General features: G+C 40.4%; 12 protein-coding genes across 24 annotated transcripts; 10 read left to right on the top strand and 2 right to left on the bottom strand.

Annotated features, from left to right (window-relative positions):
• Window positions 1-6,353: 6,353 nt before the first annotated feature.
• kiaa0753 (KIAA0753 ortholog) lies at window positions 6,354-24,756 on the bottom strand. Of its 2 annotated transcripts, none has more exons than XM_072392223.1 (18): window positions 24,309-24,756; window positions 23,671-23,964; window positions 23,292-23,553; window positions 23,030-23,139; window positions 22,872-22,934; window positions 22,369-22,590; window positions 21,655-21,832; window positions 20,792-20,985; window positions 20,501-20,631; window positions 18,817-18,972; window positions 18,189-18,278; window positions 16,652-16,736; window positions 16,444-16,515; window positions 16,117-16,287; window positions 15,775-15,856; window positions 15,421-15,541; window positions 9,481-9,708; window positions 6,354-6,817 (listed from the first exon to the last, which is right to left on the bottom strand). In XM_072392223.1, exons 1-18 carry the CDS (start codon window positions 24,444-24,446, stop codon window positions 6,664-6,666), a joined length of 2,751 nt encoding a protein of 916 aa, XP_072248324.1. In that variant the 5' UTR covers window positions 24,447-24,756; the 3' UTR covers window positions 6,354-6,663. The 2 variants fall into 2 exon arrangements, with proteins under 2 accessions (XP_072248324.1, XP_072248325.1); XM_072392224.1 differs by having other exon boundaries at window positions 18,817-18,969.
• A 249-nt stretch (window positions 24,757-25,005) lies between these two features.
• On the top strand, window positions 25,006-26,854 carry txndc17 (thioredoxin domain containing 17). Its single transcript, XM_072391694.1, has 4 exons — window positions 25,006-25,279; window positions 25,493-25,574; window positions 26,155-26,230; window positions 26,409-26,854. Exons 1-4 carry the CDS (start codon window positions 25,135-25,137, stop codon window positions 26,475-26,477), a joined length of 372 nt encoding a protein of 123 aa, XP_072247795.1. The 5' UTR covers window positions 25,006-25,134; the 3' UTR covers window positions 26,478-26,854.
• A 729-nt stretch (window positions 26,855-27,583) lies between these two features.
• Window positions 27,584-85,198, top strand: nxn (nucleoredoxin). Its single transcript, XM_072392222.1, has 8 exons — window positions 27,584-28,068; window positions 70,953-71,070; window positions 74,109-74,242; window positions 75,808-75,908; window positions 76,015-76,121; window positions 76,926-77,105; window positions 77,548-77,672; window positions 84,182-85,198. The coding sequence occupies exons 1-8, from the start codon at window positions 27,760-27,762 to the stop codon at window positions 84,362-84,364; spliced, it is 1,257 nt and encodes a 418-aa protein (XP_072248323.1). The 5' UTR covers window positions 27,584-27,759; the 3' UTR covers window positions 84,365-85,198.
• Window positions 85,199-85,988: 790 nt separating this feature from the next.
• On the bottom strand, window positions 85,989-87,841 carry mrm3a (mitochondrial rRNA methyltransferase 3a). Its single transcript, XM_072391693.1, has 4 exons — window positions 87,369-87,841; window positions 86,948-87,192; window positions 86,714-86,875; window positions 85,989-86,635 (listed from the first exon to the last, which is right to left on the bottom strand). The coding sequence occupies exons 1-4, from the start codon at window positions 87,752-87,754 to the stop codon at window positions 86,073-86,075; spliced, it is 1,356 nt and encodes a 451-aa protein (XP_072247794.1). The 5' UTR covers window positions 87,755-87,841; the 3' UTR covers window positions 85,989-86,072.
• Window positions 87,842-89,112: 1,271 nt separating this feature from the next.
• glod4 (glyoxalase domain containing 4) lies at window positions 89,113-93,023 on the top strand. Of its 2 annotated transcripts, XM_072392220.1 has the most exons (9): window positions 89,113-89,276; window positions 89,468-89,517; window positions 89,626-89,746; window positions 89,832-89,976; window positions 91,379-91,515; window positions 91,698-91,784; window positions 91,867-91,980; window positions 92,055-92,141; window positions 92,231-93,023. In XM_072392220.1, exons 1-9 carry the CDS (start codon window positions 89,187-89,189, stop codon window positions 92,294-92,296), a joined length of 897 nt encoding a protein of 298 aa, XP_072248321.1. In that variant the 5' UTR covers window positions 89,113-89,186; the 3' UTR covers window positions 92,297-93,023. The 2 variants fall into 2 exon arrangements, with proteins under 2 accessions (XP_072248321.1, XP_072248322.1); XM_072392221.1 differs by lacking the exons at window positions 89,468-89,517; window positions 89,626-89,746.
• Window positions 93,024-93,215: 192 nt separating this feature from the next.
• Window positions 93,216-111,061, top strand: LOC140314147 (bridge-like lipid transfer protein family member 2). The gene is made up of 40 exons (XM_072392219.1): window positions 93,216-93,312; window positions 93,853-93,991; window positions 94,136-94,262; window positions 94,445-94,494; window positions 94,610-94,751; window positions 94,833-94,951; window positions 95,032-95,092; window positions 95,164-95,350; window positions 96,231-96,354; window positions 96,665-96,789; window positions 96,895-96,962; window positions 97,223-97,359; window positions 98,043-98,161; window positions 98,523-98,716; window positions 99,289-99,586; window positions 100,145-100,350; window positions 100,433-101,480; window positions 101,601-101,792; window positions 102,027-102,229; window positions 102,427-102,545; window positions 102,630-102,853; window positions 102,964-103,154; window positions 103,321-103,420; window positions 103,543-103,742; window positions 103,833-104,130; window positions 104,211-104,368; window positions 104,599-104,805; window positions 105,060-105,159; window positions 105,391-105,573; window positions 105,710-105,831; window positions 105,945-106,100; window positions 106,678-106,799; window positions 106,880-107,060; window positions 107,221-107,307; window positions 107,858-107,968; window positions 108,058-108,193; window positions 108,456-108,580; window positions 108,666-108,767; window positions 109,536-109,670; window positions 109,888-111,061. Exons 2-40 carry the CDS (start codon window positions 93,921-93,923, stop codon window positions 110,071-110,073), a joined length of 6,714 nt encoding a protein of 2,237 aa, XP_072248320.1. The 5' UTR covers window positions 93,216-93,312; window positions 93,853-93,920; the 3' UTR covers window positions 110,074-111,061.
• A 267-nt stretch (window positions 111,062-111,328) lies between these two features.
• LOC140314737 (ribosomal protein S6 kinase-related protein-like) lies at window positions 111,329-116,334 on the top strand. Its single transcript, XM_072393096.1, has 12 exons — window positions 111,329-111,370; window positions 112,366-112,620; window positions 112,696-112,779; window positions 112,858-112,926; window positions 113,651-113,720; window positions 114,224-114,331; window positions 114,484-114,524; window positions 114,606-114,633; window positions 114,957-115,046; window positions 115,384-115,472; window positions 115,559-115,669; window positions 115,753-116,334. The coding sequence occupies exons 1-12, from the start codon at window positions 111,329-111,331 to the stop codon at window positions 116,050-116,052; spliced, it is 1,287 nt and encodes a 428-aa protein (XP_072249197.1). The 3' UTR covers window positions 116,053-116,334.
• Window positions 116,335-119,915: 3,581 nt separating this feature from the next.
• aldoca (aldolase C, fructose-bisphosphate, a) lies at window positions 119,916-124,058 on the top strand. Of its 3 annotated transcripts, none has more exons than XM_072392216.1 (9): window positions 119,916-120,012; window positions 120,844-121,023; window positions 121,148-121,359; window positions 121,495-121,549; window positions 121,648-121,808; window positions 121,896-121,979; window positions 122,104-122,278; window positions 122,383-122,582; window positions 122,671-124,056. In XM_072392216.1, exons 2-9 carry the CDS (start codon window positions 120,912-120,914, stop codon window positions 122,761-122,763), a joined length of 1,092 nt encoding a protein of 363 aa, XP_072248317.1. In that variant the 5' UTR covers window positions 119,916-120,012; window positions 120,844-120,911; the 3' UTR covers window positions 122,764-124,056. The 3 variants fall into 3 exon arrangements, with proteins under 3 accessions (XP_072248317.1, XP_072248319.1, XP_072248318.1); XM_072392218.1 differs by having other exon boundaries at window positions 119,928-120,012; window positions 120,888-121,023; window positions 122,671-124,058; XM_072392217.1 differs by having other exon boundaries at window positions 119,962-120,012; window positions 120,830-121,023; window positions 122,671-124,057.
• A 1,379-nt stretch (window positions 124,059-125,437) lies between these two features.
• srsf1a (serine and arginine rich splicing factor 1a) lies at window positions 125,438-128,099 on the top strand. The gene is made up of 4 exons (XM_072392214.1): window positions 125,438-125,837; window positions 126,332-126,513; window positions 127,063-127,235; window positions 127,412-128,099. The coding sequence occupies exons 1-4, from the start codon at window positions 125,650-125,652 to the stop codon at window positions 127,607-127,609; spliced, it is 741 nt and encodes a 246-aa protein (XP_072248315.1). The 5' UTR covers window positions 125,438-125,649; the 3' UTR covers window positions 127,610-128,099.
• Window positions 128,100-129,419: 1,320 nt separating this feature from the next.
• On the top strand, window positions 129,420-133,581 carry dynll2a (dynein, light chain, LC8-type 2a). Its single transcript, XM_072392215.1, has 3 exons — window positions 129,420-129,574; window positions 130,110-130,256; window positions 131,776-133,581. The coding sequence occupies exons 2-3, from the start codon at window positions 130,125-130,127 to the stop codon at window positions 131,911-131,913; spliced, it is 270 nt and encodes an 89-aa protein (XP_072248316.1). The 5' UTR covers window positions 129,420-129,574; window positions 130,110-130,124; the 3' UTR covers window positions 131,914-133,581.
• A 23,751-nt stretch (window positions 133,582-157,332) lies between these two features.
• Window positions 157,333-176,116, top strand: hnf1ba (HNF1 homeobox Ba). Of its 2 annotated transcripts, XM_072392211.1 has the most exons (10): window positions 157,333-157,994; window positions 159,838-160,037; window positions 160,265-160,532; window positions 160,619-160,842; window positions 166,338-166,489; window positions 167,608-167,734; window positions 169,969-170,151; window positions 170,586-170,704; window positions 171,068-171,112; window positions 173,709-176,116. In XM_072392211.1, the coding sequence occupies exons 1-10, from the start codon at window positions 157,615-157,617 to the stop codon at window positions 173,727-173,729; spliced, it is 1,719 nt and encodes a 572-aa protein (XP_072248312.1). In that variant the 5' UTR covers window positions 157,333-157,614; the 3' UTR covers window positions 173,730-176,116. The 2 variants fall into 2 exon arrangements, with proteins under 2 accessions (XP_072248312.1, XP_072248314.1); XM_072392213.1 differs by lacking the exon at window positions 171,068-171,112.
• An 11,460-nt stretch (window positions 176,117-187,576) lies between these two features.
• Window positions 187,577-220,539, top strand: synrg (synergin, gamma). 8 transcript variants are annotated; one of them, XM_072392204.1, is made up of 23 exons: window positions 187,577-187,636; window positions 191,143-191,183; window positions 192,982-193,124; window positions 193,495-193,622; window positions 195,358-195,463; window positions 195,562-195,673; window positions 196,333-196,722; window positions 197,913-198,191; window positions 199,270-199,347; window positions 199,475-199,671; window positions 200,600-200,845; window positions 200,931-201,070; window positions 202,447-202,571; window positions 203,021-203,083; window positions 203,978-204,934; window positions 209,234-209,779; window positions 211,162-211,325; window positions 211,469-211,522; window positions 212,041-212,137; window positions 212,670-212,818; window positions 213,415-213,525; window positions 213,652-213,690; window positions 219,535-220,539. In XM_072392204.1, exons 1-23 carry the CDS (start codon window positions 187,602-187,604, stop codon window positions 219,664-219,666), a joined length of 4,332 nt encoding a protein of 1,443 aa, XP_072248305.1. In that variant the 5' UTR covers window positions 187,577-187,601; the 3' UTR covers window positions 219,667-220,539. The 8 variants fall into 8 exon arrangements, with proteins under 8 accessions (XP_072248305.1, XP_072248304.1, XP_072248308.1 ...); XM_072392203.1 differs by having other exon boundaries at window positions 199,267-199,347; XM_072392207.1 differs by lacking the exon at window positions 197,913-198,191.
• Window positions 220,540-222,756: the final 2,217 nt, after the last annotated feature.

Raw genomic sequence — 222,756 nt, 5'->3', positions numbered from 1 at the left:
AGAAGCCATTCTTAAGGAAAGGGAACAGAAAAGGCTGAGGTATGCCAAATTACATGACTGCACTCAAAATCAGTAGCAACAGGTTATGGGGTGGTGAATCCTCTCCAGGGCATTAACCTCAACATTATTGAAGCAGTGTGGGATCATCTTGACAGATATCATAACAAAAGGCAGCCACTACCCAAAGAAGAGCTTTGGGATGTCATTCAAGAAGCCTGGAGAACTATTCCTGAAGACTACTTAAAGAAATAACAAGAAAGCTTGTCTATGGGGGTTCAGACAGTGTTGAAGAATACAGGTGGTTGTACCAAATATTGACTTTCAAGCTCTTTAGAATTGTACAATTGACTCAAAACTTTGACTCAAATACTACATTACCATTTATGTTTGCACAGGTTTGCTGCACATATTCCATGTTTTCCTGGAAATATATAAAGAAATGAGGGGTGGCTTGAGAATTTTACAGAACTGCATGTACTGAATATTTGAGGAAATATGAAAGATATCAATTTAAGTAAAACTACTTCTCATGTGTCATGCAACATCCTCTATTCTATGTTGTTGGCTACATAAGGTGTAGTAACATGTCTTCTTTGAAAGGATGGATATTGAGAATGTCAGGTATGAAGAGGAAGAGCAAAGGTAATCTAAATCAGAATGGAGGTGTGAGAGCCATCACCTCTGTCAACTATCCATCACTGAAGCAGCAGGTGCCGTCTCGTTCATGCAGGGGCAGTCTACCAGGCAGAAAAGAGATTTCTTCGTATTTTCTAAAAAAACAAGTGCCTCAAAAATAGAACTAAACCCCATCAGAATGAAGCCTTTGGTTTCCAGTGATGAGATTAGGCTTATGAATCATGTTCCCTCAACTTAAAACCTTTAAAACCACTTCTGCCATGTGGGTTTTATCCAGCAGATGTTTTAACTAATGGCCCCCTCCATTTCATTCTTAGGCATATCTCGACCTGCACCATTGCAATACTTGGCATGAATTGCTGTAAAAGTGGCTTTTTCACGCACGACACCAGAACATGTGAAGTGGTCATGGCAACACCTGTTTTTTTAATACCTCTCTTCCTCACATAAGCTCACACGGCCCCATGAGGACGCATGACCACACATTTGAAAATTGATAGAGGAAAACGCCGCAGGCCAAGCCATCGCCCTGGAATCCGAGGCACGCTATATTACCAAACTCCAATAGGAATACACACTGCCAGTTTGTTTTTGTCATGGAAGCCAGTGATAACACACTTGTTGTGCAGAACACTGAGAGAGATCCCACTGAGGAAAACTAATTGAAAATGGCCTTAAGGCCGGGAAGTCACAAAGACAGATAGCACTGATTACAGCAAATGGCTTCACTGACAGGATCCAAATGAAAAAAAAAGAAAAAAGAAAAGGAGAATAAGCTAATTGAATTACATGAATTTCTGTTGTAAGGAAGAGTCCCTTCCCCTTCATGCCTTTGAGGACACAACTCAAGCAGTGCAGCACTCTGCTGCCTTATAGTGGAGACCGATGTTATTCATGACATCCTGTATTCGGGCAGCAACAATTCACTGTAATCTCGGCGAAAGCTGAGTCTATAAGTAAACAGAAACTCAGTCAAGTAAAAATATTTATAGCCACTGTGGGGCTTTTTGAAAATGGAACCAAGAGCTGCCTCTACAGAACAAAGCTTCCTAGGAGCTATTAAAGAGTCACGAAATACAGTATGTGACAGTCAGCAAAACGAGTTTACTGCCTAAGGTGCACATTTGCTGTTTTTTCCTATCTGAGGAATTCTGCAGTCTTGTGGAAAGAAAAATGCTGTTTCTGTCATTACTGAGTTTATGGCACCAGACAGAAAATCTCAAAGAAACATAATTTGTACCTAAATATTCCTCAGTCTACATTTGACACAGTTCTCTTGCACAAGGTTAGATATAATCAGCCTCTTTTCTTTTTTTTTGAAGTACAGTTATGTGATGAGCAATAGGCTGTTTAACTGTTATACTGTACAGTGCATCACACAGCCTTGAAGTTTAAGCACCCTCTTCATTATGTTGATGCAACCTCCTTGTCCTCAGACTGTGAGCTTTTGAAAAGCAGTGTCAGCCAACTCTATGAATTTGAGGTTGGAAACAGAAGCTGTTTATACTTTGATTTCTTGTCCCTTGTAGAGTGGTAAAATAAATGTGTTGTTCTGCACAGAATAAGCAGCTCTATACTGTCAAGTACTTCAAATATTGAATACTATGGTACAAGTTATGCAAAACTGCCCCTTTAAGAATATTTATAGGATTGATTCAAATGTTTATATTGCAAAGTATCTATAAAGGATTTGTTACGGTAATCTTGTACTTTTATATACTACCTATACTGTAGAATTATGATGCTGAAAGTAACTGTAAAGTAAGTATGTCATAAAGTACAGTGTAAAGAAAAATATTGTGAATTAAAAAGCCTGTAAAACTGTTTCTTTATTGAAACATAAAGCTCACCTTTATTTCCACTTTAGACTTGTAATTACAAAACAGCAAAACAAAGCAAATTTCTTGGTATCAAAACACATTTTATAAATTGCAATCAGAGTGTACTTTTCACTCTCTGACTCTTATTTCACAGATAGAATATAATTGTGAATGAAACACACGGTAATATCGATTTTAACTATTATCATTATCAATTTCCAGTATCATTAATGTAACAGGTTTTACATTGAACATGATTATAATATTTGTGCATCAACCATGACAATCCAAAACAGTCATGTGAAAAAGTGAGTACAACCCCAGTTCACAAAAAAAATTTGGATGCTGTGTAAAATTTGAAGAACAACAGATGACAAATGATTTAACCGTGTGATGGACTGGGATGGACATCCCCAGGGTGCTCCCTTGCCCAATGGAGCAATTAAAGAAGAATGCACTTCAATGTAAAACTTTGAAGACTGTGAATATTCCACCATCTACCGTGCATAACACCATCAAAGTTACAGAGAACCTGGAGAAATCCCTCTGTGGATAATCATGGGTGAAAATAAACATAAACAACATGTTTACTGTTATACTGGCACATCTGGAAAAGCCCCATCAATGCTGAAAGGCACAAATCCTCTCCAGAGGATATCAGTGGATATGGTTGTATTTCCATACCTATTTGGTCGAGAAAGCATTGAATTCTCTTTGAAACATGATAAAACATGATACACTATATAACACAACCAGAATGCCTCCACCAAAAATGAGTTCTTCTTCAGAAATTAGTGTTTTACGCAATGTTGGCAGGCTACAATCTTTGAGCCCTTTGCCACGCTCAATTTGACTTGACAAACTCATACCCCTAGCTCATCATCCTGTGAAAAAAAGTTCCCCTCAAGAAGAAACTTACTTTCAGACAGATGGCCATGCATCACATTCAAGCAATCTTTGATGCGAGGCAGTCTAACAGAGCTGAAAAAATAAACAAAAAGTTCAATCCCTGAGGCAGTAGAACAGCTACAAAGCATATCAAATGAAGTTCATGTCATGAAGAACTCTTTCTTTTATTTGTCCGTCCAGAGCCCATTATTCCAAAAGATTTTTGTGTAAATACTCACAGAACACAGTGTTTTTCCTTACACATCAGCTTTGTACAGACTCTATCCGATTACTGACACGTGCGCTTTCAAAACACGAGTTGCAGAGGTACCTGCAGGTCATGGGCAGATATAACATGCTTCTTGGAAACTCGTGGAAACATCAGGTCCTAGATGACTCAAGCTTGAATAAGACATTGTACACCTGTCACTCCCTGAGGATGTCCTAATCACTTGTACCTTACCTGGAAAACCTGATTCAAGTGTTTATTAATTTTGACGCTGTGGTAAATAAGCACTTACTTTTTCCATGTGACAGATCAAATTTTTTAATTTTTTCAAGTTGTGGAAAGAAAATGGACAAAATGCCAGTTTCTGTGCCATCTGTTTGTGTCGTCTTTCAAAAAGGATCAGTTGTTGGAAAAAAAACATCAAATTTCATGAGTGAATGTACTACATTTATTTAGAGCTTTTGTAGATTCAGCACCTTTTACCCACACACCATTGATTATCCAATTAGTGAATGACTCCCTCTTCCTCCTTGGCCGCACAGGCTAGGTTTACTTCTTTTTTTTAATGCTTTTGCTTGTAGTCTATACTTTGCTCACAACTTTTGTTTAACCAACATATTTTCATATCTTTTCAGACTATTAATCATAGATGGAGTATTTTATTCGCTATGGTATTATATTTTCTGTCTTTTGACCAAAGGCAAGATGACTAGTTTACAAAAAACTCCTTTGATTTTGTGTCTATTAGATACGATGATTAAACATCCCATTGCAGATCACAATGCTATGATCCTTGGCAAATTGAGAAAGAACTGAGGTCTACGTTGGTATGTATGTGGCTGTTGTTTATAGGCAAACTGCTCCCTGTATTGAAGGAGTTGAGTGATAGGATGAGCAATGTTTGGGGGAGAAAAAAGTAATACTGCTGCTCCCGCAGAAGCGAGTCTTTTTGTGTGATCTTGTCTGTTCTACAGTAATTAAAAAAAGACAGATTTTCTTTCTTTTATCGCCTGCGTCGTCTCTGCAGCAGATGAACAATGGTTTTGAGTTTGAGTCTCACAGTGCATCAATGCGAGTTTAACTGGCATATTATCTTCAATAGTCATGAGTTTTATCATTAATTCAAACATAAGAAGTTCATGCTGTGATTCATGTTGAAAATAATTAAAAGCTCAGACAGCAAATGAAGCCTCAAAACAATTGGACAAAATGTCCTTGCAATAGTCATTATTAAGATGTAAACTACAGTAGTATTTGAGATACAGAATGCTAAATAATGACCAGCATTTCAGCAGAAATCATCCCTCTGACACTTCAGCTCCAACAGAAAATCCTTAGAGAACAGCAAGCATGACTAATAAGCCTAGAGTCTACATCCATCTGGTATAAATACCGAGCATGAGCTGAAAAGAAAAAAAAGACCATAACCCAAATGTCAAAGAGCCATAATGTAGCTGCATGGAAATGTACCCCCATGATGCATCATGAATGTGCTGCAGTCAGCTGCACCCTGACCAGTTGTGAAATTAGCTCTGATAATGAGTCAGCGTTGGCTGGGAGCAAGGTCTAACCTCTTAGATCGTTAGAAATTACAATCATTCGCAAACTAGTGCTAATTTTGGTCTTTTTTACAGTAACATCTGCCTGTGCACAGCAATGTTAAGCATCATGGAGAGCTACAGGTTCACCATAGTTCAGCTGAGCCACAAATACATTTTGGCATTACTAATGCTCACAGAGAAATACAGTAATTACAGAAGGGATTTGATTGGATTACTCAGTGGTTTACTGACAACACAGTTTCTGGTGGCCATATAGATAATATGATCAACTTTGTCCTCTGACTCTCTGACACCCAAAAAATTAAATCAAAAACTAACAGGAAATCATTTACTGTCTTTAAATGTTTCCCATACGAATGTCAGTCCAACTTCAGTTCCTTTATGTAACTGTAAAACTGGCAACACTCAATTTGTTAGAGGTCGAAAAGAAGAAATTTGCCCTGTTCAGGAGCCTGTGCATATTGTGACACCCACGCTGGATCCAGCCTGAGAGAAAGCAGCGGTGACTGATTCCGTGTGAGCTAATTCATTCAGTCACTGTTTGAACGCTGTCGGAGGCTGATCCCCACAGGCCCGCACAACATCTGCATGTGTCCCCTCTGTTCTGTTCGCACAGCTTTCATGTCGCTCTCAAGGGGTTCAGACATTTTCTAAGTGTGCCAAGCATGTCTTGTATATTTATTGTCCTAGTGTTGACGCTTTTCATCATGATTATGCAGGATTATGCAGTATATAAACTAGCGAACATTTTTTGTTTGATATTGTGGGGGAACCAAACAAATTAAGAAAAGCACTGAGTAGATCATTATAAACTGATACTCAACCACTTTACAGCTTCAAAAAGCTAAATCTTTATGTCCAGAAATATTAGAAATTCCCATAAATCCATGATGCAACACTGAGATCCTTTTTTTTTCAAATGTCAAAGCAAAAGATGAAAAAATGTTTCAGCAGATTAAACATATGATGTCCTTGGCTTTCCACACTTTCAGATTGAGGCTGTATGCAATTAATTTATGTCTATGTTCCCACGTGAAAATAGAAAGTGTGAATAATCCTCCGGGAGATTTAAACCAAGAGCAAGGGGAGGGCAGTAATCTTATAATCCTCCGTAATGTCGTAATGGTTCCTCCAAGCTTATCTACCCTAAACTAACTTTCCCAGAGGAATTCAATCACAGATACAAATGGACCATAAAGAGTGATGAGACCAAACCTCCCTGTGCAATTGCAACAATCTCATCCGCTGCAGCGTCTTTATTAAACACGAAATCACAGTGAAATAAAGTCAGATTCCATCTTCTCAAAGAAGTTAATTAAAAATACATTTTCAGATCAAATGAACATAAACCCTGAAGAATTTCATTCAAAAGTGAAATATCCACAAATGAATCATAAAAAAGCTATATGAAAATAATAAATAATCATATCCTGGGTCAAAAAAATTGACCTGCAGATTTTACACCATGACAAATGCACAAAATAGTGCATCTTTCAAGAAACCACTGCACAAATAGTGCTGAGGCATCCTACTGGCTGATCAAAGCCGCAGCTGAAGCAGGAGGCGACTGGATCGGCTGCAGGAACTCTGAGGTGAAAACGGCCTCGGCATACTCCTCCACCACCTCCTGAAACTCCGCTGCCACATCAGCCAATGCCTCTGACAGCAACTCCTCTGCAAGGCTGTGAGACAAGGTAGATAAAGTCGACACAATGTAAATCATATGAAACATTACTTACGGGAATCTAATTTCCCAAAATTTTAGAGAAAATGCAAACAGCAGCTTTGGGTTATATCCTGCAAAAATACAAATGGTGCAATCAGAGCAGATTTTTCCAGGAATATGCTGACTGAGTTCCCGAAGTGGACATGCAAAACTCAGTGGAACACTCTGCATTGCCCTGAAATGCAAAAAAAGAAGAAAAATGCCTTCAAAGGCTGGTAAGCTGAGTGCAGCAACATATTAAATCTAAGTGTTCGAACGTTATCTGGGTCAACACACACAAATCAAGGGTTGGATGGATAAGAACCCTCTCAGGAAGCACCCAAAACATTAAAAAAAAAAATCCTTGAGTAAAGAGTTTCTCCCACTGACGAAATCCTAAGAAAATTCTTCTAATTGTGGGTGTCCCCCTGAAAACTAAAGAATAGATTCAAAAGAAGATAAAAGGTATTCATAAAGCATCTTAACCATTAATAATAATTTAAAAAAACAACAACTTCTAAACAGTTAGAAATGTAGGAGTTTTTTAAGAGACTTAGGAGTTTCTTTGGCAGAGAAGAAAAAGGTCGAAAGATGAAGGAGAAGAGATGCACCTCAGACAACGGATGGCAGGGAGTCCTTAAACGGCTACAGATTAAACTCTGCAGGGATCATGTTTCTGGCTGATCTTATTAGAGATGCACTTACATCTCCAACACAGCACAAAGATACTACAATGCCAGAAATGAAAGTAATGAGTAAGTTAAGATATTGACAACTGGGCAAATGCAACTACATGATGATTTGGGTCCATCACAACCTTCTATGAACAAAGTGATCACTCAAACAACAACAACCCTTTCAGAACACCAGAGCTCATTATTACATTAAATACATTGACTACAAAATCAATATGATGTTAAATCAAATGTAAATAAAATAGAGGAAAAATGTGTGTATGTGTGGGTATTTGTATGTATAATTAGGAGAAAATAAAGGCTAAAAGTAAAGGCTAATAATATATTCAGCAGTTTGATGTGCATTTTTTCCTTGGACAACCAATTAGTCTGCAAAAAAATGTGTCATACCTAGCAATAAGGGTCAGCATTGCCTCCTCACTAAAATGAGTCCTTGTTCAGAGCTGCTCTGAGATTGGTCCTGAATCCCTCTTAAGCTGAAACTCTAAGTTAGGAGCTCCCCGAGATAATTCTTAGATGTTTCATGAGTATGGCCCCTAATTTTTGTCTGTGCGGCTGGTTGTTGTATCCTCTGAAGGGTCAGGACAAGCATGTGTTGCTCTCAACAACAAAAACAGAAGAAACAGTGCGGAGAATCTACCATTTTGGATCGGAACAGCCTTTAATATGTCCTATATTACCGCTAATATACACAGATCCATTCTTGGTCCTCTGAATAGCTCTGTGTTCTGCATGTTTACCAAACAACTAATTGCGCAGCATCAGGTTAATGTCTCAAGTCTCAAGAGGAGGAATTTCATCTAAACACGGAATTATTATCTGACTCAGCGTTGCCACGTGTCACAACCAGATCTTAAAATAGCTTTGTAGATGCAAGTTTTCTTTGTTTTGGTAATGCTCAAGACTCTGTTGCCATCAATCTGTTAGCAGACAGATTGAATGAGATCCTCCAGGTGGTGTGTGCTCCACGGCAGCTCTCGGCTGCTCATTACCATCTCATCACTTAGAAAGGTTTCTGCACAGTGTCAGAGTTCAGCAGGGGGTGGACAAGCCAACATGTGTGTGCTCCACAAAGTCTGAAATAATTGGATGCTTCTCCTTACACAATATTCTTTTTCCTTTTAAATAAGTACAGATCAATGAAAAGTTTGATTCTCTGTTGTGGGAATAATAATGAGCACATGTGCATGTGGGATTGGACAACAGTTTCCAGCTCTGCTTTGAACAATTCTATGTAAATATGCGACACAGAGGGGGGGACAAATCTTTTAGAAATTTAAAACTACCAAACTCATAGATTCATTGTCTTCACGAATCCTGAGAGTCCGCAACGCACCAATGCATTAAGCATTCTGATGAGTGTGAGAGAGGAACAACGGTGACCCTCAAAACGACACGCCATAAACTCTGGACGACCCTTCAGAGTGAGGACTTCCTGTGGTGCATTATGTCAAGGGATTAAACAAGGAGCCAGAGGGACAAATCTTTTTCAGTATGGCTCTGGTTCAGTTTTAAACACTGTAGAAATCTTCTTTTGGTTTTTTTAATCCTTAAAAACACTAAAGAAGTTATTTCAGTCAGAGACTCCTACAAAAGGATAAAGGAACGAGACTATTTGTAGGTAATTGGTTTGATTTGTTGGAAAATTATTCGCTGCTTGAGGAGGTTCTCCACGAATCTTAGTGGTAAAAGAGCTACAACTTCCCTAAAATTACATGCATGAGCATTTAGGCACGCTCAGGTTAAACAAACACTACAAAAGGAGTTGGTTGGAGGGAGTGATGGAGGGAGCTGCTGCTGGAGCAAACAGCTCTGACATGAATGTAAAGTAGAACTTCTGGACTCATCAGCCATTACGTCAACATTCTGCCTAAATAAATGCTTGGACTGATTTATTATTGGCTCATTTTTATCTCACCAACTTCTTTTTTAAACATTTTTTTACCCGTCTGCGACAGCCCATGGGTTAAAGCTGCCGATGGCCTCGTGAGCCACAGCACGCAGGTAGGCGTTGTAGTTGTCCTGGTAGCGGCGGATGTTTCTCAGCATGCTGGCTGGCACTGAGATCGCGGTTCCCCTGCTCTTCTGTGCTGAGCCACCGAACACAGAGATGGTTGTGGGTTGCTGCTCTTCCTGGGATGCCTCCTGTGTTGGGCTGTTCTCAATCAGGTAACTGTAAAGGTGCAAACACAAGGGGATGGCCACGGAGTGAGGCCAGGAGATACAATTTATCATTAGCTATTCCTCCCAGAGTGTGTGTACAGTGCAAACTGCCTGAATCTTCAGAGAATATGCAAACTCGTTTATTGACATTGGATAGCAGCCAATTCAAAAGAAGATTTGTCTTGACTGACTAAAAATTCTTGCCGTACCATTTATGGTTGTGGATGATGACTTTAGGAAATGTGTTGAGTGTAGGCCCACTCTCTCGCCTGCCACTAGTTTTGAACAAGTAAGGGCTCAGCTGGGCATCTCCATGGTCTAGCTTTATAATCCTCTCTACTCGGACAAATCAGCCAGGCTCTTGCATTGATGCTCGCTGTGCTATATTTAGTGATGTTGCAGCTCCCAAGCAAAGTGCCTCTCTCTATTGAGCTCCCTGGACCTCCACTGAACTTCTTTCAGTTTTTACCACAGGGGCTACAAACCATGGCACAGCCATAAATATCTAAGAACAAACACTGTAAACTTCCTGAGTGAAATGGGTCCAACAGGTATCAGAGGACCAATGTGACAAAAGCAACAATATAACATCCTGCAGACTCAATTCTTGTTAAAGTCTGAGACTTTTCGTGCAACGGTTGAAAATGAGCAGGGACCTTTCAAACATTCTCGTCAAGATAAAACTTGACTTGAATGGTAACAGAAAGTTTTCACAAAGTCACAGGGATATCTTATTGCTATTCTTCTGCTCCAGGACCTTCAGGCAGCTTACTGAGCCCTGACAGAACTCTAGAGGGAGGCACTCATCTTTACCAGGTGCAGATGAACATTTAGCTTCAGATGATGTCATCCTGAGGATCACTAGATCGCGTAATGCTTCTGGTCCGGATTCAAGAGCCAATATTGTTCCTTCCTTTAGCCACATAAAATTAACTAACAAAGCCAGTCGAGGGTATAATGATTATACTAATGAGGATGTGAGCCTTTCTGTGTAGCCAGTAACTAAGAAAAAAAAAATGACTTATACCACAAAAAAAAACACAGCTACAATTTATTGTCAAACTAACATTTGACGTGCAAAGGACGTGTGTGCACAAAAAACAGACAAATAATGTTAGTAATCAGCAAGATCACCTCAAGTGTGTGCTCTCCTTTCTCTGCGGAAGCTACAGCCCTGCAGCGTCTGGCAAAGGAGGCCGCCATATGTGATTTATCAAAAGGGACGCGTGCAGAGTTAGAGGAATCAAATTCGGCTTAAAGGTAGAGGGGGGTGATTGGAGTGAGACGACTAGAAACCCCAATGACAACAGGAAAGATCAATGTGATAAGAAACAGGTTCTAAAGCATGACAGGAAAAGGTAAGGACTCTCTTCTCTCGTGTTGCAGTGGGGTCACCGTGAAGCAGGATGAAGATGGTCGAAGCTATCACAACCGCAAATCTGGCATTTACTAAGTAATGAAATACTTGGCCTGAGAGGAAATACAGATGAAAGGTTTACTATTGCTGAGTGGGGCTTTCATCTTCTTCATTGATTTGTTTGACCTGCTGATGGAGCAGCGTGGGTCAGTCAAAATGATCAAGGTCTGAATCTGGGCTCCTCACCATGGAAACATAGTCAATCTTATCGTCTGCCCTGCTGATAAGTTAAAAGATGAAATCTCACAATCCATTGTCTCAGTGGTCGCTTGGAAGCACTAACACAGGTACAATAACAAAGACAGCCAAAATAATAGATGCTATTTTGGAAATTGTAGTCGGGTGGACAAAGACAGTGTTTGTGCTGATGATAGTGAATGGAAGGGAAAACAGTGGCTTCATGTAAACAACAGGTGGCTCTTTGTTGCAATCGGCCTTACTGTTGTACGTCAACTCAAAAGTAACAATACCTGTCCTCTGCAAAGACTAAAAATAGAAGCCTAAGAACCATAAAAATATAAATCGTGAAAAAATGTGTATATATATGTATGTGTGTAGATGTAGGGGTACTACATCTACACACAAACACATATAGACACTTTTTTTTTTCAAATCAAGTTATTTCTGCCTCCAATTGTGTTCCTCCATCACTTTTCACCTTCCTCTTTTCTGTGCCCCTACCAGGGCAGACATAAACAATAGCAGACTCCCTGTGTCTTAGTCATCAAACAGTACAATCACAGACACCCCCAGCGATAGACCGACTGACAAGAAACTGCAGCTTCTTCACAGTGACGTGATATTTCCTGAGGTGTGTTCAAATGTGTGTGTGGCGAGCAGGAATATGGACACGACTCTTTTATTAATATAAGCTTACTGTGTCATTATTTCATACTGAATTCCTATACATAAAAATATAGATATACATTTCTATTAAAAGACACGGAAGGAAAGTGCAGATTACGTAATCTTATCTAAACTGGTATGTCTGTCTGAGCTGAAAATGTGGTTCCTATGAACAAAGCAGAGCTGAGAAAAAAACTCACATGAAGAGATTTTCACACATCTCCAAATCCCAAAATTAAACTTTGCCATTTTGTTGAACTGCACACTGGAAGAGTTAACACTGACCGAGGATTAATGTTAGCACATCAATACAAAAACAAATAACATCCTTCAACATAGGGAATGGTGCAAGACCTCTTCTAATCAGTTGCTGTACAAGCAACTGGAAAGGAGAATTTTTCAGATCCACATTTCCTACCCCAGGCACACAAGTATCAATTATCTGAGCCTTTGGCAGATATCTGGACTATCCGCAGCTGTGACTACCTGCTGAGATGTAACCATTTATAACAAGTATAGTTTTCAGCAAACAGAATATCATTTATATTGTGTAAATGAAAAACCCAGTGGGGTCAGCAGACTGACTGGTTGCCATCAAAGTGAAATATTATCATTAAAACTGATGTACATTTTTTTAAATTTTGCTTTTCAGATGAAGAGCAATTTCTGCCATCAGTAATACTAGGCTGTTGAGTTAAATTACACCTCTTTAAAGTCTTGAAAAACTGCAAAAAACCCCATCTTTTTTCTCCCAACACAACCTGAAAAAGACAGAGGTGAAGGATACACGTTGACATCATCAAAGGCAAAGAGCTTAATTGAATATGCAGACTGCAGACTTAGGTTGCTAATAACTACTAATGCAGTTTAGGAATGTGTAGCGTATTCAAAACCCTTCCTCGCATGGTCTCTGCTGTTATGTGTTGCCCAATGCGGCACCAGGGTAATTTTTAAGCCTGCACCTTGGGTAGCCAACTCATCTCCCTTAAAGCTTCAGTCCAGTTTATGAAGCGAGTCCTTGGCCCCTAAAGACAGCTCTATAAAACAACGTGTCTAATAAACACAATTACTCTGTCTGTCTACCCCACTTCATTACCTCTAAGAGAATTAAGCAGTGCGGAAAAAGAAGCGGTTTCTGCTTGCACTTTGTTGCAGGGCATAAGATGAAAAAAAAAACATGTATATCAAACAAAAAACAAAGCTTCAAAGTTAGATTCTACTGGCAGCCAATCAAAACGCTGCTTACATACCTGTCTATCCAGATTCATGCAGTATGTGAAGACTACCAAAAAAAAAAGGTTGGTACCCAAGGTAATTGTCCACAATTCAGCATCTCACCAAAGAAATTAAATGTGGTCACAAACTCTCCCTGTTTGTTGTTTTTTGGAGAACACTGCTGTGTCACAGTCAAGTCAAGACTTCTGGATATAAAATGTCATCACTTCCTCTCATTAGACATTTGTGTTAACTATTTTAGCATTTAGATGATTCATTTATGGCCAAAAATGTGTTTGATGAGGTGAAATTGATCAAATTCTAATCAGTTTGTTCTCAAGTCAAAATTTGCACCCGATTTGAGGAAATTCCCTCAAGGCCTTCAAGACACAGTGCATTCTCAAGAGTGGGACATATGCAGGTATATACATATGGATGGACAAGCTGAGAGAATAATACCTCCGGCAACATCTGCCGCTGTCACAAACGCATCACAAACGCAATCTGTTAGGAGTCATTATGCTTGTAAAGCAGTTGGTAATTAACAGTAAAATGGGCTGGATCATCATTCACAGAGGGCCAGAGGTGACTGATGTGGACAACACATTAGAATCAATGGGAATTGCTTTTCTTTTCCAAATGAGAACAATCACTGCACAGCAACTAAGCATTGGAGCTACGGCACACAATGAAGGCAACTTTCATATTCAGCAACATTGTTTGCAGTGATGCACGTTCTGTAATGGGATGTGTGAGTCAATACACGGCAAATCAATCATTCAACGATGAGTAAGGGACTTTAGCGACAGCCCAATACAACTCAAAATTCTGTCTTGTATGTCCAAGACGTTTCAGACACTCCTGGTTAAAAACCTCAGTAACACATCCTGGAATCATTAGCTGCATCTCCAAAATTACAAAGGTTCAGTGTATAACCGTAGAAAACTACAGGCTGTCACATTTGAGCAGCTTAATCTCAGTCCAAATCCAAAGATGAAACTCATCTTGGAGATCTTCAAGCAGCCCACAGATCTGCATGTCTGAGTGATGGTGACTCCCATCTTAAATCTCTCTATCAGGGAGATTTTATAGTTGGAAAATGTAGTTTATTCAGTGGAAACACTCACTTGCACTAAGATGAACAAGTAGCCAGCCTCGTTGCCATGTCAGAGAACACATGAACTTGGATTATGGCACACAGAGCTCTCCAATAACAACAACATTACACCACTGTATCATAGCAAATAGGCATGTGCTGCTAAATATAATTTCAGCATATTTAATTTATTTTTCATATATGTCTTGAGTGTAATTTGTGCTGAGGATGCAGGGAGGTCTGCACAATGCTACAAAGAATCCCTCCAGGGAGTTCCAGACCAAATGAGCTGTCAGTTCTCAATTGATTTTGTCCTTGTTAAGTGGCCACATTCTTCTGAAAACATATTATATACATCAAATGCTGGACTTCCGAGCATCTGCTTTATGTCTGCCAAAAAAAAAAGCTGAGTCATCGTCACTGTGGAACTCCAGGAAAAGTTTCCATTCAGGGAACTGATATTAAGGCACTTCAAAAGTGACTGGCTTTAACAAATTTATCTGAAGTATCCTGCTGGCCTGTCTGTGTCAACTACTTCTAGTCCTTTCATTATGTTTTCTCCTCCCTCAAAGTTCTTCATTAATTTAAGCAGCAGAGTAGCTGCAGCTGAAGCCCAGGGCAGCGGAGGGTCTCTCTCTGGAGCCTGCTACCAGAGTCAGGAATAGACTCTGCCCTGGGTACGGTACCCACTAAGTGAGTTTTGTGGGATGAGTAAGGCCTCCGAGTGGAACAGTGATCATGGGGCATTGACACATGATGTGGAAAAACACAAACCTCTTCCTCTGCATCAAGACTAAAAGTCCAATTACACTAGCTGTAAATGATTTCCTGCAGTGAATGCTATATAAAATGGAATTCAAGTATATTTAATTAAAAAAGTATATTAAAAGTGACTGAAGAATGTCAAAGTCATCAAAATCCATATTTGCAATTGAGGAAATAATCTTATGCAATCAGCAGTATTGTGCTGGAGCCAAGATGACTGATGATAGAAGTTAAGACCTATAACTTGAGTAAGAAACCATTTGGGATGAAGTTGAATAGGTCGACCCTTAGTATTGAGCCACAGATAATGTTCTTCAAATACCATATGATAAAGATCAGAAACAGAAATAATGTGACTGAAGAAGAGGGAAAGGACAACCCACCCAGTTTCTATTGGTTTTTCTAGGACAATATCAGCTGCAGATGTCTGTTTCAGCAGTGGCTTTGTGAACCTAATTGGTTGGGGAGAGGCTGGCCTGGAGACTGGAGCATGGCACTGGGATCCTAAGAGAGAGCAGAGAAAAAGAGGAGGAGGGGGAAATGGCAGAGTGTGTTGAGAGGGAAGGAGTGGAGCAAGGGACAGAGAGACAGACAGATGGAGAGAGGAGACAAGCATACTGAATGACATATATTCACTTTACTGTTGTACCACTGTCTCCACCTACAGGAGGAACATAATTTCCTCAGCTATGCATTTACAGATAAGACAAGAGCCATGCAGTTGCAAGTCTTTTTACCTGTTGCCCCGGGGCGATCCCAGTAGAGAGGATCTGAATAGGCGATAGAGGCAAACCTCCTTCTAACTTCCTCTTCATACCTCTGTTTGAAGACACAGAAAAACACATTCTACTAGTTTAGTGTCCATCTGATAACATTCTTTTTTCTAAGATTACCCAATAATATCACATTCAAAATGAATTTCGCAAAGATTACCGTGTAATGAAAATCTGATAACTTCACAAACCTGATCAGTAAGCAGCAGACCAGAGCTGCCATAACAGCTCACTATAAATAACAAGCTGCTCGCAGGTGACCTTTCAGGCTCTACAGTGACCTTTTTCTGGTGGGCCAGCTCTTACCTGTATCTCCTCCATACGAAGCAGCATGCTCTCGAGGGTGGGGGCCTGGAGCCCGCACTGGGCCATCCCCTCCACCTGTCTGTCTGTTTCAGCCGCCCACGCAACCCGAGCGGTGTCCTCCAGCAGTTCTTCCAGCAGCGCTTCACTCAGCTGTTCAGCACTCTCTGCTGCCTGTGCAGAACAATTCATATCTTTTTTATTTTTTTTTTGCAGAGACTAGAGAGACTACAAAGGTTTACTATTGTGCTTCACTGTAGGATCATTGGCATGGTACCAAATTTAAACTTTGTACAAAAGAAAAGTCTAATCTCAAGTATCGTAGCTCACCCTCTCTGCAGCCTGATCAGAAAGCCGATTCTTCCACGAGGTGCTGGTCCTGCTACTTGTCTCACCAATCAGCTGAAGCACACAGTCAAAACAAGCACAGTCCAAAAAAGTACTCTATAATCAATCAAAATAAATTAAGTGGAGAAAATAGATTTTTCAAAAATGAGACTAAACTGGTAGCAACCAGGCTGCAGATAATTCTCCCCACCTGGGCTTCGTCCAGCAGTGGCTGAATTCTCTCTCTGGCCTTCTGCTCAGCTCCTTCACTCCACTGAGTTGGCAACACCTCAGACCTGTCAAACAAAACACTGCCAGATGTCACGGAGGTCGTTTTGATGTTGAACTGCTTTAAGGGATGAAGTGAAACATTTTTCTTCTGATAACATTAGAAAATAAAAATGGTCAGAAGTTACTCACCTGATGAAAAAGTCTGTAATCGTTAATTTCACAAGTGTTCATAAGCAAAACACTGGTTTTCAAGGCCAATGGGATTCACACAAAGCAGCAGTGTTGTTATGGGGCGGCTGTAACTCTTAACTGACAGTAAAACAGGTTGTGAACTAATCTGAAGGTCTGTCTCAAATCCCAACTCCCACACTCCATATGTTCACTTAACCTTGGGTGAGGTACTGCAACTCATGATTGTCCCTGATGTGTCATTGGTGCATAAATACATAAGAAATGTGTTCTATGTAAAAAAAACAAACAAAAGTGCATTCAATATTTTTGTTAGTGGGCAAAGATGGTTTGTATCCAGGTTTGTACTGACGTTTAGTACAAATTGAAACTCAATCCAAGAAATAATGAAGACAGAGCAACTGGTGAGGTTTAAAGGAAAAAGAAATTCAGGACCAAACCTCAAAAATTCATATAAAAAAAAATATTTACAGAAGAGATTGTATTTTTTCAGGGTCCCATAAAGTTGAAAGAAGGTTCAATTTATTTTTCTTTTACAGGGAAATCCTTGATAAAAGTTGCAAGGTTCCACACTGATAAGAACTTTACCTTATATGTATTTCAATGTGGATGAAGTCACTGCTTTTTACTTTTTTTTGTAGATAATGTTCATTTAATGTGTTTTAGAAAGTTTGCATCAGATAAAAGCAGGAAAGGCTACAACAGCACAGTAATGGAGGTTTATTTAAATTAAAGTTGTCTAATAGCCAAATATGAGCACAACCAGGGACATCTGCTGTTCTTTTGTGGAAATCCAAACTCCTAGCTCAGATCAATACAAAAAAACAGCCATTTGAGTCTTTGTGAGGCAGAAAAGAAAAGCATGAACCCATATATTCACTGTAGTGTAATAATACTCTGCTCACATTGTGTTTTGTTGCTGGTCTTTTACAGTTCAGCTTTCCGGTGACTAATTAGGTAAAGTTTAAAAAGAAAAATGGGGTCTACATGCCTACAGATTACTGTGTCCACGTTTTATATATGAATGGAGATGTGAGTTGTCAGAGTTGACAGACTACTGTGGATTACTGCCTTAGGTTGACACTGGCAGCAAGATTTAGCTTTATTCTTTCTCAAGTGACTCGTGTATTATAAAGATGAATGCCTTACTTTGTGTTTAACAGGAAACTGAAGAATTCTAAATCTCTGTGTGTGTTGAAGTTTGTTTAAACTGCATCATTAGCCAAACATTTTGTGCAAGACTTCATTTCAGTCGACTCCAGTTTGGTATTCATTGTCAATGAGCCTATTGAAGTCCAACACCAAGTGTAATAGCATTAGTACCATACCTTAATCTCTGAAGGTGTGCAGCCTCTTCTTTACTGAGATGGTTAAGCTTTTTCAGTCCCTGCACAGTCACCTTATCCAGCCAAGCTTTCCTGTTCCAAACCAGAAACCATTACAGGACGCAAAACACAAGCTTGATGAGGCTTTTCACATAAATAACTTATAATCCTCATCTATAAAATCTGGCTGCTACCCACTGATTAATAGGAAAGCGCAAATGTAGTAATTAAGATTAGATTAAACAGAGGCATGTGTGCAACGCTCAATCAATGAGGTATTTATAAGCACTGAAAACAGGCCAACTGTCAATTACTTAAAAAGAGAAATGGCCTCAATCAAGATTAATTTATTGGAAAGAATTATCCTTGAATCATAATCAGAATATTGCCTGTGGCTCTCAGCAAGTGGAGTCTGACATAAAGGTTAGAAATGAATCAGTGGAAACGGACTCATTAAAATGTATTTTCCCAAGATTTCATCCACATGGCATTTTTCTCTTTTGCCAGGACAGAAAATCTAATGGTTGAAATAGAAAAAACGGCTAATCTGAGAAACTATGATATTTCATTTTGAGATACATGAAAATATAATAAAGTCCATTTAGAGACAATTGTGGAAGGTAGCGCTAACCTTAATGCTTCATTCTGAGCTTCTTTCCTCTTTGCTGGGCTCAAATTCAGCTCCGCTTCCAATCCACCTCCCACCTGCTGCTTTGGAGGGCTCGACGATGGCTTCACCGGAGAGAAGAGACAACGAGGCTCTGGTCTCGCCCTCTGAGGAGACCTGCTGCGAAAGTCATAAACAAAGGAACAGACAGACGACAATGACATAGAGAACCCTGAAAGGGCAATTTCTACACCATGAATCCGCAACTCTAATGTGTTTTACACTTGTGTCTCCTTCACATAGATTTAATTTTTTTCAGACGACAGTTAAAATGGAAGAAAAATATGTTTTTGCATTTCTGGTTTTTAATAAGACATGAACAGAAATTAAAGTTTCGAATGTTGAGTTGAAAAGTATCCAGTCAGTGTTTCCATTCTTGTAACTTACAAACAACATTGTGAACATGATAGTTGTGAGCATGTAGTATTATAGTCTATCAGTAGTCTATCAAAGAATACGAATTACAAAAAAACAGCTACATATAAGATTAAACCGGTTAATATGGAGACTTTTCTGATGAAGTCTGCTCTCATCCATATTCTGCCTGAAAAATCCACGACAGCAGGTGAAACCCTGCATAAGGCTGGCTCAAGTAATGTCACAGAGAATTAGAATATAGAGTCTATCAAGTGAAATTACGAACATTTACAGGCCAAATCTCTGCCAAAATCACACGGGCTCAGAAATTAATCACACTGGCCACCTTCCAGGGTTGTGTTATGATATATTTTAATATTACATTTTCAGATTTTCAGCCCCAATTTCACCAACTTTCAAGGCATATAAATGTAAAAAGTTTAAAGAGGCCATAAGTCTTGAAGAATATAGAACAGCTTAATTGTTTGACCAACACATCTCAGCAGTTTATGTCATATCACATGAATGCATCTTGCGGTAGAGTATTGTTCATCCAAACCTGGGAGAATGACTAGTTTAAAGCCATCTAAACATGTACTAAACCCACTCCTTTAAGTGCACATTGGTTAATATGCTGCTTCTATGTGGATGCATCAAGCCTGGTTTATGCAAATACTGGTTGTTGGATGTTTTAGGATGACTCTTTGGAAATCCACAAGCCAAAGCACGTTCGTCAAGTAATAAAGCTGTCCTATATTTTACAAATGCCGCTGGAGTTCCGAGAAAATGAATGAATCTTGTCTGATGACAGCTGCGATAGGCTCCTGTTCCTGAAAACTACTTAAAGAGATTACAAGAAAGCTCATCTAACAAGGTTCAGGCTGTGTTAAAGACAAAAAGGTGCTCAAACTAAATACTGACTTTCAAGCTCAAATGTACGAGCTCAATATACAAATAAAGGGCAGCTCAAGACTTTCACACAGTACTGTACATGCACTGTGCTTCGTCTGCAGGGTCTCAGAGAGAGGTTGGGCCAAAATATGTTGAGAAAGTGATCATCAGTGGCATACTTCCAACACCTGGCTAACTTCATAAGGCACACTGCAACATCTGTACATTATGGGCAGTGCTGTTCAGCCCAGCCAAAAGAGCATCCACATACTTACGAAAACTGTGATCTCAACATCAGGACTTAGAACATTACAAGCCCATATGTATGTGATATTATCAATCATCTAAGAGAGTTATGATTATAAAAATCAACTGTCAAACAAAGCATTAACAGGCTCACCGCTGTAGAGGAGGAGAGTGAGGGGACGTTGGTATCCAGGGCACAGAGTGCTCTTTTTGAGGAAGCTGGGTAACTCGGAGCTGAGAGGAAACTGTGGGCTGCTGGAAGCCCACATCTTGCTTCTGATTACGCTATCAAACATGACAAAAAATACGTTTAGTTTGTTTATATAACCTCACATGGTTTAAATTTGACCGTTAACACACCTTTCCACTGTCTGTCGTAACAGAATCAAAATAATTTTTTCAGTGTTTTTTAATTCCTATATTCAGCTTCACATGAGTCAAGCACCTTGATTACGTCAGCCTTTCTTCCCACAGCTTGCTGCATTCTTCTGCGGGTACCGATTGTCTCAGACTGTTCCTGCAGCTCTTTCAGCTCCCTCTGCTGGGCGATGCTCTGCACACCCGTCCTCAGCACCTCTCTCCTGCTCATGGGATGGTGAGAAGTAGCTTTGTGCTTTTGTGAAGTCATTCTTCTTCCAGCTGCAAAATGAAGAAAAAAAAACAAAACACTGATTTGTTCTGATCCAAATTTAGCCTCTGAATCTTGCTTAAATAGAAATTTAGGAATAGCTATGATTGACAAAGTTTTTTTTCATCCCTTTAAAAAAAAAAAAAAAAAAAGTAAATAAGGTTGAAACCAGGTGGAAACACACACCATCGATTTGTCAGTAAGTGCACACTCTGGACAACCTGTTCGGTTTATGGTGCAGGGAATTAAGCAGTGTAGCAAATTCTGTTTCCAGGAAGATTGCAGATAAAGCTCATTGCAGGTGTTTATCTCATGTCTTGCAGAAGATGCCTCTCAGCTCAAAAGGAGCCTGCAGGTCTTAACTGCTTATACAACTAAGCAGCAGGGGACCAAAGGCCAGCGATCTTCGGTTCCTGTTTTTCTATCACTTATTCATGGATCCTTATCCATTTTCAACCTGGGTGCAGCCATTTAAGCACAGTAGGAGGCTCAAACACAACCATCAAAAAGCCCTAAGCTGGCTGAGCTGAATACATTTAATATCTGTGCAATTATTTCCGAGCCTCTGGGAGCAACTCAGCCATATTCTTAAGGAAAATACTATTATATAAAATTCATGTTATTGTATTAAGTTTTTACTCCTTGCAAAAAAAGATAAAAAAATAAGAATCAGTTCTCACCGTGGACAGCTCTCTTGGGATTTGTGGGTTTGCGAGGACCTGCAGCAGTTAACACGCTGGGACCCTTGGGTGCAGTAGCAGGGGACCCGCTGCGATGAGGAGACCTCCTGCGTGGAGGACATGCTTGGGCCTGCATCTTTTCAAGCATCTCTTGTTTGCTGAGGGCTGAATCCAAAGTCTGAGAGAAACAAAGGGACGTTTACTTAAATCCTGGATTGTGAATAATAACAGCAATCATAATAACAAATATCCCTAAACCACTCCTACTAAAAAATATAGATGGACATTCAAATCACTAACCAAAAAATCTAATAAAACATGTAGACCCTGAAGCTGTCATAGAGTAACTGCACCGAAGGCTCAGTTCAGTTTGTCAGTGCTTTCTTAAAAATTAGACAGAAACTACAGAAACTGTCGACCTTTCTTAACATCTCAGAGTTTAGGGGGGCAGAGAGCAGCTGCGAAACATTTACTTGGACTTAAAATAAGCCCAAGTGGCAAAAAAAACAGCAGCAGATACTTCAAATCTCCCATTTAAAGCCTAATCCACTTAATAAACATAAAAACTATTAACGCTGTCTCTGTTTAGGATTATATTTAGGATATATTCCATTTACATGAAGCCATCATTATTCATACAAATGAAATGCTTTGAAACAACAAAATAACACCTCACAATCCACATACTTATGGGCTGTACTTTATGCTTCTTACCTCTAGTTTCTGCAAGATGTCAAGGGCCGTCTCAGGCACAGCTGAACTCCGGTCCACTTCAACCTTAGCTGAGCACAAAGAGAGCTGACGAATCAGCTGTCCCAGTTCTTTGTAATAGGGGGGCACCTTGCTATGAGATAGATCTGAAAGCTGGTGGATGATAACCTGTAAGGCCCTGAGTGCTCCACGGTGGGCAGCCGCAAGTCTGTTAATTGGAACAGACTGAAAGAGGAAGAAACTTTTAATCCATTTAAGGTTGTGGAAAACAGATCATTCATTGGGTTTACTCAGCAGTACAGAAGGCAAAAATGAGCAATAACACCTTTTTGGCAAAATACATTTAACAAGTAAAACTAAAACAACTGCAGTTTGAGTTACTCATAACTTTAGATGCATTAACTGAAAGCAGATAATTAATTTGTTACGGTATGTCTGTTTTAAAGCATTATAATATCATTAATGGCTCTATTTAGCAGTAAGCTTTTAGACAGCTGAAGACAAACCTTTTTAGTGTCCCACATTTTCTCTCTTCGTAGTTTTTCAATATCTTCTTGAATCTCTTTTACCTGTAAAATAATCAAAACAGTGTTCATAAATGCTGTGCAAAAAAGGAAGAGACAGTTTATTTATTAGTAGCATGTGGTGGTAGAAATTCAAATGCCTGTTGTTGTAGAACATAAATGACTCGTGCTGAGCGGGCCGCCTGCTTCTGTCTGCGTATTTCCAACTTGCTTTGCTCTTCAGGTTCCAATGGTTCCTCTATCTTCTCCCCTATTGTTGAAAACACAGTAAATTATCCACCATCAGCTGAAATTAACAATAAAATCAGAGACTAAATATGTTGTCAATAAAATTGACAACAGTGTTTGCTCAACATAAGCTGTACATCTAATCAACAACAACATGTCGTTTTCATGGTTTACCTCTCTTAGCTAGCTCCTCCACTTTCTGGATATACACTTCCAGCTCATTCTGCAGTTTGCGGATCTCATGGCTTAGAGGTGCCTGTTTGCCTCTTTCCACCTGCCTTGGGCCAGGGTCTCTGGTTGGAGGGGACTGGCCAACACGAGGCAAGGAAGAAGCTGGATTTTTTTTGGAAGCAAGCTGCTTGATACCAGGCCGAGCCACCTTTTCTTTTGGACTTGAGGCTTTTGCCTTTGCTTTACTCTGAGTGGTTGCTAATTCCTACGAAGAACAGTACAGGTTATTTTTGGTGTTTGCGTTTAAAGCAGTAAACTTTCATACAGACTCTTTATTTACAGTTTACATTTATTCTTAACCATGTATCAACGACAGGAGTACCTGAAGCAGCTCCACATCACTTGTTTCAAAGACAGAGGCCTCTTGCGAAGGTTTAGCTGTGATTTTTTTCTGTGACTCAAGGCGCCTTCGTCTTAGATCTCTCTTAGCCAGTTTAACGGCAGCCTGAAGCCTCTCCTCAGAGAGTGTAGTGAGGTTCAACGAGCTTCTGATGCTGTCCACGCTCTCATGCACTTCTGAACATGGAAGCAGTCTTTCTATCACAATGGGGGCTGGAGGGCCTACATGGGTGGCACGGTTGATGACACTTGGAGGAATGTCCTCATTGAACAATAGCTGTAAAATATAAATTCCCAACAAATAACATCATTCATTCACTTAGTTTGACCTCATTAGACAGTATATCACAAATAGTTAGTGCAATATAAGGTAACTACGTAACAGCAAATTCTAAATTAAGTATGTTTTTGCTAAGACTTTGAGGTCTACAATCATGACTCTGCTAACCTGCAACGCCCAATATTAAGAGATACAGGTTAGCAAACCTACACTATTAACAAATTACACGCGTCTATAAAACATTTAAACAAAAAAGCGACTTAACTGGACAGTTGAGGCAAATAAGCAGAAAAACAGGCTCAAATGAGCAGGCTTGAAATACTCCCTCCACTGTTGTTTACCTTGGTTTGGGACGTTCTGGTCGTCAAAGCACTGCGATTGTTCGCGTTTCGGATTGAGCAAACATCAACCCAGTCTCTATCACAGCTTTGCTGTCCCAGGGAAATAATGGGACCACTCTGCAAGAACTGTGCGGTCATCGCGGGGAAAGCATCCACCAAGCTATGTCAAAGCAGTAAACAATTTTTGAGATCCAACGCTAAGTAACGTTAGCATTAGCAGGCTAATTTAACCGAACGTAATTTCGCCAACATCAAGTTAATCCCAAAGTCGTATAATCAACCATTTCGCCCACGCCGATTACTACTTTTTCTAGTTTACAAACGAGTTTTTAACTCACGTTGCGTAATAGCGGTTAATTAGAATCTAACTAAAATACAGAAGACGTTTAACTGTTTACATTTTAATAACAGAGTTACATCAATTTGAAACGGCGCCATGACAACAGACGGAAGTAGTTTTTTTCTTTTGGAAAAAATAAATAAAAGCTTTTTCCTTTAGAAAACAAAACAAAACGTAAATGTTATAACAAATCATAAATTAAATTGAAACAAAATAACATTTTAGTTAGTGACTGTTGAAATGTGAAATTGATGTGAATACGATAGACAATGCACAAGAGGAATATAAAATACTATGATTATCCAATTCATGTACGCGGTCACTTTAAGAACCTTTGCACAGCCCGGAAGTAATCCCGTTAACTTTTTAGTATATCAATCAGGTGCAGGGTGCAGTAAAGCAGTACTTCATATCACACGTATTGTAGAATCTCAGATTAGTTGCGGTTATTATTTTGCGGTTTTTCAATTGATCCCAGTCACAACGATGGCCCGTTACGAAGAAGTTAAAGTACGCGGTTACGATGAGTTCTGTCAAGCTGTTTCCGAAAGAAAAGGAAAGGATATATTTGCTTACTTTTCAGGTGATAAAGACGCTCAGGGAAAGAGTTGGTGTCCAGATTGTGTGAAAGGTGATTTTGCATATTTTCTACCTTGTTTTGTAATATAGAAGGCAATATTCTTGCCCTGCTTTTGCAAAGATTTGTTTGAACATACGGCCTTTTTATAGCATTTTTCAACTGTTCTTGAAGACAGTGTGGGTGTTATTTTGCCGTCTGTTAAAAAAAAAAACTATTTCGATTTAATTTTTTATTCATCCTTTTGTATTCTCTTTTGGTTTTCAGCTGAGCCAATTGTCAGAGGAGAGATGGGTCACCTTCCTGAGGGCGCCGCCTTCATTTACTGTCAAGTTGGAGAAAGAGCTTAGTCAGTTGTTTTTTTTTAATTCCTCTTTATTCAGGCATTTTGTAGCAAACTGGTGCCTACATTAATATTAATATCTTCACTCCCACAGATGGAATATTCAGTCAGCACTGTAACCAACAATTTTGCTCCACATACTTTGTTTTTGTGCTTGATTTTTAAACCAAATATCAGGTCATTCTTAACTAAGTACCTTTAAATTCAGTAACTCATAACAAGTACCCGTTATTCAGCAGTTCAATGCATTTATGAAATAATAATTACCAGCATAGACAGACCAGTGATTTTTGAACAGTGCCCGTTGAAAAATACAGTTCTGTCTGAAAACTCCTTTAAGATTAGATTCTAAATGTGTAAGAATGCATTACAGTATGTGGCCACGATTATTTATAAGTTTACATACAACTAGTCATTTAGCAGTCACTTATCTGAAGTGATTCCAGATCAGGTATATTTGAGGTGTTTTCTCTACCATTTAATGTAACTATTTCATCTTTAAATACAAAACCCATGGTCTTTGTTGATTTTTCTTTTCAAGATGTTACACTAGCAACTGCCTTATCATGCCCTATTCATGTTTCAGCTGGAAGGATCCAAATAATGACTTCAAGAAGACACTGAAGTTGACCGGAGTTCCCACTCTGCTGCGATATGGCACAGTAAGAGCACATTGATAAGGCAGAATACAGATGAGTTCTAAACTTCTTTTTTTTTTTTATTTAGTCGAGGAAACCTAATTTCTGATTACATTCATTCTTAAAGACTTTATATTTGGTTGCATATTAGTGCTGTAGTCAGAGCAGTGTTTAAAAAACATCTGTAATCTTTTTGTTTCAGCCTCAGAAACTGGTGGAGGAAGAGTGCTTCAAAGCAGAGCTGGTGAAGATGCTGTTCACTGAGGACTGAGGGGTCCTCTGCTGCTCACAGGACTCTTGATGAATGCAGATTTTCTTTAATGATTAACAGTAACTCAAAATTTACTATGTTTGACTCGATCGTTAATTGTCATCTGTCCAAGTTAACAAACAAAACACTGTGCAGTCTTTGTAATACACAGCTATCCATTTAGTCCTGTCATGAAATATCTTGCAGGATATGTTTCACACTCTGTTATCTCTGAGCATTCAGTCAATGCTGAACTGTAACTTTGATGTCGATATCTATCCCACTAATTGTTGTTTTAAAAAAACTCTTGAGGTTTTTATACCTTTGCCATTTTTTACATGAGATTTTCGTTGCTTTGAAGTAGGCCTTGAATGAAATGAAACTTGTAGCTGAATGTGTGTGCGCGTCTGTCCTTTGTAACGTGTTGAACGATGAACCCAACAAGGGCTGCAAGTGAGGTGGTATTGTAACAAATGGGACAAACTTTATTTGTCCCTTAAAAATTTGTCTTGTTATAGCAGTACAGGGATAGCCAAATACAGAAAGCATATAAGATACAAAATAAAATTAGCACAGAAAACAAAGTACACACATATGTGTATAGAATTTAATAGGATAGTTATTCTTCATGTTGTTTACATAAATTGGACCTTATTTTCTGATTTTAGTGTTGTAGAGCTATCAATGTTTCTGTAGTTTAACATTTTTTCCTTGTGTGACCACTAGATGGCAGCACATCCTTAGGGGTAAGATGTTTGACACCAGCCTTAATGGAAATTTGCTTAATTTAATTTATAAATGTGTGGCCAAACTTATTAGGTCATCAAACTCATATTATGTAACACATCGTGTGACTTTTGCGGTCCAACATTGAATACGGCTGTTTTTAAAAATGAAATAGGTGCGTGTTTGAGGGTACAAAACACATAAACTCAAACATTATAATAAGCTAGCCTCGTTTAAGGCTCTTAATACTTCCAAAATTAGCGAAGTATGGCGATTAAATGGAATTTTACCAATAAAATTACCAGACGTCCGGATAACAGTGAGTGCTTTCTTGAAAAAGAGCGCAACCGCTGTTGCAGTCAGGGCGATTTAAGCGGAGCGCATTCCTGCACAGCGCTCACACCGGAGGACGAGCAGCGGTGACACACAGACTGCAACGCCTCGCCGGGGCTTGGAGCTCACCTAAAACCTCAAATTGGAGGTGGAGGAAGTGCTGGGTGTCGCCTGAACATAGCGGTTACATGTACAGCAGCCTCGGCTGAGGGTTACGGTTTGTGATCGAGGACTGTGCGCTGCAATGTCAGAGTTTCTGGTGAGTCTGCTCGGGGAGCGGCTCGTGAACAGCGAGAAAGCCGAGGTGGACGTTCAGTCTCTGGGCGCCAAGCTTTCCCTGGTCGGGCTCTTCTTCGGATGCAGCCTGAACGCCCCGTGCAAGCAGTTCAACGGCAGCCTCTGCGAGTTTTACAGCAGGTTCAAAAAGACCTCTGAGCATAAGGATAAATTGGAAATCGTCTTCATCTCGTCAGATCAGGACCAAAAACACTGGCAAGACTTTTTGCAGGAGATGCCATGGCCTGCGTTACCTTTCAAAGACAGACACAAAAAGGTAAGATGGACATTGATGAAGAACAGCACAGCCAAATAGTCATTCTCTTTAAAGAACCTCTGTTATCCATGGGATCAGGAGACAAAACACATCATCATCATTCTACTGACTTTCAGTGCAAAGTTATTTTAGTTTGGGTCATGAAATTGATTAATTCACTTTTGTCCTGTAAAAATCAATCATATCTGAGTATATTCAATTGAGCTTCTATCACTTCAAATTGTTCGTCTGTAGCAATCAAGTAACTGTCATTATTTTCTGATAAGCTACACATCTAACATTAAGAGGTGTGTTCTAAATAAAGTCTAGCTGCGAGACAATCAATTAATTTGTTCTACAATATCACCAAAAAAATCAGAATGAAATGTTAGATATACCAGTGCTTGCATTAGAAAAATATGTCAGAAGATGATTTTATCAAGTCAAATTTACAGAACATTCCTGATAGTTTGATAATAGCATTTGCAGTCAGTGGAGTGGCCATTTATTCTTGGCCTTAATTTCATCAGGGCATTCCCGAGTTCCAAGCAGAAGGGGAAGGGTATTTCATTTTCTCTTGTTTTTTTTAGCTCAAGATTTTATCTGGGGAGTGATTGTAGACGAATCATATTTCAGCTGAATGACATAGCAGTGTCTTTATGTTGCATCTGTCCGATTAGCTGGGTTCCTGCATGTGTATCCTGCCCAGGGGAAGGCCTTCTGCTTTGCCATCATCTCATCTGCTGCCTATTGTTTTTTTTTCTTTTTTTTTTTCTTTTTTTTAAATAGGTGTCAACAAAGTAGTGCTTTGAGAATTTATAGCAAACTACTTAGAATTGTCATATTAAGTGGTTTTATATTTTTGTAAATTGTTAGTTCATTCTTTTGTGACAGACCATCAGTGTAAAACGGACAGTTTTAGTAACGTGATGCTGTTATTTAAGGACCAAATTGCATCATTTGTCGGGGCTTGTTTCTGGATAAAACTCACTGAAATCAGATCGATTAACACTGGGCCTTTCTTTTTGTTTCAACTTTAACCACCACAATAACACAAAAATGTCCTCAAACATTTAACATGTTTACAGCTGCAAAAACCCATTGGAGTCTTTTCAGATGACAGAGGATGTGTGTGTGTGTGTGTGTTGTGGGGTGGACGGCCACGCCAATGTCCAGTTTACACCGCAGCTCTCATCCACTCCCTCGGTAGCTAGGTGAGAGCTGAATGATGTCGAGCTGCATTTGCGTGGCATCAGTCAGGCATGTCAGTGAATTCTGATAACGTTCTCGCCGAGTAAATTGCTTCCGTAGATTTGTAGCTGTGCAAACACAGAGCATTGTGACCCCTTGCTTTTTAAGATGAGGCCTGCCTATATGTCTTTCTTTTTTCTTTTTTTTTTTTAAAGAGCACTGTGCAGCTCATAGAAATCTACTTAAACTTAATCATATTTCACCAGATGAACAGGAAATTATTTTGGATTAGATCGCTTAAAAGCCTGCCTCTTAGCTTTAACTCTGTATTTGTTCAGGAAAAGGATGCATCTTTTTCTGCTTGGCCTCATGTAGCCATTGCAACCTTAACTGTTCTTTGTGTCTGTGAGGCAGGACTTGGACTGAAACATTATCTTGTAAATTCTTTCTGATGGCCAATGATGATTGCTGTTACTCCTCATAATGAGGACCAGGCATGAATGAGGCTCAGCGGTGATGCTGGAGAGGTGGGGGTCGTCTTATTGTAGCGTAGTGTTATTGTGCTTTAACTCCATGTGGAAAATATCTGTGGCATCAACACGAGCATTGTTCCTGCTCTTGCTGGTGGTCTGCTTGCTGTCTGGGCCTTTTGGGAGTATTGTGATGCAGCTGTTTATCTCTCTTTTGCAGAGGCCTGCAGCTTTGGTTCAGTTTGGGCTTCGACAGTGTTTTCTTATTCAAACACAGCAGAGAAAACTCCTACATCACTGCGGTAACAGTGTCGTCATGGATGTGACATCTTTAGTCGCCCGTGGAGCTGGGTAATTCTTGTAATCCACATGTTAGTTTATGTATGCTGGTATCTGTGCATTTACTTGCACTTCAGTTTTCTTCCTCTCTAGTCAGTTTATGTTTATCTTTAGAGATGCTGACATGTAGTTTGACTCACATTTTAGATAGCTGATTCCCTTCTCTACTGAATATTGTTGCAGATCAGCTTTTTTTCAATCAAGAGCGCCAGATATTTGCTTGATCCAGCTTCGCACACATTAAGATTTGATAGTTCTCCTCGTCCTATGTGATCATATACTCTTTTGGACTACTGGTTGGGTATAATGAATTGTCTGAGCACGTCGTCTCAGGCTCTAAGAATTTATAATAGATTTTGTTAATCATTTTTCTACCCTTTTTTTTTTTTTTTTACAAAATGGCAAATGGACTAATTGAAAAATAAACAGCAAATACTTAGCAGACTCAATGATAATGAACATAATTGTTAGTTGCAGCCATAATTAGCTGCCTATTGTGTGGGGATTTATGTGTCCTAATGAAACAGAAGGTGGACAACTTGGGGCAAAATTACACCAAGTTTCTCCTTTTAATTATAACTGGGCATGTCGAACTCACGTGCAGTAATCACAATTGCTGGATAGACATTTTGGAATTAGCAGGCAGTAAAAGGGGAGAGTGTAAAGGCTTTGATTTGGGTCTGAGCAGCAGAAGCTGCTTTTGATGATCTGAAAGTGAACATTTCAGCACTTGAAGTGAAAATCTATTTGCAGTAGAGAAGCACAGGCAGACCTGATGAGGGAGAGGTGTTGACCCGGTAGAGGACTCTATTGACGCTGTGAGTCTATGGACTAAGCGGCCCCTTCAACCCACCTCTCAGGTTCTTGCTTTTTTTTTTCTTTTTTTTTTTCTTTTTTTTTCTTGCAATGCAGGCTGAGCTCATCTCCCAGTGAGGGGTACAATTTTTCTTTAGTTGTATCTTTCAGAGCTTCACCTCCCACATCAGATTCTCCTGACTGTACCTCCTCCCTCTTCTTCCTCCTCCTCCCCCGTTGCCCCTCCTATAGTCTGCACCGACTGTCTCCTACTGCAGGCTGTCCTTTTTTTTTTCTTTTTTCTTCTTTTTTTTCCCCTCATGGCCTACCGATTGCAGGAAATGTTTGTTATTAAATCGAGAAAGCATACTGTTCTCGATTAGATACTGATAGTAAAGAAAGTCTGATGTTGTGAACTTAAAACTGAAGCCAACCTTTATTTAAACTGTAGCTGGAAAAATAGGTGAAACTCTTTGGTCTGTAACCAACAACAATATAGTGAGAAATCTTAATTGGCTTTCCTTCCATGGTGCCAGTTTTCATTTAGCTCTTTGCTCATGTGCATGTCTGATTTTTAGAAACCGTTTTCTGCCTTGTTTGATGAGTGGAAAATGTTATCAGTTTTTAAGATGTTGTTCGTTTTAAAGACAGGCAGGCAAACATTGTTTCTGAACAGCCCACTACCAGCGCTCCTCTTGTGCCTCTCGCAGCATGTTCTGAGTGAGTTGATGTCTCTGTCTCTGTATCTGGCTGCTGTGATATGCTGAAACTGCCTTATGTGGACTTGTGCAGCAGGAGAAAAAGTTTCACGGGTAGATGGATTGCAAAACTCGGATCAGGTGACACTGAAACCAAACTGGACCGAAAGGGGAGAAAACGCTGATTTGTTCCAGCAGGAATGAGGACAGGGAGGCGGAGTAAGGCCTCTGGTTTGAGTCCTCCTGATGGACGTCTTCTGCTCAGCAATCAGCCCCAGAGGCAGGACGCCTGCTCAGTTGGCTCCTTGCCAGGGACGGAGGGTGCAGAGGGGGCTTCAGAGTGGGGCTAAGAACGCTTTTCATCAGTATGTCACTGATCTGCTGAAAACTGCATTGCACTCTGCCCATCATTTGTCGCAGCCCTCCTTGCCCTGTGACTGAAGAAGTGGCTTGAAAAGAGCCCGAGCTGTTTTATCTGCAGGTGGTAATCCTCTGCCCTTGATCTATCTGTGTTACATTTGGGTTTGTGAGCCTTTATTGTCAGATGCTTTCTCCTTTTGTTGTGTTCACTCAACTGCACTAATAAAGTCAACGGGACGTGACATTTCTCTTCTCGTGACAAACTTCTCTGATGTAGAAAGTGTCCCACTAAAAGCTTTAAACCTAATTGTAATTCATTTGTGCTCAGCCAGTGTGTTCTCGGCTTTGTTTAGTATCCAACTTGGTTAATGATCAGTTGCTAGAAAAGATAAAGCTGCTCCTAAATCATTTTAATTCAAAAGCAGTTTTGCTGATTATGAAATCGATAGATAAAGATAAAACCGTGCAGTGCGTGTGAAACCCAAAGACTGACTCAGAAGAAAACTAAAACTAGAAAAGGTTTTCCAACACCAATGGAAGAAATACAAGAAGCTTAATGGTAAGAGTGGCCATCATACTCATGGTACAAGCTAAAGCTGTGAACCTCTTTTCTAGGTTTCTAATCCTTACTTCTTCAATTCTTTTGTTACAGGGTTTAGTATGTAGCCTAATATGAAGCAGACTGAGGGGACTGAACAGAAAATAGGCTGATCCTTACTTCAAGGCATTTGACCCTGGCAGATTTAATGTCCAGTGAAACCCTAAAATGACATCTAAATATATCTATCTATATATATATATGTGTGTGTGTGTGTATATATATTCTTTTTTTGGCTGAAATGCTTTCAAAGAGATGGGAATTTGAGAAATTTTAGGATTACAAAGTCAGGGTGGGGGATTAAACCGGCAGAAGCTTGTCATCTACCCTGTATTTTAGAGATTATATTACATCAAAACACAGATTGTTGATTCTTCTCTCTTTTCAAGTTTCACACAGCTAAAGGTATAGACAACTAAGGTATTGACTGCAGGAATAATATTGTTTCTGATAACGCTATTATTCAATTACCAATAGATAATTGGAAAGAATAATGATGCTATCAGTCTGTCCCGTGTTTAACTTTGTTTAGTGAGTATTACATATGCTAATGTCCCGTGAAAGGCGGTCACTGTGCAAAAGTACACTTCATGAATGTAGAAAGAAAATCTCATGAGCTGATGATGAGGCCTTACATCTGCCATCCGTACAGTTTCTGCTGAGACAAAATCATCATCATCTTTATGGTCACATGTTATTGAAATTTAATGTAAGTACCAATACACTGGGACACCTCAGTCACTGGTCAGTGGTTTTGGGGTTTTTTGCAGCCGCAGTTAGACCCTCTGCTTCCGTTACTGATTTTAAGTTTTTCTATCAGGTCAGCAACCTTAAACTGGTTAATGTGGATCACTTCAGCAGTTTCTGTAAAAAAAATTCTTTGCAGCTGGTGACCTCATAAAGACTGAACATAATAATATTCAAATGATCCTGTAAATGCACTGTAGCTCTTGTGATCACTAATATTTAGACATTCCAGGCCGCACCATCTGGTTTTATGTTGCCTCTCACTGTAAACTGACCTTGCAGAAATTGTTACCTTGACTCTGGCAGTAACTGTGCATGTCTGTCTGCAGAGCTGAAGTTTGACTCTATTGTTGTGCAGCTGTGAGGCCTTGTTGCTGAGCGCCATGTTTGACAAGAGCTTATGTAAAGAATGCACGCAGACACCTGCTGCACTGAAGCCGCCCAAGACCAGAGGGCATGGAAAGTGTGTGTGTCTGTGTGTGTGTGTGTGTGTGAAGACTCAGGATACTTGGCAGTGCCAACTGTTACATCTCACACCACCAAGCTTGTGTTACTGTCTCCTTTCACAACCCACTGTGGTCACTTTACAGCGAGATCTGTAATATTATGAGAGGCGACATGGGGGATTTCATTGGAGGTGAATCTCAGAGGCTTAAGTTACTCAAGTGAGAGTTTAGGGAACAGTCGTAATGCGTGTCTTGTAAAATCCTTTCCCTCTTGCAACTCAATCTGTTTTCACTTCCGTTGTCTACTCGTCAAAAGACGGCACACAAAAGCTGTAAGGCTGCAACCTCTGTCTGTGGTCTGTGGACCAATGAAACGATACCCTGAGACTGACTTTTCCACCCTGTCGTTTGTTCTCTTGCTGGACGCCGTGTGTTTTTTTTTGTTTTTTTTTTTTTCAGGCAGGACTTTCCAAAGCGGAGAGACGTTAAACATAATAAATGTGGCTAATGTGTTTTAACCACGGTGTCTGCAGTAGGTCTGAATGAGAACAACAGATGGTTCATTCACTTGCACACATTATGCCAAACCAGCCCAATTGTTACATACTTACCAGTGAAATCATTCAAACCAGTCCCCATAAAGTTCAGAATGAAATCATTTGACATTCATATCGGATTCTAGTGATGACAGGAAAGTAGCTTGGGTCGAGCTTCTTTCCTTTAGTACAAGCATATGGTTGTTGCTTCATCTGATGTGGCTTTATGGTTTTTTTTTTCTTAATGCTGCTGTATTTCTTCTTCCTTTTTCTCTGAGCTGAGAAGCCTTCATGGGCTGTTGTGCCTGGACCCTCCCCCAGTCCATCTTTTGGTCCGTAATTGCCCCACACCACACCACAGCTCAGCAGCCCCTTCCAACACGATAACAGCATTGCCATCCCAGGGGCATCCTGCCATTCAGAGCTGTCTCTCCTTTGCCTTTTGTTATCTCCCCCAGATTGAATGTTGGCTCTTTGTGATTTCTCAGTTTCCCCCTCATCATCACCACTGATCGTATTTCTTAAGGTAAAAGCAAAACAACACTGTGATGGATAGGAGTTGTTCACTTACGGCACTTACTGCAAATTTTCATTTTTGTCACCAACACACAATGAAATCTGTCTGTTGTGGGATGTCTGCCCCATCAGGGAGTGACACTATTGATTTGATGTAAATTTATTCATAGTTTGAAATTTTCTGCCGTGACAAGTTTCCTCTCTGACGCCAACCCTCTCCCCTCTATGTGACCACCGCCCTGCTCAGTGGTTGGGGGCAAGCTGTAAACCCTTCTCTCTATGTGGTGTATTCATCTGAGTGTAAGTGCTCCTGCAGCTCCTGCTCTCTCTGAAAAGAGTCCTTCTTTACAAAGAGACCCAGTGTCTCAGCAAGCAGCATGGCACACTGGCACCAGCCCTGCTATCTTGACTAGTTTAGCTGTTGCATGTGGCAGAGGGCGTTTTTATCAAGCAGCTGGAAAGCATCTAGGCTTACAAGGAAAAAGACAGCTTCTCCATCTGAGTGAAAGACTGTTGAAATGATAATTAATTATATCGTGACATGTTCCACTTTTGCACTGATGGACATGAACTGCGTTGATGGAAATGCCCAAATACTTACAGACCACCTTTGCAGTTTGGTTTTTCATTTCTCCAAATCAGAGGACCAACCAGCCCTTGTAAGAACCAGATCTTGTAAGAATTTAGATAAAAAAAAATCCTGTTGCACACAGAGCCAGTGCAGTGGATCTTATTTTATTGCCTGTCATTCTAATTATAGTGTGCGGTTTTAATAACACAGCCTGGTTTGTGTGCCAGCTGGGTGCGTGTAATTTTCCTCAGATAAAAATCAGTAATGATACTCTTTCCCATAATTTTGTTTTTTTTTTAAGCTTAAGATTGAAAAAGGAAGTTTTTAAATGGCACAGATGGGCTCATCACAGAACAGCCGAGCACTCCAGCGACTATTTGGGTTAAATAAATCCCACTTTAAGATAACTGATATTAGCCGGTTATTTCAAGCTGGTGAATGAAGAATTATGGCAGCCACATCTGCTTTTCAGTCTGGTTGTTGTGGAACTACACTTTTGATTACCTGTGGACATTTACCATAATGTATATTAATTTTATTATTTTATATATATATATATATTTTCCCTTATCCAAACAAGTAGAAGTGCAGACTTGATGGAGTTACCTGTGGTAATTTAGCTTTTTTTAATCGGGCAGTTTGATAGCTTTTCAAAGGGGCACTAATTCTGTACTGGTCTCTCTAGGAACCACTTGTATCATGGACATGTGGTAGATTTACGTCATTATTGGGCCAACAAGACCAACTAAAACTTTCGAGACCATCTTTAAAGAAAAAAATAAGCTAATGATAAAAGGGTGACAAACTAGGAGGGGCATCAAAGTAACAGTGTAAAACCTGTCGGGTCATACTTTTGTATTTTCTCCATATTTGTTGTTTTATATTATCTCTGCTCACATTTATAAAGGCAGTTGGAAATGCTGTCCATTTGCACAGCTCTATGCTTCATAGAACATGATTCACAAACACTGACTGCTGTTTGCTGCAGGGTTTAGAAACAGCATGTGGTATTAATGAATGTAGTGAAAAATTAAATAAAAGATGTGGTCCCCTATAGGTTCAGAATAAATTAGATTGAAATAACTTTTGATCAAAAATGTTAAGTTTACATGTATATACAGCTGAATTTGCAATAAAGCTGCTCTCATTCACATATTTTTCTATGTTTCTTTTGTCAGACGGCTAAACGTGCCAGAAATTAAGATTCAAAGGCAACGTGTGTTCACTTGTGCATTTCCAGACTGCCCAGCTGGAATAAAATCCTGTTTTTAACTGCAGCTGAAATCGTCTGAAAGAAATCACCACTCCTGTAACTTAAAGACAACCTACAGTGGATTCAGCTGTATTGACATGCACGATTTTCTCCAACAGAGAAGATTAGAAGCCGCAGAATGTCTTGACGCCTTTCTCAAACAGTCCACAGAGTTGTGGCGTTGGATGCACTTGGGTCAATATCTCAATCTCCCCTGTGGATGTACACTGGAACGAGGACAGTGGTTCAATTAAATGGCCAAGTCGAGCTGTAACTGTTGCTCGACTCAGCTGTCCGTGTAACTGTACTGACTGACAGCGTAAATGGACAGCAGTGTCGTTATGCCACATCTCCACAGTGACATCTTATGACACCTTGTCAGCATGTGCCTGCACTCAGGCATCTGTCAGACCCCATCACTCATGAAACTGAGCGGTATTGAAGTCCAGAAATAGTTTGGTCACAGTCTGACCACAAGTCACACTTTAAAGAAGCTTACTCTGTTTCCACTGGGTGATCAGACCCCATAACCAGTCTTCTTTTTAATTCCTAGTGGCTGGTTCACATAAGACTTTTTTTCATTGTGTTTTGAGGAGCTTATGGTCCTGTTGTGTTTTGACCCCGTTGATGTCCAAAAATTTGGATTAGCCCTCTCTAATTGATGGGCAGCTGTGTTTTTTGTTTTGTTTTGGTGTTAGACAGATGCCACATTCACAGCTAGCTGTTAATCTCCTGCAGGATAATGAAGCAGATGATGTATCGTATATCTAATTAGGTCAGATGCCGCAGCACTCAGCTTCCCATTATGGAATCTTTTCCATAATATTGAATCAGCTTTTTTAGTTGGGTTTCATAATGTAGTTTGGTAGCAAGTTTAGAGTTTTAACAGCCATAGAGTAAAGAATGATAAGTATCTTCAAATGCACTCTTTGCAGGATTTACACACTCGAGGATTGTACGGCTAAGTTGGAATGTTGTATGAAGAGAAAGTGGAGACAAATTGAGGGGAGTCCTGCTGAAGCAGATCTCATGGCCTGTAGTTGGCTCATTATTTTTCTAATAATCAAAAAGTCACTCTGAATTACTGCAGGAGCGAGCAGCTCCTGCTCCTCCAGGAGTCTGCACACAAACAAGCATGCTTGAATTTTCATCATTTAATTTGTTTCTGGTTCAATTATTATTTTGAATATCCAGAATTATCTGCAGCCAGGGCCATTGAGTTTACACTGCTGGTGTTATTTGACACCACTGCAACAGCACGCTCCTACATAATTGCACATTACATCTACTCGGACAAATGGATATGTTGATATTCCCACTTGGTGACTGTCTTGATTTGTGTGTGCGTCCATAAAGCCACGGGATTCTTTGGAATATATTTGTAAGCTATTACCCAGGGTCTCTAGTGGGCAAGCTAATGTGGAAAGCAAAATATAATGCTGCTGCAGTAGTACCCATAAATTGATTCATGCTGCTTCATTATCGGTTTCATTATAGTAAAGATGGACATGTCTAAACTCGCTGACTCCACATTTCCTACTTCTTAAAACCTGGCGCTAGGGCAACGCTAAGGTGCACATCATCTTACCCGAATATGCCAATTGCAGCTTATATTTTTCGATGGATGATTTAAAAGCCAGTATGTGGTGCATGTTTAATGAAATCGGAGCATATGAGAATTATATAGCTAACAAATGAAGATTTGTCACCAAAAAAAGTATTTCTGTTGCCTTCAGCTCATTTATCCGAGTGTCTCAGAATTAGACCTATAACATTCTCTTAACTTTCTTTTAAATTGAATTTATAGTAGAAATGCAAGCACATTTAAAATACTCAACCGTATGTGACCTTTATTTAATTAGTGGCTAACTGGTGAACACAGGGGAGTTTGGAAAGAAGACTGAGTATTTCAGAAGAATTGCTGTTTCTGCTGGTGTTAATCAGCAACTGTTGAGTAACAAATGTGCACGTTCCTTCATTTAAATCTTTGAGGCCGGGTTGCACTGCAGAGTGTGTCATGGACAACCTGCGTTTTTATGGTAGCCCTGGAGACGGATTTAGAATTTTGTTCCGCCTTGTTTATTCACTCCAGCTGCAAATAAAACACAGAACTTGACCCTGGTGCTTAGAAAATCCATGGACTTTGCATAATATACAACAGCAGCTGGCCTGATGATGCTCTAATGGCTGTTGAGATGGAGACTCTGGCAGTGCTGCTGGGTGTCACGGGGCAAAAAATGAGAAGGAAGACTTGGAAGAATTTAACTGTGACATGGAGCAAATGTGTCATGGGATGTGTTTATTATCTAAATGGAAGGAATTCTCATTGAAACACCTTGGATTCCTGGTAGCAGTGAGACTGGAGAGTCTGAGAGTGGCGTGCTTGTCCATTCAGCCGTCACATCGTGTTTTGAAATCCACCGTGCTATGTCTTTGTTCAGTAAGAACTCCGCCACATGCATTCCACACACATTCCAAGTGATGTTGCACTCCGACATGCGTTTGTTAGAAAAGTCTCACACAAATCATCCGATGCTTTTAATGGTTTGGAGAGTGAACCCCCAGCTGTGTCTGTGCTGTGGCTTAACTCTGCTTCCACGTTGGGGGCTAATCGCTGTGTTGATTAGTTTTTTGGGACCAATCTGTTTGTATGAGCCGCCAATCCCATGGCCGCATTGAAAGGCTTTATCAGCTTAAGCCTGTTGTAAGGAGTGTAAGAGGGCTCATCTTTTCACTGAGGAGCGAGAGCAGTCATCGGACACAAGTGTCCTGGCAATTAGAGACGCGGGCGCCTCAAAGGGAGAGATTACAAGCGCAATGAGTTGATGCCGGCTTCTTTTTTGTCCTGCACATTGTCCAGTCGGTGCCGTGACATGATTGGTGCTGTTCTCTCAAAGGATACTGGAGGATGAAATGACTAAGCGCAGTCACAGGGCTGTTATCTGAGGAAGATTCAATGCAACATCAAACTAACATTTTATCGGCTGAATTGTAAAGGAAATGGGGGTCTAACATTCTAATGCAGCAGTGAGATGCGTTTCCCGAGATGGTGCAGCACCTTTAGCTTTTTCTGAATGTGAGCAAAAAATATAAAGCGTATTTGACCTGTTTGGGGAACATATTCAAACATCCATTGTGCATAACATCAGCTATGTAAAGCAGTACATATTAAGCACCAGCTCCAACAGCAGCTGTCTGTCTTGATGACTGGCCTGCGCAAAAGAAGCCAGACTGAGCAATTTCCCTCGACATTCGTCTGAGGAGGACGGTGAGGTGCATGCTCCAGAAAAAGGACAATCCCTCATCACTTCCTCTCTCTGAAACTGCCTTCATTAGGCAAAGTAGTGATAGAATTTATGGTAACTGGAAATAGAACCCCTTTGCTTTGAACTTGACAATAATAGGCTTTTTAGTTTTTATTGTCCACAATCCATACGATTTTTGGATTTTCTGCCAACAAAATTTCAGACGTCCAAGTGCAGATGTTGAGCTGGACAGATTGAGTTGGAAATGAGTATTATCCTGCCCCAATGATAAGAATTTTTGGGAAGTATATGTCCACCTCAGGGTTGATCTATGTATTTTGTGTTTGTAGCACAGTGTCACTCACATTAGTCATAATGGTAACGCGCAGTGTTTCCCTGACAGGAGTACAAGCTTGGCAGGCCACCGAACTAACAAGAACCTGCGAGAAATAACACCATTAACCTCCATTCATTTGAAAGTCAAGATGAGTGTCTGACCATCTGTGCAGCGCTGTTCCAAAAAAAATGAGTCTGAGAGATTCTTGCACTTTCTGTCTTTAACAAATCATAAAAAAGAGCTCAAACTGCTGAAGGGGATTGACAGAAGATTTGACAGAGTTTATAGTACTGTAACACTTTTGCATACAGGCATATAATTCCAGCTTTACTTTCTCCAGCTCTGTTCACATCTGTATCATGCACGGCCACAAAGTTTGCCTGTTTTGGTACTCCCACATCTTTTAGGTTAGAATATTTTTTTGTTTCTCTCATGTCGTTTGCAGACATTTGAAGTTGCATTGTTTCGCTGGCTACTGATGTTCCATTATGTTACCCTGAGATCCACTGTGATATTGAGCCATTTGTCACTGGGTCACTGCTGCCTAATATGCTTTAACCGATGTGTGAAATGTTGCGTGGCAGCTTGTAGGCTTGTAAGAGTAAGGCAAGCCCTAAAATGAATAGTAAGCTTAATTTTGTCGTGCATCGTGTCGAACAGAGCCCACTTTGACAATCTTGCATGAACGCCTGATGCTGACTTAATATGCTGCTGTTTTTAATCCATGCAATGTACAAATGAGATTTGCCTTCACAGCTCCGGAGTTAATCAGAAGCACAGATGTGGAAGAAATAAGAATATTTGATGCTGGTCCAGTCGAGACGAAACCATTCAAAACATAGATGAAACATCCCAAATCTGGCTGGAGCCCAGAGTTGTTGAAGAACCCTAAATGTAGCTTAGTGGTCATACCACTTCATGGGTTTGCGTCAGTGTTTTGGTCAACTTGTCTTAAGTCTTCATTGCACCAAATGAACAAAACTGTTATTTATTTTGCTTGATCAAAGCAAAATGTTTTTTTAATTAAGTTTTTTTTGGCGCAATCCTCCAGGCCTGAAAATAATTCTCGAGGTAAGATTGTTATGGTTGCACGCTTCTCGCAATTCTGCATCTGAGTTAAACAAAAATCATCATAAATATTTTGCAAGTCTTATGAAGGACCATAATTCTTCACGTGCAGCAATCCTCTTGCAGTGTTTAAATTGGCTCTAACTCTGCATTCTGTGTCTGTATTTTATCCAAAATGTCACTGATGGTAGATAAAATATATCCCTCTCTTTAGACTTGCTCAGTTTCAGTTTACACCCACATAAGTTATTATTTATGACTTATATAAGGAAGGCTTCACATTGAATGCCAGGACACTTACTTCAGTCTTGCTTCAGGGGTGACTTCGCCTTTTCTTTGAATTATTTCCACTCCTATGGGTACTATTTAAAGGGCTTAAGAATGAGGATAAATTACATTAGCACACAGGACCTGCTCTGTTGTTTTTTTGTTTTTTTTAGAGTTAAAGCTTGGGAACTATTTTCTTGTAGAAAACTGCAATATCATATGCAGTGTACACTTAATCAGCTTTAAAATTTTGTTTCTAGCCTTTATAGACACTATATTTTTTTCAGTGTTCATAAGAAAGCAGTATGTGGTTCTGGGAAGCTTAGACATGAACAGGATTTGAGGCTTGTGTCTATTCTTGAGCTTTTGTCTGATGGAGATTACATCGTAGAGAGCGTGCAAACTTAATGTCAGGCTACATCTGCTGCTGTGACTTGCAGGCTGTGAGGTGTTAAACTGAGTCTGGAGACCAGGCGAGTGCAGAGAGTGGGTAAAAACAGACAAAACCCTGCCTCTGCTCTGCAGCTCACCACTTTGTCACTCACCACCTGCTCATTTGACAGTACGGCTGCTTTTAGAAGCAGCAGGTGTGCTGTAAAGGTAGCAGGTTCCATCCTGTGGTCAGTAAGCCCCTTTTCTTTTCTTATAGGTAGGGCTTAGTATACTAGGGTCATTATATATCTTTGTATAGTCACATCAATAGTGCTCTGTTTGTGAGTACAGTCCCACACAGAAATGATCAAAGCTGATGAACGTGAGCAGAAAGAAACCGAATGCCGGTTTCATTTCAGGAATGTGTTTCTGCCAAGACCTGTCAAGATCTATCATATAATTATGGTGCGCAGTAAGAGCCCACGTGTGTATGTACTCTGTTTTTAATAGACCAAAGGAGGGTGAATAAAACTAAAGAATTATTGTTGCAAATAAGAATATGAATGGAGCCAGGCTCAGAAAGAAAGGTGAGACCCAAGCAGACGGAATGCAAAGAGTCGCTCATTGTAGCTGAAACCCTGCATGTGGAATCCTATCGCCCCCCCGTCTAGTTTGGTTATGCGGCTGGAACCCCCTTGAGAAACAAATGCATCCTCCTCACTTCATTGCTCCCTCTCAACACTTTCTGGCTCCAGGTCTCTGCTGTCTGATCGTTTTATTTTTGTTGTTGTTTTTTTTAAAAAAAGGAAAAAGTCACCATGAAGAATATCAGCCAGAATGTTCTGCAAAGCTTTTAAAATTCGCAGAGGTACTTAATGAAACTCTGCTTTACCTCTGCTTTACTCAAGCTTGAGAGGCTGATTTAAGCTTAAGGAATTCTCTTAACTTTGTTGTCGTGAGAGAAAGAATCTGGGCAGGGACCTGCCAGTGGGGTGGGGATATATTCATAATGTATTCTGTAATTACGCTCAGTAATTACTGGCATCAGAGCATGATCCCAATGTATCAAAGCAGTTAACTGGCATCACTTGCTAACAGGCTGTTATTGGTGGCCTTTTTATTTATTTTTTTCCTCCCACAAATCGGAACTGTGGGATCAGACAGTTTGCACAGCAGAAAATGTATAATACTTTGGGGAGAAAGGTGTACATTTTCTTGCTTTTTTTTGTGTCTCCTTTTATGTGTTCTTCCTTTGTCCATTCTCAGAGACTGAAAGCAGAGCCAACATAAATATCTGGCATTGCCTTAAAGCTCTGAATATTTCTGCAGAAAGCAGAGCAGTTTATGTGAGTTCATGAATGGAGATAACAGACTGCATGCCTTTTGTGGCCAGTGAGCTGCCTGTGTGGAGGAATGGGTGCACCACACATTGCTCTGGAATATTAGGTTATAATACACTGGGGTTTCTCCAATACGACCCGTTTGAACTGCGTCTTCTGGAATCATAGTTCTTCTGAGGTTGTGTGTTTTTGTGAGGACTTGATGAATGAGGTGAGAGCTGTGCTCCTGAGGGAGCATATTTTAACTGTCTTGTTTTTAAAAAGGAATAAAAAGAAAATTCGAGGGAAACTCAAGATCTTTAAGCTTTGTTGTAATATACATTTCACCTTTCATGGTGAAACCCTTGAGTTATTTTGCCCTTGATAGCCAAACCCTAGAATCATATTTTAATCAGACTGCCTTCGTGTTTCTCTGCATGAACCTCAAGATATCAGAAGAATAAAGTTGGGCAGAACCGTGCAACGTTTTATCCTTGAGCCGAAATCCAGCGATTAAGAGAAGGAAGGAACTCCTGTTTTTTCAATGATCCGCACCATCTTTGATCCTCAAATTGCAGCCATTATGTGTCATAATCTTCTGTATAAAATACCTCTGATTACCATTCTTTTGACATTCATACAGGCTTAGCTTTAATATCAACACACTGATCATGATTGTAGCTTCAAATTTAGAGCGGCTTTATGCCATATAAAGCACGACTCGCTATGCAAACACACTAATAACACTTCTTTATCTCGACATGGAAATCTGTTCCAGTCATAGTCTGTTTATAAGGAAGCCAGCAGGAAATATGTTTGTGGTTTTGGGTTTTACCAGTGTAGGCGATCGTTAGTGCAGTTTGTGTACTTGGCACTAAGTTAACAGATTGAGACACAAGAAACAAAGCTTCAGCCACGATCCCGGGCCTGCTTTTGTGTTTGTGGTAAAGTGTGAGCAGCTGTAGCAGGATGCCAGCATGAGGACTGAAATAATTACTGCAGCATGCTAGCGTCGTCAACACCGTACAGCTGCAGCTGTTTCCTGTGATGTTGAAAGGATTTCAGAGGATGTAATGTAGCACCAAGATTAGTTTTTTTCCTTGATACCAAGCAGGGATTTGCTGGACCATTGTGTCATTTTGAAATACAAGCAGCAAGTTTGAAGGTCCGAGACTGTGACACGGACTGGGAAAAGATACATTAGTGAGGACACGACCACTCTGGAGTTTTATTACAAACCCGAGGGGCTTGGACAGACACTTGTGCTCTCACACCAGTGTGCCATGTTTTGTGCTCTATTTTTATTTTTATTTTTTCTGTAAACTCCACCCCTGCAGCAGTGTTATATTCACTAAAACTACAGAGAACAGGATGAAATGGGTTGGTCAGGTTTCCTTCCTTTTTTTTTTTTTTTGCCTTAAATGCGCCCCCCTCTTTTTTTTTTTTCTTTTTTTTTTTTTAACATCTTAATGATCTTCTTTTCTCTCTTTTAATGTACAAAGTTGTACACAGCTCTCAAAATGGCTTTTAAATGATTAAGGTGCAGTTTTGTAGAAAATGATGTAACAGAAGAGTTTGTTGTTGTTTCTGAATAGTCCTGAGATGCTAAAGCCACCTCTATTGTAATGTAGACACGTTTGTGTTTTTAAAAGTTGACTCAGATGGTTGCTAAATCATTGTTAAAGACCTCACCAGACACTGACACCGTATGGAAATTCTCTAACAACTGAAAACCGGGCCTATGGTGACGCCACAGACCAACCAGTCAGTCCGTGCACGCTTGCTTGGAGCTTCAATCAAAGTGATGTTTAATGTTTCATTTAGTATCTGTTCTTCAACATGACCGACACGAAGTTGGGATCATAAACTGCATTAAACCAAAAAGCGATTTCCAGACAGCAGCTTCTTTCTCTCCTGTTGGGATGCAACATTTGTCGTTTGTCTGTTAATTTAACCTTTTTTCCCCCCATACTATTGCAAAGCTTGATGAATGCTGCAGAATTCTAAAGTACTTTGAGGCTGGCAGGAATTGTTTTTGTGGATTTAAAAAAAAAAAAAAGTCATTGTGCAAAAGGGAAGATTAAAACCCCTTTTTACTTGACGCTCTGAAGTAGCAAACATGCCACCCTTATTCAGATCCCAGATCAGCCATTTCTGTTTCTACAGAATGAACATGGCCTAAACAAGCTTAAAAGAATAAACGCATCATATCTGGAACAAATCCTGAAGATTCCTCAGCCAAGGCGATACGCTTTGGTTTCGTTTCCCATGAGCAATAACTACTCTGTTTATTACAGCCATGTGTAACGTATCCTACCTGTAAGCCGCCACGTTCTGACAACAGCTGAGTTTATTCCCTCCTCATCAGGTCATAGAAATCTGCTTGTAGCATATTCTATTTGGCATAATTTCACAGCTTACACATGACAATTTGTTGTAAATCATCCCAAATGATTATTTACTAAGATTGACATTCAGATATAAATTACTTTCATCACAACTGTGCAGCTGTGGTTTGGTCTGATTTTTACAGTTGCCTGGCAACATGAGCAAACAATCCCATACCATTTTTTTTTTTTTTTCATATGTTGCTAAATCCTGATTATTGCAGAGTTGATTTCACCTTTTTCCAGCTGTGGTCATCCGTAACCAATCAGCAAAGGCAGAAATCTCTGTGGACAAACGAGCGGTGGTTTGTGAAAGTTGGCGAGTTCATGCAGGATCTGGTATCTCACAGTCTGAGGCTGAGGGAGAGAATGTGTTTTCACTGCCCAGTAACAACAGAAGTGGGTTGTCACAGATTACTAGTTCTTCAGGAGCAGGACATTCTTATCCTTCATGCCTCTAGTTCAAGGTCTTTTTGATAATTGCATTTAGAGACATGGTGGGTTTTGTCTCTCAGCAACGTCCTCCCGCGTGGTTATTGCCCTGATGAGAAGCATCATCATCATCATCATGAGAAGCCTGTCATCTCAAGCTGCCAAATTCAGCTGCTGAAAACATGGAAGCACTCCAAAAGTCCAGTCGCTTGAGTCAGAATGATGTTGGACGGTTTAGACTGTATTGCATTGCTTCCATGATACTGTATGTGTGTGCATTACTGTGCAGATGTGTGTGTCACACTTTCTTGTTATTTATCAGGGCGGTGAGAGTTCTGACTTTATTTCCACGAGTGTGTATCGCTTTCACTTTTCCTGTATACTTTCTCAGGGACCAACAATGGCTCTCTCATTGCCGGCCTCTCCTAATCCCCAGAACTCCCCCAAAATCTCTACAACAAGCCCCCCTTCGTAGGCCAGGCCCCCCGCTGTGATCTCAACATCAGCCAATCAGTTTGAGAGCTTCCTCAGATTTGAGTTTCTGGAACTTTTACAAAGCTGCTTAGGTTTGGTTGTGAAGTCTTAAGTATTTAACAGACACTTGTATGCAAACACCAGATGTTGCCGAGTTATACTTTAAAGATTAATCTTGCAGCGTCATGCCAATAATGTAGGTAATTTCTTTGGACTAGTGTTTGTTTGCTGATCTATTTGTTTTTGTGTGGTGTCTCATGTCAGCAGGCAGCAGTCTGTTTGTCTTGCTTTATGATCTGCTTTGATATCGGTTTGTGTTTAAAGTAGGATCTCGTTATGAAGGCCACAGAAACTGCCAGGATACAGAAGGGAAGAAAAAGAGGAAAACAAAGAGTTCAGGTCCTTTGTTTCCCTCTTCAATGAGTATTTTGTTTCCTCCTTTTCTTTCTTATCATTTTTTGGAATCTAGTGTTGCTTTAAAAAGCTGTCATGGTTTCAGGTTATTTCTCTTTTACTACACTCGGCAGAGATGCTTTCAAGAGGACATTTATTGGCAGTTCTGAAGCACTTGCGGTTAAACATCTCTCTGCCATTGAGGCTTCTTATCACACAGGGGGGTCTGTGGGTCGTTTCCCTTCAAAGAAGATGATCCCTCCTCCAGTTGTAACTCTGCTGTTTTATTGTTGAAGAGATTCTTTCAGCTTGATTAAAAATTTAATTATTCACCCATTTACCCTTTCATGCATTAAACAGCCTTTTTTCTTCAATGGAATGGCAAGTGACGGGTGGTAATTGTAGATCAAGGCAGGGCACTGGGGAGCCAGCCGACAAGAGGGCTGGAGCTGTGTTCTCTGCTTTGGTGGCCAGCCGTCCCCGGGCCGCTGATGTGCTGCTAGTGGCGAGAGCTTAAAACGATGCTGCTTAGAAAGTCAAGCTCTGCTGGAAGCAGCTGTGGCGTCATGCCCTGTGCCAGCCAAGCAACGGCTGGTCTTTTCATTTCAGCACTGCTGAGTGATTCCTGCCCTCTGCCCCGGGCCACAACAAGCGTCTGTCACTCAAGCTCTATGAGCGCTGGAGGATCTGGAGGGCAGGAGAGGTAATGACTCTCAAAAATCCACTTGAAATAAACAATTAGAGCATGCTGCTACATGGAGGTTATAGGCTTGTCTGAGTGTACTAAGAGGCAGCCTTGCCTATGAGATCATCATCATTAGATGGATTTAAGGTGCTGCAAGACAAAACTGTTCAAGTCAAGTCAAATTATTTACAAGCACATTCATTCTATAACAAGACTTGACTAAAGTGGTATACTACCAAAATCAAATCGGGAAAAGCAGCAAAAAGCACAGAAAGTAAAATAGTTTAAGCTACAGAGACGGACACAAATAAAAACAAATATAGAAACTTGGAAATTGTTGGGTTTTGTTGAGGCCCTGATATGAAGGCGGAGGTTATTCCAAAGCTTCAAAAGCTTCCAAAGTTCAGCCACAGCAAAAACACAATCTCCTCCCCCTCTGCTTCTTGGTCCGGCTATGAGCATCTGGTCAGATGACCTCCGTAATCTGCTGGGAGAGTGTAAAGTGAAGGAGAGAAGGCGCTCAACTATTTAATGAGTTTTAAAAACACATTAAGAACCGAAGCCAGTGCAAAGTAGCCAAAACGAGCTAAACATGGCCTCTTTAACTGGTAATCATTTTTAGGTAATGCATAAGAGGGATTTTGTGTGTGGTTGGATGTAGAAGAATGCAAAGGCTGAAGCGGTGCATCATCAGCTCCCACAGTGCTGCTCAATTTATGCAAAGCCATCTCTTGATGGGGCTTGTTAGGCATAAATGCTACACAGCTGCTCTGGAGATTTATTTCCACTACGGGTCATTGCCATCAATAAAGTCCCTTTTCAGCTGACTGCTTATTCCCTTTGTGACTTTAGAATCCCTAAAGGAGTCATTTCATCTCAGTACAAAGGTGAATAACTTTCCCTATTCTCTTTTTCTAACGTGAATACAATAACAATCAGGTGCTGCCGTGGTCACTATCATTCCATTAACACATCTAGGATAGTAGAGATGATTAGTAATGTTCATATAACTTCATAGCTCATGTTATACAATGTGAGCAAAGCCATGAGACAGATATATTAAATATTTTTGTGGCCCATCTTTTGCCTCTTCATTGCACTTTTTAAGAGGTGAAGTTATAATAATACTGATGATGTATTGCGCACCAAAAATACAAGACAGATGTTCACAGATGTACCCACCAATTGATTGTCAGCTCATCCACAATTAAGACCAAAAGAAATGATCTTCTCCATCAAAGGCTTGCAAAACAGTGACAGTTGCAGATCCTAAATACACTGCAGACTGGGCTCCATTTGTCTGTCATCTATTTGGCTTTTATCCCTTTACTACTTTAAAGTTTGTCATAAGATAGCCTGCTAAATCTGTTGGTACAATCTGTTGCTAAACAGGTCTTTGCCTTTTATAGATGCGATTTCCATGTTTTCCCACTAGTAACGAAGTCCAAAGCCATTGAGTTGTCTTTTTGCCATTCGGTGGGCAGAACCAAGTACTGTGACATCTCTGATGTCACATGCATTACCTCAACGGTTTGAGGCTTGTAATAAAAAAAGCAAAAAAAACATTTGGACATAAAATTTGATTTCATGGGTACTTTAATGGATGTCTTTTGCGTGGGTGTGTGTGAAATCTGATCAGCAACGTTATAGCCTTTTACAAAATGTTGAACTGATATTGGCTTCAGAGTTTGTAGTGTATAGGTTTATTTAAAACCACCTGAAAAAGAGAAATAAAATGCATTTAACTTAATATAATTTAAACTTGCAAGTAAATTGACATCTACATTCATCCATTAAAGTGTTCCAGAGAACCACATGAAATCACTGAAGTATTTAGATCTGCCAATCGAGATGTTGTGTATTTGTCCTCTGCAGCTCTTCAGATTATCATTTGTTTTCCACCACGGAGATTCCTCTAGAGTGACATATAGTTGGTACAGAAAAAGAGATCTTTGACCAGGATATCTGCTTTATTTTCACTCTTTTAAAGCCCGGCTCTGTGCTGCTCATCATGACCTAATGGAAAACAACACTGCAGCAATTAAGCAGCTGTTTGGGTTTAATCAAATAAACCTCCCAGTGACTTTTTCTTTATGGGAGCTATTCCCAGAGAAAGGAGGCGCAGATATTTTTGCTGCACAGATTTCCTTTAGGTTCTCCAATTAGGAAAAGAGATTGTGCCTTTTATCTAATCTTCAGCTCCGACACCTACATCTTTTTTTTTTTCGCTGTCCAGCAGCTGTGTTAAGAGCTTGACGCTGGACTTGGAAACGAAAATGCTCCATAAAACAAACGAGTCATTGCAAGGTAAAGATGTGTCTTATCGAACATTGTGTCCAAAGCAGTTGATCGCAGAATGTTATATTCTACCTCTACCTATTTCTAAAGCTTTAGAGGACAGGTGCTCCAATAGCAGATAAATCTATGCGACTGCAGCCACCGTGAGGCTGCAGGTCTGTTGCTAAGGGAGCTGAATGGTGGTCTTGTAATGACCACATGGACAGAGTACAATCTTTGGCAATTACCTAATTTATCATTAAGATCTAAAAGAGGGAGGGGTGCTGTGCTCTGAACTCATTACAGGGTTGAAGCAGTAGTTACAGAGACATAAAAAAAATTGACAGTGTGAAGACATGGAGTCATTATGAGCCAAGTGCTCATGTTTGGAGGAGCAATTAGTGGTTATTGGATTTCTCAGGGCCATTATGAAATTGACTCTGGAAGCTTTTGGACCCTTTTGTCTTTGTATTCCATAGACATTCCATGCAGGCTTAAGCGTTTTTCTGTTTGTTGGTTTGTTTTGTTTTTGCTGTATGGTGTATGAAAATCGCTGACTGAATCTCTTTGTTGAAACGGAAAGGCAGCTCTGAGGCCTCATTAAAAATTAAAAAGTGATGGCATTGTCACGTCTGTCTTTTCACTCGAGAGAAATGAGTTGGAGGGGAAAATGAAGTGTCCCATACAAAAGTCCACTATTAGCTGAACCGGTCCAGGCTGGTCCATTTGCTATAGACTTTGCTGGACCACCCACACTGATCTTGTGGGCTACACAAGTGAACATTGTGCTCCCCTGGGAAATTGATCATTCAGCAAAGCTGATCTCCAGTTAAATTTTTGGCAAGAGACACCAGAACTAATCAACATGAATGCAATGTTGGCATGCCTAACTGCCTGTCTTGAGAAGAGCATAGCTAATGATTCTGAACTTCGGTAATAGAGGTCCAAATGTATACATGAACATCTCTATTTAAGAATTTTATTGGTCTTTTATGTGGCATCACTGTGAAATCATCGTCTGAACTAAACTATGTGAAGATGGTATTAAATGTTGAGCTTGTTCATGGACTTTAAAATCTAATCAGTGAATTCAAAGCTTTTGTCTTGAAGCATCCTGAGACAGAGGGCTGTTGATCACACGGTGACAGAAATGGAAGTTGAACCTTTATGTGTTAGCATCAGGCCTGTCACAGTTATTACATAATTTGCTTACAGTCGTCATATTAGCTGACTGAAATCGTGATGCATGTCTTTGCAATAGTGTCCGTCCTCTTGTATATAATGAAACCAACCAAATTGTCTTTTATTTCGAAGTGTGAAATCATCTTGATAGAGAACAGAACAAAAGGCAGCCAACGTCCAAAGAGGAGCTTTGGCATTTTCTTTAAGAAGCCTGGAGAACTATTCCTGAAGACTACTTAAAAACATTTTAATAAATCTTCTCCAAAAGGGTTCATACTGTTAGGAAGAATAATGGATCTCATACTAAATACTGACTTTGAAGCTCATTAGAATTGTAGAAACTCAACTTTACCTTATATAATGTATCATATACTGTATGCGTGTATTCATTTTTCTTGGTAAATGATAAAGAAACAAGGGGTGGCGCAAGACTATTGCACAGCACCGTACATGTCCAATCTAATTTATTAATAAAATATATTCAAAACAACAATCGTTGACCAAAGTGCTGTTCACTAAAAATTATTTTTAGTGACACAGAAGACCTAAAACACATAGAGCAAACCTCACATGTGAAATTTTTTTTTTTATTATTATTATTTTATTTTTTCCCTTGAGCTTCAGCCTTGTCCCCGGAATGACCAAGAGCAGCTGATCAGCTGATCTCAGGGAGCACGGCGGAAAGTACGGCTGAAGTCAGTCAGAGAGGTAGGATGGAGCGAGGCCATGAAGACTTTTATATGCAAATACTTTAAAATCATTTCTGTAACACACTGGGAGCCAGTGGTGGGAGGCCTGAATGGGAGTGATGTGCTCTCGCTTATTTGTTTGTGTCAAAAGGCGAGCAGCAGCGTCTTGGATGAGCTGAAGGCGATAGAGGGAAGCCTGGCTGATCCCAACATGCAGAGTGTTACAGTAGTTTAGACGAGTTGAAATAAAAGCATGGATCACTTTTTCCAAGCCCTGCCTTGGCAAAATGGACTTTAATTTGGCTATTTTTCTCAACTGAAAGAAGCTGTTTTTTAACACAGAGTTGATCTGTTTGTCAAATTTGAGATCACAGTCAATTATCACTGTAGAATTCACATATGGTGTCAAAGAGCCAAGCTTAACAGAGGGGAGCCACTTGAACAGAACAGTGTGACTTCAACATTAAAGCTCAGGAAGTTACAGTGGAACGAGATTCCATATTTCCTCAGAATGGTACCCAAGTACAATGGGGGGGGAAAAGGACGGGTCCAAGAATAGACCCCTGAGGCACGCCACAGGGGAGAGACACTGTAGAAGACATAAAATCATTGTGACTAACAAATACTTCTCTCAGCCATGAGAGGCACACGTTGTCACAGTTAGTCCAGTAATGATGGAAAGATTTACCATGTTGGGACCCTGTTTCCTCTGTATACGTTGTTCCAACCCAAATAGAAGTAGATTGACTTCATGCTGTTTTAAAGTGGAATATTGCAGTGAGTAAAATTGTAGGAAATGTTTCACAGAGCAGACTGTGTGGTCTGCTTGTGGCAGGTTATCTGTTAGATATTCTAAATGTTGTTTGACTAAACTTCTTTTTTTTCCGTGGCTGTTGCAGTCAGTCCTGTAAAGTGGCAACTGCAGAGATCTTGACCAGTTTTTCCGTTGTCTCAACAGATGTGAGTGAACACATAAACAGAGCGCAAAGAGGGCCTGTTGAGCAGCAGAGTTCTGGACATTTGTGAGAACGCTGACCTGCTGTTTACATCTCAAAGCCCAGATATTGTCATACTTTACATCTTGTACATTTAGTCTGTTTAGTTCTGCAGAAGTCATGAAGTTGTGGTCATAATGATATACAGTTTATTCTAAGTACAACAGCAGTGATGTCCCATTCATATGACATATGGTGCCTCATAATTAGTTTGTAACTCGTTTAATTCCCAACAAGCAAACCCTCAATCAATGCTTAGCTTTAGTTTTATGTTGAGGCAAACCAGCCACTTACACTGTGCTCTGCAGGCCACTGCATAAAGTGTGTGTTTGACAGACCACAGTTTTCTGTGAAGCAAACCTGAGCTACTTTGGTTTTAATCCAAAGCCCTAAAGGCTGCAGGCATAGATTGAATAAATTAAGTTTAATTCAGACAACTGAGGAAGAGCAAGACCTATAATTAGACATAGGGAGTGACAGTGGAGGCAACACCTCCAGATACTGCTCACAGCTACATAAAGAGTCCTTGATAGCAGCTTCACTGTGGCAATGTCTCCCATTGCTCATTGTGCGACTGTAACATTGCCGCCATGTTCGGCTACACTGAGTGACAAAGCGTACAGGTCATCTGAGTGTATGGATGTCGGTTTCGCTTTTGTCTGGCAGGATGTGTGTGTGTTCTAGGAAGGTCTTCATCCGGTTCCTGCTTGTATGCATTACAACAAATGCCACTCACAGGCCGGAGGGAGCAGACGGAAATCTGTAGGTTCTCTCAATCCTGTTAATGTGGAACAGCATTTAATTAGATCCGCTCCACATTGGGCAGCTGCATTTGTGTCTGTAATGTAACAACACCATGCATGGCACTAAACACTGAGGTTAATGCACAGATTGCTTTTAAAGGACTTTGTGTAAAGGAGTGTGTGTGTGTGTGTACAGTATATATAAAAAGTGGGCTACCGCAGCCACACAATGATCGAGTTTAAAGGAGAACATTTAAGGACAGCTTTGTTTGCCGTGTGAGTATGGGGGTGTTTTTGTTTGTCGAGAGGTGTGTTATTGTATTTATATCAGATTTGTGAATGCAAAAGCCTGCGTGAAGACTGATATGTTCTGTAGAGGAATGTGCAAAAACTGAAAGTACTTCACAAACTCATTTAATTGTGTGTGAAACTCTCCAGTATTTTTCCTGAAAGACTGAAAAACCCACGTTTTTTTTACACCCACCAAATATGCCCCTGAGTTGTTTCTTGTTTTGTTTTGTTTTTTGTTGTTGTTGTTGTTGTGTGCTCATGCTGTGCATCATCACAACTTTTTGTAGATCAGTGTTCTGTTTGCCCCGAGCAAAGACTCACAGGCTTGGGCCTGAAACCTGCAACCTTGTGGTTAAAAAAAGGTGCAGTAGTGATGGCGAGATGGCAACAAATTTGCATTTGTCACAAGTTAAACTCTGGTTAGTGCCACTGCTGTATTTTCTTTTCATCTTTGGATTATCTTTGGGCTATTTAATGAATACTTTTGTCACTGAACTGTTCAGAAACTCCCATCTCAAGTTTCCAGAGCCTGTTATGATGTTTTGTTTTTTTTTTTTTTTACCAAAAGGCCAAAATGAATGGCAAGTGGCAACTGTCAAAATGATCCGATGATCTGCAGATTTTGATTTATTATTACATTTTTTTGGTGTATAGAATACCAAAAGTAGCCATGTCCTTTGATTTTTGCCGAACATGTTTGAGATTCAAATATTTCATTTTATAACATTTAAAATTTCCACAAAACTGCTAGCTCAGTGCCATCTGCCTCTGCATATTATCTGTAAAAACAGATGCCTGAGAGCCCACAGGCCGTTACTCAGACTAAAAACACTAAAAGTCTCCTCTGTTTGGTCAGTTAAGTTGGCCTGATCAGGCTCCGCCCACAGTTTAATGTCAACTTCCTGTTATGTTAAATTAGTTCAGGCTCCAAGCGCATGATGAGTCATTCACATTTTAATCATTTTCCTGAAAATGACAAACTCAGAAATACTATCAACAATTACAAAATTACCTCTTTGTTTTCTTCTTTTTTGTACTTTGCTGGGCCAGATGGGGATTTTTTTTAAGTTGCTTTATGCATGGCTGGTCTTACAAAAATACTGAAATGTCTATTTTGATTTTCATGGAGGCCTTTAACAAAAAAAAAAAAAATCCTTTAATTTGAAAAGCCTTAAGGATCAATTATTAATTATATTTTCTTGCTGAGTGGTCAGTTGATTGGAACATGAGATAGTTTACATGTTAAAAGTCTGGTCAAGTGGAAAATTGATTTTTTTTCACCTTTTTTTAGATAAAGAAAAAAAAACAGGTAGACGAGGAGTAGGTACAGAGGTAGATGATTCATCACCTTAGGCATTTCAAGGTTGCTGAAATTGTCAATTTTTACATCGGTGTGTGTAACAGAAGTACACTTTGCTCTGTGTCAATCACGTCATTCCTGCTGGAAGAAACAATGCATGGGCCAACAAACTTGCAAGCTGCATAGACAGCGATTGCCTTTTGTTAAATTCTCTGTTTGGGTAGATGTGGACAGTTAGAAAGAGCATCCAAGAGCAACGTTTACTAAGATGTGAAATCTTGTGGAAAATAGTGACTGATGTAAGGAGGAAGCCATTGTATTGGGGTATTAACAGACTTTATCAATTTCACACGGACACCATTTTCAGGCCGTTTTCTCTCCACGCCTCCGGGTTGGTGCTCTAAAAAGAGAGGAACGGCTGTTTCACATGGTGTGTTTTCTTTGTGTTGTTTTTGAGAGAAACCTGTGTAGCTGACGAATCCCACTGAATCGCCATCACAATCCAATTTTCCACCACATGAAGAACCGTACATACTCGGGGCATATTGTCCAGCCCTGCTCACTTTCCATTTCGACTGTTTATTGGAGAAAAGCATTTAAATGTGGTGTGACTGGCTTTTGTGCAGCCTGTCACCTCCTCACCCTCCATTCACTCATTCCCTGCCTCCCCAGTGTACTTAAGGCATGGCATTACAGCCCCTCATTTTGAAGAGAGGGTAGAAAAGGGAGGGATGGAATGGTGAGAAGAGGACTGAGAGAAAAAAAAACCAGCCTGATTTCTATCTTGGTGGTGCTCCAGGTGCAGCCGGTGGCAGCAGCAGCAGGCTCCTGCTCCCTGGTAACCAGGAGGAAAGAGATGAAGGCTGTGAAGTGTCAGCACAGACTGAATCTCGTCATAATCCTGTTCTATCAGCAAGCTTTGCACAAAAACATTTTTTAGATGGACTGCCTGACACTTTTCATACCATAATGCCACACTCCCACATCCCTACAGTCACATTGTCTCATTATTTTCCAAACTGCCTTAATCCTGTTTGAACTGATATGCTGTCTTGTAATTGGGTCCCAATCAGATGGGTTGCATCTCTCTTTGGAGTCACCACTAAGCATAAACATGGATTGAACCGCCATAACAGTGTAGATTAGAATATATCTATATAAGAAATCCGCTTTGAACAACACATGCTGGAACTGAGAGCAGCCACTTTCATCAGAGGCTGCAGTATCTTGTGGCTACCTTTGTTACCCAATCTTATTGTTAGCACATTATTTTTAGTTTGAAATGCATATGGGGGAAAAATGCAAGAACAAAAACTTAACTTCACTGCAAGCAATGACTGAAATAGATAACTAGAAGATGATTTGGTTTGAATAAGTAACAGAAAGTAATGAATTAAACAGAAGCTGTGGGTAAGGAAGACGATGTACCAGAAACTATCTGCTTTCTGTCTGCAGTCTGACGGTCTCTGATCAGTTGTGGCTGAGCAGGTTTTGGTTGCATACGGATAAAAGGTTCTTCAGCTATCATATGATAACAAGTTGGCTTTTATGCTTTTTTGCATCGGGCAAAACAGTTGTTTGTTTGCTTTCTCTTTAAATTTTTTGGCCATTTTGCCAATTTTTTTTACCAAACTAATAAAGACAAAAAAAAAGGCCCAAAACTGATTTAAAGATTTAATTAAATTCAGTTTTTTCATCTCAAGGCACTTAAATAAATAAAGTTGTCTGTCTTACTTTGTTTATTGGATATGTATGCAAATGAGCACATACTTTAGATCATTTATTTACTAAATGAAATGGGGAAAATTTCGGAAAACTTTAAATTTTCAACTGGAAAAGTTTCCTTGTGAGATATGATTAGTTATATTTCTGATCAAATAAAAGAAGCTGAAATCTTTTAAGATTTCTTTTTTTTCCCCCTCTTAATCTGAGCTAGAAGTCATACATATAGCAATCTTTCCACTTTTGTTCCTCTTTGTGCGCTTAGGGATTTTTACTCCCTCAAGGCTTTTTATATAATTTGATAGTCATTTTTATGTGACAGTTCATATATGTAAATAAATAAAATTGGAAAAGAATAGCGAGCCAGGCTTCTTCCAAGGTTAAGATTTCTGATCTGGAATTTTGGAAAAATCCAAATCATGAAAATAATCATTGTTTCAGCCCTAATTGGACTCTTTCCTCCCTCTTAACCTGCACCCCCCCTTACATACACACAACCACCTTGTATAGCGTCAAAGGTTGCTTTGACTGTTGTCGTCTGTTGTCAGGCCTAACTGGTGATGCTTGGAGCTGCAGGGATACCCTGCAGCAGACAGACTGGGCGGGTCGGGAACTGCTGCTAACTGCTCCGGTGAGACGCTTGTAGTAACAAGGACAGTGGAGAGGGTGTTCTGAAAGAGTGGTCCAGCTTAGAACAGCAGCACCTTTTGTGTCTGCCTGTTTCTGATGTTATTTATAAACCCAGAAAAGCCACATTGCATTCCAGACTGTCACAGGCTCAAGGAGAGCCTCACCTCACCCCTGTGTGTCCTCTTTGTCTCTGCATTGAGCCTCATTCTGACTGCCGGGATCAGAGGTGACTTTGCTCAGTGCCACTCTAATGTAAGAAGAAAAAAAGAAATCCTGGTGATTTTCTTTTTTCCTCTCTGTTCTGGAGGTGCATGGAAAACCAATTCAGTGCCTTTCCCCTCCTCGTTTTGGCATTTATTTGCTCTTGGCTGTTGCATTTTTATGACCTCTGTTTGTGGTCTTCCATGACTCATTAATGGGAAGGCCTCTTTCTTTGGCAGGGCAGTGCTCCGTTTAATTGTAGCCTTATAACTGAACTTTACTTTTAAAAGTGCAGCTCTTCTTCTTTCAGTCCAAATGTCTCTTCTGCATTTATGGAAAACATTGATCACATTCCCCTGGACAGCTTTTCAAAGCCTGCACAGGACAATAATGCCTTTGCTTTCTGGGTTTTCTCTTTTGTCAGGTATCACATTGGATTTGCGTTTAGGACAGTGGTATTTTTTTTTTTTTTGTATAAAAATCTCCTCTTCTGTTTTATTTTGACTGCAGTTGTGTGCAGGTTTTTCTTTATGCCCGGTTACAGTGTTCTATTGTACTAGACTCAGTTTCCAAGCAGACTGCAAAGATTGTATGAATTGATTGGTGCAGTATGCAGACAAGAAGTCCTGTCATTCACTTTTTTTTGGCAGGCAGGGTTTGTTGTTTTTATCATTTGCTCTGTGCATGCCAAAGGAGGCTGTTGATGCTGACTACAATCAAGTTGCTGGCAGTCACTTTTTCTGTTCTTGTAAAGAAGTTGAGCAGATCTTTCAAACACAACGCTTCTGTTTCTTATCCTCAGACATTCTGATTGTTGGCGGGTTTTTAATGTTTTTGCTTCTGTAAATGTTCAGTTTGATTACAAATCATGGTAAGGCACTCTGAGGTCTGGTCTGCTTTCCTCTGCTGCACAATCTGACATGTTTAAAACTCTGAAGATGAATTGCATTGCACACTAGGGAATCAACCCTCCCCCACAAAGGTAATAAGAAGATTTGATGGTCATTTCAAATGAAAAGGTTTCTACTACAGACTTTCTCTTTTAAAAGGGAAGATTTAAAAAATAATAATAATAATCGGTTTTAGCAGAATATTTAATTGCACAGGGTAGTCCATGAGTCCACAGCATGAGGCTGTAGCCAAATGTCTGTTCATGACATCACTGTGATGTCTGACCCAGGGGAAGAAGGTGAGACTTGTTGCATATGGGGGAGGTGTGCCATGCCATCTACATTGGCTATCCAATAAGTTGAAATTTTACCGTCATCGTGATATCAACATGCACATAGACGATATTGCGTAAAACTGTTTGGACTGCAAGTAATCAGTGGTTCCCAATGTGACCATGGTGCGCTGCAGCAGGAAGACTAGTAAATCCTTCCTTTTTAAGCACACCCCGACAGGCGCAGCCAATTAAGATGCTGGCCACATGTTCACATTTAAAAAAATGTTGCAATAAAGTTTCCCAATACCTCAAAATGGCTCCTGACCAAGCATCTGTATGCGTTTTTAATAGAAGTAGGAACACGTTGAACCACGTTGTGCATTTTTCAGATCCATGGAACTGTAACTTGACAGCACAATGCCAAGTGAGCATGTTTGTGTCAAAAGCATTGTCAGTGAGGATTACTTTGAAGAAAATACCCTTAAATCTGCTCAAAATGTGCACATTTGAACTCTACATTATTGCTCTGAGTCGTATTGTGATTTCCACATCATGCTCAAACTGAGCTTTGTTTGGCTTGACACAAAGCTGATGCAACATGCTGCAGCGATGTAAATGGTGAGATACAGAGAAACACTTGCGGTTTTTCCTCATAAATCCATGTCAGGCTTGTCAGTGCCTCCACATCCTCTTTTATTTTTCCTACAAAGATGTTCCTTTCAAACATAGCATGATGACAAGTGCATCATTGCCGGAGGCTTAAATCTTTCCAGGCTTTAGTAGCGACAACAATGTAAACGAATAATGGAGATGTGTTCAAATGAGTGGATGATTTGTGCCTCAGGATTACATCATCATCATCTTAACTATAATGTGCTAGAATTTCTGAAATAAGATATCAGAAGAGTCTGCTGGAAGCCAGGGCTTAGCGAGGCTGGATGACCCCTGCCTGCGTCTGTGGGAGGTCTGAGATCAGAGCTGAACTACACATACACTACCGAGTAGGCTCTTTCCTGATTCTGCTTGCTTGTTTTGTCTGTTTGTTCTGTTTTGATACAGTGAAACCATTTAACTGCAGAAGATGGGTGTCTTGTTTTTACTCTTGTGAATAGAAATCAGTCCTCTAGAAATAAAAAGGATACTTTTCTTTATTCTGGCATGTGTTTCCCTCTTAGAGTCATAGCAGTCCTGTACAGGGCAAATCCCACAAAAGGAGGCCCTCAGATGTGGATGAGCTAAGTGGGGAGAGTACTTATTATTCATATTTGAAATTTTAATTTAAATTTTCTAGGAGCTGAATCTGAAGCTTAGACAGTGGTGTCTGTGTGGATCAGGGACCGTTTAAGGCGTGAACGGCTGACTTTGGGGTCATGCTTTTCCAGCCGAGCTATTAAAGGCTTGAACTTTGAACCGGTGCTGTGCCGTGTCAGTCAGCCCTCCACCAGGGTGACATGACCCTGAAAATTGACACTGATGTCTCTCTGCCTTCTGTGTCTGCATGTCTTTTACCCCTCTTTGATCCACTCACCTGTTTGCTGACTCTCGCCATCACACGTTTGTTTAAAAAGCCTCGCGTTATCTTTTGTGCCTCTCTACGCTTTAGTAGCATGTAGGACTTAGCAATGCTAATGCAGACATATAAACTAATCCTGTGTGAATAGTAGCACAATGTATACGGCACAGAATAAACCACTTTTTTTTTTACCATGGCAGGAGATGCCTGTTCAGACGACACTTAAACAGTTCCTTGTAAAAGGAAAATAGTTTATAAAAAAACTTTTCCTTTTTTCTTTTTTCTTTTTTAAATGGAAATGTCATGGCTTTAGAAGGAAGGGTGGAAGCTTAACTGTCACTGTTTTGAATTTTTAAAAGATAAATACATAACCACTCAAAGCATTACTGCACTCATGACCAGGTTCATAATGACTTTTCTACACTGAAAACAAAAGAAGATGCATTGATTTTTCTGTTGTCTTGCCGCTCTCTCTGAAGCACACTAAATGCTTTTATGGATTTCGTATCCAGAAGTCGAGCATTGCAAAGACATGAACATGTCTATTACGTGTAATTCATTACCACACAACATTTCATCAAGTTTATATTCTAACATTCCGTTTATTGTGTAGGGAAATTTAATTGTGGTCCCGGGGAAAGTCTGTGCGGATATTTTCCAGGAGATTTTTATCGCTGTTGTGAAAGTCTTAACGGTATGCAAGAAATGCTCAGTATTTGTGTGTTTGATCACATCCCAAATTCTCAATAGATGGATGATTGGCAGCCAACATCAAGAAGGAAACTTTGAACCTCAATTTTTATCCAAATCTTGACAAAATGATGATTGAAATGATGAGAAGCTCCTTCTTTTTTGTTTTTATACACTTTGATAAAAACGGAGCAATCAAAACATTTGGTCTATTAAACTGCAAGTAGTTTGAAGGATCGTTCATTTATTGTTTTAATCTTTTCTTTGTCATAATAAGTCAAATGTGCCGTGACTACGGTTTTGCAATTTCTCTGTCATTGTAAACTCGGTATATTTTGGCTTTTGGAACTTTTTATTTGGAACTTCATATTGGAGGAAAAAAAAGTTGAGGCTACTGAATAATCCCGTGAAAACTTCAGTCACTGGAACACTTTGCTCTGAACTGATTTGTTTTAGGTGTGAACCACTGATAGAAACCATCTAGAAGCCACCCACCTCTCCAGCCTCTTAACTGGTAGATCTCCCAAGAGACACTGGAGGAAGTTGTAAGAGAAAAATACACTTTGCTTGCTGTTTTGCCATCATGGTTGTGACCTTAAATATCTAGAAGATTGATGGCCGTTTGTTTTGAGGCTCAGCAGGAGCTATGCTCCGAGTTGCACATCAGATCATTTTAAAACTACATCTGAAGTAAGGTAAAGACGCTGGCAGAGTACTACAGCTGATCCCAACGACCTGCAACAAAAAGGTGACGTGATTATTGCTGTCAGAGCTCCTGAGGTCTGCGGCAAGAGCTGAAACTGGATGACTAGCATTTTTATTTTTTTTTTGTTTCGCTTCTCAAAGCAGAGTTCTACTTTTTTTTTTTTTTTTTTTTTTTTTTTTTTACAATGTGCTTTTATGTATCTTTTTATGGTTCTGTTCTAAGCCTGTCTGACTCCTCTCAATATATATATATATATATTTATATTCATTGGCCACCCACTTTAATTATAAGACACATTTAAGTGCTTAAGTTTGCTTATTGATAATGTGTAGATTAACTTTGTTTTACCATTGAAGTGTTTCTGTCTTGGTGGATATTTGATTCTTGCGCCATTCATGGGCAACACACAACTTGGATAACATTAAATGTGTTCCCTTCCTGGCCAATATGGGCTCACACTGGTGAAGAGGGAGCTTATGGCATTCTGAATCTGTCGCCGCTGCTGTAGAAAGTGTTGTTGGGGGTGGAATAAGCCGGAAAGAAAGCGTGCATGGAGTAGGGAAGGCGGGCAACGGGAGGGGCAGCTGTGAAAGAAACAGGGGTCCAGATGTACAGCTGGGCTATAAAATGCATGGGGCTGGAATGCAGCTGCAGCCAAACAGATGTGTCTTTTAGTGAGTGCATGAGTAGAAGAGGAAATGGGTTAATGAGTGGATATAAAGTGTCACTGTGTAACTAGAGACTGCAGAGCTGAATGTAGCTCAGGTAAAGAGCAGAAAGCAAGAACATCCTTTCCTTCGGGGAAACTGGGACCATTGTTGTTGTAGCACGTCATCATTGCCCATCAGCAGTAGTTGATGGATTTGTGAGGTGTCTCTGGAAAGGTGGTTGTCAGGCTGAGATAGTATACATGGGTGTTTGTATGTATATTTATTCATCAATGTCAACAGGTATTTTTGTGCAACCTGTCAGAAGTCTGTGTTTTATAAAGCAGAGCCAACCATTGTGTGTCATTCTGATTCATCGGGTTTCTTGCCTGTTGTGATGGGACAGTTGGACCAAAGATAGCCTTCCAGTACCTTGCTAAATGCTGTGTATTTACAGTGTAGTACTTAATATGTGCATTCCACTTTACTGGATGTGTTCAGAACAAGAAGACTGAAGGTGACTGTAAGATCCCCGAGTTGTACTAAACAGCTTATGATATGCTAATTTACATGATTATAATTTAGTTTTACGGTCAACTAGAGGAGGTTTGCATGCATGTTAGGAGGAAAAAAAGTGTATCTTCTACTGTAGATTACTATAGCACCTCTTGTCACCCTCCTTCTGAAACACTCTGCTCCGATTGGTCAGCCGAAAGTCAAAAGAGGCAATTGAACTACTAATTTCTTTATATGAGGCATTCCAAACTATCCACAAGGCAACAATTGTGCAAATGTGTTTCATTGTGTTATCATTAAGTAAAGGAATAAAATTAAGGCTTGTCAGACAGTTTGTGAACAGTGTTTTCTCTCAGCATAACCTCTCTGAGGTGGATTTGGTGGATATGTGTTTTATAGATGTAAAATGCTGACGGAAAGAGGAAGAAGCCCAAAATTAATAATCAGACATCTTCAATATCGGTTTTCGGCATGCAATGCAAATATGTAGTGGTTTATTGAAAAATGTGGAAAAAGGAATGGAAATGCAGTGTACAGTTCTAATGAGCTTTAAGGGTAATATTTGTTATGACTGCCTTTATTCTTCAACACAGCCTGAACCAGACAAGCCCTCTGGTAATTTCTTTTGGTAGTCTTCAGGAGTAGTTGTGTTTGTTATGTGTAGACACAACACTGGTTCATAGCTTAGTTTGGTCTTTTTTTATATACTTGAATGATTCATAGTTCTCTGTTTAGCGACTCTACAAACAAAATGATACATTTGTCTGAAAAAGGTCCGGGACAAATACTGATATGAAAATGAGTGGAAAAAGCAGCCAGTGTCCAAAGAAAAACATTGAAAGGCCTACAGAAAGCCTGGAAAACTGTTGCTCAAGATCACTTTCTCATAAACAAATCTTTCCGATCTTTCCCTCTGAAAAGTAGTATTAAAAAGCATTACATTTAAATTCCAAGTAACATGTCAAAGGAATCTTAAAGGGTTTTTATTTTTACTTGTTTTCTTATGTGCTTGCAACTACTGTGTATGGTATGGTTACCATTTGGATGCAATTATAAATCAGTTGCATATTTGAATTACATCGGTGCAGTTTTTTTTGTTTTTTTTTCCAATATAAAATACATATGTGAGCACAGGGAAGAAACACAATAGAATTTAAACGGCCACCTCAAGATGCATTGGACGGATTGGAGCCTATAGCATCCAGAGCTGTCCCAATTTATACACAAAGCACTGATAATGTGTCTTAAATGTTCATAAATATTAATGTGTTGTTGTGATGGGATCAGGGATTGAGCTCAAGCTCCAGCAGACTTTCCAGGGCTCCAGTGTGATGAGAAACAGGAGTACTGTTGGGAGTTAAATGCAGGGGCAAACAGAGGTCACAACAGGGAAGCTGACTAAATCATCCAACACCCTCCCCCCACCCCCAAACTAGCACTCCAGGAAATCAGGGTTCCAGAGAAACGGTAATGGGTGGAATTAATGCGCGGCTGCTGTGGTTCTACTAGCTCAGTGTCGCTAATCGAGCAGAGAGCAATATTCAACTATAGGCTCATTTTAATGTGCATTTTGTCTAATGATTGCAGAGCCTCATTAAGTTCGTGCAGTAGCCATTACGAATCAAAGTATTTAATTTGACTACAGAATTATTGCATGGTGTTTTGAATTACAGGAAACTGAGCTTGCATGAGTTGTATTACCTTTTGGCTCATGGTGTGCAAAAAAAACACTAAGAAATGCAGCAGGCTTTCCAAGTCATGAGTTTCCCGCTCAGTGCGAGTCTGCATTGCCCATTTCCGAGGGTCACACTAAGATAACTAACAGACCTGGTCCAGGGCCAGACCAGTTTTATATCATCTTTATCTGTGTCTGTCAGAGCCTGCAGGCCTCGACTTGATGAAATGCAGGCCACTGGCAGAGTTAACAGAGGTGGAACTACCTCAAAAATCATGACATGGTGTTCTTACAACAGGCCTCCAACACTGTGTGGAAGTAAATCATTACTGTGCACACGAGTAACTCTTTCAGAGGAGTTTAATTATTTACATGCAAAGATCGAACTGATTAACAATGCAGCTTTGAATTAAAGTAAACACATTTATATCAATGCAAATTGTGGTCTGTGCAGATAAATCTGAAAAAAAATGGTTAACATAATGGAGTTTTTTCACACCTTAAAAATATTTTTTTTAGTTGTGAATCTGCCACCAGAGTATTTCTGAATTGTGTTCTGAGCTGTACATTCTTTGCTTAGGGAGCAATCACCGAAAATTACAGGAATATTAGTCACTGAAATGTTTTCTGGTGATCAGCTGGAACAAGATGGCAGCTGCACTCCTGCTTTGCACTTTTAGCCAAAGCATGAAGTGTCAATTACATCAATAAAACAAGAGGAATGAGTGAAGACATTATTAGGATGCTCAAAAATGAATCACATGAGAAACAGATGCCTCGAGTCACATGATAATCACGCACCGATGCCTACAAGACTGGTGTTGGATTAAGCGCTTTCAAAAAGATGCATTCTTGTGGTTAAAAATGTCAGTTTAGCGTGGATTGAGCACAAACACGAAGAGAAGAGAGTGTAATTATACATTTTCCACATAAGGGTGGACATGGCCTGTGTGCGTAACGGGTTTACGCGTTGCTGTTATCCAAAAGAAAGACTTGCAGAGAAATAAAGGACAGTAGGAGTAAAAGGGGGGGCGGGGAGGCAGGCAGACAGACTGGTCTAAACACAACTGGGAAAGAAGAATGCACCCCCTGCCATCGTGACCCTTGACCTCGCTGAATGTCGGCCTCAGGGCCTCAGCCCACTCCTGCAGAGAGACAATGCTGCAGATACCTATTGAGCCCTGGCTTTTTACTCTTTTACAATCCCCCCTGCTTTTTTACGTTGCCTTCTTCACAACATAAAAACTCAACATGCAGGATCCGAATTTGGATTTAGAGCCTGCATTCAGAGGGTCGCTTTTGTCCCTCCTTACAAGAAACCTCCCCCTTCCACACACAGCCTTTCTCACTTCCTCATTCACCCTCTTTTTTTTTTTTTTTCTGCTGGGCTATTTCCCCAAAGCCCTCTGACATTCTGGCACCTGTTTTCCTCACAAAACCATTTATTTATCTCTGAATTATTAACTAAGAGCCCACAAAGTGTCTGCCACTTGGTGACATGTCCTGACTTCATGGAGGGGAATGGGTGGGGGTTGGTTGCCTTGGCAACAAGGGGGCCTTTTATTGGGGAAAAAAAAAAAAAAAGCAATTTAGCCTCTGTCTCCCATCTGCGTTCTTCGGGATTTGCAAGCAAAATGGTTCACCCGCAAAATATTATTGGAATATTAATAATACAAGGGTAGCAATTGAATTGAAAGGGGATGGTTTGAAGCCACCATTATGCTTCCAGCTCTGCAATTTTTTGTAAGAAGCACATTTTATCATCACAGTGCCTGCTTGGTGCAAGATGAGCTCTGTAATGATGGAGCTGGGTAGAGTGGGTGGCCTATTCTTTTTTTCATTTTAGGAACGTGATCAGAAGTGATCAGAAAATAAAAATCGGCTAACGATTTTAATTTTTTTAAATCATGTGACAGCCGTGGTGCAGAAATCAATGCAAGTTGGTTAGATGAAGGAATAACATTTATGCTCATAGACACACTGCAGAGAAAGAGCGGCAACTGTACAGCTGCCACAGGGTTTAAGATGTACATTTCACCACCGGGGGAGCCACAGCAGTGGTCTTCTGACAGTGTAAAGCGATAGTCTGGTCAAAGCTGCACAGATGGAGGCTCTAAGTAAAACACACTAGCCGGCGTAGTGTGAGCTGAAGTATGGCTGAGAGGTGGGAGGGAAGGGCTTTCTTTGTAGCCATGAAGAGCAGCAACAGCATTTTGAAGTGGATACAGGCAGTTACTGAGAGCCTCGGGAGCAGATTGAGCAGAGGCGGGGATCAGCCTGGAGGAATGCAAGTAAAATCTGGCTGCAGGGGCCCAGCCAAAAGGGAGTTGCAGCAGTGCAGTCAGAAGAAGGTTGTTTCTCATCTGTCTGCAACCTGAGGACTGAGAAGAAAACGCAGTATGTTTCACATTCTACCTTTTAAAGCTGCTTGCCTGCACATGATGAATAAAGTGTTGATGCTTCTGTGCAATAACATGTTAGTTTGAATCCATTTGCAGTTGAAGTTGCCCATGCTGCACAGGTCATGTTTTAAAAAGCTTGTGAGCCGAGAGGCACAGTCTCTGCTCTCCTCTCCTCTCCTCCACTACAGCAAATCTTTACGGTCAGAGATCACACCACCTGCAGGCACTTTCAATAAAAAATGTTTTAAAAAAAGCCCCAATAAAGGACAAATGCATTTGTTGAACATGTCTTGAGGGGGTTGGTTAGTCTGTCAGACAATCTCCCAGCAAATGCCTTCACACTTGACAAGTAATATCAGTGGAAATCTATTGATCACTTGATTATCTTTTCTGTGCAGGAGATTTCGATTTAGCAAAAGTCTCATCCTCTAAACACTTGAATCAAATAAAGCTGGAACAGGACCCCCCCAATTAGTGTGGTAAACTGTGTCAATAAATACTCCTTGAAATGATTGAAGAGCTAATATTTGGAATTCTGCCGGTTATAAATGCCATGGAGAATTCATAACTAGGTTAAATTAAATTCCACAAATCTTCTGTGCTAGAGTTCTTTTTTTTTTCTTCCTAAGGCATCAATTGGATTATCAGCACTTGTCCCTCCATATAATATGCAAAGATAAAGGAGTGAGCTGTTATCAGCGCCTCGGCAGAATACCTCTCATCTCATTAGATGTAAAGGGCTCACTTTCCTTTGTAGCGACACTGTTGTAGTGAAGCAGCAATGGGAGCGATGGCAGACACCTCAGGCCACAACGGTCCAGTAAAAGCTGATCTGTGAGGAGATAAGGCTCAGACAATCATTTATGAGTGAAGAAACTTCTTCAACACACATTCTCTCTCCCTCTGTCTCTCTCTCTCTACTCTACTGAGTGACACTCACCACTCTACAGCCACTGTGGGGACCCACTGGTTACTGACAGAGGCAGAATTTTATTGCAGGACAAGCTATAGGCATTTCAAAAAGGACCAAGCCAAAGCTGAAGCAGATGTGTGTGGATTTCAGTTTCATTGCACAGACTGTTGGGGTTCTCCACCTAAGCTAACCTTCTTTTAAAGTTCAAAATGTAGCCATAAAGTGTAGCAGTGCAAAGAAACACGAAAGCAATCGACACGCCTGACATCTAACATGGAAAGGATACAGTGTACTGGAATTTGGGTTGTTCCCCGGCTTTTTTTTTTTTCTTTCTCATTCCCCCTCTAACAGGCTCTGGGTAGTAAATGAATGCAGTCAATGATCCCACCAAGCAGCCTCTAAAAAGAATCAGCATTTCCTTTGATCAGTGAAGGATTTTCAACCCTGGTATCTCCACACGCACAGGTCCCACAGTGGTGATTTGCTTCCTTCTGGATATGGATCCGCAGCCATGCGTGATCCAATTAGTATGATGAGCAGTGGACGTAGTGCGAGGCTAATGCTTGCATGTCTAGGAGAGTAAATGGATTCTTAGTACAGATTTCCAACCCCCTAGAGTCTGAACAATTTGACCTCCATACAAGGGTTATTGGCATAGTTTAACTAGTATGTAATGACACAGCCAAATCTTCTGCTTGGCTCTGTCGCTACATACTCTTTAGCTATTGATAACGAATAGCCTATTTTAGAGGAATCCATTCAGTGGCAGTTTTCATGCACCGAATCTTCAAGCAGTTTACATGATAATTGGCCTCTGCTCCCAAATGAATATACAATTTCACACATCAGTAAAACATATATATAGGCTAATAAAACACTATTGTTTGCACTGTTGGTTATTTAGCTGAATGATTTCTCAAATAAGGAAGTGCTGGTTTAACATTCATCAATGAAAATTCTATGTAATCATTTGCTTTTGTTTGCTTCTGTAGAGTGAACATAAAGCTACAGGTAGAATTTGAGATTAGCATAAAGTCAGGATTTACCAAATTGTTTAATTTACCAAAATATTTCAAGTTAGGGTTTTTTGCTGTCTTTTAACTGAGGTAAGCCAACTGTTTAACTTTGAGCTAAGATAACTTGCAGGTCGCTTTTGCTTGATAGTTTTGCAGATGTGAGAGTGATATTAGTCCATTTCATGCAAGTCCTGGCAAGAAAGCAATAGGTCCTAATTTGTCAAATTGTTCCTCCAGTCTTTTCTGCACCACGCACAACAGCAGAAACACATTCATCAAATGACAGAAATGTCTCTAACACCCCTTCATTTTTTCTGAAGCTGTTTATTAAGAAAGGACTGAGAGTAGAATTGACAACATGATTAATGTTGAATTTTTAAATAAAAAAAAAATTAAAAAAATTGAGCAACTTGTCATGTGACAGTTTGTTGTCATTGTCTGCGCTATAATATACAGCCTGTGACTCAACAACAAAAGGTGTTTGAGGGCATGTGGCATAAGGACAAAAAATAGCAATAAGTGAAGTGTTTTTCTGGAGGCAGTTTTTGAAGTTGCATTAAAATAAGTAGCTACCACACATGGGAGATTCCCCCTGTTCCACCCTTCCTATCAACCCCAAATGCTTTCCTGTGAAGGTGCTGAAAAGTAGTTGATATTTGTTTGTCTTACACTAGGTCTTGCATGTTTTATATTAAAAAGGCAATTTTTCTAGTCTGAATTCAGCAGGGCATATCTAAACCCTAAAACGATTTTAGATTCTGGGCTTCTCATCATGGTGGTTTCCATGTCGTTTTCTTTTATCATTATGGTTTTTTCCAGTAAGTGTCCCAGTTCTTCCGTTATTTTAACATAGTCTGAGAGAATGAAAAGGCCCGTCATGGGGACAGATGCAGTGTTGGACTGTTGGCTTTCAGAGACAGTCCCAGTTGATGCCCCTAACCCCATCAATTTATGAGCAGAGATTGGGTTTCCAGAGGAGCATGAAGCATGTGGTAAAACTGTTGACTGAGGCAGACGCTAAAGTTTGCTTTTGAGGATCCTCCAGACCAATGTAGTCAGGAGGCTCCGGATGGTCTTGTCCATGGGACAGGCCGTCTGCGCTCTGTTGTCAGAGAGGATCTGTGGTTGACCTCTGTAGCTGTCACACACTCGCAAAAAGACAAGCTCACAATATGAGTCAAAAAGGCTGTGTGCAAGGGTTCTGCTCTTATTAAATCTACATGTCTTTGTGCAGTGAAGTCATTGTACAAACAAGCAACAAAAAGGTTTCCATCAACCTGGAGTTCACAGCAACCAAAGTTTACTTTACTGAGCCCTATGGAAAACAGTGCTCACTTAGTTTAACTGAAAGCCATGTAGAGTAACTGAGACACTGGGAATAATGATATTACACGGACAGGAGTGTTTTGGCTTTAGACAGCAGGTGTACAAAGAATAATTTTAGACATTTTGATCCAGTATTTAGGTTGAGGAGTATGTTCAATAAAAAGAGAGTGAAACACATAGTGTATCTTTTAATTTCTTCAAAAAAAGCTTGTCTCAGGATTTTGTGTAAAGTACCATTATCACTACAAAATGCCAGTTGCTGCTCTTTATGGCTGTATTAAGTTCTTGGGCTAAGATTCTACCTCTGATGTGGAGAGTGAGTCTCAGAAATGATTTATCTGCTCTTTGATGTTAAGAAGTGTGCTGATAGCTGAACTCTATGAATAGTTCATGCATAGCTTTTTTTTTCTCTATAAAGTGTCTTCTCTGGCTTTATTAGGCTGTTTTAATATAATCTTATCATTTAGTAAGTATTATGGTTAGATTTAAGGCCAATTAGTGTTCATAAATGTTCGTCAAAGAATGAATCCTATAAACCATATACTTTTATTCATTAATACAGCTCTCTGTTAAATCCAGCAGTGTGCTTCCCGCCCTCTGGTTTTGTTCTTAGTGACTCTGCTGGTTAAAGGAGAAGCATGGGACTGTTTGTCCAATAAAATGCATGTAGTACTCGGGTGACTTTTGTTCATACTGTAGCTTTTCTTGTGAACACGCAGCAGCATTGAAATAAACCCAATCTTCTGTTTCCTGGGGTCTTTACCAACCACATTATCCAACCTCCTCTCCCCTGCTTTACCCTCCACAGATGAAGCTGTGGAACAAGTACAAGGTGACCAGCATCCCATCTCTGGTGTTTGTGGATTCAGCCACGGGGAAGATTGTGTGTCGAAATGGTCTTCTGGTGGTCAGAGATGACCCAAAAGGTGAGATCAAATTTCTACAGCCACACAGACGCACTCAACATAATATTTGGGAAGCCTTCTCGCTGATTTATTTTTATTTCCTAACCTCAAGCTGTGACCCTAATCCTCTTTACTGACTGGTTAACCATAACCACTAATTATTCAACCCTTAAAAAAAAACAACACTTTTTATCGTACTAACAGGAGCACATTTAAAGGTCATAAGGATAGAACACTGTTTATACTTTTCCCACACATCTTGTCTTTCATATCTGGATAATCCTTAATTCTTGGTGAATAGCACTCTTCAGTCGCTTAAGGCTGTGGGTAACATTCGAAATCACCCACTGTGGCTTCATGTGAGACTGTCTACTGTTATGGTCTCCTATTAAACAATAACAGGTAGGACATATAATTATAATACAAGAATCAACAACTTGGATGTGAAACGGATTCAAAGTGCCATCTAAATGCCTAGAGGCTTATTAAAAGAAAGGGTGTGTTAATGTGCATTATTGGAGCTGAGCACAATGGCTGTTGCAGATTCTCCTGTTCATTGTACAACAGTGCGCAATTAAAATCTCAAGCCATGGAAAATCTTGTGGAAAATGTGCTGTAAATATAGAATATATGTTTACACCATGAGTAACTATGTAAAGGTTAGGTTTTTTTATTCTATTGACACCATGAATGTATTGTAATTTCAGCCTCATGCAAAAAGACAGTGAGTCATTCAGTCCCGGGGCAATAGCTCAGATGTTGTATACTCAAGTTTTTTGTTGGTTTGCCAAATGCCAAAGAGAGAAAATTCAATAATTCCTCCAGACTTTACAAATGTTATTAGCCAGAATTGATAATATTTCATTTTGAAGGGTATTATGACAGCCTGAAAAATGTTTTCCCCTATTTTTTTTTTTTTTTGCCATTTTACTCATAGTTCAGAATGGCTCAAATACCCTGAGGGCTCAGTTTCTTTCCACGTTGACAACTCCATATGGGCATTAGTGTTTGCCCTGCTGGCTTTGCACATGCATTCAGACATAACACAGGGGTGACGTAACACACTTTGCAAATTCCTTTTCCGGACGGTTTCATGTGTTTTTCTTATAATGGTACAAATGCTTTTCAGGGTACTGCTGATTGTTTCAATAAAGAACCACAAACCTCTAATGGGACAAACTGGCAGCAAAGCTGAATAGCATCATTCTGCCCATCATCCTCACAGATCTGATATTTTCATTTGCCTCCTGTTGTCTTTTTGGTGGAAGTTTTAGTTGCTGGCTAAATTTACAGTATTAGCTACGCAGCAACTGTTCATGCTCAGGGATGGGACTATGAGTCACAGAATCACAAGGAATGATAACTTTTGCAGCACAAATCTACTATAGTGGAACTAATGCAATTAAAAGTGCAGTATCTAACCTGCCACACTGTATCACACAACGTAGATATATATATATATATATATATATATATATATATATATATATATATATATATATATATATATATATATATATATATATATATATATATATAAGTAAAATAAAGTGTAACGGGTGATGTAAATTAGGATATCCTTAAGTTTGACATGTCTTGCCACACAGTCCACGGTGGAGATATTACTCATATCAGTCAGCATTTGGTTGAAGCCTTTCCTTTTAACTTTTTCCCCTTGTTTGAGTTGATACAGCTATAATTATGGTCTCCATGGATATTATAGTGTGTCCATGTTTCAGTCCTTGGTAAGCAAAAGCTATAATTTCTGCACTTTGAAGTGGAGATGTAGAATTAACAAGAGTGGGCTTGCTTTCCTCTCCTGTACTGCGGGCGTCCTCAGAGGCTGAGAAGATCTAAATGTTTTAAAACGCCCCCTCTTCGTGCACTGTTTGGTCAGCTTGAAATTTAAAAAAAAAAAAAAACGTTTGCTGTCAGTCAGTTGTGGGAAGCGAGAAGAGCAGCACTTTGGCTGGGAAAACAGTGAGGCAGACGGGTTTTGTATGAGAACTATGACGGATTTTTCTGTCAGTCTTATTAAAGCTAATCCAAGCTCGCAGGAATATTTCCACCACCTTTTTATACGCGCTTCCAAAGTGGATGTGGGGAGATGTGTCAGAATGGGGAGAAAATTTTTGATTGTACTTTCCTGATGAAGACAAAGAAATCAAAATGAGGCTTACATTTTTTTAAAACAGTTTCATAATGTTATCATATCAGGATTCTTTTCCAGTTTTTCTGTATTTGGCAAATACAAATGAATTCATCTCCAGCTGCCGCAGCTCAGAGAGGGAAAGGGCAGTGGAAGGTTTGTCATACACTGAGACTGAAAGGGGTGGATGAGCAATTCAGGACCCTCTTCCTTTCACTCTCAATGAAAGGCCTGACTTGAGTGGCGGCAGACTAGCCTGAAGCGTAAAGATGGAGTACACTTTTACAATCAAGACGACAATGAAAGGCCATGCCGGCACAGTGCAGACACATCATCCCTGCCTAATGAAGCCCTTGACAACCACACTCACATAAAGAGGCCACCATGAAGCTACCATACAAGGTTTTATTTATTATTACCTCCTTTTAAATTTGGCTGTACCAAATGCATCCCCAGACCAGGACCAGAACAAAGAAAATGAAATAGAAAGTGTGAAAGAGAGCAGAAGCATTTCTGGCACCCTTCATTTGTGTGAGAGTCTTGGCTTTTAGTATTCAGTAAAACCACTGTGTGTGTGTGTGTTCAAAGTGTACCTTCTTTAAAAGCAGATATTAGGGGGGAAAAAAGTCTGATGTACACAGACAATAAGTGTCTCTGGTGCTTTCACCTACTGAAGAATGATTTTGAGCCGTGCTAGTGGCTCAACTCTTTCATTTAGATTTAAATATCTAAGTAGCTTTAAGAATAAAGACAATAAAGACGGATTGTCGTGATCCAGTGTCATTTGCACCTGTTAATTGTTGAATGTTAGAACATTAGCATTTAACTCAAAGCAGAGCTGTGGCTATGATCTCTTGTTTTTCTACCCATGTTCCCCCTTTCATTGCCCCCCTCCACTTCCCTTTCTCAGGCCTGGAGTTTCCCTGGGGGCCGAAGCCATTTGCAGAGGTGGTGGCAGGGCCTCTGCTCAGGAACAACAGGCAGACAACAGACGGCAGCTCTCTGGAGGGACACTACGTGGGAGTGTATTTCTCCGCACACTGGGTGAGTGCAAAGAGAGGAGAACGGGAACAAAGAGGACTCTGGTTTTTACTTTCCAGGCCTGTTAACTCTGTGAAAATACTGAGACGCTGAAGAGAGGAAGGGGCAGAGCAGAACAGGAAGGGGTAGAGCATGATAAGAGATAGCAGCAGGAAGGCGGAGGCAATTGTGTTTGACAGTGGTTAACTGTATCCATCCATCTTTTTGCCACCACATCTGGATCATGACTCACTGATGATCAGCTAAACTGTCAGCTAACTGTAACTGATGAGATGCAGCACAAAGGCCAGTCAGCCCAACAGCTGCCAGAGGTGCAGCCTCAGATAGCGACTCCTCAGAATGCTGACGCCTGAATGTGCTGGCTCACACCCCGAACCCATTAAACACTGAAAACAACATGTCGCAAAGGCCATTCCCGGAGTTTATTTGTGTTTTTACACCACAATACTCCTGGTTACTTGTGTAAATCTATCTGCTATAAAAGTCACTTTACAGACATGAAACACCAGCACCTCTGTGTATATATTTCTTTTCCCCTCAGTGTTCACAGAGACCTGAAATGGCCCTTGGTAGACAGACATGTGACCCAGATTTTTCTCATAGTGAGAGTTTTTTTTTTGAAGAAGAAGAACACATTACAATTGAGCTTTTGCTACTTTAGCCACAAGAAACAAAAGCCCAAAATAGACGACATGATAAAATAATTGCACTGACACCGCTCTGTTGTGGACAAAAAGAACACAATATAAAGTGTGAAAGAGCAACATAATAAGTCTGTTGATGAGCGGTAATCAATGCATTGTGCTTCACACTGTCGTAGCATTGTCCCTTTGTGTTGCTGTGGATAAATCACAGAGCGTAACACGCTATGTCGAGTATAAGCTTGGATTGCAATGAAGTACTGCCTGCACCTAATTGATCTTTACAGGATATGATGTATTATTATAACAAACAAAAATATCTTTAATATACTAAACATATGAAAGAGATGCTCATGACAGAATTGAATTGCTTTAATTTGATGCAGACCAGGAAATGAGAAAATAAGCAAATCGAGAGAGAATTAGTACTAAGTTGTACCTCTCTTTTACCAAAGTTATTAAAGAAGACTGAACTGCATATCTTCTCCAAATTATCTCATGCAAATTATAACTATTTTTGTTCTATTTTACAATCTGGTCAGAAGAGAATAAATATCAGTGAGCAACACACGGAGCATGGGAAAGAGGTTTGGAGAGACGGTTGGTCTGTTTTTCTTCCTGCTGGCATCACACTCTGATGTCATCGTAATGCCAGGCCCACCTCCCTCCCTCGGTCTGGATAGAGTGTTGCCTCTCCAACCACACACAGCAAAGCAAATATTTTCCTAATCTAGAGTATTGCAGCAGGATTAGTGTTGCAATACTTTGTGTTTTAAAGCAGTTGGATACAAAACAAGGGAGATTTGGCAGTTTGTGGAAAGGTGTTTGGTGACAAACAGTGGGAAAGCGTTGGGGAATATCCCAGCAATGAAAGCTGCTGCAGCAACATATCACATTTAGTCATTTCTCCTCGTTTGTCTCTTATAGTGTCCACCATGCCGCAGCTTGACCCGGGTCTTGGTAGAATCCTATCGAACCATCAAAGAGTCGGGGCAAAAGTTTGAGATTGTGTTTGTCAGCGCTGACAGGTGAGATTAGCTGTGATGTATATTTTTGCCTCGGTCTGTCAAGAAAGTAAATACTCATTTTCTTTAATCTGTTGTCTTGCTTTTTGGTGCTTTTCTGCCTTTCTAGGTCGGAGGAGTCCTTTAAGCAGTACTTCAGTGAGATGCCATGGTTGGCGGTGCCATATTCAGATGAGGCTCGGAGATCACGGCTCAACAGACTCTATGGAATACAAGGTATTTCACAGCTGCATCCTCCTTGTAATGCCAAAGAGCTTCAAGCTAAGAGTAGATTTATTTTTTTTTCCATCCCTGTCTGGCTTCGTTGTGTCACAAACTGAAACGCTGGCACAATGGCTGCCAGCTCCCTGCGTCAGGCAGGCAAACAGCATCACAGATTGCCCTGCAGCCTGAGGAATGTGGGCTGGTTATCAAGTTTACTGTCTCGCTGGCTGCTGAAGTGCAGTGCCTCAGCGCTCAGTGCCTTGCTCTTTTCTCCCAATTCCCTCCACTGTGCGTGTGCAGAGGACTGTGAATGAAGTTAGCTGGGGCTGGCTCTTGGTCTGTCCTGCAAAGAATGCAAGGAATGCACAGAGGACGAGTCAACACTGCAACCCTCCTGCACTTAAACCCATGCAGTCCATGAACGCCTCCACCTCTGCAGACCTCAGTCCACATGTGCAGACAGGAACACACTGATTCATGCACAGCTAGCTGGCTGATGGTGTCTGTTTCTGATAAGGCTGTTAATTAGGTGAGGAGATTGTTATCAGAAGGATGGTGGGGACCAAAGACATGAACAAAACATTCTGATAAAAAACATTAGAGGTGAAACAGTCAGAGCTAGAGAGGGGAATTACATCAAAAAGGTAAAGAGATTCCACAAAGAAATAAAATCTCAGAGGGAGAGGGAAACATCTGCGTCATGAAGCAATAATTGGTGGAAATGACCCAAACTAACTTTCACACTCTTACCCATTTCCTCCCCTCCTCTGTTTGTCTTCCTCTGACATTGCCCTCTCTTCATCTTTCTCTCTCCAGGTATTCCCACGCTGATTCTGTTGGACTCAGAGGGTCACATGATCACGCGGCAGGGCCGGGTGGAGGTGCTGAATGACCCAGAGTGCCGGCTCTTCCCCTGGCATCCTCGGCCTGTGCTTGAGCTCAGCGAGTCCAACGCTGTGCAGCTCCACGAGGGGCCCTGCCTCGTCCTGTTTGTGGGTCAGTAGATAGGGATTTATGATGCAGTTTGGCTCCACATGGGGCTCTGACAGAATGAAATGGCATTTATTGTGAGCGGATACTGAATGTCAGACTGTGTGGAAAATGGTTTGTGGGAGTTCCAGAGATGTGTGTAGTATTTATGCATCTGTGTGTTAATGTGGAAGGTCTGAAAATATGTTTTCCAGTAGATTGAAGACATGTTTAGACAAGAATGCAGAGCAGATTTGATGACATAATAAAACTGAGAAAAGATTAGGAGCACACAAAGTGATGACCCTCAAAATGTGAGAGGCCCCTGAAATCTTGAGATCAAATCAAAGTGCAAAACAAGATGGAGACCATCTGTGCAGTGTTCTCTCATCTCTTTTTACTCACCTGTGCACCAGTTGTTTTGGGGTTTTTTTAACATCATTTTGTGTTTCATCCTTCTTTTATTCAGATGCGGAGGAGGAAGGTGAACTGGAGCCCGCCAAGGAGTTGATTCAGCCAATAGCGGAGAAGCTCGTGGCCAAGTACAAAGCCAAGGAGGAGGAGACGCCGCTGCTGTTCTTTGTGGCTGCAGAGGTGAGATAGACTGCTCTGAACATGAAACATCGATAAAGATTTCCGTTGGAATTTTGGAGAATGGTAGTTTGCTGTTGTAATGAGCAAAGATACTTAAAATAATTTCATTTAATTTCTTCTCAATGTTTGTGAACTAGTTTTTAAAGGTTTTAAAATCTGATTGTTTTTCAAAAACAATGTTTAAGACTCATGAGCTGTAAAGAGTTCCTAGGAAGGACAGAAAATTAGATCCACCTGCTCTGGGGCTTTATGCTTTTCATCATTTCATGAATGACCACTGTGTCCTTCACAGTTTTACTTAAATCCAAGACACTCATCTTTTCTCCAGACTTTTATCTATCAGCTCCTGGTCTTTGCTGAGGGGAAAAAAGATTCAGTACTTGAGTCATAAAGTCCCTTATGGTCCCTCCTTGTTTAAAATTTGCAGGCAAAGTATGTACTGGTGAGATTGCTGCTAAATTAGCCAGAACAGCAGATGTGGGTCAATATCTGGATCATTTGTTGTTAAATGTTCCGATTTGTTAAGCACGTAAGTACTGTGTCTGCTGATTGTTGCTGAGCAGGTCGTCAGTTTTTATGGGGTTTTTTTTTTTATTTGAAAACAGCTGCCATTCACACTTAAAATTACACATGTGGTCGAGCAGACACTGAACAGTGGAAACAAAAACCTTATGGTAAAGATCCTGTAGAAATAGCATTATTAGACGCTCTGTTTGAACCTTCAGCATAGACACTCAGTCCTATCCATGACCCACAATTCAACTGCTTGTCTCTGTTATCATGTGTAGACCCAGAGTTTTACAGCCAGCTCTCTCTTCCAAATCATCCTCCCATCTCCTGCTGTATCTCTTATATTTTCCCTTGATGGGATGAACCATGGAGTTTTCAGAACTTATCTTATCTCGTGTTGTTCTGTCGTAACCTTTCCAGAGCTGGTGGTGTTAGCAGCAGGAGCACACATAATTACCAGCTTAGCTACCTCTCTCCTCAGTCTTCCTATTCTCTGCCCGCCAGCATGCCTTCCTCCCAGATCTCTCTCTGCCCAGCCATCTGGGAGAACAGCGCAGGTTTCTTGTATCACGTACTAAAAAAGCAGGCTCAGGTTTCGGCCGTGGGGCTCGCACATGTGCTGTCAGCACCACCCTGACTGCTCCACTCCAATATCAGCCTTGAAATGTCAGTGACACATGAACACGGAGCGAGAAATGCTCAGATTTTCAGAAAGATGAAGGCTGTCATGACAACATTAGTGGTTCATTGTTTTTGTGCCAATATTTATTTGACCTAACACAAAGAAACATTGTTGCAGTGGAGCTTGTTGTAATTCAGGAGCTTCTCGTGTTAGCTGCAGTCTGTGTTTGCTTTGTTTCCCTTGTGCCACACATGCAGAGCCATATATGTTTACATCCATATAGTGCAGGTAGAATTCCCTGGCTGTAGCTTAACTGTCGACGAAATCATGTTTCATTTCCAGATTGGGTTCACAGTTGGATATCACTTCCCATTTTAGGGATTCAGTGGAGCTTCCAGGCACTGAGCCCGGGCTCCTTCACCTTGGCCTGGGTTTGCCCTGGTAGTCGCACACTTCACTGCCAAGCCAGCAGCTGGGTTTTCTGTGTCCATGAGACAGCAGTATGCTGGCAGTTTCTTAGGGAGAGGCTGGGCTGAGACGAATGACACTAGATCTTCTTACCCTACTGTAAAAAAATAAACATTCACCACAGTGTTGTACTGGTTTATAAATTCAAAATATAAGATATTTTCTTTATTTTTACTGTATCTACACAAGTAATTACACAATTATTGGATATGTGATGTGCAATTTTGACAGCCTCTGGTATTTGTGATGTACTTGCCTTACTTCTAGTGCCACCATGAGGTTCACATGAGTGGTAATAAATCAGAGGTTTCAACAACAGTTTGATAGATTGTCATGATATGGTGCACGGTCACGGTACCCAGCCGATGACTTTAATAGACCTTTGCCCAACAATCAACAAAAATTCTACATTTTTAAAAGTTCCAAGCTCTAACTTGAGCTCACATTTGTGCCATTTTAGTATTTTTGTCTTTTGGAATCGATGGAGAAGACAACTGATGGTGTCGGTTTGGGCACCTGCATTCACTAATTTGTATTTTTCATCATTTCTGATGTTTCAGAGAACAAACGGTGATAAAAGAAATAAACACCAGATTACAGTCATGTGAAAAAGTCAGCATATTCATTTCCAGTTCTCAGGTTTTCCATATCAGGGTGCACTAAATAAAATCATCAGGTCATTAACAGATCTTGAAAATATCAGCCTCAGATGAACTGCGACACAAGACATATTACAGCTTTTCATTATTGATTTTAACTAAATTGATTTTAAACCAGAATCGGAGGCATTATGTGGAAAAAGTAAGACCACCCTTATGTGACCTGGGCTCTTTGCAGTCATTGAGTCGACCATGAACTCTTCTGTTTACCAAAGAATTGTAGAGTCACATATGAGGCAGGACAGTGATCCCAAGCACATAAGCAAACCAAAAACACAATGGCCTAAAACATAAAGAATCAGAGTGTTGCATCAGAGTCAGTAAAAGTCCAGACCTCAGCTTGATTGAAATTCTGTGGTGGGACTTAATGTCTGCAAGCTTCAGTGAACCGAAGAGCATTATATGGGTCAAACCACATAATTAACTGATAACATCATACAGAAAACAATTACTTCATTATTGCTGCGAAAGGTGGTTCTACAAGCTACTGAATCATGGGATGAACTTAGTTTTTCAAACATGACTTCTGTTAAGTAAATAATGACACTGTATTATGTCATGTGTTGTTCATTTTAAGGTTGGATTTACTTAATTTTAAGACCTGGTAAGGACTTTTTTTTTTTTTTTTTATTATATCCTGATGTACACTGCTTGGAACTGAAGGATGGTGTACTTTCCTCTTCACATGTCTGTATTTGATATTAGAAATATGGTATTTTCTGCCTTTTGATAATTGCTGTTAGTGGGTGAATTGAATTACCACAAACTTTGTTACAGAGATTAATGTTGCTTTTAAAGATTGAAGTGTTTTTAACCAGCACTGTTATCAGGTTTGAGTTTGAGCTTTCGTACTTCAAATAAAAAACATTAGCAAAACTGATGAGTTCAGGGCTGCATAGTTTGTAAATGTTAGCATGCTAACACTAACTAGCTGCATTGGAAAAAATCTAAATATCAGAGCTGTGATTGTGAGCGTTTCGTTTAATTCTAAAAGGGATCTTGTGTAGCTTGTAAATTTTGCAGCATGTCAGTAGCTGAGCAGTTAGTGCTGATGTCTAGTATTTGCCAGTGATGACCGTTCCTCAAGGCTTGTCCAAGAGATGAACGCAGCCCTAGCTTAGAGACCAACCGGAAGGTTTGTTATTGCTCTTAGCTGAGGCTTTATCAGGTGGTCATCGTCGTGAAATGCCACAGTGCATCAATAATCAGAATAATCCTGACACTGCCCAGCAGGTTCCACACGGTGAACACATGCTGAGCCTTATCACCGCATTGAGTGTGGGCGGCAGCAGTGAGGCCTTTTGTCTTTTTTGTTCTGGGCTGAGCTGCAGAGGGCGGGGGGGCCTCTGGAATGGCGGCAACTCAAGAGAAGCAGTTTACACAAGCAGGAAAGCCACACAAAAGAAGATGCATGACTTCCTATGGAGGTAAGGACTGATGCAGAGATTACATCTTCTCATATCAGTGAGGCAGGAAAGGCCACAGTGAGAGACTGTGGAATTTCTCTCTTTGTGGTTTCTTCACATCGCATGCCCAGAAGATCTATAATCTACGCTTCATGTGGCTGCAAGAGAGCCTGAAAGGGAAGACTTTTATTTGTAGTAAGAGAATAAAGCAGTATTTTACTGGTAACAACGCTGTCCTCTGTGATGGCTTACATCTGTGAGTATTAACTGTTCGGTGCTTGGTGATTTGCAGCGTAATAGAACGGGCTCACCTCAGAGGGAGTTAGCTGCCTTTGAGAAAATACCACACTGCAGATCATCTGTTCCATCTCTTTGCAGTTTTGTGAGGTAGAGGTCACAGACTTCATCCTGGCATACTTATCCTTTTTAGGTAGGGACACTGCCAAGCTTTTCAATGAAAAGTATGAGAGCTGATTGTGTGGTTTGGTCTATTTAGCACGAATAGTTGAGGATTTTTATTTAGCAGAACAACAAAGAGCTGAGAGGACGGGGTGGTTGAGTTTTTAATGTAGCAGGAAATTCATCCAAAGTCGCTCGTCATTGTTTGCACTAAACTCAAAGAGGTGCATAAATCACTAACTGAAAGTGTTGACATCAGAGGGACTGCTTCCATCAAAAGTCTCGCTCTTTATTGCAGTGCCACCCTCTGGCCTTTTCTCATAACTTCTGCATTTGCAGCTTAATCTTTTCCATATGAAGCTGATCTTTAATCTTTGAGAGTCTCCCACTGAGCCGGCAAACAAAGCCAAGGGGAAATCGGGTCATGAGAATGAGAAGAAGTCTTGCACTGTTAGATCCCCAAAATAATTTAACTCTCTTTATGAGTAGGCAACACTTTGATTCACAGGATCTTCCTCAGACAATTCACAGGGATGTCTTCTTTTTTTTTTGCTTATGTACCAGAACATTTATGCTTGGAAATGGGCACTTTTAACATATAATGTTCAAATTATATTACTTTTAGGTGTTTGCACTCAAGTGAACTGTTTGACCTTAGCACATGAAATCCATTAAACTACGAGGAGCTGTAACAAGAAGAATGGATCTCTGTGAGGGCAGGAATGCCAGCTGCAGAAGCTCTCCCAGCTGGAACTGAAACTGAATTTCTTATTCAGTCTCAATAATTAATGGCATTCTCGCGCTTGTTTGAAAGCTGCTACATGCCTGTCTGCCTGTTTGTGATTCATTCATGTTACCTTTGGCTACAGCTGTGAGTCTTGAGTTGTTGAAGGGTGAAGGTGACATCAAGCCTCAGGCCGAACATGGGTGAGGGTCTTTGAAAATAACTGCAGAGGAATAAAACTGGACTCCAGCTAAGCCCAGCAGTAATCTATTTTTAACACCCTCCTTTATGAGTCTGTGTATCATCTAACGGTTTCCTGCATATGTTATTCAAAGGCTATGCGATTAGACTTAATTCTTAACTGGGAAAGCTCTGAGAAAGTGGGGGATCTTGTTGGACCCCCTCCTGGTTCCTTCCCGTCTCTCCACACAGCAGGATGTATGACTAAGCAGAAACTCTCTGGTTTCTCTGGGCAGGCTGCCTGTAGGATGACATCAGACTGATGAGTTTCAACCTCTGTCTTAAGGAGTGTGCATTAGTGAAGATGGTGTCAGGCAGTTGGGGATGTTATGAGGTAATCGCATCGTGGCTTAGATCAAGTACGGGGCGCTGTCCTCATTTTCTGAAATCTGAGCTGATGAGCTGTCTTCAGAGAAACATAATCGACTTAAATTTTTGTCCAAGTAATTAATTAAAATGCAACATGGATAATGAGAGCCAATGTAAAAAAAAAAAAGTGCCCTCTTACTTTGCAGCCACTCACCCCCAATACACATACAGAGCTGCATCACTGGCTGAATTTACCCGTCTTTTTTTTCAAATGTTTACAGGGATTTCCTGGAGATGTTTTTACACCTGAGGGTCAAGCTTGTGCTCATTTTCAAACTTAATTATTTGAACTTCTTTAAAAAGTAAATAGTATCTATACTTCCATGCCTTTTTGACAGATTACATATCAGCAGCCCGTTGAGCCTCAGGGGTTAAACATGGTTCTGTGACGCCTATGTGTTGGGGCTCCAAAAAACTATATGTGTGAGCATTTTGCTGCCACTTTGAGGCGGTCTCAGATAGAAGTAGAACAGTCCGATCTTTGGACTACTTTTGGTTGTGCTGATGTTCTTGTTGGTCCTTTACCTTTGCACTGCTGCGGAAAGATGGACGAAAATCGACAAAAGACGAAAATTATGTTGGACAAAAATTGGCGAGTCCATTGTAACCGTTTGTCTGTCCTTGCTGTTTTGTCCTCTTTGTAATTTAATCGAATGTTGCTGTCCCCTCCTAACTTGACCTAAATTTCAACCAACTGCCATTAAACGTATTCATGGCATAATTTCCGAGGGCTACACGCTCTTAGGTTTTAGGATGATTGCACACAAGTCTGCCTGCATTGATTAAATAGCCAAAACAGGATTTTCTTTTCTAGAAATGAGGGGTATAGGCTATATATTTCACCAGACATTTATTGTATACTGTTGGCTACAATTTAGCATGTCATTTGGTTGCAATCTGCAATTTATACTGCTGGAAGTCAAAACATCGTACACGTTGTACCTTTTAAGTACTTAGAGCTGTTATAACCTAAATAATTGAGAAGTGTTGGGCTGCTGAACACAATAAGATTGGAAATTTAATAAGTAAGTATCTGCTAATCTGTTATACTGCAAGAAGAGGCCACGACTGCAATGTCCCACTTATATATTTTTTTTCCTCTTTCACCACAGGACGACATAAGTGACTCCCTGCGAGACTACACTAACCTCCCAGAGGCAGCACCTCTGCTCACTATCCTGGACATGTCGGCCCGTGCCAAATACGTTCTCGACGTAGAGGAGATCACACCAATCGTAGTGGAGCAGTTTGTCAACGATTTCCTGGCTGAAAAGCTCAAACCAGAGCCCATTTAAAGCGAGAGTCGGAGTAGAAATCGGACATGCTATATGGAACTCGCTCCGTCATCTGAACCTGACCCGTTGCTACACCTCTCACCCTTCCCAGCTTCCCGTGTTCTGACCCACCTCCCCTGCTGACTGTTAGAGAAATGTCTCATTTTTACTGACATTTTAACTTTTTTTTTTTAGACATCTTTCTCTTTCCATGGAGTCCTCTCTTTCTCCTGTGGTGCCTTGCATTGATTATAGTCCATACAGTAATATATATGGAGATTGTTTTTCTTTTTTGTCTGTTTTTTTGGCCTCAAAAGTTTTTACACAATAGTATTTCTGAAGTCTAGACAAAACCAGAGAATTACCCAGTGGACCTACTTATTAAGCTGATTCCTTGCTTTCTGTTTTGTCTGCAAGATCCGTGTTACTTTTGTTTGCTGAATGATGTTAAGAAAGAATAAAATGCATTTTTACAATTGTAATTCACATGAAGTGCAGATGGTCTAAATCTTAGTAGATGTAGCTGTAAGCCTATTTAAATAAAAGAAACCGTATGACTGGTGCACACACAATAAGGAGCACGCTGCTTGCTTGTAACAGACCAATCATTGATGTTTTAAAACCCCTGTGTCTTGTTGTGTGTTCGGATCATCTCTAGCTAGTTGTTAATGGAGGTTCTCATCTCAAAGTCATTATGAGGATTTTCTGTGAAGGTCCCCTTATGACAGAGGCCAGGTTATTATTTTAGAGGCACAAAAATCGTATTTCAAGAAGTGTTGAATGTATAAATCCATATATTCTGTTACTTCAGTCATGGCTTCTCACAACAATTAAAAATTCACTGGCAAGCACAAAGATTTGTTAAGTTTTATCTATAAAGTTAGCAAGACACTCACCACATCCTCCGTCAGATGCATTTAGACTCGAGGGTCAGCGGCTACAGTAGAACTACAATTTGTTAAAGGAGACTGTATGTGAATTGACTAAGTCTCTACATGTGCAAACCCCAGCTTGTATGAAGATTTATAATCTCTCTCTTCATATTATTAAATGTTACTTTGGCAGACTTGCATAGACGGACCGATTGCAGATGAAAATGATGTAGACAAAACATTTCCCTTTAATGAATAGACATGCCTCAAGCCATACTGCATCTATTTAAAGGTCTGGAAAAAGGTGAGATTCCATTATGGGAGAGGTAGAAAGGCAAAGGAATCTAGCATCTAGTTATTTAACAGCCTTTAGTGCAAAATTATGGCTGCCTTCACTTTAAATTTCACTTTAAATGATGCTTATATATGTAGAAAAATGTTTAAAAGTCTCCATTCTCATCCAAATAACTGCCCTAAAGTAACTTTGTGGTTCTTAACTTGTGGTTCAAGTGTTTTTCTAAATTATAGGCAGAAAAACACAGTAGAAGTCTAACTTTTTGCTGAATGATTTCAGCTATTTTAAGCAAAAAACTTCTCCCCAGTTGCATACTTCATTACTTCGCTGCTGGTCTTTGTAGTTGATTCTGCAAAATTGTCATTTATTTGATCAGCTGTGGCTTTTCATTTAATAAAGAATAAAAATTCGATGAAACCAGCAGTCTGATCGGTCCTACAAATATCAGAGACACGAAATGATACGTACACTTTTCAAATCCAAGTTCAAAGTGAGGATTTTACTGCAGAACAGGATGCATATGTTAAACTTATTCCATTCAATCTGATATTTACAGGAAGCATCATAAAAGCTGCCTTTCAACTTCAGACTTCCTCTTCTTCCCAGAAGTCTGCAGTAGTTTTGACAGCTGCTTCCTGGCCTCAAACAAAAGGATACTGGCTGCCATGGCGGAATTCAGACTGTCCACATCGGGAACAACAGGAATGAAGAGCCTGTGACCATCAGTTTTCTTGGCTAACTGGACCGCTTCTAGACTCAGACCATGTGTCTCACCACCTATCACCAGAGCAGTGGGACTCTCAGCCCAACTCTCATGGTACAACTTAGCGTCCACTCTTGGGAGTGAAACTCCCTCATCTTCAGAGTCTGAGTCGTATTCCTCATAACGCATCTTTCTGCGATTAGGCCTTGAGCTGACCCAGCCGTAATCTCCTGCTTTGGAGGGCTTATCCTCGGGTTCTCTCCTCCTGTCAGGGCCACAGCTGCTGTCAGCCACATGGACAGTCACTGTCTTAGGAAGATGATTTTCAATATCATCCCAGTCCAGACTGGGATAGATGGGAAGTCGGAAATGTGCGCCCATTGCTGCACGCAGGACTTTAGGTTCCCAAACATCAACACAACCTGTTTACGAGCAGAGACACAGCATTATCATGAAAGGAGTCCACATGTTCAAGCCCTTATTTGTTGACACAAGCTTACCTTTGCTGAGGACAACATCACGGCAGCCTGCAGCAGCAGCACATCGCAGGATAGTTCCAAGATTACCAGGGTCTCGGATGTTGTCGCATATCAGAGACAACGGCACAGACTGGTCTCTGTTTGAAAAGGTAAGGCGTGATGGGTCTGGGCGAGAAAATATGGCTGCAGAAGAAGAGTTTGAATCAGAAACAACTCAGAATAGCTGTACTTCAAACCAAAATGTATAACCCTTACCGATCACTCCTTGTGGAGCCACGAGGTCAGACCAGAGCTTGATGTCCTCAAACCTGACTTTGACCAGCGTGGCCCTTCTCAGTTTGTCTAAGGGAAGCTCTCGGAGCCGATCCACTGTGCTGAAGAACACTATCTGTGGGTTAACGCCAGCATCCAGAGCATCACAGATCAAACGCCTGCCCTCCAGGAGGATTTTCCCTTGGTGTTCCCTAAACGTCCTGGATCGAGCAACACTCACCAACCTCCTGCAGCACAGCAGTGTGTGGAGAGAGAGACGGGCAGTCTTCATTAGCATGATTATACGCTATCCTTTAAAGACACAAAAATGTCATATCCCTGCACGGGCAAAAGGGAGCTTCTAGACTTGTCAACTGGACAAAATGTCTTTTAAATTTGCGGTAATTACATGATTTTGACTCACGCCAATCTCTTATCTCCAGGAAAAGCCTTCTCGAAGCACAGTCCGTCAACTTGATCCTTTGTAAAAGTAACCTGGGGATGCTTCACAGTCGACTGCACGTCCCTCCTTGTTTTAACTGGGCCACTTTGCTCAGCATGATCTAAAGCAGAGGTGACTTCTGTCTCCCTTTGCTTCTTTACATGTTGTTTTGCTGCTGGTTGGTGGGACTCCGGAGGCGGCTTCGCGACTTTACTTGTCTCGTTTTCGGGAAATAAAACTTGTACGGGTTTCCGTCTCAGTCCGCGGATGTACCGTTTGGACTCCTCAAGACAGCCTCTCCTCTTTGATAAAAACGCATTCCGCTGTATGGAAACAAGACATATTACGCCTCTCATGAGCGCAGCCATTTCGCCTTGTTTCTTCTTCTCTTGTTACTTAGAATGTCGTTTTAACACAAGCTAACCTCGTTACCGCCACCAACTGCCTGCAAGCCAATATTCATCTATTCTATTACTATTCTATTCTATTCTATTACTCATCTATAATCAATGTTTTCTTAAGTAACGTTTTTTATCGACTTCCTTGTAATGCATTTGCACAAAAGGTGGGCAGGCAAAGCAAGGCAAATGTAGTCATATAGCATTGACAAGTCAGTTCAAAGTGCTTTACAAGGGACATTAAATGAAGTACAAATCACATTCCCCAAAATGTTGGGATGTTGTGTGAAATGTAAGTCTCACAAACTTTAGGACTGTAAGTCCTTTGCAACTTTCACCTTTCCTTTCCTCTGCATCTGTCCATGCATCCCTCCATAATTTCACCTGTTGCTTTTTGTCATTTTTGCACACTGAGTAAAAAACAGTTGGTTATGTGCATCTGGAAACCCATACATGATCTGAATGATCCATTAGAGTGTGCTGTTCGCCTAGTGCTTGCTTCCGTTTCAGTGGGTTTGTTCTTTTTCAGTGGAGTGCATGTAGTTTGTGTTGCCCACAACTTCCGCAAGAGTTCACAATAAATGAATGACCTAAAAAGATCTGCACACGATAACTGCACAAACTATTTTTGTTCTACTTTTGATGTCTACAGGGAATGTGCTCCATATTCCTTGCGTTTATTTGCCTGTTAGGAAGGATCTTTCCACGAACTCGAGGTGTCACCAAAAGTCACTCTTCATTTGCAAAGATCCTTAATATTTGTTATTTCTTACAAAAGACAGTAGCATAATATTTTTTGGGGAGGAAGTTGCTAAGTTCAGTAGACAAAACAAACAAACAAAAACTAATTTTGCACAACTGTTGTTTTCTGTGTCTTTTGGATAGTTTTGTGTATCTTTCTATCTTGTCTATCTCTCTGTGGCTTTCAGCATGCTTAAACACTTAAAAGCCTATTCAATTATGCAATTTAAAAAAAAAGCATAGTTTGCAGAGAAACAATCAATGCATTGAAAAGCACATTTTTCATTCGGACAAGCATCCAGCTGGCCGTTAATCAGGGTCAAGAAAAAGAGACAGTGGAACATTCAAGCAATATGAGGAGGAGCGACAGGTATTATTGGGGGTCTATAAAGGGCAGGGTAATTAAAAGTTAGAGTTAAAGGTCTCTTGTATGATGGAAACACAACAGAACGTAGCAAACGGATATTTACGTTTTAAAGACAGCAAACTGGGGCATGATAAGGGCGTGTAGTTGTAGTGCGCATGAAAGGCCAGAAGGCGGCGGTAATGCGAGTCAGAGGATGCTAATTTACATAAAACGCAGAAGAAGAAGATGCAAGAAACGTCGATCAAGGACGCTTAATCGCTCTCTGCACGGAGTTCTTCGCATCTGACAACAAACATGTCTTTAAGACGAGCTTTGCATTTTGTTTTCAAAGTTGGTGACCGAGCCAAAACATCCACTTTTTACCGAGATGTTCTGGGCATGAAGGTACTTTGAGCTGCATTTGGGCGTCAAGAAGATTGTGACATCAATGGATTATTAGCCTAACTTTTGATGATTATGACAGCTTCAGTGTTGCACAACCTGAGATGTTTCATCAGTTTCCTCAGTTGTTACATATTTGATATTAGCATGCGCTGACAAATACTCTGCCATCGTTCTCTTATTGTTAATTTCAGGTTTTACGACACGAAGAGTTTGAGGAAGGCTGCAAAGCTACTTGCAATGGGTAGATGATGATAAGAGTCTCACTATATCTGAACTTTGTACTCAGTATATAACACAGAGCTGCCGGTATACCAATACTAACCCAGCTTTTTGTGTTTTAACCCTTCAGCCCATATGATGGGAAATGGAGCAAGACAATGGTTGGCTATGGTCCAGAGGATGATCATTTTGTTGCTGAACTGACATACAATTATGGGGTGGGGGAGTATCAACTTGGCAATGACTTCGTGGTGAGTGAAAGTTTGATATACACAGGCCCTTATGTGGATGTAAAGTAGCAGTAAATGGGGCATTGTATCTGTGTATTCTGGTTAGGGTCTCACCCTGCAGTCAAGTCAAGCTGTAAGCAATGCAAAACGACTTGGATGGCCTCTAACTGAGGTAGGGGAAGCTCTATATCTGGCCCAGGCTCCAGGAGGATATCCTTTCTACCTTGTGGACAAAGAGCAGCCTCCTCATGGTAAATGCTACAGACCTCAAAATCTCCCTTTTACTGCATGAGAATGAGTCTGTCCAGTTTGTCGAGCACTCACTTATTGTTATAACCTATGTTTTAACCAGGAAAGGTCTAATTGAGGCCAAAGAGTGCAAGAGTGTCCTGGCCAAGACAGCAGCAACAGCACAGTTTCAACACACTTATATCATACAGACATTTGAGAAAAGCATAAGAATCATACAATGTTTACATTAAAAAAGTTAAGCAAGATAAATATCACAAGACAAAAAATTTAGGTAAGGTAAAAATGATCATTTTAAAGTTTCTGCCTCTAAGTCATGTCAGGCTGTATTGAATTTATTTAGAGTGAGATTTGTTTCTCTAATTTCAAATGATTTTAAAGTTGATTCCAATGCAACAGGAGCAGTCTATTTTAATTCCCTGTTTCCCAGTCCATTACGGGCTCGGGAAGGAGACAGCAGGGAAAAATCCTGAGTATGAAGATAGTAACTTCCCAAGCTTATTTGAAAGATGTAGGTCTGTAAACAAAGATGAAGCAGACCAAGAATAGTCTTGTTTTTAAGACCAGACCAATTATTGAGTTTATCTGTAGACAACGTAGCCCAACCAACACAAGCATACGACAAGCAGAGGTGACTTTGAGATTCAGATTCAGTTATAACCTGAAAGATCTGTAATGGACTGTATCTAATGCATGTAAACTCTGTGACTAAGCACACATGTAAACAGTGTCACCATGATCCAGCACAGATTTTAAGGAAGCTGTTATAAGCCTCTTTTTGGCCTTGACTGAAAGACACTACATGATTTTTGAATAAAAACCTAGTTCAGACTTAAGTCTTTGTGGTAGTAAGAATATAATCATCTATTATAATTTCAAGGTAGTCTTAAGGAGATACAGAATCTATATCAGAGATCTCAAAGAAATGGTGATAGATAGAACATTCAAACATATTCAGTGGGGGCACACAATGAGTTTAGCGCATTGTTGGCATTCAGAACAAAGTCTTAAGTTACACAAATAGTTTTGAATTGTATTAAACACAAGCTGTAGCTGACTGACAACCTGATCAAGTGGAAGTACAGTGCCATATATCATGATATTATCTGGTATTATAAAAGTGAAAATTTGGACTAGAAACCTTTTGATCAAGACCATTTATATATAGAATGACTAGGCAAGGTCTCAGGATCGACCTTTGGGGAACACCATTGGTTACATCAAGCAAGCCTCCAAAAAGCTGTGCAATGACCTCTTGCTTTATGCATACAACATTTTATATTTTATATAAGCAGCTGCCACATATAAATACAGGTAGCTTAAGTTGTTAGCTCTGAGCAGAAGCATTCAGCTCCGATTTCAGTTTTTCGGACCTACCTGTAAGCTTCAATAATTTCTCCTCAGACCCTGTCCAGAAGGTTTGCCTTGGAGTGTCGAACCTCCAAAAATCGACTCACTATTGGGCTACCCTCTTGGGAATGACAGTGATGGACAAAAATGAGGAAAAGAAGACTGTGCTTTTAGGATTTGCAGACTCTCAAGTGAGTTAAAGAAACTAAAACTATATCCGCTTTTTGGAAAATGCTATAAACAGATCAAGAAGAATTTAAAGCACTTGCTTTGTTAAGGTTTGATTTGTGCGTCGTGTTTCCTGCTGATGAGTAAATAATGTATTTTTGTGTGCATGTGTACAAATGTATAATTTTTTTCTCTCTTTGTTTAGTGTAAAGTAGAGCTTCAGGATATCGGTGGGACAGTTGTCCATGGCACGGCGTTTGGGAGAATTGCATTTTCATGTCCACGAGAGCAAGTAAAGTCTCAGTGAATTGTTTATTTTGAAGAAGTATCATTTGCATCATAAATGTAATGTTGATATGATTTACATTTCGTAGCTGTCGAACCTTGAGGCCTTGATGAAAAAGGAAAATCAGAAAATTCTTACTCCATTAGTCAGCCTGGACACTCCTGGGAAAGCCACAGTAGAGGTGGTTATTCTAGCGGACCCGGTAAGTGTGTCAGTGAAATAATGGGATAATGATGTGAAATAAACCCAGCTGAAAGTGTCAAATGTTTGTTTCAGGACGGCCATGAGATTTGTTTTGTGGGTGATGAGGCATTCAGGCAGCTATCCACTGTGGACCCCAAAGGAAGTGAATTGCTCGATAAGGTTGGCATCTGCCCTCCTACTCTATGCTAAATAACATGTGCTGGTTATTCACTGTACCTGTGCGCTTTATGCTCTTAACTTGTTTTCAGGCTATGGCTGAAGATAAAAGTGACGAGTGGTTTGCAAAGCACAAGAAGCAGAAGGCTGCTGCCTGAGAGAAAGAGGCTTGCCTGGAAAACGGTCCTCTGTACATGTTTCACCACTTCAGATGATGTTGAGATGCTGAACAGGACAGTTAGAACTTAAATGGAAACGCTCACCCTGAAGTGCTACAGTGCACCATTTCCTCAATTTGATGGATGTTTTCACAACAAATTATATTACTATAAAAAAGGCAGACTGGTTTACAGAAAACCTATTTAACTCTCCCAATTGCTTCTGGATAAGTTAGTACTACTAATACTCAGTGTGTAACACTACCTGGCTTCAGTTTCTCTATCGACTAATATTTAGTGTGCTAAAAGCAACTTTATTTTGGGAAAAGTTAAGGTTAATAAAAGCTTAATAGAAAAAAATAATTGATGAACATTTCAACACAGGACCACAATAGGAAATTATCATCCAGAATCTTTCTAACAGTGTGTACTTTAGTGGTGCAGTTTCTACGATATTGCAAATGACCAAAATCTGATTCCGTGCAGTTTTAAGGCACCTGAGGCCGGCTGTGGATTTCCACCTTTAGAAATGTATTCTATCCATTTTTAGTGAAAATCTTCAGTGAAAATGGGCAGAATTTTGTGTGAGAGGAGGCGGTGTTGGCACGAATAATGATCACTGTCATGACGTGGCACTCGTTTCCTCATGTGGCTGAATTGCAAAAAAAAAAGTGTGCTTTTTGTGAAAGTCGTGTCAAATATCTGGTGAAGTAAAAAAAAAATTCCCTTCCAACCAAACATCGTGTGTATTGTCTTATTTGTTTGATGTGTGACTGAACGCGAAGTGTACAGCCGAACATGCCTTAATGTGTGGACATCTGGTTAAAAATGAATATTTGCCCTTACGCTGTCCATGGCTGTGCCAGGTCAGCTTCCACTGAATGTCAAATGATCTGCCGAGTTAAACGGGGCGGACCTGATCTCAGTGTTGACTGAGCAGAGAGTTAACTGTCAGGTGAAACAGCTCTCTGCAGCATTATGAAGTGTAGCAACAACCCGGTGCTTTGAATACCAGTGTAAGTGAGTATTCTCATTGAAAGGAGCCGGCGTAGACCACATACACGTATAGTGGCTACTAAAAGATTATGTAGATCAGTTTTGCAGCTGTGCTAGGTTAGCATTAGCATGCTGGGTTGCTAGTACAGATTTGCCACAGATTTTTTTTTTTGGGTGACGCGGCGGTAATTTAACTATTTCGCGCATGGCTACTTTGGGCTAAGGGTGCTTCCCCTTAAAAGTGACTATTTTCTGTCTGGTGACAAGTGTCCGAAGAATGTGCTCGGGTTAAGCTTTTACACACTGTTGGCTAGCTGATAAAGTTCAGCTACGTGCTAATTCACTCTGTAACTACTTTGCAGTTACTTAGCAGCGTTAGCACTGTGAGGCTAACTGTGGACATTAGCACACTACTAAAGGCTCTTTTTTGCATAGCAAATGTTTATTCACTTTTTAACGATGATTGACAGTTTCGATATTACTGGACACAGCCAGTCAGTGAATGAAGTCTTTCCAGAAGCAAATGAATGTGATGTATCGAACCTCTTCCTCTTTGACAGCATCTGATAGCAAATAAGGAGAAGCCAGACCCATGTCCAAGATTTAGGTGTGAACAACTTGGGACACAATGTCTCTCGTACTGATGTCCTTCCTTCTCATTTTTCTGCTGGGGATTGTGTTGTTATGTATCATTTTCAGGTAAGATATGTGTAGTTTACACATATATGATTGCTAACACAGTTAAGAAGATATCACAATTGAAGTGGAAATGACTTAAAATCCTAATTTCAAGAATTTATAAGGACTGAGTCCAATAATTCTGCTCTTGTCTTTTGCTACCAGATGGCTCATCTGCACCCTGGCCGTGCGACTTTTCCAGTCTGCATTGAATGCTGATCTAAAGATCAAATCAGTAGGGCTGTTTTCTGTCCAAGGAGTTAGTATCCAGTTTCACCCCCAGCATACTCTGGTAAGACAACCTCTGTTTACATGACATTTATCCCATGAGCTCATGCAATGTGGACGCTCCCATGTCCCACAAGTACATGTCTGTTTCAGTAATGGCCACACCTTATTTTAGGTCGCACGTTTCCATATATAAAGTGATCGTTTTGTCATACTTTGCCATAACTTTAACTTTTCTTACAACAGGAAATTGACAGAATATGGATTTCAAGTAAACTCCTAAATCAAGATTTACCGTGAGTGTTCATATTTCTGTCAGGGAAGCTTTTCAGCAAGTAATTAACAGACGCTAAGTCATAACAAATATATATAAATAAAGATATTGGACTCTTGGCCATGTTTGTTTTTCAGGAGATATCTGGCATTGTGTGTTGGTGACACTCGAATTAGGTTTGACTTGCAAGCACCGCTGGGACCACTGATAAAGAAGAGCCATGGAAAGAAGTCAAGGAAGCCTTCAGTCAGCCCCACAACACTCCACTTTCTGTCACAAGTATGAAGGGTCACACTAGGTCAACACTACTGTCTGTACTGATTTGTTGGCAGCATCTCACTTTCTGCCTTTTGCTTACAGCTGCTGTCGTTCCATGTCAGCTCAATCAATGTGATGGTGTTAAACCTGGCGCTGTCAGAATCGCTGTGGCACATGACCATCACAGGCATCACATTGTTACTCGACCACCAGAGTAAAAGGTAAGTCCTTTTCTGTTTGTTGTTTCTTTCCAACACCAAAGTACAAACGTTCAACATGTTTGCTGCATATTTTTTGGCAGATTGGCGTGGAACTTCTCCGTTGGGCAGCTAACCAGTAAAGTGCTCAAAAGCAGCCAGTTGGTAAGTTGATATATGGTGACTGACATGGAAACTCGAAAATAAATATGTGACTGACATGCTCTTTGTTTTAGGACATATGTTTGGCAGAATTGGCCCTGAGCCTGCTGCTGTCAGGGGACGTGAGTCTACCAGAGATGAAGCCAGGTCGTCTGTCCCTGAGTGTGAGGACGCTTATAGCAGAGCTGCACGAGGGGCTGTTCCTCAGCCAACTGCTGCTGCCCCCCGTCTCCCACAAGAAGCAAGATCTTCATGTATCTGGTGAGCAGGGATTAAACTCTTAAACAAAAAAAAACGAGAATCAAAATCATAAGATACGCTTGTGGAAAACATGTCAATCTTGGGTTTTAATCCCAGAAATTGATAAAAAATCTGTTTATTTTCCTCTTTGCCTCCTGTTCTAACCTGGAATCCAAATGTTGCTCTCATCTTTCTCTCTTGTTCCTGTCTCTGTGTTCTGTGTTGATATAGTTTTTAGGAAAATATTTTCGATATTGCTAAGAAAAGAAAATGCATATTAGGCACGTTTCCATAACCTGATTTGCAAAGAACCTGAATTCCATTGTGTTTTCAGTCATGTAAACTGGATTTTGAGTTGTCAGTTTATTTGCGAAAGCTGTTTTTGTGTCACCACACGCTCAAAAACTGAATTTAGGGAAAACATGACTGTCAATTTACCATGATTTGATATAGATGGTGCAATAATCCAGGCCAAGTAAGTGAGTTAGTTTCAACAATGCTGAGGTGGTAAATGAAGAAAGAATGCCAGGCTTGACTGCCATCATTTCTAGTTGCATTAATAGTTGTTTTCCATCAGCTTCTTTAGTTTATTTTGACATGACTGGATGCTCTCCATCATCTGTATTTTTTTAGCTGCTCTGTTAAACAGCTAGAAAATGTGGATAAGATCACATCAAAGGGCTCTGCTGCTTTTATCTCCCAAGTCAAATTCAACTACAGTTATGTTTTTTCTCAGTTTAGTGACTTTTTTAGAATATTTTAGGCACGCAACTAAATAACTAAAATTTTGACTGCATTTGTTAAATGTTTGAGAATTGAACGTGTTTCACTTTTGATTTTGCACATATTTACCTGATTATTAAGCAAACATTTGAAACAACCGCCGCTGTTTTCTTTTCAGAGGGTGAAAACGCTGAATTCATCCAGACTGAGGCTGTTGAACGGTTTCATCAGCTGCTTCCACACAAAGTCAATGTGGAATTTGATAATACAAATGTAACCCTGTCCATGCACAGCCAGAACCGGTGAGTCAACACTTTGCAGTCAGGTGGATATATACTCTAAGAACCATTGCCTTGAATTTGGTTGAATTTTTAACCCTTTTGTTGCTTTTAGATTCTGCTGATAGGAGCCAAGGTGTTTCTGCTATTTGCAAATTGTTTTATAATTATTTTAATCTGTTAGTCTTTATATTCACATTTTATTATTTCTTCTATCATCTTTTATGTTGTGTTCTTGTTTTATTTAAATTCTTATTTTGTAAAAGACTTTGGGTTGCACTTGTGTTGGTAAAGTGCTGTATAAATAGAGTTGACTTGATAACTATCTGTACAGACACCTGAACTGGACTCTGAAGTCTTTAAAGCTCTGCTATGGACACGACAGTGAGCAGCTTCCTCTGAAAAGCTTCACTCCTGAGCTGAGCTTCCCTCAGAGCAGCCTGGAGCTCCTACTTGACGGTTAGTTTTACAGCCGGCCACCGGATTTAGTGCCGCGTTGGCGGTAAAAAGCTGTGAATGAAATGTTCTCTTTCATTCTGTTTTTTTTTTTTTTTTAATTTGCAGATGGACTTCTTCTTTCTCAGAGCAGGCAGCGAATCCTTTGTGTGAACACTCTCAAGACAGTTCTGCAGGTGAGGCAGATGGTTTAGAGTCTGGTCAAAGTTCCTTAACACAAGGTGTTCTTGATAAACGTCAACAAAATTTTGTCCAGTCGTCTTCTTGTGCTTTTTCATGCTCGTTGTATGTTTGTCTCCCCTCTCGTGTACCCTCATCCTTTCTCTTGCTCTCTCATTGCCAGTAGCTCCTCACTTATGACTCTTCTCATGCCTTAAAGAACGTGAAGCTGGCTTCAGTCTTAATTGTTTTGTCTCTGACGTCTTTTTACATATAGGTTACATCAATTGACATCTCAGGATCATTCGTAGTCAACACTTGCATCATCCACTATCGTCACCAGGAGTTCTCCCATTGGTTAAATCTGTTTCCATGGGAACAGCTAGTCCACAGGAAGGAAGCACACAGGAAAAGGCAAGTAGCAAAAACAGAACATCGTAGCTTTTTTTTTTTGCAGTGTTGGTAAGCACATGTTTCATAAGAACTCCTTTAAATGTTTACAGGATTAATTAATAATTAAGGTTTCTCTCTGAGAGGTCACCACTTTACTTTAAGGGAACCTTGACTAATACAAATTTTACCCTTGATATATTCTAATTACCTTGTCATACTCTCATACATACACCCTGGCCATTAAACAGTGACTGAAACTGTACAAATCTCACAGTTGTGATTGTTCGTTGTTTAATTTAACACTGTTCATAAACGATTTCAACTTGAATCGAACAAAGTTCCCATGCGTCTTTGCACTTGCCAACCAGAGTGAAACTATCCTGAGTTAAAGTCACCACAGCTGATACCAGAGGGTGCAGCGCCTCCATTAGCATTGAAAGTCACCTCTTGCATAGACACAACAGACTTTACCGCACTCTCAGCTTTCCACCGCTCTGATCTTCTTCTTCTTGGTGTACAATTCAAATAATGTCTTCAGCCTTGTCTTCATCTTCCACTGCGGTGAAAATGATGTCCTAATACCTTGTTCTACCTTCTCTTCCTTATCCACGTTTGTGCATCATTCGCTGTATTTATTTTTTTTCCCATTACTTTATTTTGTTGTGTAGTCCATTAGATTATTTGCCCGCCCTCCTTTTCCTCAGGCGCCTCCCTCACTTGGATGCTCCCGTGATGATCACCTCCTCTGTGTCTAACGTCAATGTGTCTGTTCAGCTAGGAGACACCACACCTTTTGCTCTTGGCTTCATTTCTGCTGGTGCAGGTACGTGCTGCACCTGTACATGCACACAACAAGGCAGGTGAACGTCCTATACTTTTGTTTGTGTGTTTCGTAATGAAGATACTGCCGCTATAAGATTATCTCACTGTGTTAAGCAGTAGTACTCGATGTTCTTACGTAACTTCCTGTGCTTCTCATTAAGATACATTTTCATTGTGTGAATCATAGTTTTAGATGAAGTCTTTCTTCAGGGTGCCTTTTTGAATGTTACACATGAACTTAGCCTGCTTTCACCACAGTTTAATCTTATTCAGACTGACTTAAGTCACTCTACTGGAACAATTTTAAACCTTTTACCTCAGAGTAGCATTGTAATGTGACTGCATCCTCTCTGTGTCTGTAGAACTGCAGCATCTACCCGACCTTAAAGTTGAAAGAGAGAGTTCAGATACGCAGAATCTGCACCAACGGGCTTCTTTGTCCCTGGACAACTTCTGGTGGAGAGTTGGACAGGGGTCTCATATCCAACAGGCACCCCACCCTCCTGGTAAACATGTGTGGGGTGAAGCCCTAATTCTAGACTCCCTCAGTCTTCAGGTAGGACCACAAATAAAACGTGTTTTATTGTACATGCAGTGATGCTGGAGATTGTTTTTCACACACAGCTACACAGTTACTTCCTAATAACAACCCGTTTTACTCGTGGGCTTATACTAAAGTGATCTCACCCAGTTGTTTCTGAAGACCTAGTAGAAGTGTGTGATGGTCTGTTTCTCTGGAGAAACATCCATAACCCTGATCAGATAGTTTCTGATTATATTGTTGTGTTCAGGACATTTTTGGGTTGTAGGATTTGAGCAGAGGGTGTGCAGACATCAGCCAATGACAGCACGATGGTGTGAGGACTAAAAAAAAAAAAAAACACCAGTCAGTTCAAATCACTGTTACACATTCATGTCTCATCACTTAGAGAACTGACATGCCAGTTCCGTGGTACTTTAACTGATGTTATTCCACACAGTATGCCTTTACAAATGCCAGCTTTTCCAACTACAGATTACATCATTACTTTTGAGAACTTGCTACTTCAAATGAGAGAAATTTCTTTGCTTTGTGAGCTTGTTAGTTGTATTTTTTTCTCATGCATTCTTAATCTCCTCTTCCTCCAGGGGAGTTTCAACCGACCTCATGAGGAGTCGAGTAGCCAGTCTCCAAGTCTGAGCATGGAGTCCAGTCTGAAGGGCCTTCAAGTGGAGCTTTCAGAGACCTGTGCTCTGTGTCTGTCCCGCCTGCTGTCCCTCATGAATGTTACTCGTGACACGGAGCCACAGCTGTCAGATGTAGCAGCAGCATCTCCCTCCAGTGACAAAACTGTCCAGCCGATCATCTCCTCACAGTTGCACCTGCTCTTTAAGATGGACTGCTGTCTGGAGGATGTGAATGTCTTCACACTCTCTAACGTGGCAGGTTAGATGTTTGTGCAATGAAAATGTTGTTTGTAAAGTATTTGTATAGTGCAGCACATAATCATTTGACCGAAATGCACTTTCATTTCTTTGCTCGGCTTTCTTGAAAACGTCAGATACAAATGTTATTTCTGCAGAGCTGACGACATTTGCAGTGTTGGTTACAATGAACAGAAGAACTACTTAATACTTTCTTTCTTCTTTGAACAAATATGCCAAACAGGATGTAGTTTCAGCATTTTAACAGTGAACATTTGTTCTTAGTAGACAAAATGACTTCATGTTTTGGACAGTTTGTCAAACAAATTTGAAGTTGTGCACTTTGGCTTGAGGCGATTGCAGAGGCTTTTTTTTTTTTACCTATTGATGGATCTAACCCTTGAGGGAGTAATTGATTAATTAGCAGCCGCTTTGATAGAACGAATGAAAAATACATTCATCATTCATTTGTGTCTGTATTACTTTGTAGGCCCAAAGAACATAATACGAAATATTCTCCTCTGTGACAGTCTAGCATCATCTTCATCTGTTTTCTTTCATTTTTTGGTGTTCTCTTTAGGAGCTGTGGCTTTGAGGATGGACACTGTCAGAGTCCTGAGCTCTGCTGAGAGCTCCAGGGTGTCTTTACAGGGGTTGAGCTTGTGTGCTCTTAAGACTGTCACAGAGAACATGGAAACATGTTGCCCTGCATCCCAAACTCCCAGCCCTGTCCTCCAACTCACCACAATAACCATCTGGTACCATATCACCACCCACACCTTACAGGTAATCATAGCTTTAGTTTTTTCTGAACTTAGAAAAATGCAGTGTAATTGTGATATTTCAGCTGTATCTGTTCATTTAACAGGTTGAGTGTGAAGAGCAGTTAACTGTCGAGTGGACGCCATCAGACCACATGATCTTATATCAGCACGTGACTGAAGCTGAGGCTTGTTGGTGTATGCTTTGTGGAGAGACAGGAGAGGACAAGCCCGTCACAACTTTGGACAGTGAAGCTGTGTCCGGTCAGAGCAGAAGCCTGTCTGTCCGTGTTGAAATGGGCTCTACTCGTTTAACAGCCCATGTCAGTGAGCAAAACTACATTCTGCTGCACACCGACTCCCTCACAGTCGCAAAGCACACTGGTTCCATGCACATCCACTCCCCTTTGCTTGTCTTCAACTTTGACGGCAACAACATTGTCTCCTTTAACGGATTAGATGTTGAGATGCATGCTGAGCTGACTGAGATGCAGCTGCACAGGGACTCGTTCCCCTTCCTCACCACTCCCCACAACCTTGTCTGGGTCTTCACTTGCCCGTCTGTGGCAGTCGAGTTCCCCTACCAATACAATTTCTCGAACACTTTTGACATGGCCATTAGCGTGCAGAAGTGGTTGAAAACTCTCCATTCTCCCAGCAAGGCGTCTGCAGCTCAACATCTGCCTCCTGACCTTGTTTTCAAAATCAGCCAATTCTCATTTGTCTTCCTGGATGACATCTTTGAAATCAAGCTGCGAGACAACTATGAGCTGATGAAAGATGAAAGCAAAGAAAGCGCAAAGCGCCTGCAGCTTCTGGATAAGAAGGTGGCAGATCTGCGAAAGCAGCATGGAGAACTTCTGCCTGCCAGAAAGATAGAAGAGCTTTACAGTTCACTGGAGAAAAAGCACATTGAGATCTACATACAGCGCTCACGGCGCCTCTATGCAAACACTCCCATGAGGAAGTCTCTGCTGACCTGGACTGTGTCAGACTTAGAGCTTGTGGTTCTGGCTGATCAATCTCTTCATGGGCCAGAGAGAGTCAGAGAGCAGCTGAGAGACATTGACAGGGTCAGTCCTTTCCCCAGAGATGGACTCCCTCTGGTAGTCCAGTGGTGTCGAGCTGTCAAGTTCAAACTGTCTGCATTTTTGGGTAAGCCAAAGCCAAGATTCAACTGGAAAAAAATATGAAAGGCCGTATGATTTAACTTAACAGAGCAAATGCAAAGTGATTAATTCATTTTTATTTTTTACCACCTTTGCTTTGTGCCAGTGAGAATTCGTGATTACCCACGCTACCTCTTCGAGATCCGAGAATGGGAATTGTCGGGCCGTCTGATTGGGACGGAGCAGGACGGACAGGCAAGAGCTCATCGCAGAATGACTGTCCCACTTGGTCCCCCTTGGGGAGATGTGACAGTCCACAGAAATATGCCACCACTGAAGTTCTACTATGACTTTAGATGTAAGCTATGGCCTTTGTTTTCTTCAATGCTGTTTTCTTAATATTAGAAAATATTTTTTGGTTGCACTTTTGTAGCATAATTTGTGTTCAGAAACAAAGTCAAAACGATAACATAGTTTCTTTAAGAAAAAGCGTTTTATGACAAGTCGTTGTGGTTATCGTTAAACCCACAGCTTATGTTGCTTAGATGTTCTTTTAATGTTTACATTTAACAACGAAGCTACTCTTTTGCAGCCAACATCTCTCTGTACACCATTGTGTGGGGGCCTTGTTGGGACCCTGCCTGGACTCTGATTGGGCAGTCGGTCGACCTGTTGACCAAACCCACAGTTGATCCTTCACCTCCTCTGGCCTGGTGGGACAAAAGCCGTCTCCTTCTACACGGACGCTGGGTCATGAACATTGATCATGCAAATCTTCATCAGCTGGCTACAGAGGTAAAACATTGTACCTCACAAATTTTGCTCCTGTAAATCCCTCATGTGCTAGATCTCTACGGGGAAACTTTTAGCAAGTTTATAGTTGTGGCAGTTTATCTTTTTACAACAACATCAGTCAAAAAGAAAAGTGTATCGAAACAATTTTCTTCTAAATAATCTTAATCATTCATTAATTCGAGTCTGCATTGTTGTAGGACCCCTACAACACTACAGAAAACTTGCACTGGGAATGGAACAAGCTGCACTTTGACTGGAACCCTGGGCAGTTTGTTTTTAAAGGGAATTTGGACGTAAATGTCAGGACAGCGTCAAAGTAAGCTCTGGTACTTAGACTTAAAAAGGTAATGGTATTTGTAGACAACAGTTTAATAATAAAAGTCCCTGTTTTCCATATTAGGTATGACGATATCTGTTTTCTACACCTTCCCAACCTGTGTATGACTCTTGACCTCCAATGGCTTTGCCATGGCAACCCCCATGACCACCATGCTGTGATGCTCTGCTGTGCAGAGAACATTGGAGATGTGACTTCAGGACAGCCTCACGACTCCTACAGAGCCTTTCGCTCTGAGAATCTCAACCTCTCCATCACCATGGATCTTAACCAGCTTTATGGCACTGGTTTGTGCAACTTTTTGTAGATTGAACTCAGCTAAACCATTCCTGCTGAAAGCTCACAATATACATGGGTACCTGTTTTGCTTTAGACACCTTTCTGTTTTTCCTTGCAGAACCTTCCCAGCCGAGAATCCTGCTGTACAGCAGTACTCTGCGCTGGATGCAGAACTTCTGGGCCACCTGGACCAGTGTATCTCGACCAATCTGCAGAGGCAAGCTCTTCCACAGCCTCAGGCCGGTCCGCAAGAAGCTTGGTCAGCACTACAAACAGATGTCTTACACAGCCGCTTTCCCTCAACTACAAGTAAACTTTTTTTCTTTTTCTTTAATTTGCACTCCATTACCAGCCTTTTACAAGCCTGCTTGATGGTTTTACCATTTAATTTAGATTTGGTGAACAGACTCTTGATTTTTGTCCTCTTGATTTCTTCATCTGCATTTTGTGTCCATTGTACCACGTGTCCCTAAAGGTGCATTACTGGGCCTCCTTCGCCCAGCAGAGAGGAATCCAAGTGGAGTGCAACAAAGGCCACGTCTTTACTCGTGGGGCACAGAGACTTATTCCACAGGGTAGAAATCATGATTTATTAAAGCATCTTATTCCTATTTGCTCATGGCTTAGATTCCCCAAATCATATGAAGCAGTGAGCATTTTTTTAATGTTAATCTGTGTTTGTGTTTGTTTTTTTCAGCTGGCACTGTGATGAGGAGGCTGATTTCTGAATGGAATGTGACTCAGATGGTGAGTGAACTCTCTCAGGTGACAGTTCACCTGATGGCCTCCACCTGGGATGAGACGGCTGACCACCAGATGAATGCTCAGGTGAAGAAGACTCATCTGCTCAGCCTGTCATCCCTTAGCTACCAGCGACAGAGCATCCGCATGGAGGAGGTAAAGGCCAGAGGCCTAAAGTTGGAGTTCAGATTTATTTTACCAGCACCCGAAAGAATAAATAAGATATTTTTCAATGTTTTCTTATAGGAAGTAAACTCCAAGGATGAAACTAATGCCTCTTACACTCACAAACTGCGCCTGGTGGACCTTCGTGCTTCCTGGACAACCACAAACAGAAACATAGCCTTTGGGCTGTATGACGGTTATAAAAAGGCATCTGTACTGAAGAGGAATCTCTCCACCGAAGCACTGAAGGGTCTGAGGATCGACACACAGCTGCAGACCAAGAAGCTCAAACGTTCTCCTTCCAACTACTCTCCTACTACCGCTCCTGCCACACCAGTCGTGCCCATTGTCAATCGAGCCGAAAAAAGTCACAATGAAGGTGAGGATTCCTACCAAGGAAAAAAACAACAACCTAGCTTTAAGATCCACTAAATTGTTATTTTTCATCTTACTTGTTAGGGGCATCGATGCTGCAGAAGCTGATTGAGGAAACAGACAAGTTTGTGGTGTTTTCAGAGGAGGAATCGGGCGTGAGTGACCAGCTGTGCGGCATCGCAGCCTGCCAGACCGATGATGTGTATAACCGCAACTGGTTTATTGAATTGGTCAACTGTCAGGTAACTTAATCGGTGATAGCAGTTTTAGCCAAACATTAAGTAACTGCTAATCTAAATTCCTGTTTATTGGAAGCAAAATCCGTAATGAAAGATCTCATGTTTTAAGAAGGTGGGCTGTAAAATCACGCAGTAAGTACTGATGAAGTCCAACTCTGCGGATGAACTCAATAAATGCAATGATCACAATGATCTGAGATTTTTGGTGTTTAAATCTGTCTCGCTTTACGCAGATGATGCTGCGTGGCACAGAGACAGCAGGTTGCGTGCTGGTGTCCGCAGCAAAAGCTCAGCTGCTGCAGTGTGAGCACCACCCTTCCTGGTACAACGACACGCTGAAGCAGAAGACCACGTGGACGTGTCTGCTGGACGGCATGCAGTACTTTGCCACCATGGAGCTCAACCCTTCTGAGCAAGAGGACAGGCAGCTGTGGCTGGAGGTAGGGTTAGTTCTCATCTGTAGTTACAGGGTATTGATGGTTCTTAACAACTTAAACAAAGATATTTGACTTTAAGAGGTTGCAATAGCCATTCTCAACATGTCATAGACTAAAGAAAACAATTAGCAGATTAATAGCCAATGACATACCTGCAAGCTGAAAACACTGTATACGTTTGTGTAGATTTTTCAACAAGTAAGCCACTACACACAAGCTTTGTTATACATTTGTCCTTTTCCTTTTGTTGTGTTCAGGTAAAAAACATAGAGGAGCACAGGCAGCGTAACCTGGACTCAGTGCTGGAGCTGATGGAGAGTGGCCAGGCGGTAGGAGGAATGGTTAGCACTACAACAGGTGTGGAAGTACTCTTACTAAAATTCTTCTTCCTACAGTGTGTTTAAAACAAAAAGAACATGACCACACTGCTGTAAAAACACCTGCCTTCAAGCAGAAAGAGAGGCTTTTGTGTGCACTGTATAGAGAAAAGCAGTCTGTTGCATCACATGTTTTCTCTTTTTCAGTTTTTCTTGTGCACACATGAAGTGATTCTGATTTACAGTTGCACTTTCTGTCTGATGACCGTAGATTGGAACCAGCCTGCTCAGGTGAATGAGTCTCAGCAGGTTCAGCGTATCATCTCACGCTGCAGCTGCCGGATGCACTACATCAGTTACAGTCATGATATCAACCCAGAGCTGGCCACGCAGATCAAACCTCCAGAGCTGAGGAACAACCACGAGAAAGAGGACCTGCTGAAAAAACAGGCTGGTATGTCTGATCGCCTGGAGACCCACATCAAGTGTGGTGAAAGGAAATCTTACTCCAGGGGTAACATGGGACAGAACTGAGACTTTCACAAAACTTTTAAGAGTGCCACTGTGCTTTTGTTTTGTTTTTTCTTAAGGGGCTGTGGACACTTTCACACTCATTCACCATGACCTTGAGATATCAACTAACCCTGTTCAGTACGCCATGATCCTGGACATTGTCAACAACCTGTTATTACACGTGGAGCCCAGACGAAAGGTAGTCTGCATCGGCTGGTGAAGGATCACTGATTACAAAAGATTTCCATTTACATCTAAATGTTTCATCTTTGCCCCTCTCCTGGGTTTCCATCTTCTGTGTGGTGTGTTCAGGAGCACAGTGAGAAAAAGCAGCGTGTGCGCTTCCAGTTGGAAATTTCCAGCAACCCAGAGGAGCAGCGCAGCAGCATCTTGCATCTACAGGAGGCGGTCAGGCAACACCTCGCTCAGATCAGACGCCTCGAGAAACAGATTTACTCCAACATCAGGGTGAGCCACACAATGTTTTAACTGACTATCATTAACTCTAGTTACTGCTGTATAATGAAAAATATTTTTCTGTGCTTTTTTCTACTTGAGTATATCAAGTAAGAGTTTAGACAATTCTAACAAACTGAAAAGTCACTTTTTACTCTTCATCACAGCCTGAACCCACTTAGACAAGGTTTTTGTCATTTCTTTAAGTAGTCTTCAGGAACAGTTCTTCAGGCTTCTTGAAGGACATCCCTAAGCTCTTCTTTGGATGTTGGCTGCCTTTTGTTCAACTTCTGGGGAGGATTCATCACTCCAGAACGCCTGTTGCCAATGATTTTCAGTCCAGTTCTTGTATCATTTGTTCTACCTTAGCCGTTTTATCTAATTCCCCTTCCTTAAGAACTTCTTTTAGGCCTGACACTTCTTCTTTTGTCCTCCACTTGTCCAGTTTCCTCAAACACTTTAAAGATACACTGCACTCCATGCAGAGATATGCCATTTTTGCCTCATAGATCTTTGGCAACCACCTTTTTGTTTCAGATATACTGTTTCATAGATGCAGCAATAAATGGGGACAAATGATGTGTTACAGGCTCAAATGGAGGAGCTAAGCGGAGACGAGCTGATGGAGATCAACTTTCGATTGCAGAACCAGCTGAACCAGGAGAAGAACGACATGCAGATGAAGAGTGAAGAGCTCAACATCCTCATCAGGTCTCACCTCAGCTATGATGCACATCCAGTAATGAAAAGACGAGACACCGGAGTAAAAATAAATGTATTTTCTTGTGCAGGTGCTTTAAAGATTTCCAGCTGCAGCGGGCAAACAAGCTGGAGCTGCGTAAGCCCCCAGAGGATGTGAGCGTGGTGCGGCGGACAGAGATCTACTTTGCGCAGGCCCGCTGGTGTTTGACCGAAGAGGACGGACAGCTCGGTATTGCTGAGCTAGAGCTCCAGAGATTCATGTACAGTAAGGTGAGCTTTGACTTGTAATCCACCCAGACTTCGAAAACAATCCTTTCTATCTCTACCTGTTGCTTCAAAATCTTCAGACAGATTGTGTACAATGCTCTCCCTTTGAAAATACAAGATCTCTCACTCCTGTATAGTAAATGTTGACCACTTTTTCCTCCAGCTGAACAAGTCTGACGACACAGCAGAACATCTTTTGGAACTTGGATGGTTCACAATGAACAACCTGCTGCCAAATGCAGCTTACAAGGTAAATAAACTGGCCTGATTTGACCGATTCAATTTAAGTGATAAACTTCCATTTAGTTAGCTTGGAGTGTGTTTCTCACCTTTATGGCATGCCAAGTTTGATATTAACATAATGTTTTCCACTTAAACCCAATGAGAATTTTAACACAGCATCTCTAGAGACAATGACGTCCTTTCCAAACACATTTTAGAGAACAATGCTCAGGGAAGTTGTCAACCTGTGTTAACTTATTTCTGCTTGGCTTCCCTGTGCAGCGTTTGAGGGTATGTACACTGCTGGGACAGTTACAACACTGTCATGTCTGTGTTGACTCCATCTTGTTTGTCCAGATGGGGTCATACAATGGCTCTTCAGAGTTTCATTTTCTGTGTTGCATGCAAACTCGAGGATGCATACATTCATGTATGGTCAGCGAGCCTTTTGAGTTCATTTAACGTGACGGTGTTGTACCTGCTGTGCTCATATCATCAGTGGCGTGCCGTGTTCATTTTTCAACCAAGTATTACGGGAGCTTTATTTTCAGTAACAGTAAACCACTCTTCTTTTCTAGGTTGTGCTTCGTCCTCAGAGTAACTGCCAGTCAGGGCGCCAGTTTGCTCTGCGTATCTTCAGCAAAGTGCGCCCCCCTGTGGGAGGAATCTCCGTGAAGGAGCACTTTGAGGTGAACTATATCGTGTGCAGCCACCTTGAAACCTGCATTTAAGCTATGTTGGATACTTGTTTTTTAATAATAACCGTTTGCATCATCAGGTGAACGTGGTGCCTCTCACCATCCAGCTCATGTACCAGTTCTTCAAACGAATGATGGGATTTTTCTTCCCAGGAAGAAATGTCGAAGAGGAGGAAGTCGCTGATGAGGAGGACAAGTTTAGATTGGTCACTACTGGTATGTTTTTGTAAAATGAAAACAGTTAGATGAGCAGCAGTCTCGGTGTGACCACCATTCTGCTTTTTATAGCAAAAAAACAATCAATAGTTTCCATTTTCTCTGACTAACGTGTGGAATTGAATTACACGTGTGTCACATCATCCCTCTTAGATGTGACCTTGAGAAATGTGTGTGTGGGAGACTCTGTGGGAGTATAGGGTGTAGTCTGCAGAGTCACTCAGAGGCCAGAGCGCTGATGCCAGTGTGGTCTCTGCCACAGGTATCCCGGTGAAGCCCCGGCCGTTGTCAGAAGACACCATGGGTGCTATGGGCCCCAGTAAAAGTGTCACCCAAGGACTGAACCGCAGTGCCGGGGTCAGGAGGTCATTCAGGAAACCTCCAGAGGTGGGGAGGCCTTTTGTGTCAGCCCAGATATTCAGGAACTCATTGTAAGACAGAGTAATGAGTGTTGTGTAATTTCCTCCCTCAGCATCCAGTTGATGACATCGATAAGATGAAGGAGCGAGCTGCTATGAATAACTCCTTCATCTACATCAAGATTCCCCAAGTGCCTTTATGTGTCAGCTACAAGGTGGGCTCCTGCACATGACCGCTGTTACTCAAGCCTGCCAGTCGCTGTTCAAATAGTTTCTGTCAGTATGCAACATGCAAGCACTGGACCCTATAGTCTGCAATTATATCTGAGTATATCTGCGATTTATAAGGTGAAAACCCTCACATAGATGTCCTAAGTAAAAGAGAAATTAACTGAAAACTGAATGAACAGAGAGGGGAGCCTATCCCAGCTCTCAGTGGGCAGGAGGCGGGGTACACCCTGGTCAGGTCACCAGCCCTACATACATATATGAGTTGTGTAAATATTAATGAGAACATATAAATTGAGTTGTAAACGACAATTGTGAACATTGCTCTGTCCAGCGTATAGGACAGCCTTCGTAAATTCAACTGGCGGCATTAAAACATTAAACAGCAGGAAAGCGAGATATACTGAGGTCATGTTCTTCCAGTTCTGTCTCAACTTCACATCCACGATGAAGCTCAGTTTCTAATTGTTTTTTAATCAAGCAGACTTAGGTCTACGACTCTTCTGCTTCTCATTGCTGCATTTCAGTAGCTATTGTTTACCAAAAAACAAACTTAAATATTTCCCCATCACCAAACTGCTCACAGTCACAGAAGTAGTGTCATTTAGCAGCTGAAGAGCCTGGAGTTGGTGGAGACTGAAACAGAGTTTAAAGAGAAAACATTTGACTGTGTTAGGACACGGATGAATCGGTGTGTATTCATCGCGTTTTAACTTCTGGATGATTTAAAGGTGTACTTTGAAATGTCTCCTTAGGGAGAAAAGAGCAGTGTGGACTGGAAAGACCTGAATCTGGTCCTGCCTTGTTTGGAGTACCATAACAATACATGGACGTGGCTGGACTTTGCCATGGCTGTGAAAAGGGACAGCCGAAAAGCACTCGTAGCTCAGGTACACAAATTTCAACTATCAAACAAGTTTTAAACTTTTAAAAATCTATTTTCCTATTTGAAGGCAAATGTGTTTTTTTGTTTCCTGCACATTAATGTTATCCTTTGATGCCAACTGCGCTCTCAGGGGTAAAAATGTACAGCTAGGAGAAGAAAAAGCGCCGACATCAAAATATTTCTTCTATCTAAACTGGTCCTCTTTGCTTCCTGTGGCGCAGATGATAAAGGAGAAGCTGCGTCTGAAGCCGGCTTCGGGCTCAGACATGCGAGGTAAAGTGTCTGAAGGGAAGTCGGACAACAGCCTGCAGCAGCAGGAGGAAGATGAGAAGGCACGACTCCTCATCGGCCTCAGCACCGCAGACAAGAGCTCCAGCAAGAAGAGCATCTTCAGTCGACGCAAGTGAAACGAGAAGAGCCACGACTCGACTGGATGACCCTCAGCGGCAGCTGTGTGTTAAGGGTCAAAACATCACTCCAGCTTTTTGAGTCACATTAGAAGACGATGGAAGCGTTTCGTGTAGTTTCGGGAATACCTTACTGTATCACATGAGCCTGCTGATGTTGATTTTGAACAGTAACTCTTGCTGTGTCTCTGATTTGACTCCCTGCAAAGTCTCCAGATGTCTCCAGGATTAGCAGGGCACCATTATGACCAAATATGTAATTTAGTTTATTTTGTGTGCCATTAAAACGTCACTTAGCATTTCAAGAACTCTGCAACTCGGGAAACAATTACCACTGTGGTTGCAGTGAATGTAGCGAGGAAGATTTCCAGTGTGTAGCTAGCACTTCACTGCTCAACCTTCCTCTGCTTCTGCTGATGCACGAACGAGAACGGTTGTTCCTGCTGGCTCAGGAACACGCTGAATATCACAAGTCTCGTAGAATAAACTGAAAGCACCTTTACCGCAGACGGCTGTAAGAATTAGATTATTGAATGCTACAGATGAATATATCAGGATATGTTTTATCATTTCAGGAAGTTGATCATGGCTGCATGACTGTCGCTCTGACAGGATGGCCTTCTCCTGCAACAGATTTTAGATTTGCTGCATCCCTCAGTGTGCTGCTTTACTGTACCTCACCTCAGTGCAATTGATTAAGAAAAGCAGCAAGTGTTGTAAGATGTGACACTTGGTGGTATTGTGGCAAAAGAAATGTTGCAGCTAATGTGTGTTTTTTGTAATTTTAACACTGAAGCACTTTTTATGCGAAGTCTTTTGATATTTTTGTAACCACACGGTCGTTTTCAGTTGGCTCACTTGTGTAACAGCTTCTCACATTTCGCCCACTTAACGTTTCAATTAAACGATCACATTTCAGCAGCTGCCTCCACACTTCTATCCGCTCTGTGGCTTTTTGTTTATCCGTCAATAAAAGTGTTAAAGCCTCTCTGTGTCTACGGGTCCGCGTTTTTTGGTGAACAGAGGGATGATTGATCGTCGGTCTGACAGCTTTAACTGGAGCGGAATCGAGCTCCTCTCGTTCCGGACTTCTCTGCGCCAACAGGCTGGAAGCGCTTTTCATCATCTGACGCGCAGCAGCACTTTAAACTCGTGCATGTGAAGACCGAGGCTCTCCTGCACCTTACTCAGACAGAGGACTCCAGAAGAAGCGCTGGATGTGTTCCTGAAATCGTTTTAAGTTCCTGAGGATGCAATGGGCGGCGAAATCAGTAAAAGCATCAAGGTGACTGAACCAGTGAGTCGCATGTTGGAGTTGTTTGCATGTTTGATGCTTTAAATGTCAAACGCAGCTGTCGCTGTAGCGTTTCATTTAAGAATTTGTAATGTAGAAAGATTTTTTCGTCCAGTGTCTAAGTGCAGTAAACTGTCTCAGCTCCTGCTCGCCTTTCTTTGCTCCGCGTCATATCGCTGTGGTGGAAACAGAAATGGAGCTATTGATTAGATAAGTGGAGTTCGACCTTCCACCACACCTGCAGCAAGAAGCTCAGTGGAAGCGGGATTCTGTAGCTGATCAATTCAGCATCAGCTAAGGAAAACGTTTTAAATGAATTCTTTCTACAAGTTTACCCAGTTTTCTTGTACACAGTTTAAATGTTAGTTTATGCACAAAGTTTTGTGTTATTGAAACACAAACACATTCATACACAGCTGCAACTAAAATCATTTCACAAAAACCAGCAAGTCATCGAAGACACAGAAATGGCTCATAAATCAATTTTTTTTCTTCCAAAAATGACTCGTTAGCAAAAACATGAAGCTTCCCAAATCTAGTATTAGTGATATCATTCAATCATTATGACCTGTTCTGCGTGAATCTATGCAGCGGTTACGAATGAGCTTTTGATGCCTTTCTCTCTGTGTTTAATTTCTTATGTATCAATTCTTCTTCTTAAAACTAATTTAAAGAGTCCATGGTTTCAGTCACGTGTTCAGATTTGCACGGTCCTGCTGCCATGAAAGGACAGTAGAGGTATTCCACAGCCACATCTTTAACAGGGCATAACGTGCTCTGCAACCTACTTACAACACATTACATCCATGGCACTGCTTAACCCTCATATAACATTGTTTATCTGAGTGGTTCCAGTTGACAATTACATTTATATGTAAAACCACAATCTCTAAAAGTGTTAAATAGGTGTAGTACATTAAAATGCACTATTTACCTCAGTATATAGTTGGTTATATTCCCCACCTGTTAAAAAGTCTTTACTTTTGTTGACCTTTTAGAGAGAAGGACAAGCTGCTCAGCGTCTACTCAGTCATGGATTTCTCTCAAATGTTGGGATCTCCATCGCTCATAGGCTCTCAGCAATATTTTCTCGGTCTGTGGGAGTGGACGTCCAGTTGCCCCTCTCCAGTCTCCTGCTCCCTTCAGAGGAAGGTGGTGAGACATCGGGCACAGAGGGAACCCCTCCAGCTCTCTTCTCTGTCTTTCTGCCAGAGTTCCCGTACCGTACATTTCCAACACATGAGCGTTACCAGGTACTCTGGTTTTTAATCAAAGCATTTAGGATGATGCTGCACTCAACAAATGTAAATGTATTTCTGTGTTCGCAGATCCTGGACTTCATCGCCAAAGGGTCATTTGGACCCATCCTGAAGATAAAGGACATTTCTAAAGAGAAGACTTATGCTGTTAAGGTTAGTTCAACTGTACTGATCACAGCTATGGGGTGTCCAGTCATTTCCATTGAATAACATGTGTGTATTGATGCATAGGTTCTACCAAAGTCAGAGATTTTGAAGCAGGGAGTGCTGGAGCAGTCAAAAGAGGAAGTCATCATTCAGGTAGAATATTCTGAGTGTCAGAAAGAGGTGAAACTATCCAGATTCTACTTGCTTTATACACCCTACTTAGCGTGACACATTGAAATAACACATTATAATGTGGCTGTGTTCGCCATTTCATTTTGCAACACTGTGAAAACCCATGAGTGGATAATTAGATGAAAATGTGTAGAATGAGACACTGAAATGTTGTATATTTCATGCTGCAAATTCCACCAATCAAACAGAAGCTTGTGGCAGTGATCTGGTTATCTTTTTCAGACCCCTAATGGCAAAAGAAAGCAGTTTTGGGCTGAGAGAACCTCGCAAAGTGGTAGACTACTGTTGAGATGCCAGGCATGACACAGCTGCTGAGATACTTTCTCCCCTCCTGATTGAATTGCTTCTGTTTTCTGTTACGGACAAAGAGTTTAAAAATTCTTAAACTCCATCTTATAATTTGGGGGGGAGGGGGTCTTCATTTGAAAAATACTCTGTGTCAACTTTAGGGCGGACATAAAAAGATTTGTGACCTACGAGAATAAAATCTAAAGCTCTTTGAAGAAAATTCTGATGATGCCTGAAGAAAAAAAACATTTACTCTCAGGGGCTTCAGTTATTGTAGAGTAGAGAAAGTCTGTTGTCTCAACAGTCCCTGTCCTTAAATGAATCATCTCAAGCTCAGTGCCCATCTCTTGCTGTTATATTCACTGTCAACCTGTGTGTGTCGACTGTTGCATTTCAGCGGCAGCTCAAACACCCATTTATCCACAATCTGCAGGACTGCTGGCAGACGCAGCGCCACCTCTTCATTAGTGAGTTAACAAAAAATGAACAATGGCTCAGTCCGACCCTGCTGTCCTCTGCTATCCTTTTTGTGTTCCTGAGAAGTAAAGTTTTCCCTCTTTGTTCCTGAAATAACATGAGAAGCGCTGCTGCTCAGCCAAGCAGTGGAACTACTGTCCGTATTAGATTTTAAAGAGGTTTACTGCCATCTAATGAGAGTGCAGGGAAATGCCTCGTGTGGCTGCAGCTGCTGCATGACTCCCCAGTTTCAGGAACAATCATTGAGATTTACATTACAAACTGGTATTAATTGTTACTCAGCTAGTAGGAGAGAAACAAGACAGAAGTACAAGTGTGTTTTTGACTCAACCGTAGTCCTGACTTTTCCTTCCCCCAGCAACAAACCTTGCCTTCTTTTGTTTTCTTTGTAGTTTGCTCCTTTCTAATCTTTTATTTCAGACTGCGCTGACCTGCATTGAATCATCTGCTTGTGTCAGAAGCCTAAGACGTTTCCATGTCTCGTCCCTTCCAGTGTGGGACTACTGTAGCGCTGGAGACTTGTACACTTATTGGTTGCTGAAGGGCCAGTTCGGTGAGGATGAGGTTCGGCTTTTTGCTGCAGAGCTGGGCAGTGCTCTGGGTGTGTTTTTAAACAAAGTTCATCATACTGACTTTTAGTTTTAACTTGTGTTGATGCAGAAATGGTTGAGGTCTACAGTTTCTTAGAAGAGATTTATAACTTGTATTTATGTTTCATATTCCCTGCTATCTCTCTTTTGTTTGTCTTTGTAGGATTCCTGCATGACTTGGGAATCATCCATAGAGATATAAAGGTATGCACAATTTAGAGAAGTTGAATTTTCCTATATCTATATTTTTGACTCATAAAATCAATGATTTGTCTGATTTTTCAGATGGAGAACATTCTCTTAAGTGATCAAGGTAATTCACATCTGTATTTAAAGCCTTCATTTGATAAAAGTTTAGATAAATATCCGTCTGTGTTATCATTTTGTTCGATTAAATTACATTAAATAATAAGTTGGGTCATCCATACACTTAGATGGTTAACACAAGTCAAACAGGTCACCGTTGACAAAATGCCACAACGGCAGCTCAGGAGCAACGTCCGGCCAAAAAGTTTAGATATATTGTGAACTTCTAATAGTATGTCAGCTGCAAGTGATACACAGAACACGTGAAACAAGATTTGCTGCTGTGTGAGGAAGAAAATCGGTTTCAGTGTGTGTTCTGTCCGGATTCAGGTCACCTCCGTTTGTCTGATTTTGGACTGTCACGCTGTCTGTTTCGAGGAGGACGAGCGTTTACGATATGTGGGACGATTCAATACATGGGTAAGATCTCCATTTTTCTCAAGAGAATACTTTCACTTGAAGTGGCAGGTTGAGCTGACTGTGTCCTGTGGATTGGTTATTTATTCATTTTTTTTCTTGTGATTGAATTACAACCCTGCCCTCCTCATTAGAACTACACCTGCGTCTTCCTCCCTGAGGATTCAGTTGACCCATTTAAGAAAATGGTGCATTTGTGATGTACTTTAAGATCTATTAGGGATATTTTTTCTCTTCTGTGTGTTTTCTTTTTCTTTCCTTGTGCTGCATTTTTCGTCCTTTCATTTTCTGATGTGTGTTGAATTATCATGATTTTTTTTTTCCTGTTTTGCTGGAACAGCTCCTGAGGTTTTGAGTGGGGGTCCGTACAACCATGCGGCAGACTGGTGGTCTCTGGGCATTACGTTGTTCTCACTGGTGGCAGGAGAGGTAATATTACTTGGATCTTTACATGTTATACACTGAATATTATTTTTTTTTAAATTTATTTCCATGCAGTTGTTTCTCTTTTCCAGTTTCCAGTAGCTGCAGAGCCAGACCACACTAGTATGTGGAGGAAAGTCAGAGATTTTCCTTATGTTCTACCAAAGACCTTCAGCTCTGCTCTGACCTTACTTCTTACTGAGGTCAATAAACTTGATTTTCATACATTTGAGCCTATAGAATAAAATATCGGCATACTCATTAGTTTCCTTCTTCACTGGTTCAGCTTTTATGCAAGAACCCGGTGAACCGCCTTCGTAATCTGGAGTCTTTCAAGAGGCAGGCCTTCTTCCGTGGTACTTCGTTTGACTCTTACATCCTTCAGAAAACACCGGTTGACTTCATCCTAAAGCTCAGAGCCCACCCTGACTGGACAGCTAAATCAATGAGAGGAACCTCACTGGACCAGATTGATAAGTTTGACTGTGATCAAATCCTCAACTCCCCCTCGACTCCTTCTGGACTGTCTCCTCCTTTGGCAAACGTGGGTGTGAGCTCATCTGCAGAGCAGGCCTGTAATACATGAGACTGGGTTGTTCCTGAGCCTAAATAAAGACACATTGCTGATGATGAAACTTTATCTACATATATGTTCTATCTTTTGGATTTGGTGGGGTTCAAATGTTGCCTGTTCCCTCTGTATACATTTATTTAGTTTATTGCAGTGTAGAATACTTCAATGTTGTGGGAGGCCTTTAACTTTTTTTTAAAAATTGTTCTTCTATTTCATTATTTGCTATTTATTTACAGTATTGTAATTCTATTAAATTATTTGAGTAACAAAATTTTTAATTTTTTTCATGCCATGCTGTTAATTTAATTTGTATTAATTGTGTATTATTGTTTTCTCACTAATGATAGCTTGGTTCACGATAGAGTTCAGTTCAGTTTTATTCTGAATGATGAAAATAAACCTTTGCTGTCTCATCTAACTTACAACAGAAAGTATCTTCACAAACAAGACTTGTTTGCATTATTTTTCTGCAGAGTGATATTGGTTCTTGGTAGAACCACCTCTCATTTCTTTATAAAACAGAGATAGATTAAGTGTGGCGTGTTGTAAGTAACATATATATAAAACATATATAATGCAGAGTTTCCACAATTCTAACAAGCTTGAAAGTCAATATTTGATATGAGCACCTTTATTCTTCAACACAGTCTGAACCCTCTCAGACAAGCTTTCTGTCATTTCTTTAATTAGTCTTCAGGAATAGTTCTCCAGGCTTCTTGAAGGTCTTCTTTGGATGTTGGCTGCCTTTTGTTGCATTCTCTGTCAAGATGATCCCACACTGCTTCAATAATGTTGAGCTCCACCCTTCCATCGAGACCATTTCTGATGAGGCTTCAGTGAAAGGTAGATGGATCAACTGAGGGGCCAGATGCATCTGTCAGGTCCTGTGTCAGGTCTTTGCTGGAGTTTTTTTCTTATATTTCTTTTTTTTTTTTATCACTTTCAGATACTGTTCTTGGTCTTCTGTGGATATTTTTTTTTAAGTCTGACACTCAAAATTAAGTGAGTTTTCAGCCAATAGCTCATTGATAATCAACTTGTAAGTGCAAAGATACTATTTTATATCTGTCAAACTGTTTTTGTGGACTTAAATAATTGCCAACGCATTGTCTTTGCAACAGTTAGTTACAAAGTGACAAAATATACTATTTAAAGTTGATTCTTAGTTGTCTTTTTAATGTTAACACAAAAATGGTTCATCTATGTTGAATGATTCATAGGTCAGTGTTACGTTTCTTGAAAAAGAAATTGCATGTTGCTCTGAAAATAGTCGGGAATAAGGACAAAAACTAAAAACGGACTGGATTAAAAATGAGTGAAAATGAAATCAGTGTCCAAAGAAAAGCTTTGGAAGCCCCTCGGATAGCCTGGAGAACTAGTAATCAAGACCAGTTTAGAAGATTACAAGAAGGTCTGGATCCTTGAAAGAAAAAGAAAAAGAAACGTGTGGTGAGCAACTCGAAGAGAATTCATAAACTTCAGGTGACTCTCTGTTACAAAAAGATACGTATGAAGAAATTCTCCACATAACCAGATGAGATATCTTCATATGTGAGTGAAATTTAGCTGAAACAGATCATCTTATTCTCAAATACTGACTTTGAGACTAAAGTGACAACTTCCAAAGCAGCTGCCTTTGGCACAGTTGGATGTGCCTTTGAGAAAAAGCAGAGAAATATCATGAAATGCACTATAAAGCTTCAAAACAAGATATGAAGGTTCATTCTTTTTGTTCCTTTTTTCATACTATAAATTACAGATGGATTAAAAACATGATTAAATGAAATGAGAAACACAAGGAGGGCAGGTGCTTTCCCAATCACACTGTAAAAAGAACAATCAGACCCAGCTGATTGTAGTTTGATGTTAAGATGGCAAGAAGACAAAAATCTAAGTGACTTGAAGTGAAAGAGGATTTCTTTTTTTACTCAGAGATGACAGGAGCTTAAATGCTGTTCAACTATTTTATTGGGCACATTGATAAAGCATCATTTGTGTATGAAACAGACATCAGAACAGATTACAGGAAATTGTTAACAGTGCATGTTAAATAACTAAACTAAACATTTAAGTGTTGGTGTAACTTTGTGGAAAAACTATAGATACATTAATTTTCAGGTGACTGATTATATCAGATCAGTAGACCAGTTTTATACCCTGTTTGATTTTGTTTGTACTAAATCAAATCTATTCAAACCATTTCAGGCTGGATGTTTTGCAGGTTAGACTGGATTTAAACCTGATAAGAACATATTTAAACCCTGTTCTGAATTTAGACGACATTAGAAAAGGCTTTTGGCAAATATAGTGGATTTAACCTAAATTAGAATTTTTTTTCTTGGTCATGTTAGAGAAGAATTGGGCTACATTACAAAGACTATGTAAAGCAGAGATGATATAACCTGAGTCAGTAAGTTCTACTGTACTGAACATGTTCTAAAAATGTCCTGTTGATATTTAATAAAATTGCATGGAATAATAATCAAGCATAACAATCCTATACCCATTGCATTCATTGTAGAGTCACATTTGTTAATATTTTATCGGCTGTAGTGAGTGTATGATTGCTGCACCTGGATTCATTGTGGCAAACTTTCATCCTCCAGTTGACCTATTTACAGGATCCCTCACAAACCTATTGAGGACAACCATAATAGGTTAGAAAATTGAGGACCGGATAAAGTATCATCATTAAATGTGTTTAATTAGGTAACAGAGAAAAAGTCAAGAGTCCCAGCGGAGGCAGCCGGGTATAATTGCTGTACTTCTTGAAGTCGTATATCTATTTAAAACTGTATCTGCTGAATGGGGGAGCACCAGCTCCTCCCTGCGCTGCCTCCTGACATTGAATTCCCTCTCAGGCCCTTGTCTTAGACAGGTCCACCACGTCTGTGTTGTGGCAGGCAGTCCAGTGACCCATTTCAGAGGCACACTGACACACAATAGAGAAGAAAGGAGTCCCCTGAAAAAACAGGAGTTGCCCACTCAGGGCCACCAAATTGTAACCGTATATTACTGAAGACACAACACAATAAAAGCTAAAACAGCTCATCCTGAAGCTGTGCAGAGAAACACAGTTCAGCTAATCCCAACCACGTTCAAAAGCTTAGAGCTGGTCCTGTACATCTCGAAGAAAAGCATCATTTGATTTATGTGTTTTCAAGCAAATGTCATGTAAATAAAAAGTTTCTGTCTCCATAAACTTAAAGTCCGCAGCCATTCACACGTGCAACAAAACGACACAAAACAACAAGAAAACCACCTCTTTAAAATAGAGATGATATATTTGACCTCCTTTCTGTCCAATTTGGGCCCTGTTACTGTATTCATTTACACTGACTTGAACCTGGAAATTGTTTCTATTTCGGAAAGGTTCCATCACATTCTTTACAGTTTAAAGCTCACAAGCTAAAAGCCAGCGAGAGCATGAATTGCTCTGAGACTGAAACCCTCCTGTGAATTTGAGTGCGTGAAGACCAAATTATCAGGAGAGTCGGAACCTTCCTTTGGGCACATTTTTACTAATTAAAATAAAAATAGGACGCCTTCGGGGAATGGTTAAATGCTTCAATTAGCTTGCTATAGGGACACAGATTTCCAATGAAATATTTATCGTTTCTCATGTAGCGTGAACACAAAGTGGGATCCAAAATACTTAAGCAGCTATGGTTGGAAGAACTTGAACGAATGAGCTGAAGTGGAATTATTTTCAACTCAGCAAATTTCCAAGCACTAGATTGAGTTTCAAAATTACACAAAAATGGCACAAAAAAGATCAGGATATTCAAATAGAACAATGAATCATCAAGATTTTCTAACTTATATGGGACAAAGATGGGCGTATCCGGGTGCCCAGGGGTGTTGGCGTAGGAGGTGTGACACACTTGAGCTGGATACAAACTAGAGCTGTCAGAAAGCCTCCATCACTGTTCATCACATCTGGGGAGGAGACACTTTGGATTTCACTTCTAGGTAAGAAGTTTTACTTCTTTCAAGGATTTCTCTTTCTTTACCGAGTGTACCTGCAAATTGTTAAATGCATTTAAAATAAATTTCATATTTGATATTTTTTTTATATATTTGATTTGAAGATTTTAAGTTCAAATTGATTTTTTTTAAGGTGGAAATTTTAAAGCTCCACTTCATCAGCATTGTCCTTGTTCTCGTGTGCCACCACAATGTGAATTTATTTAAGAAAATATAAATCCTGTCTCCAGAACAACAAAGAGAGCAGAAGGAATAAATGTTTTGTTTTGATCATCAAATATTGGTGCATTTAAAGTTTAAAGGTTAAAGGTTTGCACATTCTAATAGATGCACAAAGAGACGTGTTTTTGACTTCTGCATCTTTAGTGATTGTAGTAATGTTTCATTTTAAAGTAATTCTTAAAACTAAACTGTTTTACAACAAACATATCATTACACCAGCAGGCATAGAGAATAAAAAGGGATGAAACTTAAAACTGTAATAATTGATTGTTAGTAAGACACTAAGGTTTTGCGTTTGCAGGCTTAAGAAACAAAGATGACAAAAAAAAAAACTCATAAAGAGTTGAGATTGATATTTGATGAAAATAAAAGTTAGAACAGCCAGAAAAGTGTAACATCAAGAATCATTTACGAGCTGAAGCTTCAGCAGCTTCATTATAACCAAGCTGAGGAACTATCATTAAGGACCAGTCTGATTATCACAACCTCAACAGTCTCTCTCTTTATGAAAGACAAAGAGAAATGCGTTAAATAGAGATATAACTACAGATGTTTTGAGTCTTAATTAATTACATCACAGCTGCCCTTTCCTAGCTGCAACAGAGTGACTTATCATAAGGTTTCATCGCTCACCAAAGGCTGTTCGGACAGTCAGTCACAGGATGACGCACCAGTTCCCAACACTCTCCGAGGCTCAGAAGAGGGAGCTCCATGAGACTGCTCTACGCATAGTTTCTCCAGGGAAGGGCATCCTGGCTGCAGATGAGTCTGTGGGTCCGTAGCACTGCTGCTTTCCTTTTCTTCAAAGAATCTCTTGCACGTGCAATAAAAAAGTGTTTACTGATGATAACCACCAAGTGCAGACCCATATACACAATTTACAATATACAACCTGCAGGCAGCATGGCTAAGCGACTGGCCCAGGTCGGAGTGGAGAACACGGAGGAGAACCGCAGGCAGTATCGCCAGATCCTCTTTAGTGCAGATGACCGCATCAACAGCTGCATCGGAGGGGTCATCTTCTTCCATGAGACGCTGTACCAGCACTCTGATAACGGCGTGCTCTTTGTTAAGCTGATCAGGGATAGAGGCATCCTGGTTGGCATCAAGGTCTGTCAGCTCAGTACTGAACATGCTGTACTGTGTTGTACCAACTTTTATTTTGTCATATATACATATTTCTACATGCATTAAAGACAAAAAATTCTGAAGGGATTACATTTCTTTCTGCTTACTGTCAATCAGGTTGATAAAGGTGTCGTCCCCCTGGCAGGAACATGTGGCGAAACCACCACACAAGGTCTGACAAACTACTGTAATCTTTGGATAACTGCTGATTTTAGTCATTTCATCTGTAGAGTTCCGTATCACAGCACATCTTTGAATGTGTATCCACAGGTCTAGATGGGTTATCGGAGCGCTGTGCACAGTATAAAAAAGATGGGGCTGTCTTTGCAAAGTGGCGCTGTGTGTTCAAAGTCAGTGACACCAATCCATCTAAACTGGCCATCACAGAAAATGCAAACGTTCTTGCACGCTACTCAAGTATCTGCCAGCAGGTCAGGGCCCTGTAGTGTAAAAGCTTGTCTCTAGATCTTTGAAATTGAATTCCTGCAGTGACAGACAATCGTTCTTTTGTCGGCCAGCATGGCATTGTGCCCATCATAGAGCCAGAGATCTTGCCTGACGGTGATCATGACCTGAGACGCTGCCAGTACATCACTCAGAAGGTGGGTTTCTCTTGTCTTGCTGACTGCATGTGCACAGATATGTGACATAAAAGAGCAAGAGGTGAGTCAGAGAAAGAATTTTCCACAAGCTGACTTCTCTGTTAAAACATTGTCTGTGTCACAGGTCCTGGCTGCAGTATACAAGGCCATGTCAGACCACCATGTGTACCTGGAAGGCACCCTCCTAAAACCCAACATGGTCACCCCTGGACACAGCTGCCCCACCAAGTACAGCCCAGAGGAGGTTGCTATGGCAACTGTCACTGCCCTACGCCGCACAGTTCCCCCAGCCGTCACAGGTGAGTCAAACCCCTGCTGCTTCTGGATGATTTCAAACAGTAAAATGAGAGTAAAATGAGATCTACAGAGACAGAGTTGGATTAATTTTCTGTTCCCCCCACAGGAGTCGCATTCCTGTCAGGGGGTCAGAGCGAAGAGGAGGCCTCCATCAACCTAAATGCCATCAACAACTGCCCTCTAGCAAAACCCTGGATCCTGTCCTTCTCCTTCGGTCGAGCCCTACAGGCATCTGCTCTCAGAGCCTGGAGAGGACACAAAGAGAATGAAAAAGCTGCCACAGAGCAGTTCATCAAGAGAGCAGAGGTACTTTAACCCTGATTCACTGCACATAAAACAAACACTAACTACTATTTGTTTAATTAGCCATCTGCTTAATCTGCTCTACCAATAGGTGAACAGTTTGGCATGCCGAGGAAAGTACACTGGTGGTGATAACTATGGCGAGGCAGGCCAGCGCGTCTATGGTTCCTGCCATGCATACTGAAGACTACAAGAAGTCACATCGCAACTCGCATTGTGTCCGTCCATTCCTTATTAACATATATCACAGATAAATTGTACTTTAGATACTTAGGTTACATCAGAATATCAACACACATGATGGTGTTGAATGAAAACAACATGTGTTGATGAATGAGGACAATCACAAAAAGGCCTTGGCTGTTTCTAATGCATTTACTGAAAGAGAGACGTCTGCTTTATTTGTGTTATGAAGGTGTGCAGTATGTTCTTGTGACAATGCCATAGCTAAAGCTTCACAACATCACAGTCACAGCCTTGTGCTGCAGTTACATTAAATTTTGACTGGAGAGCACTGACATTAGTTTATGTTAAAGCACCATTAATTACATAGTAAAAAACTCAGAATATCTAATGTAAGTGATACTGTTCCACAGCAACTATTACATGAAAGCATACTCCAGTTGTACAAAGCTTCTGTGTGTGTGAGTGGGTGCATAGTTTATCGCTTACCTAGCAAAGAACATGCACAAATAGAAATATTGCACAGTTAACTTTATGCTAATTTGCCTCTGCAGTCCATATACATAAAGTAGCATCAGCTCAATGATAAATACAACACATGGGATGTTATCCTCAGTAGTGTCCTCTAGAAAATTGTCTTACAGAATAAAGATAACAAATTAAACTGTGATCTGACAAAGTCTGGTTTATTTATAGGATGTCACAACTTCCATGCACATGCTACTGGTTCATAATACTTTATGTAAAAAATGTGAAAAATTCAAGTAGAGCCTTATGTTCATCATCACCTGTTACTAAGTGGGACTTATTTGACTTTTTCCAATCATCTTCCCAATAAAAGCAGTAAAACACTACGTCTTCTAACATGCTAAATGATCCCTCTAAATATTTCCAGACACAATGTTTTATCATATTACACTCCTTAACTTCTCTTCCAGTATATCTATACTTCCTGGTCTACGGTATGTGGTTTGCTGATTTGTGATCAGTTGCTTTCCACGCGCCTCCTTGCAAAGTTGTTGCATTTCCATTTGCTATCACATTCAGTCCAAACAGCTTTGCAGCTGAAGCCTCTGCTTTGACAGTTTTCATAATGTGATCAATACTCAATTGCTTACATTTCTCATGTGGAACAATAAGAGACGGTAAGGATGTTGCGCAGAGGCTTGTAAATCAGGAGGAATCAAATTACCGTACTCCAATAAAATGGCTCACTAAAATGACGGTGATGCTCTGGAAAGGTTTAGTCAGGTTATTTTTCCAATTTAGCCAATTATCAAAACAAGACTTGAGAACACATGTTGTATTTGCATTATAGTTGTTAGTTTAATTTTACAGTCAGCACTTTTCTTCATGATGGATCTTATGACCTGTTATTGGTGTGAGCTTTGGATTTTGTTAGAATGTAAATATAACTTGCTGAATCATGATATTTACTCCCCAGAATAATCAAATCCACGCTGGCTGGCATAAACAACCTCTACTTCATGAGCAATGTCAAAATATTCAATAAAATGTAGATGTTACACAGAAATACAAGTAAAAATTCAGACAATCCTTATTTTTCAAACTATGTGAAATGATAACACAACAGTATATATTTCATGTTTTCCATTTTTTAAAATAAGGGATATAACTCATTTTCAATCTCAATTTAACCAATGTTTAGTTCAATTTAAGCGGTATTCAACCTCAAACACGAACTGAACATCCCCCAAAAGCCCAGAATTTTATGTTTGTCTTGTTATCTTTCCTTCAAGATAACAAAGTTTTTTTTCCCTCTCGGCACTACAGAAAAACAACCTTTTGTTACAGAAAGCAGCAGAAGCAGAGCAAATAATTCACAAATACAAAAGCAGTAGAACCACATGAAAAATAACTACTCTTTTCAGAATAATACACTTTGTTGTTTGTATGTGGTCTAAATATTAATAATAATAATAAGTAATTAGTTACTGATACTTTGAAATAGTTTTACTGAAGTAAAATACAGCAGCAAAAAACAAGTTTACTAATTTAACACAACTGAAGACCAAAACACTCTTACTTACTCTCTTACTTACTCACTCTTACACTTAAAAAAGAAGAAAACATTCATTAACCACAAATGTATGTTTTATGCTTATTTTGTGTTTCCAACTGTGCTACACACATTTTGCATCACTTTACGTCTCTTTGCCTTTGAATCTTAATTCCTTTTTGGTGATTTTGCAATGTCTCTTGATTATTTGCATGCAATAATTGAATTATTATGCATCTCGTGACCGCTCTGTGTATATTGGAGAACATTTTGTGTCACATCTGTGCAGTTTTGCATGCAATATTTGTCATTTTGAACATTTTACATTTTTGTTGCAAAAAATAGACGAAAACATCTTTGTGCCTAAAATTGCCTGTATATGTTATATATATACTGCCTGTATACATGTAATATATACTGCCTGTTAACCAGGAAATTCATGACATAACAATATAATTACTAGCATTAGAGGGACTGATATAACAGACAGCGATTACGGCTTTAAAATGTTGAAACCCTTCGTGTTGACAGTTTAGTTAGTCATCATAACACGCTGTTTCCATCAAAGAAGTGATTGATGGTTGTTGGACACCTGCTCGTGTGAACGGACTATTTTCTAACGCGGATGTGGCGAGATCGGCTGCAGTGTTTCTGGTATTCATGAGAACCATAGCGAAGAAGCGCGTACCCTGAGGAAAACAGGAGTTGATAGGGTCACGTATCGAGTTCCGCCTACCCATTTAATAACCCGCACTTTGTTTTTGAAACATCGCTTTGTTGATTGTTCCACCTTTTGTGATCGACGATCTGAAGTTGCTACTCGGAATTCTGCAAAGGACAGACCGTTAGCTGTACAAGTTAGCAGCCATGTCGGGTGTAGTGCGAGGCCCCGCAGGAAACAACGACTGCCGAATTTACGTTGGAAATCTCCCCCCAGATATTCGCACGAAAGATGTGGAGGACGTGTTTTACAAGTACGGGACAATTAGAGATATCGACCTGAAGAACCGAAGAGGGGGACCGCCTTTCGCATTTATCGAATTCGAAGACCCGAGGTAAGTGGTTAGCCGTTGCATGCTAGGCCGCAGCCAGCCCCATTGTGTTGCTAACGCGTTGCTTGGGGCTCAGACTAACACCTGGTTTTACATTGTTCTCGTAGCGAAACGTGGGATGTCCTCGCTGGGTTCCCACTGTTATTTGAACGTTTTGTGCTCCTTACTCAAAACATTTGTGTAATTGTATACTGGTTAGGATCTCATTGTGCAGTGTTATGAAAAAATCTGGCCACATTATTGCACACATGGTGTTTGCGGCGCCTCTACACTTAAAGCTTGGTTGGAGTGATGAGTTCGCGCCACTGTGCTGGACTGTGTATTCCTTCACCAGTCGCGTACTTCTCCCCGCAACGGTATGTTTGTCCGTGAGCGGTTGGGCACATTAATGTGGTTTGCAAGGCGGATTAGCAGGGGTTAAGAACCACTAACATGGCTGCCGCCCGTGGCTCTCCGCATGTGTGACCAGCATTTATGTGCATTCTCCTTTGAAACAGAGATGCCGATGATGCGGTCTACGGACGCGACGGGTACGACTACGACGGCTACAGACTGCGTGTGGAGTTCCCTCGGAGCGGCAGAGGCTCAAGGGGAGGTGGTTTTGGAGGGATCGGTGGAGCACCGAGAGGCAGATACGGGCCACCGTCCAGGCGCTCCGAGTACAGGGTCGTTGTGTCAGGTAAAATAACAAACGAATCTGTCATTTATTTGCCTCTCGATGGTAAAAGTTAATACCTGGCAGCTTCATGCATGACTGTTTTTGCTTGCACAACACAGACGGTGTTGAAGTGTTCTTTGCAAAATTACCCCACGTGTTAGAAACTTTCACGTCTTCGGGTCATAGCATATTCAGGAAAACAGTAGGTTAAATATAGTTTGATATGATATTGTTAAAAGTGGGCCTGTATCCCCAGATTAAGATGATCAGATTTATTGTCATGCATACACGTGTATGCATTTGACACACACAGGCACATGGTCACACACTCATAGAGACAGATACTGGAGAGGTGGGAAGCCATTCCCAGTGCTTGGGGAGCATGGGGGTGTGGTGCCTTGCTCACCCTTCCAGCTGTCAGTTTCACCAATCTTTTTGAGTGGGAATCGAACCGCCTAATGGACGACCCACTTCACCACAGTTGTCCTTGAACCACATAGCAATGACTTACTCGTCAGTCTCTGGGATGTTCGGTAGGTGTCGGCTAACGCACATCTGTCCGCTCACCAGGTCTCCCTCAGAGCGGCAGCTGGCAGGACCTGAAAGACCACATGCGCGAGGCTGGTGACGTGTGCTACGCCGACGTTTACAGAGATGGAACCGGAGTTGTAGAATTTGTGCGCAAAGAAGACATGACCTATGCCGTTCGAAAGCTGGATAACACCAAATTCCGCTCGCATGAGGTATGTGTACTGATTTGATTTAGTGTCATGGATAATGTTTCTGTGCTGTGCTGAGGTGAGTACGTACGCAAGTGTTGCGTGTTTTGCACCACACCCCAGCCAGATATGTCCATCTATATCTCCACTAGAGGCAGGAATGTAGTCTTTTCAATGTCAAGTTTTCTTGTGTCTGCCAGGGAGAGACTGCTTACATTCGTGTGAAATTAGACGGTCCCCGCAGCCCAAGTTATGGAAGATCACGCTCCCGCAGCCGTGGCAGCCGGAGCAGAAGCCGCAGTCGCAGCGCCAGCCGCAGTCGCAGCAATTCCCGTGGTCGTGGCAGAGGATCGCCCCGCTACTCGCCTCGTCACAGCCGCTCTCGCTCCCGTTCCTAAACTTTACTACCATCAATGTTTTGCCCTTTTGATGTATTCCCTCCTGTTTTTACCTCTAAGTTTCACCAGATGTCAGCTATTGATTTTTAATTTTTTGCATTTCTTGTCCCGATGTCCTTGTGGATGATCTTGGTATGTAGATGTGCCCTCCCATCCCCTCTCGACCTCTCCCCTCCCTCTCCAGCTGCTTTATCCTTTTGTTTTCTCCTTTTCTCCCCCCCCCTTCTTTTTCTGTCATCTCAGTTTTTGCAACATTACAAATTGTGGCGTTTGGAACTTCAAAAATGTTGAGCTGTAATGAGCTGCACTCAATGTTTTTGCAAGTATTGAAAGTTAAAGATTTTGTTTCGGAGTTTTTATTTTTTAGTAGGTTCTCTTTGGATATGGTGGGTGGGCCGTTTTGACGGGGAGCCCGATGCTTAACTGTATTTTACCCTTGTGTCTTCCTTTAGACATCTGAGGAGAAGGATTAAAGTGATTTGGAATAAAACCATTGTGGAGCACATTTCATTTGTATGGTCAGGATAGGACATCTAGGAGCAATCAGGTCGAGGCAATGGTATGCTTCATATTCCATAAATTGAACGTTTGATAGGTTGCCATGTCATGCATGTCATTTAACAAAGCCATATGTGCTGTACTTTGTTATATATACAGTCTTTAACATGCTACTTTTGGCCTGTGACAGAATAAGCAGTCCTAAATCAAGTGTTGTGATGTAAGTGTAACACCTTTGCTGTCAAATGTAAAAAAGAAAAGTCAGAATCACTTTGTTACAGAAGCGTCCCACTTTTAAATGTCCTCAGTGGATAAAATGTTTAAACTCCAGGCAGCGATAGTTTTTGTGCTCAGTGGCTTTTTTATTTTATTTTTTTTCCTTTCTTGATCTGACATGAGTGCTCAAAATGGAAAGAAAAAAAAGAAAAAATTAGGCCCAAAAATTTTGACATTTTATTCTAACAGTCTGCCTCTGATTTTCTTCCTGGTATTTCAAGGTTTTGATTGGAGGAGTGGCTCAGTGGATCCCAATCCTTGGAGCTGGATGAGTGGATCGATTAGGGAAGGGATAGGCAAGGATGGATGCTCGGAACGGGAGTCGTTTTCGAGGATTCAAATGAGTTGAAATCAGAACTAATTAATGGGAGACCCCAGAGCAACTTTTTTTTGTTTTGTTTTGTTTTTTCCGTTTTAGGCCCCCTGCCTGATCCTTTTTAAAGTTTTTCAGTGATAATGGCTTTATTGTACAAGAAAACGAAACAGAGGACCAGGAAGTTGGATCAAAGGATGGAGTCGTAGATGCCTGGTATGAGGGAATTGAAATAAACGGGGAGGTTGGGAGGGAGGGGGGGATTAAAGTGGGAGTAGTTTGTATGTTTTTATTTTGCTTAATCTTTCTTTTTTCTCTTAGCATTTTCAATAAAACACTTTCAAACGAGGCCACTTTAGTTTTGTTTTTATTTGTGATGCAAAGCCACGTATGAATGGATGTGACAGACAGTTTCTGCCCTGCCGGTAGCGGGGCTTGATGAGCGTTTCCTCCGCTCATTAGTAAAAGCTGAAGCAGCGGCGCATCATTAACGCATGTGTTCGGCGTCCAAGCCGCTGTTAGAAAGCCTTTATCGGGCTGCCAGCTTATACCTGTGGCCAAGGTGTCGTTTCCTCTTGGCCCACAGTCGGTGGTGTGTGCCGTGAATGATGCATTGTGGGATGAAATAAGATGCCGGCAGACAGGAGCTGGAGAAAAACGCTTGCAACTCACGGGAGGCTGCGGTCCAGCCAATGGGAGGCTGCAGCACGCAACAAAGGGGCGGAGAGCTGCTGGAGCCCGGCGGAGAGACAGCCTACCTTCATGCTTATTGTGTAAATCTTTAAAAAGCAATTAGCCGCAGCATCATCTAAACCTTCCCGCTGGTTGGGTAAATACATATTCCTGAAAGGAAGTTATTTCAGGTGGCGTAAGAAAAGGTGAGTGGCTTTTTTAAATGGATTTTTATTTTATTTTAAAAGCTTGACTTGTTCCTTTTTTAATGTTCAGAATCGAGTTTCTCTGATAATTTTTGTTTTTTTAATTTACTGTTTGTCTTTATGCGTTTTGGCTGCTTGGGGGAGGTAAAGGTTACAATGGCTCGCACTGGGATTGCGTTTGCATTAGCCTATAATTTGATTCATTTGGAATAATGTTGCTGCTCCGATGAAGATGCTCGTATCTGAAAGTGATTTTGCTAAGTAATCCAACTCCACCTGTATCAAGTTTCGCAGCTGATCTACGCAGTGCTCACAACGCGGATTTGTCGAGAAGATGGGCAGTGAAAAAGCACCAGCACAAGTTCTGAATCTGGACCGGATCAAACGTCAGATAACACTGTGCCAAATGGTTTAGTTTTCTGCGTGAGGGATTGCGAAGATCCGAGCTGGCCTAAGCCATTCGCATCACCGCCACCACGTGCAGTGTCATTTTCTGTGCGGTGAGTCCGAGTGAACGTGCCTCTTTCTTCCACAGCAAACATCCTCAACCATGACTGACAGGAAAGCAGTGATCAAGAACGCAGACATGTCCGAGGACATGCAGCAAGACGCAGTGGACTGTGCCACACAGGCCATGGAGAAGTACAACATAGAGAAGGACATTGCTGCCTACATAAAAAAGGTGAGAAAAAGGTGCATGGATCCAAGCAGAGCTCTGTGGTGGCACATCTGTTTTGAAGATGGGGCTCCTGTCATAGTGCCTCTTGTCAGAACTGTTTCATTCCTCTTGGCAAAATATCTACCCAAGGCACCCTGTGCACTGATAAGTCAACACACCTTAACAAATTGGGCTTTTTTATGTTCAACTAAACTGACATCCATACATAACCGTCTAATTCTGTCGAACTTCATTTGTTTGAAGCCTTCTGTGAAGGACTATGATCTTTTGGGTTCTTTACAGACAAGAGACAGAGGAAGAATAAGCAGTTAATCGCATAGCAAAGTGGATATTTAAGGTGGAAGGGGACATGGAACATCTCTGAAGAAGTAAACAGAGGGCATTTAAACAGATTGACAGGCCAAAACAAAACTGATATTTTTTGCACTAAAAGCCAGGCTTAACAGCTACCCATACAAGACCAGTGAAATATTCTGATCAATCCTTTGTTTATTGTGTCAATAATTTATTTATTTATAATGATTTAACTATGCAACTCTCACTGTCACGGCAGCATCAACACAGTAGATGTTATACTATCAGTAGCCTTTGCCTGAGTGACATGATTAGATATTATGAAGCATGAGCGCCCAGAGTAACATGAAGAGTAGCCTCATCGGTGACCTCACAGATGCTGAGCAACAACCGCCTGCATCGGCTCAGCCTGCAAGCAGTCGAAATCCCTGCTGTGGATGCGGTAGAGAAAGTGTCACCGAGCAGGAGAAGAAGTGAGACTGAACTTCTGCCAGATGATTTCAGTCCCGACACTTCCTCTGGTCTCCAGCAATAATAAATTAATTAATTAATTAAAAAAAAAAAAAAAAACTCTGAGGTAAATTCGGTCAACAGCCGTTTAAAAAGTGAAGGACAGGCAGATTCATTGAAGGCCGAAGAATCTAACACCTGTTCAGAGGTCGCTAAATTGCCTACAGCTCCCCCAAGAACCGCAGTGTTAACAAATCAATAATAGCAGACCAATAGTGTTCTTTTAAAACCACATCTATAGGATGTATCACTATTTTAGACTTTTATGACATATCCTTGGGTTAACAACTGTTTCCCCATGATGTTTGATAATTGACTAATAAAGATTCAGATTAATTTGTAGAAGTGATGACGTGGTTTGGTCTATCGTCTCCCATCGCAAAGGTTCTTTGTTTGAACTCATGGAATTCCCTGTGTCCCAGCAAATAATGTGCCTCAGCTTGTAGTCCAGACACAGGTATGGAAGGCTTATAGGTCGAGTGTCTGTCTGCTTCAGCTATGTATTCAACAGCAACTTGTCCAGGGTGTACCCAGCTGGAATAGCTTTACATCTCCATGCTGCACTCAAAAGCGTGAGCTGAGAATATGTCATGGATGGTTTAATCCCTGATGAAAAGAAGAAGCAGTTGTTATCCACCACACACCTGGAGGTGTGAAGCCGGATGTGTAGTTTTCATCCACTGGCGTTGATTGATCTCTTCCTTTTGTCTCTTTTCAGGAATTTGACAAGAAGTACAATCCAACCTGGCACTGCATTGTTGGGAGGAACTTCGGCAGCTACGTCACCCACGAGACAAAGCATTTTATTTACTTCTACTTGGGCCAAGTGGCTATCTTGCTCTTCAAGTCTGGCTGAAACGTTTTTGATGGGTATTCGAGGAGTTTTTCTCCCTCAGCCTAAATCGGAAATGCACTGGTGGCTGATGTCTCCCATACATTAATAACGACATACCATAAAGATGCAAAATCCGCCGTGCGCAATTGCATGGACTATACACTATTTAATATGTATATTACAGTAAGTTTACTTTTTGATAGTTGCCATTTGAATGCAACTGAGGTAGTTTTTGTTGATGCTGTTAAATTCTAGGTTGTGAAAGAGTTCAATGTGGCTCTTGATTGTATATTAAAGGAAAGCTGTAGAATGTAGTGGAGCATCTGCTTTCCTTCACAAGTGGCATTGCCAGATTCTGTTTTGAGACAATGTTGTTTCAGAAAGTAAAATCACACTTGCGTGCATCAGTTAAATGATTACTTTTCAAAATTTAACACATGCCCATGAAAAGAAGCTGATTGAGGCAAAAAAGTTTATTTTCACTTTCTTAACTGATTTGTTAAGCGACTTATTTGTTTTCGGGAAATGCACGTGATACAAAATCTTTATTTTTTTTTTCCTTTTTCTTGGATTTAAAACCAATTCTCAGCAGTGGATGAAACTTTAGCAGCCGCATTTAGAGACGATGTCACAACATCCGACACACTTGACACTTTAAAACCAGCACAAGTCAGTGCAAACATTTCCAGGGGTGTTTAGTTTGTCAGCTCGTAAATTTTCACTGTGAGGGATGATGGAGCGATTAAGGCTGACATACACTGACTTTATCTTGTAAAGTCCATGTTCTAACACTACAGACTGGTTACCAGAAAGACCAACTTACCTAGCTTTTAGTTATGACCTGTGATACTGCATGTTCAGAGGACAATAACGACAACTTAATTTAACTGCTGTATGACACAGCGTAAATCTTGTACTCGAGGCAAATAATTTACATTTTTAACTTTCAGATATCTTGTCCCAGTAATAGCTATAAAACTGCATTAGGAAGGTGTTTTAAACATTTGCTGTCAACTTTCCCAGGGCAACCATCGCCCCTGTGTTTCAGATGGCTGTGTTGTCTCATGTGGCTTGTGATCCATTAAAGGCGCAGCACCCTAATCTTCAGTTTTGTGATGTCCGTGTACTGCCAGGCATGCAGAAAAGATAACGCATCTGGAGCTTAGACTTCTAAAAAAAAACAGCTGGCAGTTTTTAATGGCTTGTCTATCACAGATTTTAGGTTTTCATTTTGTAATGTTGATATGATTAATCTAAAAGGTCAATGCACAGTGTTTGGTTTCCGATTAAATGTTTTCTGTGGGGGGACAGATTGGGGGGGGGGTTAGATCTTGCAGTTGGATAATGCCAAACATTTCTTGCTGTGCATAAAAGCTGAATGTTTGCTGAGTTGTTGTCTCCCATATGTCAGCTATGGGTGTTGGATTGCTATTTATTTTGAGGGATGTCTTCCTTACTATTGTCAATGTGAACTAATTTAGCTTTGTTTTCCTCTGGCATGAATTTTTGCTGTGTATGTGTAGGAGCCGTTCTAATGCTGTTAAATTTGCACAAAACATGTGCCTGTCATTGCTCTCAACTGTAACTGGCTTGAGTACAATTGCACTTCATCAGGATTATCCAGTAGGTTGCTACAGAACCAAAACCGTATAAACTCGATAAAATAAAAAAAATATCATTGTTGACTTATTACACTGTGGCCTTGTAATTTGTCATTGCCCTGCTGTGTGCTGAAGGACAGGGATTAAATTTGCAGTACTTTTGTGAAATTATTCTCTCATATTTTAACATATTTACCCTCCTACCAAGAGTTAGAAGAAAACATTATTACAACTACATTTCAGTATGCATGTGTAAAATATGTACTAGAACAAATTAGCAATTAAGTTTAAGTCTTTTCCCCAAAATTTGCAGTCTTGCTAAGTTAAGCTAACTAGCTGTAGCTTCCTAATGAAAGTGGGATGATTTAAGAAAACATCAGGTTTGTAGAAAAGTTATATATTGATCTCAATGTCATGTCTGTCTATGAAATATGAATTGTGTTACAATTAGTGTAGTCCAGACATGTTGTGTACCCATCCCCCATTTCTAGCTAATTAGCTGATGGCACCAGCCTCATATTTGCCACAAATACATTTAATTGCCATGTTTGTATGTGATATTTCCTCTCTTCTTTATTTTATTATAGTTTGTTTGTTAGAATGATAATAGTTTTACATAAATCTATCATTTCAGAATTTTGCCAACATTAGCTAACCTTAGCCACCATAAGCTAGTACCAGCAAAAGGACCTGTCAATGTTGCTTCTCTATCAAACAGTGGTAATATTATTTCATAGATTGGACTTTTTATGAATTGGAGCTGTTCACTGCTCTCCTGTGGTCATTTGCAAATGTTCTCTTTCAATAAATTCTATACTATTAAAATTTGGTTTAGTCATTGGACAACACAACTTTGGGAAAGGGGAAAAACACTTGAATGAACTCAAGTGGAAAATTGACTTAATACAATAAGCTAGAAGAAAGGGGGAAATGTCCTAACTGATGATTAGATGGTAAAATTTTGCATGCATTTTACGCGCATCATAATTCCAGTCCCATACATTTCCCTACCATGTAGTATTGATCTAAATCTAGACATTTCCTATGTGCTTCCTCAAATTTACAAAGAACATTTACTTTTTTTTTTGGAAGAAGATCAGTCGGGCTGCAGAACAGACGGACACAAACAGTCTAAAAATATAACTACTGTATGCTGTTTTTTTTCCTAGTGGTATTGTTGTATTATGTCACAGACCTGCAAGAGGAGGAAAATGAAGGAAAGATGGCAATTCTACAAAAACACTACAGGCAATAGAATAGGATGATAGGAATCTGAGATGACTGAGCAAGATGAATGACACAGAGAGGAGGATACTGTGACAATATGTGACAATTCAGTATGCATTAATATAATAGCTGTCGGCCCAATAACATGTCTGCAGTGTCTGATTATTGTGTGTTCACTGTGAATAAATGAGAAACGGTCAATAACAACAAGTGTGTCAGATATTCAGGAAGAGCACAAACCATGTAACTGACGTCAGGCACTTTGCTGTTGACCCACATGGCTCAAACATCCAGACATTTGGCAGCTCATCGCTTGTGTGATGCACTGCGACTGCTTTCAAATCATGTCAGATTTATCCCTATAATGGTAGTTACAAATCAAACAAGTAAGATTCCAATACACATATTGGATAATATTCTGTAAAATGATAAATGACTAAATGTACAAGATTTTGCAATCTGTTAAAAGGTCTCTAATTTGAAATGTTCAGGGGATTTTTCCCTTCAGGGACTCCCTTTTAAAAACAGCAAAATGGAAGATAGCACACATTTCTGCTGGTGTTTTTATGCTAAATCAGTTGTTTGCAGTTAAGCTTACTGGGAGTCTGTAGTGGTGCAGTTTGGTCGGTATGAAAACATATACACGTGATTCATGTCTGCAGTCAAACAGGATCAGAGGTCAGACAAAGAAACTAACCCCTTCAGCAGTCAGCAGATTATGTGTCAGTATCAGGGCTGGTGAAATGGTATGCATTACACTGTAATGTAATAGAGAAATGGTAGGACTTGTGTTGCTCTGCAGAATGGCAATTGCCATACACACTACAAGATGACCAACAGCAGAGATATTTTCTTTATGCTATGGGTCCTTGTCTTCTCATTGATAAAAACCTGAGTAGAGTTCCACTTGTCTAACGTGTTGGGTTTGTGCCGCAGCTGTGATGTCCTGAAGGAGAAATCTTTAGAAACTAGAGCTCAAGGAGCTGAGCAAGCAGACAAATTAAAGTACAAGCGACTAATGAATGATTTCCAGAGACAGACTGTGGTCAAAGTGGATTAAATGAGATACCCTTTGGGGTTAACTAGAAGGCTTTGTTCTTTTGAAACAGTTTTTGCATACTTTTGAGACTCAAAACTTCCAACTGCAGCTATGTTTAGAGAGTGAGAAAGCCTGAGGAAACGAAGCTCGCCTGCCTCACAGTCATAAAAAGTGTTGAAAGTAAGCTGTAGCATGGTGGTCTCACATTTTCTGTGCATCAGAGGCTTGTCTGCTTTTCACCAAACCTTCACTGCTCTTTTACTCTCTTGTTTTTCTCATCACCACCTCCTTCCCCCACATACCTGTTTGCATTCTCTTTCACTGCCTCTGGCTGCCTTCAACCATCTTCCCACACAGAGCTGTAATTTATGGTCAGAGCACATTCACATACAGACTGCACAGATAATTGAGTGTACAATGAAACTAACCTCTGCTGTTTGAAAATGAAAGATTCAGCTGTATGAAATGCTGTGATGGGTTTCAGCATTAATGCATGGTTTATTAAATGAACTGTGACCTGAAAACTCACACAACCAACAGATGGATCAGTCACACTGTAGATCTCTCTGCTTATGAATTGTTCAGTGGAAATAAAATTGTTTTCTAACTGATAACTTTCTTACTGTGTCTAAGCAGATGCAAATCCAGCCACATGACAAATACCCCATTGACATTAAGCATTCACATCTAGATCTTTGAATGAGCTTGAAAAGATCATAGTATTCCAGTTAGATCTGAAAAACATTGAATTGTAAAACCTGAATCGTACAATTCGTTTTCTCAAAAACAACCGAATATTGTTTTGGCACAAGTTTAAAATGCCCTCTGCTTTTGCTCGGTGAATAGCACTCATTGATGCGGTGGATGTTCGTGCTCTGCATATGCCTCACAGACAGCTAGATGACCAGTGGGCGGACTTAACATTGGCATAACAAGGAAGCAAATGACTCAGACTCAAACATCAGGGATGTTGAGAAAATGAGGAAAATGTGGCACATGTGTGTTGATTACAGCAAGTGAATGCATGAGCCACAATTGCCTGTGTGTAGGTTGAAGTGTGGGGTGTTATTGTCCGAGAAAATGAACTGTAACTGCATCACTGAGTGTAAATCCTCAAAAATGGAAATGTGACCCTCTACAGTTGTAACTGTGTGCATTGGTTGAAAAGGGCATCAGAATTCTTTTGTCTAATTGTATTTTTATTACCCCAAAGACGTAATAGATCTATAAACGTACAGGCCACAAAGACATGAATATATTGTCTTCCCTTTACATACTATCCAACGCATATCTCCAAAGATTTGTATTATGCCTCATCAGTGTCAACGTCCATGTGGCATTAATGATGGTTAAGTTGTTTTAGGTGACCCATTGAGAGATGAAAGTGAACCAGTGTGCACAAAATCCAGACTTCAAAAAGTGTATGTATTTGTATATGTATATGCATCTCTAAATATATTACATGTGTAAATGTGACACTACATTCACTGACCTGCAAACACTTTGGTCTATGTGCCATGTTCATATGATTTTGGATTATTATATATTTAGATAATTAGATTTAGATGTCACTTTAGATGAAAAATCTGGATATTACATGGGATTTTTTACATTCTCAATGCATCACAGCATTATAACTGTTAAACAGTGTTACATAACTGTTGACTTTTTCTACAATGACGTGGTCTTATACTGAGCTGTGGTGATACATGGTGTCTCAATATGTAAATCCCATATGTACAGATAGACGCTTGTGTTGTCCTGCTGTTCCATATTTTGACCACAAGAGGGAGACCTTTCTCTTTGTGAGTGATCTTTTCATTTAATTTCTTTTTGACCTTCTTAAAGTTTTGTGAGAATAATTGAACCAGTATTGGTATGAATCCTGCAGTAAAGATTTCTATTTGCTTTTCAAAGCATTCTGAATGGAAGTATAAGCAGAAGTCCACTGATTCATAGGTATAAAATAGACATGATAATCACATTTTTTGGAGCAGATGTATGCACAGCGGAATAATATGAAATAATTTTCAAAACTTGATTATGCTTTTTGTCTGGAACATACTAAGTCATACTGAAATGAATATTTATTTCATGAGTTGATCATAGGAATATGAAATTATAGTATAATAAAGTGGCTGCAGTACTGTAATGTAAAGCTCAGAACATGTTCACATCCATCCACCCACATTGAGGTATGAACAGACAATCAAATTTATCAAAAGGCTGTGCAGCTCATATTTTCATAGACATGTTACCACACACATAACATCTGCATTACCAGTACTGCACTACACGAAAACATAGGCTATTGTATCGGAAAAATGATTCACATCAATTTATAACAGGTAGCAGGAAGTGTTGCAGAGAAAAAGGGACTTTCCCAAGATTAAATGGGAGATTTATTAAATGCTACATTTTTTACTTTCCATGGCTGCTCAATTTGAGTAGAACTCCTTGGGTGAAGGGTGTGAGGGCTGCACACAATCTATGCTTTGTCCTTGCATAGGGCATCCAAAGGTGATCTGGTTCATAAATGATCATGCCCGGTCTGCTTTGCTGCACCTGAGAGCAGTTTGTTCTAATGGTTTCCTCCAAATGGATGGCAGCCATGAAAGTTTGAATTGCATTGCAAGAAGTTGCTGAAGCAGTCACACCCCCTGCATGGTTTCACTCAGGTGTGGTATCGCTCTTATGCCATTAGGCTCATTAACAGAGCCATTCCAAAGATTAGAATGGTGGACCTCTGCGAGCAAGAATTTTCATGTGACTGAAGGCATAACAATTTAGGCATTAAGTGATTCAAGAGAATCATGGGCACTGGAAGTGCAAGTTTGAAAGTTTAGAAACAAAAAGCAACATGCAAACAACCAATAGACAGCACTCTGTTTTCATATCTTGGCAAATATCCTGCATGACTAAGAAAGAAGCAGGTTAAAGGTTGAAATGCTGCCTTTCATGGGCCGCTACCTTTTTATAACCTTGTCTGCACGGAGACTAGTGGACACATGTAAACACAAGTTTACTCTAGTTTAAACCCAATCTCATGACTGTGACCTACATTAAAAAGTTTGACCAGAAATTTATTTGTTATGCTGCAATTTGCGTCAAAATCCTTAGCAAAAAAAAAGAAAAAGGGCTTCTTCTGACCTAAGTCACCAGTCCTCCCACAAACCGTCTTATCTTAGTCAAATCCTTTATGGGTCACCTCTTCGTAATCGACTCCTTTACTGCCCTCGCTGTGCGCTGCTGTCAAGGATAAGGTGATCGGCTTATCATGGCACATGATATATAAAACTTGTATCCTCTGAGGAAATAATGACACAAACTTGTGGTCGACTTCTTGATTCAGAGTAGTTTATTTGTCTTCCTCACAGTAATTTTGAAGATTTTTCAAATTGTTCCCATTCGAGTCTTTTACTGGAACAGGTAGTGTAAAGAAGGAAGCGAGTGCCTTGTTTCAGTACTTTCTTGCCTTATCTCAGATCATATCCTAGCACTGAAGGCATGTGATGTTGGGAAAGGGGGCCATAAAGCAGAGCAACCCTTTATGAGAGTTACTGCGAAACTGCAACTTCACTGTTTGACTCAGTGGCTGCAGGGGGCCACAGTTAAACATGTGTAGGTTAAAGAGTGGGGCGTTGCACATATATTAGCTGAGCTTTTTATTTTCTAATCTCTGTTTTAGCTTCTTTTCTGTAGGCTTAGCATAATTTAGCTTTTAATTTGTTCTCACTTTAGTGTCACTAAGCTTTTTAGTTTAGCTTGTCTAAGTTTGACTTACCTTTATCAGAGAAGTGTCATAATTGTCATAAACAATATTTTTTAATCATAGTCACGTTGCCTCCAAAATAATTGTTTTCCAGCCACAATTGCTATACAGTTGTGATCAGAGGTAAATAGAGTTAACAAGACTTCCTACAAGATAGTGTGGTTCATCAGAATAAGGGATGGGATTTAGATTGCCCTGTCAAAATTTTAAAGCTGCTATAAAAGTGACTTTTTATGTGATTGCTGTTGATTCTTGTTCACCCAGACTCAAGGTCTATTTGAAGACAATGCAAAAACCAAAGGACACAAGGCTGTATGTGCTTGTGGTGGCAGTGATGTGTGTGTGTTTGTCTGCGCATGCACATTGGTGGGTGGGCATTTGTGGTGGTGGTGGGGGGTCCGATTGAGGATTTCAGGATTTCTTGCAGGGGGTTGGTGAAGGAGGTTGTAGAGGTCAGGGGGGTGAGGAAGTCACACAGGTAGGGGACACTGATCCAGGTGGTGGGACTGTGCAGTCACCATGTCTCAATCTACAAACTAACCCTGCATGACTGGTCTTGGGCAACAGCTAATGGCCCCCAATTACAGTTTCTCTGTCCTCCAGAACGCAGCCAGTGTGGCGTGACCCTTTGAAATGTGTCTCTGTCACAAGTGCATAGCAACAACTCTCATTCTGAGAGCAAAAAGATCAACTTAGATGTTGATTAAAGGCAACAACTTGTTTTTTAGTTTGAAATTTTTGGTTGAGTTTAAGTTAAAAGAACAGAGATAGCAGACGGTTTGTGCTGTGGTCTTGATGAAGACAGAGTAAAGCACTGAGAACATTAAAATGAGGGTGGGAAAAAAAGCAGGGAGAGAGTCTGAGGTGGAAAGGTCAAACTGATGTTTCACTGCGATGCCAGGGAAGGACATTTTTTCCGTCAGGATGCCTCCTGTGGTCAGGGTTAATGTGGTGTTCTTGGAACAGAGATGTGCAGATGAATTAATTTTAGGGATGAGCAGAGGAGCGTGGAGACAGAGGGACAGAGTACACTTGTGGTGCAGTGGTGGGCGGGGCCAGATTTTGAAGATGAGTTTTTAAGTACAGATTTGTTGGCACTGTTCTTCACTTTACTTCACTGCCAATATAATCTTCCTGGACTCTGAACACAAGGTTAGTTTATTGTCTTATAAACTTTAAAAGTGAGTTGCATTCAAAGCATTTATTCTGGGTCTTTCTCAGACCTTGATTCCATGTATAATTAAGCGTAAAAACAACAACAATGCATTTGAAATCACATAAATAAATGAATCACTGCAAGTTCCAGCATGAAAGGTGCCAGTTTATGTTGAAACTGAAAGTCGTAGTAGTTATCATAGTACATTATTATAGACAATATATAATAATGTTAAACGAATGAATGTGTTTATATAAACTATACGAGAGGTTCACAGTGCTTTTGTACAGTCAAACTATTCAAAAATTCCTTTTGCTCAAGATCAAAAATGTTAAACAGATCTTGTGATCCCTTGATTTTTACAGTTCTTCTCATTAATTATTGGGAACAATTGAAAGGCTTTCAGTTTTAGTCCTGAGGGATTTATCTTTGTTTAATACATCACAGGTAGGATGAACTCTAGATATATGGATTTCTCAAATGACTTTTTCTCCTGTTTATTTTCTATCTTACACAGTATGTAAAGTTACAGCGCCCAAATGTGGCCAATGTTTCAACTAATTATGTAAACATATATAAAACAATCCCAAAAGTCACCTTCAGCCTACACTGAATACTGATTTTTAGAAGTTTTCTTTCTTTTCTCAAACGTGTCTGCACCAAGCACTGTACATAAGGAACAGGCAGTGCAGCTCCCAACACTGAATGCTGCCCCTCAGCACTCCCAGATTATGGCCAATCAGAAGGCAGCGGCTTTTTGGTGAGATGTCCTCAGGGGGTCGGAGCTATATTGTTTTAAACTGAGGATGAGTTGATGGGATACATAAAAGGCCAGGATTACATACTTGATACACTTCTAAAATATAGAAATATACTAAAGTCTTGAATTGCTACATTGTTTTCTAGGTAAATACTTGAGAAACCTTCACTTCAGCCTCAGCAGTATTTTGTGAAAATTATCAAATGCTAGCTTGGACTCATGGTAAACCATGATGGTGAACACTATACCTGCATCACAGCAGAAATAGAAGCATATCATTGTTAGCATATACAGCACTGACATTGGCAGAATCAGACCAAATTACAGGGTTATGTTATGTCGCTAACCTTGTAGTCACAAGTGTTGCTCATATGATCTTAGCTAATTAAATGACTGTTGATATATGGTGTAACTGCCAGTAGTGCTACAGATACATTCACGTAACCAGTAGTCAGTTGACACATCTGTTCTTTTTACCAAATCAGAGAGATCGTACGTGTCATAAACTCACTATACTCCAGACTTCAGTTTACAAGGTCAGAAGCTCGAAATGTCCACTCCCCTTGTTTACGATCACAGTTAAAATGACTGAATGATGATGATGACACAAAACACTTCACAAGTTCTGAGGATGTGAACTCAAGTGAAAGATGACTTTTTTTCATATTCAGTTTGTATTTGATATCTATATAAATACACAGAATATTAGATTTTTTTCATTCTCATCAGTTTATTGATTTGATCAATTTTAAAGATACATTTTGTATCTTTTGTGCAGAAATTAGCAGCATATATAGTGGCTTTTCAGGATGGAAACTCCACCAGAACTGAGTCATATCTGCGTATTTACAAAGAAGGTAACTGTAGGTACTTTAAGCAATCACAGAGTGACAAGACAGACTCCGTGGTTGACAGAGTGTGAAGCTTTTCTCTTTACTCATGATATAATAGATAACTTGAGTCGCACATTATGTGGCACGCAGCCAGAATCCTAATTGTTTAAAAGGTGACTTAAACAAGCAAAGAGGGTTCAGAGGAGCTCCTGAGAGGCCTTTGTTGTCAAAGTTTATGTTTAGAGTAAAAACATAGTTATTGGCTTACTGAAACAGTGGAGCTTATCATTAAAATGTGACAGCTGTGACCACAGATGAAGTTGAGGCGGATGACAGGTGTTTCATAACTCTCAGCTGTTCTGAAAAAAACTGTTATAATTCTTCCTAGTTTAATGTAGAAAAAAACAGTAATACTATATGACTGCATCATTAGTTTTATGTCTTTTTTTCCCTTTCCAGTCTGCATGCGATGTGTTACTCACTTGACAATGATCCCATTTAGCTCCCTCACAGTAAACCCACACCAACATCGATCTGTGTATGAGGTAAAAGGAAATGTGCTGATTCCTCTTACTCTCAGTTATACATTAACTGTTAACAAAAAATAAATAAAAAGACCTTTTAGACTTGTACAGATAACCTGCTACCGCATTTGACAGACAAGGCAAATAAATTGCTGAAAAAATTATCTTGACATTAAAGGTCATTGTTGCTACCGTCAAATTTTTTTTGTCAGTGCTGTGTTTATAGCCAAAATAAAAATCTGGGGATGTTGGACAGTTGAAGAAAAATGAAATTTAACTTGTGAATGTTTGAAATTGATCATAAATCGGTGAGAATACATTTAAGACAGTTTTGTTAACGCCCACATTTAGCGCACAGGGATTTTAGTTTGTGCATTCATATCTAAAAGTGCATCTACAAATTGTGGAGCAATTTGAGAATAACATTCCTCAGGGCAGATAGTTTATTTAATTATGAACAGTACAGAATTTCCCCAAAAGATTCAGGGAAATAGGAGACATGTCGGTGTGCAAGGGACAAGGCTGAAAACCAGTATTGGATCTTCAACCCTCAGGCAGCACAGCATTAAAAACAGGCATTATTCTGTCACAGAAATCCCTGCATGGGCTCAGGAACACTGTGAACACAGATGACCGAGCCATCCACAAATACAGGTTAAAGCTCTATCATGCAGAGAAGAAGCCCAATGTGAACACGATCCAGAAACACTGCCGTCTTCTCTGGGTCGAAACTCATTTCAAATGGATTGATGCAAAGTGGAAAGCTGTTCTGTGGTCGATTCAGTTTATTTTATATAAATATATATTATATATTATATATAATATATATATATATATTTATATAGCGCCAAATTACAACAAATGTCATCTCAAGGCACTTAAATAATATAGTCCAATTCAAGCCAATTGGAATTCAATTCATTGTAATCATAATCCAATGAAATACAATGAATTAATTTAAAATTAATCCAATGGTCAGAAATATCTAATTTGAAATACTTTTTTGAAATCATGGACACCACATCCTCCAAATTAAAGAAAAGAGGGCCCACCTGTCTTGTTCAAATCCCTGCATCTCTGATGGTATGGGGGTAAATTAGTTCCTATGGAATTGGCAACCTGCACATCTGGAAAGGCTCAATCCATGCTAAAAGGTAAATACAGAATTTAGAGCAACACATGCTCCCATACAGATGACGTCTTTCTCAGGGAAGGCCTTGCATATTTCAGCAAAATGATGCTAAACCACATACTGCATCAGTTATAACAGCATGGCTTCACAGTAGAAGAGTCCGGGTGCTGAACTGACCTGACTGTAGTCCAGACTTTTCACCAACTGAAACCTTCTGGAGCATCATGAAATGAGAATACAACAAGGAAAACCCCGGACTGTTGAGCAGCTAGAGTCCTGTTTCAGTGAACAATAGCACAATATTCCTCTCCTAATGGTCCAGCAACTGGTTTTCTCAATTCTCACATGTTCACAGACTGTTGTTGTAAGAAGAGGGGATGATTCATAGTGGTAAACATGGCACTGTCCTAACTTCTCCAAAGTATATTGCTGCCATCAAATAAAAGATGTGTTATGTAATATTTATAAGAGTTAAATTCTATGCAGTGTTCCTTTTTTCTTTAAATTAGGGTTGTACCTACATATATCTGGTAAAAAAAATCATTGGAATTTGGAGGGTGGTAAACTTGTATGACTTAATTATACATATTCAGCATTTGAGTGAGGTAAGCTATATTGAGTAAGTTTATTCCCATTGAAAAAGTCTATTGAAAAGAATTTAAGCACCACAATGTAATGAAGGACAGTCTAAAATGAGGTCAAATGGATTCTGATATAAAGCATCTGACTACCTGAAAAACTTGTCAGATCTTGTACAGCACTAAGCTAGAAAAAATTTGCTGCCACTGGCAACATTTTATTGAGAATCAAGAGTATCACACCTTCACTTAACTTCACCTCAGGCAGCATGTGGAGGATTTCAGAAAGATAAGAAAAGGTCAGATGAAATTGGACTTCATACAGTGAAAATGTGTGAACAACCATGACTGTATGCGTTTTTGAGATTGCATATATATTATTTTTTAACTTATGTGCTGATGTTGAGTAATTCTGCGCTGCCCATGTTTTAACAGCCGTATGTTTGTTCTGCAGAGTTTGAGTCAGAACATTCCACCTCTCATGGCTGCTAATGGCCGGTGTGCATGCCTCTGCATTAATCAGGGTGCTGTGAACCTGCCGTTTAATTGCAGAGGAAGCCGAGCAGGTAATTACTTTTAAATCTCTGAATGTGCAGACAAGGAGAGAGAGATAGAAAAAAAAGGCAGCAGGCAAACATGTATGGAGCTCAAAATCTAATGCAGCCTGACGCTGAGTCCTGGGTGCATTTTTGTTCCTGTGTGTCCCCCTTAGTGTGAGGACAGCTACCAACACAGGTAGGAAGTCTGGGATGCAAAATTGGTAACAATTATTTCAACAGCTTGTTGGATAACACCAAAAATAAAAATGATAATTATTTTGCAGTTGAGTGCACTCGAGTATTTAAAAACGAATTTGTCCTTTTTACTTTACTACGTTATTTTACTAGGTTTTTTATTTTTGAAACTGGGCATCCTGACATCTGATGGAAAAAACCCTGGAGAACAAGAGGTGAGGTCTCAGCAGCAGTTTCATGTGTCGTCACCAGGCTCGATGACTTGATACACCTTCACTGAATCACACCTTCGTAATGGTCATACACCTTGTTGCCATGGCAACATCAGCTCCACTGAGTTGCTTGAAAAACATCTTGCAAAACGTCTTGCCCACTATTCTTTACAACGTACAGATTTACGTAAAGTGTAAACTTTATGGTAATTTTGGATTCTAAAGTTTATGGTGCTATTGAATTGGGGTGTGTTATGTTTTTTGTGGGGTTCATATACTTTATTGAGTATCAACATGCTTCTAAATCAACAGATCCTCTCTTATCTGTCACAGTTACTGCAGTTTGAGTTTGATTTTTGCTGCTTAAATTCGCAAACTCTCCGTTCTCTCAACTCTTTACCCTCATGAGTTTGATATCCTTTTTTTCACCACACAGTTCAGTTTAATTCAGTTTCAACAATGCACAATTGTTGTAATTCACAACAAAAGCTATCTCAAGGTACTTTAACTCAATCCAAGTCCAACTAAATACAGTTACACTCCATCCAATTATAATCCAAATGAAGTGGACTTGTCCTTAAGTATAAAACTGCCATGAGCCCCAATAATATGACAAATGACACAGACTTATAAGAGGTTTTAAGTGGCTTGACATTTTAAAGAACAGATGTAAAAATCATGTTACTGTATTTAGACACAAACATAGCAGAAAACTGTTAGAAATCAATACCACAGTGTGAAAGTGTACACATGCCTGTAAATCATTGAAATGATTGATCTTGCTTTTACAGCTCTTGGTACATACATAAATGAGATGCTGTCTGAAAGCCACACCGGAGCAGTTTTGCTGATTCTCTCAGTTTAAAAAAATGTGCTGTGAAAACAGACTCAGGTTATTATGAATATGCTTCCTGTATTCTCTGATGAGTCCAGATGTTAAAAAAAAAAAAAGTTTAAATTTGTTGTATAAAGGACTCCAAATAGCAAAGACTTTCCCTGCAAAGAGTTCCCACCATGTGGATTTTAACGAGGACAGAGCAAATATCTGATAACAGCATTCCAGTCTCATTTTCAAATGCACTGTTGAATAAAGAGACGTCTTATCGCGCCATTGTTCGTCAGAAACTCTTCCTTGTAGGTGTGTGTTTGACTTCCCGCTGACTGAGTACAGCAGCAAAGGGCTTGGATCTTATTCACTCTTGTTCTTTTCTCAGATGATTTATTGCACCATGACACACCTTTCACGGAGCTGGCACGGTTCGTCTGATCAAAATAAGGTCAGGGGTGATACTGTGCTTGGATATATGGTTTTACTTTATCATCTGCTGTGAACACACACTGTGAGACAAGTGCAATAAAAGCCTCAAATATGGATAAGATGTTAGTGTGAGCTAATCTTTTTTTAAATGACATGACTGAAAACTCAAAACATTATGAAAAGCTTTGAAGAGTGTGCATGAGCGTAAGAGAGAAACAAGTTCTGCAGTCTCACCTGTTGTATGTAGTCGTAGCTGTTTGCACAATCATTCACTAGGTGACAGCAGTGAGTTCAACAAGAGGTTCTCGTCCTGCAACCAGCATTTAGAGACAAAAGAGGTCCTATGTCTTTATGCTTTTCAACTATGCAAAATGAGCCACTGGTATGGAACAGCACATGAGCTGATGTTGGAATCATGCAAATCTGCCCAGAGTTAAGCCGTCTAACAGTCACTAATATATAACTTTGGAATAAATACTATTTTTCTGTACAGGTAGAGGGTTAGGTACAGGTCTGTATACTTTTCGCACGTATTTGAGTAGAGTTGGGCCTTCGGGAAGGACTGTGGGATGCTGAAAGTATCTTTCTGTTTGTTAAGTCCGTCTGAAATGACATGAGAATCTTTGGCAGCTCTGCTCGACATTTATGTTGGGAGTTTATTTGTGATGTTAGTCATGTAACAGCTAATTCTGGGTTAATCTCAGAGTCGATCAATTTGATCGATGTCAACCTCTCTGCATACATTTACCCTCACGATGATAGCTTATAAAATATGGTGGGATGTTTAAAGAGTTACACTTAAACATTTTAATATATGACTGTCCATTAATCTGTTAATATTGGGAAAATATTTCACACTTCAGGAGCATCACAATATTTTTAAAATGCTGGAGTATGTGAGCAGTTTTATTGTTTTTTAAAACTGTGCTGGTTTTATTTTGGGCATCTGATGACCACACTTGTTGTGTTTTTACTTGATGTCATAGAGATAGCAGGTCTGCTCCTCTGTATACTTCACAAAGTGGCTGTTGCGTCGATTCTTGAGTCAATATTGACCACCAGTCAAGAGGAGAGAAGCAGCAGCTGTGAGGAGGGAAGCGTCAGCTTACACCCACACACACACACACACACACACACTTACAGCACAGCACAGCACATCATCTTCAGAAAAAGTAAAAATATAGCCATAAAAAACACAAGTGCACTGACAATATGATGTGATATTTTCGTTCTTTTAATCTTTTAGTGTTATTCTGAGTGTTGGATTTATTTTTGTACAGACTATCATAAAACTTTACAGAGCACACATATTTTCTCACAGGGTTTGTAGATATTTTTCTTCAAAAAATTTGTAACTTTACATTCTATTTGCACAATTTCACTTCTATTTTACAGTAAGAAATTAAAAGAAAGTTTATTTATGCTGATTCAGCTGTGTCATTTCAGTTTGTCAAAAAAAAAAAGAAATAAGTCAAACACACATGTTAATTATAAAACTTTTATATGATTTTAGCTTCTCGTGTTACTATGCACTATGCAGCAAAAAACCCCTGAACATTCAAAAGTGACTACAACCACAGCCACATACATCTAAAGCGTCCTTACAACTGCTTTTTGATGTGAACATGAGCATGAAAGGTAATTTACAGAACAATATAGTGGTGGTTACATATGTCTATGAGTTTTGGGCTTCAAGTGAGGAACTTACTTTAGACTTACTTTCAGACTCATTTCAAACCCAGCTAATGATAGCTGATTTTAGCCAAGTCAGACTTACCCAAACCTTAAAAGGATCTATTACGTTTTTCCTTATTTATTCCTGTGAGCAAAAACTCACTGGACATGATCTGAAAAAGACGCTTCCCAGTTTTCGTGTTTGTTTTTTTATTGTTACATTTTCAGTGTACTGATGTCAGATCCTCTCAGATTTGTATATATAGTCTTCTTCTATAGACATTCCACATCTGCATCTGTATAGCTTGCAAGCGCTGAATGCAGTCTCTCTGCAGACTTCCAGATTTAGGCTAATCAGAAGAAAACTGGCTTTTAGGGAAGTAGGTCCAAAAAAGAGCTAAAACAACTTGTTTCAGGGAGAGAATTTACAGGGAGGCTGCATAAATGGTCAACATTATGAGCAACAGCTAAACCATCCCTGACGTGCTGAAACTGGCAGTCCACAACATGGGCCAGCCTTTTTCCTCATGTGCATCAATGGGCCTGGGTAGCCCATGACCCCATCTCTGGTTCACCTGTTTTCTGTCCTTGGACCCTTTTGGTCAGAAACGTCCCATCAGAGCAGCCGTTTTGGAGATGTTATGACCCAGCACAACATGGCCCCTGACAAAATTATGCAAAGCCTTATGTTATCCAATTTTTCTGTTTTCAATAAATCGACTTCAAGGACAGAATGTTCTCTTGCCACCTAATATATCTCACCTGCCTCCATCATAAAGGTGTGAATCACGCAGAACTAGAATTAAAATATCGAGTTGGACTTTAGCATAATACAGCAGGTCCGCTTTAACCAATGAATTGCTTCTTCTGAAAATGACTTATTTTTCAACACTGGCTTGCTATAATTTTGATAGGCATGTTTTTTTCTAAACGGAATGGACAAAGAGTCTATTTTCTCTTTTTATTTGGAGGACTTGTTATGAAGCTTTACTCTGCTTTGCTGAATCCAGGAAGTCATCAAAGAAAATACAACCAGATTTGTCCCGTGTCTGTAGTTTATAGGTTTATAGTTTCATGGGTCTGACAATAAGTTTCTGTTGACAGAGCACAAATGTTTTTTCTTGAATGCCATAGGACTGAGAGATAATGGTTTGGACGTCAAAACTTGATGCTTGATGTTTGGTGATTTTAGATGTTGAGTGGCCTCAGAGACTGCAGATAGATCTGTAAATGAGGTGCAGAGGATTGATGACCTTTCTATCAAATATCTCTTTCCTGTTGCTTCAGATAACTGGTTCTTCAAGGTCACAGGCTATAAACCCCAATGAGAATTGAGAATACATAGAACATATAATTACCATAAAAAGGAGAGAAGATACAGGATATATAGCTGTATCTTGGCAGCTTCGCTCAATCTCAGTCAAAGAGCGAGAGTACCAGTTTATTAACTGTTGGGGAGAGGGTGCATACATGATACAAAGGTCACACTGCCGTGACAAACACAATCATGTTTGTAGCTACAATAAAGCAAAAAATTCACAGGATGGACTGTCTGAAATTTCTTCTGTCTGTTTGGTGTTACTTATGAGCTGCTTTTTCAGTGCATGTAAAAAAAAACATAATACTACACACGAGATCTTAAGACGTAACCAAACAAAACTAAGACAGAGACAAGTTTGCGTGCCGTAACTTAACAGCTAAACCTCAAAGCTGCACTGATCTGATGCGGTGAAACGAAAGAATAGAGGAGGAAAAGCTCAATCCCTGACTACACACGCCTTGTCCAGCCTCGAGAGCAAACACAGGCCTGAGACTTTCAAGTCTGAGGCAGAAACACACATAGATACACACCCTGCTCCATTGGGTGTTGACAGAGCCAACACTGTCGCTGTGACACACCGCTACAGACTTGCAGCCGCAGGCCTCCCTGGCTCGGCCGGACCAGGATCATCCGTAGGTCATGTTTATGAACTGGGAGGAGTGGATGGATGCAAGCATCTTCATCACTTTCGTCTTCCTTATCTTTGCTTGTATCAACTGCCCTTAAACCCTTCTTTCACTGTCATTCTCTCTCTTTCTGCGTGTGTGTGTGTTTGCTATGTTTTGACCATCTTCCAGTGATTTATGGGTGTGGTGATGAAATCTTATTGCAGTGATAGAGATCAAAGCTTTAGTTTCATCTGCTAAAAGAGAACCTGTGATGCAATCAGGGCACTGTGGGAAAGTCTGACCATTGATAGATTTATTACTGATAACTGATTGCTGATGATAACTGATGGCCTGAGCTGCTTCATGCACAGTTTTACAAACAGGGACACAAGAGAAGTTTTGAGATGAGTCATGGAAAAGTGATGAAGAAAACACAAAGTTTTGATTTTAAAGTCTAACTTCTCTGATATCTGAATTTTGATGAGACACTGAATCATCAATTTGAGCACTCATTAGGGGGAAAAATTTTATACTATATTTGAGCTGTATATTTTTATACTTATTTCCTATTTTAGTATTTTTACATACTTTTTTGGTGTCTCGTTGTTGAGTGTTTATTTCTTATCTTTAATGGATTTTTTTTTGCATTTGCATTTGCATTTGTACTCTGTGCTGCTGCAGTAATGCAAATTTCCCCACTGAGGGACTCATAATGGATTATTTTATTAAATTCTAAAATTTATTGTGTAAAATCTTCATGTAAAAAGGTAACTAATGCTATCAAAACAAAGTAGTGCTGAGTAACGGAGGATTAAATTAAATAAAGTATACACATTTAAGTAAATATACTTGCTGTCCACCACTGTCAAGACAACAGTTTTAGCCACACCATGTTATCTTGTATCCCCCCAAAAAAAGTTTTACTTTAAAGTCACTTTTATACTTTATGGTCAGAGGAAGTTCAGGAAATCAAACTGTTGAACAGATCAGAGAGCTGACAGGCTGATCTTGGTACTTGTGTTAATCCGTGCAATGTTTGCCTTTCCTAAAATTCACAAATCAGCACACAAACTCCAGCACCAAAAGGTGCTTGACAGTGGTTCATAAGTAAAACGACCAGATTTAAGTCTGATGGTGACAACCTTCTTGTGCAAATTTAGTGGACATAAATCCAGGAACCTCTATCTTTTTTTTTTATTCTTCACCTGTCTCAACGGTTGTGCGTTAGTGTCTGAGTTTGAGGACATTCAAATGAGGTGCGGTGTCATTCAAGGGTTCTTCTTCTGATTTGTCGGATGAAGGCAAAACGGAGCTGCACTTTTATCCCCTCTTTTCATTGTTCTTAACAAGCAACTACGGTATTGACAAAAATTTGCGTGACTTGGGCTCGAGTCAGACGTGAACCCGAGCCTCTGATTCGACAGGATCAAAAAAGTCTTGAAACTCCACTTAGACTTAGACATTTATAATTCAAGACTTAATTTGAACTTGAGCATTTTGACTTCACAGACCTTACATTCAGGCAAAGATTAAAAAAGAGTGTTTAAAAAGAGTTCTATAAATAAATACATTTCCCCACAGACTGCAGAGTATCTTGTCAGCTTTCAGGACAGAAACACATGTTCTGAAAGCATTCATGTTTTATTTAAATGTGATATATCAACATTCTGAGTTTTCTTGTGGAGTTAAATGTGATGATAAGCGCATTATGACTTGTGTGGGGCTTCAGGTCTGTTTGTTCTGAACTGAGACTTGACCTGGAACTCGAATGGAAAGATTTAAGACTTAACCATGACTATGTCATGCTTCTGCCAGGCCAGGCTCAACTACTGTTTTTCAGACAAATATGAGCGTGTTATATATCCTTTGATATAACTCTTAAGAGTGAAAACTCATTTCCCAAAATTGTTATTTTTATTTTAAAACCGGACAGAATTTTTCACTTGAGTTGGATAATCAGACAAAGGGCAGTCATCTGAAGAGAGGAGGGTTGGGGGTAAGGTCCAGATCAGTCTGTGGAACGGTACACAGCTGCTGGTTTCCTGAAGCTCACGCACACACCGTGTAGCCCTTGCCCTTTTTATTTAAGCTACTTTCCAAAATGTTCCGGTCTGTGCACCAACCAGGCTGTGGGCCGAAGAACGAGAGGTCCTGAGAGGTCAATGAAGACACCAGAGGCAGCCAAGGACACCGAGAGCTAACACAAGTACTCACTGCAAGTCCCTAAACCTCGACTTGACTCGGAGTGCAGATCAACACCGGCTAGAGTCTGATTTTTACAGTTAATTCAGAGTATAGTCACCAATTAAAACTATAAGCACTCAGCAGTTTAGAATGTGAAGGTAGAAGTTTGATCCTTTACTGAGGATATATTTAATTAATTTCATACAATAATGAGCTTTTCAGAGTTGCAGTTTCCCCTGAACACATTATGTTATTTACATTTTAATACACAGATAGATCCGCAAAAGACAAAGAAAGCAAATGTCAGTTGTTTTGTGACAAATGCTCAGACTGTGTTATCTTTGCACCAGTTTGATATCTTCTCTGGTCTACCCCCTAACTTCAACTGACGCCCCTAAAAAGATATCTGTCACACTAAACTGGACACCTGGCTTCAGAGATTTGCATTAGTGGGGACATTTTCAACAAGAATTATCCAAACTTCTTATCCTCATTACTCTAAGGGTCAGTCTGAGTGGATAGCTAGGTCCGAGGCAGGTGTGACAAACCTCGAAGCTAAAAATACGAGAGTTATGATATGAGGTGAAGCGTTCACACAGTTCAGTAAGGTTGGTGGATTCTTAAGGTGATTAAGAAATTTATATAGTGTCCCTTGACAAGTAGGCAAACTTGTGATGATTATCATGGGACATGAAGAAAACTCGAGTGCAGCTAGAAGCAAACCTAACCTGAACAGGGGAAATATTTACAGGTGCATACTTGAAAGTAAACAAAAACAAGGTCACGATTCCAGACACTCCCCTTGATTCAATCATTTTAAATTTTCGGTCCCTAAGTGTAAAGAGAGGCACTAAGGAGGGAATAGTTGATGATACAAATGTTGTCTGATGTTTTTGTTGCTTGTTAGTAGCGGTAACTCAGCTGAACAAAAGTCACAAACACTGCCTCACAAATATTCTGGGTTGTGTCCTCTTCAAGCTGTGGAAGACTTGAGAAACATCACAAAAACACCATTTAAAATCTTTAATTTAAAAGTTTATGGCTATTTTTGATAATGATGGTGTCATTCTGTGTTTTTTTTTTCTACTTCCAACATTTTGCATATGAAGATAACAAAACCATCACTGTTTCTATTGGACTAAGCCTTCGCTTTATGGGTTCCTATCAAATACGTTGTCTTTAAAAGAGTTTTGTTTATTCTAGAAAAATCTAGATCAGGCCGCCTTTTGGGCGCATGGCTTTGCCTTGTATGACTACATGTGTGAGAACAGGTGTAGTTACAGGAAACAGGTGGACTGTTCGGGTCCAGGATGGTGTCTTGTTGCTCAACCTGTGTGAAACCACGATGGGCAGTTCGTGTTCCTCGCCACACTCCAGTGCGCAGGCTGCTTTCGCAACAGGTGTGATGATCTGTGTACTGGATAAACTGTTTTTGCTGCTTGTTATTATTTGTTGTTAATGGTTGACAGATTGGAAATGAAGACATGCGAAAGTGCCACAGAAATGTACGCAAGAGCGTGTGTTTCGTACAGTTCTTTGGCACTTAGTACAGCTTCTCTGTTGCATTTAGACAAACAGGTAACATTTGGTTTCAGGTATCAGTTTTAGATGGAACCCAACATGTCCAACTATAGCATTAAAAAGTGTCAAAGTGACAACAAAGAACCCATTTATTCCATCATTCACAAGATCAATCATTTTCTTCAGGCCCCAAAAATGAACACTTGAGTCATTCACTTGTCACTGGAGATGACAGAGGTGAAGACAGCCTATAGTTGATCTGTTTCCACTGGGTTGTTAACTTCACCCACATAACGCAGCGGCTGCCACTTTACACATCAGAGCGAAGGGCAGCTGAGGTGTGCATCGCAGGGAAACATCATACGACAATAGTAGCCAGAGATAAGCGAGCGGTGGAATCTGAGTAATGACGCATCAGCAGCAGGTGAGAGAAACAACTGTGAGGTCTCACCAGAACAAAAAGTTCCATTAATAAAACATCACTGTAATAAAGCCATTAACATTCCTACAGAGGCCTTAACCGTCTCTGTTGCTCTCAGCAGTGAATTCTTGATGACTTGATTGAACTCTTCCTGCACTTCTAGCTGCTATATTCAGTCATATTTTAGCATCATCACGCTGGTTTTCTGCATAGCTAAACACACGAGAAAGTGTCGGTGCTTCATAATGGCTAATAAGTTCAGGACAATCCAGCGTATTACTAATGATCAACCACAATGATACTACACTAAAAGATTATGTCTGACCAACAATTGGCTCAGTATCTTGTTGTAAACCATCATATTCACAGAGCAGGTCGGAGGTGTCTGTGTTTACTTTTGTGTTTGTCGCAGAAGCTGCTTTGATTACACTTGGAAGAAGCTGTGAGGGTTTGAGCTTCTTCTTCTCAGAGGAGGTCAAAGTGATTTTCTCATTCATTGCAATGACTTTTTTGGTGCCAAAAACTGAAATCACAGATGTGTATCTGCTGTAAAACAAATACAATTGACACACAATACATATGATACACAACATTTTACACGATGAACATTAATTCAATTTACACAAAATTGCATCAGATCCACTAATATCAACAAACACAAACCTTAGATTAGCATAAAAAAAAAAGAATTACACATCCATATGAATCAAAACTGAGATTTTTAAAAAAAACACACAAACATGTAAATCCTAACTGAAAGGATTAATACATTTTAAGATTATCCACCAAAATAGGTTGCTGGAGCTTTGAGAAAATTTAACAGAAAAGTCCCTGCTTCCAGCTTCTCTAAACCGAGTCTTACCTGCCTTCATCTGCTAATATCTCCTAATTTTGGACATTGCATTTTAAGGTTTCCAAACCTTGGACTCTGAGAACTTTTATTTTTTTTATCACAGATCTCTGGCGTAAATGATTTATTGATTAATGACGAAGCTAAAGGATGATGAAAATATGAATTGGTTGCAGCCATGTTGCCCTCTCTGAGTCTGATATCTGCTGTGCGTGTGTCCAAATAAGAATGTGAGGTGTATTTTTCGTCGCACAGTACAAATTTGACAAAATGACAGCAAAAAAAAGGAACAGTTTAAACTGCATGTTGTCAGCTACATGACCGGAAACAACACTGCTGTGTTCATGCATTTTCACAGAAATCTGAATTTTTTCCAGTTAAAGCAGATAAGACATATTTGTAAAGCAAACAAAGTTTAATTCCACATGTCAGGCATGTCTCAGAATGGAGGTCAAGAACCACACACACCTCACAAGCTACAAGCTGTAATTACAAGTATCTTTTTTTTATTGTAGAGCCAAAACTGCTGAAAAGAAATCTCGTTTTATTTAGTTTTCATCCCACATGACACACAATGTCCTCTTTCGTGTTTTTCTCATTCTGAGTTATTTCAGTCTCCTGTGTGATAATGTCTAACATAACGCACTTTGTTAACTTTCAACCATCTTTTAAAAATTCTTAACAATACGTTGTTTTCTTTTTTTCGTTTTTTTTTTTTGCCAGTAAAGGACACTTTCTCATCCGAGACAGCAGCTGTCCTCACGTGATGTTTTATTTATTTGTTTGAAAAACTTGATAGCTGCTGAAACCCGGTCACTTTGGCAGATTTAACGTTAAGGATGCTCAGATAGATATCAAGCCACGTCTGAAACTAAACGACAGAGAAAAGAAGCAACCCCTGTTTCTCGTCCTTTTCGGTTCCGGTCATGACACATTTCTATAAAAGCACGATTTCTACAAGGTTGATTGAGTTTTCTAATTACACCGGATGCCTTCAACGTCACAGGAACGTTTCAGCAGGGCTAATTCGTAAGATAATTCTAATTTTATTTGCTTTTCTAAAAAATTATTTACTTACAGAATATTATGACACAAAAGCAAAACGTTCATTAGACGGTCATCTTATACTAGCCCCACTCTATTGTTGTTATTAATGATTACAAGTTTGTTTCGCTCCTGGCTGAGACAATCTTCACATTCCGCTTAAATATCTATTTTGAGCACATTTTGCGTGTAATTTCTGCACACTTGATATTTTTGTGGGTCGTTTTTCTTATTTTTTTCCAGTGTTAAACGATAGGCTTACAGTGTACACTGAAGGCAGGCTGCTGCCCATGAACAGTAGGTCAACACTGCGTAAGATGGGCAAAATGGCGCAAAAATATCGAGCACAGTGTCAACAGGCAACATGTAATTCACACGCTACTTAAGAATGGACGGTTTATTAGTACAACCATAAACGGTGGCTAATTTATAGTTTTTCATATTTCCGGTTGATGAGCGCAAATAAGAGAACCGAGGCTGTTTGTTTTTGAGGCATTATTGTACCATATTTTAAGGCGATTATTGATGAATGGGTTTAACTGATAAGGTTAAATTAAACATGTGTAATTTCTGAAGATGGGACCTATTTAAATGTTTTGGATTCCATCTGAAAGAAAGTTTAAAAACTTAAAAACAATTCACATAAAGCACATTTCACGTCTAAACAGTGGCAAATATTTGCCTAAACCTAATTAAGTTAATGCCATCAACAACTATTATTAGGCTATTGTACCCTAATTAACAGCTTTAAAAGGACACGAATAAATATGGAGATAAAGCTTCTCCCAGACTTTTCCTTTCTGGTCCCAGTACTGGCCTCGTGTCGGTGCTTATATGGAATAAAACCATGAAGTGAATGTGTGCAGCTCGCCTTTCTTAAAAGACTTTATGGCATATACAACAGGGTCCGAAGTCCATGAAAGTTTTGCTGATAAGAGGAGCCAATAAAAACAGCAGTGCAGCAGTGTAAACACGTCTACCTCTGCTCAGAGCGGCCCTTATTCTGCGGATTTACATAAGGTTCCCATCAGCCGGCCCACTCATTACCATGTTTTATATCCCCCTGCTCTCAGAAAGCATCATGGCAAAGTAGCTCCATCCTCCCCTTCAACAGGGAAGTGAAGCAGCTTCTCAGAGCAGGTGTCAGCGACCGAAAACTCCCCACAGCTCTGGACCTGAGAGGAAGGCAGCAACTTTATTTTTACGCTTCTATCATTCCCCTCCATCCTCCCTTCCCCCTCCCGGCGTACCGCAGGCCTATGTTGAGTTTTTAATGTTCTCTAAAATGGTATCAAAGCTGACATCCCTGCAGCAGGAGCTCCTCAGCGCCCTGCTGGACTCAGGAGTTACCAAAGATGTTCTGATCCAGGCCCTGGACGACATGGACCCCAGCCAGCCGAGCTTTGGAGTAAAACTGGAGAGCCTGCCCATGTCGCCCGCTCCCCCTCAGAGCGGCAAGATGAACGGAGCGGACGTGGACTCTAAGCCCGTTTTCCACACCCTCACCAACGGCCACAGCAAGGGCAAGCTGTCCGGGGACGAGGGCTCCGAGGACGGGGACGACTACGATACCCCGCCGATACTGAAGGAGCTCCAGTCGCTCAACACGGAGGAGGCAGCTGAGCAGAGGGCGGAGGTGGAGCGCATGCTGGCGTGAGTTTCCCTGCCTTAAAAAGTTTTTTTAAATTTTTTTTAAATGATCACAACCCAGTTAGACCGCAGCGCTGCCGTGGTTAGATGAAAGGGTGAAAATCAACGCTGATTCTCTGCGAGCTTTAAAAATGTTCTAAAAGTCGTGGCCTTTTACAACTTGAAAATGAACAGTTGAATCTGAAAGGAGCGGAAAAGAAAGGTCTGTGTGAAGTTAAAACGTTCCTCTGTGTTTGTTTACAGTTTTAAAATAACGCGCCACGCTTTGGTTTTAACATTCTGGTTACTAATTGTCTACATGGATTAATTTTTCTTTACCTTTGGAAAATATCAGCTGAACTTAGATCTATTTATTATTAACTCTACTCCTCCTCTGAGCGATAAAAGCCGGCAAGCAGGCCACATGAGGAGGAAGTAACTTATTCTCCCTATTGTTATTCATTTAATAATAATAATGCACTATAATAATAATTATTATTATCATCATCATTATTATAGATATTATTATCATTAAATGTATTACATGTATATATTTGCCTTTTTCGGTAAAGTAATTTCATCACAAACCTTTTATTTCTAACCATCCCCACCCACAGCGCTAATACTAGAATATTTAAGGCTCATTTGTCTGCTAACAGGACGGAAGGAATATCAAAACTAACCCACGTGTAGTTAAGTTATTATTAATTTTATTCTATAAATCATCAACTGAAAGATACACAGTGGCGTGTGATTAGAGTGAATGGAGATCTGGTTATTCATTGTCAAAAGTTATAAACTAACATCTCCCACTTAACCCGCACACTTTAGATGTAGGCCTCCACATTCACCAAAACAAACAGACGTGTGTAGATTTGCTATAATTACCGATGTCCGTGTGTCTGGGGCTGATAATCTGGGATCTCAGGGTAAGGCCGCATCTTACCTCCCGGTATTTCTCACTATATTTTTTACTGCGGCAAAAAAAAAAAAATCTACGGGCTCGATCTGCAGGTAGGAACATGTTCGTATCTAATTCTAACTTATTCTGGCCCGTGGAGTATTTTTGTTTTTATTCTAACTCTCTGGAATATATGGCTATATATTTTAATTCCCTCCTTCGTCATTTACGATTAAACACTATAATTTTACACTACGTCTGATCTCAAATAATCGTTTTATGTCATCCTAAGAAAATCCGAGTTTTTTTTTTTTAAAGAAAGATGGAGGCTACCTTTTTAAGATTTAGGACTGTTTTAGAATTTCACATGTTGTAAAATGTGCCAGACATTTTTTAAATCATCTGATATTTTCCAATCGAGTTTTAAGTTTTTATTCAGTCTGTGTAAAACTGTAGATTTAGATCAAATGTTTCGATTGCCTTTAAATTTACACAAACCTAATATGCCTCTTTTTCAGACTGAAACCAGTAGTTTATTTAACAAATAATAAGTCCAAGTTTCTCAGCCTCCCTGAATCCACTTTAACTAACCTTTGAAAAATATTTACAGCCTGTTGGATTGGCTGCAGAGATAAATGGGTTGTCTGTGGGGGGACTTATTATGTCGCAAACCCTTTAAACTTGAGGCCTTAAAAACAAAGAATGCAAGGAGGAAAAAACTAAGCTGTGACTTACAATTTTTCTATTGAGAGTCAAGTTTTAGTATCATTTCTCTCTCTTATACATAGAGTACTTCATCATGTATCTGCATTGATTTTATGGCCAGACATAACCCAAAAGACTTTATTACTGCTATAAAATTGGAGTAATTGTAGAATTTTCTGTTCTACTTCCTTTTGAAAGCTGCATGTAGTTCAGTGTCGAAATGAGCCATGTTTTCTGCTCATGCGTTTTACATACACCCAGAGAGGACCCATGGCGAGCGGCTCGCATGATCAAAGGTTACATGCAGCAGCACAACATCCCCCAACGGGAGGTCGTGGACATCACAGGGCTGAACCAGTCTCACCTCTCCCAGCACCTCAACAAAGGCACGCCCATGAAAACACAGAAGCGAGCAGCCCTCTACACCTGGTATGTCAGGAAACAGCGGGAAATTCTCCGACGTAAGTTAATATTTGAGTTTCTCACAGCTCGGCCTCGGCCTGTATTTTGTAGCTGCCAGCAGCACGCCACTTTATTTGGATTTCAAACCTGCAAGCTTATCAAGAGTCCTCATCAAGGTGGATGACATACACATGCAGAACAGTAATAGGCTTGTGCTAGATCCTCCTGGTGAGCAGTGAAAGCTTATGTCACAATACAAAAGAGAAACTCTCCTCTTGTGTTTCAGAGTTCAACCAGGCAGCACATGGTCCAGGTAGCAGTATGTCTGACAAAGGCAATCAGGATCCAGCGTTTTTTTTCCCAGAGTTCAACCCGTCTGGACATGGCATGGGTCAGCCTAGTGACGAGGTTGGCAGCGAACCTTCCTGTAAGAAAATGAGACGCAACCGTTTCAAATGGGGGCCCGCATCGCAGCAAATCCTCTACCAGGCTTATGAGCGGCAGAAGAATCCCAGCAAAGAGGAGAGGGAGGCGCTGGTGGAGGAGTGCAACAGGTAGGCGAACATAACACCCTCTGGTGTCCTGCAGCAAAACTGTCACCCAAACATTGTTAACCTTCACATTTTTATGTCTACCACAGAGCCGAGTGTCTTCAAAGAGGAGTGTCCCCCTCCAAAGCTCAGGGCCTCGGCTCTAATCTGGTCACTGAAGTGCGAGTTTATAACTGGTTCGCCAACCGGCGTAAAGAGGAAGCCTTCAGGCAGAAGTTGGCCATGGACGCCATCACTGCCCCACCACATGTCATCAACCCAATGCTGTCACACAGCTCGCCACATCATCCCCAGACCAGCGCTTCACCTCCCAGTAAGATGCTAGGTGGTGTTGCTCTGAAGAGAAAACATTTTTTTGCTTCCATGTTTCTAGTGTTGCATAAAATAACTGCTTGCATTTGTTCACATTTACACCTGAATTTCGGTTTTCTTTCGGTGTGAAACTGGTGTGTCCGAGAAGGTAAAGGCAGAGTTGATGTGATCAGAGAGGCAGAGAAAGAGAGGACAAGTGATCAATGAGCGTGAGTGAGTGAGCTGAGCAAATGCCATTGTTATTCTGATCTTTGAAAACACACTGAGAACAATCCACATTGTACCTGCAATCTCCACTCCAAAGTCAGCATGGAGAGGCATGACACAAAGGGCAGCAGTCCTGTGACAGGCCAGGGTCAGGCCAGGGTCAGGGAGGGGGGACGAACACATCCAGATCACCTCAACATAACGCCGTCATTTCCACATTTCCTCCTCCCATACAGGTCACTAATGAGAGGCACCTGAACAGGGAGAGGCTGTTCGTTATGGCTCTGACCATCTCACCCTGACCCAATGTTTGCATTCAGAGTAATTAGTATTGACGGTGTCTAACTGGTGTATACAACATAAAAACCAAGGTGATAGGCCTAGCAGAGCTTTATCCCTGTGCCATCACTCACCTTCCATAAAACTGTGATTTGAGACTCGCTCAAGGCCCATTGTTGTCCTCTCGTGTTCGAACACGAGGCCACCTTTGAAGGGAAAACAGACTGTTTGCATTAGCTTGCTCTTTTACCTTCGGATAAACAGGTCCCACTTGTGGATTGTCTGTTTGTTTTAATTTTTTCTTTTTGTTGTTGCTACTCAGAACACCTGACCAGGCACTGACCTGGGGTTGCATAGCTGTAGTGGGGTCAGCAGTGAGGCTATAGCAGCAGAAGGGAAGGGTTGGTGGAAAGATCCCTCAAAAAAATCTCAGCTGGCTGCTTACAAGGTGTCCTGCTGGCATCCTGCCGACAGCATCAGCTGTTTTTCAGTGTCAGCCCTGACCTGACAATAATATCCCAGCGGGGCGTCTCATTGCGTTGCTAGGGCACGGCTTGTATTATGCATGCTTAATGGACAATTAAAATCCTTTGCTACTACATCTCCCAGGCCTTTGATAAGGGGCTCCTCTGACTTCTACTCTCTATACTCTGCCTCAGCAGGAGCTCTCATTGTCTGCGGTGTATTAGAAGACTGCAGTGACTGTAACCTAGGTTCATTTATCTCTGCTGTGCCTGAAGGAGGACCGATTTTAAAGACCCCCTCCTCCTCACCTTTATGGGCGTCAGTATAGCTGTAGAGGCTGGGCGCAGACTTGGAGCAGCAGGAGCTGTCCACTGGGGTATTGGCTCTTTTCTGGCCAGACAGGACTGATCACCCCTTCTTCGCCTTTAGAGAAAACCAGTAACCGCCCCCCCACCCCCTACTCTTTTAAACTGCCGCCTCACCCTCAGTCATACGTAAGAGGTCACTGCTGGGTCATTTCAAACAAACTCCTCTTGCTTGGGGAGTTTTTATTGATTCTGTTTTGGTCCGTTGATCAGTTGGTCACAACTGGATAGACAGTCAAACAGTGTGACGTGTGGTTCTGGTGGTGGACTTTTTTTACTAGCAAATTAAACTGATCTTGTGGGCAGATTAGCTTGCAGCTGTGTTCTCATGTGCAGTATTTATCTTGTGTTCATCTGCAAATAATATCTGCTGAATCCATTTAAACTATTGTATTTACATGGTGTATTTGCTTTTTGAATAACTGCTTCCAACTGTAAGGCCAAACTTCTGGGATAAAACAGAGATGGGTGGATTTTGAGATATAGTGAGCGTCTATATTCTTGTCACCAGGCCAGAGAGAGACTTAAAACCTTTCCACTTTTCCTTCCTGCCTCCTAACAATTAGTCCACGATACAGATGTTATTGAAAATAATCTATTACTTGCTAGTTTGATGCAACAAAAATGAAAGACAAGAACTGCTACGTCCATTTTAGTTGCAGCTACAGTTGGTGCAGGGGCTTCGCAGAGGAAGAGTTTGAGTGAGATTTTCTTGAAGTAGCAGTTTGAACTAACAAGTTAGTCACATTCGTGAATATGTTTGCAAACTCAGCACCAGTTTCACAAGAAGGCTTGTAATAGGTACATTTGTCCTCATGTCCAAAACAAAAGTGTTACAAAAACAGAGATGGCCAGATTGTCCTTTTTATTCTTTTTACCTAACTATATCTCTATCAATATGTAAAAATAACTATTTATCTATTGGCCTAATCCTAACTAACTGTGACTGACAGCAATGTAGAAAAGAGAAAAGTTGTTGGACAATGTTGGGTCTGATGACAGTCTAAGGTGTAACACCAACATCCACAACCTCTGATGTCCTTTTAAGACTTTCTGAACATGCAGGAGTTGTGCATGTGTGACAGTTTTATGTGACACAAAAGGTAAGCAAGTTACAAAATTCAAAGGAAAATAAAGGCATGTTATTTTATTTTATCATTTTTAAGCATGCATGACAGTTCAGCTTCATGTAAAACACAGGCATGTTATGAATTTGAAAAGCGTCACTGTGTCAATGTGTCACTTGATGATAATTGTGTCGACCTGACCATGTAGAATAATTCTAACCCTATCCATACATGGGTGAGAGAAGCGTGGAAAAAAATGGAATCGCAAATGTGACCAGATGCAAAAATGGACTGGACTGTTGAAAACGTTGTGTGGACGAGTCTTGAATGTGCAGTATTTTGGACAGAGGTGTTCAGATTGTCTCAAATGTCTGTGGATTAGCACTTTCCTCGTTTTAAGAGTTTGGGGCCAACTAATCACTAGCAACATGTGGAAAGTGGATGTGATCACATAGGAGCTCCTATGGAAATGCTGAAACACAGAGTAAAGAAAATGTAGTAATAGTGATATTTTTAGCCTTTATTGTAAAACAGCAACTTTTTGTGCTTTGCACCAGTGTAGCTGTTTCAGGTTACATCTTGAGATAGGGTTAAAAAAAAAAAGATATTGCCATCTTACCCCATACAAGCAAAAAACTTTTTTTTTTTTATTCATTTGCTTTCCTGGTTATATTTTTACTCTTGAGATGGTACTTTTTGGTGCTTCATTTTCCTATGTTTTGATAGCTTTTCACTTCTCATATTTTAAGTGCATTTCTCAATACCGTTTATGAGTTTTTATATATGTAGGAGTCTGAATAAAGGATTTGTGCTTATCATGAATTATTGTAAGTATAGTTTAGCAGCTAAAATGACTTTGAAGCCAGATCTGTGCTGTGTAAGCCAAACTGCATCGTTCTGCACGTTACCAAACCAGCAGACTCAGAAGTTCCAGATCAGATACAGTAGTAAGTGGGGGGATTATCAGTGGGCTGTTGTGTTTTTTGTCACCCTAGGCAAGCTTGAAACGGATACTCGTGCAGAAAAGATAGCCTAGCTCTGCACTTTCTTCAGCCCTGTCTCCCAAAGAGTCACAAAGAGGCGACTGGATACGTCCTGCAGAGACCCAGGAGGTCTGTTATATGCAGCAGCTCTACAATGGGCACTGCCTGGGGTTGGGGAGGCAGGCTTTGATATTACATGGGTCACACAGGGAGCTTGAGCCTTTTAAACTTGCTGAAGATCCTTGCTGCCACTCCCCTTCTGAGGTTCTCGCCCTCCCCCTGCTCTCAGAGAGCAAGCTACAGTTTTTTTTCTTGAGTGTTCTGTTGCACCTGCAGCTAAATTTGGGTTTAACATCATCTACAGGGAAAATCACAAACATTCAAGAGCATGAGCATGATGAGAAAACCAGTTGTTTCCTGACTTTGGATGGTGGAAGTCCTCCTGACACACTCTGAGGATCACTGCCGCTAAAATTCCTGCCAAAGCCAAAGAAACAAAACTAGCCTGAATGGCATCCTTTTCTCCCTCCGACACTTAGAGAGGTCGCCAAGCTCTGAGATAACTGACTTTTTATGAGTCCTTCTCTATTGTGTAGCAATGGGGGTCATGAGTCCAATAGAGTGCTTTATTGTTCTGTGGCGGTGTTTACAAGGCACGGCGGGCTGTTGTGGGGTTGATAGTATGTTGCAGGAGACAATATGAAGTCTGCTGGCTGTACAAAATGGAGGACAGGTACTTAGAGGGTGATATATGACACTGTGGTTTTGCAGTATCTGTATTCAAAGCAACACTATCGGATTTATGCTTGCTTGAAATATGTTTGCTTTCTTGCTGATAGTTAAATGAAAAGTTTGATACTGGTGCTATGTTTGTCTTTTAAATGCAAGAGCCTAAAGACCTTATGACTTAGGGACGTAAAACAGATAGAAATAAATCAGCCACAGAGGACGTCTGACTGTTTAATCTGTAAAAAACAAATACATTTGTCAGTTTGAACTGACAGATTCAACTGACTGATTGAACATAATCCAATTAACCATTTCCACAGTGATGCCTGTGTGTTTGAAGCAAACTAAACATGTAGATGTTCACATCCTGTTCCAGCGTCCAGCACCATGCATTAAGAAATCAATGCCCTCCTCATTGCTCACCTTTTGTGTCAGTGCCTCACCCTGTTTTTATCTCAAAATGGCTGTGTATCAATACCTTCTGTCATGTCAAACCAACTTCGGCTGGGCGCTCAGGCTGTCACTCCCGGGTCAGGGACGGAGGGCTCGGGGAAGATGGGAGAGCTTAGTGCAAACAGAGTCTGTCTCATGACTGTCACTGAGGGAGGGATGCTTGCTGTGCCCATGTGTGGTTGAGCCCACAGGATAAGAATGTGTTTGACATTGCTTGTAATTGTGTAATGTTTACTTTGTTGGTATCAGAGGGGGCCTACATCAGCAAACAGGCATTTGATTGTTGGGTGTGGGGAAGGGGAGCATTCCTTTGGACCTTCGGTGAGAGACAACAAGTAGTCTAGACATGGGATTAAGTGATGGTGTTACTATTGTGACACTATGGTTAAAATGCATTTATCCTGACATAAACTTTGAGCAGCAAAAATTCAAGGATAGTCACATAAATTAGAAGAAATGTATCCCACAGAACTTTTTTCCTCTCCATCTTTCTTCAACCATCCCCAAATTTTTCCATGACCGTCCATGATTACTCTTACTTTTGTGGATCATACTTTCACTTCAGCCTGGCTTTTACATGGAGCTAAGTACTTTGAGCTGAATATGAGTACTTCCTCCACCACTGGTGAACCTTCGCACTGACGTAATAAGGCACATCGTCAGCAGCGTTTGTGTGCTGATCGGAGAGTCTGATGGGAGTTTAGCTGTTGTGAGTGCGTGTACACAGTGAATGGCCTTGGCTGAGCTACGCAGATAGCAGTAGTGCACGGGTCAGTGTGTTTGTTTGCTCTGTCCTTCCCTGTCTGAGTCAAAGAGCAGGTGAGTCTGGTTGGTTGGGGTCACAGTGGCGCTGCCTGCTCTGCTGTCTCTCTGCCCTACATACCTGTGACAGCTGCGGGGCTGGGAGTCATGAGACTAACCCGCTGTCTCTGTCTGGTTCTCTCTCAGTGCGTTACAGCCAAGGCCCAGGTGAGGTCTCCTCCTCCAGCGCCATCAGTCACCATAGCAATGCCATGGTGACCAGCCAATCCGTCCTCCAGCAGGTGTCTCCAGGAGGACTGGACCACAGCCACAGTTTGCTGTCACCCGATGCCAAGATGGTGAGTGAACACACCTGGGTCTTTGTGGCCTCAGATTAGATAAGAGAAGGCCTGCGTTTAGCATATACGTACAAAGCAGGTTCCTGAACCTCCTCTCCCATGGATCCACTGGCAAGAGCCAACAATTAGCACATTGTGCTGCTTTGTTTGGGAGGTGGAGGCCACTGCTGTACGAGCAGGCAGAGTACACCAGGCATGTTCATAGCTCAGCCAATAAGCCTGATAAAGAAACATTCTGTTCTTATTGATTAAATACCTCTCAAAGAGGAGCCAAAGGTGGAGTAGCACTTATTCTGCCAGAGAAGTTACGCCTACATTTGATTCTGCCTGATGCTTTTTTCTCCATCTTAAGAACTTCTCCCCTCTAGTCCAATATTTGATCAGTGGCCAAGAACCTTACAGTATACATGGAAACAGCATCTGAATTGTGGTGCAAGAATACTTTTGATATATGATGTGTAATCTACTGTCCAAACACAACATCCTTCAAACTGCCACGCAGTACAATATCTATCCATCTAGGCTGTTTATTATGTTTAGAATAAAAAGAAAAAAACCACATTGATTCAGGGCCCGCTGATGTTCAAACTGTGGTCTAATGTCCCTGGCAGGTCACTTCCACCTTTTGGAGCAACTTTATGGGAAATGACAGCAGTGCAGCAGGTCTGAGTTGTCAGTTATCTGTGTGCAGATATGAGTCTGGTCATTCAGTGGACGGCGTTTAAATAGACACAGCCCCATCGAGGGGAGGATCCAGACTGACATTACTGTAAATGCAGGGATGCCGATTTAACCGCTTCCATAAACTCACACCTGTGTGTGTGCAACACGAACCACAAACGGCCTTTTCTGTTATTGTTTTTTCTCCACATTTTTTACTTATCAGTATTTGCTTGTGTATAAGTGGGGATGCACAAGAGTAGCTTTGTACTAAAGGTTGTGATGTAAGTTAACGTTTGTGTGTGTTGTTTGTTTAGCAGCCAACCACATCTGCATCTGTTTCACTTTGAACATGAATTTACACAGCAGATAGTTGAGCTTTCATAACTTTGAGCGTTACATTCACCTAAAACCTAATAAAACAGTACTTTGATTTAATTTCCCTCATCTCTCCCCAGATTTCAGGTTCAGGGGGAGGACTTCCTCCGGTCAGCACGTTGACAAACATCCACAGTTCCCATCACAGCCACCAGCAGACTCAGAACCTCATCATGCCTCTGTCTGGAGTCATGGCCATAGCACAGAGTAAGTGCAAAACCCCTCAATATGAGCAGAAACTCCCATTTATTTTACATATTCTACAATGGAACCAATCTTAGATTTGTTAGTAAATTGTCTGCAGTGTTTTGTGTTGACCAACTCCACCATATTTACATTTATATTAAATTTTTCTCTTGACCTAATAGAATGATATGAAGTACAAACAACACAGTTGCACAATCTAGGCAGACAGCACCAGCTTAAACAGAAGAAGAATAAAACTTCCCTTTGGTATTTTGTTCTGTTTTGTGTTATCTCAATATTTGCACATTCAGATTACACATTAGATTCATCCCTAATACAGTTATTATCCCATAGTTTGCCAAATCTGTCCAGTCTTGTCTTATCCTCCAGTAATCTTTACAGATAAAGTTACAGATAAAATAAAAAGTTTTTTTAACCTCAAGCTTATATTTAAACACAACATGACAACACTTTAGGTAGTTCTCCACCCATGTCTTTAAGCTCTTTTATCATATAGATAAAACTGCTCCAATCTTACATTTAATGGCAAATCAAATTATCATTTTTTCAAGAAAACAACGTATTGCTCAGGATTCTTGTTCATGTAACTAAAATGTATTATTATTCCAATGCATTTAAAAGTCATACACAGTCTTCAAATTCTTTAGATTACAAACCTACTTGTATTTTCTTAACAATCTTTTTGCCTAAGTCCAAATATTATCATATTAGTTTTAGTGCTATTAATTTGTTATTTTCATTTTGTCGTCTGAACTCAAATGCAGAGTCAATAGGCTTTTGCAGGGCCTTTGTTGTGGACATTGCTACTGTGTCCCTGCATGTATCAATACTAAAAGCCTCTTAAAACTTTCAGTTTTAGTATTAACATACTTCACTCACTCAGCAATCTAATAACCAGTGCTCCTCTGAGTCATGATTATACTAGGCAAATAGACATTGCGACACACTATCCCCCTGTGTGATGCCAGCAATACATTTACATAATAAAAGTTGGGATAGAGGCATGTTTACCATTGTGTTACCATATTGGAACTGAAGATAATGATTGTTGCAGTTTCTCTGAAGGATCTGTGTCCATTCTTACTGAATACAATATTTCAGCTACTCTGTAGTCTGTGGTTGTTGTCATCTGACTCTCCCCTTCCTGACGCTTTATACTTTATCGCTAGGCGACAGATCTGGACTGCAGGCTGGCCAGTCAAGCACACATTCTGTTTCTATGAAGTCATGATGTTTAAAAGTTGTGCAGAATGAGATCGCTGGCACTGTAATAACCACAGACATCCCAGGAAAATAATGTTGTCTTGATGGCATTATATATCACTCCAAAATTCAACATGAGTCTGCATCAATGGTGCATTCACACATATGCAAGAAGTTATTAATATCATGTGTACTGATCCACCCCAATACCATCATAGATGTTGTTTATTGCAGTTTTCTCTGATAACTGCCTGGATAGTTGTTCTCATATTTGGTATGTAGAACCAGTTTTTTCCCAAAAGTAGCTGAAATGTGGACTCATCTCACCACAGAACATATGTCTATTTAGATTGCTTAGAGTGAAAATGGTTTTCCAAGGCACTCCTGAGCCCATGTGGTTATATTGATCCTGTTGTCGTGAGTGTTTCTTCTGCGGTGGCGCCTGAGAGCTCAAAGGTCATGTGCATCCAACAGTGGTTTCCAGCCACGGCCATTGTGCGATTTACATGATTTCCTCACACTCTCTGAATCTTTAACAATTTCTACATCTGTAGGTGTTGAAATTTTTCTTTATTTTTATTTTTACGCATTGTTTCTTGCTATTCTACATTCAGATTTTTTTTAAACTCAGTGATGGACTTAGGCACAAAAAAATGGTTTGCTTAGAAAGAATATGCCTTTGGTGAATGCTCCTTTTATATCAAATCATGACACCCTCACCTGTCACCAACGATCTGCTCGTTCTTCCAGAATGGTGTTGGTTGGTTTATAAACTTTTGTGCCTTTTTTTATTTCTGTCCCAACTTCTTTGAACTTGTTGGTGAATCAAATTCTAGCTGTTCTTGTATCGTCATAATACGATAAAGTTGATCAGTGCAGACGCTAAAAACTGTTTTCTTTGTACAAGTGTCTGCTGAAAAAAACATGAACAAATGAACAAATTACAGATTTGACGTATTTTTTTTACATAAAAAAAAAAACTCCCATTATATTAGATAGAAACTGACTTGATCTAACTGATGTCTCGCCAGGTTTGAACACATCGCAGTCTCAGAGTGTGCCGGTGATCAACAGTGTGGCGGGCAGTCTTGCAGCTCTGCAGCCTGTCCAGTTTTCCCAGCAGCTCCACAGTCCCCACCAGCAGAGCCTGATGCAGCAGTCTCCCAGCCACATGAGCCAACAGCCATTCATGGCGACAGTCACACACTCACACAGTCAGTAACTCAACTCTACTCTCTTCTTAGTGCAAATTTTAAAAGTATCGCACCAGTGACTCCCACCTTTGTCAACTCATGTAAATCACGCTTTTGGAATTTTGCCCTTTATTTAAGATTATTTAAATGATTTATTTTAGCAAAAGAGAATGTTATTTTGTTTAGAAGAAACTGTGTTTTATTCTCTTGGGGATTCTTTGCAGAACCCTAACATGTCAACTTCAGGCCAAGGGTAAACTTTTACTATCAATGTAAGCTCTGAATGTAAAGATTTACCCTGTGATGACCTCATGGGTCTGCTTTCCTCTCCCAGAATTCAATAATAGGTGCCTGTTTGCCAGTAAAAGCAGAAAGTGAAATCTGCACTTGATCAAACACCTCTATTAAATAACTTCAGTTGTTTTAATATAATAATGGTTCATATTCTTTTCCAGTGTATTCCCACAAGCAAGAGCCCCCACAATACTCCCACCCATCACGCTTCCCTTCGGCCATGGTGGTCACAGACGCCAACAGCATCAGCACCCTCAGCTCCATGTCCTCAAGCAAGACGGTGAGTCTTCCCCCACTCATCACGTCTCAGAAATCTCAGTTAGGCTCACTTTCTGATCTCTCTCTGCCTGCTGTTCTAAATTTTAGCCCAAGTAATAATTTATTGGGGGGTATCTGCATGAGAATCAGCGTTAAATTTGTGAGGTTTCTGCAGTTTCTGCTGTCATACTGCTGCTGAGTAGTTGTTTTTGCAATTTGTTTATATACAGAGTCAGCTCTTTTCCTGCTGATTTACATAAATTTCAAATACTCCATAATGGAAGAATCAAAGCAATCAGCAGCAGCAGAAACTAGATCACCACAGGGAGAAGTGTGTGTGTGTGTAATGATTGTGTGCTGACTTGTTTGATTCCTGTCATATTAGGACGCTCCTGTAAACAAGATGGTGCAACTTGGGGGTCTCTCCTGGGTAAATACAATTTTATTAGTTCAGTCACGCAGCTTCATGAGTGAAATCGCACACAAACCTGATCATTAGAGTCAGTCGTAGATGTGCACGCTGAAGCTTTTACTTCTTGTTTAGGGCTGCTGCCGATGTTCAAACACTACTAGACAATAGATGAGATGGATGTATGGATAGGACACTCCTCACAATTCGTATTTCCTCTCAAACAGCTGTCTAATTAATCACATGTTCCCTCAGCCCAAACGCCCCTTGATAAATGCTCCCTCTTTTCACTTCCTTACTTTCATCTCCCTGGTGGGAGTCACCTTTGCGATCAGGAAATGAGACCTCTTAATCAAAGTTCTCAACCCTCATGTGCTGCTACTTTCCTCCATGCTACAGTGAGGCTGCAGATGAGATGAGTCGGGTAGGGGGTGGAGGTTTTTTTCTTTCTTTTAGTAATTACACCTCTTCCTCTTTCCTACTTCTCCCTCCTCTCCGTGATCGCTCTAGCCTGAAATGTTGTCCATGGTGCTTTCACACACTCAATTTCCCACGCTGAGGCAGCATGCTCGTACCATGAGCCGCTTCTGCGTCACTGATGGGCTGATGGGATGGCAACAGAGAGCAATGTGTATCCTCTTTGTTCGAAAGGATGCAGCAGAAATACACAAAAGCTCATTTAGTATAACCTGGTAGTATTATCACTCAGTAAAGGGACCAAAAACATTTTCACAAGTGAAAGGAAAGTACAAGTAAAGAAATCTATGTTCCTTACTAACTTGATCTGACTTTGACTTTCTTTTAATCGTTAGTTCATCTAATCGCCTAAATTCACTTTTCTAAATATTAAATTTTTGATTTTCATATTTTGATAAATCACACTAATCATCTTTGTCCATGAGAGGCTCTATTTGTGAAACTCTGAAAAACAATGACAGACTTATTTATCTGTGGGGATGGGACATAAGCCAAGACAGTTGTAAACCACTGATTTAACAATACATCACAGGGCAGCAAACTAGCATAGTTTTTTTGGTATAAATATTCTGACTCTTTTTCTCTTTATATTAATTTTTTCTAGGACTTTTTCTTGTTCAAGAACTCAAAATTTTAGATTTTAACTTCAAATATACAATTTTGTGTATCTTATCCTTAAAAACAACTCATTAAAGGTGATAAAAAACAAGAAAGAAACGCAAATTACTTTCTTAACATGTCCTATATTTTGGTAAAGTCTTATTCTTAAAAATAACTGCTCTTAAATAAAAAAAGAAAGAAAAAAGTAGCCTAAAAAGAATGTCTAAACACTTTTTAAGTGCAGTACTTGAGATTATTTTTAGATACTCCCCACCCCTGGTTGTAGCCTGTCACAACGTTGTTGTATAGCATTGCACAATCTCTTTTATTTAGAGAGCAATTAGCTCAAAAGCCAGGTATTTTCTTATCAGGACGTTTTTTGAAGGGGGCAGCCTTCTTCTCGTGACACGACCGGCGTGTTTAGGCTTTATAACACTTGCTGTTTACCAAGAACCCTCCATAATACCTGAGTCTGTTTAACACTCACCTTTGCTCAAAGCCTGCTGTCTAATGACTCAGGTCTTGGCTGCAGGTCAGCTTTATCAGGTGAGGCTGTTTGCTGGCCGCAGGGTCATTTCAGGGTCAGCTGCCCCCCCACACCAAGTGAAAAATAAATTCCACAAACAGTTTAAAAGAGGAGAGTGGAAACTGAGCTTTTCAGACTCAGAAGGAGAGGGATGGGGAATATATTTGGCCAGGTGTTGCACCCAAAGGTGGAGGGGTGGTAGGAGTATTTAAAGTAAAAGTAGCAATACAAGCAGAAATCCTGCATTCACATTTTTGTTTAAGAATAGAGGCTTGAGCAAGAAAATGTACTTTAAGTGACTATGATTAATATTTAATTTGTGAAATTGCCATATTCAGCTGCCTCGTTTACTTTCACAGCTCTCACAAGCTGGGTTTCCATTGCCGGTTTTGGTTCACATTTAGATATGAAAATGAAAGGGTAATGCACACTTGATCTGGCAGAGATTAAAATTAAGTGACTCACCAAATGTTTTCAGTTTGAGCCGTGAAAAAACAATAAACTCATCTTTCCAGAAATGAGATATTCACAGGAATGAAAGTAACTCCTTAAGAAGAGCTCACTCCATTTTCCTCTTGTGAATGTGCTCCAAAGTTGTTTGCTTTCTGTTAGGATGATTAATCTTCTTTGTGAAGTTTTTGTCTTTCATTCCTCCACCGCCCCTCCACTGTATCTGTAGTTGAAAGAAATATACTAGTATAATGTTCCAGTTTTAGATGCAGTTAAAAAACATATGAGAAACATTTTTCGGTGTAATGCAGCCCAACACTACTCATTATGGTGTCAGTAATAAACATAACGTAGACATATCAACTTTCTGACAACAAAGACTCAAAATTAATTTAGTTAGAAAATAGAATACGTTGTTGAGCTATCGTATTGGTATTCTGTGGGATGTATACTATATGCAGCAAATATAATACACATATATCTGTGAAACTGGACAGATTGTGTTTATTGTTTTATGTAACACAGGTTTACTTTGTTTGACATCTTTCTCCTTTTCTTTTTCAGTGTCCTCTTCAAGCTTGGTGAGAGTGTCCACCTGACTTCCTTGCTGCCCGGCAACGAGAGCACATTTTTCCACCCTCTCACCGCGGTAACCATGACAACTCTTAATAGCTCGCAACAGCGTGCTGGATGACGAGTCAGTCAACAAACACAGACGAGTGACGATGGTGGGCAAGGCGGTGGAAATGGGGACAGATGAGGAGAAAGAGTCTGGATTCAGTTCTGTGGCACACAAATGATCAACAAGGATGTTTGATTTTTAACGCAATCTTTGAAAACAGTGTTCAGTTTTTCATGCCATCTCTTAAAGTTTTCATCTGTTGTCACATGACAAAGGAACAAAAGCACCAAAATGAACTTTGTGGACTTAAATGAAGGCTCTGAGATGACTTTAACTGTGATTTAAGGTGGAAATATGAAGACAAAGTGAGGCAAACAGAGACAGTGATCGACCTCTGTGGAGGCTGCGGGACGCCAGGGCTGAAAGTGTGTCGTCTCGCTTGTGAGCAGCCTGTGTGACAATCACAATAACCTGTTTTGATCTTGTGCATTCATTCCTCACTGGGCTTTAAAGGAGTCTTCCATGTTATTCTTTTCGCACTCAGTTTACTGTACTTGCATCAGTGCAAATGTTGTTGTTTCATGTTGTTCAATGTGTATACTGTGATTGAAAAGACTTTGACAATCTTGAAAGGACTATGCAATGCGGCTATAAGTGTAAGCGATGCTTTGTATAACTGGATTCTGCACAAAACTCCACAAACTTGAGGCTGGAAATGAATCTGCAGCTGCCTGTAAAATAACACAAAAGCAGATGGATGTACGTGTGACCAATATGTCAAGAGGTAGGAGGGATAAACGTAGGTCGTAAGCTGCCCTCTATAGCTAGAAATCTGGTTTTCTCCTTTGTTCGAGTGAGGCTGACTCACATGCATTCAGTGTGGCCCTTCCCCTCCATGGAAACCTCTGATTGTTTGCATACAGGTTCAGGTGAATTTCAGGAATGGGACTCACCCTCCCTTTATCTCTCCCGCTTCCTGCCACAGTGTGAAATAGGACAAATATTTTCAATAACTCCTCATCATAAATCAAGGTGCAGGATCCCCCCTGGGTAGAATGAAAACTTTGACAAACATTCAGAAACCAAACAAACATGAAAGAAGACAATGTTGTGACAGCAGCAGCTCTATTCGTACAGGAATCCAAAGAGGCTGCTGTGGGCACAGACGCCCACGCTTACAGTATTAAGGTGTGTTCAGAAATTTGACTTCAGCTGGGATATCACATCCCAACTTTGAGATTAGCTGCATGCTCCAGCTTCAAATTTAGCATCAATGTTTAGTTTCCATTTTATTATAACTCCCTAAAAGCAATTTTGTTCTTAAGCGTGCAGATCCAGTCTCCTGTTCAATATTAGGTCATTACGTTGTTATTATTACATGGTTGGTTTGTGACTTTTATAGGCAAATCTGCTGCCATCTGATCAGAAGGCGCTCATACCTGTGTGATAGGACATGATTTTTTCTCCTCCTAATGTATTATTTTTGTATAAAATTTAAATCAATCATAAATCATTATTTATACTTTCTGAGAAAATATTGGTATTTCAAGTAAAATGTTTTTTTTTTTTCAAAATGAATACATGCTTGTGGTTATTTCAATGCAAATGGTGAATGCTTGATGGTCCATTTAGATTTTTTGTCACATCACTTTTAACATGCAATATAACAAAGTAAGTCAGTAGAAATATACTGAGTGGAGTTTAAAGCACAATAAGTCCGGCTGAAATGTAGTTTCACAAGACTTTAAACTTGTAGAAAATATGTCATCTCAGCAGCAGAAAGAAAAGGGTAGTTCAGTGTGTCTGTTTATAACCTCTACAGATATGTTACGATGTTGCTGTGCGATAAGAAAACAGCCGCTTTGAAGTTCATGGATCTAAAGTGCACATTTCATTTCAAGCAGCAAGTTCATTGACCCTGCCATGTCGATAGCTCAATTCATGTCAGCCTTTATCAGGTACTGACACTGAATGCACCGTTAAAAAAGTGTATACCATTTGGTATATAGTGTTTTTAATGACCTGAAACATATTTCATTGGTATTTTACCTCAGCTTAAGGGTGAGATATATAACAAATTGTCAGTTGTTACAGTATAAAGTACTGTGTAAATTTCTTGAACCACGTTTCATTTCTTTATATTTAGCTCCTAAGCAGCCAAACTTTCTTGTAATCTTTGAGAGTTTTGTGGACATTGGCTTATTTCTCACTCATTTTCAGTTGAGTATTTGTACCATTTGGACCATTTTTAGGGAAGATTTTTTTGTTCTGTTTTTTATTGTTGCTTGTTTAGCCACTTAATGCTTACCAATGTGTCAGTCAAGCATAAGAATAAACCTAACTTCAGGGATGAAGCAGTATTGTATCTACACAAAACAGACAACTTTAAAACTGATCTTTTGGCACCTACCAGCAGCTGAATGAAGAGACATAGCTTGTTTAGATTCTTTAGTTATGTCTACAAAACAAAAAAAAATTGTGAAAGATAATATGGTTTGACAGACACTGAACAGCATTTTTGGGTGACTGCCAAAGATCTGCTGAAAATTTATATCTTAGCATGTTGTGCAATGTTTCCTTAAAGAATTGGAAAAAAATAAGAGAAAACTAGCTTGAGCACGGGAACAGTATCCAAAAGGGATGTCTTTCCAGCAAAGACCTGACACAGGACCTGAGAGATGCATCTGGGCCTTTAGTTCATCCATCTACTGTTCACTGAAGCCTCATCAGAAATGGTCTTCATGGAAGGGTGGGTGTAAAGAAGCCATTCTTAAGGAAGGGAAACAGGGAGAAAAGGCTGAGCTATGCCAAATGACACAAGAATCAAACTGTAAATCAGTAACAACAGGTCTTATGGAGGGATGAATCCTTCCCAGAGCCCGGACCTCAACATTATTGAAGCAGTGTGGGATCATCTTGACAGAGAACGGAACAAAAGGCAGCCAACATCCAAAGAAGAGCTTTGGGATGTCCTTCAAGAAGCCTGAAGAACTATTCCTGAAGACTACTTAAAGAAATGTCAGAAAGCTTTTTGAAGAGGGTTTAGACTTATTAAGAATAAAGGTGCTCAGATCAAATATTGACTTTCAAGCTTGTTAGAATTGTACAAACTTTTATTTTCCTTATATTGCCCATATTTCCCTTTATGTTTGCACATGTTTCAATAAATCAGTGCACCTATTTATGTTTTTCCTAGTAACAGATAAAAAATTATGTTTGGCTCAATACTTCTGCACACTACTATATACTTGTGTAGATATAGTTAAACTAGTAAGTCAAACTGAACACTGGTTTAGGTTATCAGTATATACTGATATTATCAGTATTACTTCTATTCTTTTTTCCCTGTAATTTTGAGACTTGTCAGTTTAACCAGCATTAACTAAGTCTTTTTCACCACTTGGGGGCAACAGAAACAAACTCAAAGCACATATTAGATCTTTTTGAGAGAAAGAAACAGACTTCAGACAGTTTGAATAGTTTAAAAGGGTTGAAAATATTATAAAATCTGCAATTTTGTTGCTGGCATTCACTCCTTTTCCACATTGGTACGCTGGAGTTTTGTGCACAATCAAGGTAAGGCAGGCATTAGCTGTAATTGGCCCTTTTTGGCATGTTGTGTTTATGCAGGATTCTGACTTGCATAAGAAATAAAAATGTTATGTGTCACAGGCTGTAATCATATCTGACTTGTTCGTGATGCCAATATTATAACTAGTATTCTTGCTTTCTTTTTTAATAGCTCTGACAATCAAAGCCTCTACCATACGCACCGACTCCTCCAACGTCCAGTGTTTTCAGGTACCATTGTCTGAAGCTCACAAACAAACCAAGAAACATAGATAAAAATGTCCACAATGTAAATCTTGCTTTAATGCAGAAAGCAGAGGAATTATAACCTAAAAGGCTAAATAACCAAAAACATAATGCTCAGAGAGCAAATCCTCCGGCAAGGCCAGAGCTGCATTTCACAAAAATAACAAAAGGGATTCCTAATAGGCACCAAAATTACAAGAGCTCTTCCTTTGCCCATGACCCGACTCTCTGACATGTTTTATGGTTTGGTGGTCTGATCTTTGTAAAGTTTTGCCAACAAATACATAAACACACAGAGACAGACAGCAAAAAAGAACATCCACAGCTCAGGCGGCACAGGTGGCTGTAGCTCAGGAGGAAGAGCAGTCGCTCACCAATCGGAAGGTCGGTGGTTCGACTTTGGCTTCCCCGGGCTACATGTCGAAGAGTCCTTGGGCAAGACACTGAACCACTGTATCACTGGGGTATGAATGTGTATGAATTATTAGAAAAAGCATGTAGTTAAGTAGTTAATGAATGAATGTGTGTGAGTGCGGTGAATGCGGCATGTAGTGAAGCGCTTTGAGTGGTCAGTTAGACTAGAAAAGCGCTATACAAGTACAAGTCCATTTACCATTTACAGCTCGTGAAATGGCAGATAAATAGTGATTTATGGTGGTTGCATACATCTGAATTGTGGCAACAAAACACACTTCACAAAGTTTTCATGGAACGCACTGAACTGGTGCTGCTTGTGCTACAAATAGATGTAACCATTTCACTCAGGGCACCGCGCCTTATACAGCTTTCTGTTTGTTGTACTTTGTTTCACTGGTGTCAAAACTCCGTCTAGGCAACATTAATATTCATTTGAAGTTTGGAGTTTCCCATGTCAGTGCAACTTTAATATTCACTCTCTTTATACCTCAGTCTTTTGTCTCCACGAGCTGCATAGGTCTTCTTCTTCAACAGCTCAATGCAAAATGTGTCTGGTTCTGCAAATCTAGAATCAAAAACCAAAAATAATGCTAATAATAATAAAAAACAAACAAACACTGAACAACTATATAAAAACAATAGAGCTGAAACTGATAGAAAAGTCATAAATACGATAAATGCATGTGAGAAAGAAAAAGACCTTTCATGTTAGGCACAAGTTAAACAATACATTTCAAATAAACATATGTTTTATGTGGAGAAAGTCACCACATTTGTCCTGTGAGACACCCTTCCAGGGTTGTGATTTATATGACCACCTCTGTTGACCTGCAGCCTCCACCAAGGAGCCCTGCAGAGGAAAGCCTTGTAATCCACTGATGTTGCTCCATTTGCTTTTCAATGAGGGCTTTGATTCCAGGACCCAGGATGTCTCTAAAGATCTGACCGTGTCCCTTTTGGTCTTTTATTCCAAAGGAAACTGAAGTACTGGAAGCTTATTTGCATCTGTTAGAGTTTGACATATAACACTATTGTCTCTAAGCATCACATGTAATTCAGCATTAAGGTCTGTACACAAACTGTATTCCTTATAAGGCTTTTATATGATTGTCATAAATGTGCTGAGGAATTTTCTAGCTGCAGTTCATTGTAAGTATTGTCATTTTCTATTAAAGACAATTAACCATTTATTTCAGCATTTCTAGCATCGTCACCATTGAGTGATGGGTTATGAAGGTTTAGGTGTTCCCCAAAAAATATTTGACATAACATATTGATTATATATTATATGTAATCTCTACATTAGATTTACATGTAGATATTTGATTTTATTTCAATTTAGATTTGATTTCTGGTGGAAATTCTTTTTTTTTTCCAGTTTGATGAATCACTCCTAAAGTTCTGAGCTGGTTTGTATGATATCTGTTTCACATTTAAGTTCACAGTATTTATTATCATTGTTTCAGCCTCAAACTTTGAAAAATGAAACTCCTGAAAGTCATCCAGAAGTAACATTATCAGTGGTAGTGTTACTGTTCATGCACCAGAGGTGACAGTATAAGTAATGTATATTTATGGCTCTATCACAGAAAGTTTTACAGTGCATCTCTCAATGTTCTTAATGCTGATTTGGAGACTTTAAACTTTGGTTTAATTTAGAGTCAGATTTGATAAACTCAGCAGAATCCTTCATTTTTGTACTGTACATTTCTCGAAGAAGCCACACTCTGATGGGTAAAATTTCCCTTTCATGACTGCGCTGTGTTTCACATTCTTACCTAAACTCAGAAATTAAAGATAATTACTGATCCATCTGTCACTTGAACTTTTGCTAATTAGTTTATGGTACTTCAGCTACTAAAAGAAGTACTTCCTGGAGGATAATCAAGGTGGTCAATAGACATGTTAGACAGCAGTTACACACTAAATAACAAGTTGAAATGTTTAGAGGTTGTTTTGCTAGATTAAGATTTATTTACCACAACATTTTTTTCTGACATGCTCCTTCGGCTGGCTTTCACCAACTCTGCTGTTAGCTCTGTGGATATACTTTTACTTGAGAGAAAACATGGGGTGAGATTGACAAGAACCATAAACTAACATTTAGAGAACGTGTGTACAAGAATATGCTGGAGTAGAACATTCCTGAAATGTTTGGAGAACTATTGCTCTAATTGCTCTAATTACACAATATTTCTAAATTGCTGTATTTTTGGTATTTCTAAATATAACAAAAAAAAAGAAGGTTCCTAGAATGTTCTAGTTTAGGTGGTCTAGTTTAAATACTAGACCATCACAAATATATTCTAGTCAGTTTCAAAACTCATGACTGAAGTTTTTTATTTAAAGCCATTTCTTAATCTTTTTTCAAGTTTAAGTAACAACAGTAGCAAATGTTTTCCAAATTTCCATCAAATCTGATATCAGAGGTTTCCCTGCGACATTTGAGCACAAAGAATTTTAGTCTTGGTTACTGAAATTTTAACATCTTTTACTAAAGTGCTAGAATGATGACATTATTTTATTTGCCATTGTCAAAAGGTTTTCCAAAGCTTGGTAGCAATGTAAAGTTAAGGGAATGTCTTTACAACAATTTTGGAACATTTTTGTAAAGGCTTAGGAAACATTTGGGGAAGTTGAGGGGAAAACATGCACCTAAACCTGATTCTAAGTTTCCGGGTGAACTGTATGACAACCAAAAACAAAACTTTCATGGGAACATTCCCACAAAAGTGTTTTGCAGCTGGGAAGATGTTGTTTATGCGCTGTATGTGGCCAAGTTTGGCTCCCCCTATGGTTGTGGGATGTAACACCACTGTCATCTCAGTCAGTCAGTGTGGTTACATGCATGCCATCGGATCGGATTAATGGCTAAATTACAATAAAATTGAGTTATTCAGCTCATGTGGACAGCTTAATCTGACAAAAAATCGAATCGGATCGGGTTACTTGCGATCGAATTAAGACCCCGAGATAACTCGATCCGATTGCCCACTGAACGTGCGTGGAGACGACAGTGGAGTGTTCTGCGCATTTTTTCCCGCGATCATCAACCGGAAGTCGAAGGAGACGGTATTATTGTTGTTTTCGCTGCCATCAGAAAGAAACAAACAACGCAATGAAGAATGCGCCGTTGTGCATGGCGTTTGTGCCATAACCAGCTCATCACAAATGTAGAGGGATGTAGCTTCATCTTGCTCTTCGTTCGCCATCTTTCTCTAATGCCTTAGTTTTGTTGTAGGTGGTGAAGACGTCAACCGGAAGTGGCTCTATTAGCAATAGTTGAAATGGGTACAGCGCTACCTATAGTACTGCGGTGTTGCATGCTTTGTGCCAGTGACTCGATTCATTCACCTCACCTCCATATAACAAAGGATAAATATCCTTGATCAGATAAGGAGCATAAACCAACTATAGCTATAATCAAGTTAATCTCATCTTGTAAACCCAAGTGTGAGATGTGCGCATGTACAGCCGTACACGTGAATTTGTTGCCATGTTGAAGAGGTCACAAAGACAACATCAAAAGCTCACAAAAATCTACAGTGTTATGTATACTGTAAAGCAAAGCTGTGTGGTGTGGGGGCTGGAAACCAAAGCTCCCAGATGTGCTCTAAGAAACTTTCAGGAATGTGCATAACAAAAGCTACAGTACTTGAAATAGCATTACATCTTCCAATAAAAGGAGTAATCATATATATCAATCTCTGTAGATCATCTTGGATGCACAGTCAAAAAAGAGAAAAAGAATGATAACAGAAGCTCAAAGTTATGTAAAGGTGACAAAGATAGAAGAAGAAGGTGAGACCCTGAACACTATTTATAGAGCAGAAAATGCTCTTTTAGAGCATCGAATCATTTGAGATGGGAGTTGACCAGCTGACTGCATGCGGCCTGGACTCAAGAGGTCAAGACGAGAAGCGAGCTGACACACAGGGAACAGAGGAGCGGGACAAAGAGACAGAAAGTGGAAGCTGCAGGGTGAATGTGGCCGTGTGTTTAGCAGCGTCAGAAGAAAGGATGCTACATCAACTCCAGCTGAGCCCCAAAGGGTTCATGGATAAGACTACCCTGCAGGGGTCAGGGGTCGGGAGGCCACTCTTTGCCAGGTCTAATTGGTCACTGCGACAAGAGTTTACACCAACCTCTCTATGGAGAAATACATACACATGTATGGAGCTGCTCTGACAGGAGTCTTCCATCAAAAGCCCTCATCAATGAGGCCTCTGTTGTGCTCCTGCACAGTCATGGAGATCAGTCAGTAACAATAAGTGCCCTTCACCGTACATCCACACCAGTACCACCTACAGTGACAGCTAGGGGACTTTTGATCTAACTCATCTTATTGATCAGCTTCAATGACATTCAATAACATCCACTCAGTTATTTTTTTACAATGAGGTTATCCATCATGCATCAGAAAACCATGCAGTCTCCACAATGCATACTGGGTCTGCAGAGTCGCAAAAGAGTTAAGTGAGTAACTTTCACAATTTCATAATTCTGTTTTATCATAAATTTAGCAAAGCGACAGACAGTTAAACTCTAAAAAAGCTTGAACATATAGCGTTAAAGAAACTGTTGTAAACAGATGGAAACTGAATAAGTACAAGAAGAAAGCTGCAACTATTTATGCATAAATTAATAGTTGATTAGCGGATTTAATAGTATTGTGTTTTTGTCACCAGTTCACCCAGGTGCAAAAATGAGCCAGAAAACAAAGTTTTGTAAACATTTTCGCAGTCAAATTTCATAAAAACAATGAAAGAAACATGCAACTTTAATAAAAAAAAGCTCGCTTCTTCAAAAGCGAAAAACAAACAGCACCTAAAGATCTTTGTTATTAAAATTGAAGTATCAAATGTAAAAATATCCACTTTGCAGAAGTACTTCTTTCAAAATATACAGTTATGAAAATTGTCCAGCAGTAAAAGCTGTCAAAATAAATGGAACAGAGTAATAAGTGCAATTCTCAAGTATCTTAAAATTACATTCAGGTACACCATTAAATGTATGAAAGTGGCATTTAACACTCAATTACTGGAAAATACAGAATTAAGAAAATTTAATCAGCTGAAAAGGATTTAATCGAAGTAAAATTAAGTGTCTTAATTTAATAAATCAATCAATAATATGAATCTGCTAGCAGATGTGGAAATCCTGACAGTGATAATAACGTAATATTTTCTCATTTTTGTCTGACACTGTTGCAAACCTCCTGCAGGACCCCCCTCTTTAGTCTAACACACACACACACACACACACACACACACACACACACAGTAAATAGATAAGTTCCATATAAGAGAAATCGTGAAGGATAGAGAGAGGTCAAACTAATTGTGAGGGGAGGGCACATGCTTGTGTTTCGGGACAAATGTGTGAGACTGTTCTCGCCTGAGTCCCACAAACGCACTCTATTTGCATCTGAGGCGGAAAAACTGTAAGAGTTCCTGGTTCAGAGGGATTCTGACAGATGGATGTTGTCATGCTGATGCTGTCACTGGCCTGCTGCTGGATGGGTTAATGATTTATGAAGAATAATGAGATGGCCAGAAAAAGACCGAAGTTAATGTTCACCTTTCTCGCTGGACCTTCTCTCTGGGGGGGCTGTCCACAACCAGTCCAGACTAACCGTCGAGGGGGCTGACCGACTGACTGACTGACTGACTGACTGACTGACTGACTGACTGACTGACTGACTTACTCAACCGGCCTCCAGCTAAACCCTGCACACAAAGCAGGGAGGTAGGCCCCGCTCTGGGCCTCAGAGAGAAGGATGAGATGAGAGACTGACAAGGGCCTATTGTCTCTTTAATTTGTCTCAGCGGAAGCAACAAGAGCAGCAGAAAATGATCCAAACAGTTGTTATGAGCCCCTTGATCACAAATGTGACTCACATTATTGCGTCTTCATCTGGATGTCTTGATTTTACAGATATTTGCCTTATTCAGATGTAAAGACGCATGCGTAATACATCCTTTGTTTTATGCTAATTTTGCTAAATGGGTATCTACTCGAGGCAAGTCCTCCCCTAAGAGCTGTGCATGTTTTTTTATGTGTATTCGCATGTGTGTGGACAAAATTAGCCAGAGAAGAGCTCTCGATTTTTCAGATCAATGACTGAAATTAAACACTTGCATGGGATGTGTATTGAAACTAATTCCAATGAGCTCACATAAACACAACAATACATTTAATTAAAGATTGTATGACTACGGTTACTATAAACTGCTGGAGATAGACAACTATTGTGGGACAGGTGAGGATCAGACCCACCTGTCTCACATCAGATTTTCTGATTTCCAGCTGCATTACAGAACAGCTGTTTTATAGAATTCAATAGTATGGACCATATAAAGAGATTATGAGACACACATAATATATATGATAGTCTCTTTAAGTTATTTTGAATTCTAAACCAGCTTCAGATCAAATTTGCTTGATCTAGTTTTCTTTCTTAGTAGAAAGTGATAATAGACCACAAACAGTTGCAAGATATGTTTTCTAGGAAAGAAGCTTCTTGTTGAAATCTTATCAGAGGCAAATACTGTTCAAGTTAAATGGAAAATCTTCCAAAAGGTATTCTGGAAGAGTTTTTAATTAGTAAGGATTTGTTGTGCATATCTATTGAACTTTGTATTTTCAATTTTTGCACAGATAGTTAAACAAATGTTGAATAGGTTAAAGATTCCATAAATGTACAGTCTGGAATCTGATAAAAATAGATATTTTCTATGTAAGACTACCCTTTATAAATCTTCTTGGATTTTAAATCATACACGTTTGGACAAGAAATACGGAGAATGTGATCTCTTGTTGTTCTCAGTAGAAATTAAACCTCTTCTCTGTGACACTTGTTTACTGCAAGATGATGATAGAATATATCGCTCCCACTAATAACCTGCGTTAAATCAGTAAATAACTCAAATCTTCATCTGTTTGTTACACATATTTCTCCTACTTGTTTGTCATTGTGAAGCTTAAATGGATGCATTTATTCCTCTGTCATGCATATTGGACCCTGAATCATTGCTGATGAAGTAAAGGAAAGGCTGATGGCAGACCAGGTGATGGATCACACCAGGACTTGTCATCCGCTGCCTTAATGTAGTCTCATTAAGCTGTAAATCTTTCACAACATCACCCACAAAGACAATGACAGACAACCAAAGTGGTGCAAATCAGAGACGGTTGTGTAACAACACATTTTTAAAAGCAAATAGGATACATATAAATAAGAAAAAGTGAAAGGGGCAGCACACATTTTCAGTACTAAAGTACTCAAAATATGCAAATGTTTTTAGAAAATAGGAATGCACTGCCACAAGATTAAATTCATTAAAACAAACCTAATAACAAATCAATGTTGTGCCTAAATGTAAATGTGTGTACTGTGGAACAAAGACATTCAATACATCAAGGTAAATCACAGGAAAATAAAAGCGAAATGCATTTTTATTTTGGCATATAGTGTCATACGAGAGTCAGACAATATGCTTTGAAGATTCCTTCAAGGTTACAAACAATATTTGCAGACTGTCTTCTTTTCTGCAGTTGATCTGTCCACTGGTCCCACTGTGATGTGTACCGGAGGAACATTTTCACAACTGGATTTTGCTTTAGGAAATATTCGCAGATGAACGAGGACAATCTTTGGAACATTAGCAAAAAGCATCAACATACGAAGATAACAAACGGGATGCTGGAGGTTGCCTGGTTAACAGAATCAGGGTCTTACAGCTCAACAAACTCCTCAGAGCTGAAACTTACCGCTGTCGATAAAATAAGTTGAAGGCAGGCACCTCAGTGTTATCACCTTGATATAAAATAGATAGACTTACTGTCTGTGGTCCTGCTGCAAAATCACAAAAAAACCCAAGGTATATTGAGTGAATTGAAGATTTTGAGTGTTGTACTGTCTAAATCCAAGATGTTTCCTTCATAACTGACGAGTACAGGGAGAAACTCTTTCAAATTATTTAAATCTAATCACAGATTAGAAACAACATTCGAAACTTCTCTTTTTTGAGCAACTTTTAAACACATATCCTTTCACAGGTTGTGTGGTGGACTCATTTACAAAATACAGTTTTTATTGTGGGACCTTGCAATACTTTAAACTATTGTCTCAGGTTTACAGATGTGTGTGCATGTGTGTGTGTGAAGCTGCAATAAAGCTAAACACTGACATCTGCTGGTCTGAACATCTACTGCAGAAAGCAAGAGGATGTAGTTGAAAATATGATAGCCTACTGGACATCCCTCAGGTTGGTCTTTTTCCCCATGACACACTCAGAGCCAGTGACTACAGAGTGTGTTCAGTTAGCATCTGTCCTCCTATGCCTTTTTCTCACCAATAACACTTTTCTACTCCTAATTGACATGATGAAAACTATTAAGAGACAGAATAATTCAAATAAAGTGAATAAAATCACCCCCCTCTGTTATAAAAGTCAGTCCTTTAAACAAACCACCAATGGTCCAACATTTAGTGCTGAGAACAAACAGAAGGAAGCACGAAGAGAGCAAGGGTTGGCAATGTATCAATAAATACAAGGTGGTTGTAGGCCAACCCAAAAAAGAATTTACATCAAAAATAAACTGAAAATGAACAAAGAATGCACAAAAGCACTATAGAAAAACACCACTGCGAAAGTATACTGTGCTGAAATGGACACGTTAGATGTGATGTCAAAGAAGTATTCTTTTTAAAGATATGTGACACTAAACAAAGTGGAAACACAAAGTTATAATATCTTTATAAAATTAACTTATAAAGCTGCCGAATTAATGGAATGTGCCTCAAAATGTCTACTTAAGCAGAATACTTGAGTAAATTCCAACAGTACATTTATCATTCATCTGATAAAAAGGGAAACGTTGCTTTTTTCTTTTCATTCCTTTTTTTGGCACACTTACATTAATAATTCTTTGTTTGTTTTCATGCCAAGTATTACTCTTTAAAACTGTTTTATTTTGTGTTTTTTCTCTTTACATGTTTTCGGATGGATACGGTATTTATTGAACTTTTATAGCCTAAATTGCTATACTACTATATACTGTATATGTATATGTACTATATAAATATGTCCTGCTTTTCATGTTGGTTGTGACCAAAAAATCCCCATTAGGTTATTGAAGTATATTTGATTTGAATGATTGATTGAAATGTTGAGTTGCTTCCCATCACTGACAAGCACATCTTTTTTTTTTTAATCTTTAATTACATCTACAATTAACTTGTAAAAAGCAAAGTAATTCCTCAGTGATATTGAGAGTGTTGAAATATTTTGTTATGTCAAGCTATTTTTGTCTGAACTGCAGTTCTGAAGGAAACATCTTAAAATAATCACCTCTGCATACACCTTATTATCACTTGTGTACATTTATACGAGCGCACTGTGATACATATATTCGATACCACTTAGAGCTGAAGAGAGGAAAGTAACTTATTCATAACACGTGAAATTTTCAGCCGGCAAAAGCCTATCAGGCATAGCCAGCTGTGCCTGTCAGGCTGTACTGAGGGCATACTGTTCTCTCGTAACGCTGTCGTCACTGCTGACATCATCTTCCTACTAGTGACTGCTGTTATCAAGATGGCGCTGCGGCCAGGATCTGGGGGAGGCGGCAGGTATTTTGGCCTTTTAAAATAGACTCTCTTGGCAAAAAACGTTCTCTATAAGAAGTATTCACCACCACTCGCATTAGGCGCCTCAAACCGGCCGTAGAGGCTGGTTTTGTAGTCGAGACATGGAGATGAGATGGCTGGTTATCAGGTGTTACAGCTAACGTTAGCTGGCTGCTTTTGCCTCTGCCTGGCCATGGTCAGAATGACCAAAATAACAAAAAAAATGTTCACATTTCTGTACACATTTTATGTGTTCTATTCTGATTGTCGTAACTAGTGTTTACGAGATCCGGCATCATGACGCGATATTTGCAGAAGAAGTACAGATTAATTTTTGAAGCATTGTTAGAAACAAAGCTAGCTTCTACAGGTAAGCAGGCCGGCCTGTGTGGGACTGGCGACTGATTTGACACTATTATATCATCTGCCATGGTTATCATGCCATTTTGATATATATTTGATTTATAACGATGCCAAAGTAGATGGGACTTTTTTTGTTTACCTCCAGCTGCATAGACATGGACACGTCAGGAGTTTGCTCTGCCTTACATTTACTTCATACCCATTTACTGAATCACCCTCTCACACATTTGTACCCCTGGATACTAGTAAATGTTTCTGGAATGTTGAGATATTTTATCAAAGCAGTGTGATGATGGATCTGTATATGAGATAAAAAGGCCAGCCTCATGATTGTTTCATAAGAAGAGCTGGAGCAGCTTGAATAATAGATATGCTCTGGCTATAAGTATCTCAACTGGCCAGGTGATACTGATCCGAAAGGTGAAACCAAAGTCCTCAAGACTGGAAAAGAGCGTGGGCATATGGGGAAAAAGTCCTGCCAGTACACATTTAGGTCCTTGTAGATGTGGGCAGTAGTAAAACTTTGAAGAGCCTCATAGGTTTTGCTGAAAATATAGTTTTTGATATATGTTCTTGAATTTGTGAATATCTTTGTTTAAATATCTGCATCTTGTTTTGTATTGCAGAATAATCTCATTCATATTTGATAAAGCTTCAGCTCAACAATGGGTGTCCGTCTGTCAGACATGAGAATACATAAGTAATAAAGTAAGATATGCCAGTTTACCAAAGTGCAAAGACAAGAGGTGGAGCAGCTGTGAACACTTTCCGTAATGCTACACATTCAACAGCATGAAACAGCTGGAGGAACCAAACAGAGATGTCGCGTTTACACGCTGCTTTCTGCTGTTTCTTTGAGCCGCTGCTCGAGTTCATGTCACCTGAAGCCATTGAAATGAAAACATTTGGCATCTACAAAAGAAAAACAAAATTAATTTCATTATATAAGACTGTCATTTTTAAAAAATAAGATATGATTGTTAACATTTTTAGCTGGCCTATACTCCAATAGCCAATTCTCAATGAATTGCGGTTATTTGGATGACAAGTCATCATCAGTCAACATTACTTTAAGCAAAGCTGCCTTCACAGTCACAGAAGCTTTTCTAAGCAGCAGACTTTTGGACAAAATGTAACAATAATTTAAAATGAGGTCAAAGCTTTAGCGGTTGTGTTTCCCCAAAGAGACATGGCAGAGAATCTTATCATGTGATGTGATTGCACATTTCAGACATTAATTGTTCCTCCTCTATGTTCAGCTGTTAACTAATAAAGATGATAAAAGCCTGTTGTATTTCTGACCACAGAAGCAGATTCACAATGAACCAGAAGTAATTTTAGAAGCCTGCCTTCTCTCCCCAAGCCTTCAAAACAGTGTGACCATAGCTGTTGGGTGATTAAAAGCCTTTTGACGAAGCACTGAGCTTCCCGGTGTCCACAGCTGCTGTAGCTGCTTATCTCCTCCCATGTTAATCTGTTGTGCTGCGACCTGTTATTTGCTGCAGGATGGCGGGCAGCACTGTTGCGGTGCGCCTCCTATAAAAGCACTTTAAGCTTCAGATCTTACAGGGAACAGATGCGAGACCCTCCAAGTTGAGCATCATCACTGACGTCAGCACCATTAATATTACATCATTACTCTGTGAGGGAAAACCATGGCCTCCTGCTTGTAGATTACCTACTTTTATATTATAACTTATTGTTGTTATGTTCCATTTCTTTCTTCCCTGCCATCTTGCATCTGAAATGTATTTTTTCATCACCAACAGTGCACAAAAATTCATGTCTGTATCAAGTTATTGTGCCAGATTTTCCTTTAATAGCATTACTAATCTCTTTCAAAAGGTTGCCTAATTGCTTACTGAATGTAGCTCAGCATTAACAATTTTTTGGGGCATTTTAGGGACATTTTAGAGACAAGCTGTTAACAATACTTTGCAATAATACTACCTAAAGAAGCAAATAGTTTCTTATGGCAGCGGTACATTTACTCTCCTCACCAGCCCTTAAAGGGAAATACTGAAATTTTGACCAGACAATTTCTCCACTGGGCTCATTAGCTGGTCACAATGTGTGAGTAAAATATTATGAAATATGAGCACTTGCTTTATTTAGGGTTTGTCTTTTTAGTAAGTTATGAGGATTTTCTCATTTCTGTGACATTTTTTCACTAAACGTATGATGTATGATGTTTAGTTATAATGTAATGAACATCTTTGCTTGCAGTTACTGTGCAGTCAACGTAAAGTCAGACTGTCTTTGTATTTGCCACAGGGGCTTCATCATTATATTAGTAAAGCTTGAACTGTCTGACACCGCGCTGACACAGTTTTATTTAGTTGGTTTGAGCATGGACCCTCCCGGCTTTGTCTTCTGTATGTCTCTGCATCGTTGCTTCCAGCTTGAAGAACTGAGTTGTAATAACTCATTTGACAAATAGCTGAAGGCCTGTGTGGGTTGGCTCTGGCGAGGGGTAGACTTGGCGGAATAGTAGAGATTTTCTCCGATTATTTGTTAAACGCTTGTTTCTCTGCCCAGAGCTAGAGACAGAGTCCAAGTCGCCTGTGGAAACTAAAACACAGCATGCTCGTCTGCGATGTTTCCTCACCCTCTTGATTGTCTGGTGTGAGGGTTGCTGCGGCTGTTTGTCAAGATTCAAAAAGCACAGAATGTGAAATTCACCTTGGGCGTAGAGTTTGTGAATAAGCTTCAACTGCTGAAAGGTTGCAGGGCAAAACTGATCAGGGAGCTCTGTCCTCGCTGAAGACAAACTGGGGTTGGATCCATTTAGTTGATTAACTTTCTTTTGTTGCTTGAAGAACTGAAGAACTATTCACAGCTTAAAAAGTTGGTCTGAATATGTGCATAAGGAACCTTCCGAAAGCATCAGACAAGCTAAACTTCACATGTATTTTCACTTAACTCCTTCAGCATATTCGTCTAAAGCTTCTGAATGTTAGAGGCCTGGTTTTTAACAGTGATTACAGCTAGATAGCAACAATCATTGCCAAAATTTACTGCACATCACGTATAAGGAGATCATTGTTCTGTGCTGCAACAGTCAGTGCTGCTTGTGTATTCATACCATCTTTTCCGCAGCCCGTTTTGAATCTCAATATCTTTGTTTTTCCTCTTTATTTCTTCAGCTTTATGTATCCTGTCGGAGGGGGCTTGGGACCACCACAAGGTGAGTCATACTGCAGTCAGTGCTACATTCCTCCTGACAGTTTTAAATATGTTTACCTGGGTTTCTTTTCAGAATGAAGAATACTTGGGATTTAGTTTCGGAATGTTATTGTGAAAAGACGATGTGAGGACCAAACCCTCCTTTTATAACTTCAAAATAACAGATCTGAAAACATACTGGAACACCATTGAATAACTTAAAAAAAATAATAAATCAACCAAAATAACCAAATTAATAAATCACTTTAATCTACATGAAGCAGACCTCTAGGTAATAGTTATGTTTGTCTTTTTTTATTTTGCATTTAAGTTCTGAATCTACTTCCCTGGAAATTGGATAATTAAGTTTCAACTTCTGCTGTCGAAGTTGTATGTATTTCCGTAACCATCAATAAAGTTCTGATTTAAAAACAAAAAAAAACAAACAAACAATGTGAGAGTTTCTACAATTCTCTTGAAATGAAATGCAACCAGATATTGAAAAAGACAGGTTTCCTTAGCAGTAAAGTGAACGATCAGGGTTTATAAGAGTGATCGTACACAAATTCAGAATACGTACAACAGGATAGATGTTGTCATTAAAGATTAACGTTAAAGATTTTTAATAGCTGGCCCTTTCAGCGTTTCATCACCATAAGCCACTACCTTTGTGAGGTAGCAGTGAGGAATCGGCACAGTGCTGTTCATACCTTGGTTACCTGTGCCAGGCGCCATTCACTGCAGGCCTGAGATGTACCATCATTTAGCCGTGCAAGCTTGTCTTATTTAAGCCTTCGACTTTGCAGCAACACTCCCGATAAGCCATTCACGCACCGCTGGGACAAGCGTCTCTTAGGGGTCATTACATGCTCCCGTTAGCAATGTCATTTCAGTCAGACAAATTAGTATGTGTGCAGCCTCCTAAACAAGCCATTTATTCAGCCCAGTTGGGCCCTAACACGGTGAATCATCTGGAGGCTCCAGCAGGAGCTGGCTGCTCAGCTCTGCTTGTCAGCTTACACAGCATGTGTGAAAATAAACACACACTTTTCCAATTTTTCCCTGTTGTTTTGTTCTAAGCTGCCACAATAGTCACCAGAAAAACAGATCTGGTTGCTTTTGTGCCTGTGTCTTTTTCCAGCAGTCCAGAAAGTGTGTTTGCATTCTTGAATCATGTCCAGACTGTGAAGGCAGTTTTGTTTTCAAACTCCAGTCTTGTGTTAACTTTCACTTTGTACTTTGAATTGGACTTTTCTGTCATGGTTCCCAAAGTAATTGTACAAACTTTTCTTCACCATGTCCATAGGATATCATAACGTCATTCACATGACGGTTAAAAACATTTTTATTTTTTGATTTTCCAACCAAACGCAGACATTTAATATACATAGACTCAGTCAAAGCTGTTGAGGTTCGAATCACTCCGGCATGTATTCGCTCAACTAGACTCAGAAAGTAAAGTGTATATTAATATTCTGAAACATTCCCAGTAATTCCTTAATATCCTAAATGTGTCCAGACTGCTGCTCTACTCTAATGAAATCCTGATTTTATTAGCACAGCCTCATCTGAAAAGCACCAGTTAGGTAACCTAAAAACAACCTCTGTGCAGTGAATTCAGCTATAAATGTAAACTGATCTCTCACAGACAACGTGTCCTCACAAAGTCCACAAGATTGAGACGTCGGACATATTTCAGTCAATAGCTTGATTTTGCTCCCCTGCATGTGTACTGGTCCAAAGGCAATGGTCTAACTAATAGTTTGGGCTGGGTCATGCAGCTGTGCCTGTAACCATGCTGACTGTGTGTCTCTCTGCAGGCATGGTGCCCATGCAGCAGCAACAGCAACAGCAGCAGCAGCAGCAGGGCTTTCCTATGGTTCCAGTCATGCAGCCCAACATGCAGGGCATGATGGGAATGAACTTTGGTGGACAGATGCCCCCAGGCGCCATTCCTATGCAGGTGAGCCTCAGATTCTTTACTTCCATTTCCATTCAGTCTTTGAGGTGAAATTGATAGTTCCCTGAATCTGTGGTATTTTAACAAACATGCTACTGTATCTCGAATTCATGCAGTAATACTGACAAACTGCTGTAGTGATTGAATTTAAGTTGATTTAGAGCTCCTCATATCCCCATTTTCTTCAACATTAATGTCTTAGCAAGAATTTATTTACAGCCTGGTGGGTTTTAACTAGGCTCTAATCCATTTCCGTCATTCTGCTTCCTCTCTGAGTGCATTTAATATCAAAGCAAAAGAGTGTGACAGTAAAAAATGCTAATGAGATTTCTAAGCTGCTGTTTTTGGATGTTTTTTGGGGGGACTTTAACAGGGCGGGATGGCGATTGGGATGCAAACCCCTGGGATGCCGTTCTTGGGTCAGCCGCAGTTCATGGGCATGAGATCCGCTGGACCTCAGTACACTGTTGACATGCAGAAACAAATGGCCGAGGAGCACCAGTAAGACATTTTCTGTACTGATATGATATTTCTGCTTTGTCTTACCTGCATTTGTTTTATATGTGCACGTTTGTGAGACAGTTAACCTGAAGATGAACAAAAGAAATGTGCTGTTTTAGAGGAAAATACGTTTTCAGCCACACCAGAGTTTTGGTGAGTTGTCCCACCACTTAAATCCAAATTTAAGCTAATGGATGATCTTATGTGGATATAAATACTAACTGAAAGTAAGGATTAAATTGAAGACCGAATGCCCTCATGTCATCACCATGTTTGAAATGTGTGCAAGTGCACCGAAGAGTATTGGGGCTGTTTTAAGAGAAGGACAAGAGAAGGATTATTTTTGTGATAAATGTATGACGTCAAATTTTCAACAAAACTAGTGATGGGATTATTTAAAAAAATTCTGTTTAGTGAGCAGATCTTTTGCACAGCAGTGTTTTGTACAGATGATAGTGGTCTGCAGAGGATTTGATAATCCTCTAAATGCCCCCAGCTACTTTAACATCATCATGAGTTTGTCATCAGTGGTTTTGAGTAAAATGCCCCGAAATATAGAATGGTTTGCTTTGATGTTTGTTACAGACTCATGATGAGTTGTAGTCGGTTTGATAATCCCTTAACTTTTAATTTATAAAGTGCCATGAGGTTATTTTGTCCTCTATGACATGACTAAACACCTGCTGAATTAATGACTCTCTGCTTTAATACAGTCTTGTAGACCTGCTGGTGTAGCTGTAAACTTTGCCAATGCACCGAATCACTCAGGTTACTACTGCTGTGATAACTTAATGGATCTTTCCCCCGTCTAGAGTTTATACTTCCTTCTCCTTTTTCTCTTTTTTCCTTTAAGATTTGCTATCCATTTATCTACTTCTTTTCTATGCATGTACACTGAAGTGCCACAAAATAAACCCCATCCCCTACTTAATGTTGTGTACCGTAGCTCCCCTTGTTATACCAAACCAACCTTTGAACATGGACACAGGACCTTTTAGGCTCTGGCATAGGGACATTGGCAGTATATTCTTTGTTTCCTGTGGGACGGGGCATGGGGCCTCTGTGGGTGGGGGTTGTTTTTCGACGACTCACAATCACTCGATTGGATTGGGATCAGGGGAGTTCGGGTTAATGGCTTTTCCATGTTCGTCAAGCTAGGCCTGAACAGGTTTTATGTTGCGGTGAAACACATTTTCGTGCTGGCCGAGGTTGCTGGTGTCTAGGTGCGGCATTGCAGTGAGGGGTGTGCTCGGCGTGCAACAATGTTTAGGGTATGTGTAAATGTAACGTCATCACAGCATGATGCCAGGAGTCAAAGTTTCCCAGCAGAAAATTGCATTGAGATGATGACTGTTGTTCCTTTCGCCTGTCAGTGGTTTTAAGGTTGTGGGTGGTCGGAGACCTGTTACTCAGGAGGATCCTGTTTGCTCCTTTATGTTTAGTGCTAGTATTGTATTGTCATGGTTATATATATAAAACAGACTTATTTTAGAGAGTAAATGGACAATTATTGACATTAATGAACTACTAACTGGTAGAGCACCATATGTAAACACTGATAAAACATAGAAATGTTGATTTTTATCAAATTAATTTATACTTGTCTAACGCTTAATCTACTTTAATTTTATTTTAACAAGTAATTCATACATTTTGCCTTTCTCACAGCTCCACCAACGATGTTTTATATGATATTGGTTCTTACTGTAACATCTGTGCTGCTCTTGCCCTTTAGAAAACGTTTGGAGCAGCAGCAGAAGATGCTGGAGGAAGACAGGAAAAGAAGACAGTTTGAGGAGCAGAAACAGAAGCTGAGGCTGCTCAGCAGTGTCAAACCCAAGGTAAGTTTCTCTTCACATCCTGTTTACCTTGTTGTTTTTCAGGCACTGCTCGTCTTTGCAGCCCTCTTGATCTCATTACTCTGTTGGGCTGTCCTCAGACAGGAGAGAAGAGTCGAGACGACGCTTTGGAAGCAATCAAAGGCAACTTGGATGGCTTCAGCCGAGACGCAAAAATGCATCCCACTCCATCATCACAGACTAAGAAAGCAGGTACTTTCACCCTCTTCCTGTCATTTTTCTTCAGAAATACCTCAGTCTGACAATAATGACCTAATTAGAGGCAGGTCATCATGAAGACTGCGCAGCTGGCAGCCTGATAACCCATAAATGTGGATTTTTTTATTTTTTTTTGGGGGGGGGGGGGGGGGGGGGGGGGGGGGGATATGATCCACAACACAGATTTCTCTCATTTCTCTCATACACCTTCTTAACTTGATCGTGTCTTACAGTTGTAGAATTCCTTCACGTATACCTTTTATCCCTGTGCAATTCCAAACATTGTAGGCATGCATTTATTATACATACCCTGAGAAAATGTTTTATAGCCATGGTTCCCTACCTTTTTAGTCTTTGAAACCTTATTTAGGAGCCATATAAACTTGCAGCTACATGTTACAGGTCATTCAGGCAAAAACTAATTAGACTTTTAAATTGTTTGGATCATTTGTAACCTATTGTGACCATCAATCATCTCAAGTTTTATCCAGGTATCTTATTATTATAGTGAAAATAGTGTTTGTTCAGAGCTGCAGTTCTACAGTTTCTGGTTTTGCACAATATAATCACTCTTAAAGTGTCCAACCCTTAATTCATTCACCATCATAGTGTGTCATGTGTTGTGCATCATCATTATTTCTTCATTTTTGCAGACTCTTCGCCATCACACCTGTCTGTCACCACTCACTCCCTCCCCCCAGCTTTGTCCGAGGAAAATGACGATTTTAGTGACTTTCAGGGGCCTCTAGATGCCCCTGCCTCCTTCCCTCCACCCTCCTCCTCTTCCTCCTTCGGCCTCTCCTCTCAGGCCCACGTCCAACCTTCATCCTCTGCCCCTAGAAGTTTGGCTGAGGATGATGACGAGTTTAGTGATTTTGTACAGGGACCTCTAAACACTTTCCCTTCCTCTGACTTCCACCTCCCTTCTCAAGCTCAAGTCCAACCATCTTTCCCTTCCTCACAATCCCTCCCTGCCTCTGTGTCCATTCCCACTGCCACCCAACACTCTGCTGTCAACACCAGCTCCCAACCTACATTTCAAGGTAACTCTTCTTTGTCTTTGTTGACACCTCTCCTTCCACCTCTATAATTTACATTCAACTGTTTCCACTCAGTCCACATAGTGCTGATTTTTTGCTAGTGCTTTAGGTTTTAGTGGTGCCTCTAGATATTGGGTTGGTCTGTAATACCTCACTGTTTTGATACTGTGGACGACAGGACAGAAAGATCACCTCCTGTGCAGAGACATATCGTCAGCTGTCCATTTATCGTCTTCCCCGATACTCAAGATGTTTCCGACCTACAGCAGTTATTCAGCTATCAGAATAGGCAAAGTAGCTGGTCGTAGAATGGTTTTCTTTTTGTATATTAGAAAAGAGATTCTTGTAAATATCTATTTTCAAGGCTATTCTTATGAAGGAAGCATAAGAAATTTGTTATGGCTGAGTGGAAGCGAGGCAGCAATACCTACAAAGCAATCTAAAATAACTACAAAGCAATTTAAAATACCTACAAAGCAATCTAAAATACCTACAAAGCAATCTAAAATAACTACAAAGCAATCTAAAATACCTACAAAGCAATCTAAAATACCTACAACACACTGAATACAAAAGTTCAACATTTTATTTTATTTTTTTAATCATTCCAAACTTTTTCTATTTAATGGGCTGTTTACCAAGAGTGAGACAATAAAAGATCTGATTTTTAATTTTTTTTTTTTTTTTTTTTAATTTTTCCAGAGGAAATAATCTTTTCTTTAGCTCATCAAAAAGATGTGCTACTGAGTCGGTTTTTGTGTGGGAGATTTTTGGTTAATCTCTTGAAAGCTGCTTTGCTTTACTTTCTGTAGAATTTATTTGTCAAGTAGATTCCCTTTAAACATTTGCAAAGACATTTCTAGACTCCAAATCCAGCAATTTGTACCTTGTAGTCTTCTCCTTTCCTGCATTTGTGGGTAGTTTGTTTAATAAATGCATCTGCATCCACATCCTTGACAAAGTAAGGAGGAACCCTCAGAGATTTATATGTGCTGCTCGTGGTCTTAGGCTTCTCTGCGAAGCCTCAGTAGTTGCTTCTACTGCATAAATAAATTTAGTTCAATGTGTTATCCTTTGCTCTGCTATTTAGACTCTGCACTTCAACACAGTCAGGTTTCAGAGATGTATAACCTGTCCAAAGACACGGAGTCTGGACTGTGATAAAGAAGCTTGTTCCTCATTCACCCTTCTAGGCCCGTCACTGGAAGAGAAGCTGTTCTCCTCATGCGATCTTACTGCTGATAAAACAGCCCATGTTAGCTTTAAATCCAAGCAGAGTTTGACTCAGATGGCTCCTAGAACTAAAGTTTCATCCCAGTTTCAAGCCAGCTCAAAAGCGAGGGACTGGGGTGCAGCCCCTGAGGACTTGAGTTCCGTCTTCGTCAAAGAAAATCCACCAGAAGCCCAGGCGACTTCACCCAACCAGCCCCCACCAGCTGCTGGCCTGTCCCCTCAAACCAGTAGTGACAGTGGTGAGAGAAGTGCCTGTTTATTAGACTTCAAAGCTGTTGCTTCTCTCCTGCACTTTACTGCAGCATTAACACATAAATAAGGCAGTGGGTTTCTTCCTCTCCTAAAGAAATATTTTCATTCTTCCTAACCTGACAACATGATTCTGTCCCAGATGGCATCATACTTTTGTAGCTTGTGAGCTGTTAATTGAAATCAAAGTGACACTTTCCTCATCTATCAGATTATTCTGAAGCAGCAGTGCCTTTGAGGTATTCTTCTGGTGCCTGAACATCTTTGCTCTTTTTCTGCCTACTTCATACCTCTGTCAGTCATGTTGGTGCTCTCTTCTTGCATCTTGGAAATGGACTGCATCTGTCAAGGTCTGTTGGTGATACCTGCTGACTAAATAAGCTGCCATCTGTTCCCTCACTGTATAACACCCTCTCAGAGAACGACCTCTGGCGCATGCTGACTGCCTTGGTTTAACAGGGATGCGCATGGACTGGCAGATGCCACTGGGGCCCAAGATAATCCAAGGCTAATTGTGCATGCTACTCTGCTACTCCTCTCCGCTGTTATTTGTTTGTCTGTGCCCGTGTCCTCCATGTCATCGAGGGAAATGTAGCAGCTCATCATGCAGACCAGGGAGATCTGTTAAGATTCATTGAACTGCTCAAGACTGATGGGAGAATAATGTGGATAGTGGTTGCCTGAGTAAACACAGGGACTCAAAACAAGTCGTACTGTTTTACTGAAATGTTTTTTTAGGCTTTTTTTCAGAGAAGAAAAAATGCAGGTCGCTATCAGCCGTTAAAATAGAGTTTCTGGGGGTTTTTTTTCTTACAAGGCAGTCTTCTTTCTCCTCTCTCCTTGAAGCTGGAAATGACTCAGACTGATTTATTATTGTCTGATGTGGCAGGGTGTTTGTGATTCAGTGCAGGGGAGCTTTAAATCTGTAGCAAGCTCTCCAGAAATCAGGTGTATGATTTTGTTGTGTTCAGTACAAGCGGGGCTCAGCTGCCAACAGGCTTGGTCAAGAGTTCTGCCATACCAGCTAACTAACTGCCTGTGTGTGCGTGTTTCTGCCTGTGACAGCAGGTGTTGGTGTGTACCCACAACAAGAGCACATCCAGTCCATGCTGCCAGCCTGGGTTTACAATGACAGCCTCGTCCCAGGTAAACACTGATTAATGAATGTGTCCAGTGTAATGTTTTAGACAATATTTTGTGCAAAGAATGGCCCTAAACTGTAAACAGCATGAGCTCTCACTTAACAATGTAAAATCTGCTTTTCTTTTCTCAGAAATGTTCAAGAAGGTTCTTGAGTTCACAATGACTCCTGCAGGGATAGACACAGCCAAGCTCTACCCCATATTAATGTCATCAGGTCTTCCCAGAGAAGCGCTGGGGCAAATCTGGGCATCAGCCAACCGCACAACACCTGGCATGCTGACCAAAGAGGAGCTGTACACTGTACTGGCACTAATTGGTGTGGCACAGGTAAACACTGGCATCAAAACAAATGATCCACTTAGAAGGACTTCACTAATCCTCCCCCTCAGCTTACACTGTCACGCCATAAATTCCATACTGAAACTAGATGGGCTTGGCTTGGTTTTGAATCAGCCAGCAGCTTGTGAAGCGTAGTAAGCTCCATATATATGCCTGAGTCCCCATCAGCTGAGTTTGGCAGGAGGCTTCTTATCATGCTCGGCCTGGGCCTGTCATCAGCCCCCCCCAGGAGGTTGCAAATCTGCAGGCAGCTCACGAAATGCCACTGCTTCCATGCACGGAATAATAAGACACCTTTGGTGATGTAAATCATCCAGAGCATTAAAACACGAGCCAAACGTGGTGCATTCTCTTGAGCCTGCCAGAGACTTCTGTTGAAAAGGAGCTCGACTCTGCTGCGTAATTTATAAGAACATCAGTTCGTCTTTACAATCATGGCACCAAATTATATAATAGCCAATGTGCCCAGACACCTTCTAGGAATATTACAGATTAATCCAAAGAAAATAAAGAAGCTTCATTATTTACAACATTGTTACAGAATAAAATTCTGAAACATTAGGGGTAGTTGTTAAAGATTTATACTATACTATTATACTATACTATATACTAATTTTTTAGTGCTTTTTCACCTCCTCATCTTCCCTGTGGCTCACAGCTCAATCTTGAAAACTATCATAATTATATAACTTAAGGTTAAAAAAAAGCTTGTGAATATCTAGTGAATTACTCAGAAAGCAGGTGTTATGGGGACTTTTTTTGATTATGTGTTGGGAAAACTTGCCAGCCGCATGTCCTGGACATTTGGTGTGGCTCCATAGTGTGTTGTAATGTGTTAGAACAACAATGAGCTCAAAGGAAAACTTAATTTTTGTTTCAGATACACAGAGTAAGCTAATATCGGCCTTTGTTTCAGAGTGGCCTCCCAGCAATGAATGTGGAAATCCTTGGTCAGTTTCCCTCTCCACCTGTGCCCAACCTGCCGGCCCTAACCATGGCCATGGCTCCCGTCATGCCGCAGCACCAGCAACCCATGATGACTCAGCCCCCGGTCTCCATGCCCATACCCACACCAGCACCACCAGTCATGGCCATGGCAGCCGCAGCACCGGCTCAACCATCTACAAACACAAATTTCATCGCCAGTTTTCCTCCTCCACAGGTATCCCCTCCATGCTTTTAGTTCTTTGCATTGCTGTGGCATTGCTGTGTCATACATTTTACTCACTAACAAAGTGTTCACTTAGGCAGCCAAAGCCGATGACGATGATTTCCAGGACTTCCAGGAGGCTCCGAAGGCAGGAGCAGGAGACCATACCTTCACTGACTTTCAGGGAGAGTCAGGAGGAAATTTCCCTAGCAACACTGCACATCAGCACCAGAACAGGTATGTACTGTCAAATCTGTGAGGAAGCTGTGTCAGTCTAAATGTTTATTTTTCTTTTTTTAAGTTTTAATGCCAAGTTTACCAAACTAGAGTTGACGATATACTCTCTGCTCATCATTATCTCTCTCCTGTTACACTCCAACCATTTGCTTTTCTTGAGAAGAGATGTGAATATTTACTTAGATGAGTGTCTAATACTCATCCCTGGATGGTTATTTATAGCCAAGTTGTTCCGCATAATAATCGTGTCTTGTCACTGTCTGTCTAACAGTCGAAGACACTGTCTTAATATCTTGTAATTACCGCCTCAGAATAGCAATGAGTTTGGGTCATCTCTTAATTAATTCATTTCGGTGGACAGTAGATAAGCTCATTTCTTCATATGACTTTCCAAGAGACCATTCTTTCAGTGAGGCAAAGCTGAAAGGCAATTATCCACAGAGAGACAAAGAGAACTCAGAATAAAAGCAGCTCACATCTAAGTGGCATGGGCGTTTTATAATTCTCTTGTATTTTCCCTCTGGAACACACATAGCTGATTGTCTCAGCAATGTAACAAGAATTGGCCACAGTCTGAGATTGTTGTCTTATTAAATGAGCATCTGAAAAGGTTGAGTTGGGTTGCCGGGCAGAACTGGCAACCACAACTTACTGTTGGATGTCCTGCAGAAAAAGGGCTGTAAGAAGTATGATTTCATCTTTGTTTTATTTATTTATTTATTTCTAATTTGAGACAATACTTTACTTTTCAGTATTCACTCAGTGGTAACACGAACCAGTGTTATTACAATGTGTAATTGGGTATTTATATTTGAGAGAGATTATGTCCTTTTGTGCTGAACTAAATTAAAGCAGCTACCATTATTCATAGCAAACAGCTTTGAAAGTAGTATTGATCTCATATGATGCATTAAAGTGAATAGATCACAAAATGTCAAAGGTTTTTCTGAAAGGATTTATTAAACCCCTAAATACTAATTTCTGTTCAGTAATATTTATGTAACAAAATGAAAATGTTTTTTCCTCATTTTGTCCACAAATACAATTCAAATCAATCTGAAAAAGAGCTACAGTAAACAAAAAGGACATTTCTAAACGTGAGTCAGGATAAATATGGTGACTTTATCAGCCGAGCATTGTTATACGTCTGCATCACCTGTGGTGGCCTCTGGATCATACTTGACGGGAACTGACAGGAACAAACAATACACAAACGTCAGTGAACTTTAGCTGTGCTGGAAGTTGTTCTGCAGTTTAATCTTTTTAGTGTTTTTACCCTCCAAATGTTCCATCAGCTCAGGCAGTGTATGCAGATTAAATTCTACCTTGAACTTCACTCTTTATGATGTATGACCATAGCTTTTGTGTCTTTGTAGCACGCCTGCCATGCTGACTCCAGTGTCGGGTTCCTCCTCCTCCTCCGTCACGACCTCCGATAAGTACGCTGCGTTCAAGCAGCTGTCTGTGGATCAGCCTGCAGAGCCTCCGCCCCCTGCCTCAGGTATCCTCGCCACCTCGTGTACGACATAGTGTTTACTGCATGGTTTGCCCTCCATGAGACGCTCCTGCCACGTAAAGCCTGGGATGGAAACGTAAAGACAGTTTCAGATAGAAAATATTGTCTTCAAATCAGCACAAGTGATTTCACAAACTGAAAAAATAATTTCATAGTACATCCTCTTTGTTTCATCTAAAATATATAAATTGATATCTGAAAGTTGCAGCTGCAACTTCTTAAATGTGCATGTGATGAAGTAAATTAAATTTCCAAGGCAGCTTCTGTGAGACTACTGTCAGTTTAATGGAAATGTTTTCAGCTACTTGGTGTTTCATTCCTTGGTTAATGAATAGTTCTGTTTCTTATGGCTGACTGCATTAAGGCAGCACCTGCCTACCTTTTAAAGGTGGAGTGTTTTCTGTTCATAATCATTCAAATTTCTTCTTGTTCAGATATTGGAGACAAATACAGTGTGTTCAGACAGCTGGAGCAACCTGCTGACAAGAAACCAGTCGGTAAGAAACTCACCCATTCTTTCTTGTACATTCAAATCTCTCGTGTTGTCAGCTTTTTTGCTTCACGTGTTGAACTCCGAGATGGCCCCCGTCAGTGTCACACCCTCCTCAGAAAACACATTTTTTCTTGGTTTTAACACAGTAAACAGAGTTGGGCTTGTATTCTCTCTAATAAGGCTTTTTGTTTGAACTTGGTTAAAGCTGTCAGGTCACCGTGATGCCATTGTTCCATGTTTACACTGTACCTTGTTCAGCAAGGCTGCGGTGTTGATCCAAGTGTGTTTCCCATCCCTGTTTCATTAGAACAGTTTCTGATGGGGGCAGCTCTTACAACTCCAGTAAGTCATGCTTTGCAGTGACCTTTCTTTGGCATTGTCAGGCTCCATCTTCCCTAATGAGCCCATTAGTTATCTCTCTGCCACCATACACCAGAGATGTGAACAGATTCTCTGTCTCAGTCAGTGCATACATTAGTGGATTAACAACTGAAAAAGACACCAAAGTTCTTCCAATAGACAGTGTGTTTTCTCACTGTCGTAAATGACCATCTTAACTCGTGATTTCAGCTTGTCAGACACAAAGAGACAACATTACTTGTTAAGATGGCAGTTTTTGCAGCTTTCCTTTCTCTACAGTTCAGTGCATGTTAGTGGAATGGTGTGTTTTTGTGTGGCAGAGCTTTTCATGAAGTGATGTGTGTTGTTCTTTAGAAACTCTGCAGCACACAGTTGATAACGAGCCCAGAAGTTTACTGTTCTCAGAGGAGCGGAGGCATACTGTAACTAATCCAGCAGCTGCCTCCCTTATAGCATTTAAAATTGATTTGTGGCTGTTGAGATGTTTTTGTCTCCGGTATGTTTTTTGTTTACTAATCTTAAATCCTTTGGTTTACAGGGGAAGGATTTGCAGATTTCAAGTCTGTCAGCGCTGATGATGGCTTCACAGACTTTAAAACCGCCGACAGCGTCTCTCCATTAGACCCCCCAGATCAGGCCAAGATTTTTCAACCTGCTTTCCCCTCTGCTTTCCCAAACTCTCAGTCTTTACAACAACTTCCACAGCAGCAGCCAGCAGTGTCTCTTTCGCAGCCCAGAAATCCTCTAAACATGGCCGACCTAGACCTTTTCTCTTCTATGGCCCCCTCTGTTCCTGCCCCCAGTGAGACAAAACCCAGCACACTCCCCCCTATGTCTGTACCCCCATCTCTAGTGCTCCTTCCTGGTGGAACCAAACCTTCAGGGGGAGGAGCAGATGATTTTGGTGATTTTGCTCTATTTGGTGCCTCCTCTGACACCACTCAAGCTTCAGTAACAGGAGGAGCTGCAGCAGCACCTCAGGATGACTTTGCAGACTTCATGGCGTTTGGCAGTTCTGGTGGAGAGCCGAAAGGCGGGAGCAGCACAGGGGTCCAAGGTGAGACCTCGTCACAGCAGCTGCCTCTGCAGAGCTCAGACAAGTACGATGTATTCAAACAGCTGTCTCTGGAAGGAGGCCTCGGTTACGACGACACCAAAGGAAGTGGCGGCGGCTCCTTCTCTTCTCTCAAGAGCGACACGGACGACTTTGCAGACTTTCAGTCATCTAAGTTCTGCACAGCACTCGGAGCTTCAGAAAAGACTCTGGTGGACAAGGTGGCTGCTTTCAAACACGCCAAGGACGACTCCGCCTCCGTCAAGTCTCTCGACCTCCCGTCCATTGGCGGGAGCAGCGTGGGGAAGGATGACTCGGAGGACGCTCTCTCAGTGCAGCTGGACATGAAGCTGTCAGACATGGGTGGAGACCTGAAGCACGTGATGTCAGACAGCTCTCTGGATTTGCCAGGTCTCTCGGCCCACCAGCCCCCCGCTACAGGTGAGGAACTAGTGCGTTTGCTCTGGTGAGGCTCTGTAAAGTCACACCTGGTGTTAATTCGGAGGCCAATTGAATATGCTCAAATACTGAAGAGAATACACAAATAACATATCAGATTTTTGCATCATTTTCATTCCACATTTCATCATTCATCTCAGATTCTATATTCATTAAGTAATTTATTTATTTAAATCCTCAGTGTCTTCTTCACTTCATCATTATGTCCACAGTCCCCTCCCTGCCCTGTATATGTTGTTACTATAATGACAGAAAGCTCCTGGGCCGTATCTCTATTTATTTACAAATGACTAGTGCCTGGTTTTGATGTGTTGGCAGTTGTAGTCCATATTTGAGGTCCCCGGCTGCTGTCTGTCTGACTCGGATAAGCCTCCTGTTTGTTGTGTCCACGCTACAGTGACAGACGTTGCACTTCAGTGTACCATTGGTGTGTATGTGTGAGTGTGTGTGGTTGAAGTGTTGAGCAGCGCTAACAGAAGGTTCAGTTGAATACAGATGAGTACAGGAGGGCGTTAGCAGTCATGATCCTCTTATTTATTCAAATCACAGTTTTTGCACAGCAGACTGCAATTTTCCCAAAGCGTTACCTGAAAGACATCTTTTTCGCTGTCGTGTGCTGAAGGCATACCAAAAATGATCATTTTGATTAGCTGGAAAGGAAATATCACCCTTATCAAGACATTATGCATGCAAAACCTGGAAAAAAGCTGTTTGATAGAGTAACATTCTTTCTGGATGCAAAAGACAACTTCAGACCTGAGTGCATGCATTTCTCTCTTTATGTCCATCAATTATAGTATTACCCTGCAGTATTTTCTCTCCAGTCATGCAGTATTATTTGAATAGAATGTCCTTCTGCTAATGAGATGCTTCATGGCTTGTCTGCTTTTTCCTCCCTACCTCATGTTAATGAAAGTGGACTCGAAGTTTACCTAATTCTTGTTGTTAAATGATTTATTTAAAGGTAACCAACCCAGTTTCCTTCATAAACAGATAGTCTCCATGTCAGCACTTCCTCTCCTCTACCCTCCACAGCACAGCTCATCATTTATTCATTTGGCATATCACTTCCACATCATGGCTCATGTTTCATGACATTCCTCACCGATTTGTGGTGCAACAGGAGACTGCAAATATAAGTTGTCGGGTGAAGACTTTGCAAGTCAAACATTTATTTGTTTTTTGGCTTTTAAGCTTTGACAGTTGTCTTCACACTGAGCACATTCAACAAGCAAAGTCTTGATCTGACAATATTCATGCAATCATCCATCAGTATTACCACAAATCCGTTAAGTGTTAATATGCACACCAAATCATTTCATCTGAAGAATTTCAGATTATTTCCTTGACTTATTGAAAACACAAATGTAAACATCCTCATTGCCTTATTTCAGTTTCTGTGCAGTGGTCAGATTTTGGTTTCATCCAAACAAGCCCCCTCTGTACTGAGAGCAAACAAATGGTTCATGGAGCTGCAGCGAAACGATTAAGCTGCTGGTTGGGCAAAGACGATGCCCAGCTTTAACATCGATACATTCCTAAGAAACTGTATGCTACTATAATGGCGGTTTCCATTTCATTCCTATTTATCTGCTGTTCTTGTTCTTTGAGAGCTTTGGGACTAACCTGTGAAAGTGTAGCAGGCCGAGCAACTCGAGCGCCTCACCATGCTTTGCACTGTGTTTCTGGAATTGTTTGTAATCTTAAAGAGACAGTATTTCTTTTGCACGGTTCCTTTTGTGTCACAAAAGGAATCGGATCTTTTTTCTCTCTTTCTGTCTTTTTTTTCCTTTCTTCGTTTTGTTTCATGGTGATCTGTTATATCGCGTCATGAATCGATCACGTGTGGCTCTACGGTCCGGCTCTCTGAGAACATAATGAAGTTAGTATTGCCCTTCCTGCCTTGCTTTTTGCTGCAGTGTGCCTGCTTTTTCAATTTGTGAAATTGACAAGAACATGACACAAAGATAAGCATTTTATGCATAAAAGTATTGCAAGTTGTTTTTATTGAAAAAAAATGTATACATACAGATTTGATAGTGTATTTTTATTACAGGAATATGAATCTTATTTTGAGGCTAGAAATATTCCTTCGTCTAGTTGTGATTTACCAATTATCTAAATTAAATGTAGCCTACAGTATTTAGTAAGATATAAGCAATGTATTTTAGGTTAATATGAATCTAAACATCGATGTCTTGTTATTGTTTAAGGGATCATTGAGAGTTTGTGTACATTTCCCTGCTTTGACAAACAATCACTGGAGCAAGAGAAAAGGGATACTGTCTCTTTAAATCTGTCCCCACATCTGTGATTGGATGTAATTAAGGCCCTCTCTGGGATGTCAGGTGTAAGATGGCCCTCATTGTTTTCTGTAACCCTTTGAGTGCTTGAACAAGACAACTTTACATGTTTACAAGCAGATACAGGCAAATATAATCATATCTGCCCCTAATTTATCTATTTATTTATTTATTCATTAATTAATTAATTAATTTATTCATTTATTTATTATCCCATTTTACAATTGACTAAATATGAAATATGGCAGCCTCCCCACTTCTCTGAAAGCTTTCTGCTTCCCATTTTAAGTAAGCAGTGATTTCTTCAGTGTTCTGCCTGTGTTTCCCCTCAGGTCCTCAAAGGGTTATGTTTCCTGCCTTGTTCTTTTCAACCAGGATTTTCAAGTGTTCTGTATTTAAATCTCTTCCAAAAACACCTGTTGCTTAACATCCTGATAGTCAAAGTTTTGTCATCTCCCCAGAACAACTGATTCTAGTCTGTGAATGTGCCTTCTCTCTCTGGTTTCTGCTTCTTTATCCTTGGATTATCTTTGTTTTCAGCTTCTCGCTGTTTGTTTTCTTCCCTTTCTTCTGACTCTGCATGCCCTTGTATTCAAATGACTGAAATCTAATTTTACAAGTGTTAGTTTGACAAACCTCTTGTAATGATAGACCTCTTTCACAGTACTTTGTGACCTTTCTCTCTTTCTCTCTACTCATATTGTCGTAATAAATATTACTGTTGGTATTGCTGAAATGCGTACCGTCTTATTTTTTCCTTTCCTTTCTTGAGAGGGTCTGATGTGGTCTGATGACACGATGCTTACACAAGTAGATCCTTGTCAATTTCACAAATTGCTTCGCAAAAATAGGAAGGGTTCAACGAGGTGGATTTATGTGTTTGAGGGAGATTTGAATGCTGAAGTGTTGACAAATGTGTGCAAGCTGTAAGTCAATAATAGTCACAAAGAAAATGATCAAAACACACGGCGTGAACCAGCACATGTAGTGACAGCGAATATGTTTTATTGAGGTGGGTAAAAAGCCCGCTTTGAGACAAAATCCTTTAGGTACAAAGAGATCAGCTCCAATTATTGTCAAGAAACGGTTTGTCACTGTTGAAAACAGCCAGCGTCGTATATCCAGAGAAGAGGGATAAGATGTGTTAGTGTTGCAGAATGATGAATATGATTCACCTCAGGCATGAAAACAAAAAGAGATAATTTATTAAACAGAATTCTCTACTGTGTGAGAGGGAGGATGTCTTCCTTCAACATAGTGGGTAGGTATTACTGTCAGATTTAGAAATGTGCTGATATCTAATTCATGCAACTGTGTTCTCTAAAGTGCAAAACATGGGGGGGGGGGTCCTTTTACAATATATATCATGAAGTGAAATGACTGGTTTAACCAGATCACTAAAGAACAAACCTACATGTTTTCTTGCTCCTCTCTTGCATTTTTCTAGTCGCAGAGATGGTTTAGCTTTTACTTGAGCAGCCTGTGAGACATTTGTGGTATTTGGGGGCTTCCATCTGAATGCAATATCAGCGAGGCTAACGAGATTTAAACATGGCAAATATCCTCTCTCTGAACCAATAGATTTAAACAAAAGAGTATTTCTTAAAGGGCTGTTTATTTTTAAAGACATGACCCTACAGTTAAATCTGCACGTGGACAACTATCCATTGTTTTTAGTAAAATAAATATTCCTGTATCTGTGTTTCTTAGTTTATAGGCATCATGAAAACCGATATTCAAAACTGGTGGATATAACACAGTAGCCTGTCAGCTGGATGAGAGAATACATTTTGAAATGTTGGTGAAATTACCCTTTAAGAATCTCGAAACCCCTTTTGGACTGTAGATGATAAGTGTGACATAGTTATTATGCGACAGAATTCTCCGTCCTCCGTCCAGGCTCATTTGTCTTCCTCCTATCATGACAGCATCTGTGCTATTCGTAGGAACCACTCGTATGTCTGTGTTGTCATTACAGAAGGAGACGACATGAAATTTGACCCCTTTGGGACATCGGCCCTCAGCACCCTGGCCAGCTATGACTGGTCAGACCGGGAGGAAAGCCTGCCCGGTGAGGTCAGAAGGCAGCAGAGTTCGGAAGGAGCTTCCCTTCCATCTTTAGTCCCGTCACAGAGGAAGGAACTGAGCTTTGGAAGCAGTGAAAACGTCACAAGCAGCTCCGTCGCAAAGATCACGACCTCCTTAACCACAGAGGAATATGCAGACGACAAGTTTGAGACCTTCGCTGACTTTGGTTCCGGTGACCAAGCCGGTGTCAATGACGAGGATGATTTTGGAGACTTTGCCAGTACTGTTTCTGAAAAGTCCGACTCGCCAGCTGCCACGGCCGAGGCGTCCTCAGAGGGAAACCAAAGTGAAGCCTCAGATGAGTTTGGTGCCTTCCAAGGGGACAAGCCCAAGTTTGGCAAGTCAGACTTCCTCAAAGCCAGCGCTCAGGCCAAAGTCAAGTCCAGTGAGGAGATGATCAAGAACGAACTGGCAACCTTTGATTTGTCCGTTCAAGGTGAGTCATCGTGAAGATCCTCTTACATTACAATTACTTTCTCTAGAATCACCAGTCTAGAAGGGAAACTTTTTAGTCAATGCAAATGAAACAGTTATATTTCCAGTGTCTTAAATTTGTTGCTTTTCTTTCTTTGTTAACAGAACTTCTTGATGATTATATAATTTAAGAGATCACATTGGATTCAGGGAGTGTTTAATGGTAGATAATTATTAAACAGTTATCTCTAATTGCAGCCCTAAAGCTGTCAAAAATATATGGCATCCAAATTGATTTAATTTCCAGTGTTTGGTAAACAGAGAAAGCTGAAAATCTTCACGTGGAGAGCTGGAATAATTGATTGTGTGCTACTTTGTGTGACAAAATGTTAGCCAATAGAACCATTCTCTAATAATTCTATTGATTATCATTTAATTTACAGTATCAGCACTAAAATGAGATGTTGATATCTGTATTTAGACCAGACTTTGGGAAACATAGACTCTCTTGGCCACCTGTTTGGCTCTGAAATGGCTCCACGAGCATCTTTTGCCAACCCGCCTCTTCACTGTGGGCCGTCATATCTGTAATAAAGCTGTCAGACATTAGATGGTAGTGTTGAGATGACAGCCCTGCTCTCATGGCAGTGACTGCTGAGATGGATGTGCAAAGGCCAACAAATCCATGCGCAGAAATGAACCGTATCCACTTCAAGGCTGCTCATTCTTCTAACTGCTGTTTGCCGGTTTTATGTTCCACAAATAATTAATTACAATTTCCTGCACCGTTATAAAAGCCCCACAGATTAATGTCCCTGTGCTGGATTTAATTTGTGTGAAGAAGCGGGGTTCACTAACTTCTCTTCGCCCTGCAGAACAGTAATCTGATCTGTGGTGGGACTTTGTGCTAGTCTGAGTGGATGGGGGATGATGACACATGCCTCTTTTGGTGGTGGAGAACTTGGGGGTGTATTACCTATGTCTGGATGATCCTAGTTCATGTGTGTACACACACACACACACACACACACACACACACACACATGCTGTAACTGCAAGCCCCACTGGGTAGTGTTGACTTAGCATGTGTTTGTTGTCATATTTTGCCAGGATTTGTCTGTCTGTGAATCCCTATGAATTATTCATACCTGAGTATTTGTGGCTCTGTTTTGTACCTAATTATTGTTTGCCACAAATTAAGCATTTACTCATGCCACACTTCTCCAGGAGGAGTTGGCCACAACAGAATGAAAGTCTGATTGCAAACAAACAGGTGCATAGCTCAGAAAGAGTCATCACTAAGAGTTGCTGCTCATGCATGTCTGCGGTTGTCTCGTACAGCATTGTGTTTGTGGTTCTGTCTAACATTAGTCATCACCTTCTTGTGTCCTCTCTTCGCCTCAGGCTCCCACAAACGCAGCCACAGTTTGGGTGAGAAGGAGATTGGCCGATCACCGCCGTCTCCAGCTCCTGAGCAGCCTTTCAGAGACCGATCCAACACCCTGAGCGAGAAGCCTGCCCTGCCGGTCATCAGGGACAAGTACAAAGATCTAACTGGGGAGGTGGAGGTGAGGCGGGTTATTGTTTTTAACAACCAACCGATCTCAGCACTGTTAATACTCAGTACTGTTGAAGGCTGCTAAAACAACAGTGCTGCTTCTGTCTCGTCTTTATGTTCACTTCGAAATGCTTTATTTTTATGTTGTTGCAGGAGAGCGAACGCTATGCGTATGAGTGGCAGAGATGTCTGGAAAGTGCTCTGGAGGTTTGTTTGAATATAATCATCTTCTATTGTGGGTCTAAATGTGAGAGCAACAATACTAATGTAGTAGAATAATTGAGATAATTACATGAACTGAAATGTTTTTCCACTAAAACTTTCTTTATCATGTATATCTTGGGACATATTCTCTTCATATCTGTAAATATGATTATAGAATTGATCTTTTTAGTATATTAAAGGAGGACACAGCATCATGTTCAGCTTGAACTATATGTTTTAATTTTCTTGACATTAAAATGTCATAAACATACTCCAGCAGGAATGAGGTAGTGTCCAGGAGTTTAAACTGTAAGAATAAACACATTAAACTACTTAAACTATTAGCAGAACTATTAGTTTTCCTTTGACACTAAAATGTTTAAAAACATACAAATATTGAAAGATAAAGATAATGCACTCATTGGCAGAAGTTAGTGTGACATCAAAAACGATGAGGGAAAAAAAAAATGTGACAAAGATAGTGTGTGACGAAACGGTGGCTTTTGTCTTTCCACGTTAAGGTCATCACCAAAGCCAACAACACCCTGAACAGCATCAGCAGCTCCTCTGTCTGCACCGAGGTCATCCAGTCCGCTCAGGGCATGGAGTACCTGCTGGGTGAGAAACTGCACACACACCCACACACACACGAAGACACACCAGTATTTCCAACGTTCTGATCTGAACTGACTCATCTACATAAGCACACAACCCAAATCAGACGTATATGGTTTGAAAAAGACTTTCCTCTGATGGTGCACAACAGGGCCTGTTGCTTTCCACATGAAACAACAACAATAGTTAGCTAGAGGGGAGTCGGTTAGACGGACTTCTAACTGACACGCAGTGCATGTGTTTAAAGTTAATCAATGAGGTCCCAGGATGAGATGTAAAGTGGGAGCAAGAGACTGTTCAGCAACACTGTGTGTGGTCTCAGAGCCTCTGAAAGACTTCCAGGACACAAATGACAAGATTAAGATAAACTCTGGTGTGATGGCGTGTTTCTGCTCAGCCTGACAAGGTTCGTTTTTCTCAGATAACCATTTAAAACGTCAACTGAAGGGCCAGGGCACCATGTACATCTACACAAAAAGGGCTACGAAGTGTATTTATGTCTTCATGTGTGTTGTTTTTGTATTTTGACTGTCAGGTGTGGTGGAAGTGTATCGTGTGACCAGGCGAGTGGAGCTGGGCATCAAGGCGACAGCGGTTTGCTCGGAGAAGCTCCAGCAGCTGCTGAAAGACATCAGCCGCGTGTGGAACAACCTCATAGGCTTCATGTCGTTGGCCAAGCTCACAGTAAGATGCTCACAAACATCTGTTTTAAAAAGTTCCCTGTTACAACCCAGACATGTTTAAGTAAACATAATAACGTCATAATGGAGGTGAACTCACAACACAGTTTCCACCAGTAGCAGTATGACGTGTTAGTGACTCAGTATCTTTTCTCCATTTGTGTATAATCAATGATTGATCGATTTGGATGTGATGCAGCTGAAGTCTTTAGGTTGTCTGGTGTTGCATCAGCAGGGACAACGAGGACAGTATAGATTTATTTACCCAGCTGTCTGACAGTGTCTGTAAAACAGAAGCAGAGAGCAGGCAAAATGCGGTCATCTGCAATGCCAGCAGAGGAGTTTTCAGACCGTTAACGGTTAAACTGAGACAGCATCTTAAATTAGGTGAAAATTAGAGAAATTTGTTTTGAAAAGGAGAAGCAAAAACTTTTTTTTTTCTTTTCTTTTCTTATTCCACGTAGTCAAAGTAAAAAGTTGATGAAGCAGGATGTTTTAATGTCAGCAGACTTGCTCTCAGTGCTGTTATTATATGAAATAGAAATAACTACATTTTGCCTTGCAGCAGGAAGTAAATGGTGTTTGTGTGTTTGTGTGTAGCCTGATGAAAGCTCCCTAGATTTCTCCTCCTGTATTCTGCGGCACGGCATCAAGAATGCCAAGGAGCTGGCTTGTGGAGTTTGTCTGCTCAACGTTGATGCCCGCAGCAAGGTTTGTGCACACACACACACACACACACCCCCAGAATAACTGTGGTGGATCCATTTTTACACGAAATTAGTGCTCATCATCAGCGGATAACAACTGACATTTCTTTGACTTTGAAACATTTTGCAGAGCAAAGAGGGAAGCGCTATTGGACGTCTGTTTAAACGAGTAGGCGACAGTCAGCTGTCATCCACATCTCATTCCACTCTTTTGCACTTGGGGCCTCGGGGGTCTTTTCTCCTTTTACAGACGGGCCCTGCAGGGGGCCAAAGTGACAGGATTCACCTCTCCACAGCTCCTCTGTTACAGGCGAATCGTAACAAACCTGTTTCTGAAAAAGCAGGTTCATTGTGTGAAATATAAACAAAATAAAACTGCGGTTATTTTGTGTCTACAATTAGTACAAAAACGACATCTTAAAAGTTTTTTGCTCGTTTTGCAGACATCAGCCACAGTCACTCCTCCTTCATTACTGCTGTCAGGCTTCTCCTTCTCACAGGGCACATGATGCAAGTGATGACAGGCTGTCATAGACATCTGTCACAGATGGCAGAATTACATCAAACTTTCCAACTGAAATGACCCAGTTTGATTAACAGATTATGTCACCTTTTGTTAAGCTACTGTTAGCTCAGTGTTCGTCATAAGTTTGTTATCAGTCCCATGAAATTTCGCTGCCATACTTACACACAGCACTGTACATATGTTTTGTTTATTTTCACTGTGCTGAAAGACAGTTAAGTTGGTATAGTAGAAGAAACAGAGCAGCTGTGGCAGCTGTTTACAGGTAGTCAGTGACTGCTGGCTAACGCGTGGTCTTCATTGTCTGATGACTGAAACAAAAGAAAGAATACAGTTTATGTACACAAAGTAGGAAAGAAATACAATATTAAGGGCTGACAGTAGGCAGAATGCAAATACTTGGTATTATGTAGAACTATTATTAAATATACAATAATACGATTTTTTTGGCAATATCATCCGTCCAACACTAGCTGGAGTCTTAAATCAAATGAAGAGCAGAACAGAGCAGCTAAAGCCTGACAGCCTAAAGGCTGCTCTGTTTTGACAGAGCTGTTACTCCACTGTCAGTGTAGTTAGATTGATCTTCCTGTGAAGCAGACAGCCCGTCTTGAAGCACTTTGTTACTCTAACAGTCTCCAAACCCTCCACGTCTCTTGTTTTTGTGCCCAACAATGTGAAAAAAAAAAGTCAAAGCATGGCAGTTCAGACCTGCTCAAAAAGTGTTCTGAAGCTCTGATTGGACAGTCATTCTTCAGAGGAGTGAGGCTGTTGTCACCCAGCTTTTGTACCCGGGTATGACTAGAAAATATCCAGGGATAACAACATGCAATCAGATAGTGGAGAGCTGTCACTTTGGCACCGCAGGATGGGTTTTTGCACTCTGGGATTGGTTCTTCAAGGTATTGGGGTTGTTTCATGTTTTTTCTCCTGCCACCTCCATCTCGAGGTAACTGCTCACCTCCACACTTTCAGCTAACAACCATCAGTGTCTGTAATAACTGTTCTCTGAATGGGGCCTTGTGCAGAATGGCTGTGTGTCTACCTCTTTGGCTGTGATTTTTGCTGATGTGGGCCATTAATGGTGTTCTCGGACCCTGCGGTTTGGAAGGCAGATCGGTGGTGCTGATTGTTTCTCGTGATCCCTCTGCTGCTCGGCCAGAGCCAGATGGATGGTCCAGGCAAGAAATGACTGACTGAGAGGCATCTTGGCTGTGAGCAGATGTAGCTTGAACCTGCACACATAACAGAACACTTCCTTACACATCGCACTCAGGCGTGCAGGCTGAAATTAATGCAGTTTTGTTTTGTCTGTGTGCCACAAGCATGAGATTAATAGCCCATCTTTTAATTACATTTTTGGCAGAGCCACACTGGTAAGAATGTATAAAAGCCAAGTGGAGGCTAGAATCCCCTTTGAGTATAATGAAGTGAAAGAACAGCTTTGGCTGCAGCCGAGAGCACTGATTGTTTCATTGTCCTTTAGTGAAGAGGTGCTGATTTGTTTGTTCAACCAAGGGCAAAGAGGGAGGACATGTTCACGTGGCATCAGCAGATGGGTTCATGGGCATCTTGTCATGATGTCTGTAATGAGCAAAAAATAAACGCACTCGGTCAGTCCATTTCGCCTTGTTCCTGTCTGATAGTGGTAGGAAGCAGCTTTTTCTCATATTTGTTTCCTCTTAAGGAGAGACAGAAATTATGCTCATTTAGGCATTGATAGGGGGACGTGCAGGAAATGAGACATTTATTTAAATGCAGGTTTCTGAGGTGCCTCAAAGATTTGGATGATTATCCAGCAGTCTCTGTGTAGCAGACACTTACAGAAGCTAAGAGAAGTCTGGGAATTTTCCGTCTCCTGAACGTTAAGCATTATAAACCTGTGTTGGGTCGTCTATCGCTACTTGGTTTACCGTAATATGGTTAAAGAGTAGCAGAGTTCCTACACAGATAAAGAGATTCCTTATAAGTCCAGGTTCTAAAATTTGGACGATTGAATTTTTTTTTTGAACAGGGAGCATAAATGTTTTTTATTTTCTCGTTGTTTAACTCCTAAAAATTCAAACTTTGCTGTGTACACAAGTGTATAAGTGAGAAAACATGCAACACATTGTTGGAAGGCAAACTTTAATGGCTCCTCATCTACTGAGGAGTATTTTTCTGTTAAAAACAGGCTCTCTTCATTGAAAATCCCAACATACCACTTCAGTAAAACATTTAGCCCCTCTAAAATGTGCTCACAGAATGGTGGCGTTGCATCATTTCAAATGACTTTTAGCTGTGCCTGACCTTTCACATATTCGCTCTTGTAAATTTAAATCTAGTTGTTGATACTTGGATTACAAAATACAAGGTGCTACTCTCCCATGTAGACACTGGTGCATCAAATGGCAAACATCAGAAAGCTATTAATACATTTCTGAAAACACGTCCTGCAGGTAGCAAAATAACTGCAATCAATCCTCTGTGTTCAGGTATAAAATGTGTTTTTTATCGAGTTTACAAGGTTAAAATGTGGCACAACAGATACCAAAACTAAATCTAAATGTCAAGACATAGTAGAGATATGCACTTGCTGTGACAGTGAGAAATGTGTTGGAGGAATTATCCAACAAAGAGAGCGACATGTGAAGGGCAGCACTGGAAAACATTCATTTTTGGACCGTGTTAACAATTAGGAAATGAAATTTGTAAGGCTTGGGGTTGTGGTCTTCTAGCAAATAGCTCACACTGGAGTCCTCTACAGACATCTGTTCACAAAAAGTCCATATCCTTCAAAAAGCCATCTGATCAAGCTCAGTTAGATTTTGTTTATAGATTAGAATTTAGTTTATTGTCATTTGATGACCTAAATGTTCAGAACGTAATTCTACAGAATCTGCTGGTCAGATTTCTTCAGTACAAGCGCGCGCAGGTTTATCAGGTTATTCTGTCACGGCAGCTCCTCTAATTCTCCCTTCGGCCCATATTTGTGTGTAAACCACACAATCTGCACTCATCTGCTTCTCTGAGCGGTGGCTGAAATCTTTAATCAATGTTTTAGATCACTGCGGGTCAAATATCTTGTATTCTGAGAGAAAATGTGTGGGAGGCCTGAGGATAATCACTTCAAGTCTTTCATGTTTTCACTTGCAAATATACTGTGAAAAGTGGCGGAACAGCAGCTCTGAGTGTTTGCTCGCTGCTCACTCTCTTCATACTCGTCTTTGCTCTCTGCATGGCATGAAAACAGTCGCCTCACCTTTCTGATTGCTCTTTTGCTTTCAGCTTTTGACTAAAGACAGTGCCTGGAGGTTAAGGGTAATCATGCTTCATCTATTTTTACATTTATGAAAACATGAGACAGCATAGAGAAGCTTGCTTTGAGCTTAGGGCTTCGGTAGATTTTCATATTATCTGAGAAGATGGTGGCCCAGCCTGAATCCCTAACCTTTCCCACAGTTGCAAAGGTCAGGTGAATTATTGGTCCCTATATCTGACAACTCCAGTTTGAAAGCACAAATGTTTTTTTACTCTGTGTAGTTACCGCAGGCTGTCCGTCTAAAAGCATCTATCCAGTTGTAATGAGCCTCCTCTATGCAGCTGAAGTCTTCAGGGGGGCAGGGGGGGTTGAGCAGAGGGGCGTTTTTTTTACAGGTGGAGGTTTTACAGTACGTCTTTGTGTGACCACCCTTTCATTTCACATCCTCGCCCTCCAACATTTCCAGCTTCGGCAGTCCTGAGTGAAGGTTTGTGGAAACAAGTAGGCCAGGGCACAAAGAGCTCTGAAAGGAAATCGCTCGGCTTGTGAAATGTGAGCGTGTGAGAAAAAGTGAAGAGTGGAAAATGTGTCATTCAGCTTGCATTAGAATACCCTCATCGAGCAGAGCGTCTAAGCTGCTGGCTGCATTCATGCAGCTGGATATGTATTTGACTTAACGCTGGATGTTTCTTTTCCTTGTGCGCAGTCATTGCACTCTGCATGCGTTTCACTCTGCTTCTGTGTGGGAGGTTATGATTCACTGCACATGACTCATTCCTCTCTCTGGCTTTAGCTCCATCATTTCACCAGGGATGCAAACTCCTCAGCTGCACACGTTAGCATCTCCTGATTGCACACACGGGGCTACAGCTGACCCAGTGAAAATCCAGACTTGCCCACAGCCGTCATGTGGGAGGTCAGATCGGCCCGTCTCATCCGAACAGCTCCAGTACAGAGAATGTTTGTTGGGCAAATCAAATTATTAAGCAAATAGTTTGTCTGTGGGCATTTTTAACATTTCTATTCAAAATAAATAAAGTAATCCATATTTGCCTGCACAGACCCAAGAACATGTTAGAAGTACATCGAAGCCTTTTTATATGTCATGTTGTGTACATTCATGTACTGTTGTGCCTCCACAGGTTTGTATAAATAACCATTTAAGTGTTCCTCAGCATGTGGGCACTTTCACTTCCCTCAGAATGATTGCCAGAGATTTATTTAGAGTCTTTGTAAAGAATCAGTCCAGTTAGGAGGCAGTCAGTGAGATGCTCACAGTAGGGCGCTGTGCAGCTCACACACACACTTTAGAAACACACACCTATTAGATGTTAAGTATTATTTACATTCAGTGTGGTTCTCATGGTTATTTTCTTGTACTTGAATGTGATATTTTAGAAGACTTGAGGTTTTCCCTGATGGTACTCCATGCGTACGGAGAACTTTTCTCCTCCATAACTTTACCGCAGGGTCACCAACATAACCGCTGTCACTGCAGTGAACCTTGAAACAACATGAATTATATTCTAAATGAACCTGTGTGTCCTAACTTATTACGTTTTTAGAGGCTGATAAGTCACAGCACGTGTTACGACTTATTCTTAATGTTGAAGCATGATTCTGGTTTATTTCAACCTGATGCATTTGGCAGACAACAGCGTAGCTTCTGCAGCTCTCGAAACTCGGATCTTTGCGTTTTTTTCTTTTTGAGTCTGAAGTCTTGAGACAGACATAAGCTGCCTGGATATGTGGGGACTCTCTCTGTCTGATCTAATCCCATTCTTCATCTTCCACTGACATTGGTTGTTACTTAGATTTACTGTTTTGTGAACCTTCACATTTTCTCTGAATTGTCTAGAGTTGCAAAGTTAGAATTGCCACCGGAGCCTCAGTAGCCACATTAATAGGGTGTAAGGCAGGTTTAAATGAACTGGATTGAGAAAGGAGCTACGGTCCATCAAGGTGCATTCCCTTTCTACCAGTTTTAAGATGAGGGCAGTTTGAGCTGGTATCAAAAAGCAATCAAAGTTTTGTGAAATGTATTCTTGCAGCTGTCCCATGATCCTGCTCACAGACCAACTGCACTCAAAACATGTTTCTGCCTCCTTTTAAGAACTTCAAAATGAAATGTATTGACTACCATCATTGCAGAGGGCGCATGTATAAGAAAAACCTGCATACGTGACTCCTCCAGTGTGTGCCTCCTCTGCAGATCTCGTCTTTAATATTTCCCCCTTTCACTCGGACAGGCTTTCAACTCTGAGACAGACAACTTCAAGCTGATGTACGGGGGCCACCAGTACCACGCCAGCTGTGCCAATTTCTGGATTAACTGTGTGGAGCCCAAACCCCCAGGCCTCATCCTGCCTGACCTGCTCTGAGCTGCCATGGTAACGCTGCTGGGACTAATTAACATCAAATAGCCGGAGCAGCCGCTCGCCTCACGCAGAGGTTGAGAGAAGGACATTTAAAGTCACCGGATCCCACTTCTTCTTGTTTTAATTCCCATTTAGGTGAACTCAGTCTCTCTTTACAGCTGCGTTCACTTAGGTCAGCTTTTGAGGTCATATTTAAATCTATTACTGATGCTGCTTGATTTTCTTCTAATTATCACTTCAGAGTTGGTTAATGTTACAAAATCACTAATAATTAGAGTCATATTTAAACTATTAGGTGTGCAATATCATTAAAAACACTGGCACAGGATGTCAGTGAGCATCTGGAGTTTTTAATGTCTCTTGTTTCTTTGCTTCTGTTTGAATTTTATTCATGACTCCCTTTGCTTCCTGTGAAGCAGACATGTTGAATCATAAGTCAAATATTGTACTTGAATTACTTTCACGCGGCAGGTCTGTTTGATGAAACTCTGAGGCTGTTATGATTTTAATATCTTTTTGAAAAACATTCAGACTCACTGCTGTGCTACAAGACAGTTGTCTGTTTTTATGCATTGTGTTAAATTAACTGCTCTGAATGTCTTTTTGCACTGTTGGGAAAGAAATGTAACATCTTTTGAGGTATTTAATTTGGTTTTTATAGATATTGAGGGAGTAGGGGGGTGAACAGATGGGACTTGGAGAGAATAATGTTTTTCTGTATTGATGTGTGCAGATTTAAAAGTCTGGACGAAGTTGACTGTGTGTGTGAAGTAAAATTACAGCTGATTTTTCTGTATATTACAGTGTTATGCTGTAGCAATGTAATTATCACCAACTGTAATGTGAATGTGAAACAAATAAATAAGTGTGCCTACAGGTTGGATTCACAGATTATTACATTGTTCTGACTCAGAAGTTAAGACAAACGTTTTTCAAGGTTTGAAATTTTGACCCAAACACATTGAAGGTTTTACTGGTCTCTGTAACTGACTTCCTGAATCTGCCGAACCTAAAATGCAACGACGGCTGAGCAGCTAGACGCAGAGACATGGAATTCAAAGGAACCTAAACTGTATTTATACATTTGCTCTTTTAGGCTGCAACGCTAAACTTTCTCACTATTTAAAGAAATAACTTTTTCTTTTCGAGAGTTCAATGAATAACTGCAAAAGGCAGTCACTCAAAGCTTTGAATTAAAAATACATTTCCTCTCCACATCATCCATGCATAGTTTTGCTCATTTTGTAGGGCCAGGACTGCCACATTCATAGCTCTATGTTGCAATTTTTTTCATCAAAAAGCAAGAGAGTTCCTGGTTTGAATCCCGGCTGGGGCTTTTCTGTGTGGAGTTTGCATGTTCTCTCTGTGTATGTGTGGCTTCTCTCTGGGTCCTCCGGCTTCCTCCCACTGCCCAAAAACAAGCATGTTATATGATTCTAAATAAACTGTAGGAGTGAGAGCTTGCATGGTTGTTTGTCTTGTTTGTCTCTGTGTGGCCCTCTGATGGACTGGCGACCTGTCCTCAACGCACCCCGCCTCTCACCTAGTGGCAGCTGGGATAGATGGGTGGAAAATCCATCAAAAGTTCTGTACCCATATGCACTTAATGATTTAACGGTTGGAAAGCCTTTAGCCTTGAATGCAGTTCAGTGGAACAAAAAAAAATGTAAGAGTTACAATAAGAGTCAACCAATAGCACCTCCATCCATCTATTCATTTTCTTCCACTTATCCAAGGTCGGGTCACAGAGGCAACAGACCCAGGCGGGAAACCCAGACATCCCTCTCCCCAATGACCTCCACTTCCTCCTGAGGGTTCTCAAGGACAAGACATCTGTCCATCTCTCGCTCCATCCTAATGCATCCTGCCTTAAAGCTCCATTGTGAGATGAATTTACTCAAACAGTAATAATCCACAGAACCTCACAGTAAAATTAGCGTTGATGGAACAAAAATGAATAGAAATACGTTGCTAAATGTTAGTTTATTGTCAAGTATTATTTCTTATACCCACCACTACTACAAGGGGTATACAGCTACCCTCTGAAATAACTGCAATGCTAGAGTTAATTTCCATCTCATCTAAACATGTCATTAAATTAAGGATATCTTTGACCCAAAAGATGTTTTTTAAACAAACATGAAGTGCATTGAAAAATGCATTTCCTTTTAAAAACCTGGAAACTTTTAAAGTGGTTTTAGAATTAATGTAGCTGGAGAAATCAGCTTGGGGCAGTTTTGACAGCTGAATAAATCCTGGTTTTATAAAAACAAAAAGGTAAATTTGATCAGGAAAGGTTTAACGGATAATGCGTTAATTTGTGAGCTCTGGAGAATCTAGACAAATTTCTTCCTAAGTAGCAAACCGGCGCCTGGTTTAGTAAGAAAATCATCAGAGCAGCATTGATTTTTTTCTTCTGCCACTTAGTTTACTTTTCAAAGTGTTAAACTATTGAACTCCTTGGTGTTTTGTTCAAAACTCATTCAAAATGAATTGGAGGTTCAAACTTTTATATATATATCAGTCTGTATTTCTGTTCAAGGATGGACATCCTGAATTCAATTCATCAGGCTTTCTGGTGTTTTTCTGCATGCTTCTCTGTTGACGCTTCCGTCGTCAAATGCAGAAACACTGCAGCACATTTTTCTTTCCAATAATGTACTTTCTCTGAGGCCAGAGAGGCCTCATCATTTCCATCACTTTGTCACAAAATGGAATAAATTCTCCTCCAACAAGTCTGCCAGCCTTGCTGGCGGTTGAGCTCAGCCAATCAGATGAGATGTCTCGGGGCTCCGTGAAACCTGTCTCATTATGACTCTCGTACTCTTCAGGTGTGTTCTCAAATATACATTTTTATCTCTCTCCGTTCTCTAATTTATTTCCAGCAGAAAATTAATTCATCTCCTATCACAGCGAACAGCAGGATTACAGAAAATTACAAATGCTGAAATCAATTACTGAACCAGGCTGAGTAATTCAAAATGCAGCTTGTATCGCTCCTTTCTGCGCCTGTCATCTTCACGCCTATTCTCTGCAACATCGTCCTGAAACGATCGCTTTGGGAGATATGTGATGGAGTTGATACTGTACTGT

This window comes from Leuresthes tenuis, unplaced genomic scaffold (assembly GCF_036924035.1).
Source record: "Leuresthes tenuis unplaced genomic scaffold, fLeuTen1.0.hap1 SCAF_9, whole genome shotgun sequence".
NCBI classification, from domain to species: domain Eukaryota; kingdom Metazoa; phylum Chordata; class Actinopteri; order Atheriniformes; family Atherinopsidae; genus Leuresthes; species Leuresthes tenuis.
The sequence above is the reverse complement of the archived record's forward strand: the minus strand, read 5'-3'. Positions and strand labels throughout refer to the sequence as shown.

What these genes read in the sequence shown, in the direction of transcription:
- kiaa0753 (XM_072392223.1), bottom strand. Translation starts at nt 24,446, where the DNA reads ATGACCGCACAGTTCTTGCAGAGTGGTCCCATTATTTCCCTGGGACAG. An exon ending in TTTATGTTCTACAACAACAG is followed by an intron (nt 22,935 to 23,029) that starts GCATTTGAATTT and finishes ATTATTTTACAG; the next exon opens with GTAAAAGAGATTCAAGAAGA. An exon ending in ACATCTTGCAGAAACTAGAG is followed by an intron (nt 21,833 to 22,368) that starts GTAAGAAGCATA and finishes TGTTTCTCTCAG; the next exon opens with ACTTTGGATTCAGCCCTCAG.
- txndc17 (XM_072391694.1), top strand. Translation starts at nt 25,135, where the DNA reads ATGGCCCGTTACGAAGAAGTTAAAGTACGCGGTTACGATGAGTTCTGT. An exon ending in GTGTCCAGATTGTGTGAAAG is followed by an intron (nt 25,280 to 25,492) that starts GTGATTTTGCAT and finishes TTTGGTTTTCAG; the next exon opens with CTGAGCCAATTGTCAGAGGA. An exon ending in CAAGTTGGAGAAAGAGCTTA is followed by an intron (nt 25,575 to 26,154) that starts GTCAGTTGTTTT and finishes TTCATGTTTCAG; the next exon opens with CTGGAAGGATCCAAATAATG.
- nxn (XM_072392222.1), top strand. Translation starts at nt 27,760, where the DNA reads ATGTCAGAGTTTCTGGTGAGTCTGCTCGGGGAGCGGCTCGTGAACAGC. An exon ending in TGTATTTCTCCGCACACTGG is followed by an intron (nt 74,243 to 75,807) that starts GTGAGTGCAAAG and finishes TGTCTCTTATAG; the next exon opens with TGTCCACCATGCCGCAGCTT. An exon ending in TGTTCTTTGTGGCTGCAGAG is followed by an intron (nt 77,673 to 84,181) that starts GTGAGATAGACT and finishes CTTTCACCACAG; the next exon opens with GACGACATAAGTGACTCCCT.
- mrm3a (XM_072391693.1), bottom strand. Translation starts at nt 87,754, where the DNA reads ATGGCTGCGCTCATGAGAGGCGTAATATGTCTTGTTTCCATACAGCGG. An exon ending in GGCTCCACAAGGAGTGATCG is followed by an intron (nt 86,876 to 86,947) that starts GTAAGGGTTATA and finishes CTTCTTCTGCAG; the next exon opens with CCATATTTTCTCGCCCAGAC. An exon ending in TGATGTTGTCCTCAGCAAAG is followed by an intron (nt 86,636 to 86,713) that starts GTAAGCTTGTGT and finishes GCTCGTAAACAG; the next exon opens with GTTGTGTTGATGTTTGGGAA.
- glod4 (XM_072392220.1), top strand. Translation starts at nt 89,187, where the DNA reads ATGTCTTTAAGACGAGCTTTGCATTTTGTTTTCAAAGTTGGTGACCGA. An exon ending in GAGATGTTCTGGGCATGAAG is followed by an intron (nt 89,277 to 89,467) that starts GTACTTTGAGCT and finishes TGTTAATTTCAG; the next exon opens with GTTTTACGACACGAAGAGTT. An exon ending in TGCAAAGCTACTTGCAATGG is followed by an intron (nt 89,518 to 89,625) that starts GTAGATGATGAT and finishes TTAACCCTTCAG; the next exon opens with CCCATATGATGGGAAATGGA.
- LOC140314147 (XM_072392219.1), top strand. Translation starts at nt 93,921, where the DNA reads ATGTCTCTCGTACTGATGTCCTTCCTTCTCATTTTTCTGCTGGGGATT. An exon ending in CACTCCACTTTCTGTCACAA is followed by an intron (nt 94,752 to 94,832) that starts GTATGAAGGGTC and finishes TTTTGCTTACAG; the next exon opens with CTGCTGTCGTTCCATGTCAG. An exon ending in CACACTCTCTAACGTGGCAG is followed by an intron (nt 99,587 to 100,144) that starts GTTAGATGTTTG and finishes TGTTCTCTTTAG; the next exon opens with GAGCTGTGGCTTTGAGGATG.
- LOC140314737 (XM_072393096.1), top strand. Translation starts at nt 111,329, where the DNA reads ATGGGCGGCGAAATCAGTAAAAGCATCAAGGTGACTGAACCA. An exon ending in AGAAGACTTATGCTGTTAAG is followed by an intron (nt 112,780 to 112,857) that starts GTTAGTTCAACT and finishes ATTGATGCATAG; the next exon opens with GTTCTACCAAAGTCAGAGAT. An exon ending in TGGGACGATTCAATACATGG is followed by an intron (nt 115,047 to 115,383) that starts GTAAGATCTCCA and finishes TTGCTGGAACAG; the next exon opens with CTCCTGAGGTTTTGAGTGGG.
- aldoca (XM_072392218.1), top strand. Translation starts at nt 120,912, where the DNA reads ATGACGCACCAGTTCCCAACACTCTCCGAGGCTCAGAAGAGGGAGCTC. An exon ending in GGCTGCAGATGAGTCTGTGG is followed by an intron (nt 121,024 to 121,147) that starts GTCCGTAGCACT and finishes TACAACCTGCAG; the next exon opens with GCAGCATGGCTAAGCGACTG. An exon ending in AGTTCATCAAGAGAGCAGAG is followed by an intron (nt 122,583 to 122,670) that starts GTACTTTAACCC and finishes CTCTACCAATAG; the next exon opens with GTGAACAGTTTGGCATGCCG.
- srsf1a (XM_072392214.1), top strand. Translation starts at nt 125,650, where the DNA reads ATGTCGGGTGTAGTGCGAGGCCCCGCAGGAAACAACGACTGCCGAATT. An exon ending in GTACAGGGTCGTTGTGTCAG is followed by an intron (nt 126,514 to 127,062) that starts GTAAAATAACAA and finishes TCCGCTCACCAG; the next exon opens with GTCTCCCTCAGAGCGGCAGC. An exon ending in CCAAATTCCGCTCGCATGAG is followed by an intron (nt 127,236 to 127,411) that starts GTATGTGTACTG and finishes TGTGTCTGCCAG; the next exon opens with GGAGAGACTGCTTACATTCG.
- dynll2a (XM_072392215.1), top strand. Translation starts at nt 130,125, where the DNA reads ATGACTGACAGGAAAGCAGTGATCAAGAACGCAGACATGTCCGAGGAC. An exon ending in TTGCTGCCTACATAAAAAAG is followed by an intron (nt 130,257 to 131,775) that starts GTGAGAAAAAGG and finishes GTCTCTTTTCAG; the next exon opens with GAATTTGACAAGAAGTACAA.
- hnf1ba (XM_072392211.1), top strand. Translation starts at nt 157,615, where the DNA reads ATGTTCTCTAAAATGGTATCAAAGCTGACATCCCTGCAGCAGGAGCTC. An exon ending in CTGGTGGAGGAGTGCAACAG is followed by an intron (nt 160,533 to 160,618) that starts GTAGGCGAACAT and finishes TGTCTACCACAG; the next exon opens with AGCCGAGTGTCTTCAAAGAG. An exon ending in CCATGTCCTCAAGCAAGACG is followed by an intron (nt 170,705 to 171,067) that starts GTGAGTCTTCCC and finishes CTGTCATATTAG; the next exon opens with GACGCTCCTGTAAACAAGAT.
- synrg (XM_072392203.1), top strand. Translation starts at nt 187,602, where the DNA reads ATGGCGCTGCGGCCAGGATCTGGGGGAGGCGGCAG. An exon ending in TGCTGACAAGAAACCAGTCG is followed by an intron (nt 203,084 to 203,977) that starts GTAAGAAACTCA and finishes TTTGGTTTACAG; the next exon opens with GGGAAGGATTTGCAGATTTC. An exon ending in GGGCATGGAGTACCTGCTGG is followed by an intron (nt 212,138 to 212,669) that starts GTGAGAAACTGC and finishes TTTGACTGTCAG; the next exon opens with GTGTGGTGGAAGTGTATCGT.